The 288358-nt window shown below is 44.2% G+C and overlaps 1 protein-coding gene across 2 annotated transcripts; it reads right to left on the bottom strand.

Annotated features, from left to right (window-relative positions):
- Nucleotides 1–119603: 119603 nt before the first annotated feature.
- On the bottom strand, nucleotides 119604–264666 carry itprid1 (ITPR interacting domain containing 1). 2 transcript variants are annotated; one of them, XM_067981380.1, is made up of 18 exons: nucleotides 264336–264666; nucleotides 257932–258141; nucleotides 244896–244944; nucleotides 240743–240786; nucleotides 237925–237978; nucleotides 235594–235645; nucleotides 230719–230805; nucleotides 225296–225498; nucleotides 220168–220673; nucleotides 217483–217540; nucleotides 192409–192479; nucleotides 187857–188915; nucleotides 168217–168285; nucleotides 159133–159260; nucleotides 144818–144929; nucleotides 139002–139346; nucleotides 127855–127925; nucleotides 119604–123212 (listed from the first exon to the last, which is right to left on the bottom strand). In XM_067981380.1, the coding sequence occupies exons 2-17, from the start codon at nucleotides 258086–258088 to the stop codon at nucleotides 127869–127871; spliced, it is 3051 nt and encodes a 1016-aa protein (XP_067837481.1). In that variant the 5' UTR covers nucleotides 258089–258141; nucleotides 264336–264666; the 3' UTR covers nucleotides 119604–123212; nucleotides 127855–127868. The 2 variants fall into 2 exon arrangements, with proteins under 2 accessions (XP_067837481.1, XP_067837482.1); XM_067981381.1 differs by having other exon boundaries at nucleotides 139002–139343.
- Between the last annotated feature and the right edge of the window lie 23692 nt (nucleotides 264667–288358).

The raw sequence follows: 288358 nt of genomic DNA, 5'->3' as shown, positions 1-288358 counted from the left end.
CCCCCCCCTCACCCCCAACCCACCGGTTTTTCAATGTTAAAATTGAGCCCAATGAGAATGAAGCATTTTTCGATTACCTGGACAAGCTAACAAATTGCTTATTGTTTAATGTCTGGTGAAAACTTCCATTTAGCATATTAACCATCTTTCACCTAGGTGCCTTTTTAAAAAAAACTATGGGAATACACCTTTGCTGAAAACACATTGAAAGTAACTCTGATTTCTAAATCCTTTCTGTAGAACGGATCGATTCTAGGTAGCTTTTCTTCCCAGTAATCATCGCATTCTACTCTTCACCAAGACAGTTTTCAATTTGTATCATTAATTCCGATAGCCCCAAGCATAACGTGGAACTTTATTAACTGCCTTCTGAAAATCCAAGTCATTTTTACTCTCATATCTATTAAGTTGGTTACTTCCTCAAAGAATTCCGGTCAATTTGCAAGGCATGACCTATAGTTTCTGAACAACGTTGACTATTCTTGTGTTCTCTGTACTCTACATCTATCAATGTTACACTAACTGTTTATATTCTGTGATGCAAATATTCATCAGGAACAGTCCATTACATCTCAGTGATAGTGTCTCTATCCTTGATTGTCTTTCTTGCACGTTACCCAGATCCAGTCTTTTAGGCTACCCTGCCCCCTCACCTCCATACCCACTCACACATACGCAAAGCGAGCCTCGTGCCTGTCCACCAGTGGGCAGGCTTGGCCCATTTTAACGTCCAGGCCTCATTAACATGCTGCTTGCCAACATCCCGACCAAAAAGGCCAGGAAAGTGGTGGGAGGTGGCTGCTCTGCCATTAAAATCAAGTGGTAAGAGGCTGCCACAGGGGACCCTCAGGAATGGTCTCTGGCATATTGGCCTGGCCCAGGGTGGGGGGGTAGGGGGGATGTCCGGGGCAGAGGAGGTCCAAGGTTTCCTTGTAGGGACTGGAGGAGCACTCCTGCTTCTCATGGCCCACAAGAAACTTATTTTTAAAAAAAAACTAGGTTTGACCTGGCAGGGAAGCCATCACTGCTCCTCCATTCGGGCTTCAGGTTAAAATAGCAAATCAACAACAACAACTTGTATTTATATCGTGCCTTTAACGTAGTAAAATGTCCCAATGCCCTTCACCGGAGGGTTATCAAACAAAATTTGACACTGAGTCACATAAGGAGATATTAGGATAGATGACCAAATGCTTGGTCAAAGAGGTAGGTTTTAAGGAGCATCTCAAAGGAAGAGAGAGGTGGAGAGATGGAGGGGTTTAGGGAGGCAGTTCCAGAGCTTAGGGCCTAGGCAGCTGAAGGCACGGCCGCCAATGATGGAGCGATTAAAATCAGGGATGCACAAGAGGCTAGAATTGGGGGCTGCAGAGACCTCAGTGATGTCATTGGAGACCAATCTGCATATTTAAAGAGGATCCCCTCGGTTTGGGCCAGTTGTCCTCGACTCCTGCAACTTAAAACTGTAGTCGGCCAGATCGAGGTGGGAAAGGAATGGGCAAGCCCCCGCTCCGTTTTAACTGCCCCCCCCATTCACCTGGTTTCTGCCAGGCGGGGGAGTTAAAATAGACCCCATTATCTTTTCTGCTACCAAACCTTATTCTTCTAGCAGTTGGAGCAAGAAGTTATGTATAGTTGGAAAGTAAAAATTATGTAAATCACTCATTTTTCTCCCTATTTTTTCCTAGGAAATAACTCACCATGACACAGAGATCTAATGTGTTGCTCAAAACATATGTAGCAAATATCACTGAAACCTTGGTGCTTCCTTATCACTCCTTCCAGTTCATTTTCCTTTTGGTGTGTTGGGTCTCTGCTTGGCCACTGTCCAGTAGTTCTGCTTGTAACTCTAACCTTGTTATTTAGTGGCCTTGATTTTCACCAACATTGAGCAGTGTCTGTTCACTTATTGTTCTTTCAGTAAATGAGTAACTTGTTTCCTCCCATTTTCAGCATGATAGTCTATACCCAGTTTGTATTGTTCAGGACCACCAAAGTATATTGAACAGTAGACTCACATTTGAAGTCATGGGCCTAGAAATTTGACTGGCAGTGCCTATTTTTCAGGCGCTAAATGGCATCCTCAAATTTAAAAGTTCCGAATGGCCTCCTGTGCCGTAAATGTTCTATGATTCTAACCCTCCAATATGGCGGGCAGGAAGCGCACACTCATTACGAGCCGGAAGTGCGCTGCCCACCATATTTGTAAAAGCCAAAAAAAAAAGCGACCTGGGCCCACTCCTGAAATAGACGTTAGGCCGTTTGCATCTGTAAATGTTTGAGGCTCCCTTTGCAAGATTGAGTTGCCCTGATCTCGGTGGCGGCTGCATTCAGGAAAACTAGGTTTACATGTGGCCTAACCAGCAAGCCTTAAAGGTTCCTTAAACCTTAAAACCCTGGTTAGACCACACCTGGAGTACTGTGAGCAGTTCTGGGCACCGCACCTTCGGAAGGACATATTGGCCTTGGAGGGAGTGCAGCGTAGGTTTACTAGAATGATACCCGGACTTCAAGGGTTAAGTTACGAGGAGAGATTACACAAATTGTGGTTGTATTCTCTAGAGTTTCGAAGGTTAAGGGGTGATCTGATCGAAGTTTATAAGATATTAAGGGGAACAGATAGGGTGGATAGAGAGAAACTATTTCCGCTGGTTGGGGATTTTAGGAGTAGGGGGCACAGTCTAAAAATTAGAGCCAGACCTTTCAGGAGCGAGATTAGAAAACATTTCTAAACACAAAGGGTTGTAGAATTTTGGAACTCTCTTCCGCAAACGGCAATTGATACTAGCTCAATTGTTAAATTTAAATCTGAGATAGATAGCTTTTTGGCAACCAAAGGTATTAAGGGAAATGGGCCAAAGGCAGGTATATGGAGTTAGATCACAGATCAGCCATGATCTTATCAAATGGCGGAGCAGGCACGAGGGGCTGAATGGCCTACTCCTGTTCCTATGTTCCTATGACTGCTGCAGACCACCACCAAAAAGGTAAGTTTGTAAAAAATACTTACCTGAATGTGAAGCCGAGAGGTGCAGGGGTGCTACTCCCTGATCCACTGCCAAACTATGGGCGTCTACCTGATCGAAGCATCCAGTCCCCCCAGATTGCCTGATTTCCCCCCCCCCCACTGCTGTCGATTGCACCCCACCCCCTCCCGATGACTCCCCACTCCCGATCACCCCCTCTCCTGGTCACCCTCCCTTCCCCTTTAAAGACTTACCTGACATCCGCTGCCTGCAGAGCAGCGGCCTGATATTGGAAGTCTTCTCACTGGTGAGCTGCCTGGGGACACCCATTAGGTTATTAAAATGAGACCTGAGGCCCAATATTAGGTGAGCTCCGGGCCTACTTGTTCAGGCTCAGGGATCAATCCCTGCTATCCATTTGCAGGCCAGAGCAAAAGAATTACATGATTTCTCATGCCTGTTTGGACTGTGCTGGTAAATTCTAACATTTACCGATGATCCCTATAATTTGAATGGAAGACCTTAACTACCAATGTGGATGTTGGGATAGCCTCAGCTGGGATAGCCTCATCCGCATAGCTGCCTCTTGCTTTCTCTCACATTCCAGTGAAAGCACAGAGGAGAAACCATTCACAAGATGGGCAGTGGAGAAAAACAAATACTTGTGATATGCCACCATTTTTAGGAAATGGGTGGAAAATTTAACTCCGAAAAGGTTAAGACCTGGGCTTTGTCCACTGTTAATAAATCTCACACCTGGGCTTTGTCCACTGTTAATAAATCTCACACCTGGGCTTTGTCCACTGTTAATAAATCTCACACCTGGGCTTTATCCGCTGTTAATAGCTCTCACACCTAGGCTTTGTCCACTGTTAATTGCTCTCACTCTTGCTTGTCAAGCAAAACACAGTCGAAGCACTTAGATTGACACACTGTGCACTTTTACACTGGAGAGGCTTTGTACTTCTGCGTCCTCAATAGTTAATAAAATCTCATAAGCCTGGGGTTTTTATGCAAGCACCAAAAGATTAAATTTTGTTTCAAAGCTTAATTTATCATCACACTTAATTCAAAGCAATTTATTAGTTCACAGACTCATGGTAAAGCTTATTTCCCTCCGGTGAATTAATTGACTAATCAGATATACAGTATTTTGGAAGCTTTTGTTGCAATAAACTAGACCAGGCATGGATTTTGAAATCTTGTCATTTGTACCAGACCTTAAACTCAACTCTGAAGCTTTTAAAAAGCATCAGTTGCAGGAATGAAATAAAATAGAAGAAAAATACGTGACTTCAGAGACGGGAGACTTCTGCACTTGGAAATGAACCTAGTAATGAACAGATATCTTCAGAATATCTACTTAGAGCAGCTGCTTTAGTAGAATTGGCTTCTTGGGGAAATGAGAGAGCACTGCCATAGTATGCTGGATCACAAGTACCATAAAACCATGATTATTTTCTTTAAAAATCAGTGAAGTCAATAACAGCTTAGTCCTATTTTATGCTAGTGTGCTGTTACCATGTAATTCTTTGCTGTCTTCAGAGACTTACTTAGAGGACAGGGAATGGCAGGGGTAATTCCACAAACCTCGGCTCCTACTGGGAAGTTGTGCTTGAAGGGAGCACTGGCCGGAGATAGAACTACAATATCGCAGCCCCAATTCCCCAACCCAAATTCCCTGTGAATATGACTCCCTGCTGGGAGTGCGTGATCTTGGAGTAATTCCCGACATTACCAATGGTCGACAGAATGGTCAGTGAGTGCCACTGTTTTATCAAAACTTTAACTGTGCAAACCCAAATTCCTGTCTTTTCTAAATGTAACAAAAATAGACATCAGTTTAAAAAGTCTTGACATCAGTGGAGAAAGTGCTAACGAACTGTTGGCCCGTGTTTAGTACTTCTCTCAAAATTGTTACTACAAAAAAAACAAATGTACAAACATTAACAAAAAGTGTGTGAAAAATGTTTTATGTTTGTTAAAAGCCAATCAGGGGAAACTTGTGCACAATTACACAGCTTTGAAAACTCTTTGAAAAGTGAGTAGTAAGCAAAAATGTGAAAATATCAGCACCGCCATTAAAATGTACAGGATACCGGGCTACCTTTCCATCAACATGCAAATAGTAGGCACCCATTACCAAAGAAATAATGTATGTTATTCTCCTGAGAGGTGTACATGAATAAATTCTGAGCCAATCAAACATGATGCAGCTCTTTAAGGAAATGAAAGAACAGCCAGCTAAGTCTTTGGGAATATGCAATACACTTCACAACCATGGCTGCGGATACCTCTATGCAGTCCTTGTATCCCAACAGAGAACAGCTAGCATGATGCATATTTGCGAACCAGGGCCCTCATTGAGCAGACATTGGGGAATGGATGCTGACTTAGGGGCAGTCAAAGGAGTTACTGCACCCTTGATATCACAATCTGTGATGGTTGGTCTTTTAATCAAGATGTCAGCTGTGGCTCAGTGGTAGCACCCTCGCCTCTGAGGGCAGAGGTTGTGGGTTCAAGTTCCACTCCAGAGACTTGAGCATAAAATCTAGGCCGATACTCCAGTGCAGTACTGAGGGAATGCTGCACTGTTGGAGATGCGGTCTTTCAGATGAGATGTTAAGCTGAGGCCCCATCTGCCCTCTAGGTGAACGTAAAAGATCCCAGGGCACTATTTCAAAGTTGAGCAGGGGAGCTCTTCCCTGGTGTCCTGGCAAATATTTATCCCTCAACCAACATCACTAAAACAGATTATCTGGTCATTGTCTCATTCCTGTTTGTGGGATTTTGCTTTGTGCAAATTGACTGCCACATTTCCCTACATGACAACAGTGGCTACATTTCAAAAGTGATTCATTGGTGTGAAGGGCTTTAGGACGGCCTGAGGTCATGAACGGCGCTGTGTAAATGCAAGTTCTTTCTTTTTTCCTTGCTTGAGTATGAGACCAACTTGTTACAGAAGTTTGTGTTACAGTTAAGTCAGTAGAATCCTACACACCAGGGAACCACCAGTTTCGGCAGTTCTCCAGTGTGCAGAAAGTATGAATCTGTAGTTTCACCCTCACGAAGATCAACATTTCTGATCTCCAATTTCCCCCAGAACTATTCTGGTGACGTAGATAACCATTGCAGACAGTGCCATTGACCAAATGGGATCCAACGCTTTGGAGAGAACTGGGAGCCAATCAAGAATGTTCAACCTGCAAAGTCTCCTGCTGGCTAAGTACGCAGCAGTAGCTCATTGGTAATGTTCTCTCTGGGCAGCTCAAGATCAGCCCTCAAGCCAATCTGAAATGCCATATTCTGTCAATGTCAACGGAGCTGCTTGAGGACAACAAGTCCTGTAACTTACATCACTGTAGTGGCTCTAGGGGAAACTGAGAGATATATCCACATAATTTTTTTGGTTTAGGAGAGTATTTTGACAGAAATACTCCCTCAGAATTTCCTTCAGCAATGGAAATAACAGTGATAACAGATGCTGTAAAATAATTAGCACTCCATCCACCACCCTAAACATTCACTCCCTTCACCACCGGTGCACTGTGGCTGCAGTGTGTACCATCTACAGGATGCACTGTAGCAACTCACCAAGGCTTCTTTGACAGCACCTCTACCACCTAGAAGGACAAGGGCAGCAGGCACATGGGAACAACACCACCAAGTTCCCCTCCAAGCCACACACCATCCCGCCTTGGAAATATATCGCAGTTCCTTCATCGTCGCTGGGTCAAAATCCTGGAACTCCCTACCTAACAGCACTGTGGGAGAACCTTCACCACATGGACTGCAGCAGTTCAAGAAGACGGCTCACTACCACCTTCTCAAGGGCAATTAGGGATGGGCAATAAATGCTGGCCTTGCCAGCAATACCCACATCCCATGAACGAATAATAAAAAAAAGAGAAATTTCTTGAGTCTGTGTTGCTGGCAGATGTTTTGCCCCCTGACAGGGCACATTGGAAATTTGGGTACCCGTTGCCCACAATTATCCGGTGACGATTGCGAATTGTGGGCAGCAGTCACAGGAAGTTTCTGACAAGTGCAGCCTTCAACTTGTGCATCAATATAGCTTCAGGCAAAGCAGTTTTATTATAAAAATGGGATATGAATTAATAACATCAGCACAGCTAGTAGCAACACGCTCTGCTATCAGACTTGGAACTGTAAATTCAGCAATTCACAAAGCCTACAATCTGCTGCTAATGACAATGACCAGCATGTAGATTTCTGTGCATCTCCAGATGAACGTGGATGCAGCCCTTCCTGCAATCAGTCAGTTCATTGACCCCTTTATGGATCAGACGCATGTATAAAATACATACACTGACTGCCAGGGGATGCAGACACATACTAGTACATAAAAAATGTCAGTACACGTGTGTACTGATGCATCTAGTTTCTTCGTGCCAGTATTTGTAGAAATGACGGAATATTTTGAACTGGGCAGAATGTCAATACTCTCAAATTAATCTGAAGTAGTCACATTGGACTCTAAATACAGTTCTCAATGCTCATTCTAATGATGGAAATTGAACCTTTCTTTTTCTTCCAAAGCTTCTTTTTGGATCTTGCTGCCTCTACCACTAAGACATTCAATCACTTTGCAGCTAATGATATTTGGTCAATGACATTTTTAAATTATCAAAATAGTTTCATAAGCAAATACGTCATAGAAAATCACATGACTGAGCTAATGTAGGCTTTTTGCAGGATTCTCTACATTATTCATCATCTAGTTAATGTAATTATTAGGTTTAATTGGTTTGTATTGGCAGCTTTGTATTCCAAAACCCATCTTGAACAGAGGATTTTAAGAAAGAACAGACTTGTATTTATATAGTGGCTGTCACATCCTCAGGACGTCTCAAAGCGTTTCACAGCCAGTAAATCACTTTTGAAGTGCAGTTACTGTTGTTATGTAGGCAAATGTGGCAGCCAGATTGCCACAAACAGCAAATGAGGTTAATGCCGTGTTAATCTGTTTTGGAGGTGCACATACATCTTACTGTTTTATACCACTGGGATAGAAGCATGATTATTTTAAAGATTGTTGTAGAATTTCATTGTGGCTGTTTGAGCAGATCAGGATCAATGGAGATAAATCATGGTCATACAGTAAAATGTAAAAGGACTCCGGAATAAATTACATTCACTTTACGACCACGGTACCTGGGATGAGAGGAGGGACATATTGCACGGGAGTATCCTTCCTCCTTGGCTTTTTCTGCTCAAGCTCGGTGTCCTTCGACTGATCTGTAGCTTTTTCTTTCTCACTCTCTTCATTTATTTCACAGGTTTTTATTAGCTGCTCTGAGAGGTTTGAAAGATCATCTGTCAGAAAGAAATGGTGCAGAGATACATTTGAATGAACTGCCTGAGTCACAATCATCGATGGGCAATTATTACACTATCAAGAACAAGGCAGCGGAGAGTGAGCCTATTCAAGCAGCAACCACTTGAAACAGAAAAATCAGATAGAGAGAATTAACTTTTCTAACAGTTGCACAAAATGATTAATGTGCAATTCTGTAACTTTGTGTTTCAGACACACTGCACTGAGCGAGATAAGAGTAGGGGGTGGGGGAAGATACCTTCTCATAAATCAACTCAAAGAATATTGTGACATGAATGGGGCTGTGTGTACATGCAAACCCCAAGTTGAGTGCATGCTAAGTGTTAGGCCAGTTAGCAGCCAGCCCTGACTAAGGGTGAAAAAGCCTTCAAAGATGTACGGGTAGAAATTGCTGTAATTGCGTTTTCGTGCACAGAATGGGCATCGCGCTCGGAGCACATGTCCAATGATGTGGCCGTAAAGAAGGCTCCAAATACATGCCCCTCATTGACAGCTCGCATAATTGGGATGTCAATTTTGCACATTGCAGACGCCATTTAAAGGCAGCCTGCATCTCTTAAAGGGGAAGTGTACTTTGGCTGCAGGGAATTGTCAGTGAAGATTCAGCAGAAGCTGCAAGAGTCCCCTTGGTTCTCGGACACTATGTAGGAGGATGACAGAAGGAGGGACATCTTCTATCCACCAGTCAGCAGGAAGATTTCCAGGCAAGCTGCCTGGTATGAATGGGCAGAGATAGCCGAGTAGGTCAATGCCAGAAGCATCACTCCCAGGACATAGCTGCTGTAGCTTCAATGCCGAAAAAAGTTTAATGACCTCACAAGGATAGCTAAGGTAAGCTTCCTAACTCATATCTATCATTACTTTGTTTAACCTTGCACTCACTACTCCTCAATTACCAGCACTCCAATCACTGTAGTATACCTCACTCTACCTCCTTTAGCTCCTACTGCAGCACTCTGCACCTGCTAATTGCCTTATTGTGAGTGAACTGTAAGCTCGGCAAAGTTGGCCACTAAGCAGAATCCTTGGAGAAGCTGCTTTTTCAAAGGAGTTAAAGGCATGAAACTCCAGTGTCTAGGAGTTCTGCTACAGTGCTGACATTGTATCAGGTGAATTGGACTCCGCCCATCCCCCGACCATGCCTGCTCTTTGTTTTCATCAGTGAGCATTGGATCTTTGCTTAAATTTGGCTTCCAAATTCCTGGACTTCTCTGCCATCAAGACTGCGCTACTCCATTGGACTGTACTGGACTATACTGTAAGACTCAGCTGCTGTGACTCTGATCTGCTATTCAGTTGCTTAAGTTTTACAGTAACTTTGTCTAGTCTACTGCCTATCCCCCACCGCTACTGTTATCTGCTGAGCTTATGACTGTCCTACTGGTTCTATTGGGTTTTCAGCTTTATTTTGCTACAGTGTGGTTCCAGGCCAGAAATTCACTCAGCTGGGCTGTAGTCCATTTCTTCGCTGCTTCTGGATCTTATAGTGACCTCCAACTTCACCACCGTTTTTCTGTCCCTCGATCGATTCTGCACACCTCCTGGCTCTTCATTCCCACGGAAATACCTCCAGCAGTGCATCCTCCGATACTCTACCCTTCAAATAGCTTCTGGACTCACTCGTCCTCTACACCTGTCTCTGAACCTGGACATCAGTTCGTTGATGCTCCAAGCTGACTCCACCCTATCTACATCAACTTTATCCCACTACAGGACCTCTGACTTTAACTTTGGACTCCCTCCTACTGTCTCCTCTTTATTCCCTGTTTATTACCAGGACATATCTATCCTAATCTTGCTATGTAACCACACCTACGTAACTTGAGTTTCCCTGTGTCCATTCACATGCGTGTTTTGGCTGCCGCTCCCGACCCGAAACAATCGCTTCTATTTCCCCTTTTATCACCTTTTTTCTTCTTTTCACTTTACCCCTCCTAGGTCCCTCTCTCTTGTCATCATACCTCCCTTCATTTCCCCCCTCTTGAGTACTCTTCTCCCCCACCCCCCCCCAAATCCCTACCCCAACCCTTCAGCACTCTCAACCTTGCTAGTCTCTTGTCGCCATCCCAGGCTTGACTCCCACTTAGAGATGCCTACTGCTTTCCTCTGTGTCTCTCTTGGCATCTCCCTAAGGGCCCATCGAGGCACTCGTCGCTGACTCCTTACAAGCAGTAACCCCAACTGCCCCATCCTATTCTCTCACCGACCTTCCCACCCAATGCGCCTGATGGGCGCTAATCTTGCCAATCTCCTTCCCATCCCACTCACCCCTCCCAGCGCTGACCCTGTGGGCTCTGCCAGTGGATCAGCTGTCACCGCCCCTCTCCGCATCGCCCTCCAGAATGCCTGTTCACTTGTGAATCCATGAGCTTATTGTAGATGATTGCATTGACATCATGGCCTTGACGGAAACCTGGATGACGGGTGATGACACCTTCCCCCTTAATGAAGATTACCCGCCGGGCTATATCTTCCACCACTTGCCCCACCCAGATTGCCATGGTGGCGGTATGGCCCTTATCACCAAATCATACCTTGGTCTGTCCCCCTACTCCTTTGGCACCTTCTCCTTCTTTGAGCATCTCACCTTGTTCCACCCCTCTCACCTCTCCTTTAAAATCCTTGTTCTCTTCTGCCCACCAAGTTTCTCATCGAGATATCGTCACTGCTTTCCTCCCTCAACCTCTGCACTGAGCGACTTCTCATCCTCAGTGATTTCAATCTCCATCTTAACTCATCATACTCTATCTCCTCTGAGTTCATTGCCCTCCTATCCTCTTTAATCTGTACCTCCATATAAACTCCCCTACCCATATTCACGGCCAGCCCCTTGATCTTGCCCTCTCACGTGGCCTCTCTACTCCCACTGTGTCAGTCACAGATAAGGCCATCTCTGATCATTTCCTTGTATCCCTCTCCACCCATATCCCCCTTCCCCCTCCCAACCCCACTTCTTTCTGTGTCTGCCCCTAGAAAAAACTCTCCCCCAAGTCACTTACAACTGCACTTTCAAATTCCCAACTGTCAGCATTTGGCCCTCCATTCACCACGACATTTCTGCAGCTATCTCACACCCTCACCCTGGCCCTTGTCCCAGTTAAAACCATTACTCTCTCTCGCCCTGGTCATTCCCCCTGGTATAGCCCTCATCTCCGCTCCCTTAAGTCCGAGGGAAGCAGACTTGAACATTTATGGCAGACAACTGGTTTAGCCATTCATCGCCAGATCTGGCTGGACTATATAAAGCACTATCAGGTCCTCTTCTCTGCCAAAACTGCTCACTCTTCACAGGTCATCCTGGAATGAAAAGATAACCCCCGGCTTCTTGTCTCCATTTCAACCGCCTTCTTAAAGCCCTCTCTCCTGCCTCCTCCATCCACACCTCAATAAACAAGGGCGAAGAGCTCATGGACTACTTTGTCACTAAGATTGAGACCATCTGTTCAGCTGCCTCTGCCACTTCGCTCCCTTCCCCTAGCCCACCAAGCCAAACTTCTCCAAAGCTTCCCCCGGCCCTAGCCCTGAACTCACATCTTTCTCTAGTTTCTCTCCTATCTCCCCAATGGCCAAGATGAGCTCAGAGAGGACATGAAACCCACCTCCTGCTCCCTCGACCCTATTCCCACCAAACAGGGAACAGAGAGTAGGCATAAATGGGTCATTTTCAGGTTAGCAAGATGTAATGAGTGGAGTGCCAAAGGTATCAGTGCTTGGGCCTCAACTATTTACAATCTATATCAATGATTTGGATGAAGGGACTGAATGTATGGTTGCTAAATTTGCTGATGACTCAAAGGTAGGTAGGAAAGTAAGTTGTGAAGAGGACATAAGGGGGGTGATTTTAAACCCCAAGAACGGGTGGGTTGGGGGAGGGTGGGAGTTGAAAATAGTTGTTTGGGTCGCGACCGCAACCCGACTTTATTTCTGGGTTTAACGTCGGCACGTAAAAGTACAGGCTTCCCACTGGGAATGCAAAGTCCGAAAATTTTGCGGTTGCGACCCCAAAAAACAACTATTTTCAACTCCCACCCACCCCCAACCCACCCGTTCTTGGGCTTTAAAATTACCCCCAAGGAGTCTGCAAAGGGATATAGATAGGTTAAGTGAGTGGGCAAAAATTTGGCAGATGGAGTATAATGTGGGAAAATGTGAACTTGTCCACTTTGGCAGGAGGAATAGAAAAGCAGCATATTATTTAAATGGAGAGAGATTGCAGAACTCTGAGGTACAGAGGGATCTGAGTGTCCTAGTACATGAATCACCAAAAGTTAGTATGCAGGTACAGCAAGTGATTAGGAAGGCAAATGGAATGTTGTCATTTATTGCAAGGGGAATGGAGTATAAAAGTCGAGATGTTTTGCTACAATTGTACAGGGCATTGGTGAGACCACATCTAGAATACTGTGTGCAGTTTTGGTCTCTTATTTAAGAAAGGACATAATTGTTTTAGAGGCAGCTCAGAGAAGGTTCACTCGACTGATTCCTGGGATGAGGGGGTTATCTTATGAGGAAAGGTTGGACAAGTTGGGCCTGTATACACTGGAGTTTAGAAGAACGAGAGGTGATCTTATTGAAACATATAAGATCCTGAGGGGACCAGAAGGGGTAGATGCTGAGAGAATGTTTCCCCTTGTGGGAGAGACTAGAACTAGGGGCCATAATTTAAAAATAAGGGGTCTCCCATTTAAGAGGGTGGTGAGTCTGTGGCACTCCCTTCCCCAGAGAACGGTGGAGGCAGGGTCATTGAATATTTTTAAGGCTGAGTTAGATAGATTCCTGATTAACAAGGGAGTCAAAGGTTATAGTAGGTAGATGGGAAAGTAGGGTTGAGGTCACACTCAGATCAGCCATAATCTTATCCAATGGCAGAGCAGGCTCGAGGGGCCAAATGGCCTACTCTTGTTCTTAATTCGTATGTTCATATGTTCCCTTCCTGGCCCTTATGTTAGCTGTCATTGCTAATGGTTCCCTCTCCTCAGGTACTGTCACGCTCAAATCTGCTATCATCACCTCCCTCCTCAAAAAACCCACCTTTGATTGAAAGGACCCTTATCAAAGTCACAAATGATTGTGACTGTGACCATGGTAAACTATCCCTCCTCCATCCCTCTCCCTGGCCAATGTCTGAGGCTGAACCAGACGGGTCACATTCGTGGCGTCCTATTTGACCCTGAGGTGAGCTTCCGACCACAGATCCGCTCCATCATCAAGACCGCTTACTTCCACTTCCAGAACATCGCTCATATCTGCTCCTGCCTCAGCTCATCTGCTGCTGAAACCCTCATCCATGACTTTGTTGCCTCTAGACTCGACTATTCCAATGCTCTCCCGACCAGCCTCCCATCTTCCACCCTCCATAAACTTGAGCTCATCCAAAACTCTGTTGCCCATATCCTAACTCGAACCAAGTCCCGTTCACCCATCCCCCCTGTGCTCGCTGACCTACATTGGCTCACGGTCCGCCAACGCCTCGATTTTAAAATTCTCATCCTTGTTTTCAAATCCCTCCATAACCTCGTCCCTCCCTATCTCCATAACCTCCTCCAGCCCTGCAACCCTCCGAGATCTCTGCGCTCCTCCAATTCTTGCCTCTTGCGCAACCTCGATTTTAATCACTCCACCATTGGTGGCCGTGCCTTCAGCTACCTAGGCCCTAAGCTCTGGAATTCCCTCCCTGAACCTCTCCCTCTCTGTACTTCTATCTCCTCCGTTAAGACACTCCTTAAACATACCTCATTACCTTTTCTAATATTTCCTTATGTGGTTCGGTGCTAAATTTTGTTTGATCGCTCCTGTGAAGCGCCTTGGGACGTTTACTACGTTAAAGGCTTTATATAAATGCAAGTTTTTGTTCTTGTTGTTGCAACTCTCCTCACTATTACTTCCTTCACCTTCTCACACTTAAAAGAACATAAGATAAGAACATAAGAAATAGGAGCAGGAGTAGGCCAATCGGCCCCTCGAGCCTGGTCCGCCATTCAATAAGATCATGGCTGATCTGATCCTAACCTCAAATCTAAATTCATGTCCAATTTCCTGCCCGCTCCCCGTAACCCCTAATTCCCTTTACTTCTAGGAAACTGTCTATTTCTGTTTTAAATTTATTTAATGATGTAGCTGCAGCTACTTCTGCCATCTTTCACTCACTAGCAGCACCATTCTACTCTGACCTGCATGTTCTCAAAACTTCTCGCTACTCTAACACTGACACAATTCCTTCTTTCTTGCAGGACAAGCTTGCTCACAAGAACAAGGAGCAGGCTGTCACAGGAGGTGGGCCACAATTCATCCATGTGCTGTCCTCACTTGAAGAGCAGGTCATGGACATCATGGGCTGGGGACATGTCAGGAGTGTGGTGCCTGGTGAGGCTAGAGGCGAAGCCCTGCAGGGTTTCTTACCATCTTTCTCTCATTTCCTTTGCACCCAAGTCTCATCTTTACACATTGTGCATGATAAATTGCTGCTGCTTCAGAAGCCAACCATCTCTGTCTACTTACCCATGCCACTCTTGTCCCTTTTCTCCATTTAGTTCCAGAAGCTCCACTCAGCCCTCAGGAAGCAGAAGAAGAAGAAGATACAGAGGGCAGCACTATGGAACAGGAGCCGTCACTCAACCTTACACTTGCAGACACCAGCTCCGAGAGTGGCACCCCACATAGTTCAGAGAATAGGCTGGAGGGGTCGGCACGTGGAGACTCAAAGTGCCCAGGTGCAAGGGCAGAGGGATGGGATGGCTGAGGAAGCAGCTCGCCAGAAGGAGAACTTGCATCCTAGTCCTGCTGAACAAGGTTCATGTGAAGACATTAAGGGCCCACCATACATAGAAGACTAATGGTAATCCCCATGGACCTTCTAAGTGCACTGGGCTGCCTGCCAGCGAGCTTTTGCACAATGTTGGGGAGAACGGAAGAGTCCAGCTCCAACTTGTGCGCTGTCTTAGTGCACGACATCAAGTCCATGCAGTCAAACATGGAGTGAGTGATCAGCTCTCTGAGCACTGCAGGGGGACCCACAGTGATGGAGCCTCTGGTGACAGCTTTGATGGAAGCTCAGACTGCTGTCATCTTGGCTCTGGGGTCCAGCATCTCCTCTGGCTTCTAAAGCCTGAAGGAGAGTGAAGACAGGAGCTTTGAGCACCTCCTAGCACGTCTGCAGCCTTGTTCTCGTGCAGAGCAGCAGGAGTACTAAGGTTCAGCCCACTGAGAGTGGCATTGGCTTCATGGGAGAGGCACCTGTTCCCCCACCAGCCTCTCAGCCTGCACCCTTGTTGGTGCCAGACAGACAGCTGGGCTAGACTACCCGGGCCGAAGCCGAGTCCCAGCAGTTTGCAACTGGGCCCTCAACGGCCAGAGCTCCTTGAGGTCGCCCACCATGGCCATCCCAAGTGCTCGCAGCAGAAGTTCAGCAGCCTTCCACCTCCCAAGCTCCAGCCACAGCGGAACCATCTAGTAGGAGCACTAGTAGGTAAAAGATTGCACAAGACAGGCATGAGGGCTTTGCACAAGAGTGATTTGTCACTAGGCATCAGTCATGTAACCATTTGTCAAATCAAGAACAGAGTCTGTTGGAAGTAAAATGTTTTGTTTTGGTGAAGCTGTTGGTCACCGTGATCTTTGTGTTATAACCCATGAAGTTGTACAGTTTGAGGGCATTGATATGGTGAGTGTCAGGACTGGGTCAAATGGAAGGATAGAGTGTTGGTGTTAGGGCAACGGAGGGATTAATCGGGAAAATCTCTCCACAGTAATTTGCTGCCTTACAACTCTGGCAGCTTGCTGTACGGCTAGGCTGAGCTCTTCTCCTGCATCATCCAGCCCCTCATCATTTTCTTCATCTTCCTGCTCAACCTCTTCCTCCTGGGGCAGCTCCAAGGCACCGCCCCTTTGAATGTAAATATTGTGAAGCATGCAGCAACCAATTATGAATCTTGACACTTGCTCTAGGCTGCACTGAAGGACTCCTCCCAATTTATCCAGACAGTGGATCCATTGTTTCAGGTTGCTAAATTGTCCCCTTGCATTAGAAAACTGCCAATGTCACTCCATTATTCAAGAAGGGTAGGAGTGATATACTAGGAAATTATAGACCTATTAGTCTAATGTCAGTTGTGGGGAAGTTACTGGAATCTGTTATTAGGAACAAATATTTGGACAAATTAGGGTAAGTCATGTCTAACGAACCCAGTTGAATCTTTTGAGAAGGTAGCAAATGTGATAGATAAGGGAATGTCCATGGATGTTATTTATATGGATTTCGAGAAGGCATTCGATAAGGTTTCACATAAGAGATTATTAACAAAAATGAGAGTGCATGGAATTGGAGCAATCTATTGACATGGGTAGAGAATTGGTACGGAGGTAGGAGACAGAGAGTAGCGATAATGGGTATGTACTCCAACTGGCAGGATGTGGCTAGTGATGTTCCCCAGGGTTCTGTAATGGAGCTTTAACTTTTCATTATATTTCTAAATGACTTAAATGCAGGAATAGAGAGCCGTATATCTAAGTTTGCTGATGACACCAAATTAGGTGGCACAGTAAATAGTGTAGATGGGAGCAGAAAGTTGCAAAGGGACATTGATAGATTGTGAGTGGGAAAAACTGTGGCAGATGGAGTTCAATGTGGGGATGTGTGAGGTCATCCACTTTGGACCTAAGAAAGATAGATCAGAATATTTTCTAAATGGTGAGAAGCTAGGAACTGTGGAGGAGCAGAGAGATTTAGGGGTCCATGTACAGAAATCACTAAAAGCTAGTGGACCAGTACAAAAGATAATTAAAAAGGCTAATGGAATGTTGGACTTTATCTCAAGGAGCTGGAATACAAAGGGGTGGAAGTTATGCTATAGCTGTACAGACCTCTGGTTAGACCCCATCTGGAGTACTGCGTTCAGTTCTGGGCACCGCACCTCAGGAAGATATATTGGCCTTGGAGGGGGTGCAGCACAAATTAGCCAGAATGATACAGGGGCTAAAAGGGTTAAATTATGAGGACAGGTTGCATAGACTAGGTTTGTATTCCCTTGAGTACAGAATATTAAGGGGTCATTTAACTGAGGTGTTTAAGATGATTAAAGAATTTGAGAGGATAGATATTATCCCTTCTGATGGGGAAGTATGGAACTCTCACTCACAAAAGGCTGTTGAGGCGCGGTCAATTGAAAATTTCAAAACTGAGATTGATAGATTTTTGTTAGGCAAGGGTATGAGGGGTTATGAAACTAGGGCAGGTAGCTGGAGTTAAGACATAGATCAGCCATGATCTAATTGAATGGCGGAACAGGCTCGAGGGGCTGAATGGCCGACTCCTGTTACAATGTTTTTAGAACCCTTGTTGCTGCATGGCTCTCATTATATCAGTGCTCTGACTCTGTGCCCAGATTTCAGATAGAAGTAATGAGCCAGTTGGTGAGGGGATAGTCCTTGTCCCTCCATAGCCAGCTTGACACCTGATGTTCTGGGTGGAACAGAGGGGGTATTGAGGACTGGCACAGTATGAATGTGTCATGATGATTGCCAGGAAACCAGGCACAGACCTGTATCACTCACTGCCTGTGGTCACAAGCAAGTTGAACATTCAGCAAATGGATGCCCTTCCTGTTGAGAAACAGAGCTGGTTCCTGATGGGGAACTCACAGGGCTACGTGTGTGCAGTCTATGATGCCCTACACCTGTGGGATTCCAGCAATGTGGGCAAATCCCAGTGCTCCTTTTTCCTGCTTGTCAGCCTCCCTGGAGATGTTAATGAACTGTTGATGCCTCACAAACAGTGCATCAGGGACCCACTGGGTCACCGTGTGCACAACAAACTGACTGATGGTGCTGATGTCACCAGAAGCAGTTTGGAATGAGACAGAGGCATAAAGGCTTGGAGCCACAGTATCCTTCACTGTGCACTCAATAAGTGGGGAAAGAAAACATCAACACTTAAGTAGTAGTAAGGGAGTGGTGTATTGCTATTAAATCAAGGCCTTGATAGATGAAGTACCCTCTCCTGAATAAGAAGTACTCAAACATCATAATTTAGTGCATTTGACCATGAGAGGCTATCTCCTCTAGGGGCATGCCTGACTCATTCAAATAAAAATCGACATTACCCTATTGTGTGGTGAGGTACCATTGTTCAAACAGTAGTGCTCACCACAGCTGCTGCTGCTAGTTTATTATACATGTTAATTTTAATTTATCAACCATCAACATTCAAATAAAGCATGTTATAGCAACAGATTAAATCAATTCTTTTGGAGTATTGACGTATCCAATTAAAAGCATATTAAACACCACACACCAAGCATCATTGAAATCAGGTAAAATGTCATTTACATTTAAAACAAGACTAGGAGGAGTTTCTTTTTGTCTGTAAACTGTAGCCATTTGAGATTGCAATATTATTTTTAAAATAGTTTGAATCATGATATATTGAACATCTTGGAGAAATAAGTCAGTTTTAAAGTATCTAATAGGAACATTTCTTTCCTCTTTTGCTGTTCTTTTCGCATTTTTCACAATCATCTCCGACTTTGCAAGGCTTCTCTGTTTATGGTTTTTCTCTCTTTTCCATTTTTTATCCCCAAGTTAAAAAAGGCCCTTGGTGGCCATCCAGTAAGGTCATTAAATCATTCCTTTAAATGGGGCAGTGCCTGTAGAGTATGGATTTAACAGTAATATTTTACAAGAAACTACATAGGGATTCATTGGATGAAAAAGGAAAAAAAAAAGAGTCAGTGTGACAGGCTCTGGGATTAGGACTCAATCCGATTCATAAGGTGTCCTGAATCAGACTAATTCAGGTTTATTAGTCTACTCAAAATCGCCCCTTCCCCACTTGTGGGCAGATCAACAAATTGAACAGGAAGAAACTGTGCGGAGGGAAGGAAAAGGTAGAAGAAAAATGTATTCATCGCTGATGATTCCTCTATAGTAAACAGAAAGCAAAGCCTGGATTCAAACAGCAGGGGGTGCTTGGAACCTGTCAGGTAACTTCAGGCTGTGAAATAAGGTTAACACTGTGGAAAAAAAACCTTGGTCTCTGTTCCTCGTGATTCTTGGATCTAACAGTTTAGTTCAGACATACATCACCCACAAAGATATCTTATCGGCTTTAGCAGTAGCTAGGAATTTGAAATCTGTACATACCAGCTGACCTGTTGCCCCCATCCCCAAATCTTCGGACCTAAGGAAACTTATGAGGGTGAAGATGACACAAGATCAGTGGGCAATTTGGGGCCACGTAGGCCCCTCAAAACCTCCAGATGTAATCTGAGGCGTGTCTGGGACTCTGATACTGAGAAACATTAAGGAATAAACTCATTCCAAATTTTATATGAAGTGTACAAGCAAGAGTTGTCTTGGGACATTTTCTCATCTACCACCAAATATATTACAGAAAGTGCTGTTATGTAAAATTCTGTTAGGGCAGCACATAATCTTTTAATACTTCTTTCTTTTTCATTGATCTTAAATCTATGCTTGTTAACTCATTTTGTTGAAATCAATCCTGCTTTGTGCTCCTCCCCATCACTCATCCAATTCTTTCCATTCTCTCCTCTTGCCCATTGTAATTCCCACCTTTCCTGGACTTGCAACCGCCTCCCTATCGTAGCATTATGAAATCATAGAACTTTGCAACACAGGAAGAGGCCATTGTGCCTGTGCCAGCTCTCTGAATGAACTTTCCCTTTAGTCCCATACCCTTTTAAAAGTTCCTTTTACAAATATTTATCCACTTTCCTTTTTAAAAAATTATTATTCTGGTTCCACCATTGATTCAGCGAGGGCATTCCATGACCTAACAGCCATCTGTGTAAAAAAAAAGTATTCTCCTAACTTCTCCCTCATTTCTTCACTATTGATCTGCTGCAGTTTGATTAAGAAGCTCAATTCGTACTAAGTCTTTCTGAGGCTGTGTGCAGTGCAGTGAATTTACAGTTAATGTGCAGTCGACCACACCTTTCAGCAATCATCAACCAGTTTCCCAATAAAAAATGACAAACCTGACATCAAACAATTCACCCTTCAACCCACTATTGTATGTACTCGGTAATTATATCTTATAACAGGCTATAATTTCAATTCTGTTAAAATCAACCAAGCATTGAAACTGATTACACATTTCTGTAAAACCCGATTCTAGTAAAAGCTGTTACTAATCCAAGGTTTTCCATAAGAGAGAAAAGTGTGACTGAATAAAGAAAATAATTATTTCATATTTCTACAAATTATAGAATCATAGAATCTTATAGCACAGAAGGAGGCCATTTGGCCCATCGTGCCTGTGCCAGTTCTTTGAAAGAGCTATCCAATTAGTCCCACACCCCTGTTCTTTCCTCAAAGCCCCGCAACTTTTTACCCTTCAAGTATTAATCCAGTTCTCTTTTGAAAGTTATTATTGAATCTGTTTCCACCACCCTTTCAGGCAGTTCATTCCAGATCATAACAACTTTCTCGTCACCTCCCTCTTGGTTCATTTGCCAATTAAAATAAATCTGTGCCCTCTGGTTACTGACCCTCCTGCCAGTGGAAACAGTTTCTCCCTTTCTACTCTGTCAAAACCCTTCATGATTTTAAACACCTCTATTAAATCCTTATCTAAAGAGAACAATCCCAACTTTTCCAGTCTCTCCACATAACTGAAATCCCTCATCCCTGGTACCATCCTAGTAAATCTTATCTACAACTTCTTCAAGCCCTTGATATCCTTCCTATGCTTTTTAATAGCCTTATCAACTTGTCCTGCCACCTTCAAAGATTTGTGTATGTGAACACCCACATCTCCCTGTTCCGGCACTCACTTTAAAATAGTACCATTTCGTTTATATTGCCTCCCTTCATTCTTCCTTCCAAAATGCATCACTTCACACTTCTCTGCATTAAATTTCATCTGCCATATGTCTGCCCATTTCACCAGTCTGCCTAAGTCCTCCTGAAGTCTGTTACTATCCTCCTCACTGTTTACTACATTTCCAAGTTTTGTGTCATCTGCAAACTTTGATATTTTGCCTCCTATACCCAAGTCCAGGTCATTTAATATATATCGAATGGAGCAGTGGTCCTAATACCGGCCCCTAGGGGACACCACTGTAAACTTCCCTCCAGTGTGATAAACAACCGTTCATCACTGCCCTCTGGTTTCTGTCTCTCAGCCAATTTCTTATCCACACTGCCACTGCCCCTTTAATCCCATGGGCTTTGATTTTGCCATCAAGTTTATTATGCGGCACTTTATCCACACCATTTGAAAGTCTATATACACAACATTAGCTGCACTACCTTCATCAACCCTCTGTTATTTTATTGTGTTATAGTTAATTTATGTTCGGTGTTTGTTTATTCAGTTCTATTTTGCACTTTTGATCCTCCACCCTTGCTCACTAGTTGTCTTACTTCACTTCTTGGGCTTTCATTCTCCTTGGACACTTTCAACTCCACTCTACGATTCATGATAGGAGCTGCCTTTCTGGGGGTTTGGACGGCATCTGCCAAATTCTTAGCCCCTGAGATTGAACCCCCTACAATTGTGAACTACTCTAAGTTGCAGCCTTGTCAGCAAGATAATGTTAAATTCAGGCTCCTTGTTTGAGCATCTAATGCTCTGTTGATCAAGCTACTGGATTGCTGTTGTTTTCTGGAAACTTATTCCCCTTTCACGTTTAAAATTATTTTCTCTCTTTTTTCAATATCTGCCCAACTGTCCACCAATCATTGCCTGCTCCCTGGCCTCTACTAGTGCTGCTCTTGTTTCTGACACCAGGTAATCCTGTACTGACCTGGCCACTAATTCTTCCCTCTTTTTCTTGTATAGAAGTCCCTGATATCTATAGGAACTCAGCAGGAATCATTGACATAAACCCATGTCCTGTCACTCCCTGGTGCGGTGCACAATGTGTGGGTGCCTTTTTATACATACAACATGTGTATGCTTATTTGACTTGTAGGCTTGTAAATGAAACTATCATGTAGTTAAGTAGTAGTTCTGTCAGCAATCTTTGACTATCACAGGATGTAAGACTGCCTGCTACAGACTATGAATCTTCATTTGGCTGTATGGATACTTGAAAAGAACCATAGCCTTCATGTAAAAGCTGGAACAAAAACAGAAAATACTGGAAACACACAACAGGTCACTTAGTATCTGTAGTGAGAATAGACCAGTCAATGTTTTGGATGTGCAGCTCTTCATCAGTGTACTAAAAACCAAAACAAACCGAGCTGCTTCAAGCAGAATCAATTCTGCGAACTGTCAATGCTTCATCAAATCTCAGCTCCTCTACTAAAGTGCATCTGTTTTACAGTGTATATGCACAGTTAACTATTGGCAGTTTAAATGTTTAGGTTGGAGACTTGGGGCCTCATTTCACTGCCCTACTATTTACTTCCCTTCCCACTTCCAATCTAAATTAATTGCCTTTGGAGGCCAAACCTATGATTGATGATTAACAATAAGGGAATGTAGCTTTGTAGATTTAGTTTAGGTAGATGAAAACTCATGAGACCCACAAAAGGTCTGGCTTTCCCATGCAATCGGATCTATGGAGATGCTATATTTATATTGGAGAGAGCCATCAATGGTGAAAATACTGTTCACCTGCCATCAATTGCACTCCTTTAAAGTAAAAGTGCCCATTGGAATGTACATGTGCAATGAAGCAGCAACAGATTCAAATAAGTTGGCAACTTTTCGCTGGTTACCCCTATGTACTACCCATTTAACGCAATACCTGTTATCTAATGCAAACTAAATAATCTATATTTTTGTGCCAAACCAAATGACTCTTGCAGTACACGGCACCTTTAAGGATAATGTTTCCCTTTTGTATTTTGAGCAGTTTGAGGTGGTGCACCTTCCATCTGTGCCTCCATCTGGCTGGGTTGGCCAATCTCGTGCCCTGAAGCAAACTCCACTCATGTTTCAAAGGAACATCTTGCACTCTTTCAGCTTGGCTGATGAAATCTTTTTCCATTGGTGTAATGAACTGTCTCTATGGACATCACACCAGATTAATTACCTAAGTGCTTGCATAGCTGATCGTTGTTGTCCAGCCTGTCATCTTGTGCTTCAGGTGACCACACGCACTCTGTTGTCATGGCGATATAGATTTTTTTAAAAATCTGCAACAAAACGGAATAATAAACAGACAGTAAAAATTAAAATTTGACAGTCAACTCAGTTTTTAAAGGAGAATGTAAATTTATTTACTTTTCAAAATAATTTTCCAGTCCAGAAATGTCTTTTAATGTACGATGCGATGGGGTAGGAATAATCAAAATTACACAAGCTAGGACTTATCCACGCCGGCACTGTGAATATTACATATTTAAATACTACGTGGTCTCCTTATACGTGACTGGTACTGATTAGTTTCATCACTTGTTCTTACCTTCCTTGGATACAAAAGTGAACAATGTACTAAATGAACAAGACATTAGGCCCTATTAAAGATATTCAAAACCTCATAAGTGGAGAATAAAATAATGACAATCACCATAACAGATGCCAGTCTTCAGCCAATTTGATTCACTCTGCATAACACCAAGAAGCAGCTGAGTGCATTGGACCCAGCAAAGGCTACGAGCCCCAACAAGATCCCAACTGTGCTCCAGTACTACCCATGCCTCAGCCAAGCTATTCTAGTACAGCTACCACACTGGCATCTACCCGACAATGTGGAAAATTGCTCAGGTACGACCTGTCCACATAAAGCAGGACAAATCCAACCCGGCCAATTACCGTCCTATCAGCATACTCCTAATCATGAACAAAGTGATGGAAAGAGCCGTCAACAGTGCTATCAAGTGGCACTTACAATAACCTGCTCACCGATGCATAGATTGAGTTTCGCCAGGACCACTCGGCTCCAGCCTTTATCCAAACATGGACACAAGAGCTGAATTTCAGAGGTGATGTGAGAGTGACTGCCCTTGATGTCAAGGCAGAATGTGACCAAGAACAGTACCAAGGGACCCTAGTAAAACTAAAGTCAATGGTGATCAGGGGGAAAACTCTCCAGTGGCTGGAGTCATATTTGGCACAAAGAAAGATGGTTGTGGTTGTTGGAGGCTAATCATCTCAGCCCCAGGGCATTGCTGCAGGAGTTCTTCAGGGCAGCGTCCTAGGCCCAATTATCTTAGAAACATAGGAACATGAGTAGGCCATTCAACCCCTTAAGCCTGTTCCACCATTCAATGAGAATATGGCTGATCTGTATCCTAACTCCATTTACCAGCCTTGGCTTCATGTCCCTTAATACCACAGGCTAGCAAAAATCTTATCGATGTCAGATTTAAAATTATTAATTGAGCTAGCATCTACTGCTTTTTGTGAGAGAGAGCTCTACTCTTCTACCACTCTTTGCATGAAGAAGTGTTCCCTAACTTCTCTCCTGAATGGCCTGGCTCTGATTTTAAGGTTATGTTCCCTTGTCCTAGACTGCCCCACCAGAGGAAAAAGTTTCACTCTATCTACCCCATCAATTCTTCGCTACAGCTATACAAAGCCCAGGTCTAACCAGGGCTTTGTATAGCTGTAGCAAACCTTCCTCTCCTTTATATTCTAGCCCTCTAGACATAACATTCCATTAGTCTGTTTGATTAGTTTTTGTACTTTACCACAGCATATTACTGATCTGTGTACATGGACCCCAAAATCTCTTTGGATCTCCACTGTTCCTAACTTTTCACCATTTAAAAAAATACTTGGAGCTATCCTTTTTTGGTTCAAAATGGATGACCTCACACTTACTTATATTAAAATCCATCTGCCACAATTTTGCCCACTCACTTAATCTATCAAAGTCACTTTGTAATGTTATGCTTCTGTCTACACTACTTACTATGCCACCAATCTTTGTGTCATTGGCAAACTTGGATATATGGCTCTCTATTGTGTTATCTAAGTCATTAATAAATATCGTGAATAGTTGAGGCCCCAGCACAGACCCTTGTGGGACACCACTAGTCACTTCATTTCAGTTCAAGTACATACCCATTATCCCTAAACTTTATCTTCTACCGCCTAACCAATCTTCTAACCTGGTCAATAATTTGCCTTCAATTCCATGAGCTTTAATTTTAGCTAACAGTCTCTTATGTAGAACCTTATGGAATGCCTTCTGGAAGTCCATATAAACTACATCCATAGACATTTCCTTGTCGACTACCTTAGTTACTCCCTCAAAAAAATCAATTAGGTTTGTTAGACATGACCTACCCGCTACAAATCCATGTTGGCTCTCTCTAATCAGCCTAAATTTCTCTAAGTGCTCAGTCACTCTGTCCTTAATTATAGATTCTAACAACTTTCCCACAATAGATGTTAGATTAACAGGACTATAACTGCCTGGTTTCTCAAATAATGGGGTTACATTTGCAATTTTCCAATCTAAAGGGACAATTCCTGAATCGACATAGCTTTGGAAGATTATGGCTAAAGTATTTGCATTTTCTTACCTACTTCCACCAAAGCCCTAGTGTGGAAACCATCAGGTCCTGGGGATTTGTCAGTCTTTAATGCCATTATTTTTTCTAATGTTGTTTTCTTGTTTAAATTAACTTTAGTGAGTTCCAGTCCTTGATTCATTATTAGTTTCCCTGGAACGTCAGGTATATTATTCTCTTCCTCTAATGTGAAGACTGACATAAAGTAATTATTAAACAAGTCTGCCATTTCCTTATTTTCATTTGCAGTTTACCCACATCTATTTTTAAAGGGCCCACATTACCCTTGACTACTCTTTTTCTTCCAGTACAAATGTAAAAACTTTTTGTGTTAACCTTGATATCCCTCGCAAGTTTCTTTTTATATTCCCTTTTTGCAGCTCTTACTATCTTTTCTGTCTTCCTTTATTGTTCTTTATATCTCTCCCAGTCCTCTGAATCCACACTATTCTTTGCACTTTAGTATGCTTTTTCCTTTAGTTTTATGTTATCTCTCACCACTTTTGTCGACCATGGTTGTTTTATTTGGTAAGTAGAGCTCTTGCCCCTTATAGGTCCTCTATTAAGCTGAATTCTTTTTTGAACACCTCCCACTGTTCATCTGTAGTTTTACCCAATAAGTTTTGATCAGTTTGCTGTCGTCAGTCTCTGTCTCATCCTGTTAAAGTTAGCCTTACCAAAATATAGAATCTTAGTAACTGTGTTAAGTTTCTCCTTTACAAACCTAACATTGAATTCGATCAATTTATGATTACTGTTAGATACATGTTCCCTTAATGTTAGATTATTAACTAAATCTGGCTCATTACTCACTCCTAAATCTAATATGGCCTGTCCTCTTGTTGGTTCTGCAACATTTTGCTCCAGAAAATTATCTTGAATGCACTCAAGAAATTCACTACCTTTCTGACTTGAGCTACTCTGCTCTTCACAATCTATATGAAAATTAAAGTCACCTATTAAAGCAACTCTGCGTTTGCTACAAGCATCTCTAATCCCTGAATTAATACATTCTGCCACTTTATTGTTGGTATCGGGAGACATGTAGACAACTCCCATTATAGTTTTAAGTCGTCTCTTATTTCTCAATTATAACCATAGAGTCTCGGCTGATTGCTTTCCCTTACCTATATCCTCTCTTACTAATGTTGTAATAGTATCTTTAATCAATAAGGCTACCTCTCCTCCTCTTTCAGTTTCCCCATCCTTTCTAAAGACCTTATAACCTGAAATATTTAACTACCAATTATGACCAGCTTGCAACCATGAATCTATAATGTCCACCATATTATACCCTCTAAGCTGTATTTAAGCCTCTAATTCATTCAATTTATTTCTTATACTCTGTGCATTAGTATATAAAACTCTTATTTGGGCAAGAGACCTTAACCTGTCCTTCTGCCCTAATGCTCTTTCTCAGACTATTTAACTTAACACGATTCTTATTTGTCACTCCTGTTGTAGCTATTTTAGTCATTTACGTATTCCCGTCACCTGGAGTATCTATATCACTCTTTGTGACCTGAACTCTTTTATCCCTTTTTTATCTTTAGCTGCTTCATCAATGAACTTCCCACCATCATAGGGTCAGAAGTGGGGCTGTTCGCTGATTATTGTACTGCATTAATAACAAAAGAAACATAAGAAATAGGAGCAGGAGTAGGCCATACGGCCCCTCGAGCCCCACGATCTTCTACCTCAACTCCACTTTCCCACCCTATCCCCATATCCCTTAGTGCCCAAAAATCCATCGATCTCAGTTTTGAATATACTCAACAACTGAGCATCCATAGCCCTCTGGAGTAGAGAATTCCAAAGGTTCACAACCCACTGAGTGAAGAAATTTTTCTTCATCTCAGTCCTAAATGGCTGACTCCTTATCTTGAGACTATGATCCCTAGTTCTAGAGTCTCCAGCCAGGGGAAACGACCTCTCAGCATCTACCATGTCAAGCCCTCTAAGAATTTTATACTTTTCAATGAGATCACCTCTCATTCTTCTAAACTCCAGAGAATATAGGCCCATTCTATTCAATCTCTCCTCATAGGATAACCTTCTCATCCCAGGAATTAATCTAGTGAAGCTTTGTTGCACCCCCTCTAAAGCAAGCATATAAGTATATCCTTCCTTAGGTAAGGAGATCAAAACTGTACGCAGTACTCCAAGTGTGGTCTCACCAAAGACCTATATAATTGCAGCAAGACCTCCTTATTCTTATACTCCAACCCCCTTGCAATAAAGGCTAACAAACCATTTGCCATCCTAATTGCTTGCTGTACCTGCATGTGAACTTTCTGTGATTCATGTACAAGGACACACAAATCCCTGTGAATACCAACATTCCTTAATCTCTCACCTTTTAAAAAATATTCTGCTTTTCTATTTTTCTTATCAAAGTGGATAATTTTACATTTCTTCACATTATACTCCATCTGCCACCTTCTCGCCAACTCACTTAGCCTGTCTATATCTCTTTGCATCCTCCTCATAGCTTACTTTTCCACCTAGCTTTGTATCGTCAGGAAACTTGGATACATTACACTTGGTCCCCTCATCTAAGTCATTGATATATAATGTGAATAGCTGAGGTCCAAGCACTGACCCTTGCAGCACCCCACCAGTTACAAACTACCAACCCGAAAATGACCCGTTTATTCCTATTCTCTGTTTTCTGTCCGTTAACCAATCTTCTATCCATACTAATATATTACCCCCAATCCCATCTTCTGTAACAACCTCTTGTGTGGCACCTTATCGAATGCCTTTTGAAAATCCAAATATACTACATCCACTGGTTCCCCCTTATCTACCCTGCTAGTTACTCCCTCAAAAAACTCTAATAGATTTGTCAAACACGATTTCCCTTTCATAAAACCGTGTTGACTCTGCCTAATCATATTATCATTTTCTAAGTGACCTGTTACTACGTCCTTAATAATAGATTCTAGCATTTTCCCTACTATTGATATCAGGCTAACTGGCCTATAGTTCCCTGTTTTCTCTCTCCCTACTTTCTTGAATAGCGGGGTTACATTTGCTACCTTCCAATTCATGGGGACCGTTCTAGAATCTAGGGAATTCTGAAAGATCAAAACCAATGCATCCACTAGCTCTGCAGCCACCTCTTTTAAAACCCTAGGATGCAGGCCATCGGGTCCAAGGGAATTGTTGGCTTTTAGTCCCATTAATTTCTCCTGTACTTTTTCTTTACTAATCTTAATTACATTAAGTTCCTCACTCTCATTAGACCCTTAGTTCCCCATTATTTCAGGTATGTTTTTTGTGTCTTCTACTGTGAAGACAGATACAAAATATTTGTTTACTGTCTCTGCCATTTCCTTATTCCCCATTATAATTTCTCCTGTCTCTGCCTCTAAGGGATCCATGTTTACTTTTGTTAATCTCTTCCTTTTTGCATTCTTGTAGAAGCTCTTTCAATCTGTTTATTATATTCTTAGTTTACTCTCATGTTCAATTTTCACCCTCTTTATCAATTTCTTGGTTATCCTTTGTTGATTTCTAAAACCCTCCCAATCCTCAGGCTTAGTACTCTTTTTGGCAACATTGTAAGCCTCTTCTTTTAATCCAATACTATCCTTAACTTCTTTGGTTAGCCATGGTTGGATAATTTTTCCTGTAGACTTTTTATCCCTCAAGGGAATGTGTTAAGAATTATGAATACTTCCTTTAAATGTTTACCATTACTTATCTACCGTTATATCTTTTAATCTAATTTCCCAATCTACCTTAGCTAACTCGCCCCTCATACCTATGTAATTGGTTTTGTTTAAATTTAAGACCCTAGTTTTGGACTTAAGAACATCACTCTCGAACTCAATATGAAATTCTATCATATTATGATCACTCTACCCCAAAGGATCCTTAACTGTAAGATTATTTATTAACCCTGTCTCATTACACAATACTAGATCTAAAATAACCTGTTCCCTAGTTGGTTCCTTGAAATATTGTTCTAGAAAACAGTCTTGAATGCATTCCATGAACTCATCCTCCAAACTACTTTTGCCAATTTGGTTTGCCCTATCTATATGAAGATTAAAGTCGCCCACAATTATTGCATTACCCTTGTTATATGCTCCTCTAATTTCCTGAACTCTTCTCTGTCCAACACCATAACTATTGTTAGGGGGCCTGTAAACTACTCCCACCAGTGTTTTCTGCCCTTTGTTACTTCTTAGCTCCACCTATACTGATTCTACATCCTGATTTTCGGAGCTAAAATCTTTTTTCACTATTCAGCTCCATTCACAATTGTTCAGATAATGAAGCAGTCCATGCCCATATGCAGCAAGACTAGAACAATATCCAGGCTTGGGCTGATAAGTAGCATGTGACATTTACACACGCAAGTGCCAGGCAATGACCATCTCCAACAACAGAGAGCCTAACCAACTTCCCTTGACATTCATTGGTGTTACCATTGCCGAATACCCCACCATCAGCATCCTGAAGTCACCATTGACCAGAAACTTAACTGAACTAGTCACATAAATGCCATGGCTACTAGAGCAGGTCAGAGGTTGGGTATTCTGTGGCGAGAGGTTCACCACCTGACTCCCCACCACCTACAAGGCACAAGCCAGGAGTGCGATGGAATATTCTCCACTTGCCTGGGTGGGTACAGCTGCAACAACACTCAAAACACTCAACCATTCAGGACAAAGCAGTTTGCTTGATCGGCACCCCATCCACCAACTTAAACATCTACTTCTCCATCACCAGCACACTGTGGCCGCAGTGTGTATTATCCACAGGATGCACTGCAGCAACTCGCCAATGCTTCTTCGACAGCACCTCCCAAACCTGCGACCTCTACCACCTTGAAGGACAAGGGCAGCAGTTGCATGGGAACACCATCACCTCCAAGTTCCCCTCCAAATCCTGACTTGGACATTTATCACCTTTCCTTCATTGTCGCTGAGTCAAAATCATGGAATTCCCAACTAACTGCACTGTGGGAGCACCTTCATCACATGGACTACAGCGGCTTAAGAAGATGGCCCACCACCAACCAACTAAGGATGGGTAATAAATGCCAAGCTTGCCAGCTACAACCATAATCCAAAGAATGAATCAAACTGACAATTGTGCTTTTGTTATTTGTATCTAGCACATAACAATTTTAACTGTTTTTGACAATTTTGTTGCACCGCCCATTCCAATCAATGCACTTGATTCCCAGTCCCGGGCCAGAACCTTACTTGGATACAACAGTGAACAATGTACTAAATCAGCAAGAAATTAGGAACTGTAAAGGTAGATTCCAATTCTAACTCTGGCCCCAGTTCCTGTCCTGGTCCCAGCCCCAATCATAACCTGTTCCTTGTCCCAGCCCATGCCTTGAACCCAGTCTTAGGGGTCGATATTAACCCCCCCACAACGGGCGGGAGTGGCGTGTCTGTGTCCCGCTCTCGAGAGGTGGGACAGTTCATAATAATATTTAAATCAGACTCCCACAGTGCATTTGGAGCATCTGATTTAAATTTAACACTGGCCGGCCGGATTTCCCAGGGCTCGGGAAACTCGGCAGCTAAATGGAGACGGGAGCAGCCGGATCAAGCAGGTAAGTGCTTAATAGAGCACTGCCTGTGGGCCAAGAGGAACGGCCCCTCAAGCAAACCTTCTGCTGATCGCGGCCTCTCCTCACTGCCGCAATTGGCCGACACCCCCCCCCCCTCCAAACCCACCATCTTTGCCTCCCTCCCCCCCTCCCTGCCACATTGCTGCTGCCCTCTGACCCCACCCCTCCCCTACCAAGCCCTGATAAAAGTGTGTTTATCTTTGATTTTATTGGCAACCAGCTAATCCCCACTCCAAAATCAAGTCACAATACTTTAAATAATTTTGAGACCCAAATATTAGAAACATAAAATTAACAATAGAAAATTTATTATTGATAGTAGGAAGAGGGATTAAAAATACATTTTCAGCTATTTATAAGGTAGTCAAATGGAGGTAGTTGCCAGGGACAAATTGCTCAAGCATCGCTCAAGCCGGTGCATACAGATCCACGCGGGCGTGACTGGACAGCCTCCTGCTCCTGCTGGAGGGGTTGACAGCAGCAACGACTAGGACAGCAGTCATAAACCATTCAGCTCTCACTGCAGCAGCTGGTGGTGGGGCCCACTCACAACTGGGATGGTTTCAATGTGCACAGAGCAAGGTAATAATTAACATCCATCTGCATCTCAGGCAGAGTTAGATCTAGGTCCTAGATTCTAGGCCAAGCATCGGGAATTCTATTGCAGAAGGGTGTTATTTTTACTAATAAAGCCCATTTTATTGTGCCATAACCATCTTCCCATAGATTGAGACTTGTACCGCTGACTTTCCTGCCTGGCAGCCAGTCAGCCTGTCAATCTGGTTGGCTGCCAGGTGGGAAACAGAATTTTACAAAAACGATAATGAGGTCCTGTCATTAAATTTGGCAGGACCTCTGCGTTCCCGGGATTTACGGGTTTCCCCCCACAATCACGCTTCCCCGTTCCCTCCCTGGCTCCCCGTAAATATTGGGGCCGTAATCTCAGTTCTGGTCCTACTCCCAATCATGTTCCTAATTCCAATCCTAGTCTTTGTACTGGTCCCAGCCACCCTCCCAGTTCGAGATCCAGTCCCAGTCCTTGAACCAGTCCAGGTCCCAGTCCCATACCCAGTTCCAGTTCCCATTCCCATTCCCAGCTCCAGCTCCGATCCACGGTCTCCACGGTTAATGGTTTCATTTATCTTGCTCATGCCATTTTTCACATAAGGTACTGAAGTTCTTTAGACACTTTCAGAATGAAGATGAATTAAAAGTATAGAATGTTGTTGATATGTGAAGTTCACAGATGAAACATTATACTGTGCCTTCATATTCCCTCTTCGGTGGACATAAAACATCCAACGGCACTATTTGAAAAAACAGCAGCGAAGTTCTGACCAACATTTCTCCTTCAACCAACACCAGTTAAAACAGATCATCTGGTCATTTATTTCATTGCTGTTTTTGGGAGCTTGCTGTGTGCAAATTGACGATGTAACAACATGATGACACTTCCAAAGGTATTTCATTGGCTATGAAGCACTTTGGGACATCCTGAGGACATGAAAGGTACTATATAAGTGTAAGTTTTTTTTTTCTTAATGTGCTGATACTACATTCTGGTGTAAAAATAGCTTTTACAGGAAAGTAGTACCAGCATGGGAAGCACTTGTATGTGAACTTTGACGAACTTTAAGTTCCACACTCTTGGATCATAGATGTATCCCACTAACTGATTTATATAGGTTTAATTTGGGAAATTTTACATAAATTAGATTGAAAATACTGGCTAGGAAGTTGTACAATACAATTCAGTTACACAAGTAACAGTAACCTATTATACCATAACTGACAAAGTTGTCTTCATGGGCTGTAATGAATACTGTTTTCAGGTCAGCACCCTGTTTATACAAGTATCTCGATATTTTATGAACAATCACTTTTACACAGGGATTTTCTTTTATAATGAAAAGTGCAGAAGTACTCAGTGCCTTGCAGGCTTGAATGAGTACTTGATTCATCTGTGTCACAGAGATCGATGCTCTGGATAGATAGGATAGAATGAGGGAACTTCTGCTTTCTCCACAGGATGATTCTGACAGTTCAAGGTCTAGGCAATTTTTGAAATAATACAAGCACCATATTTTCAGTGTGGAGCAAATCTACAGAACTACAGAAAAAAAACACCACCCAAAATATGTGTAGAGCCGTTTAACACATGCTGAGGTGACTGGGTAATAGTAGTCTCTTCACCTTTTGGACTTGTGCACTGCACTGGATTCCCACAGGTGAAACTGCTGTGCAATACTAATGATAGGGGTAACAAAATCACAATTTCAGTGTGAGAATAAGTGTGAGCAAACAACCATGTGTGAGGCACCCAGGTCACGTGAGTTTTGGCATGTTTGTAAAATTGGGCTGGCTGCATGGCACCAGACTGTATGTGTGGCACCAAATAGGCAAATGTATATGTGGAAGTGAGGAGGAGTTCATGACGCAGGGAATCACACATTGAGCATGGTAGAGTGAGAGACTGGAAGGGAAGCTGCTGCTGAAAGAGATCTGGAGCAAATGTGCCAACTCTGCGCAAGAGCTGAAGGAAAAGCATTGATACCTCAACAGAACAAGAGTTTATGGACACTTAGGCTTCAATTTTAACCCCACTCTCCCACCTCCCCGATGGGTGGTAGAGTTAAAATATCAGGATCGGGTAACCCGACCCCATTCCCACCCCTTGAAATTTTGAAGTGCAGAAATCAGGCCATGGACGAGACTCCCGAGAAAGGCAGGTGGGAGCCTAATTAACATACCAAAGTCTCGGCCCAATGACATAATTCGTACCGCGACAGAAATTTAACAGTAAGTGAGGGAGAGGCCCGAGCTGTGAGTTTCCTGACAGCTGATCTGAGCTGCCGGATCTTATGGTAAGTGACTCTTTTAGCACACTTTGTGGGCCAGCTGGAGCAGGAGTGCTCCCCCTAGCTCCCTCAAGGAACCCTTTGCCCTCCTTCAGCCCCTATCTCCACCCTCGAACCCCTCCAGTCCTCCCGATTGCCAGCCTCCCTCCAGCCTCCCAATCCCCAGTCTCCCCCCAGCCCTCCTGAACGCTAGCCCTCCTGATCCCCAGCCTCCCCTAGGCACTCCCAATCGCCAGCAAGCCCCCAGTCTTCCCGATCGCCAATCTCTCCGTAGCCCTCCCAATTGCCAGCCTCCCCCCAGCCCTCCTGATCACCAACCTCCCCCCAGCCTTCCCGATCGTGAGTCTCCCCCCAGTCCTCCCAATCGCCCAGCCTCCCCCTGCCTTCCTGATCACCAGCCTCCCCCTAGTCCTCTCGCCCTCTGGCCAGGCTGTCAATTTGGCCAGCTGCCGGGTGAGAGGCGGCCCTACAATATGCTAATAATGCCTCCATGCCCCTGGCCTTGCCAGGCTTTTCCCCCGCTACCGTGCTCCCCTGCACCCTCCCTGCCTCCCCAAAAATATCGGGGCCGTGGAGTCACTGAGTGTTATTGTAGATGAGGGAGATCAAGCCTGAAAATACAAGGGGGTAGATTTTGTCTTTACTGCCTGGGAGGAAAGTCTAGCTCTAAGGTTCACACGCTGGTAACAGTCTACTCCTGAGTTTCCTTCCATTGAAATTAATGTTATTATTTGATCATTTGAGTGGATAATTTTGTATAATGAAACTGCTATTTTTAAATTAAGCAGGGTTAAGATGTGTATTAATTTTTGTTGCTAACTTTTTAATTTTAAAAATAATAAGTCTTTACATTATTTTTGTTTCTGGCATTTTACATTTTATAGTTGTAAAAATAGTCGGGCTTTATTACATTATCCCGAATAAATTGCCTGTGACATTACTCACGGTCAGTTGATGAGTACAAGTATTCTTTACACAGTTGGATGAGACACTTCAGAGCTTAGTCCTCAAAACTACCTAATGACCAGAGCCTGCAACTGCATTGTGACAGTGCACATCACAAAATTAAATAGGAAATAATGACAGAAAAGTGTGACCAAAAAATCATGACAACTGGAAGTAATGTTTGTAGGCAGGAAGTGCATAGTCTGTGCAAGATTGTTAATAATATATCTAGTTACTATGGGTGAAGGTACAGTGTGTGTTGACACAGATCAATCTAGCATTGCAGGCATGTACTGGTCCATTAGCTTGCACCTACTAAGGATGCACTGGCAACAATGGTTAACATAACAGTGTGCCTTTTTCTGATGTGGTGTGGCTGTCCTATTATGAATTCTCTGGTCCATGTTTTCAGATACTAAATAAAAACTTTTTCAGGGCAACTAGGGATGGGTAATAAATGCCAGCCTTGCTAATGATGCCCACATCCCAAGACAGAATAATTCAAAAAATTGATAAGTCTGTGCTTCTAAATTCAACTTATTGTTGTAAAGCTGTACAACATAATGAAATGACAAACATAAGAGTACATACATTTCATTAATCTCCCAAACTAAAAAGGAACAGTTATTTTAGCTCAACCGGACCTCTGCATCATATTGACCACTAACTTGTTCAATGTCCCCCCCAACCCCACAAGAAACCCCTCATGTTCCAATGAGTGACTTTTGTACTATTGTACTAGCCCTACCCAAAGCGATAATACTGAATCCATCAATTACATGTAACAGGAAATCTGTTTAACATGTAAGCAAACATTTTAATACTACATCTTTGCCCCTAGCACATGTTTCTCCTTCCATTGAGCTCTAAAGCCATGGAACTACTCAAATATTGCAGGAAAATAAACTTCAAATTGCTGGGTGTTATTAGAAGAATCGTAACTGGCAATCAACTGAAGCAACTTCTCCCATACATGAAGTCTGAGCTCCAAAGGAAAGAAACTAGTAGGCTGGCTTAAATCATCCTTCCTTAATTAGAGTCGGGCACAGATTTCCGTTACAGTACTGTACATGATAAAACAGTATCATTATCAAAGCAAGTCCTCATGGCCCTTCAGAAAGTTGTGTCTCTTCACAATACACGACTTGCTTACAGTCCATTCCTCTTATCCCAGGATCCTGGGTGAACCAAGCATTTTGTAAATCTTAAAGTATATATGCTATGGTTGTCCTCTAACATTGTGTAAAATAGAATTTTAAAAGTTAGATGCAAACTTCTGTAACCTTTGGACAGAGGTAGTACTATAACTGAAATCCTTATCCCGAGGATAATCATATTTACTTGTTTTATCAAGGGCTAGGTTTTATTTATCTGGCGTTATTCTGTGCTAACTGTAAGTATCTCTGCCATCATTTTAAAAGTTTCAGTTGGGAACATAAGTACAATCAACATCGCACATACTCGGCAATATAGAACTACTCACCAACAGAGAGCTGCCAGCTGTCTTCAGTGAAGGAGAATCTCTCTGCTCTACTGCTCTAAGCTTCACCTCAGGCTTATCTACCCAGCATCAGTTGTTGTCATGGTAATGCTGTGTTACCATGGCTTTTCCTCACTTTCAATTAATCTCTTTCAAAACACTAATTATGGCCTGAAGACTTTTTTTACATCCCTGAAAACTAAAGCACAGGTTCCACCAGAGTCTCTGGCAGCTACAAAAGTTGGACAATTTGTAACGCCTGGTAATTTCAAAGACTCATTTAGAAAGCCACCAGTCTTGTATTTTAAGAGAACTTTGGAACAATCCAAAGAAATGAATTACCAGCAGCAAGTCAATCAGTTGGAATTATTCCTTCACAGTAAACTGTAATCGTGGTCCATGCTTACTTTTGAAGAATATTCCAGCAATCTGAACAGATGAAACAAAAAAAATCAGAGCTCTACATTAAATTGCTGGAAGCGCACGACAGATTGACCAGCATCTGATAGAGAAAGAAAGACAAAATGTTTCAAGTGTCACGCTTCCTCACAACTAGACCCGATTGGGACTATAACATTACAATTAATAACCTTCTTTCAAATTCAGCTCAGTCCTTTATTCATTGTGTTTGGAATAAAAGAAGCACATTTATGTTTGTTCATTTTTAATGTGATGACACATTATTTGTTACCTCCCCCCCCCTCCCATTTCTTTACATAAAACATTTGCAGTAATTATTAAAATAATTAGCTGACTAACATTAAAAAATCTGGATCAGAACCTGGTTCTATCCTGGAAATAGCTGTTCCTTTTGATTTCTTGTGGCTAATAATTTCATATTTTTCATGAAATGTTCTAGCAATCTATTGTTTTTTCTGCCTTGACAAATATTTTCTGTGGATTTTCTTTATTGTGGCAAACAGTGAGAAAAATTTCTGGATGTGAACTTATTGGACTCAGGTTCCCTTAACTACACTTAAAACAAGACTATTTTAAAATTATCACCAATTGATAAATTCCTCGCGTAAGTCCAGAAATTATTAATTTTAACAAAACATGTTCACCTTAGCTACTTTCTGATGATATCAGGGAATACCTGATGGAGCTTTGTAATCTTTGTATCTATGCATGGCGATCAGAGGTTGTCATTTAACCCCCGATTTTAACTTGAGGTGTGTTCGGGGTTGGATGGGTGTGGGACCGAGGGGAAACCTCCATAGACTCCTCGATGTAAGGCCCAGGTCATTTTAACCTTCAGGCCTCATTAGAATAGTTCAGATCTGTCTCCCATTCGAAACCGGCGGAAGTAACATCAGAGCCAATGAGCGGGAACGGGAATTGTGCTGGGAGCCGGATAACATCGAGGACCAAAGGAAACGGTCCTGGGCAATGTAAGTCATGTAGGAGGGCGGTTGGGTTCGAGCTGATTGCAGCTCGAGGAGGTGGGGGAGAAAGCCTGGGGTAGAGGAGGCCCAAGGTTTCTTTGTTGTGCCATGAGGAGCAATGAATCTGCAGAAAAGATAAATTAAATACTTACCTTGGCCTCTTCTGGCCTCTCCATTAATTGACGCCAGGTCCTTCTGTCAGGTTTGGCCCCATCCGGGCCTCCCGAACTTTTTAGTTAGATGCGTCACGGGCCATGATTTTTAAATCTAAAGTAGGCCCCCACCTGTCTGGGACTGACAGCCCTCACATGCCTGTTCAGAGATGAGTTAAGATGATGGCGAGCGGGAATAAATCGGGAATATGGCATGGCCTCTTCGCCATCTTAATCACCCGCCTGCACCGTTCTCACTGGGTGGGCAGGGTTAAAATTGACCCTTTTATATTTAAACCAGTTGTTGCTGAGCTTTCGTGTGTTCCTGCTAACCAATGAAAAATCTTAGCACAGACACGCTTAAAAGCAAAATACTCCCAATCGGCATGTGTTAATAGGAATATTATCAAATTCAAATATTGGCTGGCAGACAAGCTCCATGGGAATGCCCCTGGCCAATGTAATCAGAGTGTCTCCACTAAATATCCTTGTTGAAAATAGGAGACTCCTGGGCTCAACAGACCAGCCCTAGACTCAAATCATTTTTAAATGCATTCTTGCTAAACAAGGCACTGCCCTTGTGCGAAAGTGTCTGAAAAAAATTGATGGGTAGCTGTTATCCCATTAGTGCTCCCAGCACAGGGCATTGTGTGACTGGAGGATCAATCTGTAAATGGACTGAAAATCGTGACGGGCGCACTGAACCTTGTGCCTGAATTCCTGATACACACTTCAGTTGCTCAAAGATCTACATCAGGAGCACTAATTCAGAAAATCTACTCTGTCGCAAACACACAAGGTAATGACGTCAATCATTTTGAAACACACAATTGCATCACTTTCCTTTGAACACCAAAAAAATAAAGTACGGCACTTTGTAACCCTTCACAAGCAAAATAGAAGTTTGCAGAGTACTTTTTCAGGGAAATTGTGTCCTTTAAAGCCTCATGTTCTGAGATGTGTAAGGGATCATTTTAAAAATTCATGCTCCAGGCTCGGACATTGCCTGCTTGGAATGCAAACCGGGAATTCTGGCACACATCAAATTCCAAATATACGCATCCGGCAGGCAAAGCTTTGCACTGGGAACACAAATTGGTAAAGTTATCCCAGTAATAATTTAACTACATGTGAAGTGTTTCCCCCTGCAATAATGTTCTTTTTTAGCTATGGGTCACTAGTTATGCAGCCATGTTAGTTCGATCAGTCCCAAAGTGAACAAAGCAGCTGTCTTCCACTGTACGTTATCATTCATACTGGCATCTACCTGCTGTCTCAGTTTAATTTTGTGATGCGCTGAACACCAGCTTAAATAATTTCCCTTCAGAACAAATTGATGCCTTCAATTGCAGGGCTCAGATATTGAGTGATCTTTCAAAGTCCAGCACCAAGTGATATTAATTGTCCTGATTCTTCTTTGGAGTGACAATTCAGCTTCACAGATAAGCTGCCCTGCTGCGCCGTAATGGGTGACAGATAAATTCTGTACAAGGCACAAGTACTGATTAGGGAAAATGGTGATTTATTTTTATTTATTGCTACACCTCTGCAGGGCTCACTCAGAGAATTGTGCCTTCATCATTGGTCTGGTGAATGTCTTTGAAAGTGCCCTTGTTCCTTTTCCTAATGGGTACTGCCCTCTTCAGATTGGTTACCTCAGTCTGAAAAAGCAGTCAAATTGCAGTAGGCCGATATGTACAGAACTGGAGTGTCCATAGGGAAATCGTGTGTTATCTGCAGAACTGAGATAACACTTTGGAGAAACACTGTCCAGGAAGTTGCTCTCCCCATACTCCCTTGTTTTTTGGTCAGGCGGGTGCCTGACTTGATCAGAAACTCAATTCTGTGTTTAAGACTCTAAAAACCAAATTTAAGAGAAATCCATCAGATAAGACTTTCTGTTTGCCTGATGTGGAGTACACACACTTCCCCAGTAGGGGCACATCCTGCTTACTCACGTCCAGACAGCTTGGGTGCTGATGATTACAACCAATGCTCAAGGACTCCCAAATATGCAGAGGTACTGTTGGAGTTCAACCAGCTGAAAACATGCAGCATACCAACACAGGATGTCAGCAAGCATCCCCGTGCTTAACCAACCAGGACCACCCTGCCTGTTAGGGTGTTGTCTTGCTGGATTAATCTGGAAGAGAGTGAGAAGAATCATAGCCTTCAATGGCAGTGATATCCCCGCAGGTTCCATTCACGAGCTGGTCAATCATCAACAATTCAATAGAGTTGGGTGAATCTGCTTGACTATGAAGCCTATCAAGAAAGTTGGCTTGGTTCCAAACTTTCATTGCCAGACATGTCATGTTGGAGCCATCTTAACTCCAAAGCGATCCCACTTACCTCCTCCCAAAGGTTAACAGTTACTAAGTGGTCATTCGATAATGATGTGCAGGTTTGAGCCCTAGCTAGTTGGACAGCAGTTATGAGGAGCTCCTCAAGTGCAACTCACCATAAAGTACACAAGTATATTGTCACTATCCTCCTGATCACAGCATGGACACATACCATACCCCATTGAATGGTGGTTCCAACAGTTGGAGGTGTGGAGCTTCAGCAGCAGCTGTGTACATCTTCCACCCAACCATGGTAGGCATTTAGATATGCAAGTGGGCATTTTTATACCCAGGCTTTAGCTAACGCCTTTCAGCAGCTGTCAAAAGTTTCACAGTTCCTTAGAACCATAGAACCCATAGAAAATATACAGCACAGAAGGGGGCCATTTAGCCCATCCTTGTCAGCTTTATGACAAACATTTGCCTTCAGCATGATGGGAAGACCTACACAGGTAGCTTACGACGTTGCAGCCACCTTGATATTCTTAGAGTTTAAGTCCAATGCTGCAGACCAAGTTTGCTCATCACCAACTGCTTTTTTTTTATTCGTTCATGGGATGTGGGCGTTGCTGGTGAGGCCAGCATTTATTGTCCATCCCTAATGATCATGATTAACGACAGATCTCAGCAAACAGAAAAATAATTTAGAATGATTTTTGTGTGAATGCTCATCGTGGAGATGAATGCAATGCACAAATCCCACTTTGTCGCCCTAATGACCCTCCTGGCTTCACGATGCACTGCATAATAATATACCTTGGCAGCAGCTTTTAATTAATCTGAAGAGGTTTAAGTACCACTTTAAAGGCACTCAGCTGTCACTTAACAGTTCTCCTTCTATTTGCAGTTACCTTAGCAAGACCCTCGCCTCAGCTCTTTGGTTTGGTAACCACACCTGAACCAAACTGGGGTAAAAAAGTGGCAAAGAAGACTGGGAGGGGGGTAATTTTCAGGTACTGGTGTAACTCAGCTCGAAGTGATGTAAGATCGATTTGAACTTGACACCAATTGGCTGCGAATAATCCTTTATTGAATTTAACCAAGTCTAAGCACACAGTGGGCTAGAAATTGGGCCATGTAGCGTCTGTTGTTTCGTTGCTACGTGGCCTTCAAACATCCAAGAGGGCGTCTTAACTGCGCACACACGTTTCCAGCGTGAAGTGCGCCAGATTCCATCTTGGTATAGGCATTAGCGTATGCGCAAATACCGAACGTCAGAGGCATGTAAAGTAAGGAGAAAATGGATACCATCAGTGTGCAATGCTGATTTAAAGTGATAGACACCATTTTGGCACTTAACGCTCAACTCAACACACAGCCTTAACCACGACCATCTGAACATGTCATCGAGTGCCTGGAGGACCTCCACCAGTGCTACTTCCAGGTTAGTGGCTGGATTATTGCTTCTGGCTGCCAATACATTTGTAACTGTTTTTGGAGGTCTACTATACTTGAATATTAGGACGAGGGGACGTAACATTTAGAGCCAGGATGTGCAGAAGTGAAGTTAGGAAATGCTTCTACACGCAAGGGGTGGTAGAAGTTTGGAACGCTCTTCTGCAAATGGCAGCTGATGCTAGCTCAATTGTGAATTCTAAATCTGAGATTGATAGATTTCTGTGAACCAAGGGTATTAAGGGATATGGGGCTAAGGCGGGTATATGGAGTTAGGTCACAGGTCCACCATGATCTCATTGAATGGTTGAACAGGCTCGTGGGGCTAAATGCCATTGTCACTTGCTGCCTTTTGATATGCGCCACCTTCTCCCGCAAGAAAGCGGGATGTGTGTCTGGGTGATGTGCCTGCCATGGTTGAATAGCTGCCAGTGTTTGTGGCCTTTGAGTTGCGGGTGGGCGGCTTGCAACAGTGGTAATGTGTGAGGCTGAGATGAAGCATCCGATTGGAAGAGTTGACTACTGATGGGAAGTATTTGTTTGTATGTGGGGGATGGGGGGTTTATTGCATGGTGCAGTTGGTAGGAGATGCCACTTGACAGTTGACCTCACTCACCTTGACCACTTATGTCAAAGCATTGAACTTCTTCCTGCACTGCATCTATGTTCATGATGCTGTTCTCCTAGCATTGACTTCGTTCCCCGCTGCCTCCCACTGCCTACTGGGCATATGTCTGGAGGGCCTCTTGCCCCCACCCCCGCCCTGCAGATATAGGATGTCCCTCCTTCTGTCCACCTCTTGCACCAAGGCCTCTAGTGCATCAGCAGAGAACCTTGGTGCACACACTCTCGCAGGCCTTGTACAAACTTAGATCGGCAGATTGGTGAGGTCTGGCATGCAGATTGGAGGATGTGGGATTTAGTAGTGCACAACCTTTATTCAATGTTTTAACATAACTCATCATTGTGTAAACATAGGGACGGAACCTGCATCTGTGTTTTACGTGTGCGATGTCTGATCTCCGTTCAGACTCCGTGCAGACAGCAGACTGTTATTTTTAGCAAATAACAGGTACCGGCTACCTTTAAGAGATTTTAACAGACAGCCTCCCTTTAAGAGATTGGGGCTCTCCCTGCTGGTGCAAAGTGCCAACGTTGATTTCCAATGCAGCTTGCAGATAAGTCCTCAGGCCTCACGAAAGTCTCGTCCTGCCTGCGCTGGGGCCATTCGGTATGGGTTAATAACGGATCACACTACCCATGCCCAACAATAGGCCTTATTATTTTTTTTCCCCCCATAATGTTTAAGGCAATAGTATTACAAAGAAGCAAACAATATTGCCCATTTTCCCCTTTGGAAAGAGATCGTAATCCATTGGCTGTCCTCCGGCCTCCATCCTGTTTTCTATAACTTCAAGCTGCTTAAACTCCCTGACTTATACTCAGGTCACATTGGCTCATCCCAGGCTTGAAACAGACTTGCGGTGTAAGAAATGTGGTACACCTATTGTTAGCCAGACCCTTCTGCATTATGGGTAGGTTCTAACTTGACCATTCTATGGATTTAGCTGTTTATACATTAATGTTTAATCTAATTTCTATAAATGTAAAATGGTTATATGTAGAATATCTAATCTGCTATAACTAACTAATCTTACAGTGAGTAAGAATTGGTGCAAATCTCACTAGAATGGTAAACTGATAATAGCAGTCAGTTCTCTGGGGTTAGATAATTTACATAATTTTTCACAGCACAAGATGTAGATTTGGACAGGTGAACGGAGCACATGAATGGTGGGAATGGCAAATTGTAGGACAATTAAAAGCGAGGGACACAATCAGATGACAAGAATTCCAGAAGCTCTTCAAAAAGGTTCAAAAGGCATCTCAACCCACAAGCAGCCTTTGCCAAGGCTGAAAGGTCAGCCCAGCACCTGACCCCTTGTTTGATGGCTGCTGAAATAAAGGTGGTGGCGCTGCATGAAGAGGGAAAGGTGGTGTTATGTGCTATTCCATGGTACCAGAGGCCCCCTATAGGCCGGCATTGCAGCATGCCTAAAAAGAGATGGAGCTACGTTTCAGGCCGCAGCTGACCATTACTCTCATTGGGTGTGCCAGCACTTTGCTGCACGGTAACTGCAGGTGTCCTTGCAGCACGTGGCACAGCTCTGCATTTGCTTCTCTGCCCCTGTGACACAGATAGCAAGAAAGGCCCACCACCACCTTATCAGGGTGACTAGGGATGGGCAATAAATGCCAGCATTGCCAACAATGCCCACATCTCAAAAATGAATTTTTAAAAAGACAGTTGCCCACAGTCATTGCCAGATTGGTGCTAAGGCCTGCAGATATGGTTGATGGAATCTTGGTAGGTGAGACAAATCAGGCTATGGTGGCTATGCCTTCTTTCATGCAGTGCCCTCGGAAGCATGGCATACTGTGATTGGGGTGTTTCTAAGGAAGTATCCAACATTAGGGTCTGTCAAGAATTCACACATCATCTTAGTGGCACCATCAGGTCTACTGTCCCAGCTTCCTTCAGGATTAGGAGCCTCCACATGCAATAATCATCTGCCAAAGTGGGTTATGTGCCCTTCTCCGCAGATGTGGGTATATGGGTGTTGGTTGGTGGACACAGAGTACCTCATCTGCACCTTAAGCTACCTGGCATCTCTTAGTTCATCCTCCTCTTCTCCTTCCAAACACCTCGGGTTATCACTGGTGCCTGTAATGGCACTGGGGCCAAAAAAAAAACAAATTAGAACAACTGGCACAAAGACTCCTGAGAACCCAAGTATCAGCATTAAAGAAACACAAAAAAATTAAGAACAGACCAGGAAAGACCTAAAAATACTTACCTTTGCAATAATGTGCCCTTTAAATGAATTTCCTTCTATTTCCCAGTCCCTACCAACCTTGCATGTCAGGCTGCCAAGAATATAATTGAAAATGAGCAGTGGCAGATGGTGTGCAGGATGTCCCCATTTACATTTTAATATTTAAAGGAAACTCCTGCCTGTTTAAGGTGTGAGCTTCCTGTGCCTGGCCCCAGGGCTACCAGAAATGTGCATCAAGCACAGACAGGGCAGAGAACAAAGTTACAGCTCTCCGGCCTTTTTTCCAGTCCCTTATGTCCCGTGAGGTTGCACGTGGAGTATAATAGACTCAGAAATCGGCTGCTGCAAATATTTGCGAATAACAATTTAGGGTTCTACCATATCGGGCCTGTGATGAATGTTGTGGCCTTGTTTGTCATGTAATGGGACGCAGTACAGTCATGCCTAAATTTGCACTAAATACCCATTGAGAGATGTGGCCCCTCTATCTGCCCTCTAAAGCAGCACAATAAAAGTTGGTCATGCTTGACCTACCATGTTTATGCCAAGAAGAGAGGATCTGCTACAGTAGCACCTCATCATTCTGAATCAATCCAAAAAATCTTCGCAGAACAGCAGAATTTTTCACACACTGTCTAAATGTGTTAGGCTGCTATAATCAAAGTTTTGTTTTTTTCTGTCTTTTGGGCTTTGCAAAGTCATTGTGATATAGATCTTTGGCCACCTCTGAGTTGATCCAACCATTATGTGGTTTCCATGCATCTCATTATTGGTCACCTTTCAATTCTGTAACTCACCAAAAACATTAAATTTTGTCTCATGACATTGCACGTTTTCTCTAAGTGCCAGGCTTGTTCTAGGTTGAACTGTTGTGATTATCTGGTTCTTTGGAAGGATTGAATGGAGGCTTTTCCCAATACTTCACAAAAAAGGCCGTGGTTTCAGAGTTATTCATCATGCTAGAGTGACTGCATACACTCAAAGTAAATGTTACTGCTGAGTAATTTTTCATGTTCAAGCTACACACATTTATTTGTTACCTGAGCATCGCAGAAAATTGCCCCAGTTTTACCACATTTTACACACATTCTACCTGTAAGTCTATGTTAATAGTCAACTAAGACTAGCCTGTACAATTTTACAGAATTATCTACTTCACCCAAACTATGTAGATTTTACATCTGATAAAACTTGGCATTGGAGCTGTGGAGAAGATTGGCATAACTGCAGAAGCATGACTGAGGAGGAGGGACAGTGCACAAGGAGGCCTCATTCTGTTTCACAGCATGGACACAACCTGCAGTTCTAGATTGATAGAAGGCGAGGAAGAAGAACAGCAGCAGGAGAGGGCAGTCACGGAACATCGAACCCGTCTATATCTCATTCTCACCTGCGACAGAGTGATCTGAACCTCACAGAAAAGCTCTGTGTGAGGGGGATACAACTCAGGAGACAAGCATTGGCTCAGACCTGGAGGCATAGTCGTCCAACAACATTGATGAATCAGTGTCAATGAAAGTCATCAAGGCTCTTCATTTTTCATCACAGGGTCATTCCAGGCAATTGCTGAAGACCTGTCTGGGGTCAGCCAGTTTATAGTGAGCCTCTCCATCAAATAATTGGCAGATACCCTGTTCCAGCACTTCAGCATGGAGCAGCAATAGCAAATGGGGCAGTAGATTCATTACCTCTGAAATTCCACCCTCCCTAGGGCACAGAGCTGAACTGCGTGTATCAAGTTGCACTTTGAGCACCAGTTCATAGTGCAGTGCCTGACCTGAAAGGAAGAGCTAAGGAGAGATTTCCTCTGGGTGTTGTGTGTAACAAAATGATAAACTCCTTCTTTATATATTGGCTTACAATTTCATTACACCCAGGGCATAGAGAAAATCTTCACCATAGTTTCATGAACATCCAAAGATTTGTGACCACAGAATGAAGATCATGTATATCAATACATGCTTGCTGTACCCACTGAATAATTTGCATGTTCTCCACAATTCACACGTGTTTGAACTCTTCCAAGGGAAGGAACATTGTAAGGTTGTCTCCATGAGTACGTACTGGAACAATGGCTCTTAAAACCTCTATAGCATCCTATGCACAGGATAGCAAAGTGGAGCAGGCTCCAGTTGCCCAGGAATCTGGCGGAGGAAAAAAAATCCCTTGGTGTTGATCTACTTGTTTCTTCCAGCAGACTCCTGGGCCATTGGAAGTTTTTCAAGCTTCCCATTTTACTTACCTAACCCCCCTAAGCTCATCTCACACTGTCAGAGTCCCGTTTCATTTCTTTCACTTCTCTGATTGGTCTCCTGCACATATCGGTTCTGCCCTTTAACTATTTCCTGATGCCCACCTTGGCACTTTACAAGTCTTTTCCTGTATGCGGTCACTGTGTCCCCCTACCCCACGTGGAGTGCATGTTTCTGGGTTGGTGCTTGGTTCAGGTGTAGATTTTGATGCAGAGTGCTCTGATGACACTTCTGCCTATGAGGGCCTGGCCTTTACTTGTAAGATGATGACCTGTGGCTGTGAGGGAGCAGCCTCTTCTAAGCATGTAGTCTCTTCTTTCATGGCTTGACGTTTTACTGTCAAGAGAACAGATGGTGCACGGCAGCAAGAATTCCCCTGGTTTCTATGTGTAGTAACTTAGTAAATGTGTTTATGGAAATTAACTCTGCTCAGTATTTCAAGCAAGATGCCAATCACATTCTAAACAAAACACATTGGTGGTAGTCTTCACTTTGGGCACGGGCAGAAAACTGGCAGTCATTTTGCACTCAATTAAAGGAAAATCGGACAGTGTATAATGGCTCTCGATCCATAATCGCCAATTTACCGCCCGCCCTCAAAGTGAAAATTACCCTTATTTTCTTATGATCCACTAGAAATAATGAACAATCACCTGGAATTTCTGAAGGGTTTCTCCTGATCTCCTGCCATAACTTTGGTGGAAATGCCAGAGAAACCGTATAAATGGCCAGGTGTCTGCCAAATTTACAGTGGGAGATCGAGAGACCTCCACAGAAATTCTACCCCAATATCTTCAGGAGCATTTACAATGTCATAACATGTAGCGGCTAGAGGAATTCTTAACCCCTTGTTAGTATTGCAATTATAAATTCTGTAAAATGTTGTAGCACTGCCAAAATGAGCTGAATTCTGCTTGGTTGCTCTTTTACTGGGCGTCTCCAGATGTACTAACCAGAAAATTGGCTCTCCGTCCAGCTTCAGCTTCCCACACCCTCAATAATCTCCAGCATTGGCTTTTCTACCCTCCTTATTCTAGATTCCTTTTTAGTCTCCGTACTTTAGATCACTCATGTAGGTGACTAATTCCCTGGGGTAGAAATTAGTGTTGCGGCGGAAGTGCAAAGCGGGCATTGTCGCATTGGCCGCCGGTTCCATGCTCTGCCTGATATTCAGATCTATTAACTTCACTGGAACTGAGCATGGTTCGGGGCATAGAACGTACGGCCGATACAACACCTCCTGCTTTGCACGACCGCCCAAGACGGATTTCTACCCACCCTCTGTCTCCAAGAGTATCTTCACCAGCCTTGATATCTAGGTAAGCTTTCAGTGACATGCTAACGAAAGAAACAACCTTTTGATTAATTATTCGCAGTTATTGTACTGGAATTATCTTATGGCTCTATAGGGTCTCTGCCATTCTCACTGAGACCTTGTTTAAGTTTAAATTATTAAGAGATTTTATTTTACAAGCATCTAATAGCAATATAATGCAGACACACATATATATATATTTATAGTCGAAATCCATCTATTTAGCTCCCCAAAAGGAAAATGAGATAAGGTCATAAACTAATGCTAAGCAATTCTCTTGTAGAATAATTTCATAAATGCAGTGGTTTTTTCTTGTCTATTCTATTTCTTGTCACTGCAGGATCTGGTGCTGGATTAAACTATTCTCCTGAGAATTCCAAACTTACTCCAAGAACACAACATCATTAAGAATTTCCAGAAACAGTCTAGATTGAATAACTATCAAACACATTCTAAAATAACTAGCTGTCTCACACATAATTGAACAAATCGCACAGTTAGTTTATTTGAAAGTAGTTTGGCTCCTCCCTAAAACTTTGCAGACAACCGACTAAACTTGGGACATTTGTATCGAGTTAATCTTGGTAAAAGATTCTTGCTGCAACTTGCTTTTGAATTCATTGGGCTTGAAATTCCTAAGGAGGCTGGGAGCAGCAGGAAAGGAGTGAACATTTTGCCAGGCTGAGGAAAATGCCAGGTGTGTATAGTAGACGGTTCATGTGAGATTTTGTGCCACTTTCAAACAATGTCTTCAAATGGAGGATCTGGCAGAGGCATCCAAAGAAGACAACAGGGCTTTGGAAGGATACAAAGAAGAATTTCAACGAGACCGACCTTCGGATGCTCCTGGCTGAAACGCAAAAAAGGAAAGAAACTGTTGGGTGCTCATGTGAAGAAACCTAAGTAAAGTGCCTCATATTCCATGTGGAGGGAGGTGGCACTGACACTGAGTACCACCTTCCTCACTCCCAGGATTGCAGAGTGCCAGAGGAAGTTCAATGACCTGAGGAGGGCAGGCACTGCAACATGCTCCTCAATGTCCCTTTTCTTCCTTGGGCATCGTGGGCACCAGCACACCCTCTAAGATTAATAAAAGCACAAGTAACCCTTCACCTTGCACTGTGGTTAAGGGAATCATTACCTCGAGAACTTCCGGTATATCTTACATCTTTCCCAACAGCAATCATTCACATTCAGAACTTTACAACCCCTTCCTTAACAGGGTGATACCAGCAGGTCTATGATATCAGCTGCTCTAATGCCACCTGGGAGATATTGCTTAATTGCTGGTTTGCACCTAATTCACTCAATCTTGTTTCGGGGACATTTGTGTGCAATGACTATGATTGACAGGGGACTGGATGGATCATTCCAGATATCAGAGAGCTAATCCCCTACAAGGAGCAGGCCATAGAGCTGCTATTCTAGCTGTGGCACATGGCAAAATGGGTGGAATAGTGCAGGTTGCAGGCTAGTGAGTGCACATCTGGACAGTCACAATGACATCCCGGTGAAGCAGCACACAGCCACAACCTTCACACCCTTCTCCGCCTCCTTTAGGGGGTTCTGCTCATCCATTCTTAACTATGAACTCCTTTCCTGCAGATCTATCACAGGTGGCAGAGGATGATGAAATGGAAGAGGAGAAAAGGGGAAGATAACTCTTTCTGGTGGAGTATAATGATAATTATGAGGGTGATGATGACAAAGAGGATGATGATGAAGATTCATAGAATCATAGAGCACAGAAGGAGGCCATTCAGCCCATCATGCCTGTGCTGGCTATTTGAAAGAGTCCCACTCCCCTGCTCTTTCCCCATAGCCCTGTAATTTATTTCCCATTCACGTGTTTATCCAATTCCCTTTTGAAAGTTGCTATTGAATCTGCTTCCACCATCCTTTCAGGTAGTGCATTCCAAATCATAACAACTTAACGGATAATAAGAAAATGGCAGACTTGCTACATGAGTATTTTGTATATTTTATATACGTATAAGAGCATGACAAGGACAAAGCCACCAAGGAGTCTCATGAGCAAGATCTTGCCATATGCTTTTCTGTCCCAACTGCAAACCCAGGGACCCGTAAGGACGGTCCTCAGCAGTCAGAAAGTGCGTCGAAGGGTGATTCCAATCTTAGTTTTAGTTTTATTTTGAAAGACAGAATTACAGCAGGTTCCACAATGCATAAACTGAAGTTTCAAGGATCAAAACCTTTGGGGTGTAGAGGAAAACACCCTCAAAGTCTCCCAGAAAATAAATCTCACATCTTCAGCACTCCCGTTCTCCTTCAATAATTGCTATATTCACCACTGAATTGCTTTATATACTGTAGGATTTTCTCCTTACAATAAAAATGATTGACTGTTGGGTATACCTGTGGCTTAAGTTGTGACCTGCCAATGTCCCACTGCTCTTTCAGTGCAACTCTTTGTCTTTATGTGTCATAAAACAAGTATACAGGGATGTTTTTTCAGCTGTGTCAGCTTTTGCTAGTTTTCAAAGTTGTTGTGTACATTTACCTGAATATGGGTATAGTCTAATCATTCACACACTTGGATCCTTGGAATGTCAAAAACCCTGGAATCATTTAAGAGACAACCGAATGCCACAATGGTAGGACTTTAGGGTAATTCAGGATGGATGAACTAAGATTGTCTGAATGGCCTTCCTCATCCATAATGATCTAGTGTGTGTGTAAGAGTTTAAACTGTACATGGACATGAGTGTATAAGAGATTAGACTATATGTGGAGTGTGTACAAAGACCACGTTTGGCTCTGTCTTTTCCAGTTTCACACTGCATACAGAAAGCCAACCAAGGCTGATTCAGATAAATCAGAAAATCTCACTATTACCATTCAATGTTCTTAATTCCCCCTCCCGCCTCCAAACTACCAAGAAGAGCCTTCTCAATGTTTACTGCTGTTGCTCAGTCTGAGTAATTTACTGTTCACAGAAGATTTAGTACAACCAGCTCTGGACTTGCAGCTCTTCTCATGGTAGCCAGCTTGGGAATAACTGGTGCGGAAAATCAATTTGGATGCTTCATGCCCAGATGCTAATGTAAAATGACACCAGTGGAAACCCGAGTTTTTAGATTTGTTCCAGCTCCGGGCGCTGAACCTCTGACCCTGGTATATCCGGACACTTTATTCTGTAGGCCGGTAGTAGGGTCAGCTACTGTGTCTCTCTTCATTTCCTTTAGATCAAGAAAGTGTATCAATTGGCTAAGTTAATTATGAAATTCCCCTTTTTTCTGCTGACCGTGGCTGTATTGTACATTATCAAATAAATAATCAAGCAAACGCACTTCTTCACATTTCATGCTCTGATGAAAACATTTTCATGTCTGCCTTTAAATGGTGATAACTGTTAGACCCCTGTAATTATTTGTGCAATACTCATCTGTGTTGCTGCCATCTTCAGCTTTATGTCTATTGTCAGTATGTCAGCGAAGAATTGTTGGCTTGATTGCTTTGTGTGTTTGAAGTCACGTTGTTCTCTTTTTGAACTCCTTTAATGTTCCTAGTGTTTTTCTTCAGTTCTGAATGACAAGGACACTTGACATGCACGTTAGAATAAATTTTGCCAGTTAGTGATCCCAGCACAGAATGCAGATTGATTCACAGCTCTCACGATTTTCTGGCAATTCATTTTAAAGATCAAAAAATCGAGAGGGTTGCGAATTGGGCACATTAACCTCCAAGTCCAATTGTCTGATCTGCCCTCTTGTCATAGAATTGTAGAGTTTTAAAGCAGAAAAAGAAGCCATTTGGCCTACAGTGCTCACGCCAGCTCTCTGAGTTATGCACTAAGCCCCATTTCCCTGTCCTTTCCCCATATCCTTTGAATTTATTATTTTTCAAGTATTTATTCACTTCCCTCTTAAAAGCTATTATGGATTCTGCTCCTATCACTGATTCCCCGGATATGGACACTCCATGTCCTAACAACGCTCCACATAAAGAGATTTCTCCTAACATCTCCCTTCATTCTTAAATTAGCTGAATGAGGCTCCACACCAGGAGTACTGACTTGTGAAATTTACCCAGTTTACCTGTTTGGAGAAAGTGGAGGAAAATGTTCTCTGCGTGCTGTGTTTTTTTTATTCATTCATGGGATGTGGGTGTCGCTGGCAAGGCCAGGATTTATTGCCCATCCCTAATTGCCCTTGAGAAGATAGTGGTGAGCTGCCTTCTTGAACCGCTGTAGTCCATGTTGTGAAGGTTCTCCCAAAGTGCTGTTAGGAAGGGAGTTCCAGGATTTTGACCCAGCGACGATGAAGGAACGGCGATATATTTCCAAGTCGGGATGGTGTGTAACTTGGAAGGGAATGTGCAGGTGGTGTTGTTCCCATGTGCCTGCTGCTTTTGTCCTTCCAGGTAGTAGAGGTTGCGGGTTTGGGAGGTGCTGTCGAAGAAGCCTTGGCGAGTAGCTGCAGTGCATCCTGTGGATGGTACACACTCCAGCCACTGTGCGCCGGTGGTGGAGGAAGTGAATGTTTAGGGTGGTGGATGGGGTGCCAATCAAGCGGGCTGCTTTGTCCTGGATGGTGTCGAGCTTCTTGAGTGTTGTTGGAGCTGCACTCATCCAGGCAAGTGAAGAGTATTCCATCACACTCCGGACTTGTGCCTTGTAGATGGTGGAAAGGCTTTGGCGAGTCAGGAGGTGAGTCACTCGCCGCAGAATACCCAGCCTCTGACCTGCTCTTGTAGCCACAGTATTTATGTGGCTGGTCCAGTTAAGTTTCTGGTCAATGGTGACCCCCAGGATGTTGATGGTGGGGGATTCGGCGATGGTAATGCCATTGAATGTCAAGGGGAGGTGGTTAGATTCTCTCTTGTTGGAGATGGTCATTGCCTGGCACTTATCTGGCGCGAATGTTACTTGCCACTTATTAGCCCAAACCTGGCTGTTGTCCAGGTCTTGCTGCATGCGGGCTCGGACTGCTCATTATCTAGTAATGAAATGAAAAATGTGGTGTCTTTATCAACAGATTTACAATTTCATTAACACAGCACAGGAAGGAAATCTAAACCCCCCCCCCCCACCCTGAACCACCCCAACTACCCACCCTTTGTCTAAAAATAACATTGTTGATTAAAAGAAATCCAGTGAAACCAAACACAAAAGTGCTGAAAGACAATGAATTTGTAGTGATTAAACTGGAGCTCCTGATCCTGACATAGCAACAGTACCTTATAGCAAGCTGGCACTAAATCAGCCATTGTGTATGTACACTGGAAATTGCATTGAGTGGCGAATGAACCTCGCCCACCGTTTGTTAGTTATAAATTCACCCACAAATTATTCGCGGGCTTCTGGGCACCAACTTGCTTCAATGAGCTGCAAAAAGTCCAACGGTCTTTCCCGGGCTTCTGTCAGCTGTGAGAGCAGGGAAAAGATCTCTCTCTCCCCTCAACCTATCAGCTTGAAGCACCTTTGACAAGCTGCATATTCAGAACCAGGAAGTGAAGCAACCTTCACAAGCTACGCAAAGTAAGAACCAGTAAGAGTCAGATAGATTAGAAAATTCACTATAAAATCAGTTAGAGAAAGCAAAATAAAGAGATGGTAATATTAAAAGACAGTGATAAAAGAGACAGAGAGAATAAGTAAGAAAATAAAAATTTTAAATATTTTTTTTGAAATGTCCAACTGCAATTAATATCGGGAAGAATGAGACTCCACATTTTTAAAAGCTAATTTTCAGTGCCAGAGAGGTTGTTTGGCAGCAGTCATTAATACTTACCAGGCTGTTACAAGTTAGTTTAGACCTGATATAATTCAGTGTACCTTTTTATTATGGAGAGATTAGTTAGTTTCCAGCTGGGCAGTGCAGCAAGTTCACACTGGTCTATTGATTCCAGCCGATGAGCTGCCCTTCCCCTATAGCTTTCAAACGAGCAGGGCAAATGGTCGAGCAATTTCTGGATTTCCGCTTTTGACTGCGCATGTGTGCTCGCTGGAACTTGCTCTTCCATTTGCCCTGAAATAACGGTGAGCCCTGTTAGCCTCACCATAAGTGTGCCCCTACAATCCAGAAACTCTAGCCTCTGCACCAAGTCTGTGTATCATTCCAGCACAAGCTTTCAATCCTGTTCTTGAGGACACTCCAGATCTTTTTCCTTTTCCTGATTGTTCTCTCTTTTTCTCTCCCATTCCCTCCCTCCCCCAAACCCAGGGTTGAAATATCATTTTTTCTCCATTGATTTAACTGAAAATCAGAAGGATTCAATGTGATCATAAAAACGCAGATCTGTCTTGTAATCCTTTGTTTGTTTGTCTCTCTGCCAATGTGTGTTTCAAAGTGAATTGTACACAGAATGGGTCTCATTCACACCTCCAAATCATGGTGTTCCTGGCTTGTTGAGTATGCTAAACAACTGTGCACGTCAAGAGCAAAGAGCATTATCGCACTGTTGTCTATTGGCCGTAAGACAGAACCTACCTTAGCTTTTAGTATATACAGGAAGCATAAATTATATACAAGGCTGGATTTACTGCCATTGATTCATGTATTTATGCAGAACATTCCCTCAGGAATTTAAGTAGGTGTGATAGTGTCATTTATACAGTGGCATGAACACTGAACCTGTCACAGGAAATGTCAGCCATCTCATCTTAAACTAAATAAGCAAACCAAAAAAAGACCATTTGTATCACAAAGCCCATTCCTTCCACAGACTATGTGCAATCTACCCTATCATAAGCTGTATCCCACCAATTGAATGTACTGAGGAGAAGACCCATATAAATACTCTCTGATCTCCAAACAATATTCATCCATCCTCACATCACCACTGACCCCCAGAAACTATCCTCCCTGCCCAGAGACACAGCAATCATTGTGTTCCATGGAGTATTCGATCACTTACTCTCTCCCTGTCTTTATAACCACCAATCTGGTTCAGCAGGTACAAATATTAGAAATGAGATATATTTTTGTGAGCTAGCCACAAAAATTCTTTTGATGAAAAATAGTCAATTGAATAACAAAACCAACTGTTTATTTTATCTTTTTGATTATTTGCAGACTGTCATGATGAGAACCATTGCATGGTGCTGTACCTTCCTTATTTACAATATAGGGCTGATTCAGTGATCCAACGCTCCCAATCCACAGGGACTGTGGGTTCCAGAATCGGGGCTATAATGTTGTGGGCCTCCATCTACCCTGTGCTCCCTGCTGGGAACATGAGATCCCGGAATCGTCCCTAATAGTCAGAGTGGAAGGATACAGAAAAATCACTTCAAAGTTATTTGAATGCAGCCGTACATGATTTGTAGACCATACATTTTACTCACTAGAGTTATATTGCTATTCATTTAGTGAGGCTCTCTATGTGTGGCTCCACCCACAGGTTTATTAGTTAATAGGGAGTTCAGTAATTACTCTGTATATCTAGCCTATAGCGCTCAATAATGACACAGACTACTTGCCTTTAAGCAGTGATCAAACTTCTAATGGAATATAATTAAAACAAAAGTAATTAGACCCCATTAAAATCAAAATGTTACTCAGAGTTAATGAGATTGTTGCACTAACACAGCTAAGATTGCTTCTCATTTGTAAAGGGATACGGGAACCTAAAAATACCTGACCAGATATTTTTTTCCACAATGAAGGCATCTTTTAAAATATTGCTAATTCACACCTAGCGGTATGGTGGGAACAGAGTGATTTCATTGGGGTGAAAACATGACCAACGGCACCTACAGTGCTGCTGCACATTGGGCCTCTGATCCTCGCACTACGGGTCACTACAGTTGCCTGCCCTCCTGGAATGGGCATAAATCTCCTGGGCCTGTTAAAAGTGGCATCGACTGGGGAGCCTGACCGCACCTCGTGCAGTGCAGGGGGATTCTGGCTGTAGTTACAGGGTGAATGTCACACATTATAGGTTACTACTAGTGACGGGTAAGATATTAAGGAGTTACCCCTATTACTAACAGTTATATATAGACTGTCAGTGAGTTACCATGATAATGTTGGCTATGAGGGGAATCTGAGTGTTACCAGTATTACTATTAGTTATCGTTGCCATTTCAGTGAGTTACTATTAGTTACTGGTGGAATCAAAGCTCCTCCCACCTCTGATTTCCCCTCTCTATATCTCCCCTGCACCTTTGTTTTCCCCCCTTCTCTACTTTCGGTTTCCACTCTTCTCCACCGTCACTTTCCCCTATTCTCCGCCCTCGGTCTCCCCTCTTCCGCACACTCAGTCTCCTCTCTTCCCCGCCCTCGGTCTCCCCTCTTCCCCGCCCTCGGTCTCCCCTCTTCCCCACCCTCGGTTTCCCCTCTTCCCCGCCTCGGTCTCCCCTCTTCCCCACCCTCGGTTTCCCTTCTTCCCCACCCTCGGTTTCCCTTCTTCGCCTGCTCACAGGTGGCCTCCTGGTTCTTGGGACTTCTCGTACAACAGCTGCTGAAGTGGTGCCACAAGCAAAGATACTCAACTACAGGGAATCCAACCTTTATATGGTAAATGGAGTAACATTTGCAGAAGTCACATGGTGAGAACCTCACATGATCAAACCTTCAGGAATACCTCCAGCCAGAGTTGGCAACTTTATGGGCCACTGAAGCTTGAGGTCTGCTCAGCGCTCCATGTGTATAGCATGCAGTAATACAACAACAACGTTTGGCGATTGTGTTACTCCAGCCCGGTTGGTCTGGACAGTGAGCAACTGTGTTACTCTGGCCCGGTTGATTCAGACAGTGACTGTGTTACTCTGGCCCGGTTGATTCAGACAGTGACCGTGTTACTCTGGCCCGGTTGATTTGGACAATAATTGTGTTATTCTGGTCCAGTTGATTTGGACAGTGATTGTGTTACTCTGGTCTGGTTGATTTGGACAGTGATTGTGTTACTCTGGCCCAGTTGATTTGGACAGTGACTTGTTACTCTGGCCCAGTTGATTTGGACAATCATTGTGTTACTCTGGCCCAGTTGATTTGGACAGTGATTTTGTTACTCTGACCCTGTTGATTTGGACAGTGACTTGTTACTCTGGTCCAGTTGATTTGGACAATCATTGTGTTACTCTGGCCCAGTTGATTTGGACAATCATTGTGTTACTCTGGCCCAGTTGATTTGGACAATGACTGTGTAACTCCAGCCCGATTAGTCCAGATGATGAATGACTCTTTTACTCCAGCTCAGTTAGTCTGGATATTTAGTAACTGTTTTATTTGCCAGTGAGCTGTCCATAAGCTTGAAGAACAGCAATGAATATGTTGGCGTCATTGTCAATGAGCTGCGAGGGTGTTTTGATGCCCTTATCACGTCATGCTGAACGGTTCTTTACTAACTGCTTTTAGGTTGTGTGAAACTTCAGTCAGTGCTATCAGTTCCTGAAACATGGCTCTTGCATATGATGAATGTAAAACTGGTGAGATTTACTAAGACCAACACATCCTCCCATAAACCAGTTTGAACAAGTCCTGGCAGTTTTATATTCAGTGTGCAGCCAGCTGCGCAAGAACCAGTGGCACAAACATGAGTCTCATTTTAAAGCAGAGCTCTCCACAATGTTATCACATGTTCATCGTGCCTTTCATGTGGAATAGAAGCTGTTAACTCAGCACTGTTACACCAATCATAGTGACAGGAGTGTCAAATATTTAATCATTGTTCCACAAACATTTTGAAGTTAAATATTAAAAATTACAGGAGATGAGTAAAGTGCCTCAAACAGACCAGAAGCAGAGGTGGGCACATTTAATATTGTCAGAAAGATCAGTTCAACCCATTCTGGTCATATTCATTGCTGAGGAGACATTGCATGATTGAGCTGCAAATTGAAATTAAATATAAAATTAAATGTGTTGTATTACAATTTCAACATTTCTCATCTTAGTTGTGTCCTGATACTCAGTCAGGGTGAGGGGCCAATCAATAATTTTTTTAAAATTCGTTTATGGGATGTGGGTGCCGCTGGCAAGGCCGGCATTTATTTCCCATCCCTAATAACCCTTGAGAAGGTGGTGGTGAGCCGTATTCTTGAACCGCTGCAGTCCATGTGGTGAAGGTTCTCCCACAGTGCTGTTAGGTAGGGAGTTCCAGGATTTTAACCCAGCGATGATGAAGGAACGGCGATATATTTCCAAGTCGGGATGGTGTGTGACTTGGAGGGGAACGTGCAGGTGGTGTTGTTCCCATGTGCCTGCTGCTCTTGTCCTTCTAGGTGGTAGAGGTCGCGGGTTTGGGAGATGCTGTCGAAGAAGCCTTGACGAGTTGCTGCAGTGCATCCTGTAGAAGGTACACACTTCAGCTAAGGTACGTCGATGGTGAAGGGAGTGAATGTTTAGGGTGGTGGATGGAGAACCAATCAAGCGGGCTGATTTGTCCTAGATGGTGTCGAGCTTCTTGAGTGTTGTTGGAGCTACACTCATCCAGGCAAGTGGAGAGTATTCCATCACACTCCTGACTTGTGCCTTGTAGATGGTGGAAAGGCTTTGGGGAGTCAGGAGGTGAGACACTTGTTGGAGAATACCCAGCCTCTGACCTGCTTTTGTAGCCACAGTATTTATGTGACTGGTCCAGTTAAGTTTCTGGTCAATGGTGACCCCCAGGATGTTGATGGTGGGGGATTCGGCGATGGTAATGCCGTTAAATGTCAAGAGGAGGTGGTTAGACTCTCTCTTGTTGGAGATGGTCATTGCCTGGCACTTGTCTGGCGTGAATGCTACTTGCCACTTATGAGCCCAAGCCTGGATATTGTCCAGGTCTTGCTGCATGCGGGCATGGACTGTTTCATTATCTGAGGGGTTGCGAATGGAACTGTGCAATCATCAGCGAACATCCCCATTTCTGACCTTATGATGGAGAGAAGGTCATTGATGAAGCAGCTGAAGATGGTTGGGCCAAGGACACTGCTCTGAGGAACTCCTGCAGCAATGTCCTGGGGCTGAGATGATTGGCCCCCAACAACCACTACCATCTTCCTTTGTGCTAGGTATGACTCCAGCCACTGGAGAGTTTTCCCCCTGATTCCCATTGACTTCAATTTTACTAGGGCTCCTTGGTGTCACACTCGGTCAAATGCTGCCTTGATGTCAAGGGCAGCCACTTTCATGTCACCTCTGGAATTCAGCTCTTTTGTCCATGTTTGGACTGAGGCTGTAATGAGGTCTGGAGCACCAAAGTATAATTGTCAGCTTGGCTCAGTGGTAGCATAGTCACCTCTTAATCAGAAGATTGTGGACTCAAAGCCCCACTCCAGAGACTTGAGCATATAATCTAGGCTGCCACTTCAATGCAGTACTGAGAGAATGCTGCACTGCCAGGGGAACTACCTTTTAGATGTGACATTAAACCAAGGCCTCATCTGCCTGCTCAGTTGGATGTAAATGATCCTCTGGCACGATTGGAGAAATATCAAGGGCATTCTCCTGGCCATCGTTTATCCCACCTGCTAACATCACCACGACAGATTATCTGGTCATTATCTGGGACTTTGCCGCGTGCACATTGGCTACTGCATTTGCTGACAGAACTACTGTGACTACACTTCAAAAGTATTTAAATGACTGTGAAGCGCTTTTTGGGGCACAACGAGGATGTGAAAGGTGCTATATAAATGCAAGTTCTTTCCTTTCCAAGAGTGACACTGACATTGTTCCTTCACCTCAAAGTGGCATTATCAGCACCACAGCTTTGTGGCCAGCTTCTTAAAGAATGCTACTGCCATGATGATAGTGCTCCTGGCATTTAGCACTGACACTATTGCAGTAAACCCCACTTTCTCAGTGTCAGCAACATTCGGTATAGATTTGCCACTAATCCATGATAATTATCTTCTGAATTGCAAATAAAATCCTATTGACAAACCTGAGCATTTTCAGAGAAGGGTTGCGAAGTTACAAGTTCTGATGAAAGGTCATCGACCTGAAACGTTAACTCTAGTTCTCTCTCCGCAGATACTGCCTGACCTGCTGAGTGTTTCCAGCATTTTCTGTTTTATTGGAAAGTTACAAGTGTCCTATCAAGGAAATCGACTGTTTTTTAAGGGTGGTCAAAGTATAAAGCACTGTAGGTTTCCATAGCAATATTTGTTCCTTTTTTCTTTTAGCCTCTCATTGTCCATGTATCTTTTGTTCTGGCTCCAGTTGAAAATGAATATTGGTTGCTTTCTATTCATTGATAATTAGCAGCTGAATGCTCATCCCACACTCTGCCATGTGCAGAGGTGTGTATGAATTCATCAGAGCTGTGAATTAATTTGAGTGCTCCTGAATATGGAATAAATTAACACAAAAGGCTGCTGTCTCTATCTCAGCACTTCTATCCTAAAGTAGCTATTCAACCTGAAATACAAATAGAATGCTGATCTTATGCTCTGGGAAGTATGTGCCAATGGGCTGCACATACAATTCATTAAGCATAGCATACAGTGTGCTAATTCATTATGCGATCTGTTCAATTGAAAGCTTTTCTTTGTGTGTGAAGTTGATTGGATGGCACAATGGGTTCCTATTCTACTCTTTCAACTTGAGCTGGATTTGAAACCTGCCCAGATTCGTGAAATGTAAATTTACTCTCTCTGACGGCTCAAAGGGATCTAAATGAAATGGGTTCGGGCAGCCTCAGTCCAATTCCTAATGAGGCTGAATCAACACCACAGAACTGCCAATTAACTCAGCAATAATTGGCAGTCCCACTCAAGGCACTTTTATATTGCAGGAATTCAGCCCATGGAGGGAGATTCCACAATATGGGAACATAGGAATTGCTAGAAGTGAAAAGACCAAGGTCCATCTCGGTCGTCTTCCACCATCCTGGTAGTCACACGATACAACGATAATGGAATTGTTGACTAATTATAGCAATTAATCTCTATCAATTAGTTTATAACTGGCACTGTCCCCAGTTCAGACACTCTCCTCTGACACTCGACCCAATTCAATAGTTGGAGTTAAGATACAGATCAGCCATGATCAAATTGAATGTCAGAACAGGCTCGAGGGGCTGAATGGCCTACTCCTGTTCCTATGTTCCTAGTTGAGGGTGGTGGCCATTTTCATTGCCATGGCACGGCATGGCCAACCGGTCCAGCAGGCAGGAGATCTTCCTGGAGGAGGCTGCAGACCTCGGCGGTCACCTGCCTTGACAATCGGATCCTCCTAAAGCACTGCTCTTCAGATGGGTCAAGGAAGTTGAGCCTCTATCTGTACACCCTGTGAGGTGGGTAAAGCCTTCTGCCCGCATCCCCCTCTCTTGCTGCCTTCTCTGTGGCCCACCATCAGCTCCTTCTTCAGCATGTCCTTGCTGCTGCTGCTCCTCCTCATCCTTCTACTCTTCACTCCAATAGAGTGTAAAAGAGCAGTAGCCTTAATCAGCTTCTCTTATTTTATTTCCAAAGACTCAAAAATACAACCAAAATCAAACAGTATCGCAGCCCACAATGAAGTGAAAGAGCACTTGTGAGTGTTGCAGTTTTATTCAGATTGTGGCCCCTTTACTTTCAGCGCACTGATCAGTTAGCACTAATGATCTTGTCAACCCACGTTAAATCCATGCTGATACTCACCGCCGTTAATACTGGGAAAGAGGCGGATTGGCGGCGGGTTGGCCATTTACGGGATTTTAACCCCTCGCCCAACCAATTCCTGGGAGGTTAAAATTGAGGCCACCTGCAACCCTGCAAGCCGTTCCCGTTCAGACACTCTCCTCTGACACTCCCCCAGTTCAGACACTCTCCCCTGACACTCCCCCAGTTTAGAGACACTCTCCCCTGACACTCCCCCCAGTTCAGAGACACTTTCCCCTGACACTCCCCCCAGTTCAGAGACACTCTCCCCTGACACTCCTCCAGTTCAGAGACACTTTCCCCTGACACTCCCCCAGTTCAGAGACACTTTCCCCTGACACTCCCCCAGTTCAGAGACACTCTCCCCTGACACTCCCCCAGTTCAGAGACACTCTCCCCTGACACTCCCCCAGTTCAGAGACACTTTCCCCTGACACTCCCCCAGTTCAGAGATACTCTCCCCTGACACTCCCCCCAGTTCAGAGACACTCTCCCCTGACACTCCCCCCAGTTCAGAGACACTCTCCCCTGACACTCCTCCAGTTCAGACATTCTCCCCTGTCACTCCCCCAGTTCAGAGATACTCTCCCCTGACACTCCCCCCAGTTCAGAGACACTCTCCCCTGACACTCCCCCAGTTTAGAGACACTTTCCCCTGACACTCCCCCCAGTTCAGAGACACTCTCCCCTGACACTCCTCCAGTTCAGACATTCTCCCCTGTCACTCCCCCAGTTCAGAGGCACTCTCCCCTGAAAATCCCCCAGTTCAGACATTCTCCCCTGACAATCCCCCCATTCAGAGGCACTCTCCCCCGACACTTCTCCAGTTCAGACACTCCCCCAGTTCAGACACTCCCCCAGTTCAGACACTCCCCCAGCTCAGACACTCTACCCTGGAACTCTCTCCTGTCACTCCCCCATTTCAGAGACACTCTCCTCTGACACTCCCCCAGTTCAGAGACACTCTCCTCTGACACTCCCCCAGTTCAGAGACACTCTCCTCTGACACTCCCCCAGTTCAGAGACACTCTCCTCTGACACTCCCCCAGTTCAGAGATACTCTCCTCTGACACTCCCCCAGTTCAGAGATACTCTCCCCTGACACTCCCCCAGTTCAGAGACACTCTCCCCTGACACTCCCCCCAGTTCAGAGACACTCTCCCCTGACACTCCCCCAGTTCAGAGACACTCTCCCCTGACACTCCCCCAGTTCAGAGATACTCTCCTCTGACACTCCCCCAGTTCAGAGATATTCTCCTCTGACACTCCCCCAGTTCAGAGATACTCTCCCCTGACACTCGCCCAGTTCAGAGACACTCTCCTCTGACACTCCCCCAGTTCAGAGATACTCTCCCCTGACACTCCCCCAGTTCAGAGACACTCCCCCCTGACACTCCCCCCAGTTCAGAGACACTCTCCTCTGACACTCCCCCAGTTCAGAGACGCTCTCCTCTGACACTCCCCCAGTTCAGAGACACTCTACTCTGACACTCCCCCAGTTCAGAGACACTCTCCTCTGACACTCCCCCAGTTCAGAGACACTCTCCCCTGACACTCCCCCAGTTCAGAGACACTCTCCTCTGACACTCCCCCAGTTCAGAGATACTCTACTCTGACACTCCCCCAGTTCAGAGATACTCTCCCCTGACACTCCCCCAGTTCAGAGACACTCTCCTCTGACACTCCCTCAGTTCAGTGACACTCTCCCCTGACACTCCCCCAGTTCAGAGACACTCTACTCTGACACTCCCCCAGTTCAGAGACACTCTCCCCTGACACTCCCCCAGTTCAGAGACACTCTACTCTGACACTCCCTCAGTTCAGAGATACTCTCCTCTGACACTCCCTCAGTTCAGAGACACTCTCCTCTGACACTCCCTCAGTTCAGAGACACTCTCCCCTCCAACCGTCCAGTTCACAGCCCCCTCCAGCACCAACATAATCCCATGTCGCCCATGGCATTGTCGTGTCTCATTAAGATATACGAGTTATTCATATTCTTGGACCTAACGAACAATCAATTCATCAAATCATGTTGGCAATTATCTCACCATAGCCCAGTTTACACTGGCACGCTCCTCATCTCCCACCTTCTTTGTGCTGCTTTTGAGATTCCCCCCCTCTCCATCATCACTGCTCTACCACTTTCTCTGACGATTATCACTCCAAGTACAGCACTCAGGCTTCCCTCTCCTTCCCCCCCTCTCCAAGTGCTGATCTTAGTTTTCCTACTTTCTACCCTCCCACCCAAGTATTTGCTCATAGGCAAATTTGAAGTCCTTGTCCTGGACTCCAACTCCCACTCTGGCTATTGTCTGAGGTTGAACCAGACTGTTCGCACCCTTGACCCTGAGCTGAGCTTCCGACCCCATATCCTCTCCACCAAGACCGCCTACTTCCACCTCCGTAGCATCGCCTGTCTCTGCCCCTGTCTCAGCTCATCTGCTGCTGAAATCCTCATCCCTGGTTTTGTTACCTCCAGATTCGACTATTCCAATGCCCTCCTGGCCGGCCTCCCACCTTCTGTTCATTGTAAACTTGAGCTCATCCAAAATTCTGCTGCCCATATCCTAACTCGGACCAAGTCCCATTCATCCATCATCTCTTTGCTCACTGACCTATATTGGCTTCCGGTCCAGCTGGCAAAGCTACGATTTTAAAATTCTCATCTTTGTGTTCAAATCCTTCCATGACCTCACCCCTTTCTTTCTCTGTAACTTCTTCCAGCCCTACAATCTCCTCCCATTCTTGCCTCTTGCGTATCCCCAATTTTCATTGCTCCATTATTGTTGGCTGTGCCTTCAGCAGCCTAGACCCTAAGCTCTGGAATTCCTTCCCTAAACCTCTCCACCTCTTTACCTCGCTCTCCTCCTTTAAGAAGCTCCTTAAAACCTACCTCTTTGACCAAGCTTTTGGTCACCTGTTCTAATACCTCTTTAACAAAAGCAAAATACTGCGGATGCTGGAAATCTGAAATAAAACCAGAAAATGCTGGAAATACTCAGCAAGTCAGGCAGCATCTGTGGAGAGAGAAACAGAGTTAACGTTTGAAACATTTTCTGTTTTTATTTCTAATATGTCTTTCTGTGGTTTGGTGTCAAATTTTGTCTGAGAATGCCCCTATGAAGCGCCTTGAGACGTTTTTATTACATTAGAGGTGCTATATAAATGCAAGTTGTTGTTGTTGTCTTCAAATCCCTTCATGGCTACCTCTGCAACCTCCTCCAGACTTCTACTCCCACCCATTGTGTTTCTCTCTCCCTTCACTCCCCCATTAATTGTAAACAATTTTACAACACCAAGTTATAGTCCAGCAATTTTATTTTAAATTCACAAGCTTTCGGAGGCTACCTCCTTCCTCAGGTGAACGACGTTCACCTGAGGAAGGAGGTAGCCTCCGAAAGCTTGTGAATTTAAAATAAAATTGCTGGACTATAACTTGGTGTTGTAAAATTGTTTACAATTGTCAACCCCAGTCCATCACCGGCATCTCCACATCATGTCCCCCATTAATGGCAGAGCTTTCAACTGTCTAGGCATTGCCCGCTGGAATTCCCTTCCAAACCTTTCTGACTCTTTACTTCTCTGTACTCATTTAAACACCTTAATAGCACCAATCGTTTCCCCAAGTCTTTAATCACCCTCCTGAAACTCTCCCTCTTGACTCAGTGTCTCCATTCCTCTTTCTATTACTCTATGAAATTACTTGGGATGTTTTGCATGCTAAGGGGACTGCATAAATGTAAGTTGTTGTACTCCCCTCATTCCCCCAAACACTGTCCTCGGATACCCTCCTCACTGGTGCTATAGGAGTCACAATCCTCCCACCACCTGTGCCACTCTGAGTGTTCCCTGTGTATTCTAAAGTGACACGGAGAGCATTATCCCAGAGCAACACTGAGGACGAAATCCCAGGGTAGCAATGTGTGGAGGGGAGGGGTGTCCCAAAGCAGTGTTGATTTCTGTTTGCAAATGCAGACACTTGTAAAATGCTGACTGCCTGCATCAGATGGGTTTTTTTGGTCTGAATGGTGCACAGAAGTAACACCCCCTAAACAGGAGCAGTGGGAAACAAACAGCCTCAAAGTTAGGCCACATCATGGAAATGTCATACTGGCGCAGTAAGCGTCTTCTTCTGAGGCTGAGATCAAGGCACATCATTGTACCAATATAAAGAGAACGTTCCCTTCATTTCACTCTATCTTATTCTTCACCAGGATGTTCTTGATGCTGACACTGGGTAAAAAATATGTAAAATGGCTCCATTCCCACAGCATTGGCTCTGTCACTGACATTAACACTGGTACAGATGCTATCATTGGCACTGACTGGCAGTGACACTGGCACTAGCACTGGTTGCCACTGGCATTGATATTAATACTAGCACTTTCAATGACATTGACATATACTGGCACACGCACTAACACCGGCAGTGGCACTGATTATGGCACTTATACTAACACTGGCACTGATTCTGCACACTAGTACTGTTTACTGAATTAGAATTGGCACTGGCACACTAGTGCTCACAGTAGCACTGGCACTGATACTGACATTGATACTGGCACTAGCACTGGCATGGACATGGGCACAAGCACTGACACTGGCAATACCACTAGTATTGACACTAGGATTGACATTGGCACTGACATTAGCACAACATGAGCACTGGCTGTATCATAGCAGTACCATTGGCAGGGACAGCCTTGGGACTGTCACTGCTAAACGCACTCATCAATTTACTCACCATAAAAGCATTTGAAAGAATCTTTTATGCGTCATAGGTGAAATTATCTCTGATGTTGATGACATACTTTATATAAGGCAATGGTAAATGAGAAATCGGGAATCAGGAATGGGCAGTGCCAGTCTAGGCTTGTGCGGCATGAGAGCAAGAGCAAGGATGAGACAGACAAAATGTCCAGGGAAAGCAGGTGAGCTCCGTTACTGAGCAGATAACGCAGTTCTAGGTCATATCCTGTTGCTAAGGTAATGATGTGATAAAAGCTATTAATGAGCAAGCTTTGAAATACACAATAATCACAAAGCGTCTTGGGCCTGCTCTTTATCTGTCTGCTCATTTCACAGACCACCTGCGGTGACACGAATGCTATTAAAAAGCGCCAGTTTTTCTGCAGAATTGTAGTTGAAGCAATAGAAAACCAAACAGTTTAAAATAAATGGGTGCACATCTCGGTTAAACTAAGGGGACAGAGGAATGTCATATAAATGTGCTGAGCATTGATCCGATATTAACAGTCATTTCTGACCTCTTATTGTTCAGAGTGATGCACATCAAGGGAGGCCAGAATGACTGATTGTCACCCAAATGAGTGACACTTGGCAAATCTGAATGTTGTTGCTCTGCTGTGTATTTACTGAGATAAGTATACATTTAGAATTCATAAAAGTAGATGACACAGTAATGGACCATTCCTCCCTGTTGCTAAGGCAATGATGTGATGAAAGCTTTTAATGAGCAAGCTTTGAATTACATAATACTCATAAAATGCCCCGGACTTGTGTCCTGGTAGGAGTATGACAGTGCAATCCAAGTATGAGCCCCAAGACAGAATGCAGGACCAACACGGAAAGCTGTTTTTTAATTATCATATTATCAATAAATTCTTATAAACAAAAACATCTTTAAAAAAAAGAAGTGGATTCTTAAGCATATCAAGTTCTGGGTTCCACAATACACATTACCTGATAATAAACAGAATGCCTGACGTGAGTCCTGAACAACTGATTGTTAGTGATTTCACATTATTCATCTACAATTAATAGCTTAACATGGAAATGTACTTTGCTGTAACGCTGAGTATAGTATAGCTTTTGGGTGCGGTGCCAAGGATCTTATTCAAACTTCCCACACATCCAACTTGTTGGTATAATCATTTATTAGCCGTTTCATACCACAGCTTGACACTTGTACCTGCTTTAGAACAGTGCAAGCCAGCAGCACTGGGTTATACTGCCAGCTTTTTTTTTTATTCGTTCACGGGATGTGGGCGTCGCTGGCGAGGCCAGCATTTATTGCCCATCCCTCCGCCTCACTCTGTAGTTACTTCAGGATATATCTGTGAGATCCGCTGGCAGTGCACTGTTTCACTCTAAGGGAGTATGGATTGCAGAATCTGGTGTGGAACTCAGTGAGTCCGATTTTCAGCTGCTCTGATTTTAATGATGTGGAGATTTTAATGGGCAGAAAATGCACTGGCCTTCATGCTCAATTCTCTGATCTAGCCTCTCATCAAGTAATACTCAGCACCAGGAGTGGAGTCCTGCCATTTCATGGCTTCTAGGTATTTAAATTAACATACAGAGGTCATGACAGTTAATCTATTTTTGGAGGTGTTGAACAACTCCTCTGCCCTTCTTCACATAGTGTCATGGTATCTTTTACACCCACCTGAAAGAACACCAGGCCTCGGTTCAATGTTTTATCCAAACAATGGTACCTCCAATAATGCAGAACTCTCCCTGCACTAAACCACAACCTAGGTTATATGTTCAAGTCCTTGGAGTGGGGCTTGAACCCACAACCATTTGACTTGGAGGCGAGAATGCTACCAACTGATCCAAGCTGACTCTCGGCTCCACTGCTCTTGGTTTAGAAAGAAAGAAAGACTTGCATTTGTATAGCGCCTTCCGTGACCTCGGGATGTCCCAAAGTGCTTTACAACCAATGAGGTATTTTTAAAGTGTAGTCACTGTTCTACCGTGGAAAACGCGGCAGCCAATTTGCGCACAGCAAGGTCCCACAAACAGCAATGAGATAATGACCAAATAATCTGTTTTAGTGATGTTGGTTAAGGGATAAATATTGACCAGGACACCGGGGATAACTCCCCTGCTCTTCTTCAAAATAGTGCCTTGGGATCTTTTATGTCCACCTGAGATGGCAGATGGGGCCTTGGTTTAACATCTCATCCGAAAGACGGCACCTCCCAACAATGCAGCACTCCCTCAGTACTGCACTGAAGTGTTAGCCTGGATTAGAGGAGGGAAAATTGGCCAGGGTGCCAACTCCTGATCACTGCAATGATCCCTGCTTGACTTAATCATATGTAGCCGTTGATTGAGGACAGGATCGGGCTCAGCTGTGATGCCTCGTTAATCAAATAGCTCAATGATACTGTCAAAGCTTATGAACATTGGAATTTCGGAACATAGGAATAGGAGTAGGCCATTCAGCCCCTCAAGCCTGTTCCACCATTCAATTAGATCATGGCTGACCTGTACCTCAACTCTATTTACCCGCCTTAGCTTCATATCCCTTGATACCCAAACGTCTATCGATCTCAGCCTTGATAGCTTCAATTGTACCAGCATCCACAGCCTTGTGGATAAGAGCATTCCAGATTTCTACTGCCCTTTGTGTGAAAAAGTGCTTCCAGATTTCCCCCCTAAATGGCCTAGAGCTAAGATTATGTCCCCTTGTTCTTGATTCCCTCACCAAAGGAAATAATTTTTCTGTATCTACCCTATCAAATGCTTTTAACATTTTAAACACCTCGATCAGATCACCCCTCAATCTTCTACACTCAAGGGGAATACAAGCCAAGTTTATGTAATATTGGCCATCTGAGGATGCTCGAGGAACCAAATCCCAGCAAGCAGCTGATACCTTTAGTAGGGGTGATGCTAACAAAGAGGCTTTGTACCACAGCAGTTGTACTATGCAGCCAAAGAGGCATGAAACCATCTTCTTAAGTCATCTCATACCATATCTGATAAACAGGATTACACAGGTTTGTTGCCATAAACTAAAGTTATATTTCTGATTCTATTTGGATGCAATGCAAAAATCATGTTGGATCAAGGCAGTAAAACTGGCCAATGGTCTATTTCACTATTGCGTTGTTTTGTTATAAATGATGGGACTGTTAGTGATGGTTAGTAATTATTTAGCGACAGGTTTCCAGTTAATTTATGTTATTGTCTCAAGTGCAAAATGTCCATCACTCTTCAGTGAACTTGAAGTAATCTGTACAGAGAGTAAGCTCTCTCTCTGGACAGTATGGTGATTTGCAAGTGCCCAAATTTACTGTGCTGAGGGGTGTACCAGTGAAAAAGAAAGAACTTGCATTCTTTCAGCCTCTTATCACATCCTCAAGATGTTCCAAAGCACTTCACAACCATTGGGTTACTTTGGAAAATTTTTTTTCGAAAAATATACTTTATTCATAAAATGTGCAGCAGTACATACAATACAGTTCTCATATCACATTCCAAACATACACAATATAGATTATGCAATTTTGCAGGTTACATCAAGTACAGTTCAATGAAACACATTGGACATAATTACAGTTCATGACACTCTAGGGTGCCTCATTGCATCACAATCAATACAGGTGATTCATTACAGATACATTACAGATTTATTACGGGTTACTTTGGAAATGCAGTGACTGATTTGTGAACAAATGTGCCAACCAACAAGCAAGTTCCCATGAATTGTGAATGAGATAAATGACCAGCCAATCTATTTTTGGTGGTGATAGTTGAGGGAGGAATGTTGGCCTGGACACTGAGAATTTGGGATGGAGATATATTTTGTCCTATTTTTGGGCCTGAAATAGTCGGCGTGCCAGAAGCCTGAGGCCCGAGGCTCACCAGAAATTGGGCCTCGGACCTCATCAGCATAGGTCCGGCGAGCTGTGGACACTAATTGGGTGTCCAGAGGCAGCTTGCTGATTCCATGACGACAACGTTGGGCTGGCTACCTACCTGGCAACGGTCCTCAGGTAAGTCCTGGGAGGGGGGGGAGGGTGGGGAGGGAGCTGATTGTGTCGGAGTGAGGGGAGTGATCGGTAGGGATGGGGGCGATTGTGAGGCAGCCGAGCAGAGGCCAGCAATGGTCTTTGGGATTGCTGTGGAGTTGGAAGGACTTGCTCCTCCTGGCTCCATGGTTAGGTTAGTATTTTTTTAAAACGTACCTTTTTGATGGCGACCTCCAGTGGTCCCGTTAAGGACCGCCAGTTAGGCCGCATGTAGACTTGGTTATCCTGAATACAGCAGGCCTGGCGCCGGCTGCATTCAGGGCAGCCTAATTGTGGGAAGGAGATTCCAAACAGGCATTTGGTCCGCTATTTGCATCTTCAAAGTTCCTAACACCTGTTTCAGGCATGGGCCCTGGACACTTATATTGGAGCATTACTAATAATGGCGGGCACCGGGAGTCAGGAGCAGCAGCAGCAGCTGCAGCAACGTGGTGAGTGGGAGCGGTGCCAAGAGAAGAGCAGCCGATAAAGGGGTGAGTGAAACCTGGTACCTTACTGTGGGTAAATGGTGAAAGATTGTTTCCACCGGTGGGCAAATGGGGAACAAGGGGACGGAGACTGAGGATTCTCACTGGAAGCACCAAGGGGGAAGGGAGAAGGAAGTTTTTTGAACTGCGGGCTATTGGACCATGCGATGCTTCACCACAAGTGGTAATTGAGGCTGAGACTAGAACAGCATTAAGAAGGGAATTGGAATAAGTATTTGAAAAGGAGGAATATAAATGGACCTGGCTACAGGAGAGAGTGCCAGCAGCAGCACAGGCACCGGAGGCTGAATGGCCTCCTCCTGTGCAGTAATTTCTATCATTCTATGAAAACTCTCCTTTATTGCGTTCAAGCCCAAGGAGTGGTTTAGAAATGTTGGTGCTGAACAAGGTTTAGGATGATATGCCCTGTGAGAAGTGCCTTAAACACCAAGCCCACTAACCTTTGTGTGATCTCTCGGTTTGGTTCAGGTCAATCTGTGCCGGCTGGCTTTGACGTGTCAAGTATAAATCGGTTCTGACTGAGTTTTCCAGTTCAGAGTTGTCACCTTTACACAGAACCTGAGTCCAAACCAAAGTCCAAGGAGACAGGGATAACGATGGGGCTTGTTAAAAGTGGCATCGACTGGGGAGCCTGACCGCACCTCGTGCAGTGCAGGGGGATTCTGGCTATGGTTTCAGGGTGACTATCAGCAGGTTCTGGATTACTGCTGGTTACAGGTAGGATATCAGACATTACTCCTGTTACTACCAGTTACATATAGTCTATCAGTGAGCTGTTGTATTACTTTTGGTTATGAGGGGGATCTGAGGGTTACCAGTATTAATATTAGTTATTGGTGCAATTTCAGTGAGTTACTATTATTTACTGGTGGAATCAAAGTTCCTCCCACTTCTGGTTTCCCCTCTTCCCCGCCCTCGGTTTCCCTTCCTTGTCTATTTGTGTGAGATAGTTCTAGGAACTTCTCACACAACAGCTGCTAGAACGAAACCACAAGCAAAGATGCTCAACTGCATGGGACTCAACATTTATATGGTTAATGCAATAACATTGGCAGATGTCACGTGATCAGATGTCATCTTATCAGGTGTCATGTGGTCAGACGCCACATGGTGAGGCACCACATGATCAGATGTCATGTGATATGACATCATGTGGTCAGATGTCATATGGTTGGAATGTTATATGATCCAACCTCCAGGAATGTCTCCAACAGGAGTTGGCAATGTTGGGCTTCACCCCTCCCCCGACCGTGATTGTGTCCGTAGCCCCCGTCCCCAATCCGCTGATCTCACGTCTTTTGCGTCAAGTTCGGTTAGAAGTCAGGCCTGGAGCATGGAAATGAAGCCTGACAGGTAAAATGGCCCGGGTCTCATGCCCCAAGTTAAAATTGAGGCAAAAATGTAGGAATGAAACCAATCAGCCTGCACCTGTCTCAACATTCAGAACCTGATCAGCTTGTTTTTCATCTTTTTCCTACTCAATTATGTTTGTCTGTATTCTTTGCCAAACCAGGAAGAGACCTCCACTGACCCAGTCTTTGTAGTTCTAGGTGACTATTTCATGGGGAACAAATCATTTCTTAAATTATAGGGTTTCTCTTTTTCTGACTCACCATATTTAATTGTTTACCCTCCTCCTCCCGTTGTATCCTTCCCTCCTTTCTCCCCCTTCATTCCTCTTCTCTACCCAACTCCCTTCCCTCTCCCTACTCCTTCCCACCTCCACCTCACTTTCCCACTTACTCAACCACCTCACCCACCTACTCCTTCACCCTCCTTCTCCCCTTCTGCTTCCCCCTTTCCCACCTACTCCCCTTCCCCTTCTGTTCCCTCTCCCCGCCTCATCACTCTACCCCCATCCCCACCACTCCTCTCCCCCTCCCCTCCCCTTCTGCTTTGCCCTTTCCTTCCTTCATCCTCCTCCCCTTCTCGTTCCACTTCCCTTTCCCTCATCGCCTCTCCCTCCATTTCCCCACCACCCACTTCCCTCCAACTCCCCTTTTCCACACTGCCCTTCCCATCTCCCCTTCCCCCCACACCACCTTGGCTTCAGTTGAAATAAAAATCGGGAGAGATGTAAAGCAGGCTGCCAATTTGCTGCTGTTTTACACTATCTCACAAAGTCAAAATTACCCCCCTCCTCCGTATGCACAGCCATGGGAGATCCACGTGTATTTTAAAAGGTGAATTTTTGTTTTTTATGAAGGAGAGGGATGTTGCGCAGGAATGGACTTCCTGTTGTTTTTGCACACTGTGTCGGCATCCAACATTCTCCACTGAGGTTAGATGCAGCTGTCTTTACACTGGCCCAACTTTAGAAGAACAGCCTCATCTATACCAATGTGATATTCCCATCTCCCATACCAAGCATCCCTGCAATATGAGTTTGCCAATTTAGTGTCAATTAGTGGAAAACTAGGGGCTGTTTTGTGACTACGGGGAACTGGGTTGAGATTGTCCAAACCTATTTATCACAGCCAGTAGAGAGCAAGCAATTCCTTCAGTTTGGGTTGGATTGAAGCCCTGATCCCAGAAGTGAAAGGACAATTGCCTAACTCTGTTCCCTTAGCAACCAACTCTATTAACTCTGTTCTTGAGGGTCTCATTAGTACGCATAAAACCAATGGTACATTTGACTCAGCAAATTAATATACTACAACTGCCCACTCACGGTTAAACTGCATACAATGGCCAGATAATTACACTTTAAACCCACACAAGATAATAAGTGTCATTTTGAAGTATTTATCCTGTGTCAGGTATTTTATACATGCAATTAGTAGGGCCTGTTTGAGCCCAAATGCGGTACTCACAGTTAGTCTAGAAATCCTCTTTGTATGTGTTTACAGTCATTGTTCTTCTCACTTTCCAAATGAGAATATATATGGGATTTTAATTTATAATAATTTGATTTTATTAAATGTCCATCTTAAAATTATAAACTGTGTAGTAATCATTCGCTATCAGGGAAGGTCATCGATAATACATACTGTCAACTTGAATAGAGTATCTGGACTTCTGCTCAATCAGGCAGATTTTCCAAACCCTTTCCTTGGGACACTAAATGGAGATCCGTGGAGTCCCTGATAAACTGGGTTTGATGGTTTGGTGGGCCTTTTGTTGTTTCCTGGATTTCTTTTGTCCTTTTGAGAAGCTGAACTTCAGCCATTTCATGGCTTTTATAATGGCTTCATAATCAAGAAGAAATATACACAAATATTGAAGCATTTGATGTGCTTGTGTTTCACAAGTGATTAAGACCCAAGTAGTATTACACCTCGACCATAAGTGTATCTTATAACTATTATTATTTCCAAATAAATGTAAAATTGACTTCTATCAACCTGTGTGGAATCTCCACAGTCTCTTTTTACCGCTCTCTGCAATCTTTCTTGATCTTTTTGCTGCTCCAGTGATGTGTTCAGCATTACCTCTAATTTGAACCTTACTGCACCCAGAGACTTTGGATTATTTCCCTGTCTACCATTAAGAGAATTTTTTTAAAAAAACATTGTAATTAACTGTAATAAGTGAAATATTTTGATTTATTTTAAATTGTTTTATACTTTTAAAAAAGAATATCAAAACTTTTTTAACTCTTTCCCCATGTTTCTACCATAACAAAACATCAGACCCCTGGGTGAGAGGAGGAATAAAATTTAAAAACAACTCAATAACATTTCTTTTAAGTTAAATGCATTTCAAAAAATACTTTGCATTTTGTTTTGTAATTTACAAATTCAGGTTAAATGGAGTGATCTCAGGAGCACTAGCTTTGTATTGTCAAGGCCTAGGAGAAGCTTAGGCTCCTTACATAGAGGCCAGACCAGTACACAAAACCATCAGGCAGACTTCTGCTGTGTCCCCATGGGATAGAAAATATAAAGAGCAATTGTCCCTGGACTACTGCTGAGGCCAAGGATATAGAATGCATTGAGCAGAGGCTTGCAAGTAGCTTGCTGTTCTAATTTTCATTGGGTAGGTGTGCAACACAAGGAGGAAATAAACCTATTAACGTATAAATTAACAATCATCTCTCGTTCTTTCCTGTTTTAGTGTATTTCTGCTCCCTTTCCCTCTCCTGATTCATTCTTCTGCACAATTGCACTTGGTTGAAGAATTGCAAGTTTGAAAAAAATAAATTTCCATTGTACTTTTTATTCTTTTTATATTTTTTGTGCCTGAGACTTCTGTGAATATAATTACATATAGATTAATATTTCCCTAATTTAAATTGATTATTCTTCCTTGAATTTTATTCATTCATTTAAATTAGAGAACAGTTACCTTTTAAGGAGGCTATGGGCTTCCATTTTAACAGCATTTTTAATTTTAACTCCTGGGGGCTGGGATTCCCGGATCTTCTGCTTTACGCCACGTAAGAGGAAGCGAGAAGGCCCGGATGAACACCGCTTATGGGCCAGGAGGAGCAGGAGTGCTTCCTTCAGGTCCAACATGCTTATCTGCCGTGATTCCATACAAGTGATCGGCTGCCCCACCCCCCCACCGATGTCTGATTCCCTTCCCTGTATGATCTCCGATGATCTCCACCTCCCCCACAAAATCTCTGACGCCTCCCTACGATCTCTGACCTCCCCCATGATCTCCAAGCTCCCCCATGAGCTCTGACCCACTCATGAGCTCCGACCACCCCGATGTCCGACGCCCCCCATGACTGAGCCCCAGATATCCGCAACCCCCCCCCCCCCCGATGACTGCTGACCCCAGTAACGACCCGGATGACTGACCACCCCACCCCACCCAGACGTAGTGTATTTAGACTTCCAGAAGGCATTCGACAAGGTGCCACATAAAAGAATATTGCTCAAGATAAAGAATCACTGGATTGGGGGTAATATTCTGGCATGGGTGGAGGATTGGTTATCTAACAGGAAGCAGAGAGTTGGGATAAATGGTTCATTCTCGGACTGGCAACCAGTAGCCAGTGGTGTTCTGCAGGGGTCGGTGCTGGGTCCCCAACTCTTTACAATCTATATTAACGATTTGGAGGAGGGGACCGAGTGTAACATATCAAAGTTTGCAGATGATACAAAGATGGGAGGGAAAGTAGAGAGTGAGGAGGACATAAAAAACCTACAAGGGGATATCGACAGGCTGGGTGAGTGAGCGGAGATTTGGCAGATGCAATATAATATTGGAAAATGTGAGGTTATGCATTTTGGCAGGAAAAATAAGAGAGCAAGTTATTATCTTAATGGCGAGAAACTGGAAAGTACTGCAGTGCAAAGGGATCTGGGGGTCCTAGTGCAAGAAAATCAAAAAGTTAGTATGCAGGTGCAGCAGGTGATCAAGAAGGCCAACGGAATGTTGGCTTTTATTGCTAGGGGGATAGAATATAAAAACAGGGAGGTATTGCTGCAGTTATATAAGGTATTGGTGAGACCGCACCTGGAATACTGCATACAGTTTTGGTGTCCATACTTAAGAAAAGATATACTTGCTCTCGAGGCAGTACAAAGAAGGTTCACTCGGTTAATCCCGGGGATGAGGGGGTGGACATATGAGGAGAGGTTGAGTAGATTGGGACTCTACTCATTGGAGTTCAGAAGAATGAGAGGCGATCTTATTGAAACATATAAGATTGTGAAGGGGCTTGATCGGGTGGATGCGGTAAGGATGTTCCCAAGGATGGGTGAAACTAGAACTAGGGGGCATAATCTTAGAATAAGGGGCTGCTCTTTCAAAACTGAGATGAGGGGAAACTTCTTCACTCAGAGGGTAGTAGGTCTGTGGAATTTGCTGCCCCAGGAAGCTGTGGAAGCTACATCATTAAATAAATTTAAAACAGAAATCGACAGTTTCCTAGAAGTAAAGGGAATTAGGGGTTACGGGGAGCGGGCAGGAAATTGGACATGAATTTAGATTTGAGGTTCGGATCAGATCATCCATGATCTTATTGAATGGCGGAGCAGGCTCGAGGGGCCGATTGGCCTACTCCTGCTCCTATTTCTTATGTTCTTATGATCGTGGCCGGGAGGGGAAAAGGTCGGCAATCGTGGCTGGATGGGGAAAAGGTCGGCAATCATGGCCGGGAGGGGGAAAGGTCAGCGATCGTGGCTGTTAGTGAGAGAGGTCAGTGATCGGAAGAGGGGAAGCTGAAGGCTTCCTTGTGAGGCCTGGGGGAATCAATCCTGCTCCTCCGGGCCCACAGGAGTGCTGAGAAAGGCACTTATCTTGGGGATCCGGCAGCTCCCGCCTCCCTTTCGCTGCCAGGTTTCCTGACTTCTGGGAAACCCGTGCAGCAACAGTGATTTTTAAATCGGGCTCCCAATTGAACTGCGGGAACCTGATTTAAATATGAAGTGTCTCACCTCTCCATGAAGGGATACTCGGACGCCTCAATATCTGCAACTGCAAAAAAGGCAGCAGGTGCCTGTGCAGTGTGTTGGGGATGCGTTCCCCGTTTTTAAGTTATTAACCTCCCCCGCCCCCACCTGCCTATCATGGGGGAGGGGGTTTAATATCGAGGTCTAGGTCATTTATGTAAATGAGACACAGTAGAAGTCCCAGCACCAAGCCTGCTGGAATCCCCCTCAGTACCTTTTCCCCCCACTCCAACTTAGTTCCTCTAATGGGCACTCGTTGCTTTCTACCCTTCATCCAGTTTCTTAACTATTTCCAGAGTTTACCCTGATTCTCCACTGCCTTGAGTTTAGCTTCTGTTGCTATGCTTTTATTCTTGTTATTATTCTTATTTTCTTTTTCCCTGCGATCACCCTTTTAACTCAATTCTGCATTTTCTTATATTTTTCCCAGTGAGCCCCTTCTTTTTTCTCGATGCAGGATTTGTAAAGATTGCCAGCTTTAATTTGTTCACGTCTGTCTAGTCTGAGTCTATTGGTATGTATTTAGCATTACATTTTCAGCATTATACCTTTTAAAAGGTGTGATGCAGGACATGGGTTGAACAGCCCTTCACTTTAACAGCAGATTTCTTCTACTGAGAGCTGAGTGAAGTAGTGATGTCACAGCACAGGACCTGTGAAATAGAAGTGTTCTCATAGACTCATATGCATAAAATAGAAGTAAATATGTTTACTGTATGTATATAGTTAACATATGAAATGAATAAAAAGAACTTGCATTTACATCGCAGCTTTCATGTCCTCAGGACATCGCAAAGCACTTCACAGTCAATTAATTACTTTTGAAATTCAGTCACTGTTGTGTAGGCAAAAGTGGCAGCCAATCTGTGCACAGCAAGTTCCCACAAACAGCAGAGATAAATGTCCAGCTAGTCTGACTTGGTGCTGTTGGTTGGGGGAGGAATATTGGCCAAGACACCAAGAGAACATTCTTCAAATAGTGCAATCCATCCATCTGAACACGCAGGCAGGCTTTGGCATATTGCCTCATTTGAAAGGGGACACTTCCGACTGTGCAGCATCCCCTCTGTACTGCAAGGACATGTCAGCTTAGATCAGGCCCTGGAGTGAAGCTTGAACTCACACATTTCTGAATCAGCCAACTGATCCAGGTTGACACAACCAACGTGAGAAAAAAAGATGAGGTGGTATTGAATAAGAGAATCACATGTAAATTCACCAATCTCATACTCCCAGTGGGGAGCCACCGTCAAAGGGAGCATGCTCAAAGGGTTGGAAAATCACCATGGCAGTGTTGTAACCCTAACTCTTGCTGCCTACCTTGAGAGCAGCTCTCTGCTGTGACATAGCGATGTTGAATTTATTGTATAATCCCATGAGAAGATTACAAAGGTTATCTTTACAAGTTGAACCTACAACTTGACTTTTAGCAGATTTTGGCAACCCAGCTGTATGAAAAACTATTGAACTTTAATTTCATTTCATAAATTATTTTCCCTACTCAACACTTCAGTGGTTTCTTCACATGGATTGAAAATGTTCTCTCCGATTTTGTTTTATTCGTTCATGGGATGTGGGCGTTGCTGGCAAGGCCAGCATTTATTGCCCATTCCTGATTGCCCTTGAGAAGGTGGTGGTGAGCCGCTTTCTTGAACCACTGCAGTCCGTGTGGTGAAGGTTCTCCCACAGTGCTGTTAGGAAGGGAGTTCCTGGATTTTGACCCAGTGACGATGAAGGAATGGCGATTTTTTTTTTCCAAAAATATACTTTATTCATAAAATTTTCAACAATACATACAATATAGTTCTCATACCACATTTCAAACGTATACAATACAGATTGTACAATTTGCAAGATACATAAAGTTCAAATATGATTTCAACAATACAGTTACACATCGTACATAATTACAGTTCATGACACTCCAGGGTACCTCATTGCATCACAATCAATACAGATGATTGATTACAGAATCATTACAGGTACATTACATTTCATTACTTCAATTTGAATTTTACATTCTGCCCGAGGGGGTTTTTCCCTGATTTCAGCCCCTCGGTATACAATGGCGGGAAGGCCCTAAACAGTTGCCTTTCCCCACAGAGCCTTTGCGGCAGCTGCACCCAGCTTCAGTGTGTCCCTAAGCACGTAGTCCTGGACATTGGAATGTGCCAGTCTGCAACACTCAGTCGAGGACAGCTCCTTGCACTGGAACACCAGCAAGTTTCGGGCAGACCAAAGGGTGTCTTTCACCGAATTGATGGTCTTCCAGTAGCAGTTGATGTGCGTCTCGGGGTGCGTCCCTGGGAACAGCCCGTAGAGCACAGATTCCTGTGTTACGGAACTGCTCGGGACGAACCTGGACAGATACCACTGCATCTCTCTCCAGACCTTCTTTGCAAAGACACATTCCAGAAGGAGATGGGTGACGGTCTCGTCTCCATCGCAGCCTCCTCGGGGACAGCGCGCGGTGGCACTGAGACTCCGGGAGTGCATGAAGGATCTGACGGGAAGGGCCCTTCTCACCACCAGCCAAGCTAGGTCTTGGTGCTTGTTTGATAACTCTGGCGATGAGGCGTTCTGCCAAATGACTTTGACAGTCTGCTCGGGGTACCAACCAACAGGATCCTCCATCTCCTTTTCCTGCAGGGTCTCAAGGACGTTACGTGCGGACCACTTGCTGATCGCCTTTATCTGCACAAACTTTTCCACGAAGGACAGGTGGGGTGGAACGTCCAATTGGATGCAGTGTTCCGTGGCAGCGTGGACAGGCCCATCCTTCGCAACACCGGGGACAGGTAGAACCTCAGCACATAGTGACACGTTCTTTGCGTACCGAGGGTCTACGCACAGCCTGATGCAGCCGCACACAAAGGTGCCATCAGGATGAGGGCCACGTTGGGCACGCCTTTCCCCCCTTTCTCTGGAGATTTGTACATTGTGTGCCTGCGGACATGGTCCATTTTTGATCTCCAGATAAAGTGGAAGATGGCTCGGGTGACTGTCGCGGTGCAGGAGCGAGGTATGGGCCAAACCTGCAACACATACAGCAACACCGAGAGCACCTCGAACCTGATGACCAGTTTCTTGCCCATGATCGAGATGGATTGTCGATCCCACAGTCCCAGTTTCTGCTTCACCTTAGAAATACGCTCCTCCCAGTTCTTGGTGCACGCCCCAGCCCCCCCGAACCAGATCCCCAGGTAATCCGACCTGATGGTGAAGGGGACAAAGGATCGGTCTGTCCAGTTCCCAAAGAACATGGCCTTGTTCTAGGTACGATTTACCCTGGCCCCCGAGGCCAGTTCGAACTGGTCGCAGATGCTCATCAATCTGCGGACCGACAGCTGATCCGAGCAAAAGACGGCGACGTCGTCCATGTACAGGGAGGCCTTGACCTGAGTGCTTCCGCTGCCTGGGATCGTCACCCCTCTTATGCCCACATCCCTCCTGATGGACTTGGCAAAGGGTTCGATGCAACACACGAACAAGACAGAGGAGAGAGGACAGCCCTGCCTGACTCCAGATTTGATTGGAAAGCTTTCCGATCCCCACCCGTTGATTAAAACTGCGCTACTGAAGTCTGTGTAGAGCAGTTGGATCCATATATTTCCATGTCGGGATGGTGTGTGACTTGGAGGGGAACGTGCAGGTGGTGTTGTTCCCATGTGTCTGATGCCCTTGTCCTTCTAGGTGGTAGAGGTCGTAGGTTTAGGAGGTGCTGTCTAAGATTGTTGACATACTGTCCATTTTGGAGACTGCTGCTTGTTTGTGAGTTGATTCCCTTTGAGGTTCAACACACATGATGAACCTTTATATCAGGGTTCTTCATATACTTGCTGCATGTATGCAAATATGGTGGATTGGTTGAAGCTGATTCATCAGGAGATTGTGCTTTGGAGGAACCAGCAGTATTAATGTTGCTGAGTCCCTGTCACTTTACGGGTACAGAATAATAAAGTAGAAATGCCGGTTAAATGTTCTTACACTTTTGATCAAATAGGTTATTCATGAGTTGTATACTGAGCCTCAAAAACCTCAGACGTGACTTGCCAGTTAAAATAAGTCCTAGAGGCTCTGAATGTTGGTCCATCCCATGCCTCACTTGTGCAGTTATTGTTATAACTGTCAGCTGTCTATGATAGCACTCTTGCCTCTGATTCAGAAGGTTGTGGATTCAAGTTCCAATCCAAAGATTTGAGCACATAATCTATGCTGATACTCCAGTGCAGTATTGAGGGAGTGCTGCAGGCATTTCTGAAACAGCAGTCTTGATTTTAACCCTACCCGACTGGCACAATAGGGGCAAGTGGGTAGTTAAAATGGCGGATGGGGATTTACGGCACTTGCTTGATGCGTCTCCGTGCTGCTGCCATTTTAAACTCCTGGGATTTGGGGAGCATGGTGGCCTTCCACCACAGGCAGCCAGGAGCTCATAAATGTTGAATTGTGGGGTTCCGATTGAACATTGAAAGGCACGATTTGAGTAAAAGCTGGCATCAAGCAACATTGGGCCAGAAGAGGCCTAGGTAAGTATAATTTTTTCAATTTATGAACGATCCCTTGTGGCCCTAGAGGAGCAGGAATGCTCCTCCTGATCCAACAAGAAAACCCTGGGCCTCCTTTGCCTTGGGCTTTCCCCCCAATCTCCTCCAGCCGCAATTGGCCCAATCCCGCTGCTGCTTGATGTAACTTGCCGGGTACCAATTCCTTCGGACCTCGGCAGCGGCCGGCTCCAGCCCCAATTCCCAATCCTGCCCACCGGCCATGAGGTCACTCCCACCGGTTTCAAGCGGGAGACAGAGCAGAATTATATAAATGAGACTCAGGAGTTAAAATGGCCTGGGCCTCACGCTGAGGAGTCCGTGGAGGTTCCCTCCACCCCCCCAACATCCTGAGGATTGCAACTGAGAGGTTATAACTATCAGGAAAGACTGAACAGGCTGGGACTCTTTTCTCTACAAAAGAGAAGGCTGAGGGGTAACCTGATAGAGCTCTTTAAAATGATGAAGGCTTTTGATAGGGTAGACATAGAGAAGACGTTTCCACTTGTGGGGGAGTCCAAAACATAAATATAAGATAGTCACTAATAAATCCAACAAGGAATTCAGGAGAAACTCCTTTACTCAAAGCGTGGTTAGAAAGTGGAACTTGCTACCATATAGAGCAGTTGAGGTGAATAGCATAGATGCATTTAAGGGGAAGTTAGATAAGAACATGAGAGCGAAAGGAATAGAAGGATATGCTGCTAGGGTGAGATGAAATAAGGTGGAGGAGGCTTGTGTGGAGCATAAACACCGGCACAGACCAGTTGGTCTGTTTCTGTGCTGCAAATTCTATGTAATTCTTTCTTTCTTTCTTTCTTTCTTTCTTTGATAAACATAAAATGTATAAACAGTCTTGCATATAATTATTCAGATAAAGGTTCATGTTTCACATTGTTTTGCGGTTTTAATACAATAAAGATTCAGATACCATGCAGACCTCCACTTTTTCTGCTGGACTGGAGGGAGTGGAACTTACAAACAAGAAGTTCTAGTGCACTTTCTGAATGTTTATTAACCTCAGAGCTAAAATGAAAGGGTGAGGGACTTGCTTTGATTGACATGGGCAGCTGCCAATCAATAGGAACCAAGGCATTTACAGAAAAAACAGTCATCAAAGCTTTTTTATTGCCTCTTCCAGGAGATTGCGTGGCTGCTGATTGGTGGAGGGGGGAGATGAGTTCACAGTATAAAGTTGCACCATGACTGCAGGGGACAGGCTTGATGGACCAGCTGGTCTTCTCCTGTCTGTCATCATCGTAAGTACTTTAGCCCAACCCAACAATTCAAGCTCCTGCTAAGAATCCTAAATTGAGCCTCAGGGCTGCGACATAGAATTAGGCCTCTCTTAGAAAACATTTTCCAGGGATTTACACCACCACACGGACAACTCTAACTAACACTAAACATTGTATGTAGAATTTGTTAAGTCTTATGGTATTGTTATTATGAAATTTTCAGCTAAGGGGAAATTAAAAATGCAACACAAACCAACTTCACAAATGTTTCGGAACAGGTTGATTGGTTTAACTTGTCTTTCCTTTTATTGGTAGCGGTTGCTAACTGGCGACTTTTGTTTTATATTTTTTTTTAAATTTAAGGATTGGTCATTTTCAATCCTGCTTGTTACTTTCCAGTTGGTAACTGAGCACTTGCCGAATTTGCAATCAGATGGAAACCTACTATTGGACTGTTGTTGTGTCACTGACTCTAACATGTTACTTCATTAGGCATTGCCCACAGGGTTAGATTAAGATATAGATAGAGATAGATAAATAGAGATAGATAGAGAGATGCTGCCTTTTGGATGAGTCATTAAACTGAGGCGCTGTCTGCCTGTTCAAATGGATATAAAAGATCCCATGGCAGTATTCGAAGAAGAGCGAGAGAATTGTCTCCTGGTCAATTATCCTCAAGCAACATCTCCAAGGCATATTATACAGTCATTTATCTCATTGCTGTTTGTGTGTAAATTGGCTGCCCACATTACATCAGTGACTACACTTCAAATGTAATACATCAGCTATGAAGTACTTTAGGACATCCTAAGGATGGGAAAGGCACTGTACAAAGCAATTTTTTTGTTGAAATTTTAAATGCCCCAAAGGGTGATTGTTTCAACTCCCCACTCTGTGAAATATTAATGTTATTTAAGACATCTCCTGTGCTGCCCCAGATGTACCAGCCCTGTTACCCTGCAACAGGTCCCTGTGGCCTGACAGTGACTTCTCTCCATCCCTCATGACTTTGATCCCAGCAAAGGTGGCAGTCCCATCCAGAGCCCATCAAAAAGAATTAGACTGGAATTAACCTGACCCTGAGAAATTGGCTGTGGTCAGAGGCACAGGCATGAGCTGAGTATTTTGCCTAGAGGAAAATTGTCTCTCTTAATTTCAACATGAGATATTTCAATTCCTGAGAAAACAGGTCGAAGAATGAATTTTAAAGAAATTTGCAGAGTGATTTGATTAGGTCCCTTTTGCTTTTCCATTATTGATACATATTTGATTTATTATTTTCATGTCTTTAGTAGATCTTTATTAGTAGTTTTCAACTCACTTTTCTTGCATTTGATTTATAGATTCCCAACATTTTCAGTTGTGATTTATTGCATTTATGAGTATGAAATTTGGGTCAATTAAGTGCAAAACATTCGCACATACAAAGGTGTGACAGCTTTACACAGAAATTATGTCAAACAGGAAATGTTCGCATATGTGTCATTTTCATATTATATTGCCCTAGTTCTTCAGGTTTGATTGCTGATCACTGTTTTCTCCATAAATTCAGGTACACAGCCTACCACTTTGCTAATTCATTAGGGGATACAATCAACATCATTTACAGTGAATATTATTGTGATTTTTTTTTAAGGAAAATGTCCCACCATATTATTAAGATTGCTGAAGGACCACACGAACTGGATGAGGGCGATTCCTCAGAGGAGCTCAATTCTTCTGAGGGCAAACCGTCACGTCATATCAAGCCAAGCACCAGAGCAGATACTTACACCTCGGTGGGTCCTATTAGACAGATAGTTGGGTTGTCACCTGGTGATTCAGCACTCACAAGTGAGCACGAGCAGACACTGGTGGCAGGGGCAGCTGTGGAGAGTCCATGTCAGTGGACGCACTCCTCTCCAAGCTCGGCTCAGCTGGACACAGATGCTGAACCCCAGGGGCCATCTTTGATAAGGAGAATGATTGAGGGACAGGCACACCTTTGCGACGTACTGGAAGACTTGCCATGCACACTCTCCACAATAGCGGAGAGGATGGTGGAGTCCACATTAGTGGAATGGTGGTGCAGGTAAGTGCAAGAATGTCTCTGATGGAGTGAATGGCTGCCTCCATTGACCTTCAAGCACGGCTCACAAATGAGTCCATTCAGGCCATGACAATGGCTGTGCGGACTCAGTGTGCCCAATATTCTGCTGCCTTAAGCAGGCAGGCAGATATTTTAGCAATGGCCTTACAGGGCATCACAGATGTCCTCCAAGCTGATGTCCAGCAATGTGGTAGGAGTGATGTGGCCATGGCCTTGGAGAGGGATGATGGTGAAAGGGGACATAGAAGTGGGGACTCCATTCAAAGCGCTCCCACGTCTCAACCGTTGCCCCCCCCCCCCAACCTCAACCAGTACCTGCAATGCTGACTCCTCTCCCGATGGCCGAATCTGCTCCTGCACAGATGCCAATGGAACAGTCTTTAGCAGGGCCCTCACGGGCTCCAAAACCCAGAGGTCGTAGGCCAAGAGCATCTTAGCAGTCAGAGCAGGGATCTGAGCAGCCTGCCACTACCTCTGCTGAAGTCACAGGGGATGCACCCCAGTAGTAGGAAGAGGAAGGCTAAGGTTTTGTAATCACTAAGGGTGTGCACAAGGGTGTCTGACAAATATCATGTTTTTTAATTTCTCTTTGATTTGTGTTACATTCACATTAAATGTCACACGTCACCACCACTGCCACATCTTGTCCATTCTTCAGTCCCTTTTGTGAAAGCTCCCTTGCATGTTCTTCATCGTGAAGGCCAAGACTTGATGCCACCCATTGGGCGTGTTTACAATGGGTGTATGTGTGGTTGAAGGACTGTTTTGTGCAAACGAAGGGGGGATGCTGGTGAGGGTTGTTCCAGGCACTCTGAAAAGTTCACCATCTTCAGTTTGCAGATCTCCTTATGAGAATCTATCAGATATGAGTGACTCCCTGGCATCATGAGCAGCCAGGTGTGCCACTGCTCTGCTGATGGGTTCGTCGTCATCATCGTCGTCATCATTGTCGTCCCTCCTCTTCCTCCTCGTCTTTATCAATGTTGTCGGCAGATGAGGAGGCTTCTTGAGCGCATGGGAGCTCCTCCACCTGTAACCTGCTCTGCTGAGGGATGTTGTGCAGGACGCAACACACCACTGTTATTCTGCACACCCTCGCTGGTGAGTACTGATCAATCCAGGCACCTGAAGTGCATCTTGAGTATTCCAATGGCTTGTTCAATACAGACCTGGTGGTGATGTGACTGTCGTTGTACTGCTGCTGTGCCTCATTGGTGGAGTTTCTCACAGGTGTCATGAGCCACATTTGCAGGGGGTATCCCTTGTCTCCAAACAGCCAGCCCTTAAGTCTGTCTTGTGTGTGGATTCGCGCAACATGAAGGAATCATGACATCTGCCAGGTAATTTGGCACACACCTACAGAAACCTCTTCCAGTGGTGGCAAACCAACTGCGCATTGATGGAGTGATATCCCTTTTGGCTGATGAACATTTCTGGTTCATGTGCAGGTCCTCGGATTGCTACGTGTGTGCAATCAATTGCACCCTGTACCCCGTGGGAAGCCAGCCAGAGAGTGGAAACCCACTGCCCTCTCAGTCTGGCTGATGTTGTTGCAGGGGAAATTGACGCAAACAAGCCATCCAATCATCTGTCGTATACACTTAGGTGCAGACGACTGAGAGATCCTCGCGATGTCACCATTGGCGCCCTGGAAGGATCCAGAGGCGAAGAAATTGAGGGTAGTGGTGACTTTAACTGCGACAGGCAATGCATGCCCACCAAGCCCAGTTGAGAGCAGCTTTGCATGAAGGAACCCGCAGATGTCTGCGACCAGCTGGCGACTTAATCTGAGCCTGCATGGGCACTGTTCCTCAGAGAGGTCCAGGAAGCTCAGCCTCCGTCTGTAGACCCTCTCATGTGGGTAATGTCTCCTACGACATCGGCCCCTCCGTTGGTCCCCTCTCTGCTCTTCTACAGGTCCTTGTGGCACACCTCTATATTGTGGACCTGCATCTCCCAGAACTGCCCGCTGTGCCTGTCGCACGGTGATGTGCCACCTCCTCAGATGTACTGTAGAGTAAATCCATTGCACCCCCAATCCTGATGGCGTCAGTTTGAGGGGGTCCAAAATGTAGGCAAATATGTCTGAACACAAGAATACTGAGTGTGAACAAAGAAATCTCAGTCTAAACACAAGGAACTCCCGGCCAAAAGTTTGTCTGCGAGAACTGATTGCTCTGCTGCAAAGATTCACCTTTTCTTCACGTGTCAATCACTGGATTAAAGGTGCAAATGAGGATCGGCTGCAACTCACTGCTTTCAGAGGCCATGGGAGACACGTTCAGAAGCAGTTAAAATGGCTTGTGTAGGTCAAACCGCAAAAATTTAAACTCTTTAAGGACTTTAAGTACCTCAATTGGCCCTTTAAATATCGTCCCACTGACTTTAAGTGCCGACGGGACTTCCGGGTTTCAGAAGCGCATCTGGATCAAACCTAGAAGTCGGCGCGTTGGAGCTGGGATGCGGTCCCGCTCCGAAATCAGAGAATTTTCACTGCCCATCCGCCCCCAACCCCACCCGTTCTTCGGGGTTAAAATTTACCCCATGTGTCTAACTAGGGTATAGGCAGAGATGACAGTTGTCATTGGTATGGTTGTGTTTCAGAGCCACTCTGAACCCCATTACCACCATCATGGATTTTTGGGAAACTTCGTTCTGAGAGGAAGAGGGGTTGCTCGGATGAGATTTGATTGACAGCTCCCAGAACAACCCTCTGGATTTTGAAATCACTTTCTTTATCTTTCCAACCACAACACATTTTCTTTTCTCCTTGGTTTTTCTCTTTCTCTCTCTCGAATTCTCTCTCAATCTCAATCATTTCCGCAGCACTGCTCTGGAATGTCAGCCTAGATTTTGTGCTCTGGAGCGATACTTAACCCACAGTCTTCTAACTCAGAGGTGACAGTGCTGCTACTGGACCATGGCTGACACCTGTAGAGAACATCCCAAAGCGCTTCACAGATGAGTGTGAATAAAACAGGCATTGATCCAGGATGGTAGAAAAGGTGACTAAAAGCTGGATCAAAGAAATGGGTTTTGTGAACGATTTTAAGGGAGGAGTGACAGGTTAAGAGATGAAGGGGTTTAGGGAGGGAATTCCAAAGGTTGTGACCCAAGTGGCTAAAAACTCTGCCACCAATGGTGGGACAAGAGGGAGGGGGAATGCCTATAAGGTTCCTATAATTGCTGATGTTGAATAAATGTCCCATTATTGCTTCATACAAACATACGTACATATGGATTAAGAGCAGGAATAAGCCATTCGGTCCCTCGAGCCTGCTCTGCCATTTGATAAGATCATGGCTGATCTGATTGTGACCTCAACCCTACTTTCCCATCTACGTACTATAACCTTTGACTCCCTTCTTAATCAGTAATCTATCTAACTCAGCCTTTAAAATATTCAATGACCCTGCCTCCACCGCTCTCTGGGGGAGTTCCACAGATTCACGACCCTCAGAGAAAAAATTTCTCCTCTTCTCCATCTTGAATGGGAGACCCCTTATTTTTAAACTGTGGCCCCTTGTTCTTGTCTCTCCCACAAGGGGAAACATCCTCTCAGCATCTACCCCTTCAAGTCCCATCAGGATCTTATATGTTTCAATAAGATCACCTCTCGTTCTTCTAAACTCCAGTGTATACAGGCCCAACTTATCCAACCTTTCCTCATAAGATAACCCCTTCATCCCAGGAATCAGTCATGTGAACCTTCTCTGAACTGCCTCTAAAGCAATTATGTCCTTTCTTAAAGAAGGAGACCAAAACTGCACACAGTATTCTAGATGTGGTCTCACCAATGCCCTGTACAACTGTAGCAAAACATCTCTACTTTTATATTCCATTCCCCTTGCAATAAATGACAACATTCCATTTGCCTTCCTAAGGTGTTCACTTGACGAAGGAGGAAGCCTCCGAAAGCTTGTGGAATTTAAAATAAATTTGTTGGACTATAACTTGGTGTTGTAAAATTGTTTACATCTAGGTGTAGGTGAAGGACGGGGCAGCATAAGCAGAGGGAAAAGCCAAAAGCAAAAGCACTGCAAGCAGAGTTCCAGTGAAATGGATAACATGAAGACCTACAGCTGAATATGTACATGTATAACACAAGACATTTACATAAACACTCAGCACTTCATTACAACAAATAAACGTAAAACATTAGCATCAGACTACTTGTAGCCTTCAGCACAGGTGTATGGCTGATTGATGTTCAGAACAGAGTGCTATCTCCTCTCCTTTTTTCCATTTACAAGTGCTCTCTATCCTCCCCTATTGTTTCCTTTGTTCAGTACCTATAACAATGTGCTAAGATGAATTTACAAAGACATCAAAGCTTTTTAGGTCCTTAAATTTCAGATTTTTTTTCAAAAGAAGTAAATTGCTCTCCATTTCATAGTCCACAGTAAATTCAGTATCATTGTTTGAAATATCTGGAATATCAGGATGTAGAGACAGATGGAGAGTTTTTTCATTTTCACCCACTTCACCTATTTCCTCAGTCGTGAGACTTTGGCTGGTTGAACTGAACTGTGTCTGCATTAGTGGTGTCTTTGCATGACATCACTATCTGTCTTTCATAGACCCACTAGTATAAAAGTATTTTAATTGTAAGAACACAGAGCTACAATAGTGCAATTTTCTTCCCATTCCATGGGTGAGTATTAATCCCTATCATACTTAACGGTAAGTGGCTATCATGTACTGAAAAACAGGAGATATCCACAGGAAGGATGTGAAGGCCTTAGAGAGAATGCAAAAGAGATTTCCTAGAATAGTATCAGGGATGAGGGACTTCAATTACTTGGAGAGACTGGAGAAGTTGGGATTTCTCTCCTTAGGGCAGAGAAGATTAAGAGGAGATTTGATAGAGGTGTTCAAAATTATGAAAGATTTTGACAGAGTAAATAGGGAGAAACTGTTTCCAGTGGCAGAAAGGTCAGTAACCAGAGGACACAGATTTAAGGTAATTGGCAAAAGAACCAAAGGCGACATGAGGGAAGAAAACTTTATGCAGCGAGTTCTGTGATCTATAACACACTACCTGAAAGAGTGGTGGAAGCAGATTCAATAGTAATTTTCAAAAAGGAATTGGATAAATATTTGAAGGGGAAAAATTAGCAGGGCTACGGGGAAAGAGCAGGGGAGTGGGACTAATTGGATAGCACGATGGGCCGAATGGCCTCCTTCTGTGCTGTATCATTCAATGGTTCTATATAACGTGCACTCAGCGAAGGAGACAGGTTCTTTCAATGTAGGACTGCACGAAGCAGGAAGGGGGAATGCAGCAGTAAAATCCTGTACAAGTCACACTCACATTCTCAGTTAAACTGTTGCACTATCAACCTTTCACATTGTTCAAGTTCTGTTTCTATGTACCAACATTGACTTAAATATTAGATATATTCACATACTGACCTCAGACCATGATTCAGCCATCAGATCTGATATACTGCTGACCGTGCCTCTTACGGAGCTCAGTGACAAAGGACGTGGGGATGGACATTTGGGTTTGTATTTTATATTTTGAGAGAAAGCAGGCTAGAGCAACACTTGAAACTGCTTTGCATCAATCCTTAGGGTAACGCTTAATGTTCCTTTATTATCATAACAGAAATAATCCTACCAGGCTGCTATCGAACATTGTTATTGTACTTATTACTTTACACTGCTGAAAAAGTCATTTAAGTTGTAAAGTATGAAAATAATTCAGTTATCTTTTCATTTGAAGGTCTGTTCCACAGCAGGGGTTGTGGGGAGAGGAGTTGAGTCTGAACATCCATTTACTCCCAATCTATTTTTATTGCAGTGTTGTTTGTAGCAGCCCAAGTAGAATTATATTCTTGCTCATGGTGCGGTATTTTCATCAATCCTGCAGTGCAACCATTGAATCTCTAAGTGAATATATTCTTTAATTTCTCGATATCTGCTGGGTTTTCTGGTAGAAACATTTAGTGGAGCTGAAAGACCCACATGAATGAGTAAAATTGCTTTCTGCTGCCTACATCCTCATTTAATGTAGCTTATTGGGGTGGAGGGTGGAGACGAGCCTATCTGTTCCAGTCAACCAAACTCATTGGCAAAGTCCTTACTCGCGATCCCCTCTGTTTAATTGTTCTGTCAGTTATTTCTTATTCCTCTCCTCACAGAAGTCTGTTTTCACTCATTTAGGCTTCCTGAGATTCACATCTTTTTCATATTGAGAATTATAATGTAATTGAGAACCAATATATTAAAATCCCTGCCCATTAATTTCATTACTTCCTTGCTAATTATGTCAAAGGATGCGGGCTAGGCTGTGGTTAAATTATTTAGCCATAATGAACAGATGTCATGATAATGCACAGGAGCACCAGTGGCTCCATAGTGTCTCGAGTATACTGGAGAACTTGTTTCCTTTGGGTGCAAGGACCTGACTGAGTGCTCAACATTAGCAAGAAAGAGATTAAGGAAATAGGGAAGCAGGTTATGCTAACAGTTAGACCAATTCAGATGACTTCATGCTACCGGCTGCTCAGATACACTATCTCACCAATCTGTGTCAGAAGTATTCACTTTGTAGAAAGTTAAGCAAAGCATTTTGAATTAAATACTTCCAACTCCTGTACAATAGCAAATAACATGTTACTTTGTTAGGCATTACCCACAAGGCTAGAATAAGATAGAAATAGATAGAGTGAGATAGAGATAAAGATATAGATAGACAGAGAGGTGATGTCTATCAGATGAGATGTTAACCTGAGGTCCCGTCTGCCCTTTCAAGTGGATGTGAAAGATCTTATGGCAATATTTCGAAGAAGAGCAGGGCAGTTGTCCCCAGTACCCTGGCCAATGTTTATCCCTCTATCAGCATCACTAAAACAGATTATCTAGTCATTATCACATTGCTGTTTGTGGGACCTTGCTGTGCACAAATCGGCTGCTGTGTTTTCTATATTACAACAGTAATTACATGTCAAAAAACGTACTTCTTTGGCTATAAAGTGCTTTGGGATGTCCTAAGGTCATTGAAAACATCTATGTTATGTTTGGTAGTAATTAGGCAATAAAATTATGGACAATCCCGAATTAGCAGGTGAGTTTGGAAGCCAGAGGAAACAAAGGTTAGAAAATAAACAGGAAGGGAGTTTGGCATTGCTTAAAGGTATACCTCAATGCAAGGAGTATAATGAAAAAAGCAGATGAGCTGAGGGCACAGATAGACATGTGGCAGTACAATAACTTAGCTATTACAGAAACATGGCTTAAAGAGGGGCAGGAATGGCAGCTCAACGTTCCTGGTTAGAGGGTTTTCAGACAAGTTAGAGAGGGGGATAAAAAAAGGAGGGGGGTTGGGTGGCAATTTTGGACAGAGAAACAATTACAGCTGTGAGGAGGGATCATATGTTAGAAGGATCATCAAATGAGGCCATATGGGTTGAGCTAAGGAACAAAAAAGGGGTAGTCTCACTACTGGGAGTGTACAATAGACCCCCAAAGAGTCAGAAGGAGATTGAAGAGCAAATATGTAGGCAAATTTCTGAGAAGTGCAAAAACAATAGGGCAGTTATAGTGGGGGATTTCAACTACCCTGATATTAATTGGGATACAAACAGTGTGAAGGGTATAGAGGGCGCAAAAGGACATATTGGCCTTGGAGGGAGTACAGCGTAGGTTTACTAGAATGATACCCGGACTTCAAGGGTTAAGTTACGAGGAGAGATTACACAAATTGGGGTTGGATTCTCTAGAGTTTAGAAGGTTAAGGGGTGATCTGGTCGAAGTTTATAAGATATTAAGGGGAATAGATAGGGTGGATAGAGAGAAACTATTTCCACTGGTTGGGGATTCTAGGAGTAGGGGGCACAGTCTAAAAATTAGAGCCAGACCTTTCAGGAGTGAGATTAGAAAACATTTCTACACACAAAGGGTGGTAGAAGTTTGGAACTCTCTTCCGCAAACGGCAATTGATACGAGCTCAATTGCTAAATTTAAATGTGAGATAGTTAGCTTTTTGGCAACCAAAGGTTTTAAGGGATATGGGCCAAAGGCAGGTATATGGAGTTAGATCACAGATCAGCCATGATCTTATCAAATGGCGGAGCAGGCACGAGGGGCTGAACGGCCTACTCCTGTTCCTATGTTCCTAAAATTCTTAAATTGCATTCAGGAGAACGTTTTTAGCCTGTATGTAGCAAGCCCAACAAGAGAGGGGGCAATTCTGGATTTAGTTTTAGGAAATGAAGCTGGGCAGGTGGAAGGAGTAGCAGTGGGAGAGCATTTTGGTGGTAGTGATCATAATTCAGTTAGACTTAGCATAGTTAGGGAAAAGGACAAAGATAGAACAGGAGTTAAAGTTTTCAATTGGGGAAAGGCCAATTTTGCCAAGCTGAGAAGTGATTTAGCAAAAGTGGACTGGAAACAGCTACTTGAAGGTAAATCAATGTCAGAGTAGTGGGAGGCATTCAAGGGGGAGATTCAAGGGGTTCAGAGTAAACATGTTCCCACAAAGAAAAAGGGTGGGGCTGCCAAATTTAGAGCCCCCGGATGTCAAGGAGCATACAGGGTAAGATAAGGCAAAAGCTTATGTCAGACACTGAGAAGTACAGAAAGCCTAGAGTAGGGCCTATTAGAGACCAAAAAGGTAACCTATATGTGGCGGCAGAAGATGTTGGGGGTATGGTACTTAATGAATACTTTGCATCTGTCTTCACAAAAGAGAGGGACGATGCAAACATTGTAGTTAAGGAGGAGGTGTGTGAAATATTGGATGGGATAAACAGAGTGAGAGAGGAAGTATTCGGAGGATTAGTACCTTTGAAAGTAGATAAATCACAAGGGCCGGATGAAATGTATCCCAAGCTGTTAAAAGAAGCATGGGAGGAAATAGCGGAGGCTCTGACCATCATTTTCTAATCCTCCCTGGATTCAGACTTGTGCCAAAGGATTGGAGGACTGCTAATATTGTACCGTTGTTTAAAAAGGGAGAGAGGGATAGACCGAGTAATTACAGGCCAGTTAGTCTAACCTCGGTGGTGGGCAAATTATTGGAATCAATTCTGAGGGACAGGGTAAACAGTCACTTAGAAAGGCATGGAGTAATCAAGGACAGTCAGCATGGATTTGTTAAGGGAAGGTCGTGTCTGACTAACATGATTGAATTTTTTGAGGAGGTAACAAGGAGGGTTGATGAGAGTAGTGCGTTTGATGTAGTTTACATGGATTTTAGCAAGGCTTTTGACAAGGTCCCACATGGCAGACTGGTCAAAAAAGTACAAGCTCATGTGATCCAAGGGAATGTGACAAGTTGGATCCAAAATTGGCTCAGTGGCAGGAAGCAGAGGATAATGGTCGACGTGTGTTTTTGTGACTGGAAGGATATTTCCAGTGGGGTTCCGCAGGGCTCAGTACTATATCCTTTGCTTTTTGTGATATATATTAATGATTTGGACTTAAACGTAGGGGTCATGATTAAGAAGTTTGCAGAAGATACAAAAATTGGCCGTGTGGTTGATAGTGAGGAGGAAAGCTGTAGACTGCAGGAAGATATCAATGGACCAGTCAGGTGGGCAGAAAAGTGGCAAATGGAATTCAATCCAGAGAAGTGTGAGGTGATGCATTTGGGGAGGGCAAACAAGACAAGGGAATATACAATAAATGGGAGAGGATACTGAGAGTTGTAGAGGAAGTGAGGGACCTTGGAGTGCATGTCCACAGATCCCTGAAGGAAGCGGGACAGGTAGATAAGGTGCTTAAAAAGACATACGGAATACTTTCCTTTATTAGCTGAGGCATAGAATATAAGAGCAGGGCGGTTATGCTGGAACTGTATAAAAGACTAGTTAGGCCACAGCTTGAGTACTGCGTACAGTTCCGGTCACCACATTACAGGAAAGATGTAATTGCACTAGAGAGGGTGCAGAGGAGGTTTACGAGGATGTTGCCAGGACTGGAGAATTTTAGTTACGAGGAAAGATTGGATAGGCTGGGTTGCTTTCTTTGGAACAGAGGTGTCTGAGGGGTGATTTAATTGAGGTGTACAAAATTATGTAGGGCCTAGATAGAGTGGATAGGAAGGACCTATTTCCCTTAACAGAGAGGTCAACAACCAGGGGGCAAAGATTTAAAGTGATTGGTAGAAAGATTAGAGAGCGCCGACGAAAAATGTTTTCACCCAGAGGGTGGTGGGGGTCTGGAACTCACGGCCTGAAAGGGTGGTAGAGGCAGAAACCCTCATTACATTTACAAAGTACCTGGAAATGCACCTGAAGTGCCATAACCTGCAAGGCTACGGACTGAGTGCTGGAAAGTGGGATTAGGCTGGGTGGCTCATTTTTGGCCGGCGCAGACATGATGAGCCGAATGGCCTCCTTCTGTGCCATAAATTTTCTATGATTCTATGAGAACATAAAGCATAAATTGACTTAATATACTAATGCTTCAATGAAGCCCATTCCACAGGGCCCTATAACTTCTCCTGAGTGAGGATATGAGGTAACGGAACAACAACAACTTGCCTTTAATGTGATAAAAATGTTCCAAGGCACTTCACAGAGATGCAATCAGAAAAAAAAAATGTCAAGCCAAAGAAGGTGCTATTAGGAGGGGTGGCCACAGGCTTGAGCAAAAAAGTGAGTTTTAAGGAGAATCTTAAAGGAGATGGAGGTGGAGGGATGGAGCGGTTTAACAAGGGAATTCTAGGCAGCTGAAAGCATGGCCACCAGTGATGAGGCAAAGGGAGGGGCCAGGATTGGAGGGATGGAAAACATAAGAATATAAGAAATAGGAGCCAGGAGTAGGCCAAACGGCCCCTTGAGCCTGTTCTGTCATTCAATAAGATCATGGCTGATCTTCAACCTCATCTCCACTTTCCTGCCCAATCCCTATTTCCCTTGATTCCCTTAGAGTCCAAAAATCTATCAATCCCAGCCTTGAATATACTTAACGACTGAGCATCCACAACCCTCTGAGGTTGAGAATTCCAAAGTTTCACAACCCTCTGAGTGAAGAAATTTTTCCTCATCTCAGTCCTAAATGGTAGACCCCATGTCCTGAGACTAAGCTCTCTAGTTCTAATCTCTCTAGCCAGAGGAAACAGCCTCTCAGCATTTACACTGTCAAGCCCTCTCAGAGTGAGATCACCTTTCATTCTTCTAAATTCCAGAGAGTATACAACAACAATAATTTGCATTCATATAGCACCTTTAACGTAATAAAACTTCCCAAGACACTTCATAAGAGCATTATCAAACAAAATTTCCCATCGAACCACCTAAGGTGGAATTAGGAAGGTGACCAAAAGCTTAGTCAAAAAGGTAGGTTTTAAGGAGCGTCTTAAAGGAGAAGAGGTAGAGAGGCGGAGAGGTTTGGGAGTGAATTCCAGAGCTTAGGGCCTAGGCAGCTGAAGGCACGACCACCTTGCCTCTGGCGAATCGAGGATGCACCAGAGGCAAGAATTGGAGGAGCGCGGAGATCTTGGAGGGTTAGAGGGCTGGAGGAGGTTACAGAGATAGGGAGGGGCGAGGCCATGGAGGGATTTTAAAACAAAGATAAGAATTTTAAAATCGAGGCGTTCCCGGACCGGGAGCCGATGTCGGTCAGCGAGCCCAGGGGTGATGGCTAAATGGTACTTGATGTGAGTTAGGAAACAGGCAGCAGAGTTGTTGATGAGCTCAAGTTTATGGAGGATGGAAGATGGGAGGACAGCCAGGAGAGTATTAGAATAGTCCAGCCTGAAAGTAACAAAGGCATGGATGAGGGTTTCAGCAGCAGATGAGCTGAGTCAGGGGCGGAGACGGGTGATGTTACGGAGGTGGAAATAGGCAGTCTTGGTGATGGAGGGGATATATGGCTGGAAGCTCATCTCAGGGCCAAGGTTGCGAACAGTTTGTTTCAGACTCAGACAGTGGCCAGGGAGAGGGATGGAATCGATGGCTAGGGAACGGAGTTTGCGGCGGGGACCAAAGACAACGGCTTCGGTCTTCCCAATATTTAGTTGGAGGAAATTTTTGCTCATCCAGTACTGGATGTCGGACAAGCAATTTGACAAATGAGAGACAGTGGAGGGGTCGAAGGAGGTGGTTGTGAGGTAGAGCTGGGTGTTGTCAGCATACATGTGGAATCTGACATTGTGTTTTCGGATGATGTTGTGGAAGGGCAGCACATAGATGAGAAGTAGGAGGGGGCCAAGGATAGGTCCTTGGGGGACTCCAGAGGTAACGGTGCGGGAGGTGAAGATAAGCCATTGCAGGTGATTCGCTGGCTACAACTGGATAGACAAGAATGGAACCATGCGAGCGCAGTCCCATTCAGCTGGACAACGGAGGAGAGGCGTTGGAGGAGGATGTCGTGGCCAACCATGACAAAGGCTGCAGACAGGTGAAGTCGGATGAGGAGGGATAGTTTACTATCATCAAAGTCACAGAGGATGTCATTTGTGACTTTGATAAGGGCCCATTCTACTCAACTTCTCCTCATAGGACAACTCTCTCACCCCAGGAATCAATCAAGTGAATCTTCGTTGCACTGCCTCTGAGGCAAGTATAGTCTTCCTTAGCTAAGGAGAGCAAAACTGAAACCTAAATCCCTCTTAACACCAACATTCAATTGTTTCTCACCATTTAAAAAATATTCTGTTTTTCTATTCTTCCTACCAAAGCTCACATTTCCCCACATTATACACCACCTGTCGACTTTTTGCCCACTCACTTAACCGGTCTATATCCCTTTGCAGACTCTTTGGCCCCGATATTACCAGGGAGGTGGTTTGGCAGTGGGGGGTCGACTGGGCGCGTGGGTAACCCGCCCATTAAAATCGGTGGGTTCCCTACGCGATCACGAGTAAATTGAAGCCACTTACTTTGGCTTCCGAGTTTCCCTTTGGAAACCTGTGCAGTGGACGGACTGCGCACCGCATTACAGGCTGTCAGCTGGAGGAGCCCTATTTAAAGGGCAGTCCTCCAATGCTGCTCCTGCAGCAAACAGACAAAATTACAGCATGGAGCAGCCCAGGGGAAAGACTGCTCCCAGGTTTAATGATGCCTCACTCCAGGTCTTACTGGGTGGGGTGAGGAGGAGGAGGGAGATCTTCTACCCGGCGGAAGGGAGGAAGTGGCCTGCCTCTGCCACCAAGAAGGCCTGACTCGAGGTGGCAGAGGAGGTCACCAGCACCAGCAGCATATCCCACACCTGGATACAGTGCAGGAAGCGCTTCAATACCTAACGAGGTCAGCCAAAGTGAGTACACTTACTCATTCTCCTACACTTTGTCTTCCACATCACCGCCCCCACCCCATAACTCCTTCTGCACTGCCAACACTACTCTATCACATCACTCTTCACACCCACTCAAACCTTATCCTCATCTTACCTGCACTTACTCACCTCCCCATTACTCAGCCCACTACTACCACTCAACCCAATCCTCATACAATCTCATGGCTCTGTCTCATACTCACCCTCTGATGCATCTCTTTCACGGTCAGCCTCACCCAACCTGCCACTATCTCTGCTGCAGCCACATCACGTATGAGTAGTAGGAAGCGTAAGGCAAAGGTTTCGTGAGCACAAAGGGGATGCACAAGGTGTGTTTGACGGTTTGTCATGTTTTTTATTTATATTTGATTTTGGTTCAACTCACATTAAATATTATATTGTCACCACTACTGCCACGTCTTGGCCATTCTTCACTGGCTTGTGCAATACGTCCCTTTCATGAGGTTCTCCATGAACACCCACACTTGATGCCACCCATTGGGTCACCCTACATTGGGTGTATGTGTAGTTGCACGATTACTTTGTGCAGGTGCCTGTGGCGCAGCACTGTTTTGTGGAGCTCCACGTGGCGGAGGCAGACGGTGTGCCTGGCGAGGCTGGTGATGTTGCTCAGCCTCGGATGAAGTGATGAATGCAGCCATGGCGTCCCCTATCCTGACGGTATGAGTTTGAGGGGGTCCACAAAGTAGGTAAATGTGTTTGCACAGCAGAGTTTAGGGTATAAATTAATAATTTTGAGTGGAAAGACAAAGGTGTTGCAGCCAAAACTTTGTCTGAAGTGACAGAGTGCCCTGCTGCAATAAATGAGGTATTTCCCCCCAACTGTCAAAAAATCCTTAGCATCTCCCACTGGCTGCTGACTGAAACATGTCTGCTCCAACAGGGAGTGTTTCCCACAGCACGGGAAACACACTGAGGATCCATGAAAATTGCACCCCTGCCAAAATCTCCTGTCAATGAGGTCTGTCAAGTACCTCAACTAGGTAAGTAAGTATTTAAATTGTCATCCCACCGGCTTTAATTGCTGGTGGGAGTCCAGCATGCGGGAGCTGCGAGCGCACCCGAACTGGGAACCCAGAAGTGGGTTGGTTGGAGCTGGCTCCGGACCCACTCCGGGATTCTCCGATTTTACGAGCCCCCCCCGCCCCCAACGTACCCGCTCGGCCATCCTAAAATCAGCCTCTTTGTGTCCTCCTCACAGCTTACTTTCCCATCTAGCTTTGTATCGTAAGCAAACTTGGATACATTACACTTGGTCAGTTCATCTAAGTCACATAGGTTGTAAACAGCTGAGGCCCCAGCACTGATCCTTGCGGCACTAGTAACAGCCTGCAAACTGAAAATAACCCAATTATTCCTACTCTCTGGTTTCTGCCCGTTAACCAATCCTCTATCCATGCTAATATATTACCCCCAACCCCATGAGCCCTTATCTTGTGTAACAACCTTTCGTGTGGCACCTTATCAAATGCCTTTTGGAAATTCAAAAAAATACATCCACTGGTTCCTCTTTATCTAATTACATCCTCAAAAAACTCCAATAGATTTGTCAAACACGATTTCCCTTTAATAAAACCATGTTAACTCTGCCGAATCATATTATGATTTTCTAAGTGTCCTGTTACCACATCCTTAATAGTGGATTCCAGCATTTTCCCGAAGACTGATGTCAGGCTAACTGGCCTGTAGTTCCCTGTTTTCCCTTTCCCTCCTTTCTTGAATAGCAGGGTTACATTTGCTACCTTCCAATCCATGGGGACCGTTCTAGAATCTAGGGAATTTTGGAAGATCACAATCAATGCATCCACTATCTCTGCAGCAGCCTCTTTTAGAACCCTAGGATGAAGGTCATCAGGTCCAAGGGATTTGTCAGCTTTTGGTCCCATTAATTTCTCCAGTACTTTTTCTTTACTAATACTAATTACTTTAAGTTCCTCACTCTCATTAGACCCTTGATCCCCACTATTTCTGATATGTTTTTTGTGTCTTCTAATGTGAAGACAGATACAAAATGTTTGTTTAATGTCTCTGCCATTTCCTGATTACCCATTATAATTTCCCCTGCCTCAGCCTCTAAGGGACCCACGTTTACTTTCGCTACTCTCTTCCTTTTTACATCTTGTCGAAGCTCTTCCAATCTGTTTTTATATTTCTTGCCAGCTTACTCTCATATTCTATTTTCTCCCTCTTTACCAATTTTTTGGTCATCCTTTGCTGATTTCTATAACTCCCAATCCTCAGGCTTACTGCTCTCCTTGGCAACATTATAAGCCTCTTCTTTTAATCTAATACTATCCTTAACTTATTTAATTAGCCACAGATGGATCACTTTTCCTGTGGAGTTTTTATTTCTCAATGGAATGTATATTCGTTGAGAATTATGAAATATTTCTTTAAATGTTTGCCATTGCTTATCTACCATCATATCCTTTAATCTAATTTCCCAACCTACCTTAGCCAACTTGTCTCTCATACCTATGTAATTGGCTTTGTTTAAGTTTAAGACTTTAGTCTTGGACTTAAGTACATCACTCTCAAACTCAACGTGAAATTCTATGATGTTATGATTACACTTCCCCAGAGGATCCCTTACTATGAGATTACCAATGAACCCTGTCTCATTACACAAGACAAGATCTAAAATAGCCTGTTCCCTGGTTAGTTCCATGACATATTGTTCAAGGAAACCGTCTCAAATGCATTCCATGAACTCGTCCTCCAAACTATCTTCGTCAATTTGATTTGCCCAGTCTACATGAAGATTAAAGTCCCGCATGATTATTGCATTACTTTTGTTACAAGCTCCTCTTATTTCTTGATTAATACTCTGTCCAACAGTATAACTTCTGTTAGGTGGTTTCTAAACTACTCCCACCTGTGTTTTCTGCCCCTTGTTATTTCTTATTTCCACCCAGACTGATTCTACTTCCTGATCTTCCGAGCCAAGATCCTTTCTTACTACTTATGTCATCCTTTATTATCAGGGCTACTGCACCTCCTTTTACATTTTGTCTGTCTTTTCAAAAAGTCAAGTACCCAGGAATATTTAGTTCCAACCTTCATCACCTTGCAATCACATCTCAGTAATGGCTACTAGATCAAACCTATTTATCTCTATTTGCGCCATTAATTCATCTATCTTGTTACAAATGCTTTGTGCATTCAGATAAAGTGCCTTTAATTTGAACTTTACTATTTTTCCTGATTTGACCTTATTTGCCGATGCACTATTACCATTAAACTCTCTGTCACTTCCTGTTCCTGTCACACTCTGTTTATCTTTACCCAAATCGCTACACTGCTCTATTGCCTTGACTTTTCTTTTTAGAATTATAAATTTCCCCTCACCTAGACCCTCCCCCACCGCCCCCCTTTACAGCCCTAGTTATTCGATTCGCCAGGACACTGGTCCCAGCCCTGTTTAAGTAGAGCTCGTCCCAACGGAACAGCTCCCTCTTTCCCCAGTCCTGGTGCCAGTGCCCCATGAATCAAAACCCCTGTTTCCCACACCACTCTTTGAGCCATGTATTTGACTCTGATCTGTTTAACCCTATGCCAATTTGCGCATGGTTCAGGTAGTAATCCAGAGTTTGGAGGGTGGGGGGGAAGGGGGTTGTAGGGCTGGAGGAAGTTACAGGGATAGGGAGGGGTGAGGCTACTCATTAGCTATATCTGTACTCAGATTGGGTTTTCCTAAACATGGTAAGAGTAACTATTGAATATGTATACAGAGGATGAGCTTTTCATTTAGTCTTCTTTATCTCTGGCTGACATTTTTTTCAGAACGATAAATTGGATATCATGGAATGAAAAGTCAGATCGAAAGTTTACAAGAAAATACAAAATTGTTATCAATCAAGTAATAGGTGCAACATTATATGTAAAGACATTTTAAAATTAATTTTATATTGATAGGGGGCTTCAGATCAAAGTTCCAACAGTTCATGGTAGAATCCTGAATGTAGCGATTCAACCACTGGTAATCTATAAGCACAAACTGTTCAAAATGTATTACATAAGGGGGTACTCTGTTTAATTCATTTATTTGTTATTTAGCAGGACACTGACTTTGCCTAGGCCTTGCCCAACAATTTTAGAAGTATAGCGAGTTGCCTTTGTACATCATGCTTAATCTGCAGCTACTGAAGATCTCAAATCTTAGGCAGAGTTTATAGAACCATAGAAAGTTATGGCACAGAAGGAGGCCATTCGGCCCATTGTGACCATGCTGACCGAAAAGAGCTATCCAGCTTAATCCCCCTTTCTAGCACTTGGTCCGTAGCCCTGTAGATTACGGCACTTCAAGTGCACATCCAAGTACTTTTTAAATGAGTTGAGGGTTTCTGCCTCTACCACCCTTTCAGGCAGTGAGTTCCAGACCCCCCACCACACTCTGGGTGAAAAAATTTCTCCTCAGATCCCCTCTAATCCTTCTACCAATTACATTAAATCTATGCCCCCTGGTCACTGACCCCTCTGCTAAGGGAAATAGGTCCTCCCTATCCACTCTATCTAGTCCTGTCATAATTTTCTACATCTCAATTAAATCTCCCCTCAGCCTCCTTTGTTGCAAAGAAAACAACCCCAGCCTATCCAATCTTTTCTCATTGCTAAAATTCTCCAGCTCTGGCAACATTCTTGTAAATCCTCCCTGTAAGCTCTCTGGTGCCCCTCATCCAGTAAAAAACCCATTTCGCCACAAACTCATGTGGGTCGGCTCCCTTGAGACATGATGGTCATAAGTGTCTATCACCGCAATTGGCAAAGCAATAACAATCATTTGTGCTGTGGATATTCAGCTATACTTCAGGGTTTAAAACAAACACCAAACACCATTCTGTTCACTTCTCCCTGCACCTGAAGCAATTTTAATATTGTCTGAGCTGAACTGTTCTTAATACGTCAGCTTTCAATATTCCATAATTCTTGGCTGAATTGTGAAACTCGGAGCCCATACACAGTGACAGATGATGGGAGTGAATAATGACTGCTATTCAATCCAAAGAATCAAGTGACATCTTGAACTATGAAAGTGAAGCTCATTGATTCATCTACCATCTAAATTTGAAGATTAAATTACAGCCTAATGCTCTTTACTGTCTATTTTATTATACATGAATAGTCTAAAAAAAAACTGCTAATGCCAAATAAAATTAGAGCTGGAATGGTACTGACTGACGTCTGGGACAAGACATATACTGTTACTGGTACAAAATAATACTGCCACATGATTGACAGCATGATACGTGAATTGTTTAGCAATTTAAAAGCTGAGTTTTAGGGGAATTGATAGCCCGTCTATTTGTTATCATGCCGCACAATAAGTGTAACAAGCAAACTCAATAGCTCCATCCAGTGGCAAACAATCAGCTTAAATTAAAAGGTCCATCTCACGTTTGTTCTAGTTTTCTCCACTCCTCCCTACAATGGTGTGATTTATGTTGGGTTACAGCAGCACAGGTGCCAGCCCAGCTCTCGAGTACCATATCTAAGTGGCTATTCTTCATAAGGGTGATTCTGTGATCAGGCGTGCTCACTGGGAAGTGAAACTTGTAGAGTGCACGGGCATGATTTTAGCCTGGCGGCGGGGACTCAGCGGGTGGGTAATTAGTCGCGTGGGAAACCAGGAAATAATTTTAGCATGTCGGTTTGAGCGATCACAACTAAGTTGAAGGCATTTAATTTTACTTCCGGGTTACGTCGCTTCCCTTGAGGTGCTAATGGTCAGTGTGAGAAGCAGGAGGGACATTCTGTACCCAGCTGACAGGAGGAAGAGACCTGCTTCCACCACTGAGAAGGCCTGAGTGGAGGTGAGAGAGGAGATCAGCAGCAGGAGCAAGGTGCCCAGGTCATGGGTTCAATGCAGGAAGCAGTTTCATGACCTAAGCAGGTCAGGAAAAGTGAGTACATTTGCTGATTCACCGACATCCCGTGAAAAGACCCCCCCCCCGCCCGACCTCACTGTGTGTGGGCAACACTTTTCCATCACTTCACTCCTCACACCCGCTTAAGTTTCATCATCAACTTACCTTCACTTTCTATGCACTTCCTCATCTCCCCATTTATACACCCACCACTGCCACTCACCCCAATCCTGATGCAGTGTGATGATTCTGTCTGATAGCCACCCTCTGTTTCACTGACAGCCTCACCCAAAGCAATGCATCCATCGGGTGAAGTCACCTTCAGTCACTCACAGGTCTGTTCTTTCTCCATTGTAGGAGAAGAAAGTGCAAAATGCACAGGAAAGGAGTAGAACTGGAGGCAGACCACCACAAATAGTCCAGGTGATTGGCATGGAGGAAGAGGCGATGGACATCAGTCGGACGGTTGCATACCTGGCCATTGGAGATGGAGACACTGGCAACCCGCAAATGGCTGGTGTCAGAACTTCAATATCCTTCACACACACGATGAAATGATGTTATCAATGATTGACCTGTTTCACACCTCAGTATGTTTAATGGCAGGATTGTCACTTCTCCTGTGAATAATTAATATTGGTTTATTTTGTCTTCCAGGACCTTCATGGATTCAATAAGAATCAGCCGCTATGGAAGAAGGCAATTCCTCAGAGGAGCTCAATTCCTCAGAGGAGCTCAATTCCTCAGAGGAGCTCAATTCCTCAGAGGAGCTCAATTCCTCAGAGGAGCTCAATTCCTCAGAGGAGCTCAATTCCTCAGAGGAGCTCAATTCCTCAGAGGAGCTCAATTCCTCAGAGGAGCTCAATTCCTCAGAGGAGCTCAATTCCTCTGAGGGTGCACCGTCACTTCATATCCAGCCAAGCACCAGCGCAGCTACTGGCACTTCGGTGGGTCCTGTTGGGCAGATAGTTGGGTTGTCACCTGGGTGATTCACCACTCACAAGTGAGCACGAGCAGACACTGGTGGCAGGGGCAGCTGTGGCGAGTCCGCATCGGGAGGCATACTCCTCTCCAAGCTCTGCTCAGCTGGACATAGATGCTGAAACCTGGGGGCCATCATTTTGATTGACAATGATAGAGGTACAGCTGCACCTCTGCGAAGTACTGGATGACGTGCCACGCACACTCTCCACAATAGCAGAGAGGATAGAGGAGTGGTGGCACAGGTAAGTGTGGCAATGTCTGTAATGGAGAGAATGGCAGCCTCCATTGAGCTTCAAGCACGGCTCTTTAATGACTCCATTCGGGCCATGACAACGGCTGTGCAGACTCTGGATGCCAATATGTCTGCCACCTTAAACAGACAGACAGATACTTTAGCCGTGGCCTTAGAACATGGCACTCCTGCTTACCGGCCTGCTGGCCAGCAGAGTGGTGGGAGTGATGTGGCCCTGGCCTGGGAGAGGAATGATGGTGAAAGGGGACATGGAAGTGGGGACTCCATTCAAAGCGCTCCCACCCCTCACCCATTGCCCGCCCCCTCAACCAGTACCCACAGTGCTGCCTTCTCTTCCGATGGCTGAATCTGCCTCTGTACAGGTGCAGCTGGAGCAGCTTTTGGCGGGGCCCTCACAGGCTCCAAAACTCTGAGGTCGTAGGCTGAGGGCTTCTCAGCAGTCAGGGCAGGGACCTGAGCAACCTGCCACTACCTCTGCTGAAGGTACAGGGGATGCAACACGTAGAAGTGGCAGGAAGAAAAAGGCAAAGGTATTGTAATTCACCAAGGGTATGCACAAGGGTGACTGACGGAATGTCATGTTGTTAATTTATATATTTTTTTCTTTATGTCACATTAAATGTTACAATTCTCACCACTACTGCCATGTCTTGCCCATTATTGAGTCCCTTTTGTGAATTTGCCCTTTCATGTGCCTCATCATGAATGCCAAGACATGATGCCACTCATTGGGTGCGTGTGCATTGGGTGTGTGCGTGGTTGAAGGACTGTTTAGTGAAAACAGATTTGGGGGGGTGGGGGGTGCTCGTGGTGGTGGTGGTTGTTCCAGGCCGCCTGAGTGGTTCAAAGTCTTCAATTTGCAGATCTCAGTATGAGAACCTGTTAGAGATGAGGGAATTCCTGGCATCATGGGCATTTACTTACCCTGCTGCCCTGGCGATGGTTTCCCCATCCTCATTTTCCTCCTTCTCCTCATCATCCTCTTCTATAATATTGGTGGCAGATGCGGATGCTTCATGACCGCAATCCTCCTCCTTCGCCAATCCAACCTTTTCTATGTTGTGCAGGACACAGCACACTCCGATTATTCTGCACACCCTCACAGGCAAGTACTGAAGGGATCCCCCAGATTGATCCAGGCATCTGAAGTGCATCTTCAGCATTCCTATGGCTTATTCAATGACAGACCTGGTGGTGATGTGGCTCTGGTTGTACCACTGCTGTGCCTCATTGGTGGGGTTTCCCTTGTCTCTAAACAGCCAGACCTTAAGTCTGTCTTGTGTGTGGAAGAGGTCCAGGAAGTTGGACTCAAGCAAAATGAAGGAATCATGGCAGCTGCAAGGGAATCTGGCACACACCTGCAGAAATCCTTTCTGGTGGTCACACACCAGCTGTGAATTGATGGAGTGAAACCCCTTTCGGTATATGAACAGTCCTGGCTCATGTGGAGGTCCTCGTATTGCTACGTGTGTGCAATCAATTGCGCCCTGCACCCGTGGGAAGCCAGCCTGAGAGTGGAAACCTATTGCCCTCTCAGTCTGGCTGATATCGTCACAGGGGAAGTTGGCGTAGTCAGATGTCCTAGCAAACAAGCCAGCCTTCACCTGTCATATACACTTATGTGCAGATGACTGAGACACCCTGGAAATGTCACCGGTGGCACATTGGATGGATCCGGAGGTGAAAAAATTGAGGCAGTGGTGACTTTAACTGCGACGGGCAATGCATGGCCACCAGGCCCAGTCGAGAGCAGCTCTTCATGAAGGAGGCTGCAGATGTCTGCAACCACCTGGGACTCAATTTGAGCCTTCATAGGCACAGCTCCTCAGAGAGGTCCAGGAAGCTGAGCCTCTGCATGTAGACCCTCTCACGTGGGTTGTGTCTCCTGTGACCTCGGCCACTCTGTTGGTGCTCACCCTTCTCTTCTCCAGGTTCTTGTTGCACACCGGTCTTGTGCACCTGCATATCCCAGAACTGCACACCGTACCTGCCAGGGATGGTGAAGTGCCTCCTCCTCAGGTGTACTGTGGAATAGATCCACCGCACCCCCCCTCCTGATCTTGTAAGTTTGAGGGGCTCCAAAATGGTAAATTTGTGTGAACACAAGAACTCTCAGTCGAAACACAAAAGAACTCCAAGCCAAAGGTTTGTCTGAGAGAACTGAGTGCCCAGCTGCAATACCTGACCTTTTATTGAGATGTGTCAATCACTGATTTAAAGGGCCAAATGAGCTTCGGCTGCAATTCACCTCCGTTTCTATGGCATGTTTCAGAAGCCATGGGAGACACATTGAGTAGAAGTTAAATCCTGTTGCAGAATCCACAAAAAGTTAATTACCGTAAGTTTTTCAAGTACCTAAACTGGCCCTTTAAAAATCGGTCCGCCGGCATGTTGCGCGCGCGCATCTTAACGCGCCTGGGTCAAACCCGGAAGTGGATGCGTTGGAGCGAGAATGCAGTCCCGCTCCAAAAAGCTGGTACTTTAACCTCCAAAGCATTCTTGAGGGGTTAAAATTTCCCCATATATCTCAGGAAATCAGGGACCTTTATATTTCTACAGATGTGGTTCCTGCAAGCAATCATCCCTAATATGTGAGCTAGACAACGAGACCCAATCCTGGCTGAGAGCGCTGGATCAAGGACTCACCCCTTATATGTGAGTTGGATAGCGAGTGCCAGCAGGTTATTAAACCAGTGGACCAGCCGAGCCTGATGCTGCCCTCACCTGACCCCAATATGTGAATTTTCCAGCAGGGCTCTCTCGATAACGGTCAGGAGTGGTCCAGCTCTCTTTATCCCAGGAATAGTGTGTCAAATTGTCGTGCCTTCGTGGCTGAAATCTGCTAACTCAGCGCAGACTATGGGTTAAATCTGTGCCCTTCTTGGTCTATATGGCTCAGTATTACACCGTGTGGTGCATTTACTCAGTGGAAGATGTAGGCAAGATAAAATTTATTATTAATGTCACAACAGACTGAATCTGCCACTGTGGTGTTTAAAATTGTTAAACATGCTGCTCTGTTAACAGTAAGAACTTCACACCTTCCCAAGGAAACAGATGGCATAATGGTGTTAAAGGAGTAGTGCGCACATATTTGAATAAACTACAGCCTGATATTAATTGCAGAAGAGAAAATCCCTGTACCCTTTTCCATACTAATCTATATAGTTAAGAGTTTTATGTCCTGTGTCACACTTCAAGGCCTCAACCTTCCAGGACATCTCACCTCAGGATGTCACACCTCAGTCAAGAATAAATTAGTGATTGGTCAAAATGAGGACTTATCTGTTAAGACGCCAATGAAATATCCAGTAGACTAAACATGAACAAATGAAAAATAGCTCATTTAAAAAAAAATCAAACCTGAATTTGCTCAGAAAAGGAACCAATCAAACCACTAAACTAATTTAATGAAGTAGGTTTGGGTTACCATCTTAAACTTTTCATATATCTGAAAATTCACTGTTAAAAGTATAATGTATAACCTAAGAAACCCATAAAAATCAGAATGAATGAAGTGCTTATTTTTAATTATAGATTAGCCTGTACAGTGTTGTACCATAATTATGGATTAGCCTGTACAGTGTTGTACCATAATTATAGATTAGCCTGTACAGTGTTGTCCCATAATTATGGATGAGGAAGGCCATTCAGACCATCCAGAGAGACCCTAAAGTTCCCCTTTTGCAGCATCTAATTGACTCTTAGATGATTCCAGGGTTTTTGCCTCAATGACTAATCCTAAAGTGCATTCTATGTCTCTAGAAAACATTTTCTTGAAGTGACCTATTTCTGTTTCAGGAGGCAGGGACTTAATTTCGAGCATGTGGCTTGAATTTGAAATTATTGAGTTCGGCTCTGTTGCCTTTTTTTATTCTGAAAATGCCTTGATTCCATGTACAATAACAACTTGCATTTATATAGTGCCTTTAACATAGTAAAATGTCCCAAAGCGCTTCACAGAAGCATAATCGGACAACAAATTGACACCTAGCCAAAGAAGCAGACATTAGGACAAAAGATGTAGATTTTAAGGAGAGTCATGAAGCAGGATGGAGAGATGGAGAAGCAGAGAGGTTCAGAGTAGGAATTCGAGAGGGCAGCTGAAGGCACAGTAGCCAATGGTGGAGCGAAAGAAGTGGGGGATTCACAAGGAGCCAGAGTTGGAGGAATGCAGGGTTGGAGGAGGTTACAGAGATAGGAGGGTCGAGGCCTGGAGGGATTGAACACGAGGATGGTTGCTGGTGGACCAGAAGCAAGCAAGCACAGGGGTGATGGGTGAACGTGACTTGGCGTAAGTTAGGGTACAGGCAGCAGAGTTTTGGATGAGCTCAAGTTCATGGATGGTGCAAGGTGGGAGGAAGGCATTGGAAAAATTGAATCTGGAGGTACCAAGGGCATGAATGAGGGTTTCAGCAGCAGATGGGCTGAGGCAGGGATAGAGACGGGTAGTAACATGGAGGTGGAAGTAGGCAGTCTTTGAGATGGAGAGGATATGGGGTCAGAAGCTCAGCTCAGGATCAAATAGAATGTTGATGTTGTGAACTGTCTGGTTTAGCCTGAGACAGTAGTTAGGGAGGAGGATGGAATTGGTGGCGGGTCTGAAGAAAATGGTTTCGGTCTTCTCAGTGTTAATTGGAAGAAATTTTGGCTCATCCAGGACTGGATGTCGGACAAGCAGCCTGACAACACAGAGACAGTGGAAGGGTGGAGAGAGGTGGTGGTGAGGTAGAGCTGGGTGTCATCAGTGTACATGTGGAACCCAACATAATGTTTTGGGATGATGTCGCCGAGGGTCAGCATGGAGGTGAGAAATAGGAATTGTTATTGTTGTTGCTGATTCCTCCTGATTAGCCTCAATGCATTTTAATCATGGTAAGGCCCTACTTTATTTTGCCTCCCAGTCAGCACCTCTGCTGAATTTCCGGTGTCCTGCTCCATGTGTTCCCTTCAGACGCCCAACGTAACTGCCTCCCATACTCACTTCAGCAACCCAACCCAAACCATCTAGAGTCTTTCGCAGTCCAACATGCTCTGAGTTATTTCCAGCTGCAGTTTCCATATCAGGTTTGCTATATTCAGCTTTTCTACTGCGCTTGTTAACTGTACTTGCAATGGATTCTGGGTGGGTCGGAAAGCTGGTAACGACTACCGTTGTGGGTGTGGCGAACCAGGCTGCTTCTACACCATCCCGACCTCCACCCTCACTATTTCTCGGGCCGCCTGCTTGCAAGCCTGACCAGAGTTCTTGCCGTCCTGCCTTTTCATTTGCCCGGCCCAAGATCCTCCTGACTTACTTGCCCACTCAGCCCACCTGCTCGCCTCTCTGCCACAACTGCTTCCCTGCAACCCAGTTCACTCACCCGATCTGCCCTCAGTCCCTCTTGTCCCACCTATTTGTTCATCCAATGGGACCGATTGTTTCCTGCCCTCCCCCCTGTGCTAGTGCTTTCCAACCTATTGATGCGTGAAAGAGAAGAGTGAGAGGTAAAAAGTGAAAGAAAACAAGAAGTGAAAGAGGAGAGCAAAAGAGAGCAGGAAGTGAAGAGCGAGTGAGAAGTGAAGAAGTGGAGCAAAAAAGAGCGGAAAGTGAAGGAGGAAAGAAAAAAGCGAGAAAGAGCGAGCGAGAATCAGAGGAAGGCAAGAGAGAGCGGGAAGTGAAAAGTGGGTACGAAGTGAAGAAGGAAAAGAGAGCGGAAAGTGAAGAGCAAGAAGTGGAGGAGAGCAAAAGAGGGGAAAGTGAAGAAAGAGAGTGAACAAATGAGAAGTGAAGGAGGAAAATGAGTGAGACGTGAAGGAACAGAGCGTAACAGAGTAGGAACTAAAGTACAGAGTGAAGGACAAGAGCAAAAGGTGGTGTGAATATAGTTGCTGACTCCCGGAGGTATCCTGGAGGTTTGATCATGTGATATTCTGACCAAATGACATCTGACTACGTGACGTCTGACTGTATTTACTGTTTAAAGGTTGGGTCCCCTTTAGTTAAGTATCTTTACTCATGGTTTTGCGCCAACAGCCAATGTGTGAGAAGTTCTGAGAAACAGGAAATCTCCCACGAACAGGTAAAGAAGGGAAACTGAAAATGGGGGAGCAATTCGTAGGAGGAACCAGAGGTGGGAGGAACTTTGGTTCAAACTAATAGTAACTCACTGAAATCGCACCGATAACTAATAGTAATGCTGGTAACACTCAGATTTCCTTCATAACCAACAAAATTACAATAATTCACTGATAGTCTATATATAACTGGTAGTAATAGGTGTAACACCCCGATATCCTATCTGTGACTAGCATTAATCCGACAACCTGCTGATATTCACCCTGAAACTACAGCCAGAATCGTCCTGCACTGCACAAGGTGCGGTCAGGCTTCCAGGTCATTGACACCTTGAAGAGGCCCCATCTCTCTCCCTTGGACTCTGGTTTGGACTCAGGTTCTGTGTGAAGGTGGCAACTCTGTACTGGAAGCCTGAGTCGGAGCTAATCTGTGCTTGGACTTCACACGCCAGAACTGGCTGGCACAGACCGACCTGAACCAAACCGAGAGATCGCACAAAGGGCAGTGGGCTCAGTGTTTGGGGCACTTCTCACAGAGTACATTGTCCTAAACTCAGCTCAGCACCAACATTTCTAAAACTCTCCCTCAGTTTGGACACAATAAAGGAGAGTTTTCATAGAATGATAGAAATTACAGCACAGGTGGAGGCCATTCAGCCCTCAGTGCCTGTGCTGGAGCTGGCACTCTCTCCTTCAGCCCCACCCCCACCACGATCCTTTTATATCCTTCCTTTTTAAACATTTATCCCATTCCCTTTTGAATGATGTCTAGTCTCTGCCTCTCAATAGCCACTTGTGATGAAGCATCCTATGATCTAACGGCGCTGGGTTCAAAAACCTTCCTTCCCCCTTGGGTTTTCCAATGGGAATCCTTGGTCTTTGTCACTATTTACCCACAGTAATGTCCCAGGTTTCACTCACCCCTTTACTGGCCACTCCTCTCTCGGATCTGCTCCCACTCACCATGTTGCTGCTGCTCCCAGCTCTGGAGAAAATATTGGTCCCAACAGTCAACCCGTGCCCCAGTCTCCCTCTCTCCCTTCCACTTGACCCCAGATCCCTCCAACACTCAGTCTCCCTCTCCCCTGACCCCCAGTTCCCTTCTCTTCCCTATAGCGCCCATTTCACAGTCTCCCTCTCCCTGGACCCCCATTTCAGTCTCCGTCTCTCCCTGAGCCTCCATTTCAGTCTCCATCTCTCCATGAGCTCCCATTTCACAGTCTCCCTCTCTCCCTGAGCCCCCATTTCACAGTCTCCCTCTCTCCATGACCACCATTTACTGAGTCTCTCCCGATTTCCGACACTTGAGCTCCCTACCGACTCCTGACCCACAATTGTTCCCGGCTCTCTGCGGCGGTGGGGATGACATTTTGGAGCTGGGGTGGGGGGGGTGGGTGGCTCTGCTGCGGTGGGAAATTTAAATTGCGAAGATCTTCTAGGAGATCCATGTCCGATTCCAGGAGATTCCCGGGCTATCCAGGAGAGGAGACAACCCTAAGAATGAAGAAAGAGTTAAAAAGCAAAAGTTAAAAGAGTGTGAAGTAAAGAAAGAGAGAGGGAAAAAAGTAGGTGCTAATGCAGAAGAGTGAAAGAGGGTGAGAATAAAGAAAGGAAGAAAAAAAGTCTTCCATTTATATAGCGCCTTTCACGACTGCTGAACGACCTAAAGTGCTTTACAGCCAATGAAATCCTTTGGAAGTGTAGTCACTGTTGTAATGTAGGAAAGTTAAAGAGACAAAGTGAGAACTGGAGGGGAGTCAGGAAGCAAGAAGTGAAGGAGACAGAAGTGGAGGGGGATGAGAAACAACAGCGAAAGAGGGGGAGGGAAAAACAAAACAAGTTACGAATCACAAGAGGCTGAAAGATTTTCATAAGGCTATGAATTAGCTCATTTTTGGTGATATTTATTGTCGAGGCAGAACATGTTAGGGAAGTATAGTGAGGATTTGCAAAATCAGGTGTTGCCCTTGTGCCCAAATCATATTTGTATCATAGTAACATAGTATTATAGTATGATACAGCACAGGAGACCATTCGGCCCATCGTGCCCAGGCCGGCTCTTTGATAGAGCTATCCAATTAGTCCCACTCCCCTGCTCTTTCCTCATAGACCTGTAAATTTTTTCTTTGTTTTTATTCGTTCATGGGATGTGGGCGTCGCTGGCGAGGCCAGCATTTATTGCCCATCCCTAATTGCTCTTGAGATAAGTATTTATCCAATTCCCTTTTGAAAATTAATATTGAATCTGCTTCTACCATCCTTTCAGGCAGTGCATTCCAGATCATAACAACTCGCTGTGTGAAAAATTGTTTCCGCATGTCGCCTCTGATTCTTTTGCCAATCACCTTAAATCTGTGCCCTCTGGTTATCGACCCTTCTGCCAGTGGAAACAGTTCCTCCTTATTTACTCTATCAAAACGGTTCATGATTTTGAACACTCTATCAAATCTCCTCTTAACCTTCTCTGCTCAAAGGGAAACAACCCCAGCTTCTCTAGTCTATCCACATAACTAAAGTCCCTCATCCCTGGTACCATTCTGGTAAATCTTTTCTGCACCCTCTCTAAGGCCTTGGCATCCTTCCTAAAGTGTGGTTCCCAGAAGTGAACACAATACTCCAGCTGAGGCCAGTGTTTTATAAAGGGTATTGCCTAATTTCCTTGCTTTTGTACTCTGTGCCTCTATTAATAAAACCACAGATCCCATTTGCTTTTTTAACAGCCTTCTCAACTTGTCCTGCCACCTTCAAAGATTTGTGTACATACACCACAAGGTCTCTCTGTTCCTGCACCCACTTTTAAAATTGTACCATTTACTTTACATTGCCTCTCCTCGTTCTTCCTACCAAAATGTATCACTTCGCACTTCTCTGTCCATTTCACCAGTCTGTCTATGTCCTCCTGAAGTCTGTTACTATCTTTCACATCGTTTGCTACATTTCCGAGTTTCATGTCATCTGCAAACTTTGGAATTATACCCTTTATACCCATGTCCAGGTCATTAATATATATCAAAAAGAGCAGTGGTCCTAATATTGACACCTGGGGAACACCACTGTATAATTTCCTCCAGTCTAAAAAATTACCGTTCACCACTACTGTCTGCTGTCTGTCCCTCAGCCAATTTCGTATCCACACTGCCACTGCCCCTTTAATCCCTTGGGCTTTAATTTTGCTAACAAGTCTATTATGTCGTACTTTATCAAATGCCTTTTGAAAGTCAATATATACAACATCAACCGCACCACCCTCATCAATCTTCTCTGTTATTTCATCAAAGAACTCAAGCAAGTTAGTAAAATGCGATTTTCCTTTAACAAAATCCATGCTAACTTTCATTTATTAGCCCGTACTTTTCTAAGTGCCAATTAATTTTGTCCCGAATTATTGTCTCTGTAAGTTTCCCCACCACCAACGTTAGGCTGACTGGCCTGTAATTGTTGGGTTTATCACTCTCCCCTTTTTTGAACAGGGGTGTAACATTTGCCCATCCTCTGGCACCATCCACATATCGAAGGAGCATTGGGAGATTGTGGCCAGAACCTCCACAATTGTGCCTAATTTTTGCAAGGTGAAATTAGCGATCCTTTTTAAAGGCTGTGCTTCATACTTAAATTAGCTCCTGAAGCACTCTTGCCAACTTGTTCAAAATTTTGCCCAAAGCTCACTCACAAAAATGGGCGTACCAAACTGCTAGGCTTTCCTGGAATTGTGTATATAACATTCAGGAAGCATTAAAGCAAAGTTGTTCTTCGGTAGCAAGCATGCATTCAGGTTTGCATTGAAATCTTTGCATAGATTTCTGGGATCCACAGTGGCGTTGACTGAGGAGCTTGTGCAGTGCAGAGGGATTCTGGCTGTAGTTTTATGGTGAGTATCAGCGGGTTACAGGATCACTACTAGTTAGAGGTACGATATTGGGACATTACACCTATTACTACCAGTTATACATAGACTATCAGTGAATTATTGTATTATTGTCAGAATCTGGCTGCACCTCACCTTAAAGGGATAATACCTGCTGCAATCATAGTGCCACCTCGGGAAGTGGAGACAATGGAATTGGTACAGTCAACTCTTCTTCTATTGCATGAGGAAGGCCATTTCATCGTGGACAACATCTGTAGTCCTAGAAACACCTGAGGTGGTATGTGCACACTCACCCTAGCACCCTTAACTGGTTCTACCGACCACTCCACAGCTAACTCGGCATGTCTGAAGAGACCTGTCTTCAGTGCCTCCGATTTATTGCAATTACTCTGATCAATCTTTGCTATCTGCAGCCGTCTGACTGATGGAGCGCTTCTAAAGCTGGCATAGCTCTTCCTGTGGCTGCGAAAGTGGTAACTGCCTTGTCCATCTATTTTTCTGAAGCTTTCCAGGTAACTGCAGGGGACATCAGCCATTTGGCAGTCCACATATGCATCAAGCAAGTAACAGATGTTGAGTGGAACTTTCAATTTTGGTGGGGACGTAAAACTGGCGATAGCAGATCGGCCGGTCATCATACACCCCGCCCGGTTTTCCTTTGTCTTCCATCCGATATCGCCTGTTTAACGTTCCCACCAAAGTTGAAAGATCCGGCCACTATGTTTACCTTCAGGAATCATTTCATCTCTTTCCCAGTGAGAAGAGAGCACAAGGGAAGGCCCCAGTGGCAACAAGGGAAGGCCCAGAGCATTTCATTAATTTACCACCGTCCCAGAACTATCGGGTCACATATGGCACTTGTGGCTATTGGGGCTCTGCATCACAACCAAAACGCCTTCTTTCCCAGCACCAACCCCTGTCCCACTGTTCCCGAATGGAAAAGGGACTCTGGTCTTTGCTGCCTGGCCCTGAGCAATCAGAGAAGGGCTGGGTGTAGGGCCTAAGGCCCATTTCCCTGGGGAATGCCCATTTCCTGTGTGCAAAGGTTAGGAAAAAAGGAGAGAGACCAATGTTCAAGTCAGTCTTCACCTGTTTGATGTTTCCCCATGAATTCTGGGGCTTCTGTAGGGTAGGGTTGCAAATTCTGGTTGGATATGTTGTTGGAGGTTTCATCATGTGACATTTGTTCACGTGATACTTGCCCTCAATTCGCAAATGTTATTGTATTTACCTTATAACGGTTGGGTCCGCTGTAATTAAATATCTTTGATCGCGGTTTCGCTGTTTTGCGCGAACTTCTGAGAACGAGGAGGCCACCCATGTGCAGGTGAAGAAAGTACACAGGTGAAAACTACATGAGCAAACTGTGAATGCAAAATGCGAGCTGAACCTTTCTCCCCAGTTGTTAGCAGCAATGTCTGGGTGATTCATCTTCCAATGTTTTAACATAACTCATCAGTTTCTAAACATGGGGATGGGATCTGCACCTATGTTTTACGCATGCGATGTCTGATCTCTGTTCAGACTCCATGCAAACTCATATCTTAATTTTTGCAAAGAAGAGGTACAGGCTACCTTTAAGAGATGTAGCCTGCCTTTAAGAGATTCAAGCAATTCACCCGAGATTCGGGCCCCATTCGCTGGTGAGAAGTGCGAATGTGGTTGAATCCTTGGGCTCGATGTTACCAGGCCTGCGGGTTTCCGGCGGGTTGGGTTTCGGGAGCGTGGTCAACGCGCTCGGTGAAATTAGTGGGTTGCCCGCGCGATCGTAGCAGGCAACACACTAATAGGAATCAATTACCTGCTCCTCCGGGGTCCGCGGCGCTGGCCTGCGCGTCGGGCGGGCTGCGCATGCGCAGTACGATCTGTCAGCTGGAGGCTCTCTAGTTAAAGGGGCAGTCCTCCACTGACAGATGCTGCAACCAATGGAACAAATTGCAGCATGGAGCAGCCCAGGGGGAAGGCTGCTCCCAGTTTAATGATGCCTCACCCCAGGTATCATCAGATGGGGTGAGGAGGAGGGGGAGGACACAGATCTTCCCCCCTGCGGGCGGGAGGAAGCGGCCTGCCTCTGCCACCAAGAAGGCCTGGCTCGAGGTGGCAGAGGGGGTCACCTGCGCCACCAACATATCGCCCACCTGCATACAGTGCAGGAGGCGCTGCAATGACCGCAGTCGGTCAGCCACAGTGAGAACACGAAGTCTTTCCCCTACACTCCGTCTGCCACAACACTGCCCCCACCCCACATCTCCTTCGGCACCGCCAACACTACTCTGTCACATCACCCTTCATACCCACTCAAACCCCATCCTCATCTTACCTCCACCTACTCATCTCGCCAGTACTCATCCTGCCACTAACACGCAACCCAATCCTCATACAATCTCATTGCTCCATCCCATACTCACCCTCTCGTGCATCTCCCTCACGGCCAGCCTCACTCAACCTGCCACCACCTGTGCTGCAGCCACAGGGCATGCATATGTGCAGTAGGCAGCGTAAGGCAAACGTGTCGTCAGCATGAAGGGGGTGCACAAGGGTGTCTGAGGGTTTGTCCTGGGTGTTACCTATATTGAATTTCAGAGCAACAAACAGCACACGTTATATTGACACCACCACTGCCATGTCTCCGCGAATCCTGTCCGTTGTGTCCAATAATGCCCGCTCCTGGGTATCACTATGAGGACCCACCACTGATGCCACCCATCGTGCTACTGCAGAGTAGGTGCAGGTGTATTTGCAGGGCTCTTCCGCGCAGACGACTGAGAGACATCGGCGGTGTAGCCGGCTGCACCCTGGAAGGATGCGGAGGAGAAGTTGTGGAGGGCAGTGGTGACTTTGACAGCGACAGGTAAGCAGTTGGTGCTGGGGCCAGCCAGGAGCCGCTCGGCATGAAAGAGCCTGCAGATCTCCACGACTACATGTCGAGCGAATCTGCGCCTCCCTGTGCACTGCTGCTCGGAGAGGTCCGGGGAGCTGCGCCTCGGTCTGTGGACCCTGTGGCGAGGGTAGTGCCCTCTGCGATGCGTCTCTCCCTGTGGTAGCCCTCCCTCCTGCTGTGCAGGTGGGCGTGCAACAACACCGTGTTGGGGGGCTCCACGTCTCTGCGGCGGACGGCGTGGACTGCGAGGCTGCTGGGGCTGGTCATGCTCTTCGTCCTCCGAGGGTGTCCATGCACCACCCATCTGGCAGGTGTTGGTCTGAGGGGTTGTGCAGGGTAGGTGGGTGGTTCCTCGGACTGGGGCTGCGGTTTCGTGTCGGTCTGTCCTCTGGCTTGGCAGGGGGTGGTGGAGGGCAGGGGTTGCCCTATGTGACGCGGTGGCCTCCTGCGTGGGTGAGGGCTCTCCCCTGTGGAGTGCACCTTGGCACCTGCCACAGGCTGCTGGCTGCAACACGCCTGGTTGGAGAGAGACTGTTTCCCCCAGTGTGTGAAACTCACTGCCTTGAACCTAAAATCCCACACTTCCTCTTTTGACAGCTGCTTCAGCTCATTAAATGACCTCAACAAGCAAGATAAGTACACTCAAGTGGAACCCCGCTGGCTTTAATTGCCTGCGGGATTCCCACCAGCGGGGCTCGCACGCGCAGCCCCGCACGTCAGCGCGGTACCCGGAAGTGGCCGGGATTTCGGCGCGATCCGGTCACATGACCGGATATCGGGATTTTCGGGGCCCCCCCGCTGGAAACCCGCAGGAAACCCGACGCGAAAATCGAGCCCCTTGTGTCAAGGCCTCCTTGCTGCACTTCGATAAGTGATCAGGCAGCACGAATATTTGCAATGGAACCGCCAGGCCCGGGTTAATCGCGTACCATGATGCCCATGCTCGGATTTGGGGATTAACCAATTTAACCCCCATGGTGTCTAATGTCAATCACAGAGAGATGCAGATGTCTGTTGAATTCTCAAAATACTGTTGTCTCCTGAAGTTACAAATTGTTATTTGAAGAATTGGCAAGTCTTTTCAAAATTCTCTCATTTATTTAAGCTCAATATATTCCAAGACATGACAATCTTCTATTATTACAACATTAATATTTCCATTTGCAAGTTATGCAATATTTTCCTTTGATATTCAAAAGGAATATAATAATCACACATTGTCATTGTTGATTATTTACAGATTGTTAATATAAGTGTTTAATTTATTGAACCTATATATATATATATATCTTTACTTACAATTTTATCTATGGACAATGTAAAAATACTTTGCTATTATTTTATCGGAGTCCTTGATCTGGTTCCCCACCAGCTGTCCTTCATTTGTGGGAACAAGTTAATGACACGGTCATAAGATCAGTGTTATTCTATCTATATCTAAAGGACACAAGGTCTGGTTCCCCGATCGGAGTGGTGCTCACAAGGAAGCTACCTGGGAAATCATGCGCCCACAATATGTGGACTGAAAATCAGCCACTGTTGGCCCACGATTCCCGGCCAGCTGGGAGCGCCCGATCAATGAATCAGCCCTGTAACCCCATCAGACAAAAATATATTTATGCATTTTTTTTTTGCTAATCTTCTCCCTTGACTGGCCCAGCTGCTGTTCCAAAGGCACAAGTCGCCTTCTGGTACCTCTCCCAAGAAGCTATTCTTTGTGTGAGCAGTGAGTGTTGGCAGGCTGGTTCATTATGGGAGGAGAATGGGAACATTACAACTGAGTCCGGTCCTGTCCTCATCTGACATGCTCACTGCAGCAAGGGTCTTTAGGTCGTAATATCCAATGGGGTTTTCGCCTCACTAACCCAGGAATACACATACCAATTGGAGCACCCCATCATCAATTGGCTGCAATCAGCTAATTCAATACAAACTGAGGCTGGGGGTTGAACTATGGTATTTATGACTTAGCTCCTTATTGCCTTAATCAGGTGAGATAGCAGGAAAATACTCAATATATTCATTTTACAGTACTGGATTATACTTCCACTGAAAAATCCCCCCCTTGTAAGTAATTATCCCAAACATGGGATTCTACTAACATTGATGCATATAAAAGCAAGGCATTAACATTGGTTTGGAGCCTAGGATTATGGCCCGAGTCTGTGAGTAGAATCATACCAATACAAGAGCCGTAGGTAGGAGTATTTCGCTGACTGGGTCAGTTTGAAGAGTTACTTTTGGGAAACGGTCTTCAGTCCTTCTACAGAGAACAGTTACAGAGTTAACAAACCATTCGGCCCAACTGATCCATGCTGTTGTTTATGCTCCACACGAGCCACCTCCTCCCATCCTTTCAGCATATCCTTCTATTCCTTTCTCCCTCGTGTACTTATCTAGCTTCCCTTAAATGCATTGATGTATGTAACAGTAGCAATAATAAACTTATGATCCTGCATTAGATAGTCACTGGGACTACCCTGCCACCACCTGTCCAATGCTGGTTCATTCTACTCTGTATTTGGGAATACCTGAAGCTTACCATTGGTGCTTGATATTTAACCAATGAATCACCATAGCCACATAACCAATAAATGATAGTCATGAGATGTTTATGGAAGTTTGGTTGACAACAGCATAAACACAAGTGGGAGGTGCACCTTCTTTCATGACATTCGTCCTTCACTAAAGAGTGGCAAATAATCAGATCTGAACAAATAAGTTCAAGTGTTGCACAGATCCAGTTCATCTAAGTGAAGTCACTAAACATTGATGCTTTCACTGCTGAGGAATTAGTCATCACAGGTTTTAAATCTAAAGTCATGTTGTACATCATTTCAAAAAATCTCTGTTAATACTTTGGTAAAAACATCGATGAAGAAAACCCCCTTGTTACTGAGGTAACGTCACTGATTGAACAGCTGTTCCTAAAGTTATTTATGGGTGGGGGAGGGAGGAGTTTTCAGTGACAGGATAATCCAGTCCCATAAAATGAACATCTTTTCCTGATATCTCATCTCATTAAGGCAATGAGGAGCTGAGTCATACAGACCATAATAGCTCCTGGTTCAACTCAGTTACTGTGAAGTTGTGCGACTTTAAAGCACTGATCTTGTCAGGTAGCTTTACCAAACTGCATCAATACCACAGGTCCATCTCAGCAGAAACACCAGCATATTTTGCCACCCTCAATGTCAATACTCCAAGTCTGAGAATAAATCCACATTATTAAAACAAATACCTCAACACAGGTGAAGAAAGAACTTGCATTTAGGAGATCCCAAAGCATTTCACCTCCAATGAATTACTTTTGAAGTGTACTCACTGTTGTAACGTAGTCAAATGTGGCAGCTAATAGATGCACAGCAAGGTCCCAAAAACAGAAAATGAATGAAGGACCAGATACTCTGTTTTTTGGTCAAATGTTGGCCGGGACACCAAGAGAACTCACTGCTCTTCTTCAAATGGTACCACAGGGTGTTTTATATCTACCTAAGCTGGCAGATAGGGTCTTGGTTTAAAACTCATCTGGAAGATGGTACCTCTGACAATGCAGTATTCCCTCAGCATTGCACTGGAGGGTCAGGTTAAAGCATGTGTTAAAGTCTGTAGTGAGGCTTTAACCGACAACCTTCTGATTTCAGAGGTGAGGGTCCTACCAACTGAGACAAAGCTGACACGAAGTGGAGAAATTTTGGATTACCATGAGATGCCAATTGAAGTTTGGATAGGAAAGATGGGCGGCTAGGCGGACTGAGGTAGTTCTGAGGCACTCTGCATCTCACCAGCCTCACATGCCAAACTGTAAACAATGGAAAAACTTCTTAGCTGATGCTGTCACTCAAAATATTTTTATAAAGGACCATCTTCACCACAGCTACTTAGCCATATCCACAGATTCCATGAAAGAAGCCATTATTCCATTATTATTCCATTAACTTTGATCCATGTACTCTAAGCATTATCCTGATGATTGACATGCTGGACTGTGCGTAACACAGCAATAAAATGTCCCATACACCCTCCCCAAAGTGAAGGCACTGTATCATTACCACAGGGAGGAGGGCGTAATAACAGCATGACAAGTCTACACAGGCAGTTTCCATTATAAATGCGGACATAGGAATTGGTAAGGGAACTATGAAACTGAAGACTTTAAAATGAGGACCGAATTATCTGTGTGCGTCCTGGTCCAATTATCCCCACCCCTTTAACTCTGCTTCAGCCTGCACTTAGGCTTAACTAGCCATGTCAAATGCACAGGAGATCAAATGTGCTTACTAAGATTTACGTCCAATGTAAATGATTACAGCATTTAGCTCCATCTGAGTAGTCACTCATTTTTGCAGTAGTATATAAAGCTAACAAACAAAAACAGGCAGTGTTGGGTTCCGCCTGGAGCTTGCCATTATAAATTATTAAAATTTGCATTTATTTTTGGTTTTGTCACTTTACATGATTTTGCTGAACAGTGGTGTGCAATGATTAGTACAATCACTTGAGTCACAACTTGGGACGTTTAAAATGAAGTGGTAGCGAGTTCACTGGAGTTCACAAAATATGAGGAAAAGTGGAGTCAATCCGGAAAGTGTGGCCCCAGCAATCAGCCTCCTTTGCCCCTTGGGAGGTGCCCTGCAGATTCCTGTCGTGTTGTAATAATGACTTTGATCACTTAACAGAAGCTATCAACATTTGTGCATGAATCTGTAATGAAGGAAGACATTAGTGATTTAGATTTATTTTAGCATTTTAAAGAAAGCACTATATACACCCATGGAATTCCACTGTCAGCCTAGAAAATAAATGCAATTATTATTTCTGGCTTAATCAAGTGAGAGGTCTAGAGTACCAGGGGGCAGAAGTTATGCTGCAGCTATACAAAACCCTGGTTAGACCGCACCTGGAGTACTGTGAGCAGTGCTGGGCACCGCACCTTCGGAAGGACATATTGGCCTTGGAGGACGTGCAGCGTAGGTTTACTAGAATGATACCCGGACTTCAAGGGTTAAGTTACGAGGAGAGATTACACAAATTGGGGTTGTATTCTCTGGAGTTTAGAAGGTTAAGGGATGATCTGATCGAAGTTTATAAGATATTCAGGGGAACAGATAGGGTGGATAGAGAGAAACTATTTCCGCTGGTTGGGGATTCGAGGAGTAGGGGGCACAGTCCAAAAATTAGAGTCAGACCTTTCAGGAGTGAGATTAGAAAAGATTTCTACACACAAAGGGTGGTAGAAGTTCAGAACTCTCTTCTGCAAACGGCAATTGATACTAGCTCAATTGCTAAATTTAAATGTGAGATAGATAGATTTTTGGCAACCAAAGGTATTAAGGGATATGGGCCAAAGGCAGGTATATGGAGTTAGATCACAGATCAGCCATGATCTTATCAAATGGCGGAGCGGGCACGAGTGGCTGATGGTTTGTTGCCTCCCTGGTGCCAGGGTCATGGATGTCACTGAGCGGCTACAGGGCATTCTCAAGGGGGAGGGTGAGCAGGCAGAGGTCGTGGTCCACATTGGGACCAACGACATAGGTAGGAAGGGAGATGAGGTCCTGCATCAAGAATTTAGGGAGCGAGGTAGCAGATTAAAGAGCAGGACCTCAAAGGTTGTAATCTCTGGATTACTCCCAGTGCCACGGGCTAGTGAGTATAGAAATAGGAGGATAGAACAGATGAATGCATGGCGAAAGAGTTGGTGCAGGAGGGAGGGTTTCAGTTTCCTGGATCACTGGGCCTGCTTCTGGGGAAGGTGGGACTTGTACAAGTCGGACGGGTTGCACCTGAACCAGAGCGGGACAAATATCCTTGCGGGGAGGTTTGCCAGCACTGTTGGGGGGGGTTTAAACTAACTTGGCAGGGGGATAGGATACAGAGTGGAGCTACAATAGGGGGTGATGTGCAGCCAAATATTGAGAAAAAAACAAGTCAGCTTGGAAGACAGGGCAAATATGTGAGGGCAAGGCTGGATGGCATCTATTTTAATGCAAGGAGTCTTGCGAATAAGGTGGATGAACTGAAGGTGTTGATAAACACATGGGAGTATGACATTGTTGCTGTCACAGAGACATGGTTGAGGGAGGGGCAAGACTGGCAGCTCAATATTCCGGGGTACAGAATCTTCAGGCGAGACAGAGGGGGAGGTATAAGAGGAGGGGGGGTCGCAATATTAATTAAAGAATCAATTACTGCCATAAGGAGGGATGATATATTAGCAGGTTCCTCTAATGAGGCCATATGGGTGGAGCTTAAAAACAAAAAGGGGGCAAGCACTTTGATGGGAGTGTACTATAGGCCCCCAAACAGTCAGGGGGAGATAGAGGAACAGATATTTCGGCAAATCTCAGAAAATTGTGCAAATAATAGGGTAATAATAGTGGGGGATTTCAACTTCCCCAATATTAACTGGGATACTCAGAGTGTAAAAGGCTTAGAGGGTACAAAATTCTTAACGTGCATCCAGGAGAGCTTTTTGAGCCAGCATGTAGAAAGTCCTACAAGAGAGGGGCGGTACTGGACCTAATTCTAGGAAATGTGGCCGGCCAAGTGGAAGAAGTGCTAGTAGGTGAGCACTTTGGTGACAGTGACCATAATTCGGTGAGATTTAAGGTGGTCATGGAAAAGGACAGGGAGGGGCCGGAAATAAAGGTTCTAAATTGGGGGAAGGCCGATTTTAATAGGATAAGGCAGGATCTGGCCAAAATGGACTGGGATCAGCTGCTTGTCGGAAAATCGGAGCAATGGGAGTCTTTCAGAAGGGAGATTGAGACCATACAATGGCAACATGTTCCCGTAAAGGTCAAGGGTGGTTCCAAGAACTCCAGGGAACCTTGGATGTCAGGGGATATACGAGAATGGATTAGGAAAAAAAGGAGGGCTTTTGGCAGGTACAAAAGGCGAAAGACGGAGGAAGCCCAAGAGGAGTACAAAAAGTGCAGGGGGATACTTAAAAAAGAAATTAGGAGATCAAGGAGGGGCCATGAAATAACACTGGCGAGCAAAATAAAGGAAAATCCTAAGATGTTTTATAAGTATATTAAAGGTAAGAGGATGACTAGAGAAAAAATAGGGCCCATTAGGGACAAAAATGGCAATCTGTGTGTGGAGCCGGCAGATGTAGGAGGGGTTCTAAATGAATTTTTTGCATCTGTTTTCACTATGGAGAAGGACGATGTAGACATAGAAATACGGCAGGGGGACTGTGATATACTCGAAGATATTAACATCGAGCGGGAGGAGGTATTGGCGGTTTTAGCAGGCCTAAAAATGGATAAATCCCCAGGCCCGGACGAAATGTATCCCAGGCTACTGTGTGAGGCAAAGGAGGAGATTGCGGGGGCTCTAACACATATATTCAGAACCTCTCTGGCCACAGGCGATGTGCCAGAGGACTGGAGAACCGCTAATGTAGTACCATTATTCAAGAAGGGGAGTAGGGAAAAACCGGGGAACTACAGGCCAGTGAGCCTAACATCAGTGGTAGGAAAATTATTGGAAAAAATTCTGAAGGACAAAATTGGTCTCCAATTGGAGAAGCAAGGATTAATCAGGGATAGTCAACATGGCTTTGTCAAGGGAAGATCATGTCTGACTAATTTGATTGAATTTTTTGAGGGGGTGACTAGGCGTGTGGATGAGGGTAACGCAGTGGATGTGGTATACATGGATTTCAGTAAGGCCTTCGATAAAGTCCCCCACAGGAGACTGGTGAAGAAGGTACGAGCCCATGGAATCCAGGGTGCCTTGGCACTTTGGATACAAAACTGGCTTAGTGGCAGAAGGCAGAGGGTGATGGTCGAAGGTTGTTTTTGTGACTGGAAGCCTGTGGCCAGTGGGGTACCACAGGGATCGGTGCTGGGTCCCTTGCTGTTTGTGGTCTACATTAATGACACGGATATGAATGTAAAAGGTATGATCAGTAAGTTCGCTGACGATACAAAAATTGGTAGGGTGGTAAATAGCGAGGAGGATAGCCTCAGTCTGCAGGACGATATAGATGGGTTGGTCAGATGGGCGGAACAGTGGCAAATGGAATTTAACCCGGAAAAGTGCGAGGTGATGCACTTTGGAGGGACTAACAAGGCAAGGGAATACGCAATGAATGGGAGGACCCTAGGCAAGACAGAGGGTCAGAGGGATCTTGGTGTGCAAGTTCACAGATCCCTGAAGGCGGCGGAACAGGTAGATAAGGTGGTAAAGAAGGCATATGGGATACTTGCCTTTATTAGCCGAGGCATAGAATATAAGAGCAAGGAGGTTATGATGGAGCTGTATAAAACACTGGTTAGGCCACAGCTGGAGTACCTTGTGCAGTTCTGGTCGCCACACTACAGGAAGGATGTGATCGCTTTGGAGAGGGTGCAGAGGAGATTCACCAGGATGTTACCAGGGCTGGAGCGCTTCAGCTATGAAGAGAGACTGGGAAGATTGGGTTTGTTTTCCTTGGAGCAGAGGAGGCTAAGGGGGGACATGATTGAGGTGTACAAAATTATGAGGGGCACAGACAGGATGGATACTAAGGAGATTTTTCCCTTCGTTGAGGGTTCTATAACAAGGGGACATAGATTCAAGGTAAAAGGCGGGAGGTTTAGAGGGGATTTGAGAAATAACTTTTTCACCCAGAGGGTGGTTGGAGTCTGGAACTCACTGCCTGAAAGGTTTGTGGAGGCAGGAACCCTCACAACATTCAAGAAGCATTTGGATGAGCACTTGAAATGCCATAGCATACAAGGCTACGGACCAAATGCTGGAATATGGGATTAGAGTAGACAGGGCTTGATGGCGGGCGCGGACACGATGGGCCGAAGGGCCTCTATCCATGCCGAATAACTCTATGACTCTATGACTCTATACTCCTGTTCCTATGTTCCAATGTTCCTATGAGAGCCAATGTTTGTTACTATCCACCATGGAAGACTGACTGGTAAAACAAAAATATAGAAAATGGAGCACTGATTGGAGCAAAAGATCTTAAATTGGTACCTCGAGGTATTGAAGGGGTTAGATGAGGAAGCTGGTAGGCTAGTCTCCTACAGTCCAGCAGCTCCACATCAACTCCCAGGCTGGACTTAACTTGTAGCCCCCTTTGTAATCAATGGAGCTGATCCAACATTCTCCTCATCAGTGAGGCCTAGGAGTCAGCAGCAGCCCAGACCTGATTAGTTTCCATGGAGGTAAACTTGTGAGGTTTTATTTGACAAATATTTTTCCGACAGCAATTTTTAGAATGTAGAATGAGGAAGTACCTAAAGTACAAAAGTGCTTTCTTTTTAATCTTTCCTTCCATTTTAAGAAACTGCCATAACAACACTTGTTTTATGTAGAAGAATAAGTGACAACCTACCATGTGAAGGTCCTTCAGTGGCGAATCGGTTCAGGACTTGGTGATCGGAGTTGTTGAAATGAATGTTTAATCTGGAACAGAGATTTTGCTATCAATAAATAGTTAGAAATGTTCAAAATGCCTAAGAAAATTCAAACACAGAGTAAATTTTAGAGTGTGTCTGTGATACTGTTCTTTTGCATCATGCAACTGTGTCATGTTGCTCTGTCCTCTTACTGTTCATTGAATTGCTCTGCACTGTCACTGTTCATGGTATCGCCCTTCATTGTTACAGTTCATTGTATTGCTCTTCACTGTTACTGTTCATTGTATCGCCCTTCATTATTACTGTTCATTGCGTGGCTCTGCATTGTTACTGTTCATTGTATCGCTCTTCATTGTCACTATTCATTGTATCACTCTGCACCATTACTGTTCATTGTATCGCCCTTCACTGCTACTGTTCATTGTATCGCTCTTCACAGTCACTATTCATTGTATCGCTCATCACTGTCACTATTCATTGTATCGCCCTTCCCTGTTACTGTTCATTGTATTGCTCTGCACTGTTACTGTTCATTGTATCGCCCTTCATTATTACTGTTCATTGTATCGCTCTTCACTGTCACTATTCATGGTATTGTTCTGCACTGTTACCATTCATTGCATTGCTCTTCATTGCTGCTGCTCATTGTATTGTTCTGCACTATTACTGTTCATTGTATTGTTCTGCACTGTTACTGTTCATTGTATTGCTCTGTACTGTTACTGTTCATTGTATTGCTCTGTACTGTTACTGTTCATTGTATTGTTCTGCACTGTCACTGTTCATTGCATTGCTCTGTACTGTTACTGTTCATTGTATTGTTCTGTACTGTTACTGTTCATTGTATTGCTCTGTACTGTAATTGTTCATTGTATTGTTCTGCACTGTCACTGTTCATTGCATTGCTCTGTACTGTTACTGTTCATTGTATTGCTCTGTGCTGTTACTGTTCATTGCATTGCTCTGCACTGTTACTGTTCATTGTATTGCTCTGCACTGTCACTGTTCATTGTATTGTTCTGCACTGTCACTGTTCATTGTATTGCTCTGTACTGTTACTGTTCATTGTATTGTTCTGCACTGTTACTGTTCATTGCATTGCTCTGCACTGTTACTGTTCAATGTATTGTTCTGCACTGTTACTGTTCATTGTATTGTTCTGCACTGTCACTGTTCATTGTATTGTTCTGCACTGTTACTGTTCATTGCATTGCTCTGTACTGTTACTGTTCATTGTATTGTTCTGCACTGTTACTGTTCATTGCATTGCTCTGCACTGTTACTGTTCATTGTATTGTTCTGCACTGTTACTGTTCATTGTATTGTTCTGCACTGTTACTGTTCATTGAATTGCTCTGCACTGTTACTGTTCATTGAATTGTTCTGCACTGTTACTGTTCATTGTATTGTTCTGCACTGTTACCGTTCATTGTATTGTTCTGTACTGTTACTGTTCATTGAATTGCTCTGCACTGTTACTGTTCATTGTATTGTTCTGCACTGTTACTGTTCATTGTATTGTTCTGCACTGTTACTGTTCATTGTATTGCTCTGCACTGTTACTGTTCATTGCATTGTTCTGCACTGTTACTGTTCATTGTATTGCTCTGCACTGTCACTGTTCATTGTATTGCTCTGCACTGTTACTGTTCATTGTATTGTTCTGCACTGTTACTGTTCATTGTATTGTTCTGCACTGTTACTGTTCATTGTATTGCTCTGCACTGTTACTGTTCATTGTATTGTTCTGCACTGTCACTGTTCATTGAATTGTTCTGCACTGTTACTGTTCATTGTATTGCTCTGCACTGTTACTGTTCATTGAATTGCTCTGTACTGTTGCTGTTCATTGTATTGTTCTGCACTGTTACTGTTCATTGAATTGCTCTGTACTGTTACTGTTCATTGTATTGTTCTGCACTGTTACTGTTCATTGTATTGTTCTGCACTGTCACTGTTCATTGTATTGTTCTGCACTGTTACTGTTTATTGAATTGCTCTGCACTGTTACTGTTCATTGAATTGCTCTGTACTTTTACTGTTCATTGAATTGCTCTGCACTGTTACTGTTCATTGAATTGCTCTGTACTTTTACTGTTCATTGAATTGCTCTGCACTGTTACTGTTCATTGAATTGCTCTGCACTGTTACTGTTCATTGAATTGCTCTGCACTGTTACTGTTCATTGTATTGCTCTGTACTGTTACTGTTCATTGTATTGTTCTGCACTGTTACTGTTCATTGTATTGTTCTGCACTGTTACTGTTCATTGAATTTCTCTGTACTGTTACTGTTCATTGTATTGTTCTGCACTGTTACTGTTCATTGCATTGCTCTGCACTGTTACTGTTCATTGTATTGTTCTGCACTGTTACTGTTCATTGTATTGATCTGCACTGTCACTGTTCATTGTATTGTTCTGCACTGTTACTGTTCATTGTATTGTTCTGCACTGTTACTGTTCATTGCATTGCTCTGCATTGTTACTGTTCATTGAATTGTTCTGCACTGTTACTGTTCATTGTATTGCTCTGCACTGTTACTGTTCATTGTATTGTTCTGCACTGTTACTTTTCATTGCATTGCTCTGCACTGTTACTGTTCATTGTATTGCTCTGCACTGTTACTGTTCATTGAATTGTTCTGCACTGTTACTGTTCATTGTATTGCTCTGTACTTTTCCTGTTCATTGTATTGTTCTGCACTGTTACTGTTCATTGCATTGCTCTGTACTGTTCCTGTTCATTGTATTGTTCTGCACTGTTACTGTTCATTGCATTGCTCTGCACTGTTACTGTTCATTGCATTGCTCTGCACTGTTACTGTTCATTGAATTGTTCTGCACTGTTACTGTTCATTGTATTGCTCTGTACTGTTACTGTTCATTGTATTGTTCTGCACTGTTACTGTTCATTGTATTGTTCTGTACTTTTACTGTTCATTGTATTGTTCTGTACTGTTACTGTTCATTGTATTGCTCTGTACTTTTACTGTTCATTGTATTGTTCTGTACTGTTACTGTTCATTGTATTGCTCTGCACTGTCACTGTTCATTGTATTGTTCTGTACTGTTACTGTTCATTGTATTGCTCTGTACTGTTACTGTTCATTGTATTACTCTGTACTTTTACTGTTCATTGTATTGTTCTGCACTGTTACTGTTCATTGTATTGTTCTGCACTGTTACTGTTCATTGTATTGCTCTGTACTGTTACTGTTCATTGAATTGCTCTGTCCTTTTACTGTTCATTGTATTGTTCTGCACTGTTACTGTTCATTGTATTGCTCTATACTGTTACTGTTCATTGTATTGCTCTGTACTTTTACTGTTCATTGTATTGTTCTGCACTGCTACTGTTCATTGTATTGCTCTGCACTGTCACTGTTCATTGTATTGTTCTGCACTGTTACCATTCATTGTATTGTTCTGTACTTTTACTGTTCATTGTATTGTTCTGTACTGTTACTGTTCATTGCATTGCTCTGCACTGTTACTGTTCATTGTATTGCTCTGCACTGTTACTGTTCATTGTATTGTTCTGCACTGTTACTTTTCATTGCATTGCTCTGCACTGTTACTGTTCATTGTATTGCTCTGCACTGTTACTGTTCATTGAATTGTTCTGCACTGTTACTGTTCATTGTATTGCTCTGTACTGTTACTGTTCATTGTATTGTTCTGCACTGTTACTGTTCATTGTATTGTTCTGTACTTTTACTGTTCATTGTATTGTTCTGTACTGTTACTGTTCATTGTATTGCTCTGTACTTTTACTGTTCATTGTATTGCTCTGTACTGTTACTGTTCATTGTATTGCTCTGCACTGTCACTGTTCTTTGTATTGTTCTGTACTGTTACTGTTCATTGTATTGCTCTGTACTGTTACTGTTCATTGTATTGCTCTGTACTTTTACTGTTCATTGTATTGTTCTGCACTTTTACTGTTCATTGTATTGTTCTGCACTGTTACTGTTCATTGCATTGCTCTGCACTGTTACTGTTCATTGAATTGTTCTGCACTGTTACTGTTCATTGTATTGCTCTGCACTGTTACTGTTCATTGTATTGTTCTGCACTGTTACTTTTCATTGCATTGCTCTGCACCGTTACTGTTCATTGTATTGCTCTGCACTGTTACTGTTCATTGAATTGTTCTGCACTGTTACTGTTCATTGTATTGCTCTGTACTTTTCCTGTTCATTGTATTGTTCTGCACTGTTACTGTTCATTGCATTGCTCTGTACTGTTCCTGTTCATTGTATTGTTCTGCACTGTTACTGTTCATTGCATTGCTCTGCACTGTTACTGTTCATTGTATTGCTCTGCACTGTTACTGTTCATTGTATTGTTCTGTACTGTTACTGTTCATTGTATTGCTCTGCACTGTCACTGTTCATTGTATTGTTCTGCACTGTTACCATTCATTGTATTGTTCTGTACTTTTACTGTTCATTGTATTGTTCTGTACTGTTACTGTTCATTGTATTGCTCTGTACTTTTACTGTTCATTGTATTGTTCTGCACTGTTACCATTCATTGTATTGTTCTGTACTTTTACTGTTCATTGTATTGCTCTGCACTGTTACTGTTCATTGTATTGTTCTGCACTGTTACTGTTCATTGTATTGCTCTGCACTGTTACTGTTCATTGTATTGCTCTGCACTGTTACTGTTCATTGTATTGTTCTGCACTGTTACCATTCATTGTATTGTTCTGTACTTTTACTGTTCATTGTATTGTTCTGTACTGTTACTGTTCATTGTATTGCTCTGTACTTTTACTGTTCATTGTATTGTTCTGCACTGTTACCATTCATTGTATTGTTCTGTACTTTTACTGTTCATTGTATTGCTCTGCACTGTTACTGTTCATTGTATTGTTCTGCACTGTTACTGTTCATTGTATTGCTCTGCACTGTTACTGTTCATTGTATTGCTCTGCACTGTTAATGTGCATTGTATTGTTCTGCACTGTTACTGTTCATTGTATTGCTCTGCACTGTTACCGTTCATTGTATTGCTCTGCACTGTTAATGTTCATTGTATTGTTCTGCACTGTTACTGTTCATTGTATTGCTCTGCACTGTTACCGTTCATTGTATTGCTCTGCACTGTTACTGTTCATTGTATTGCTCTGTACTGTTACTGTTCATTGTATTGCTCTGTGCTGTTACTTTTCATTGTATTGTTCTGCACTGTTACTGTTCATTGTATTGCTCTGCGCTGTTACTGTTCATTGTATTGCTCTGTGCTGTTACTGTTCATTGTATTGCTCTGCGCTGTTACTGTTCATTCTATTGCTCTGCGCTGTTACTGTTCATTGTATTGTTCTGTGCTGTTACTGTTCATTGTATTGCTCTGTGCTGTTACTGTTCATTGTATTGCTCTGTGCTGTTACTGTTCATTGTATTGCTCTGTGCTGTTACTGTTCATTGTATTGTTCTGTACTGTTACTGTTCATTGTATTGTTCTGTACTGTTACTGTTCATTGTATTGCTCTGCACTGTTAATGTTCATTGTATTGTTCTGCACTGTTACTGTTCATTGTATTGCTCTGCACTGTTAATGTTCATTGTATTGTTCTGCACTGTTACTGTTCATTGTATTGTTCTGCACTGTTACTGTTCATTGTATTGTTCTGTACTGTTACTGTTCATTGAATTGCTCTGCACTGTTACTCTTCATTGTATTGTTCTGTACTGTTACTGTTCATTGTATTGCTCTGCAATGTTACTGTTCATTGTATTGTTCTGTACTGTTACTGTTCATTGAATTGCTCTGCACTGTTACTGTTCATTGTATTGCTCTGCACTGTTACTGTTCATTGAATTGCTCTGCACTGTTCCTGTTCATTGTATTGCTCTGCACTGTTACTGTTCATTGTATTGCTCTGCACTGTTACCGTTCGTGGTATTGCTCTTCACTGTTGCTGTTCGTGTTATTGTTCTTCACTGTTACTGTTCATTGTATTGCTCTGCACTGTTACTGTTCATTGTATTGCTCTGCACTGTTACTGTTCATGGCATTGTTCTTCACTGTCACTGTTCATTGTATTGCTCTGTACTGTCACCGTTCATTGTATTGCTCTGCACTGTTACTTTTCATTGTATCGCTCTGCTCTGCAAGGCAAATATATACCCTTCTTAAAGTGCAGTGCCCAGAATTGAGCGCAGTCCTCCACATGGGTATGAGCAAGTCTTTATATGACTGAAGCATAACCCTTTGTATTACAGCCCGCTCGAGATAAAGGCCAATATTCCATGAGGCTTTTTGATTGATTTTTGTACCTGTCCACTTGTTTTTTGTGATTTGTATGCATGGACACTCAAATCTCCTTGCTCCTCCACAGTTCCTTATCTCTCACTATTTGGAAGATAGCCTGATTTGTCTTTCTTGGTCCTAAAGTGGATGACCTCCCACTTCTCCACATTGCCACAGTTTTGCCCACCCGCCTAAACTGTTTTGTAACTTCCCGCTCCCATAGACTGGGGATAAAACAGTGTAAAAGGCAAGTCGGGGGAGGAATTCCTGAAATATGCACAGGAAAACTTTATTGATCAGTATGTTTCCAGTGAGGAAGGAAGCAGTGCTGGATCTAGTTCTGGGGAATGAAATAGGACAAGTGGAGCATGTTTCAGTGGGAGAGTATTTGGGAAACAGTGAATTTGATATCATTAGGTTTAGAGTAGATATGGAAAAGACAGGGAGCAATCAAAAGTGAAGATACTCAACTCTAAGGAGGCTAATTTCAGGGAGGTGAAAAGGGATCTGGCCCAGGTGGAATGGAAACAAAGATTATCAGGTAAAAGGGTAAATGAGCAATGGGAGGCCTTCAAGGAGGAGTTGGACTGGGCACATTCCTATGAGGGGAAAGGAAGGGCATCCAAAGCTAGAGCTCCTTGGATGACTAAAGAAATTCGGATTAAAATTAAATAGAAAAAGGCAGCTTGTGATAAGTGTCAGGATCATAATACAGTAGAGAATCAAGCAGAATTCAGAAAGTACAGAGAACTGTAAACGGAAATAAGAGGGGCAAAGAGAAAGTACGAGAAAAGATTAATGGGTAATATAAAAGAGAACACTAAAGTGTTTTATAAACATATAAAGTGCAAAAGGATAGTCAAAAAAAGGGTGGGGCTGATTAGGGACTAAAAAGGAAATCTTCTTGTGGAGGCAGAGGGCATTACTTTGCATCTGTCTTTACTAAAGAGGATGCTGCCAATGTTACAGTAAAGAAGGAGGTGGTAGAGAAATTGGAAAGGATAAAAATAAATCAAGAGGAGGTCCTTAAATGGTCAAAGTGGAAAAGTCACCCGGTCCAGGTGGGATGCATCTTAGGTTACTGAGGGAAGTAAGGGTGGACATAACGGAGGCTTTAGCCATAATCTTTCAATCCTCCTTGGATACGGGAGTGGTGCCGGAGGACTGGAGGCTTGCAAATGTTACAGCCACGTTCACGAAAGGGGAGAGAGATAAACCAGGTAACTACGGGCCAGTCAGCCTAACGTTGGTGGTGGGAAAACTTCTAAAGACCATAATCTGGGATAAAATCAATTGTCACTTGGAAGAACATGGGTTAATAAATAGCAGCCAACATGGATTTGTCAAAGGCAAATTGTGTCTGACAAACTTTGAGTTCTTCAATGAAATAATGGAGAGAGTTGATGAAGGTAATGCAGTTGATGTTGTGTATATGGACTTTCAGAAGGAGGATACAGTGCTACATAATGGACTTGTTAGCAAGATTGAAGCCCGTGGGATCAAAGGGGCAGTGGCAGCATGGATATAAAATTGGATAAGAGACAGAAAGCAGAGAGTAATGGTCAATGGTTGTTTATCAGACTGGAGGGAAGTATACAGTGGTGTCCCCGGGAAGTCGGTACTGGGACCACGGCTCTTTTTGATATATATTAATGACTTGGACTTGGGTATATGGGGCATAATTTCAAAGTTTGCAGATGACACAAAGCTTGGAAATGTAATAAATAATGAAGGGGATTGTAGCAGACTTCAGGAGGACATTGACAGATTGGTGAAATGGGCAAATCCATGACAGATGAAATTTAATGCAGAGATGTGTGAAGTGGTGCATTTTGGAAGGAAGAATGAGGAGAGGCAATATAAATTAAATGGTACAATTTTAAAGCAGGAACAGAGAGACCTGGGGGTTCAAATACACAAATCTGTGAAGGTGGAAAGTTGAGAAAGCTGTTAAAAAAGCATATGGGATCCTTGGCTTTACAAATAGAATTGTAAACAATTTTACAACACCAAGTTATAGTCCAGCAATTTTATTTTAAATTCACAAGCTTTCGGAGACTTCCTCCTTCCTCAGGTAAATTTACCTGAGGAAGGAGGAAGTCTCCGAAAGCTTGTGAATTTAAAATAAAATTGCTGGACTATAACTTGGTGTTGTAAAATTGTTTACAATTGTCAACCCCAGTCCATCACCGGCATCTCCACATCTTTACAAATAGAGGCATAGAGTACAAAAACAAGGAAGTTATAGTGAACCTTTATAAATCACTGGTTAAGCCTCATCTAAAATATTGTGTCCAATTCGGGGCACCACACTCCAGAAAGGATGCCAAGGCCTTGGAAAGAATGCAGAGGAGATTTACCAGAATTGTACCAGTTATGTGGAGAGACTAGAGAAGCTGGGATTCTCCTCCTTAGAGCAGAGAAGGTTAAGGGGAGATTTAATAGAGGTGTTCAAAATTGTGAGTGGTTTTGATAGAGTAGATAGGGAGAAACTATTTCCACTGGCAAGAAGGTTGGTAACCAAAGGACACAGATTTACAAATCCAGGGGGTGATGAGAAGACATTTTTTAACACTGCAAGTTGTTATGATCTGGAATGCACTACCTGAAAAGTTTGTGGAAGTAGATTCAATCGTAACTTTCAAAAGGGAATTGGGTATATACTTGAAAAGGAGAAATTTGCAGGGCTATGGCTAAAGAGCAGGGGAGTAGGACTAATTGGTTCGGTGTTTTAAAGAGCCGGCACAGACACGATGGGCCAAATGACCTCCTTCTGTGCAGCATGATTCCATGATTGTATGAATCTACAAATTGCACCACTGACTGTGTCTTCCAACTTAGTGTCATCTTCAATCTTGGATATACAACTCTCTTTTCCTTCATTTATGTCATTGATAAATGTGGTGAAAAGCTGGGGCCCCAGTACAGATCGCTGGGAATACCAATTGTCACGTCCCGCCAATCAGAGTATGTACCCTTCATCGCTACTCTCTGTCTCCTACCTCTTAATGAATTTCCAACTCTTGATGCAAGGTTGCCTTTATTTCCATGCTTAATCATTTTGCTAATAATCTTTTCTGCAGAACCTTATCAAATGACTTCTGGAAGTCCATATAGATAACATCCATAGACTCTCCCTTATCCATCACATTGGAGACCTCCTCAAAAAATTCAACTAGATTATTCAGACATGACTTGATTTTCACATATCCACACTGACTCTCTCCGATGAGCTTAAATTTGTCAAATTTCTCAGTCACTTTGTCCCTAATGACAGATTCTAATGACTTCCTCACAACTGACATTAGATGTTGTCCTATGTTATTGTATGTTACTTTGTATCATATTGTCCCACATCATTGTATGTTGTGTTGCCTTGTAGCATGTCGTCCTACATCACTATATGTTGTGTTGCCCTGTATTTTGTTGTCCTACATTACAGTATGTTGTATTGCCTTGTATCATGTTGTCCAGTGTTACTGTATGTTGTATTATCTTGTATCATGTTGTCCTATGTCGCTATATGTTGTGTTGCCTTGTATCATGTTGTCCAGCGTTACTGTATGTTGTGTTGCCCTGTATTATATTGTCCTATATTACAGTGTGTTGTATTATCTTGTATCATGTTGTCCTATATCACTGCATGTCATGTTGCTCTGCATTATATTGTGCTATGTTACTGTACATTGTGTCCAATTCTCTTGGTGACTTCCTTGCTGGCCTTGTATTGGATTTTTAGGATCTCAGGCCTTTATCTGCAGTACATTTAAAGCTTATATTCACATCTCTTTCATATATTCCCTCAGCAATACCTTGTCCAAGTGAAAGAGCTAATAATTAGAAAAAAAAACTTTCCTACTGAGCATGATTGGATGAATAATTCCTCTCATGTGATTCTGTCATAAGGGCTTGGAATTCCCTCCTCCCCTGGATTTCCACTCACCAATCTGACCCTGACACAGTATCCTGGATCGGGGGTCATTATCCCTACAGGATCCTCACCACCAAAACGGAGCTTGTTGCAGCCCCTTAAAGGGGGCAGAAGAGCCCCCAGGAGGCTAAATTTGAATTTTGTTGGCCTCTTTTGAGGTCTAGGCCTAAAAAAGGAAAGGTTGTTGGGCCAGAGGAGAAGGAGAGATGCCCACTTCTAGGTCCCTTTCCTCCAAATGGATGGGCGTTCAGCCACTGCCCCAGGGACAGCTGCACCCCTCTCCTGACGATCCCTGGAGTTGGTGGCAGGAAGGGCGAAAGGCAGGGAAATTGGGCAGATGCTGGGCCCCACCTGCCCAATGCCTTTTCCATGTGGTGGGGTAGTGAAGGAGGGGCTGGTGGTCTGTCCTGCTTGGGCGGGGGGAGAAAATGTAGTTCAGGATGGGGATGTGGCTTTAGGCCTTCCTGTCTGATTTTCCAATTTCAGGTGGTACAGCAGAGGAAGATCCAGCCCCAGCACTCCAAGTGCAAGTAAGTATCCACCGTGAACATAATTGTCAAATGGCCATTCATCATTGCATTTAAGAGAAAACAAGTTTCTTTGTTCTATATTCATAGTAAATTACTTACAATTGCTTGAAATACGTGCAGAATGACTATCCCCACAAAGGAAACTGAGATGGGTGGAACTGAAATGAATTGGTTTAAAATACAGTATGAATCTTAACCCAGAACATATAGTCCAGTACTCAGATATCAAGCAGTTCTGAGATATGGAATAATGTGCAACTTTTACAAGGATCTGTTGGGAGCACAGATGTTGCACATGCGACAGAAGCAGCATTAATTCAATTACAATTTATAGTGATTTTTCCATAGATACTTTTTGCAACAAGGCGTAAATTAATGAAAAACTGTGAGATTTCTTACATTTTGCAGAATGGTTCTAAAATCCAGCATTTCTGACTGAGGGCTTTGCTTTTTTGCTGTTAACTCTGCACCCTGGTCAGCTTCTGGGTTGGATTCAGTGTCAGTTTTATTCGAGGCTGAAGGAGCTGGTGAGGTCACTGGGCTTTGTCCTGAAACAGAAGGCACTGGCAGAATTGTTCCTGCATTGGAGTTGGGCGCCTGTGAGGTGGTGGCCAGTCCTGATACAGGTGTCATACAGCTGATTGAAGGGCAAGGCCAGTTCCCTGATGTTGCATCCCCTGTTTGCTTCAGCACTTCTAGATACGAGCAGAAAGACGACTGCTCCTCCATCAAAATCTGCAACTGCTGAAAGACAAACCAGAAGTTTAGCACAATTTTATTTTAAAACTTGCTCATATTTTCTACAGTTGCTACAAATCATCAAATTCAGAAGAATGGGTTGGATGTAAAGCAACACCACCCAACATATATATTTGAAAGGGAAACAAAGGCAGTTTGGAAAAGCAAAGGAACATGCCAACAAGTTAAATCTTACAAACTAAGATCAGGTGGAGTTACTGAATAATAACTAGGAACAAAAGACCAAACTTGTCACTGGCTGCTCATCCAACAAGCTAGCAAGTCTTCAGACAAACATGTTAGACCTCAAATATCCCAGTCCCACTCCGGTCATCAAATCTTGACCAAGTTCCAATTTGTTCCTGGATTTTGAAGGCAAATTCAGATGTAGCTGGTGTGGAATTTCACTTCATGGAAACATGGATCAAAAATAGGGCTCTGATTCTCCAACCCAAGCTCCCGTCTGATGAGGCTTCGTTACGAGAGCACAACCTTGCTGACTTTGCCCTTCTGTCTCATATTGGCAGAATCTTTCCTGTTCCATGCAAATGTGATTATTAGCAATGTTTTGGTTTCTGTTGACTTTGTGCATGAGATTGAATTCTACATTAATTACTGCAACATGAGAAAGCATGAAATGAGAGAAGAAAATTTCGCCCATCAAGCTTGCCCCTCCAACAGAACTTGTACAATTTGTACAGTTGTCAACTACCATCTTCTGAAGGAGGCATACAACCACGGCTAACACTTTTAAGAGGGAAAATCATGGAATTTCTACCCTCTCATGAGCAACAAAAATCTCCTGGAAGTTAATTTTAAGTCTATAATGTTCAACACCAACCAACTGTATTCCTAAAGTTCCGACAAACATGGAATCTACATGTTCTATAGATTATTTGACCACCTGTGTCTATATTTATACAATTGTAAACAATTTTACAACACCAAGTTATAGTCCAACAATTTTATTTGAAATTCACAAGCTTTCGGAGGCTTCCTCCTTCCTCAGGTGAATGTGGAAATGAAATCCTCGAACCCTTCGCATTTATAAATCACAGAACAATACCTGGTGATTACAGAAAGTCTTTCCAACTGCCCGTTGCCAAGGCAATCACAGTGTGCAGACAGAGAGGTGTTACCTACAAGGCCACCGAATATACAAACAACCAAAAAAAAAAGAGAGAGGCAGAAACATAGAAACATCCGGAAGGAAGTAAAAGTCAGCAAATGACCCGTTATATTAAAAACAGATAACATTTGTTCACTGGTGGGGTTACGTGTAGCGTGACATGAACCCAAGATCCCGGTTGAGGCCGTCCTCATGGGTGCGGAACTTGGCTATCAATTTCTGCTCGGCGATTTTGCGTTGTCGTGTGTCTCGAAGGCCGCCTTGGAGTATGCTTACCCGAAGGTCGGTGGCTGAATGTCCTTGACTGCTGAAGTGTTCCCCGACTGGGAGGGAACCCTCCTGTCTGGTGATTGTTGCGCGGTGTCTGTTCATCCGTTGTCGCAGCGTCTGCATGGTCTCACCAATGTACCATGCTCCGGGGCATCCTTTCCTGCAATGTATGAGGTAGACAACGTTGGCCGAGTCACAGGAGTATGAACCATGCACCTGGTGGGTGGTGTCCTCTCGTGTGATGGTGGTATCTGTGTCGATGATCTGGCATGTCTTGCAGAGGTTACCGTGGTAGGGTTGTGTGGTGTCGTGGACACTGTTCTCCTGAAAGCTGGGTAATTTGCTGCGAACGCAACACCAACAACAGCCAATCTCCAGACGCCATCCTACAACTCATCCACTTCATCCTGGATCACAATGTCTTCACCTTCGATAACCAGTTCTTTACCCAAACACACGGAACAGCCATGGGGACCAAATTCGCACCCCAATACGCCAACATTTTCATGCACAAGTTCGAGCAGGACTTCTTCACTGCACAGGACCTCCAACCAACACTATACACCAGATACATCGACGACATTTTCTTTCTATGGACCCACGGCGAGGAATCACTAAAGAGACTACACGATAACATCAACAAGTTCCATCCCACCATCAAGCTCACCATGGACTACTCCTCAGAATCAGTTTCTTTCTTGGACACACGAATCTCCATCAAAGACGGGCACCTCAGCACCTCACTCCACCACAAGCCCACGGACAACTTCACGGACAACTTCACGATGCTCCACTTTTCCAGCTTCCACCCTAACCACGTCAAAGAGGCCATCCCCTATGGACAGGCCCTGCGAATACACAGGGTCTGCTCAGATGAGGAGGAACGCGATGGACACCTACAGACGCTGAAAGACGCCCTAGTAAGAATGGGATATGACGCTCGACTCATCGATCGACAGTTCCGATGGGCCAAAGCGAAAAATCGCATAGACCTCCTCAGAAGACTAACACGGGATGCAACCAACAGAGTACCCTTCATCGTCCAGTACTTCCCCGGAGCGGAGAAACTACGCCATGTTCTTCGCAGCCTTCAACATGTCATCAATGACGATGAACACCTCGCTATGGCCATCCCCACACCTCCACTACTCGCCTTTAAACAGCCACCCAACCTCAAACAGACCATCATTCGCAGCAAATTACCCAGCTTTCAGGAGAACAGTGTCCACGACACCACACAACCCTGCCACGGTAACCTCTGCAAGACATGCCAGATCATCGACACAGATACCACCATCACACGAGAGGACACCACCCACCAGGTGCATGGTTCATACTCCTGTGACTCGGCCAACGTTGTCTACCTCATACGTTGCAGGAAAGGATGCCCCAGAGCATGGTACATTGGCGAGACCATGCAGACGCTGCGACAACGGTTGAACGGACACCGCGCAACAATCGCCAGACAGGAGGGTTCCCTCCCAGTCGGGGAACACTTCAGCAGTCAAGGACATTCAGCCACCGACCTTCGGGTAAGCATACTCCAAGGTGGCCTTCGAGACACACGACAACGCAAAATCGTCGAGCAGAAATTGATAGCCAAGTTCCACACCCATGAGGACGGCCTCAACCGGGATCTTGGGTTCATGTCACGCTACACGTAACCCCACCAGTGAACAAATGTTATCTGTTTTTAATATAACGGGTCATTTGCTGTCTTTCTCTTCCTTCCGGATGTTTCTATGTTTCTGCCTCTCTCTCTCTCTCTCTCTCTGTTTTTTTTTGATGTGGAGATGCCGGTGATGGACTGGGGTGGACAAATGTAAGGAATCTTACAACACCAGGTTATAGTCCAACAAATTTATTTTAAAATCACAAGCTTTCGGAGATTATCCCCTTCATCAGATGATGGGTTTTTTTGGTTGTTTGTATATTCGGTGGCCTTGTAGGTAACACCTCTCTGTCTGCACACTGTGATTGCCTTGGCAATGGGCAGTTGGAAAGACTTTCTGTAATCACCAGGTATTGTTCTGTGATTTATAAATGCGAAGGGTTCGAGGATTTCATTTCCACATTCACCTGAGGAAGGAGGAAGCCTCCGAAAGCTTGTGAATTTCAAATAAAATTGTTGGACTATAACTTGGTGTTGTAAAATTGTTTACAATTGTCAACCCCAGACCATCACCGGCATCTCCACATTGTATTTATACAGGCTGTAATCCTGGCACCAACACTGGCATTATGCCCACTGGTGCCCTGCAGCGTGACCCTGATGGAGTAGGCAGGGTCCGGGAGGGGGGGGGGGTGCTAATTTCTATGGGCCCTGCACTATTATTGGTGCATCTTTGGGTGTTCCGTTTGCCTCACAGGCTGAAAACTGCAGTGGGACTTTTCTTCTCTGGGGAGAGTGCCAGGTTTCCTCTTCTCCCCCGACCACCACCCCCCCGCCCCCACCCACCCCCTCCTCCGTACCCAGGAAAATGATGCATTGTGGCCTCGGAAGCCTCTGTGTCAGGGGCCACTTAAAAACTCCACACTCCCAAATCTTCGAGGCTCCTGGCCCTGACACTGGCCTGGACTCCCCTCCCCGTCCCACCCCCATTGAAGCCCAATTGCATTCTTCAAGAGGCTAGTACACCTGACCACACTAACCGTATCCTAACTCGCACCAAGTCCCGTTCACCCATCACCCCTGTGCTCACTGTCCTACATTAGCTTCTGATCCACCAATGCCTCAAATTTACAATTCTCATCCACAGAGTTTGATTTTGTTTTCCTGTCCTCTTGTTCTAAGGTTCGAATATCTAAGCTTGGTCAAAATCCTGGAACTCCCTACCTAGCAGCACAATGGGAAAACCTTCACCACACGGACTACAGCGGTTCAAGAAGGTGGCTCACCACCACCTTCTCAAGGGCAATTAGGGATGGGCAATAAATGAAGGAAAGAGAAAGGCTGAGCATCTTGAGCAGCAGTTCGATTGTTCTGAACCCACTTACGCACTCTGACTGGGCAAAGAGGAATAATTGACATTGGCCTGGATTTTCCATGAATATTTTCGCCATAGTAATCCAAATGGTGGGGGTGGGGGGGCAGGTGGAGCAGCAGCTGCTCAGCCTGGGTTTCTGGGGCCAAGAGAAGCACTCCTGCTGCTTCCAGCTCCACAGAAATGAAGAGGGACTTGCTTTTCATGCATGGCGCATGCTCCACCCAGTTCAGCCTAAAAATTGCCGTCATAGGACCCGATTTAATGATGTAATCAGCTGGGCTTCCTCTTCAGGTGGTTGCTCAGCTCTCCTACTCGGGGGACCCCAGCAAAATGGTGACAACCACCAAAATGGCGGTAACAGGATGGTAAGTTCAGGTCGCTACCACTCCATTTCCACTGGGCAAGAGGCCTTAAAATTCAGCCTATAATGTGGAAACTGCACTGTGCAATATTGTTTGAATGTTTAACATATTTACATCAAATTTCTTTTGCTCACTATTTTAGGTTGTAATGCTTCAGTTTAAATAGTAGATGGAGGGTTTACTAATGTCAGACAACTTAATTTCCAAGTTTATATTACTGGGTAGAGAAAGGAAGGTTGATTCCCAATTTGGGTGGTCCCAGGGAGGATTGGCACTCACAGGGAACGCTTGACAGGAAATCTCAGGTCCAATTTCCCAACAAGAGCTTCCCTGCGAGCTCCACTCCTCACTGGGACCTCTTCCCCCATTCAAAGAATCAGCCCTCAGATCCCAATTAATGCTGAAATGTACTGTAATTCTTTTAGATAGAAAAATGCTGAAAGAACAATTAATCCAATCATCGAAATTTCCCTTGATAATAATCATTCAAATTTCTCAGAAAATTATGAGAAAAATGATCACGAAATTTGACCTGAATGTTCTGATTTAATTCACTCCCATTTTGCATTATATACTCCCAGGAATCTGGACTGCTTTCAGCACTCCATCTCCTATAAACTAAGTATGCAACAGCTCAAAGGCGTGGCCAAATGTGAATTGTTTGGAGCTGGTAAGTTTTGTCATTGAGTGAAACGTGTTGATGCTGGCTTCCTTTTATATTAATCTCACCATTCTCATTCCTTCTCCGACTTGCCGAGTCCAATCCTCTAGCTGAACCTCCATCTCTGCGACTTCTTGACGCACTGCTCGTCGGAGTGTCTGCAGTCGTTTCACATCCTCTCTGTCACAACACAAATACTGATTAAATAAACACAAGTTACTATGGCCAATATTACATTAAGCACAATTTTTAAAAATTCGTACTTGAGAGGTGGCTGACACTGGCAAGGCTGCATTTATTTCCTCTAACTAGTTACCTTGGCAACTGAATGGTTTGCTAGACCACCTCAGAAGGCATTAAGAGTCAACCACAAAGTGTGGGACTAGTTAGGTATAGGCCAAACAGGGTAGGGGTGGCAGATTCCTTTCCCTGAAGGACATTAGTGAACCAGTTGGCTTTCTAACGACAACGGCAGCTTTTGTGGTAATTTTTTCTGGTGCTAGCCACAAATTACCAGATTTATTGAATTCGACTTTACAATTGCCATGGTTGGATTTGATCTCACAACCTCTGGATTGCTAATCCAGTAAAATAGCCACCTCACTAGTAAGAATATTTACATGATGCCCCACCAAATATGCACATCTCCAATACTGGTACTTGTAAAGCGGGGAACTCTTCATCTCTAAGCCATCGTGAATCCAGCCCGGAATAATGAGATGAAAGCCTCCTCTCCATGTTTGCTAGAAGAATAATTAATTCAGTTGCGTTTAAAAACGAATCCAGAGTACGAAACTGCTCATAATCAGACATTAATTGCGGGTTGCGTGGGAAAATGGTACATTGGGGCAGTGGGTCCAAGATGCAGGCTGTGGGCCTCTATCCGTGCTGTATAACTCTATGACTCTATGACTAAGACTCTATAAACCTGGAGTTTAGAGATCAGTTAGCCTAACATCTGTTAAGAAGGAAACACTTGAGACTACATAGGACATTACCAATGCTCATCTAGAGACATAAAGGCCAAAAGGAGCAGTCACCAAGGATTTGGATCCATCAGGACATGCTTCACTAGGCTGCTGGAATTCTTTGAGGAGTAACTAAAGGTTCATGCAATTAATGACATAATTAATACTGGGATTAAAAACTGGATTGGTGATAGGAAGCAAGAGTGATTATAAATGAAAAAGGCAGTCTTTGGAGGTCAATTATGAGTAGAAATTTGTGGTATCTGTTCTGAGTTTACTATGCACAAATAAATTGGAAGAGAGAACTCCTTGTAGTATTAGAATATTTCCTGATACTAAGTTATGTGTCCAGGTGCCAATCATAAGAAAGATAAACAGCATTTGAAGAGATCTGAGCAGAGATGGGCCAGGGGGGGAAAGCAGAGAGTGGTTGAGCCATACAGACCAGAAGGGCCCCAGCATCAGTCCCCGTTCTGTGCTGAGTTGGCTGCTCTCAGACAGGGTTGGTGGTAAGGGTTTTACAATGGGCTTCAGAAACCCAGGTTTAGTAGAGGAAAATCAGCCAGGATTTACCCCTCTGATCATTGTCCAGTGATGGCTGCTGGCAGTGCATGTGCGATGACATCGCACAGTGAGAACAGGGTTAGGCTCAGCAGTTGCTTAGCCTGCTTATACTCCTTGGGCTGCCTCACATTTGAAGAATGGCAACTTTGGCAAGAAACCTTTGGGCAGCTGTACCCCAGCAAAGAGTTAATGCCTTCAGAAAAGATGAAGTATGAAAATTAAGGAAGATTAGCAAAAGAAGAGATTCAGATCAATTAAGCAGATGGTCTAACGAATGATAGATAGATTTCAGCCTTAGCTCAGTGGTAACACTCTCAGCTCTGGGTCAGAATCTAGGTTTACACTTCAGTGCAGTATTGAGGGAGTGCTGCACTGTCAAAGGTACCGTCTTTCAGATGAGAAGTTAAACTGAGGCCCTATCTGCCATCTCAGGTGGATGTAAAAGATCCCATGGCACTTTTTCGAAGAAGAGTCCTGGCCAATATTTATCCCTCAACCAGCATTACATTGAATTTACAGCACAGAAACAAGCCATTCGGCCCAACAGCTACATGCCTCCTCCCACTTTATTTAATTCATCTCCCCTATCAACATATCCTTCTATTCCTTTCTCCCTCCTTACTTATCTAGCTTCTGCTTAAACATCACTAAAAAAAAGAGATTATCTTGTCATTATCTCACTGCTGTTTGTAGGATCTTGCTGTGCGCAAATTGGCTGCCTCATTTCCTACATTACAACAGTACTGTAAATTGGCTGTAAAGCGCTTTGGGATGTCCCAAGGCCATAAAAGGCACTATATAAATGCAAGTTCTTTCATTCTTTCAGAGAAATATAAGGTAATGCATATGCATGACTGAGATTGATAGATTTTTGCACTCTAAGGAAATCAAGGGATATGCGATTGGGTGGGAAAGTGGAGTTGAGGTCGAAGATCAGCCATGATCCTATTGAATGGTGGAGCAGGCTCGAGGGGCCGTGTGGCCTATTCCTGCTCCTATTTCTTATGTTCTTATGGAATGGGAAACAACTTCCATCTGATGAAGGGGTCTCCATTTAGCAAAAAAAGAACAAATTTGGATGTGATTATTGATCATTCATTGAAACGTTCCAGTATGTGAAGGTGTTATCAGTCAAAACTAATCAAGTACTAGCATACATCGCAAGGGCATTTAACTATAAGGTGAAACAACTTATTCTAACCATATTTAAAGATACACCAAGTGGATTTTTGCCACCCAAACCACAAAAATATATTGATGCACAACTAGAAGCGACTTAAATTTGGCCAGTTTGGGTTAATTTGCCAGATTCCCTTGGCTGAAATCAGATATCAAGTGCTCATATTCAAAGAAACAAAATATTCTCGTTAGGATGTATTTTCTTTATCCCTAAAGTTTGCCCATTACCACGGTGAGTATTTGCCATTTGTCGCACGAGATTCACACCAAAGGCAATATTGTGTTGAGTTTTGGCTACTGGCCTCACTTTCCTCTACCGAAACTGAGCATTGCTCTAGGATCATACTGGAGAGCAAAATTAATTCCTGGCTTCTTTTCCCCACTACTAACCACCTCCTTAATTTCTTTCCCCTGCCCCTTTACTTCTAAAATCTAGTGCGAGGAACTCGTGACCTTCTTTTATCACCAAAATATAGGCCATCCGTTCAGATGCATCTGCTTCTCCCACCCAGGCCCATCACTTATCTTAACCTTAAAGCTCTCTATCTAGTTTTTCTGCCATCTCCCCATGCCCTCTCCAAGCTTATTACCCACCGACTGTTCCCTTGAATCCATTCCTACTGATGGCTCCCATGCTAGACGATATTGTAAATTATTCCTTCTCCTCACGTACTACCCCCGCCTTTCAAAACTGCCATTATCACCCCCTCCTCAAAACCCTTCACCCCTCTGTCCTTGCAACTGCCACCCATCTCCAACTTCTATTTCTGCTCCAAAGTCCTTGACTGTGTTGCTGCCTCCCAGATGCTCGCCCATCTCTCCACAACGTCCTGTTAGAATCTCTTAAATCTGATTTCTGCCCCTCCCACAGCACCAAAGTCGCATCCTCCATGACATTGGCCATGGTGCACTATCCCTTCTCATCAACCTTAACCTCTCTGCAGCCTTTTACATGCTTGACCACACCATTCTCCTCCAAATCCTCTCCTCTGTTGCATACCTCAGTGGTACTGCCTTCACGTGCTTCCACTCTTACCTATCCGTTCATGGTCAGAGCATCTATAGGAATGGCTTCTGTTCCCATCCCCGCACTATCATCTTGGGAGTCTCCCAAGGATCTATCCTTGGCTCCCACCTCTTCCTCATCTACGTGCTGCCCCTTGGCAACATCATCCGCAGGCACGGGGCTAACTTTCACATCTACACTGATGATATACAATTCTACCTTAAAACTACCTCTTCCGGTCCCTCCTGTGTCTCTGTGTTGTCAGACATCTTGTCCATTATCCAGTCTTTGAACCACAATTTCATACAATTAAACATTGGGAACACTGAAGCCATCTCTTTCAGCCCCCACTACAAACTCCATACCCTCGCCACCGACTTCATCGACCTCTCTGGCCATTGTCTCAGTCTAATCCAGACTGCTTGCAACATCACCATCCTATTCGAACCCGAGCTGAGCTTCCGACTCCACCTCTCTATCATAAAGACAGGCTACGTCCACCTCCGTAACATCACCCACTGCCACTCTTCTCTCAGCTAATGAAGCCCTCATCTATGACTGTCACCTCCAGGCTTGACTATTTCAATACACTTTCCCAGCTGGCCTCCCATCCTCAACCATCCATAAACTTCATCTCATCCAATCCCTGCTGTTCATTTCCTATCCTGCACCAATTCCTGCTCACCGATCATTCCTATCCCCATTGGTCTACATTGTCCCTACAAATTAAAATTCTTATCCTTGTGTTTGTCTCTCCATGGTCTAGCCCCACCCAACCTCTGGAGCCTCCTGTGCTCCACCAGTGCTACAACCTCCACCCCCAACCCAAACTCTCCATTCCTATAACTCTGGCATCGTTTGCATCCTCCTATCCTTTGACCCACCATTAGTGGTTGTGCCTTTAGTTGCCATGGCCCTATGCTCTGGAATTCCCTCTAACCCCTTCATCTCTCTCTCCTCCTGTCAGACCGTCCTTAAAACCCACCTCTTTGAACAAGTTTTTGTCACCCTCCAAATATCTTATTTGGTTTGTTGTCCATTTTTTACCTTATGAATCTGTGAAGCTCCTTGGGACATTTCTCTACATTAAAGGTGCTATATAAATGCAAGTTGTTTTATTTTGTTTGTTTGTTTTCATGGGAGGCATGCAATTTCTGGTTCTACAGTAACTGTCAATGAGGGGCCAGTCAATTCTTGGCACTGTAGAAGGGACAGGAGAGTTCAATCCACTGAATTTGATATGGTTAGATAATTATATGCGCTCCCTGTGCAATGTTCTTGTGTACAGGGAGTGTTGTAGTCTCAGGTACGTCGGGAATAAGGATAGCGGCAGCTTTTAAAGGTCTGCTGCTCTTTACTCACTATCCTGCCTGTCAGATGCCAGAACTTTCCCTTTTAATGAGGAGACATTGCATGTTTTACTTGAAGAGGTGGGAAAGAGGAGAGTCTCCATTTTTGTGGTAGAGGGTAACCCTCCTCTCAGAGCAAATGTACAACTCAGCTAGCTGGAGGTTGCCCAGTGAACTGAATCTCCCACACCCATAGCTTGTGGGAGCAGATGAGGAAGTAATTGTCTGGGCTGAGGAAGATGCCAAGGATGTTTCACAAACTGAAATGAAATGAAAGCAGGCATGAAATGTCACCAATGGAGCATGAAAATCACTGGTATAACTCTCACGTCTTGTGTCTCCAAACTATTATGTCTGGAATGCTTTAGCTGGAACTTGTTTGCCTTCCAAGCTCATTCACTCAGTAACATGTCGTCACCTCTGTCTACAACAACAATTTACATTTATATAGTGCTTTTAATGTAGGAAAACGTCCCAAGGCACTTCACAGGAGTGTAATAAGAAAAAAAAAATTGACACCGAACCAAAGAGGGAGACATTAGGACAGGTGACAAAGCTTGGCCGAAGAGGTAGGTTTTAAGGAGCGTCTTAAAGGAGGAGAGAGAGGTAGAGAGGAGGAAAGATTTAGGGAGGGAATTCCAGAACTTGCAGTATGGCACTGTATTGGCCTTGCTATTTAATGCAGAATCATATCCTGCATGACCCATGCTAACCCAAGTTTCTCTGTGTGCAGCAGCCTCCCAAAATGATATCCCTGACATCAGAGACAGAGAGGAAACTCGGCCATCTCATGAGCGCTCATTGCCCGAGCACCAGCTCACCTTGAGTGAGTCAGAAAGAGAGGGTCAGGAGGTAGCAACTGGTGAAGCACACAGCAAGTGGAGCGCAGCAGAGGAGAAGCATTGAGGAGATGAGCAGGCTAAGGCCAGATGTCCCCATGCTGCGGGGTCCAGGGATTTATACCAAATGGGGTCTGCATACAGCAGGACACTGGGGAATGAGTAGATCGTTTCATATCTCTTGAGAATTTTCAGAGCTCTTCCTATGGAATGGCATACAGAAATGTAGCTCTGTCAACTGCGCAGGCTTGTGAGAGGCTTATGGAAACCTGCAGTCCCCCATGGAGCCAGTGGCAACTCCACATCTATCTGAAGAGGAGCCCCCCTTGAGGACAGTGGGGAAAAACAAAGATGCAGTTGTGCTGGCCATCATTGAGACTAATCGTGTTGGGACCTGAGGATCCAGGTTACAGGTGGTTCTCACTTCTTCTGGCTTTAAGAAATCGTGGGATAAACTTGAGAGAACATTTATAGTGGACTTCACTCTCTACCTGGTCATTTGCAAGGGGCATGGCAGGAGGAGGCACAGTTCAGACAGATTGCTCGACAAATAATACTCAATCCACCCAACCTCCTCAGAGGCTTGAAGCAATGGCAGGTGCTGGGCCATCTCATGACCCAGCACAAAAAGTTACAGCATCCCAGACATATGAAGAGTCGCCCATTGAGGGACAGCAGGCTGTAATAAAGCTTAATCCTCCCTCTGAGGTCAGATGGAGCACAAGATTGGGTGCTGGATGACACACACCGTATGCTGTCAACAGCAATCACGGGGGAAGTAATTATTGACACAGACACAGAAATTAAATAGCTGGTTGCACCCTCTTAGGGAAATGTACTGTGTAGAGTTATTGTCAGAAGGGACATATTAATGTTGGCCCCAGGCAGGAATGGTAGATCAGGCAGCAGTGATTAAGCAGAGCATGTTGTTCACAGGGCCAGTGTGGTATGGAGGGCAGTTCATGCAGAGGCACATTTACAGATTTTAAGTGAAAGTCCTATCCATCAATTCAAATCTTCCTGGCTGCACATCAGCTTCACCAATTTCCGGCTCTTCATCTCCTCCTTATCCTCTTCATCCTCTTCCATCACCTCCTCTTCTTCTTCCTTTGTCTGGGCTAAACTTCCTTGTCTTCTGACTGAAGAGTTTCCCCTGTTTGGATTGCAAAATTATGCAGGATACAGCAGATAATTTTAGACACCTTCTGAACACTGTAGAACATTACCTTCCATCTCTCGATTTGTTTTCTGCTTCAACCGGCCAATTGTATGTTCTACCAGAATTCGGTCGGAGGCCTTAGTTTTATTGTATTCTGTTCTGACCCTGTTCGGGAGGAGGCTCTAAACATAGTTATAAACCATGGCTTGAGTGAGTATCCCTGCTGTCCAACAACCAGCTGTCCAGCCTAACAGCTCCTTCAAATAGTGATGGCATGGTGGGTTGCCACAAGCTGAAGGCTGCATGGTTGCAGCTGGAGTATCGCAAATTCATCAGGGTTATACTATTCCTGGATACACGAGTCCCATCAATGAGGCCCTATACTTTAGGGAAGCCTGCTACCTAGAAAAAGTGCTTTGCCCTCTCGAGCTGTTGCCTCCTTTCCAATGGACAAAAGTGTTTCCTCCATCACCTGCTGGATGCATTGTTGCAATGAAGACTGACGAATGTGGCAAATGTAATCAGTGGCAACTTGAAAGAAGCCAGTTGTGCAAAAATTCAATGTCATGGTGATTTTCACTATCCCTGTGGTGGATCTTGTCTGGACGTAGCGTTCCATTAGACAGTGTAATTGTGATAGCTGCCCTCGTGAAGCATAGACAACAAATGCAAGTCTTCTCAGACATCCTCCAGTCGGGATTCCTGGGTCTGATTACCTGGCACCTGGGCGGAGTCTGAGTAGGTGCCAAACCCAACTGCCTCTCTTCCCTCTGCCTGAATTCCTCTTCCTCCTCCACATCCAGGATGGCCATTGGAAGGTCCAATGCTGAGCAGTGTCGTTACAGCTAAGGTTTGAAACGCTCCAATTTCTCATCCCGGTGACATCATTCGAAAACACAATGTCAGGTTCCACATGTACGCTGATGACACCCAGCTCTACCTCACCACCGCCTCTCTTGACCCCCTCCACTGCCTTTGATTTGTCATGTTGCTTGTCCGACATCCAGGATTGGATGAGCAGAAATTTAGTCCAATTAAATATTGGGAAGAACGAAGCCATTATCTTCAGTCCCCGCCACAGACTCCGTTCCCTAGCCATCGACTCCATCCGCTTCACTGGCCACTGTCTGAGGCTGAACCAGGCCATTCACAACCTCAGCATTCTATCTGACCCTGGGCTGAGCTTAGAATCATAGAATCATAGAAGTTTACAACATGGAAACAGGCCCTTCGGCCCAACATGTCCATGTCGCCCAGTTTATACCACTAAGCTAGTCCCAATTGCCTGCACTTGGCTCATATCCCTCTATACCCATCTTACCCATGTAACTGTCCAAATGCTTTTTAAAAGACAAAATTGTACCCGCCTCTACTACTGCCTCTGGCAGCTCGTTCCAGACACTCACCACCCTTTGAGTGAAAAAATTGCCCCTCTGGACCCTTTTGTATCTCTCCCCTCTCACCTTAAACCTATGCCCCCTCGTTATAGACTCCCCGACCTTTGGGAAAAGATTTTGACTATCAACCTTATCTATGCCCCTCATTATTTTATAGACTTCTATAAGATCACCCCGAAACCTCCTACTCTCCAGGGAAAAAAGTCTCTGACTCCATCACCAAGAACTCCTACTTCCACCTCCGTAATATCTCCCGTCTCCACCCCTGCCTTAGCTCATTGGTTACTGAAACCCTCATACATGCCTTTGTTACCTCCAGATTCGACTATTCCAATGCTCTCCTGGCCAGCCTCCCATCTCCCACCCTCTGCAAACTTCAACTCATCCAAAACTCTGCTATCTGTATCCCATCACCCCTGTGCTCACTGACCTACATTGGCTCCCGGTCTGGGAACGCCTTGATTTTAAAATTCTCATTCTTGTTTTCAAATCCCTCCTTGGCCTGGCCCCTCCCTATCTCTGTAACCTCCTTCAGCCCTACAACCCTCCTAGATCTCTGCACTCCTCCAATTCTGGCCATTTGCACATTCCTGATTTCCTTCACTCCACCGGAGCGGAGCTACAGGCGGGAGCGGACCTAGGAGAGAGCGCGGGACTCGGAGACTACTAAAGGCTCGAGGGCCTACCTGCAGAGAGGCAATCGGTGAAAAAAACAAGGATTGACGTCACAGGACAGCGGGTAGGTGATTGGCGAGTCGATAAAGGGAGCAGCGGAGGCCTGAGGTGAGTAATTAAACTCACCTACGTGAGTCTTTTTCCCCAGCGGGGAAGGAGCTTCGCGGCTTTTTCAAAGGCAGGGGGCGGGGCCAATTCATTGGTACCCGTATATAGGTGGAGCGGTTGCTAAACCCGAGACACTACACTAGTAGTGACTCCCACCCTCCCACCTCCTCTAACCTTTTGGGGGGTAGAGGGAATATAAAGGGTCGGTTCGTTTTTATATTTTGTTTTCAGCGACTTAACTCCTGGACCTAAGATAAATAAGAAGCAAAAAGTAATCCAAAGTGGGACGTCACCAAGGAAGAGGTAAGTGATTGGTTGGTGAGTATTTTCCTGCTGAATTTGTCTAAGGTTAGAGTTTGTGGATTCTTGGGTCCCTGTTGTGTAGTGGGGGACTGCAGTTCAGCAAGGGCCCTTGAGTATACCTTTTAATTGAAGTGAAATTGGTGGGATTCATTTAATTTGAATTAATTAGTTAAAGGGTAAGTCATGTCAGGACAGCCCAGCCTCGTGTTATGCTCTTCCTGCTCTATGTGGGAAATCAGGGATCCTTCCGGTGTCCCTGACGACCATGTGTGCGGGAAATGTATCCAGCTGCAGCTACTGACAAACCGCATTGCGGCACTGGAGCTGCGGATGGATTCATTATGGAGCATTCGCGATGCTGAAAACGTCGTGGATAGCACGTTTAGTGAGATGGTCACACCGCAGGTAAAGGTTGTACAGGCAGGAAGTAAGTGGGTGACCTCCAGGCAGAGTAAGAGGAGCAGGCAGGCAGTGCAGGGGTCCTCTGTGGCCGTCCCCCTCTCAAACAAATATACCGTTTTGGATATTGTTGAGGGGGATGACTTATCAGGGGAAGGCAGCAGCAGCCAACTTCCTGGCACCAGGGGTAGCTCTTCTGCACAGGCTGGGAGGAAAAAGAGTGGAAGAGCTATAGAGGTAGGGGATTCTATCGTAAGGGGAACAGACAGGCGTTTCAGTGGCCGTAAACGTGACTCCAGGATGGTTTGTTGCCTCCCTGGTGCCAGGGTCATGGATGTCACTGAGCGGCTTCAGGGCATTCTCAAGGGGGAGGGTGAGCAGGCAGAGGTCGTGGTCCACATTGGGACCAACGACATAGGTAGGAAGGGAGATGAGGTCCTGCATCAAGAATTTAGGGAGCTAGGTAGCAGATTAAAGAGCAGGACCTCAACGGTTGTAATCTCTGGATTACTCCCAGTGCCACGGGCTAGTGAGTATAGAAATAGGAGGATAGAACAGATGAATGCGTGGCTAAAGAGTTGGTGCAGGAGGGAGGGTTTCAGTTTCCTGGATCACTGGGCCTGCTTCTGGGGAAGGTGGGACTTGTACAAGTCGGACGGGTTGCATCTGAACCAGAGCGGGACAAATATCCTTGCGGGGAGGTTTGCTAGCACTGTTGGGGGGGGTTTAAACTAACTTGGCAGGGGGATGGGATACAGAGTGGAGCTACAATAGGGGGTGATGTGCAGCCAAATATTGAGAAAAAAAACAAGTCAGCTTGGAAGACAGGGCAAATATGTAAGAGCAAGGCTGGATGGAATCTATTTTAATGCAAGGAGTCTTGCAAATAAGGTGGATGAACTGAAGGTGTTGATAAACACATGGGAGTATGACATTGTTGCTGTCACAGAGACATGGTTGAGGGAGGGGCAAGACTGGCAGCTCAATATTCCGGGGTACAGAATCTTCAGGCGAGACAGAGGGGGAGGTATAAGAGGGGGGGTCGCAATATTAATTAAAGAATCAATTACTGCCATAAGGAGAGATGATATATTAGCAGTTTCCTCAAATGAGGCCATATGGGTGGAGCTTAAAAACAAAAAGGGGGCAAGCACTTTGATGGGAGTGTACTATAGACCCCCAAACAGTCAGGGGGAGATAGAGGAACAGATATGTAGGCAAATCTCAGAAAATTGTGCAAATAATAGGGTAATAATAGTGGGGGATTTCAACTTCCCCAATATTAACTGGGATACTCAGAGTGTAAAATGCTTAGAGGGTACAAAATTCTTAACGTGCATCCAGGAGAGCTTTTTGAGCCAGCATGTAGAAAGTCCTACAAGAGAGGGGCGGTACTGGACCTAATTCTAGGGAATGTGGCCGGCCAAGTGGAAGAAGTGCTAGTAGGTGAGCACTTTGGTGACAGTGACCATAATTCAGTGAGATTTAAGGTGGTCATGGAAAAGGACAGGGAGGGGCCGGAAATAAAGGTTCTAAATTGGGGGAAGGCCGATTTTAATAGGATAAGGCAGGATCTGGCCAAAATGGACTGGGATCAGCTGCTTGTAGGAAAATCCGCATCGGAGCAATGGGAGTCTTTCAGAAGGGAGATTGAGACCATACAATGGCAACATGTTCCCGTAAAGGTCAAGGGTGGTTCCAAGAACTCCAGGGAACCTTGGATGTCAGGGGATATACGAGAATGGATTAGGAAAAAAAGGAGGGCTTTTGGCAGATACAAAAGGCTAAGGACGGAGGAAGCCCAAGAGGAGTACAAAAAGTGCAGGGGGGTACTTAAAAAGGAAATTAGGAGATCAAGGAGGGGCCATGAAAAAACTCTGGCGAGCAAAATAAAGGAAAATCCTAAGATGTTTTATAAGTATATTAAGGGTAAGAGGATAACTAGGGAAAAAATAGGGCCCATTAGGGACAAAAATGGCAATCTGTGTGTGGAGCCGGAAGATGTAGGAGGGGTTCTAAATGAATTTTTTGCATCTGTTTTCACTATGGAGAAGGACGACGTAGACATAGAAATATGACAGGGGGACTGTGATATACTCGAACATATTAACATCGAGCAGGAGGAGGTATTGGCGGTTTTAGCAGGCCTAAAAATGGATAAATCCCCAGGCCCGGACGAAATGTATCCCAGGCTACTGTGTGAGGCAAAGGAGGAGATTGCGGGGGCTCTAACACATATATTCAGAACCTCTCTGGCCACAGGGAATGTGCCAGAGGACTGGAGAACCGCTAATGTAGTACCATTATTCAAGAAGGGGAGTAGGGAAAAATCGGGGAACTACAGGCCAGTGAGCCTAACATCAGTGGTAGGAAAATTATTGGAAAAAATTCTGAAGGACAAAATTAGTCTCCAATTGGAGAAGCAAGGATTAATCAGGGATAGTCAACATGGCTTTGTCAAGGGAAGATCATGTCTGACTAATTTGATTGAATTTTTTGAGGGGGTGACTAGGCGTGTGGATGAGGGTAACGCAGTGGATGTGGTATACATGGATTTCAGTAAGGCCTTCGATAAAGTCCCGCACAGGAGACTGGTCAAGAAGGTACGGGCCCATGGAGTCCAGGGTGCCTTGGCACTTTGGATACAAAACTGGCTTAGTGGCAGAAGGCAGAGGGTGATGGTCGAAGGTTGTTTTTGTGACTGGAAGCCTGTGGCCAGTGGGGTACCACAGGGATCTGTGCTGGGGCCCTTGCTGTTTGTGGTCTACGTTAACGACTTGGATATGAATGTAAAAGGTATGATCAGTAAGTTCGCTGATGATACAAAAATTGGTAGGGTGGTAAATAGCGAGGAGGATAGCCTCAGTCTGCAGGACGATATAGATGGGTTGGTCAGATGGGCGGAACAGTGGCAAATGGAATTTAACCCGGAAAAGTGCGAGGTGATGCACTTTGGAGGGACTAACAAGGCAAGGGAATACGCAATGAATGGGAAGACCCTAGGCAAGACAGAGGGTCAGAGGTATCTTGGTGTGCAAGTTCACAGATCCCTGAAGGCGGCAGAACAGGTAGATAAGGTGGTAAAGAAGGCATATGGGATACTTGCCTTTATTAGCCAAGGCATAGAATATAAGAGCAAGGAGGTTATGATGGAGCTGTATAAAACACTGGTTAGGCCACAGCTGGAGTACTGTGTGCAGTTCTGGTCGCCGCACTACAGGAAGGATGTGATCGCTTTGGAGAGGGTGCAGAGGAGATTCACCAGGATGTTACCAGGGCTGGAGCGCTTCAGCTATGAAGAGAGACTGGGAAGATTGGGTTTGTTTTCCTTGGAGCAGAGGAGGCTGAGGGGGGACATGATTGAGGTGTACAAAATTATGAGGGGCACAGATAGGATGGATACTAAGGAGCTTTTTCCCTCCGTTGAGGGTTCTATAACAAGGGGGCATAGATTCAAGGTAAAAGGCGGGAGGTTTAGAGGGGATTTGAGAAAGAACTTTTTCACCCAGAGGGTGGTTGGAGTCTGGAACTCACTGCCTGGGAGGGTTGTAGAGGCAGGAACCCTCACAACATTCAAGAAGCATTTGGATGAGCACATGAAATGCCATAGCATACAAGGCTACGGACCAAATGCTGGAATATGGGATTAGATTAGACTGGGCTTGATGGCCGGCGCGGACACGATGGGCCGAAGGGCCTCTATCCGTGCTGTATAACTCTATGACTCTATGACTCTATGACCGTTGCAGCTGTGCCTTCAGCTCCCTCGGCCCAAAGTTCTGGAATTCCCTCCCTAAACTTCTCCGCCTCTCTACTTCTCTCTCCTCCTTTAAGATGCTCCTTAAAACCTACCTCTTTGACCAAGCTTTTGATCACCTGTCATAATATCTCTTTATGTGGCTCAATTTTGTTTGATTTTGTTTGATAAGTGCCTGTGAAGTGCCCTGGGACGTTTTAGTACATTAAAGGCACTATATAAATGCAAGTTGTTGTTGTTGTTGATGGCAGTAATATAAAATTTATGCAGAGCTTGGTGTAATGAAAGCACATATTGGGAATAATAGTGAGTATCTCCAATTTGTCCGTTCATTGCTTCTGGGAGCACTAATATAACCTTGGGGTACAGAGGACAGTTAGAAGTCAGTTGAACTCGGTTTTCAGTTTATCATATAATCTGAACAAAGAACTAGTTAAAGTGTCACCACCCTTTAATGACAAAACTGTTCGACAAACCATGTGTTTCATTTGTTTATAAGCACACAATGAAATTATATTAATTATATTTATGTGTATCATTGTTATAATTGTACATAACATTATGGCGATGAAAAAGGCCCAAGCCTCTTCCCTCTCCCCAAACAAAAGTTTTGCCAAACAGTTCTTCTTGGCAGGACAGTGCCCTTAATATTCCAATTCTTCATGTCGACTTACACCTACCTCTCGTCTTCAGTTAGAACATTGTAGACTGAAGCCTGCTGTTCAATGATGTCCTGTTCTATCTCCACCAATCTGTTCCGAAAACCCTGCAGAGATTTTTTCATGGTCTCAATTTCTCGTATGGCATGCTGGGAATTTAAAAGGGGAAACAGTCTGATGAACATTATTGTAACTATAACTTACAGAAATGGAATGGTGAATGAACTGTACTTAACTGGATCAACCAGTAGAATGGCAAATAAACCCAAAGCTCAGCTGTATCACCTACCCCTGTTGGATCTCATGACAGTCATGCTTTTGTTCAAGTTTTTTTTTACCTTTTGCCTGTTAATGCATTCCGTGGTCTCAGCAAACTTGTGACCCATCGGCACCAAGTTCAAATTCCTGAAGGCCGATTGCACTCTGCAATTCCATGCAACTATCTATTTCCAATGTAAGCAGCGGCCTTTAATACACGGTTAATTTAATGTTTCAGCAATGCCAGTACAAAGCTTCGTATGTTGGGAACTCTCCACTTGCCTGGATGAGTGCAGCTCCAACAGCACTCAAGAAGCTCAATACCATCCAGGACAAAGCAGCCCGCTTGATTGGCACCCCATCTACCACCCTAAACATTCACTCCCTTCACCACTGGCGCACCATGGCTGCAGTGTGTACCATCCACAGGATGCACTGCAGCAACTTGCCATGGCTTCTTCAACAGCACCTCCCAAACCCGCGACCTTTACCACCTAGAAGGACAAGAACAGCAGGCACATGGGAACAGCACCACCTGCACGTTCCCCTCCAAGTCACACACCATCCCGACTTGGAAATATATCGCCGTTCCTTCATCGTCGCTGGGTCAAAATCCTGGAATCGGGCCCTCTGTCTTCCGTGGCCAAACTCTCATCGCATAATGCTTTGTGCCAACAGCATTAAGTCATAAAATGTACTACTACAAATTTGAATCATAAATGTGACTAAAATGCAAACTAATTCTGTGGTGTTTTAGTTCATTGCATTGCAATTTTAAGACAGGAATTCATTTCAAAATTGTATTTCCTGGTCTCTGAATTACCTTCAAAAAACATGTGATCTACTGATGAGAGTTGCCACTTTCATGGGGTTTGTGCAGGCTGGGAACAGACACATGCAGTGTTTCCTCACTCAATCCCAGCTCCCAGCAGCACACAGGTTCAGTGGAACAGCAGTGAGTTGTAGGAACTGCGACTGAGTGACAAAATATTGTGTCTCAGTGCCGAGCCTCAGAAATGGTACAAAGATGGTTCTCTGACAGGGAAGGGAACTACCAGGAAAAGATTTATAAATTATTTTATTTTTTAAATTAGTTCGAGATATTTTTGGTATTTCAGGACTGCGTCACGATTTAAAATCGTATGTGCCAATCTACCAAACCAGGAAAAGCTAGCAAACAACTTCATAACAAAACTGACACCCAGGAAAAACTGACCAAAAAACAATATGCAACTGAAAAGCAGCCCTGTATAAAGGCCCCTGATCAAGGCCACTGCTTCAAGACGACTGAATATGTATATTGTTCATTATATTGGAATTCAGGATTTTTATGAGTGCCTGCTTTTCTGTGAAGACTAAAACCCAATAGACTCACAATGGAAGCAAAAAGCTGCAGATGTTGGAAATCTGAAAGAAAAACAGAAAGTGTTGGAAATACCCAGCAGATTAGACAGCATCTTTGGAGGGAATGGTCGAGTTAATGTTTCAGGTGAAAAATGAAGGCTCTGTAAACTTGTCTGTTCTCTGCACAGGGGCTGACTGATCTGCTGTGTGTTTCCATCATTTTCTGCTTTTGTCCCAGTAGCCTCCTGTATGGCATATGAAAAGAGATGGTCACAATCGGAGCGCTGTGGCACATGAACTCACCATGACTTAAGCTGCAGTTATACCCAATATTGCATTAGTCATATTAAAAAGAAAGTACACCAGTGCAATTTCATTCTGCTGAGAATTTTGCAACTAAATTTACATATTCTATTCAATCTGCCAGTATTTCCAGTTCAATGCTGATAATGCAAATAAAATGGGTATCAATTCAGCAACCAACACAGCAAAATAGCAAGGTTATACTTAAATACCAAATGAATCAATGCTCTTGCCAGTCTCAGCGTGTTGGTTCTTCTTCGGAGCAATGTTGGGCTGAATGGCCTGTTTCTTTGCTGTAAATTCTATGCAATTCTATGTAATATCTGCAGGGCAATGAGCAGCAGATGGCAGTCAGGCTCAGTGATCCGGCTGTCATTATTGCTGTCATATCCTGTGATAGCACGGGCCGTGGATTTTTTTTTAATAGGTAGGAACTCCAGGGCAAGGTGAAGAGAGGAAATGGAGCTCAATGCCCATGGTCAGCCACTTGAAAACAATGACACAACGGGGTAGATCTTGACATTATCGCACAATGTTAAACGGGTGGTAGCGAGTCAGCAGACCGTTTTACACCTCTCCCGATTTTTGAAACTAATGGAAATAAAAATCGGGAGAGATGTAAAACAGGCTGGCGATTCATTATCACACGTTCTACGCTATCGAACAAAGTCAAGATCTACCCCAACTCCTTATATTGTGGTGCACAATTAAGTTCTAGGGATAAAAGAGTTACTGGAGTTACTTATATAGACAACTATGTTTCTACTTCATTTAAAATGTTCTCATGCACAAGAACATGCCAGATCTTGGAGAGATCATTTCATGGATTCGGAGTTGGAATTCATTGTAATGCAAGTTTTAAAGATTAACAGATTTTATCTGGAATTATAGTATATCCAACAAGATTAATCCATGAGCTCAAATCAATTGAATTGAAGTTGCCTTTCCACCTGCCTCTGGTCAGCAGTTTGTAGAACAGTTTCACAAGACCTTGTGCGAAAGGTCCCTTTGGCGCATGTACGATTTTAGCATGTGCACTCGAGGTTTTAAAGTCTCAAGGATCTGTGAGTAGCCACTAATATAATTATTAACAAAATTATGAAGCGATGGTTATCCCCATATTATTATACGGACCTGAGTGTTGGAACATGAGAAAAGTTGACGAGCAAAAGATGCTAACAGCAGAAATTAGTTGTTTGAGAGGAGAACTAGGAATGTCCAGGATACAAAGAATCAAGAATGATATAATAAGAACATGGCTTGGACAAGAAACCTTATACAGAAGATCCTGAAAGACAAATGTGACGGTTTGGACATGCTTCAAGAATGGAAACAGCCAGAAAACCTTTCATGGCCCTGCATACAGAGGTACATGGAACAAGAAGCCAAGAAACACCAAGGAAGCACTGGATAAACAATGTCAATAGTGACTTGTCACAGAAAGGGGTACAAATGGCTGAAGCGGCCAGGCTAGTTCAGAACTGATAACAGTGGAGTAAATTCATTCGGCCTCCTCATCGCTGCTGAGCTGATGGATGAGAATTTAATATTAATAGTAGTGCGTAGCCATTGTAAAAGCTGACTGTTCATGCAACTTTTAAAATGATATATTAATTTGCTTAAACATCAAAAGCTTTAGACCAGAAGCTTTTAATGTTTTGCTAACCTTTTAAATTTTGGTAAAGTAAGGTTAATGATTTACACTTGATCAGGGTGATTTCACATGAAGGATAGAACTACAATATAATTACCTGGCATAATTCTTGGAACCTGGTTTGCTAAAGGACATGTACAAAGGGACCAGATATTTTGTAAGTGTGGGTAGTTCTAGATAGTGAACATCAGTAATAATTAGAGGGTAGCACAGAAGGGAATAATGCCTACCATCATCCCTACCTAATGCCTTCATCAATCCCAGGATCTGTTGTCTCCAACAGCTCACAACACTGGCCTCCTGAACTCTACCCTGTACAAACTCCAACTCATCGAGAACTCTGATCCCAATCTATTGCAAGTACCGCTCACCCAACTCTCTGCCCTCCCTGACCATCCCCTAAAACATTAATTTCAAAATCTTATCCTCATCTATAAATCCCTCTACGGACACGGACTGGGGCGGTTCAAGAAGGCGGCTCACCACCACCTTCTCAAGGGCAATTAGGGATGGGCAATAAATGCCGGCCTCGCCAGCGACGTCCACATCCCATGAACGAATAAAAAAAAAAATCCGGCCTCTAACCTCCTCCAGCCCTATATCTCAGTTTACTCCCTCTGGACTAAGATGCAATCCCTCTCCCTGCTGCACTGTTGGTGATAGAATTTTCAGCCAGCATAGCCTTGTTCTCTGGAAATCTCCTCCTAAACCCTCTTACATACTACATCTCTTCCCATCCTCAAAAGCCTCCTGAATTTTTCCTCTGTGACTTTGCCTTCAGCTCTTTTCCCAATTTTTCCTTTGTATCTGATTTTCCCATTCTCTTCTGAAGCACCTTTGGATGTTTTGCTACCTTAAAAGTGCTATATGAATGTTAGTTGCGTTGAGTAGAATCTTTCAGAAAAAGTAGTGGGGGTAATTTATTTTTAGCTAGTTACAAATTATAATCCTTTTCAATGAGGAGGGTTCAAAGTCATGTTTTGTGGCTATTTTGGACACCGTATGGCACAATTTATAGAGCTATATTTCATGTACTAGCAAATTCATGGAATTAATTGCTCCAGTTTTGCCTTAAAATAGCCTTCTATTTCCATAAATTTAGGTATTGATTTTGAAACCTTATTAATTCTTCAATAGAGGCGACATTAAAAAATAATATCCTATGAACTGAGTCCTTTACAGAGAGCAGAGAAAAGTTCTACTCTTGATTTGCAAGTTTTCCAGAATTTGCAATGTCTTTCCAGCCACTACTTACAGGCTTGAGCACATGACATCTTCGACCACTATGTAGTGATGCTGTTCAGCCTCTTCCAGCAGACACACATTTGGAAAATAAAGGGATAGTTATCTAACCAGATAGTAATTGCAGCTATTTCAACAATTGGAGAATTTCACAGGTACTCTCAGGTGAAGCGCAGTTACTCAGAGTCAGTTTGATTAAAACACATCTACAGCTTTTCTTTATAAAAAAGGGGCCAGACTGAGGTTTCTTAAAGAAAATTCTAGTTCTGGTCATAAAAGCAAATGAGATTTTGGGTTTTATATATGGAAGAATATATATATATATATATGAATATAAAAAGGAAGGAAGTGATATTGGATTTGTACAAGATATTGGTTAGGGCACAGTTGGAATAGTTCTGTGTGTAGTTCTGGGCACTTCACGCAAGGAAATTAGAGCCATGAGAAAATGGACAGAAAAAGTTTATTAAATGATGCCAGGAATACGAAGATAGAATTATAAAGAAAAATTGGGGCTTTTTTCACCAGAACAGAGCATTTTAAAGGGAAGTATCATCTAATTTCAAAATTGTAAAAGTTTTGAGGGAAAGAAGAATCAAAGATTTTTATACTGTGGGTGAATCAGTATCGTTGGGCCATAAATTCAAGGACAACACCAAATTGGGGGGTATAGTTAATACTGAGGAGGACTGCGACAAAACACAGGAAGCCATCAATAAACTTACAGAATGGGCGTGCAATTGGCAAATGAATTTCAATATAGTTAAGTGTGAGGTGATACATTTTGGTAGGAAGAATGAGGCCACATAATCCTTGGACAGTAAGAGTCTAAATGGGGTAGAGGAGCAGAGGGATCTGGGAGTACAGATACACAAATCACTAAAAGTAGCAACGCAGGTTAATGAGGCCATAAAAAAAAGCAAACAAAGCACTTGGGGATCATTTTTAGAGGGGTAGAATTGAAAAGCAGGGAAGTTATGTTAAACTTGTACAGAACCTTGGTTAGACCACACTTGAAGTACTGTGAACAGCTCTGGTCTCCATATTATAAAAAGGATAGAGAGGCACTGGAGAAGGTGCAAATCGCACAAAGTCAAAATCTACCCCATTGTGATTTGCTGCCGGAGGGGTTCAATTTTCTTTCAGAAGTCCCAGAGATCGTGGAAATCCCGGTATCTGAGTAATATAAGTCATGCTGCAATTCACTTGCCCTAATCAGATGGTGGACCCATATTGTACAACTTTGTCCTGCAGGTTAACAGAATGGCAACCCACGCCAGTGGAAAATCAATATATTGAAAGCTTGAAAAAAGAAGCCCCTTAAAACAAAAGTTTTGTCAGTGACTTTATTCTCAATGGGTCACAATTGGCTGTTTGTGGCACAGTTGTGTCTGGCAATAGAAAGTTCTTTTCTCTGGTGATTAGTCAAATAGAATATTAAGGATGGATGGGTCACATCATTAATAGAGTCTCAGGGGTGGGAGAATGGGGCTAAGTTGACTAATTAACAAGTTTCACAAATAGCAGCTTGTTGACCAACTTGTCAAAAAGGATTGTTAAATTAGAAACTGACTGAACAGATGAGACTGGGACAATGATGAGCTCTGAAAGGTGATGACAAGCAGCTTTAGCCAGCTAGAAACAAGTAGGAGGTGTGTGACATCTCTTTTGATGCCTATTCCACCATTCAATTAGTTCATGGCTGATCTGTATCTTAACTCCATTTACCCACCTTGGTTCCCTTTCCCTTAATACCCTTACCAAACAAAAATCAGTTTTGAAATTTTCAATTGATCTAGCCTCAAAAGCTTTTAGGGGAAGAGTGCTCCAGATTTCCGCTATCCTTTGTGTGAAGAACTGCTTCCTGACATCACCCCTGAAATGGCCTAGCTCTAATTTTAAGGTTATGCCCCCTTGGTCTGGAGTCCCCCACCTGATGAAATAGTTTCTCTCTATCTACCCGATCAAATCCTTTAATCATCTTAAACACCTCAATTAGATCACCCCTTAATCTTCTATACTCATGGGAATACAAGCCTGGTCTATGAAACCGTCTTCATAATTTAACCCTTTTAGCCCCGGTATCATTCCAGTGAATCTGCACTGCACCCCCTCCAAAGCCAATATATCCTTCCTGAGGTGCGGTGCCCAGAACTAAACGCAATACTCCAGATGTGGTCTAACAGAGCTTTATGTAACTGTATCATAATTTCTACTCCTCTGTATTCCAGCCCCCTTGAGATAAAGGCCAACATTCCATTAGCATTTTTAATTATTTTTTGTACTTGTCAACTAGCTTTTAATGATTTCTGTACTTCGACCCCTAAATCTCTTTGCTCCTCCACAGTTCCGAGCTTCTCACCATTTAGAAAACACTCTGATCTGTTTTTCTTAAGTTCAAAGTGGATGACCTTGCACTTTCCCACATTGAACTCCATCTGCCACAATTTTGCAGACTCACTTAATCTTTCCCTTTGCAACTTTCTGCTCCCATCTACATTACTTACTGTGCCACCTAACTTAAGTGTCATCAGCAAACTGACATACGGCTGTCTATTCCTTCATCCAACGGGGTTTGTCACACAATATCATTCTGCGAGGTGGCAAGTGGATTTGTTCCTTCCATGTCCGGGCCACAAACCTTCCCTGGTGATTCTGCAAGGAGTCAGCTTCCCAACCAATTCAGAAAGTGCAGTAGTGCTACAAAACCAATACTAACAAAAAATGTAGCGTGACTTTCATTAAAAAGTATTTCAAAAACTGCCATCTTGGTTTCATCCATCAGCGCCTGACTCATGAATCCCAGTATTAATCCCAGACATGTGTGTGTTTTGGCCAGGACAGTCACAATCAATCGATTATAATTTACCGTCGGCTAGAAATGAATATTAGTAGGGGAATGATCAATGCCTTTCCAAGACATTCTTCTATCTGCAAGTGCAGCGGAATCCATAACTGGTTGACTTCTCCATTAAAATAAAGAAACATGATAGGATCTTGTTGAGCATTCACCCGCTACTATCACTAAGTAACATTTCTATCCAGTCTCATAGCTTCAAAACAAAATCACATTATTTTGTGACTTTTTTTCACCCTCAGGAGCCCGTGTACTCCTGAAGGTCTATCTTCCGATTGTCTGCTCCCAGCATGGAGCCTCAACCTCTAGGGAGTATATATTGTGAAATTATGTGTTCTTGCAGCCCATGATGTTCCATCAATTTATTTTTAATAGAGAACAAATCATGGGCTGCATGCAAGTGACGTTCTGATACACACTCCCAGCAGGCGAGGTTCCATAGTGGGAGCATGCAGTCAGAAAATTTATGTTCTGTAGTGAAAAAAGAGCGTTTGTTTAACTCTGCAGCTTTTAATCCCTCACCCACAAAATCATCAGCAATTCTATTCACGAAATAACGCATCTAATCATTCCAACCACAAATATTCTCAAACACATAGTTAAGATTTTAAAAAGCTACAGCCCAAGAATTAAAATATAACATTTACAATACAGGTTACCATAGAAACAAAGTACATAATTCAAGAAGCCTGCATGGGTTGATCTAAAGATTTATTCCATATGTACATTTGTTTTAAATACATAGATGTGGGGGCAATTCATTACACTAGAAGTACGTTAGCTTGTGAGCTCAGTCAGACTAAATTACTACAAAATATAAACCCCATTTTCGAAAATAAACTACAGATTATGCAGCATAGAATTTTAAATAACTGCTTCACACCCCTGTGGTTACAGAATTGATTCCCAGCACTGACTGAAGCTTGAATCTACCCACCACCTGCTTCATGAATTTCATATCAGTCATCCAGGTTGAGAGATGGGTTGCCTCTCGACGTGTCTCCTCTTGGTGGTGAGAAAGTGGTAGCACATTTTGGCTGAGAACCAAATGGCCATAATGCCGAGATTTAAGCACAGGGACGAGGTAGGATAAATGGACACATTACATATAAAACCCTATCGTTCATGCTGCCTGCACTGGTCATTACAGTCTGCACATTCAAATATTGCAGGATATGCCCATATGTTTAAACAACAACGTCACAGTATAGATGTGTTGAAATATTCTGGAGGATTGAAACTTAAATTAGCTCTAGCTTGACTAATTCAGGCTTGGGCTAACTAAACTTTACATTCCTAACCAGAAAAGGAAACTAATTTGTTAGTCTTTAATCTAAGAAACATTTATTGAGGCCGTATAGATGCACCTTTGATTGGTTCAGTAGGTCAGGAGTGCTCATTACTCACACAGTTAGATCTGAAACGGTTTCCTTACTGCAATTCTTACCTTGTGCCAGCTAAAGTTAGGAGATAAATGTTCTTGAAATTCTGACGCTCCATCTGTGTTAAATAAGACCTGTAAAAGCAATAGGGTTAATGCTTGAATGTGCTGATTAGAACTGGACAAAACACCTCTACTGATACAATCTCACTACCATAAATCTTTAAAGTATAATCTGTATTATTTGATACACTTTCAAAATCCTTCCAAAATTAATGATATTTCTTACAATTATATCCTTATATGGAACAATATAGTATCATACAGTATCATATAGTTACATTCTACCCTAGTTTCTACTGACAGGATTAACAGTAGGATCAAAATTATGAGGGTAAATTTTACAGTTTAGCATTCCTGGCTCAGAGCTTCCTATAATGGGAGCATGTATTGGGATTTTGGGCACTAAGGTCACCATGTCCGATTTGCGCCTGCCTGATCATCCGCCATTAATTGGCTGAAAATGATACAATTATTATAAAACACTATTCCATGTTATTGTTTTATAAGTGAGGTAAAGTCATAGAATCATAGAAGGTTACAGCACGGAAGGAGGCCATTCGGCCCATCAAGTCCGCGCCGACTCTATATATGAGCAATCCAGCTAGTCCCACTGCCCTGTCCTATCCCCGTAGCCCTGCACATTTTTCTGTTTCAAGTACTCACCCAGTTCCCTTTTGAAGGCCATGATTGAACTGCCTCCACCACTCCCTTGGGCAGTGCATTCCAGATCATAACCACTCGCTGTGTAAAAAAGTTTTTCCTCATATCACCTTTGGTTCTTTTGCCAATCACCTTAAAATTTATGTCCTCTGGTTCTTGACCCTTCTGCCAATGGGAACAGTTTCTCTCGATCTACTCTGTCTAGACCCTTCATGGTTTTGAACACCTAGTCTATGGTGTTGAACTTCCTCTATGTGCTGTCTTAGTGCACTGGTTAACATGTTAGCCTTGTGCATTGTGTCTTTGTGCAACATCATAAAGCTTTTTTAGTGCAATATGTTAACCAGTGCACTAAAAATAGTGCACAGAGCAAATTTCAGCCTCTAAAGGTCTGTAAGCATTCAGCCAATGGTGAGCTGCTTATGGCCTCTCTGGACGGCTGGTTGTCAATCATGGATAATAACCGGGATATTATGATGGTGCTACCCAGTCTTACCTGACATATGATGGTGCCTGGGATTGCCACCAGTCCGGTTTTGGCCTGCTTCTGAGCTGGGTGTCGGAAATTTTTTAAAGCCATATATTCTGCTTTTATCAATGTGTTACAAATGCATTTTTGTGTGCTATTTATAATGCACTACTAAATGGGTGGGAGTGCATAGATTTGAAGCAGCTAGTTTCACCGAATGTGATTTCAGTAGAATTAAAAAAACACACAGCTCTAAAGAAGTAGGCAAAAGAACTTCATTGCAATGCGTTGCACATCAGTGTACTATCATGCAGTGTGATTGTATCCCATACATGACTGCTGAAGGCCTGAGACAGTGTTTAGGGTGGGATACGATTCACTGATTTCTATGAAGCGTAGGGGTAGTCTTGTCAGGTTCGTGCTCGCTGGTTCTCCAGGATATGCTCCCATCCAGTGAGGCTTGAAGCAGGAAGCAGAGCTTCACAAAATTACCCTTTGTGTGCCTAGTACTTGATTCAAACTTGATGATGAGGGGGATTCAGGCCTTCGTCTGAAGACAGTTAAATTAGAGGCATGAAGCTTCCGGTTACACTATGTCAGGTAAGACTGGGTGTGCATCATTACTACAACGAGCTTCCGGTATGTTTTCTATTTGGTTTTAGGAGCATTAAGAGAATTTTTCAGATTTATTAATGCTAGCCACCACCTTCCATGTAAAAATCGGCCACATTTGGTAAAATTAAGCAGAAAATGCAGAGGAGAATTGAAAAAGGAAATAAGAGGGGCAAAGAGAATGTGTGAGAAAAGATTAGTGGGTAACATAAAAGGGAACACAAGTCTTTTAATAACATATAAAGAGTTAATGGAGAATCAAAGCAAGGGTGGGGCTGATTAGGGACCAAAAAGGAAATCTTCTTGTGGAGGCAGAGGGCATGGCTGAGGTACTAAATGAATACTTTGCATCTGTCTTCACAAAAGAGGATGCTGCCAATTTTACAGTAAAAGAGAAGGAGTTAGAGAAATTGGATAGGATGAAAATAGACAAAGAGGAGGTACTTAAAATGTTGGCAGCGCTCAAGGTAGAAAAGTCACCCGGACCAGATGGGATGCATCCTAAGTTACAGAGGGAAGTAAGGGTGGAAATAGCAGAGGCTCTGGCCACAATCTTTCAATCCTCCTTGGAAATGGGAGTGGTGCCAGAGGACTGGAGGGTTGCAAATGTTACATCCCTGTTCAAAAATTGGGAGAGGGATAAACCCGGTAATTACAGGTCAGTCAGGCTAACGTCAATGGCGGGAAACTTTTAGAGACCATAATCCGGGACAAAATTAATTAATTGTCACTTGGAAAAACATGGGTTAATAAATGACAGCCAACACAGATTTGTTAAAGGCAAACCAAGTCTGACAAACTTGATTGAGTACTTTGATGAAGTAATGGAGAGGGTTGATGAGGGTAGTGCGGTTGATGTTGTGTACATGGACTTTCAAATAGCATTTGATAAACTACCACATAATAGACTTGTTAGCAAAATTGAAGCCTATAGGATTAAAGGGGCAGTGGCAGCATGGATATGAAATTTCCTGGGAGACAGAAAGCAGAGAGTAGTGGTGAACAGTTTTTGACTGGAGGGAAGTATACAGTGGTGTCTCCCAGGTGTTGGTATTAGGTCCACTGCTCTTTTTGATATATATCAACGACCTGGACTTGGGTATAAAGGGCATAATTTTAGAGTTTGCAGATGACACAAAACTTGGAAATGTAATAAACAGTGAGGACGATAGTAACAGGCTTCAGGACGACATAGACAGACTGGTGAAATGGGCAGACGCATGGCAGATGAAATTTAACGCAGAGAAGTGTGAAGTGATATATTTTGGAAGGAAGAATGAGGTGAGGCAATATAAACTAAATGGTACAATTTTAAAGAGGGTGCAGGAACATACACAAATCTTTAACAGTTGCTAAGGCTGTTAAAAAAAATAAAGTATCCTTGGCTTCATAAGTAGAGGCATTGAGTACAAAAGCAAGGACATTATTCTAAACCTTTATAAATCACTGGTTAGGCCTCAACTGGTGCATTGTGTCCAATTCTGGGCATTGCACTTTAGGAAGGATGTCAAGGCCTTGGAGAGGTTGCAGAGGAGATTTACCAGAATGATACTAGGGATGAGGGACTTCAGTTATGTGGAGAGACTAGAGAAGCTCAGATTGTTCTCCTCAGAGCAAAGAAGGTTAAGGGGAGATTTGATAGAGGTGTTCAAAATTATGAGGGGTTTTGATAGAGTAAATAAGGAGAAACTGTTTCCATTGGCAGAGGACACAGATTTAAGATAATTGGCAAAAGAACCAGAGGGGAGATAAGGAGAATTTTGTTTACACAGTGAGTTGTTATGATCTGGAATGCACTGCTTGAAAGGGTGGAGGAAGCAGATTCAATGCTAACTTTCAAAAGGGAATTGGTATGTACTTGAAAAGGAATTTTTTTAGGGCTACAGGGAATGAGCAGATGAGTGGGACTAATTGGATAGCTCTTTCAAAGAGCTGGCACAGGCGTGATGGGCCGAATGACCTCCTTCTGTGCTGTAAGATTCTATGATTAGCTGCTAGGAAAAAATCTGAATAGAAATCTGGCCAATCCCAACCGCTCTGATAATGCCGGTTTCACACTTCCCGAGTGCCTTAACAGCCACTTAACTAGTATATGCAGCACCTACTGATATGAGACCAGCTGCAGAGGGCACAATTCCAGGGCTACTATGTCTTGGCTGCTGGAAAGCTTGATTCACAGACGGGTCTCTGCGTGAATTTGTAGATGTGGTCCTGGAAAGGAGGGAGGCTACTTTGGGGGCTATGGGAGCTAATACGACCAAGCCCAAGCTCCTGCCATGCCAGAATCAACACTGTGTCTAAAAGCCCTTCCCCCTCTCCCACCCCAGACCATGGATGAGGTCAAGAAGATGTTTAATCACCTCTGCAAAAGTTAAGTCAATAGTTTTCAACAACAATAAGAACTTGCATTTATGTTGCGCCTTTAATGTAGAAAAACATCCCAAAGTGCTTTATAGAAGTGTAACATAAAGCAAACCTAAAAGGGCAGCTGTGGATTGTGAGGACATCTCCGGCATCTGCTTGTAATGTAAGTACCTTGTTGCTAATATGACATCAGCATAATTTGATATGACACAAAATTAATTTTGAAACGATTGACGAATAGAGGCAGACCCCATGTACAAAGGAAATGTGACTTCCAATACAGATAGGAGGCTCTTGGCTATGGAGCAGCAGGTGCTTTATGGGAAAAGTGCATCTAGCTCTACTGCCATTCGTTTCAAGCAGGGCCAGATGTACGAGTTGGCACAGGAAGGCGTGATTGGTACATATTGTTGTGAGATTTGCAAATATCACCTCTAATAGGTAAGAGTGACCTCTGTGTGCCTTTCTTTGTCAGTACGGTTTGTTAAAATTGAACATGTTTTATGCCTGACACTAGGGGATGTGTGTACCGACAGAGGTGCCATGTGTTGGCATAATACATCTGGCACATCGTGGCAGTAAAGACATTTGTGCAGCATGTAATCTCCATTCTACTGTGTAGTCTCTTCACAGGTAAAAGAACCAGAACTACAGTAATTGGCACAAAACAGGAGCAAGAGAAGCAACAGAAGGAGCAGTGTCCTCCTCATAAAATTTTGATCACTGTATCACCTACTCCATAGGATAGGGTTCTACAGCAGGGTTTACTCACTGAACAACACTATTGGGAAGTATTCAGAGAGCCCTGCCCATTCCAGTCGCAGTGTGCCCCTATGAGTAGAGGATACTGGACCACGTACTTGCTGTGTCCACTCTATTTGGTTCTATGTAGCAAGCTCCGGGAGCGCTGGAGGAATTTGTGACCAACATCTTAAGCATTCTGAACAGCATGGCAAAAGCAGTTGAGAAAGGCTTCTCCAGCCTAAGGTTGGAAGTGCAGGACATGCCAGCCACTGCAGCATCTTCAGGAAGTGACACCGTAAGCACAGTGTGTGCCTCTCACATGGATACTCATCACTGAAGCTACAGTGACCTTCGCTGATAAAATGCAGGAAGCTTCGAGGGCCGGCTTCAACACATCGGTTGCAAGAAGGAGGGATTGCAACAGCTCAAAACAGGTGCACCATTCCTGCTCCAGCAGACTAGCATCCCTCGTGAAGGTGAGCACTCCTGCAGTTTGGGGCAAGACAGCGAGCAGGTCCTTCCAGCTGGCTCCCATGTTGCTGATTGTCTTGTGGCAACTCCAACAGAAGTAAGGGGAACACTTGAATATAGAGGGGACAGCATCTCCAGAAGTTCTGGCACTGAATCTGGTGCATCACGGTTTCTTTTGGCTTGAGATGGATAGACTTCTGTTTCCCCTGAAGTAGATAGGACATTTCACAAACACCAGCCCCTGGTACATCCTCAGGGATCACAGTAAGTAGCGGGAGATAAGGACCCATACAGTTCAGAGCATAACTGTATATGTGATGAGCACAGCCACGTACACTCACAGAGTAAATTTACCTTCTTGGTCTGTTTGGTGCCACCCATTTCTATTATGTTATACCCTATCCTTTGCACATAAACATACTTTTTCACGCATCTACATATATAGACCATTAAAGGCGTAGGACATAGATCTGCACAGTAATGGATGTTACAGTTAACTAGATATTGCCACTAATTAAAACATCTTCATGCCTACGGATACCAAAGAATATCAGCACATGCACAATCCCTGTCTCCCAGCAGCTACCTGTCAAGCCTGCCCTCTCCATGGAAAGCTCAGTAGCATTAGATTGGCGCAGGATGTATGAATCATGGATACTGAAGAGTTGGGCATCAGTACAGAAACTTAAATTGGGAAGCTCCAGTCCACATGAGAGATGCCATTTGAAGCATTATACACAGCCATTGCCCTTTTACACACATTCTTTCATTGTGCCTAAGCTGCATGCAACAACTTTTTTGTAGGTAGAGGTGGCAGCCGAAGAACGGTTAAGCTGTCCAGGTCGAGGTGCTCCTCTATAGTTAGGGGGTTTCTTAGTGGGGTCAGCAGTCATGGATGCAGAGAATAGCCTAGTCCTCTAACAGCCATCCACCCAGTGCTTCTTCAAATATGCAGGTACTCTGGAATGTCACATAATAAAGACTTCCTGGGCAATAGCCACTGAGATGCATCAGGGATGTTTCTGTGGTCAGATATCACCCGAAAGTTCACTGAGTGCAAATCCTTTCCCTTCATGAAGGGCCATGGGGATGATATGAAGAACCTTGATTCCCACAAGTACCATGAGTGACTCTTTTCACTCGAGGGAACTCTGCCATTGGTGAAAGCTGTGTGCCCCATCCAGCTTATGCCATCGTCCACAGGAAAAATGACGACTGTGTTGCCCCTTACAAACATAAAGGACGACACTTTCCTGATGCGTGTGTGTGTGTGTGTGAGACTGACTGTGTTCACATGCAGGTGTGTGTGTGCACATGCATTTGTGTGTTTGTGCACGTGCGGGTGTGTGTGCATGTGCACGTGTGTGTGTACATGTGTTGGAGGTCGTGATGCAATATTAAAAAGATGGATAGGAGCTAAATGAAACTGCTGTAGACACAAAATCCTATAGAAATTTAAATAAAGCACAAGAACACTTAGCTTACCTATTCAAAAATCTGAGTGTAGAAATCATTGTCAGCAATGTCACCATACGAATGTTTAACGCCCTTGTTCCAAATTCCTGTCTCTTATTTTAACAGAGGCATTAACTCATTTATTTATAGTGCCTCTGTTAACATAGCAGAGAGAGGAATTTGACACATTTGTGCAAGGACAAAGCCGGCAGTAATTTGTAGCCTGAGATTTATACAGCTTTACACGTCTTAGCATCAGAGCACAAAGGAGCAGCTGCCAGCAAAATAGAACCTCTCTTTTTGACTGTTTTCCAAATTTCCAAACAGTATCAGGTCAAATTATTCAATTCCATTAGGATGTCCTGTCAGGCACGGTGAGCCTTTTACTGGGAACAACTGTATTTGAGCAGATCAGCCATGATGTACATTGTGTGCACAGCCACTGCAATAAGAACTAATGAGCCAAACTGTGTTCAAGTCAGCAGGGACACTGAAATATATTACTTTTGTTGAAGCTTTTATTCAAAACATTTAGATTACTGAAATAAAACAGCTTCTAAAACACAAGTTGGCAACCATGTATTAAAGAGAAGCCAGGAATTCACTGCCCAAGGGTTTTGCTGATTTGCTTGAGAGCTCACACACAAATGAGGGGATCTGAGACATAAAGTGCCCGAAAATCCGGGAGCCGTGATCCCAGCGATTACTCCATGATCGTGCCCATCAATACCCTCCAACACTGACCAAGCCGGAGTGAGGGCACCTTATTTGAACTGGGCTAGTGGCCACGTGCACCACTGAGGGTGCACCTGCTCCACGCAGCTTGAAAACCCAATGTCTGCCTCCCATATAGAGGGAATTGCTCAGGCCCCTCCGCCTCCTGAGACCCCAGCCTGTGTAAGGGAGTAATTAAGACATTTTTAACAAACAGAATTGGCCATTCCTGGCCTGCCTAACCTGGACACTGCCGCCCTCCCAGTACATGTGGAGATTGATACACCTCATATTACTGGGCATTGCTGGTATCCGGTACAATGCCGGGTCCCGCCAGCCATGGAAATAGGTACTTTTGGCATAGGGATTTCATGCCCTGGCTCCAGCCCTTACAGAGCCGACCAGAAACTCCCAAAATCAGTGGGGACATAAGAACATAAGAAATAGGAGCAGGAGTAGGCCTCTCGAGCCTGTTCCGCCATTCAATCAGATCATGGCTGATCTTTGACCTCAACTCCACTTTCCTGCCTGATCTCCATATCTCTTGATTCCCCTAGAGTCCAAAAATCTATCCATCTCAGCCTTCAATATATTCAATGACTCAACATTCACAGCCCTCTGGGGTAGAGATTTCCAAAGATTCACAACCCTCTGCGTGAAGAAATTCCTCCTCATCTCAGTCTTGAATGGCCGACCCCTAATCCTGCGACAAAGGGCGGTAGAAGTTTGGAAATCTCTTCCGCAAACGGCAATTGATTCTAGCTCAATTGCTAAATTTAAATGTGAGATGGATCGCTTTTTGGCAACCAAAGGTATTAAGGGATATGGGCCAAAGGCAGGTATATGGAGCTAAATCACAGGTCAGCCATGATCTTGTCAAATGGCGGAGCAGGCACGAGGGGCTGAATGACCTACTCCTGTTCCTATGTTCCTATGTTCCTATGACTATGCTCCCTAGTTCTAGATTCTCTAGCCGGGGGAAACAATCTCTCAGCATCTACCCTGTCAAGCCCCCTCAGATTCTTATTTATTTCAATGAGATCACCTCTCATTCTTCTAAACTCCAGAGAGTATAGGCCCATTCTACTCAACCTCTCTTCATAGGACATCCCTCTCATCCCCACAATTAATCTAGTGAACCTTCATTGCACCGCCTCTAAGGTAAATATATCCTTTCTTAGATAGAATCATAGAATCATCGAAGTTTACAACATGGAAACAGGCCCTTCGGCCCAACATGTCCATGTCGCCCAGTTTATACCACTAAGCTAGTCCCAGTTGCCTGCACTTGGCCCATATCCCTCTATACCCATCTTACCCATGTAACTGTCCAAATGCTTTTTAAAAGACAAAATTGTACCCGACTCTACTACTGCCTCTGGCAGCTCGTTCCAGACACTCACCACCCTTTGAGTGAAAAAATTGCCCCTCCGGACCCTTTTGTATCTCTCCCCTCTCACCTTAAATCTATGTCCCCTCGTTATAGACTCCCCTACCTTTGGGAAAAGATTTTGACTATCTACCTTATCTATGCCCCTCATTATTTTATAGACTTCTATAAGATCACCCCTAAACCTCCTACTCTCCAGGGAAAAAAGTCTCAGTCTATCCAACCTCTCCCTATAAGTCAAACCATCAAATCCCGGTAGCATCCTAGTAAATCTTTTCTGCACTCTTTCTAGTTTAATAATATCCTTTCTATAATAGGGTGACCAGAACTGTACACAGTATTCCAAGTGTGGCCTTACTAATGTCTTGTACAACTTCAACAAGACATCCCAACTCCTGTATTCAATGTTCTGACCAATGAAACCAAGCATGCTGAATGCCTTCTTCACCACCCTATCCACCTGTGACTCCACTTTCAAGGAGCTATGAACCTGTACTCCTAGATCTCTTTGTTCTATAACTCTCCCCAACGCCCTACCATTGACGGAGTAGGTCCTGGCCCGATTCGATCTACCAAAATGCATCACCTCACATTTATCTAAATTAAACTCCATCTGCCATTCATCGGCCCACTGGCCCAATTTATCAAGATCCCGTTGCAATCCTAGGTAACCTTCTTCACTGTCCACAATGCCACCAATCTTGGTGTCATCTGCAAACTTACTAACCATGCCTCCTAAATTCTCATCCAAATCATTAATATAAATAACAAATAACAGCGGACCCAGCACCGATCCCTGAGGCACACCGCTGGTCACAGGCCTCCAGTTTGAAAAACAACCCTCGACAACCACCCTCTGTCTTCTGTCGTCAATCCAATTTTGTATCCAATTGGCTACCTCACCTTGGATCCGGTGAGATCTAACCTTATGTAACAACCTACCATGCGGTACCCTGTCAAAGGCTTTGCTAAAGTCCATGTAGACCACGTCTACTGCACAGCCCTCATCTATCTTCTTGGTTACCCCTTCAAAAAACTCAATCAAATTCGTGAGACATGATTTTCCTCTCACAAAACCATGCTGACTGTTCCTAATCAGTCCCTGCCTCTCCAAATGCCTGTAGATCCTGTCTCTCAGAATACCCTCTAACAACTTACCCACTACAGATGTCAGGCTCTGTAGTTCCCAGGCTTTTCCCTGCCGCCCTTCTTAAACAAAGGCACAACATTTGCTACCCTCCAATCTTCAGGCACCTCACCTGTAGCGGTGGATGATTCAAATATCTCTGCTAGGGGACCCGCAATTTCCTCCCTAACCTCCCATAACGTCCTGGGATACATTTCATCAGGTCCCAGAGATTTATCTACCTTGATGCGCGTTAAGACTTCCAGCACCTCCCTCTCTGTAATATGTACACTCCTCAAGACATCACTATTTATTTCCCCAAGTTCCCTAACATCCATGCCTTTCTCAACCGTAAATACCGATGCGAAATATTCATTTAGGATCTCACCCATCTCTTGTGGTTCCGCACATAAGGAGGCCAAAACTGAAGTCTCACCAAAGCCCTGTACAACTCCAGTAAGACTTCCTTATTCTTGTACTCCAACCCCCTTGCAATAAAGGCCAACATACCATTTGCTTTCTTAATTGCCTGCTGTACCTGCATACTAACTTTGTGTGTTTCTTGTACAAGGACACCAAAGACTCTCTGAACACCAACATTTAATAGTTTCTCACCATTTGAAAAATATTCCGTTTTTCTATTCTTCCTACCAAAGTGAATAACCTCACATTTCCCCACATTATACTCCATCTGCCACCTTCTTGCCCACTCACTTAATCTGTCTATATCCCTTTGCAGACTCTGTGTCCTTCTCACAGCTTGCTTTCCCACCTACCTTTGTATCATCAGCAAACTTGGATACATTACACTGGGTCCCTTCATCCAAGTCATTAATATAGATTGTAAATAGCTGAGGCCCCAGCACTGATCCTTGCGGCACCCCACTAGTTACAGCCTGCCAACCTGAAAATGACCCGTTTATCCCACAAATGGGTCCCTGCTGTTTTCCGGTGGGTTCCACTAGAGTAATGGGAAACCATGAGGAATCTTAGGGCTAATAACCTCAACTTAGCTGATTTAAGCCCAGTTTGCATTTTGGAAAGGATCACTTAAACATGGAGTGATAGACGTTTATAGCACAGAAGGAGGCCATTCGGCCCATCGTAACTGTGCTGGCTCTTTGTTACACCAATTCAAAACTAATCTCACAGCCTTGCTCTCTCCCCTTGGTCCTGTATTTTTCTTCGCTTTTAACATTTAACCAATTTTCCCTTAAAAGATGCAATGGTCCGTGTCTCAACCACTCCCCGAGGGCAAAACATTCCATACCCCAATACCCCTTGTTGGAGCATCAGAAAGAAAATAACTCAATTGTTCTCTTCTGGGTATGTTAATCATTCACATTTTCTGGATTTTAGTATTGGAGAGAGAAAAAAAAAACACAAGAACATTAAAAAAAGGGTAAATCCAAATGTTGAAGGCACAAAATTGGCGGTGCATTTCTAGGAGGGAGTTCAGAGGACACGGTCCCCTGGAAAACTTAGAATTTTTACACTGAAAATGATGCATTTGGGTTAATTTGAAGCATTTTTATATTTCACAATGAATAGATTTTTAATCTGAAAAAAGAAAAAACAAAGTGGCATTTGGATTTTCAACAGACCAACCAGACTAGAGTTCATCAGGGCGAGCCGGCAATGGGGCGAGCCGGTAATGGGGCGAGCCGGCAATGGGGCGGGGCGAGGCGGCAATGGGGCGAGCCGGTAATGGAGCGGGCCGGTAATGGGGCGGGCCGGTAATGGGGCGGGCCGGTAATGGGGCGGGCCGGCAATGGAGCGAGAGTACAGACTTCTAAAATGCGAATTTGATGAAAGTGGGAATTAGGTGCAGAGGGCAGGAGGTGCTGAGTAGACTAAAGAAATAATGAAAGAACTTGCATTTATATGACGCCTTTCATGACCTCAGAACATCCCATCGCTTTACAGCCAACTTGAAGTGTCGTCACTGTTGTAATGCAGGAAAAGCAGCAGCCAAATTGCACACAGCAGGTCCCACTAATTTATACGAGCTAATATTACATGCAAGTAATGTAAACTTTAAAGTAAAACAAGCTAAATAAATCTAATAATAGCAGCTCGGGATGGAGCAATGATGCGTCATTCCTGCAAGATGTGAGAGTTTCAAGCACCAGGTGTTGATTCGGGCAATCACATCTGTGGCAAGTATTAACCAACTCACACTGTTCGAGCTCAAAATCTCAGAATTTGAGATGGCAATGCAGACATATAAGGGAGGGAGAGATTGATGGGTCATGGGGAGAAAGTCAGCAACACAGCTAGAAATGAAGTAATGAGAGGGGATTCAATAGTTAGAGGGACCATCATGACCTTTTGCAGTCCAGACCGATAGTCCCAGATATTTTGTTGCCTCCCAGGTGCTAGTGTAAGGGACATATTGAATAGATTAAATAAAATTGTGCAAGGGGAAGGAGAGCAACCAGTTATCTTGGCCCATGTAGGAGCCAAGAATATAGGTAAAGAAAGTCCTGATCTCCTACAGGATGAATTTAGGAGATTAAGAAAGAAGTTTAGGAGCAGGACTTCACGGGTAGTAATCTCAGAATAACTTCCCCAGCCATGCGCTAGAAGAGGGAAGGACAAGAAGATTAAGGAAATGAATGCACGGCTAAAGGAGTGGTGTCAGGAAGAGGGATTTCACTTTGTTGGGCATTGGCACCAGATCTAGATGGGAACTATTCCGTCAGGATATGCTACATCTAAGCAGGCAGGGTGTTAATGTATTGGCAAAACGGTTAATTAGGGAAGTGACGAGGTTTTTAAACTACGAAGAAGGGGGTCTGGGAAAATAAAAACAATGAGAAGGGAGAAATCGATGAGGATAATATTCATTCAGAAAACAATTTAGCAAGAGGGATATGGAGTAGAGGAATGAAATCAAACCAACGAGATATAAACAGGGAAAAGACTGAAGTAAAGGTAAGGGGTAATTTAGACAAAAAACCCACGGGAAAAGAAGTAGTGCAAAAAAAAGGTTAAAAAGCATGTATCACAATTCACAACGTGTGGGAAATAAACTGATGGAACTGGAAGCAATTATTTTCCAGGAAGATCTAGATGTAGTGGCATTAACAGAAACCTGGCTGCAAACTGCACAAGAATGGAATATATCATACCAGGATATAATGGCCCAGAAATTCAGGTGCGTCCATGTTTGGATGCATGGACGGTGCAGCAGATGATTTCTGTGTCTGAATGTTGAGGTCTGAGGAGCTCCTGATATTGGGCCTCGGGCCTCATTAACGTCAAGCCGGTTTGGCGGGAGGAGCACTCTGGCAAAGAGTGAACCAAGATTGGGCCGCTGCTAGCGTCACAGTAGCCCATGGGGGAGAAATGGAGGAATGGGAGTGAGATCAGAAGCCGGGGGAGAATTGGTGGCCAGTTCAGAGGGATTGGTCACCGGGTCGGGGCGGGTTGGGTGGGGAACCGGTATACGGGTCGGGGGAATTGGTGGCCAGGCAGGATTGGTAGCTGTGGGATGGAGCTGGTGCTCCTCCCGGCTACACATTCTGGTAAGTATGGGGTCTTCCTGCCGCTTAGCGCCACACTGTGCTTTGTGCATTCAGCACATGGCGAGTGAAGCAAATAGCGCAGGACCCTAATTTGAATAAATTCCCCCTTTTAATGTTCCTGACTTGCGCTTCTAACGCCAGTGCAACCACCTTATCCAATATGGCTGGCTGCGCACTTCTGGCCGGAAGTTTGCCTGCCATTTTGGAGGCTTAGGAGGCCATATTGCGCCCTATTAATGAGCGCTGCTCGGCCGAATTTCTTGGCCAATATATTTTGGAGGGATAGAAAAGATAAGAAAAGAGGCAAGGTGGCAAATTGGTTAAGGAGGGAATAGAAGCTGTAGCGAGGGTTGATGTAGACAAAGAAGGAGTCAATACGCTTGCAACGCAAACTAATGTTACATTAGTAGAGGTGTATTACAGACCACCAAATTGTGGAAAGAAATTGAAGAGGAAATCTGCAGTCAGATTAGAGAGATGAATAGGGAATAACAAAATGATTGTACTGTGAGATTTTATTTCTCCACTCATCGATTGGGACAGAGACGGAGTAAATGGAGAAAAGACTTCTTAAAATGTGCATAGAACTCCTCCCTCAAACTGTATATTAGTCGGCCTAGGTGGAGGTGTTGGTCGATCTGGTTCCGAGTAATGAAATAAATCAGGTGTAGGGACATCCTGGGAGTAGTGATGACAATCTAATAAGGTCCAATCAGAAAGAAAAAAAAATCAGTACCAGAACCAGAACACCAGATTGTCAGAAAAAGGAGGATGTTAGAAAGAGGAGGAGCGAGCTAGCTGACCTAAGGAGAAATTAGCACAAAGGTCTGTAGAACAAAAAAAGAGATTACAAAGGTACAAAATAAGTATATTCCATTAAAAAAGAAGGAAACTACACATAGGCAGGAAAAATCGGAGAGCAAGTTATTATCTTAATGGCGAGCAACTGGAAAGTACTGCAGTACAAAGGGATCTGGGGGTCCTAGTGCAAGAAAATCAAAAAGTTAGTATGCAGGTGCAGCAGGTGATCAAGAAAGCCAACGGAATGTTGGCTTTTATTGCTAAGGGGATAGAATATAAAAACAGGGAGGTATTGCTGCAGTTATATAAGGTATTGGTGAGACCGCACCTGGAATACTGCATACAGTTTTGGTCTCCATACTTAAGAAAAGACGTACTTGCTCTCGAGGCAGTACAAAGAAGGTTCACTCGGTTAATCCCGGGGATGAGGGGGTGGACATATGAGGAGAGGTTGAGTAGATTGGGACTCTACTCATTGGAATTCAGAAGAATGAGAGGCGATCTTATTGAAACATATAAGATTGTGAAGGGGCTTGATCGGGTGGATGCGGTAAGGATGTTCCCAAGGATGGGTGAAACAAGAACTAGGGGGCATAATCTTAGAATAAGGGGCTGCTCTTTCAAAACTGAGATGAGGAGAAACTTTTTCACTCAGAGGGTAGTAGGTCTGTGGAATTTGCTGCCCCAGGAAGCTGTGGAAGCTACATCATTAAATAAATTTAAAACAGAAATAGACAGTTTCCTAGAAGTAAAGGGAATTAGGGGTTACGGGGAGCGGGCAGGAAATTGGACATGAATTTAGATTTGAGGTTAGGATCAGATCAGCCATGATCTTATTGAATGGCGGAGCAGGCTCGAGGGGCCGATTGGCCTACTCCTGCTCCTATTTCTTATGTTCTTATGTTCTTATACCATGGACAAGTAAAGAGGTTAGAAACCAATTACAATTGAAGAAGAGGGCTTTTGAGGATTGTAAGAATAATAATGATGAAAAAACTAAAGGAGAATATGAGAAAATGAGGAAAGAGGTTAAGAGTGGGATATGGAAAGCTAAGAGGGAGTAGAATCATGAATCATGGAGTCATAGAATCATAGAATGGTTACAGCACAGAAGGAGGCCATTTGGCCCATCGAGCCCATGCTGGCTCTTTGTAAGAGCAATCCAGTTAGTCCCATTTCCCCACTTTTTCCTCGTAGCCCTGCAAATTTCTTCCCTTCAAGCATTCCAGATCATAACTACTTGCTACATAAGGAAGCTTTTCCTCATGTCGCCTTTGGTTCTTTTGCCAATCACTTTAAATCTGTATCCCCTGGTTCTCGACCCTTCTGCCAATGGGAACACATTTTCTTTATTTACTTTATCTAGACACTTCATGTTTTTGAACACTTCTGTCAAATTGCCTCTTAACCTTCTCTGCTTTAAGGAGAACAACCCCAGCTTCTCCAGTCTATCCACGTGACTGAAGTGCCTCATCCTTCGAACCATTCTAGCAGATCATTTCTGCACCCTCTCTAAGGCCTTCACATCCTTCCTAAAGTGCGGTGCCCAGAATTGAACATAATACTCCAACTGTGGCCGAACTAATGTTTTATAAAGGTTCAACATGACTTCCTTGCTTTTGTACTCTATGCCCCAATTTATAAAGCCCAGGATCCCGAATGCTTTTTTAATCACTTTCTCAACCTGTCCTGCCACCTTTAAAGATTTGTGCACACATACCCCCAGGTCTCTCTGCTCCTGCACCTCCTTTAGGATTGTACCATTTAGTTTATATGGCCTCTCCTCATCCTGCCAAAATGTATCACTTTGCACTTCTCTGTATTAAATTTCATCTTCCATGTGTCCACCCACTCCACCAGCCTGTCTATGTCCTCATGAAGTCTATTACCATCCTCCTCACTGTTTACGATACTTCCAAGTTTTGTGAGATCTGCAAATTTTGAAACTGTACTCTGTATACCCAAGTCCAAGTATTTAATATGTATCAAAAAAGCAGCGGTCCTAGTACCGACTCCTGGGGAACACCACTATATGCTTTCCTCCAGTCCAAAAAACAACCGTACTCCACTACTCTCTGTTTCCTGTCATTTAGCCAATTTTGTATCCACGCTGCTACTGCCCCTTTTATATCATGGGCTTCAATTTTACTGACAAGTCTATTATGTGGTACTTTATCAAACGCCTTTTGAAAGTCCATATACACATCAACTGCATTGCCCTCATCAACCCTCTCTGTTACGTTATTAAAAGACTCAATCAAGTTAGTTAAACATGATTTTCTTTTAACAAATCAGTGCTGGCTTTCCTTTATTAATCCACACTTGTCCAAGTGACTATTAATTTTGTCCCGGATTATCATTTCTAAAAGTTTCCCCATCACAGAGGTTAAACTGACTGGCCTGTAGTTGCCAGGTTTACCCTTACACCCTTTTTTGAACAAGAGTGTAACATATGCAATTCTTCAGTCCTCTGGTACCATCCCCATATCTAAGGAGGATTGGAAGATTATGCCCAGCACCTCTACAATTTCCACACTTACTTCCCTCAGCATCCTAGGATGCATCCCATCTGGATTGTGTGATTTATCTACTTTAAATACAGCCAGCTTTTCTCGTACCTCTTCTTTTACTGTGACTTCGTCAGTATCTCAACTACCTCCTCTTTTACTGTGACTTTGGCAGCATCTTCTTCCTTAGTAAAGACAGATGCAAAGTACTCATTTAATACTTCAGCCATGCCCTCTGCCTCCATGCATAGATCTCCTTTTTGGTGCCTAATCAGCCTCATTCCTCCTCTTACTACCTGTTTACTATTTATGTGCCTATAGAAGACTTTTGGATTCCCTTTTATGTTAGCCGCCAGTCTATTCTTATACTCTCTTTTTGCCCCTCTTACTTCCTTTTTCATTTCTCCTTTGTACTCTCTATGTTTAGCCTGGTTCTCACTTGTATTTTCAATCTGACATCTATTATACACCCCTTTTTCCTGCTTCAACTTACTCTCTATCTCTTTCTTCATCCAGGGAGCTCTGGCTTTAGTTGCCCTACCTTTCCCCCTCGTGGAACTGTACCTAGACTGTACCCGAACCATCTCCTCCTTAAAGGCTGCCCATTGTTCAATTACTGTTTTGCCTGCCAATCTTTAATTCCAATTTACTCGGGCCAGATCCGTTCTCAACCCACTGAAATTGGCCCTTCTCCAATTAAATATTTTTACTCTAGATTGCTCCTTGTCCTTTTCCATAGCTAATCTAAACTTTATGATACTATGATCACTGTTGCCTAAATGTTCCCCCATTGACACTTGCTCCACTTGACCCACCTCATTCCCCAGAACCAAATCCAGCAATGGCTCCTTCCTCATTGGGCCGGAAACATACTGATCAAAAAAGTTCTCCTGAAGACACTTCAGAAATTCCTCCCCCTCTTTGACCTTACAATTACTATCCCAGTCTATATTAGAATAGTTGAAGTCCCCTGTTATCACAACACGATAGTTCTTGCACCTCTCTTAATTTCCCTGCAAATTTGCTTTTCTATATCCTTCCCACTAGTTGGTGGTCTATAGAATACACCTAGTAGTGTAATTCTGCCTCTATTGTTTCTTAACTCTAACCAAATAGATTTTGTCTTTGACCCCTCAAGGACATCCTCTCTCTCCAGCACTGCAATATTCTCCTTAATCAATACTGCTACCTCCCTCCTTTTTTTCCTTCCGTATCTTTCCTTAACACCTTGTATCCAAGAATATTTAGTATCCAATCCTGCTTTTGAGCCAGGTCTCAGTTATCGCCATTACATCATATTCCCATGTGGCTATTTGTGTCTGCAGCTCACCATGCCTCTTGCATTTACACACATGCACTCTAAACCTACCTTAGACCTTCTCGTATTCTCTCTTAGTCTGATCCCACCTAATACTGTACTATTTCTTAACCTAGTGCTATCTGTCTCTCCCAATCCTTGTGCACTTTGTTTCTTCTTTCTAATGCTACACTCTGATGACCATCCCCCTGCCAAATTAGTTAAACCCTCCCCCACTGCACTAGTTTACCTCCCTGCAAGGACATTGGTCCCAGCTCTGTTGAGATGCAACCCATTTGTCTTAAACAGATCCCTCCTGCCCCAGAACTGGTCCCAATGCCCCAAGAATCTGAAGCCCTCTTGCACCATGTCTCTAGCCACAACGCATTAACCTGCCTCATCTTCCTATTTCTGTACTCACTAGCGTGTGGCACTGGGAGAAATCCAGAGATTACCTTTGAGGTCCTGCTTTTTAACTTCTTCCCTAGCTCCTGAAACTCTGACCGCAGGATCTTATCCTTTTCCTTTCCTATGTTGTTGGTACCCAGATGGACCATGACTTCTGGCTGTTCCCCTTCCCCCCGCAGAATGTTCTGCACCCTCTCCGTGATGTCCTTTATCCTGGTATAAGGATTTCTTTTTAAACATTGAACGGAACAGTAAGCTATTTACAAATATATTAGTAAAAAGAGAATTTTTAAAAGCGAGGTGGGATCCAGTGAAGAGAGGATTGTCAATTTGTAGAGGATGATCAAAAAATAGCAGAGGTATTTAATAAGTATTTCAAATTTGTCTCTCCCGAAGAGAAGGATATCAGAGAGGAGGTGAATCTTGAAGTGGTTGAGAGCGAGATGAGCAATATTGTGATGGATAAAAGGAAGATTTCAGATAGTTAGTTAAGCTAAGGGAAGAGAGTGTGACAGGGCCTGATGGGATTCATCCTTGGATCTTGAAGGAGGAAATTGCAGAATCTTGCAATGCAAAAATTTAGCAGCAAATAATGGCAAAAAGTCACGCTCCAAGAATATTGCAGGAACAGCTGCATGACAGTTGAAAAAAAAAGGACACATAATGCAATCGCAAATGGTCATTCACACTTGTAAGAACCCAAGTTCTGAAAGCTGGAGCACAAAGTAAAGCAGCACTAAAAGAGTGAAAAGCTGAAAATAATGGTGGATTCCAATGTGAGAACAATTTAAATAAAAATGACTACAATTATGCACAATAATGAGGCTCACGCATGCCTTCAAGATGTACAAAAAGAAAATCAACTTTCACTAAGCCTAATACCTCATGAATCAGGCAGCAGCTCACGAGTCAATTTGCCTGATTAAACGAGGCATGCTCAGAGAATGCATAGTTGGATTGGCCCTGATCTGGTCTGAGGTAGGTGTCTTTCCCTTGCTGCGATGACTGCATTTCTCCTACAATCTAAGTATAATACTATCATTTGTAAAACTTTTCGGTTTCTTTTCCTTCAATTGCTCTGTAGGATGTACTTACTGGGGATGCAGAGATGATTCTTGCTGTTTGTTGTAATTGCTGCAAGGTCTTGATAAGCTGTGTCTCTGAGGGCGATACAGCAGTCTTTGATGGGTATTTTGTATCCTTACCATTGAACCATGTTGATGAACAGTGATGGTGGAGACAGTAACAATGGTGGCAGTGGTGACAGTGGGCTGGAGTGATAGAGGTTGACTCCTGAGCATTCTCCTCGACATCATCCAGTCCAGTATCCAATGAAACTGATTTTAAGCCTAGCCTCCCAGACTGAAATTCAGGTACAAGTAAAGAGAAGTTCTTTACTTGAGGATCTTGACTTATTTCAGTCAGGCACGCCTCAGTGTTCTCATCAGTTTGCACTGAAGCATCTCTCATCTTGTCCCCACTTCCTCTGAGCACACTCTCGTGGTTGGAAGTGTCTTTGTTTGCCTGCAATAAAAGCAGTAATGATTCTAAAGAATGAACCTCTGTGACGTTTCTTTGTTGCAGTTTGTCTTGAGTAATTTGGATGGTCACTAATTTGTTTGTACCAGTAACATGTTCTGGAAGAAGGCTGGACTTCTCCTGGGTCATACTCATATTGTTCACATTTGTTGCTTTACTCCTTACAGAGTTATCATTCTGACTGTCTGCAGCACTGTTTTGAACCTGGACCTGGTTACTCAGCCAGGAACTGGTGCCAGGAACTGAACCTTGCTTCGTAGCCCCGAGATCTGTTGTGTACAAACAGCTACTGCTGCCACTTAAACCATTTCTTTCCCCGGTGATTTTCTCAGCACATGGAGCTGCGATTGTCTGCTGATTACAGACAGCACGAGAATGGCTGTCGAGATTTTCCACGTTAAATGTCTTCTCTTCTTTTAAAACACGTGACACTGTGTGTGCTGCTGAACACTGTGCCTGATCACTGTCGACAGATCTAGGGATAGAGGTTTTATCAGTAACGCTGCCTGTTGCTTGTCCAGGATCCTTACGCTGGGATGACCACTGCCTGTTTTCTTGTATGGTGGCTTGGCTGTCGATGCTGTCATCACTAACACTTTCTAGTGCACGTGGAATCTGAAAATGTTCAGCAAACATTAGGTAGCGCACAGAAGAGAAATCAAGTAGCTATTTTGGAGGTTTTTTGCATTAAAGATAAAGTTTTAAAATTAGTGCCAGTGATCTTATCGTATGGTCACTAATAAGCTCATATCAAAGCCCACTCTCCATTATTTTAACATTTATTTAGTTAAAGAAGAAACCTTTATAAAGCACATTTCACTGGCTCAAGGTGTCTAAAAGCACTTCACAGCCAATTAATTGCTTTTCAATGTAGGGAAACGCAGCAGCCAATTTGCACACTACAAGGTGCCACAAATAGCAATGAGATAAATAACGAAATAATCTACTTTTGGTGGTGTTGGTTGAGTGAGAAGTATTGGCCAGGACACAAAAAGAACTCCCTGCCATAGTGCCATGGGATCTTTTACATCCATTCCAAAAGGCAGACAGGGCCTCAGTTCATTATTTGATCTGAAAGATGGCACCTCCAAAAATGCAGCACTAAATTGCCAGCCACCACTAAAGTGCCAGCCACATTTGGTACTCAAGCCCAGGAGTAGACCTTAAACCCATGACCTTTTAAGTCAAAGAAGAGAGAGCTATTGAGACAAGCTGACACAAGTTAAAGTAACGGAGAGGAGAGCTTGGTATGAATGTACAACAGCTTGGTTGACAGTTATTTCTAGACTATAATAAAGCCCAGAACATTTAATAGGCAATATCATTGAATACTACTGCAGATAGAGACTGCCAGAAAGTACAAGATCATTCCAGGCTCCCTGGGCCAGGCAGTTTTATATGTATTTCAGTGGCACTTTGTATAAGCTGGAAAAACATTATTATTATTATATTAAGAAAAGTACTCAAATGAAAGTTGCAACTTTATTAAATTGACAGTAACTGCCTGTCCATCACTTTCAACCTCCCCATGGCATTCTACAGGGGAGTCAAGATCAAGTGTAGTCTTCAGGTGAAGTGGGCTTAAAGAGTGGGGGATAATTGGACCAGAGCATGAAGACGTAATTCAGTCTCAGTTTTAAAGTCATACATTCTGCTGCTATTTTTATATAATACTTGATTTGATATCATTTATAGTTAAACAGCAAAACTGACAGCAACTTAGGGGCAGAGAAATAGAGTTGGTTGGAACTTAGGAGTTTCTGTTTAGCAGAGACTGAGGTATTACAGTGCCCCCACTGGCAGGATGTAATTACAGAGTGACAAGTTTACATAGGCAGCTTCCATTATCAATGCAGACATAGGAGTTTATAATGGGGAAAAAAGTTGACACAAAAATATGACAACAGGAAGTAAGGTTTTGTAGGTGCCGATGTAAAATTTTTTAAAAGTTACAGATTTTAACTTCAATTTTTCTTTCTTTCTTACAATTTGCCTTTTCTACACCTGCTGAGGAAGTAGGTGAGAACATTGCAGCTGCCCTAACTATAATCTTCCAAAGTCTTCTCAATTCAGGAATTGTTCTTTTAGGTTGGAAAACTGCACATGTCACTCAGCTATTTAAGAAAAGTGAGAGAGGGAAATCAGGGAATTATAGACCAGTTAGCCTAACATCTGTTGTCGGGAAATTACTAGAGTCTATAATTAAGGATGGAGTGACTGAACACCTTGAAAATTTTCAACTGATCAGAGAAAGCCAGCATGGATTTGTAAAGAACAGGTCATGCCTGACTATTTTAGTATTGAAGAGGTGACTAAAATAGTGGACAGCGGAATGTCTGTGGATGTTTTTATATAGACTTGCAGAAGGCATTCGATAAAGTCCCTCATAAGAGACTGTTAGCTAAAGTTGAAGCTCATGGAATTGGGGGCAAATTATTGACCTGGTTAGGAAATTGGCTGAGCGGCAGGAGACGAAGAGTAGGGATAATGGGCAGGTACTCAAACTGGCAGGATGTGACGAGTGGTGTCCCACAGAGATCTATGTTGGGGCTCAAATATTTACTATATTTATTAATGACTTAGATGATGGGATAGAGAGCCACATATCCAAGTTTGCCGATGACACAAAGATAGGCAGCATTGTAAGCAGTGTAGATGGAAGCATAACACTACACAGAGATATTAATAGATTAAGTGAATGGGTAAAACTGTGGCAAATGAATTTCAGTGTAGGATTTCAGTGCGAGGTCATCCACTTTGGACCTAAAACGGATAGATCAGAGTACTTTCTAAATGGTGAAAAGCTTGAAACAGTGGAAGTCCTAAGATACTTAGGGGTCCATGTTCATAGGTCATTAAAATGTCACGGACAGGTACAGAAAATAATCAAAAAGGCTAATGGAATGCTGGCCTTTATATCTAGAGGACTAGAGTACAACAGGGTAAAAGTTATGCTACAGCTATACAAAGCCCTAGTTAGACCACATCTGGAGTACTGTGTTCAGTTCTGGGCACCGCACCTTAGGAAGGATATATTGGCCTTGGAAGGAGTGCAGCGTAGATTTACTAGAATGATAACTGGACTCCAAGGGTTAAATTACAAGGAGAGATTACACAAACTAGGGTTGTATTCCCTGGAATTTAGAAGTTTGAGTGGTGATTTGATTGAAGTTTTCAAGTTATTAAGGGGAACTGATAGTTTCTCTCTATCTACCCTATTTCAGCTGGTTGGGGCATCTAGGACTAGGGAACATAGCCTAAAAATGAAAGCCAGGACTTTCAGGAGTGAAATTAGGAAACACTTCTACATGCAAAGGGTGGTAGAAGTTTGGAACTCTCTTCCGCAAATAGCAATTGATGCTAGCTCAATTGTTAATTTTAAATCTGAGATTGATAGATTTTTGTTAACCAAAGGTATTAAGGGATACGGGGCTAAGGCAGGTATATGGAGTTAGGTCACAGATCAGCCATGATCTCATTGAATGACGGAACAGGCTTGAGGGGCTAACTGACCTACTCCTGTTCCCATGTTCCTATGGCCTAGATTTTTGTCTTATGCAATCTGGTATAGAGTTTTGATTACTGGGAGGGTTAGATTTTGACTTTGTGCGATATTGTAAATTGGGAAGTAGCGAATAGGCAGAACCGTTTTATTTCCATTGACTTCAAATTAAATTGGGGCTGATAATAGGACCCATTGGTGACACCGCCTGTGCATGAATGAGCTGACCACATGCTGTAATAGCTGCTTAGAACACTTTTCTGGTGCTCTCGACAATAATTAAAAAGGAAGAACCTCTAATTATCTAGTGGCATCATGTGAAGTAATTGGGACCAAAGAACAAAACCAAGGTTAGGGACAAATATTATGTTTTGGTGCTGTAGGTCAAGACTTTGTATTTATTGTATCCACGTGATTTATATCAATTAGTGTTAATTGTATTCAGGTGGTGTGTATCAATTGGGGCTCTCTTGTATCCGTATATAAGACAGCTTATCTAGGGTGTAGTGTGTGTAATGTGGAGCTCTATGAATAAAGGCTTGACAGCAACTGAAGACCAGGCTTTGTATTCAATCTTGTAACACTTTGTGCAGTATGGTTATCTACCTGTGATGGGATGAATGGGTCCTCCAGAAATCCACTACTGTCTGACTGACAACTATTTTCTCTTCTCATATCTGTTAGGAAAAGACACGTTTAGTATAGCATGATAATCATCCAGAATCACTGTAAGAAGGAAAGAGCTTCCATTTGTATAGCGACTTTCATGGCCATAGGATGTGCCAAAGTGCTTTGTAGCCAATGCATTCTTCTTTGAATTGTAGTTATTGTTGTTATGCAGGCAAACATGGCAACCAATTTCTACACAGTAAGGTCCTATAAACAGTCAAGAGATGAATGCCAGTTAATCTGTTTTTTGGTGGTGTTGATTGAAGCCAAATGTTGGCCAGGGCACCAGGAGAACTTGTGCCTTGGGACCCTTTACGTCCAGCTGAGAAGTTAGATGGGGCCTCACTTTAACAATTCATCTGAAAGATGGCACCTCCAACAATGCTAAATTCCCTCAGTGCTGCACTAAAATGTCAGCCTAGATTATGTGCTCAAGTCCTGGAATGAACTCATAGGGCTCGAATTTAGCAGGCCTGCGGGTTCCCAGCGGGTGGTCCTCCGGGAGCGTCGAAAACGCGGACGGCTAATTGTGTGCGTCCCCCACGCGATCGCGGGATAATTGGACCCATTAAGCCCTGCTTCCGGGTTCTGCGCTCCCCAGCTGCGTGCCGGCCGGCTGCGCATGCGCAGTACCGTCGACGCGATGTAGGAGCTCCAGTTAAAGGGGCAGTCTCCCAAAGCCCCTCCTGCTGCAAGCAAGAGGTCTGGGAGAATGGCTCAACAAAGGGGAAAGGCTGCGCCCCGTTTTTCAGATCTGGCACTGCAGCTGATGCTGGAGGGCGTGAGGAGGAGGAGGGAAACACTCTTCCCAGAAGATGGGCGCAAGTTCCCTGCCGCCGCAACCAGGAAGGCATGGGCAGAGGTGGCGGCGGAGGTGAGCAGCAGGGGCAACACCCCAAGGACTTGGGAGCAGTGCCGCAAGCGCTTCAATGACCTGACTAGGTCTGGCAAGGTGAGTACACCAACGCACCCTCCCACATCCCGTCCCCACCATCACGCCAAGCAGATCACAACCCCCTCCTGCACAGCCACCACTGCGCTCCATCAACAATCCTCACAGCCACTCATTCACCATCCTCGCCATGCACGCAAGTACCCACCGTCCCTGACCCCACCCGAACACTACCACACACCCCAATCCCCATGCAATGGGATGGGCACGTGGCCCACGCTTCCTCCCATCCGTTCCGCGCCACGCTCAACCCAACCACACCGATGCTCGATGTGTCTCATGATGCAAGACGCACCCACTCACACATCTGTGTTTTGCCTTCACAGGAGAAGAGAAGCAAGAACAATAGGGAAAGGGCACGCACCGGAGGTGGGCCGCCGCAAGTGGTGGAGCTCACCGACGCAGAGGTGGAGGCGCTCGACCTCGCCCGCACGCGACATTGCCTGTCGGTGGCCGATGGCGAGTGTGTCGCTGCCGAAACGGCCGGTAAGGGAAAGCTGACACTCAACACCCATGATCGCGAGTTACCGTCTCATCACCTGCCATCAGGCGCACTGTCAAGTTGGTCCACATGCCTCAAAGTGCCCTCTGTTCTCTTGCAGGTCCGTCTTTGGGTCAAGCGAGCGTGGAGGGCGATTCCTCAGAGGACATGGCGGTCTCTGAGGGTGCATCGTCACATCAGAGCCAACCATCCACCAGCGCAGAGACACGCACCTCGGTGGGTCCCCCTCGCCAACTAGTTGGGGTAGCACTTGGTGAGTCACTGCGCACGAGTGAGAATGAGCAGACCCTGGTGGCAGGGGCAGCCGCGGAGGGTCCGCGACGGAGGGAGCACTCATCTCCAGGCTCTGCTCAGCCGGACCCAGATGCTGAACCCAGGGGGCCACCAGTGAAAAGGAGAGTCGTCGAGGGCCACCAGCTAATTGCTGAGGTACTGGCAGAGGTGCCGCGCGCATTGTCCACAATAGCGCAGGCGATGGAGGAGTCCACCTCCTGCATGTGGGCATTGGTGGCGCAGGCACAGGAGGGTACCGGCGACACAGTGTCGCGGGTAGGTGCGGGACTGTCTGCGGTGGAGGACAGGCTGGTCTCCCTCGAGCGTCACGCACAGCTCCACTTCGAGTCCTTGCAGGCCCTGACAACGTCTGTACGGATTCAGGGTGAGCAACATTCCGACGCCACCAACAGGCTGAGGGATACACTAGGGGTGGCCTTGCAAGGCCTCACACATGCCATCCAAACTGCCGTCCAGCAGGGTGGAAGGGGTGATGTGGGCCGAGGCCAAGAGAGGGATGATGGTGACCGGGGACATGGAAGCGGGGACGCCTCTCAAGGCGTCCCCACGTCCCACCCGTTGCCCACCTCTCAACCAGTACCCGCAATGGTGCCTCCTCTCCAGGTGGCCGAGTCTGCCCCTGCCCCGGTGCAGGAGGAGCAGTCTGTGGAGGTGCCCTCACGGGCACCGAAACCCAGGGGCCGTCCGCCAAAAGCATCTACCCGGTCAAGGCAAGAAGACGAGCAACCTGCCACTACCTCTGCTGGAGCCACAGGGGTAGCACCACGTAGGGGTTCCCGGAGAAGAATTGCAAAGGCCTTATAATCACAAAGGGAATACACCAGGGTGTTTATTATTTTGTACTTTGTCTCTTATATAATGTCACATTCGAGATATTAAATAGTCTATTCTCACCACTCCTGCCACCTCTCGTCCATTCTTCCGCGGCTTGTGCAATAGTTGCGTTCCGTGGAGGCCATCATGCCGGCGAACACCTGCTGCCACCCATTGGGCACACTGCTGTGGGTGCAGGATTACTGGCAGCACTCTTCAGTGGAGGGGGCTGGTATGGCCGCTCGCATGTGCAGATGAGGAGATGCGAGCGCCTCGCAGTGTCTGACTCTAGGAGAACCGTTGACGTATGAGTGCGTCCCTGGCCCGGCGACCATCCCGGTGAGTCGCGGCTCGGCGCATGGGTCGACCAACATCCTCTGGCGCGTCCTCCTCCTCCGCCTCCTCCTCCTCCTCCTCCTCGCCCTCGCCTTCCTCAATGTGGGTGGCGGGTGTGGATGGGGCCTCCTCCAGCGGCACCCCTCTCTGTTGGGCCATGTTGTGCAGGGCACAGCAGACAACTATGAATCGTCCCACTCTGAATGGTGTGTATTGGAGCGCTCCCCCAGAACGATCAAGGCACCTGAAGCGCATCTTGAGAAGCCCTATGGTCTGCTCAATTGTAGACCTGGTAGCAGTGTGGCTGTCATTGTACCGACGCTCCTGCTCGGTGATGGGGTTCCTCAGAGGTGTCATGAACCACGTGTGGAGGGGATACCCCTTGTCGCCGAGGAGCCAGCCGTTGCCGGCGTTGGGTGCCTGCAGGATGGGCGGGACGGCGGACTCCCTGAGGACGAAGGCATCGTGGCAGCTGCCGGGGTATCTGGCGCACACGTGTAGGAATCTCTGGCGGTGGTCACAGATGAGCTGGGCGTTCATGGAGTGATACCCCTTCCTGTTGATGAACAGCCCTGGCTCATGCGGAGGTGCCCGTATTGCGATGTGGGTGCAGTCGATTACACCCTGCACACGTGGGAAGCCGGCCATGGCATGGAATCCAACCGCCCTCTCCATCTGGCTGCGCTCGTCCATGGCGAAGTTGATGTAGTGGGAGGCCCTGCGGAACAACCCATCGGTGACCTGCCTTATGCACTTGTGTGCAGAGGACTGACAGACCCCGGTGATGTCCCCGGTGGCACCTTGGAAGGAACCGGATGCGAAGAAGTTGAGGGCAGTGGTGACTTTGACGGCGACAGGTAAGAAGATGCTGCTTGGTCCATCAGGGAGCAGCTCGTGGTTAAGGAGGCTGCAGATGTCGGCGACTACCTGGCGATTGACTCTGAGCCGACGTATGCACTGCTCCTCGGAGAGGTCCATGAAGCTGAGCCTCGCTCTGTACACCCTGTGCGGAGGGTAGTGCCTCCTGCGACACATCTCTCTCTGCGGTTGCCCTCCCTCCTGCTGTGCAGGTGGGTGTGCCGCAGCATCGTGTTGGGGGGCCCCACCTCTCCGAGGCGGACGGCGTGGACTGCGAGGCTGCTGGGGCTGGTCATCCTGTTCGTCCTCCGACGATGTCAACGCACCACCCATCTGGCAGGTGTTGGTGTGAGGGGTTGTGCAGGGTAGGTGGGTGGGTCCTCGGACTGGGGCTGCGGTTTCGTGTCGGTCTGTCCTCTGGCTTGGCGGGGGTTGGTGGAGGGCAGGGGGTGCCCTATGTGACGCGGTGGCCTCCTGCGTGGGTGAGGGCGCTCCCCCGTGGAGCGCACCTTGGCACCTGCCACAGGCTGCTGGCTGCAACACGCCTGGTTTGAAGGGTACTGTTTCCCCCAGTGTATGAAACTGACTGCCTTGAACCTAAAATCCCACACTTCCTCTTTTGACAGCTGCTTCAGCTCATTAACTGACCACAACGAGCAAGTTAAGTACTCTCAAGTGGAACCCCGCTGGCTTTAATTGCCTGCGGGATTCCCACCAGCGGGGCTTTCGCGCGCAGCCCCGCACGTCAGCGCGGTACCCGGAAGCGGCCGGGATTTCGTCCGAATCCGGTCACGTGATCGGAGATCGGGATTTTCGGGGCCCCCCCGCTGGAAACCCGCAGGTAACCCGACCCTAAAATCGAGCCCATAACCTTGTAATTTAGAGGTGACAATGCTACCAGTGAGCCAGGGCTGACACTACGTAATGTGATGCTGACACCAATTTAGATTTTCTTAAGTCAAATATTTGCACCTCTTCTGTAATTGAATAAGTATTTAATTAATAAATGTCCCAGACACATAGGCCTGGATATTAACTCAGAGTTGGAGTATTTTCGGACTAGAAACCTGGAAGTAAGGGTTTCCCACACGTCGTGACGATTTTGACAGTAGGACACAATTTAAAAGGTTTCAACAGGTTTCGTGCCCAACAGCTAGACAAATTGATAGGCTGGCTGCCTGTCGGGTGGAAAAGCAGCCGGGGAGAGATCAATGTCGTTGGGAGTTGGATGGGTGGGAGGTCGGGGAGAGATCAGTGTCCTCGGGGGTTGGAATGGGATGGGGGGGGTCAGGGAGAGATCAGTGACCTCGGGGTTAAATGGGGGGGGTCGGGGAGAGATCAGTGACCTCGGGGTTAAATGGGGGGGGTCGGGGAGAGATCAGTGTTTCGGAGGTTGGATTGGGGGGTGTTGGGGAGAGATTGGGGTCTTCGGCATTTGGATGGAAGAGGTCATGGAGAGATCAGTGTCCTCAGGTGCTGGATGGGGGGGCGGGGTCAGGGAGAGATCAGTGACCTCGGGGGTTGGATGGGGAGGGGGTCGGGGAGAGAGATCAGTGACCTCGGGGGTTGGATGGGGAGGGGGTCGGGGAGAGAGATCAGTGACCTCGGGGGTTGGATGGGGAGGGGGTCGGGAAGAGATCAGTGACCTCGGGGTTAAATGGGGGGGGTCGGGGAGAGATCAGTGTTTCGGAGGTTGGATTGGGGGGTGTTGGGGAGAGATTGGGGTCTTCGGCATTTGGATGGAAGAGGTCATGGAGAGATCAGTGTCCTCGGGTGTTAGATGGGGGGGTTGCTGGGGAGAGATTAGAGTCTTCAGGGTATGATTGGGGGGCCGATCGTGAAGCTTGGGGGAATTCGGACATCGTTGGGGTGGGGGGGTGCGGTTGGGGCACATCGGACATTGTGGGGTGGGTGGGAGGGTTGGCTGATGGCGGGGTGTTTAAAAGGTAAGCTTGGTGAGCTGCGGGGAAGAACTCTTACTCCTCCTGGCCCACTAGCAGTGCCCGGGAAACCCGTGCTGGAGGCATTAAATTCTAATACCTGTTAAATTAAATTTAAAATCGCCTCATTAACATGTGGTAATGCGGTAAATTGCACTGATAAGTACCCACCCGCCAGTATTAATTATCGACCCACCTCCAGTGAGTGGGTTACTCGCACACTGCCAAACGCGCATTTGTTAAATGTGGAAGTGGGAGTGTTGGAGCCAGGTTGCGGTGGTGCTGCAAAATTCTATTATTTGAACTTCCCACCTGCCTCCAACCCACCCGTTCATGGGGGTTGAAATATCCTCCATAAGTAGCGACTCCCACCTCAAAGGCTTTGTTTTGCATTTATAGCCATGTTTGAGGTGTACATTTGGACATCATCTGAGTAATTTTACGAGTTTGCACACCTAGCATGGAGTCGTACCCTCCAGGAGTACCTATCAAGAATTCGGGTTCACACCATCCATGATATTCTGTCTGCAAAACCTTGAAGAGGAGACATCTGAATTCCCGATATGTTCTCCTGGTGGATGAGACTCCACACTGGGAGCACGACCTTATAGGATTTACTCCTTAAAGGTTTGCTAAAAAACTTGACAAAGCAAGTTATCTTTCTGCAGTAAATCAGCAGACTGCCCTTAGGTTAAGAAACCAAACTCTTATTTTGCTGCCAACTGAAACTCCAGAATAAACAGCTGCCTACCTGCTTCAGGTACAGTTAAGTACTTGGCGAGAGACACGAATTAATAGCATGACAGGAGTTACTGATAATGGAGACAACACGGCACGTATGATGAAACTTAACTAGCAAATTCGATGTCCTCCACGACAAGGAGAAAAAGGTACTAATCGACGAATGAGTGAAAAGAGACTACAGGAAGCTTTAGCTGGAGCCAAGTTCTTCAGCACTCTATACCTCTCGGACTTGTACTAGGTTTGCCACCTAGCCTTTTCTGCTCTGGAGAGTCCGGGGGTTTTGAGTGGGCAGTTTAGAATTTCTAAAATCTAAACTGAACACTAAAAATATGATATTTAAAGTAAGAGTCCATCAATCTCTAACATCTTCCAGTTCTGATGAAAGGTCATCGACCTGAAACGTTAATCCTGTTTCTCTCACCACAGATGCTGCCTGACCTGCTGAGTGCTTTCCAGCATTTTAGTTAAAAACATGAAATTGGTTCACACTCATTTGTTTATTTTCTGCTATTGCCCATTTGCTTTCATGTAGATCTGACTTAAGACCCTCATGAAATGTATGGCTGGAGGCCCTGATGCCTGTAATTGCTGCAGCCCCTTCTGGGTTGGAGAACGAGGCTAAAGGTCCAACAGAACTGGAACTTGAGCAAAGGAAGGGAGGAGGAAAATAACAAGTGGGAGAGAATATAAATAAAGAAGCCATCACTAAAAGGACAAAGGAAAGTAACCATAGAGTCAGTGAGAAGTCAAGATCGGAAAGGATATTAAAACATTAAAACAGAATGTCAATTGAATAACAGCTAATTGCAAAATCAATCGAGCCAATTCAAATTCTCAAAGCAGGAAGAATTAGGAAAGGAGGTTTAGTTCATTGGAGTAGTAGTGACGTATAACAATCGAGGCAAGATGTGAACCAGTCATATTAAATACGCATTTAAACTGTCCCCCTCTCCATCACAAAGACCGCCTACTTCTACCGTTGTAATATCACCTGTCTCCCCTTTGCCCCTACCCCTGCCCTTACCCCAGCCCATCTCTGCTGAAATCCTCATCCATGCTTTTGTCACCTCCAGACTCAACTATTCCAAAGCTGTCCTGACCAGCCACCCATCTTCCACCCTCCGTAAACTTGAGCTCATCCAAAACTTTGCTGCTTGTATCCTAACCCGCACAAACTACTGTTCACCCATCACCCCTGTGCTTGCTGAACTAAGTTGGCTCTCAGTCCACCAATGGCTCAAATTTAAAATTCTCATCCTCATGTTCAAATCCTTTCATGGCCTCACCTCTCCCTATCTCTGTAACATGCTCCAGCCCTACAACCCTCCAAGAACTCTGCGTTCCTCCAACTCTGGCCTTTTACGCAACCACACTTCCTTCGCTCCACCACTGGCAGCTGTGCCTTAGCCGTCTAGGCCGTAAGCTCTGGAATTCCCTCCCTAAAACTTTCCGCCTCGCCACACCTCTCTCCTTCTTTAAGACCTTTCTTAAAACCTACTTGTTTGACTAAGGTTTTGACCATTTCTCCTAATATTTCCTTTTTGGGCGCAGTGTAACCTTTTGTTTGATTCATAGAATCGTAGAAAGGTTACAGCACGGAAGGAGGCCATTCGGCCCATCGAGTCCACGCCGGATCTATGCAAGAGCAATCCTGCTAGTCCCATTCCCCCGCCCTATCCCCGTAGCTCTGAAACTTTTTTCCTTTCAAGTAATTATCCAGTTCCCTTTTGAAGGCCATGATTGAATCGGCCTCCACCACCCCCTCAGGCAGTGCATTCCAGATCCTAACCACTCGCTGTGTAAAAAAGTTTTTCCTCATGTCACCTTTGGTTCTTTTGCCAATCACCTTAAATCTGTGCCCTCTGGTTCTTGATTCTTCTGCCAATGGGAACAGTTTCTCTCTATCTACTCTGTCTAGACCCCTCATGATTTTAAATACCTCTATCAAATCTCCTCGCAACCTTCTCTGTTTCACGGAGAACAACCCCAGCTTCTCCAGTCTATCCTCGTAACTAAAGTCCCTCATCCCTGGAATCATTCTAGTAAATCTCTTCTGCACCCTTTCTAAGGCCTTCACATCTTTCCTAAAGTGTGGTGTCCAGAATTGGACTCAATACTCCAGTTGTGGCCGAAACAATGTTTTAAAAAGATTCATCGTGACTTCCATACTTTTGTACTCTATGCCTCTATTTATAAAGCCCAGGATCCCGTATGCTTTATTAACCGCTTTCTCAACCTGCATTGCCAACTTCAACGATTTGTGCACATATACCCCCAGATCTCTCTGTTCCTGTACCCCTTTTAGAGTTGTGCCCTCTAGTTTATATTGCCTCTCTTCGTTCTTCCTACCGAAATGTATCACTTCACATTTTTCTGCGTTAAATTTTATCTGCCACGTATCCACCTATGCCATCAGCCTGTCTGTATCCTCTTGAAGTCTATCACTATCCACCTCACTATTCACTACCCTTCCAAGTTTTGTGTCATCTGCAAATTTTGAAATTGTGCCCTGTACACCCAAGTCCAAGTCATTAATATATATCAAGAAAAGCAGTGGTCCCAGCACCGACCCCTGGGGAACACGAATATACACCTCCCTCCAGTCTAAGAAACAACCATTCACCACTACTCTCTGGTTCTTGTCACTTAGCCAATTCTGTATCCATGTTGCTACTGCCCCCTTTATTCCATGGGCCGCAATCTTGATGACAAGTCTACCATGCGGCACTTTATCAAATGCCTTTTGAAAGTCCATATACACTATATCAACTGCATTGCTCTCATCTACCTTCTCTGTTATCTCATCAAAAAACTCTATCAAGTTAAACTCTATCAAGTTAGTTAAACACGATTTGCCTTTAACAAATCCGTGCTGGCTTTCTCTAATCAATCCACACTCATCCAAGTGACTGTTAATTCTGTCCCGGATTATAGTTTCTAAAAGTTTCTCCACCACCGAGGTTAAACTGCCTGGCCTATCGTTGCTGGGTTTATCCTTACAAGGGTGTAACATTTGCAATTCTAGCGATGTGATGGCATTTAATTCAAAAAATTATATATTTTACCCACAACCAGTAGCTGTGACATACAGACCAGGTCTGTGCTGAGTTAACTGATCTCAACCTAGTTAGCGATAGAGGAAATACAATTGGCCTCAGCACCTCTGTGTTATGGAAAGTGACGAGCATTCCTGCTGCTAATCATTATCCAGTGCCCTGTACTGGGAGTGGGTTCGTATACACATTGGGTAAGGACCGATCGGGCTCGGCAATGGTGTGCCCTGCGACCAAAGTTACCTGTCGGCACTAACTGTCCAGTGTCACGTGTGAAGAATAGCCCTCTGAATGAGGTAGTGGAGGGTGCTTGAGGCCCATGTAACCACACTTTAGCAAGGGGGGGGGGTGGTGAAGGGAGGGGGAAGAGAGTGGAGGAGAGGAGACAAGCTGGGCAGAGAAAGGAAAGCAGGCTGTTGGGGCTGATCTTTGTGTTCCGGTGCCTGGGGCTATTGGATCATCCGGACACAGCGAATACAGGAAAATCAGACAGGGAGGAGTCCAAGTATTTAAATGAATGGTAGATCGGACGAGCTCCGTTCAGAGCATGCTCCTCCATGCCTGGTTTTCCAGTATTCGCTGTGCTCAGGCAATCAAATTACCCCAAATAACCCCAAACACAGGAATCGGAAAACCTGCCCCGACACTTTAAATGCACTAAAAATGTTTGTGCTGCAGCATCAACTTGTCGTGATATTTGTCACGATGGTGCTGTAGTCAAGTTTTTGGAGCAGGATGTCCTTGGATGCACCAGGAGTCAAAACTACCTCCTGAGATTATCATGTCATGGAAAAGTCCCTTTACAACTCAAAAATCAATTGCGAAGAATGGTGGATTTCATTTCCTAGGCCTGTTTTACATATTAGAGTATTTCAACAAAGGTTTTGACCACAATCTAGCCCCAATTTCATCCCAGCCTGCCTGGCACGAACGGGGCGGTCAGGTAGTTAAAATGGCGGTCGGGGGTTCAAGCCTCTTTTTTTATATTCGTTCATGGGATGTGGGCGTCACTGGCGAGGCCGGCATTTATTGCCCATCACTAATTGCCCTTGAGAAGGTGGTGGTGAGCCGCCTTCTTAAACCGCTGCAGTCCGTGTAGTGACGGTTCTCCCACAGTGCTGTTAGGAAGGGAGTTCCAGGATTTTGACCCAGCGACGATAAAGGAACGGCGATATATTTCCAAGTCGGGATGGTGTGTGACTCGGAGGGGAACGTGCAGGTGGTGTTGTTCCCATGTATCTGCTGCACTTGTCCTTCTAGGTGGTAGAGGTCGCAGGTTTGGGAGGTGCTGTCGAAGAAGCCTTGGCGAGTTGCTGCAGTGCATCCTGTGGATGGTACACACTGCAGCCACAGTGCGCCGGTGGTGAAGGGAGTGAATGTTTAGAGTGGTGGATTGGGTGCCAATCAAGCGGGCTGCTTTGTCCTGGATGGTGTCGAGCTTCTTGAGTGTTGTTGGAGCTGCACTCATCCAGGCAAGTGGGATGTTCCCGGCATGTTCTCATTTTAACCAGGGATATTTCAAGCATGGGAGTGTCACCCGCCCCAGGCGGGCAGGGGCCTACGTAATATGATGAAGTCACGGCCTGATGATTTCATCAGTGCCACAATGCGATTTTTACCTGAGATCACGGGAGGCCCGTCCAGTGCCAAAACTGCTGGTGAAACCTGGCGGAAGGCAGCAGAGTGGCCAGAAGAGGTCAAGACAAATATATTTTCGTAATTTTTGTGGCGATTCCTTGAGGGCCAGGAAAAGCAGCCGGGCCCCGCAAGGAATCATTGGGCCTCCCAGTCCCGGCATTCCCTGTCCCTCCCACCACCAGCAGTTCTTTGGAGACCTTCCCTCCCAGCGCTAAACTTATGCTGGGGCTGTTCTCTTAGGTCCCTGTCGGTGCCGGCCTCCCGCCCGATTTCCCGCTCCCACCCACCACTTCTGACGTAAATTCTCCTAGATTCGGACAGGTAACAGTACAGGCACAGTGAAATGAGGCCCAGGAGTTAAAACGGCCTGGGCCTCATATCAAGGAATGGGGACTCCCGTCCGCCCTGAATGTGCTCAGAGTTAAAATTGGTGCTTCCGTGTTTTACAAATTGACTTCCATTCCTGACCCACTAAATTTCCTTTACTAGAAACTAAGGGCTGCTTCCTATGAAACAAGGCAGTTAGTATCTGACAAAACATATTTCGATGGGATGAGATTCCCCACTCTATTCACAGTTGCTTACTTCAGAGAATGACTGACAAACAGAATAAACAATGACCCCACCACCATATGGATAGGAATACAATACAGACTATGTTTAGGCTTTTGTCAAAATTTTGGGCTGACTGCTTTATTGAATTAAAAATCCATTAATGAGGTCAAATTGGATTTTATTGTTATCTTCAACCATGTAAGTAAGGGCAGAGAAAAAACACAGCACAGTAAATGGAAAAGTCTCTTCGTAATCCAGACTCATGATTGGCAGAACTTTGTGAAAGACCCTCCCCGCCCCTCCACTACCATCGCCACCAGATAGCTTAAAGAATGAGGGTCTGCAGTGCACTGTAAATATGAGCTGAATAGGAGGGTATGATAGCCTCAAGGTCAAGAGTTCAAATCCCAGAATTGCAAATTGTGAAATTTAAATTGGGTTAGCACAAGAACAATGACCATGAAAGCTGCTGGATTTTTGTAAAACCCTACTAATATCCATCAGGGAAGAGAGCCTGCTCCCCTACCTACTCTGGCTTACATGGTAATGCCATTGAATATCAAGGGGAGGTGGTTAGACTCTCTCTTGTTGGAGATGGTCATTGCCTGGCACTTGTCTGGCACGAATGTTACTTGCCACTTATCAGCCCAAGCCTGGATGTTGTCCAGGTCTTGCTGTATGTGGGCACGGACTGCTTCATTATCTGAGGGGTTGCGAATGGGACTGAACACTGTGCAATCATCAGCGAACATCCCCATTTCTGTCCTTATGATGGAGGGAAGGTCATTGATGAAGCAGCTGAAGATGGTTGGGCTAGGACACTGCCCTGAGGAACTCGTGCAGCAATGTCCTGGGGCTGAGATGATTGGCCTCCAACAATCACTACCATCTTCCTTTGTGCTAGGTATGACTCCAGCCACTGGAGAGTTTTCTCCCTGATTCCCATTGATGTCAATTTTACGAGGGCTCCTTGGTGCCACACTCGGTCAGATGCTGCCTTGATGTCAAGTGCAGTCACTCTCACCTCACCTCACCTAAGGAATTCAGCTCTTTTGTCTATGTTTGGAACAAGGCTGTAACGAGGTCTGGAGCCGAGTGGTCCTGGCGGAACCCAAACTGAGCATCGGTGAGCAAGTTATTGGTGAGCAAGTGCTGCTTGATAGCACTGTCAACGACACCTTCCATCACTTTGCTGATGATTGAGCGTAGACTGATGGGGCGGTAATTGGCCGGATTGGATTTGTCCTGCTTTTTGTGGACAGGACATACCTGGGCAATTTTCCACATTGTCGGGTAGATGCCAGTGTTGTACTGGAACAGCTTGGCTAGAGGCGCAGCTAGATCTGGAGCACAAGTCTTCAGCAGTACAGTTGGGATATTGTCGGGGCCCATAGCCTTTGTTGGATCCAGAAAATTTACATCAAGCAAGGGATTATTCAAAGAAGTATCCAGTGTTAGAAAGTTTACATTGATGGTGTAATCCTTTCTGACAATATCTATACAAGAGAAACACTGTGGGGTAGAAATTGGTGTGGGTTGCTCCCTTTTTTTGGGTGTAAAATGGGTGCAAAGCCTATCAATTTAGCAATAGGATGGCCTGTGCCCAATCTGCGCAGGCATCGGGCCCTTTTGGTGTCCACCTTTTCCTTTTTGCAGTCCCTGGGACCCAGGCAAAGTGAAAAATCGACCCTTAATTCTTACTGGTAAATAATTATATATCATCGTGTCCCCTGTGATGTTGTTCATGGTGTGTTAGAGGGTTTGTTGGTTTGTGTCAAGTAACATGTAATATATTATCAGGGCCACTGAATAATGGCGACTAAATAAGCTAAATTGCATTTTTATTGTCAAGTATTGTGGGAGTACTCGCGGTATTTTTACAATGTGACCCACATATTCATGAAAACTGTAAATTGGTTACCTTGCTAATTATCAAAGATTTATTTACCTATATACTCAGCTTCATGTCTTTCCATTTTTCAACTGGCACTTAGTTTCTCATGAGCTTTCTTTTCCCACCAGTAACATTACTGTCCTAGTGGGTTTCCCAATGGGAATTATGTACCTTAACATTCTGGAGGAATAAGAGTAGAATGAGCAAGCAGGTCAGGCCGTGAGGGAGGTTTTCAGTGCCCAATCATTAAAAAATACTTCAGTGACTGGAAAGTGCTTTGGGATGGCCTAAGTTTGTGAAAGGCACTATATAAATGCAAGTGCTTTCTTTCTATTAATACCTCACATGCTCATAATTAAAAACAGAGGTGTACATTCACTTTGGCAGACCATCAGTGCCCAAAGGCTCCTATTCCTAGTGAACATAGGAACATAGGAACAGGAGTAGGCCATTCAGCCCCTCGTGCCTGCTCCGCCATTTGATAAGATCATGGCTGATCTGTGATCTAACTCCATATACCTGCCTTTGGCCCATATCCCTTAATACCTTTGGTTGCCAAAAAGCTATCTATCTCAGATTTAAATTTAGCAATTGAGCTAGTATCAATTGCCATTTGCGGAAGAGAGTTCCAAACTTCTACAACCCTTTGTGTGTAGAAATGTTTTCTAATCTCGCTCCTGAAAGGTCTGGCTCTAATTTTTAGACTGTGCCCCCTACTCCTAAAATCCCCAACCAGCGGAAATAGTTTCTCTCTATCCACCCTATCTGTTCCCCTTAATATCTCCGGAGGCACGACAGACACAGACAGCTCAACTCTCTCATAAAAATGAGGCCTGAGGTCCAATTTCAGATGAGCCTTGGGCCACGGCTTCTGCGCATGTTTGAATTTCCACCCCACTATTTCTGCAGGTTTCAGCTTGCAGATATTCAGAAATTCTCCCTCAGAAAGTGGTTTCGATGACACAGCTGTTTCACGATCAATCACTTAGCGTGCTTTAACAGCAGCATCACTTACATGGCGAGCATCAGCAAACATCAATTGCTGCTTTTAAACAAGTGCTAATTCTGAAAATCCATCTTTACATAACTTTCCTGGTGTACTTACAATATTTCTCACCATGATTTGCTTCATCTTGTCTTTGAATGTTGTATTCTTTCACCACAGCTACCTGTTGCATACAAATCGAACACGTGGGCTTTCCATTCATGTCCACAAAGAAATTAATTTCATAATTCATGTGAATGTTCTGGTAATTTACCCAATTAGTGCCGCATGTGTCCTGGGTTAGAAACTGCCCAGTTTAAGAGGGAGGTACAAAAGGTACAGTGACAACGATTGACAAAGCTCAAAAAACAATCATTTTGGCTTTTGAAAAAAAGCTAGATTTACTTTTGTAACAAAGGCACTGAAGCTGTTGTAATTGTTTTTCTCAAGTGAATCGGTAGCATGGGTTCAGCAGAGGCAAAATAACTAATTAATTTTTAAATTAAAGCATTGAATTGTTAGATTTAGCATCACCATCAGTAAAGTAAATGGGGGAAACTACGGCAAATCAATGGATTTAGGCATGGACACATCTGTCGCTCCAACATTCATGGGGGGTTAAATTGATTAACCCCCGAATTCAGGCGCGGGCATTGCCCGGTGTTACCGATGCAGCCAGCACATTAGATTGGTGCTGCGACTTCATTTATCTGATTGATGCGCAGCGTGGAGCCCCCGCTGCGTACGTCATTCCATTTTCTCCATTCTCTCCACTTCTCACCAGCACGGGGTGGGGCCCTTATCTCAGGTGAGTTGTTCGCACCTCATAAAGGAAGGCTGCACCTCTTATTTGCAAAAAATGAGATACGGGTCCGCACGGAGTCTGAACGGAGAGCAGACGTCGCACATGTAAAGCACAGATGCAGCTCCCATCCCTATGTTTACAAACTGTTGAGTTATGTTAAAACATTGAATAAAAGGTTGCGCACTACTAAATCCCACATCCTCCAATCTGCACGCCAAATCTCACTAATCTGCCGATCTGAGATTGTACCGGGCCTGCGAGAGTGCGGGCACCAAGGTTCTCTGCTGATGCACTAGAGACCTTGATGCAAGAGGTGGACAGAAGGAGGGGCATCCCATATCCACAGGAGGGCAAGAGGTCCCCCCAGACATATGCACCCGAAAGAGGGGGAGGCAGTAGGGGACGAAGTCAATGCCAGGCGCACAGCACCACGAACATGGATGCAGTGCAGGAAGAAGTTCAATGCTTTGACACAAGTGGCCAAGGTGAGTGAAGTCTACTGCCAAGTGGCATCTCCTACCAACTGCACCACTAGCCGCATCCACTGCTCCACCCATTACACCCCCCATCACCCACATACCAACAAACTCTTTTAATCAGTACTCAACTCTGCCAATCAGATGCTTCCCCTCACCCTCACACATTGCCACTGTTGCAAGCCGCATACCCACAAGTCACACGACACATAGAATGGCAGCTATTCAACCATGACAGGCACATCTCCCAAACATCCTGCAGGACACTCACCAACACATTTCCCGCTTTCTTGCAGAAGTAGGTTGAGCCTAACAGGAAGCAGTAAGTGACAGTGGCATTTAGCCCCTCGAGCCTCTTTGACCATTCCATAAGATCATGGCTGATCTGTGACCTAACTCCATGTACCTGCCTTAGCCCCATATCTCTTAATATCATTGGTTAACAAACATCTGTCAATCTCAGACTTAAAATTAACAATTGAGCGAGCATCAACTGTCATTTGCAGAAGAGCATCCCAAACTTCTACCACCCTTTACATGTAGAAGCGTTTCCTAACTTCACTTCTGCAAGACCTGACTCTAAATGTTAGGCTATGACCCCTCATCCTAGTATTCAAGTATAGGAGACCTCCAAAAACAGGTACAAATGCATCAGCAGCCAGAAGCAATAATCCAGCAACTAACCTGTTAACCCTGCATGGTCCCTTTAAATAGCGCTTGTGGGGGGTCCTCCAGGCCATCTACGACATGTTTAGCTGGTCGTGGTTAAGTCAGGACGTTGGCTGCAGCATTAAGTTCATGGTGCTATGCGCCTGGCATTGACTTTGACCCTTACTTTCTAAATGGTAAAAAGTTAAAAACAGTGGATGTCCAAAGGGACTTAAGGGTTCAGGTACATAGATCATTGAAGTGTCATGAACAGGTGCAGAAAATAATCAAGAAGGCTAATGGAATGCTGGCCTTTATATCTAGAGGACTGGAGTACAAGGGGGCAGAAGTTATGCTGCAGCTATACAAAACCCTGGTTAGACCGCACCTGGAGTACTGTGAGCAGTTCTGGGCACCGCACCTTCGGAAGGACATATTGGCCTTGGAGGGAGTGCAGCGTAGGTTTACTAGAATAATACCCAGACTTCAAGGGTTAAGTTACGAGGAGAGATTACACAAATTGGGGTTGTATTCTCTAGAATTTCGAAGGTTAAGGGGTGATCTGATCGAAGTTTATAAGATATTAAGGGGAACAGATAGGGTGGATAGAGAGAAACTATTTCCGCTGGTTGGGGATTCTAGGAGTAGGGGGCACAGTCTAAAAATTAGAGCCAGACCTTTCAGGAGCGAAATTAGAAAACATTTCTACACACAAAGGGTGGTAGAAGTTTGGAACTCTCTTCCGCAAATGGCAATTGATACTAGCTCAATTGCTAAATTTAAATGTGAGACAGATAGCTTTTTGGCAACCAAAGGTATTAAGGGATATGGGCCAAAGGCAGGTATATGGAGTTAGATCACAGATCAGCCATGATCTTATCAAATGGCGGAGCAGGCACGAGGGGCTGAATGGCCTACTCCTGTTCCTTTGTTCCTATGTTCCTATGTGCCAAAATGGTGTCTATCCCTTTAAATCAGCATTGCACACCGATCTAACGCATATTCTTCTTACTTTACATGCTGTCAGCATTCGTTATCTGCGCCTGCGCAAGCCCCTTTACTAAGATGGCGTCCGACGCATGTCAAGCTATAAGCATGTGCACACATCCCAGACATCATTTTGGGACTTCAGGAGGCCGCTTAGTGCCAAAACAACTGTTGCCTCCTCCAGCCCTGCAACCGTTTGAGAACTCTGTGTTCCTCCAACTCTGGCCTCTTGTGCATCCTCCACTTCCTTCATAAGACCATAAGAAATAGGAGCAGGAGTAGGCCATTCGGCCCCTCAAGCCTGCTCTGCCATTCAATAAGATCATGGCTGATCTTCCCTCCATGCCATTTTCCTGCATTATCCTCATATCCCATGATGCCTTTAATATCTAGAATCTATTGATCTCTGTTTTGAATGTACTCAATGACTGAGCCTCCACAGCCCTCTGGGGTAGAGAATTCCAAAGATTCACCACCCTCTGAGTGAAGAAATTTCTCCTCATCTCAGTCCTAAATGGCCTACCCCTTATTCTGAGGCTGTGACCCCTGGTTCTAGACTCCCCAGCCAGGGGAAACATCCTCCCTGCATCTACCCTGTCGAGCCCTGTAAGAATTTTGTATGTTTCAATGAGATCACCTCTCATTCTTCTAAACTCTAGAGAATACAGGCCCAGTCGACTCAATCTCTCCTCATACGACAATCCCGCCATCTTGCCCCACCATTAGCGGCTGTGCCTTCAGCTGCCTAGGCCATAAACTCTGGAATTCCCTTCCTAAATCTTTCCACCTCTTTCTTCTCCTAGAAGACGATCCTTAAAACCTAACTTTTTGACCAAGCCTTTGGTCGCCTGTCCTAATGTCTCCTTCTTTGGCTCAATGTCAATTTTTGTCTGCTTACACTCCAGTGAAGCACCTTTGGATGTTTTACTACCTTAAGTTGTTATTGTTATCACTGCGCTCTGTCACCTGCTGCAGCGACAACATGAGCCTCAGACCAAGGCATGGACAGCGCTGCCTGTGGCTGTCAAGGTTACCGCGGCTCTTAACTTTTATGCCACAGGCTTCTTCCAGGCTGCAGCAGGTAACATCAGCAACATCTCCCAGTTTGCAGTGCACCGTTGTATCAGAGAAGTCATGGAGGCTCTCTACACCACGAAGAACACCTACATCTTTGTCTGAACGGACAGAGTGAAGCAGGATGAGAGAGCACTAAGCTACACCAGGGTGCAAGGTGCCATAGACTACACCTACATTGCCTTACATCCTCCCCATCACCAGCTTGGCATCTTTCTGAACAGAAAGGGATTTCAATGTCCAGCTTGTTTGTGACTACAGGCACCTCATCATGCAGGATTGTGCCCAATTTCCTGGCAGCAATCATGACTCTTTCATCCTGCGCCAGTCCTCTGTGCTGCCTTTATTCCAATCAGGCCGCCAAGTTACAGGCTGGCTACTTGGCGACAAGGGCTTCAGACTTGGCTCATAACTCCTGTCAGAAACCCGAACACAGCTGCGGAGGTGGCCTACAATGAGAGCCATGCTGCCGCCAGAAATGTCACCATCCTTACTACCACCATCCGATTGACTTCCTTCGGTCCAGACTTATGGACCTTGCCCTCATTTCACTACAAAGATGAACACCAACACCAAATCTTGAACAAAAAACAAATTTAACAACTCAATTCCATCTGAGTCTTAATAGTTATCAAAAATAATTACGAGTCTGCTTTGTGCAATCACTTAGTACCTGACTTCTGTGCTTGTTTTTCTATCCTAGTGCCACTACAAAGTGTTTCCCCAATGTTTACAGCTTGGGAGGTGGAAGGCATGGGCCAGGACATCCAGGCCTGAGTATCAGGAGAAGGCACTGGAGTGAAGTGTGGTGCAGTGATTGTAGGAAAGCGGGGAAGGGGGGTATTGAGAGTACTGAGGCTGTAGGTGGTGGAGGTGTGAACAGAGAGTAAGAGAGCAGTATTCTTACCTTAACAACTCTGGTGCAGTCATTGAACTTCTTCCGGCATTGTGGCCATGTCCTGAGACCTAAGGTCCTCACATTCACCTCCTCAGCGATCTCTTCCCACTGGCGGTGGAGGTGTTGCCCGGAGGGTTTACGCCATCACCCCGCCCCCCCCCCCCCCCGCCCCCCTGAGGTATACAGCCAATGAATAGCACTGGTAATGCTGGCTGCACACCTGAATCATTTTAATGAGGTCCCAGCACCAATTTTACGTGGTCCCTGACTGTGCAGCATCCACCCAGCCGCTTGTGCACCCGTTTTTAGGTACAATCAAATTTCTAGGCCAGTATTCGAAATGAGGCCTAACCAAGGTCTTGTACAAGGACAAAATGGTCATAGAATCATAGAATGGTTACAGCACAGAAGGAGGCCGTTTGGCCCATTGAGCCCATGTCGGCTCTTTGTAAAAGCAATCCAGTTTAGTGGGTGAACAATCCAACACTTGGTGAATTCTGCTTCACAATGATACGAAGAGCCGACATAGAAGGATCAAAAAGCGACATCGCTATGAACGCTTGGCCGCCACAAGCTAGTTATCCCTGTGGTAACTTTCCTGACACCTCCTGCTTAAAACCCAAAAGGTCAGAAGGATCTTGAGGCCCCACTTTCACTTTCTGTATTCATACTGAAAATCAAGATCAAGCGAGCTTTTGCCCTTCTGCTCCACAGGAGGTTTCTGTCCTCCCTGAGCTCGCCTTAGGACCTTAGGTATGTTTCGTTTTATATTAAATAGTCCTGTGAATGCAGCCCAGTACCCTCGGGTTTAATGCACCAAATTACCTGCATTGTCAACGGTAATGGTACTTCATTTGCCCGTGACAAGAAAGGAGTGTTTAGCTGAGCATATCTAGAATGATTCTGTGCTACCTTATCACATCTGCCGAGTTTTTGTAGTACAGAAGGACAGGCAGGCAGTTGGGTAACGATTGCACTGCATTCACAGTCCTCTGTTGCAGCTCCTGTTGGGGTGAGTGAGCGAGCACGCGTCGACCAGCTGCTGACACCAGGAGACTTCAATATCTGAACATCTGCTGAAATGTGCAGCGGAAAAGTCACATACAATTTCTAAATGTCAAATGTAATTGTGGAATGAAATTTTAATTTTACCCACAGATTGCAAGCATTAGTCTCACATATGCTTCAATTATCTCTGTTTTAGATAAGCTCATTATGAATCTAGATACGGGTAACTTCCTTTCTTAATTGAATCTGCCTTATGTCAGAATTCTACCTTGCAATTTCTTTTTCCATAGATGCATTTGAAAAATATTGGCCTTTTTAAGGCTATTCTGATCTACAGCATCATTTCTTTGACTTGCTCATAAAAACTTATTGGTTAAGATAACGTAACTGGCAAAATTGCATGGGTATATGACAACACATGTGTATTGCTTGTGTGCCCAGGACTAGAACCCCTAATGCTTGTGTTTCAAAGTCTGCTGGGTTTACAGCCATACACAAGCAGCCAGTCACAAGGTGTTGGGTTACAAGGCATACAGTGAATCAACACTCACCTACAAGCTGATCTACTATTTTCTAGCAAAATAAGAACCATCCAACATCTAACCTATTTCTGCCTTTGCGTAATTTATAAGCATGACTCCTGGTCCTTCCCTATCTAATTGAAATAATTTGTCAACGTGAACACAATCCAGACCCTTCGTTATTTTATTGACCTCAATCAATTTGCCCTTGAGTCTATGCTTCTCTGTATAGACCCAGGATTTTAATCCTATCTGGATAGCTAATGTGTTTTAAACTGGAATCAATCTTACCGGTTTGCTGACTTGAGTTTAATAAATTTTACCTTTAATGCTTACAGGTGACATCCCTTTGCATTTTACCTCTGCTTAGTGCATCATCATGCACAAAGTGGGCATGCAAATAAATGCAGCACTTTCCAGGAGGTAGTACATCACTCTAACTTTGCAATGGAAATGAGCTACTGAGAAATGCGATAGAGAAGAGGAGATATAAACAGGGACAGGGATAGAAGCTCATTAAGGCAGGGCACAGCAATCGTATGTTCGCCTAATGTAACAATAAACACAATACCAATGTAATGACTTGACACTGGATTTCATGGACACTATCTACAGCCAGAGTTCAATAGCTCCAACAGATTTGAGTAAGGGTCATTATCATCTACTTTTGATTTGCACCATCATTATTGCCGCCTTTTGCCTTGCAGTATCATCACTTTCGTCATTTAATCACTCCTGCCCTCTCCCCACCACAGACCTCTCCTTTTTCTTCTTTTCCTGCCCTCTTTACCCTTGCTCTGTACTTATTTAAAAGCTGGTCATCGCTAACATCTGCCAAGTTTGATAAAAGGTCAACGACCTGAAATGTTGACCTAGATATTAACGGGGAGCCGGGGAGGGTGCAGGTGAGGCCGACAATGGCTGAAGAACCCGGCAGGGCCGAGACTGCGGAGGTCCTGCTGATCTTAATGGCAGGAGCTCATTAACACCTTGCAGCTCCACCTCCCGCCCAGCAGCCGGTCAAATGGACAGCCTGGCCAGCAGGCAGGAGGGAACATTAGCGGCAAGAGGCCGCTGAACGGCGTTCCGCGCGTGTTGCTTTTTTAACCACCCGACCCTCTCCTGGCCATTGCGGGGGTGTTAATATTGAGGCCATTAATTCTGTTTCTCTCTCCGTAGGCACTGCCTGACCTGCTGAATGTTTCCAGCATTTAGTGTTTTTACTTATAAATCGGTCCATGTCTGGTCTCTAGTACAGTACTTTGTTTTTGAATCTCCAAAGGTTTGAGTACTGCTTCACACAGATAGCTTTGGATAGATCTAATTTCTATCTAATTACAGTAAACTAGTGTATAACCTTCATCTTGGGTTGCCCTTCCCTTCACTTTTGCCTGCCACTTATTTGTCCTCTCTCCCATCAGCCTTGGAAAAGACTGCTAAATGATTGAGCTGCCCTTTGAGGCTATCCAAAAGCTTTCAGAATTTTTGTTGCCCTAGTGTGACACTTCCCTTTTAATTTCCCCCATCCCTTTAAATTTCACTTCTAAACAATTTTCCACCCCTATCACGAATGTGCTTCTTGCATACATTTCAATCTGCACCTAGAGCTCTGCATAGTTAGGATAATGAGCTGAGCTCAGAAAGCTGGGGAAAAAGAACACATTTCCATTCATAAAACCCGGGCCACATCCCAAGGCTCCACGCCACAGGCTGGGACTTGACCACAGCAGGTGGCTCATTGGGAAACACTGCGTACATTTGCTCATGAATTTCCTTCCATTTATATCAAGGGTCCTAAGATTAGGCGGGCTGTGTTCCCAACAGTAAGGCCAGGATTATGTCCGCCAGTGCCGACTCTGCCAGAATTTGCAGGATCAGTGGGTGGGTGCCTCATTTGCACCAGGCCGGCAAACACCTATATGACTACGGGCACATTCTGGGTGCCTGCTTGTCCCATGTTGCCAGAATCACTGGCACCAGGCTAAGATCTGTATTGGAGTATACCGAAGTTCCCCTGCCTTCCACCACCACCCCCCCCACACCCCACCCAAGTCCCCACACAGTTCCATCAGCCCCCTGTGTAAGGCAAACATAATATTTTTAAAAATTATTTGAAAAATTCCCTACACCTCTACCTGATTTGGGCCCACAAGCACCCTTTTGGAAGCTAGTAGGTCTCATCTCACTTGGCAAGCCAACCTCCGATCTCACACTGGGTTCCTTATCACAGAATTATACCGCAGTGAAGGAGGCCATTTGGCCCATCATGCCTGTGCCGGCTCGTTGAAGGAGCTACCCAGTTCGTCCCATTCCCCTGCTCTTTCCCAATACCCCTGCAAATTTTCCTTTTCAACTATTTCAACAATAACTTTCAAAATGGAATTGAATAATGTGCTTCCACCACCCTTTCAGGCAGTGCATTCCAGATCATAACAACTTGCTGCATAAAAAAATGTCTCCTCATCTCCCCTTTTGTTCTTTTGCTAATTATCTTAAATCTGTGCCCTCTAATTACCAACCCTGCCAGTGGAAACAATTTCTCCTTGTTTACTGTATTAAAACCCCTCATAATTTTGAACATTATTAAATCTCCCCTAATCTTCTCTGCTCCATAGGAGAACAATGCCAGATTATCTAGTCTTTCCACAAACTGAAATCCCTCATCCCTGATATAATTCTAGCAAATCTTCTCTGCACCTTCTCCAAGGCTTTGACATCCTTCCTAAAGTGTTGTGCCCAGAATTGAACACAATACTGTAGCTGAGGCCTAATCAGTTTACACTAACTTCCATGCTTATGTACTCTATGGTTCTATTTATAAAGCCAAGTATCCCATATGCTTTCTTAAAAGACTTATCAACTTGCCACCTTCAAAGATTTGTATGCGTGAACCCTCAGGTCTCTCTGTTCCTGCACCTCCTTTAAAATTGTACCATTTCGTTTATATTGCCTCTCCTCATTCTTCCTTCCAAAATGCATCTCTTCACACTTCTCTACAATAAATTTAATCCACCATGTGTCTGCTCATTTCACCAGTTTATTTATGTCCTCCTGAAGTCTGCTACTATTCCTCCTCCCTGTTTACTTACGAGCTGAGGATGCAGAAACTCCCAGAGACTGGCCTTGTAAGGCCTGGGCAGGATTTCCCAACTAAGGCATATCCAAGTTCCCCCCTTTTTCCTGGCATTTTTGCCAGAGTTTCACAGTACTGCTAACAAAACTCAGCCCCAATAATTGGAAAATCATTTTCCAGTAAAACGCCAGCTCTGAGTCTGGTGGTGCGGGGCCTCAGAAATTCCCCTCACAATTTCTAACCATTCGGGTGCAAACTGCACCTATAAAAGATTATCAAGGCTATTGTCTCGATGGTTATTGTACATAACCAATTGGATGTGCTTTCAACATTGTTTATATTTATTTCAAATAGAAATTCTTAGCAGTAGTCAGTTTTTAATGCAGGCTTATTTTTGTGTCCTTATGTAATGACCTCTCCTCACTCCTCTTTCCTGAGTTGAGTGTTTTGCATACTTAGCAAACCACACTCACCTTGCAGGCAGCACTACACCATTCAGAAACACCCAGCTGAAGGGCAATTCATCCCACAACCACTCCCCCACATATCCTAGACACCAGTGGAAGAGCTGTTTAGGCAGAGGAGTGGAAGGAGGCCATTTGCTCCCTTCTCATTCTCTTGCCCTCCTGACCCTGGTGAACCAGGACGTCAGTGGGCAAGGAATCCTAAGGAGAGAGGAGAAACACATAGGCACATCATTTTCACAGTTATGAAAGAATTATGAAAGAATAGTTGTAGGCGCCAAGAAGTAGGCACGAAGAAGTAATGACAAGTCCCCAAAATTGAAATGGTTAAATGAGAGGAATCCTAAAGTAGAAATGTGTTAAAAAATCTGTGATTAAGTGATAAAGGTAACTGTATTTTCAGAAAATTAAAAATAATTTGATTCTCCATTATGACGAGATTTTTTTTCCAAATTTCAATGTTGTAGATCTTGCGACTAAAACATACACTTACCTAAACAGTTATTGTTGGCAGCCACACTTGGAGAACTATCTTCATCAAAGCTCTGGATCTGAGACATAAAGGAAACATGACTCCATTTAATTTGTGTCTTTTTTTCTCTTCAATTGCTATATGTTTAGTGTGTTTAAAAACTTGCTAAGACAATTGACATATAATTGAACATAGTAAGAAACAGTACTGAAACAGTGTAGAACGATTCTTCACTGTAGTACCGAGGGAGTCCTGCATTGCTGGTAATGTATCATTCAGGTGAGACATTAGACTGAAGCCCTGTCTGCCTGCTCAGGTGGACATAAAAGATCCTGTGGCACTATTCAAAGAGCAGGGAATTCTCCTCCTGTCCTGGCCAACTTCATCCCTAAAGCAACATGTCCAAAAACAGATTATCTGATTATTTATTCATTTATGGTTTGTGAGCTGCCAGTGCCTGTCATGCCTGCACCGGCAGCTTGCCCATTTAAAGATGACTGTCAGGCTGCTTGCCTTGCCGGCAGCTGCCTAAAGGTACATCCCGGGGTGGGGGTGGGAGGGAAGGATTGTGAGTACTGTGGAGTTGGGGGGGTGGGAGAAGACTCCTGCTCTTCCTGGCTCCACAGGCACGAGTTTTGAAAGTTTCCTTTTTTTGAAAGATGATCGTTTGTTGGCGGCCGCTGCTTAAGCCACAGCGCCTGCTGAAGAATCCCGAGGGGAGCAGGCCCAGCTCCAGCTCCGCTCATCCCGCTTATTTGCAAGGGGTCCCAAAACAGGTGTTAGATCCCTCATTTACATATGTAAGGGGCGTAATGCTTGTTTAAGTTAGCTGCCAGGACCGCCTGAAAAGTGGCCCAACCTAATATCGGGTTGGACATCTTTCAGGCATACTTTGGACGGTAGATGTTGGTCCCTGAAATTGGCCCATTTTATGCCCATAAAATGGGCACAACAAGGTCCAATTTCTAACTCTTAGGCTCTTACTGAATGCAGATTGATCAAAGTATCTAAGAAGACAAGAAAGAAAGAAAGAAAGAAAGAAAGAGATCGAAATTTTATTGACATTATCCCACCACTGAGAAATGTCCCAACATGCATCATATACATGGAATTATTTAAAATGCAGCTACTGTTATTATTTAGGCAGACAGCCAATTGGAGCACAGCACGATCCCACAAGCAGCAATAGAATGAACGATCAATTAATCTGCTTTTGTTGGTGCTGGTTGAGGGAGGACTATTTGACGAGGACACCGGGAGAATTTCATGCTCCTCTTTGAATAATGCTATGGGATCTCTAATGTCCACCTGAATCACCAGGCAGATAGGCCTCATTTTACATCTCACCCCAAGAATGACACCTCCAACAATTCAGCACTCCCTCAGTACTGCAGCGAAATGTCAACCTGGAAAAGTAGGCAACAGATAATTGACTTAAAGCCCGTGTCCAAAAGTAAAAGTAGAACACAGCTAAAAATGTTCACGAGGAGACAAGCAAAGTTACATGATGCCCAAGAAATGAAATTTAGGGTTGATATTGGGAAGTTCTTCTTCAAATAAAGAGGGATCACCAGATTGGAAGGACTTTCAGATTGGATAGTGTCGGCAGAAACCCGAGAATTGTTTAAGAAACTGGAGCAATATAGAGACTTTCTAAACCAAGATGGATTAAATGGTTTCCTCATTTGTTCTATAGCTGAAGAAAATAATAAATACTTAATTCTCCTGGAGCAGGGAGCCAGCACTTCTGTGTCTTTCTTTCAAATGGACTCAAAGAAGTGATGTCATGGAAATTATTTCTTAACTCTTTTAAAATGAGCTTACCAATAATATGTAGTAAAGTGGATTAAATCACAGGTAAGATTATCCCATGCCTTGTTTGTTCCCTGCACTTGAACCATTTGTGTGCGTGTCTGTCCCTCAATCTGCAGTTCATGTGTAGATCACAGTTAATTAATGAAAGAATTTCTGTTAAGAGCAAAGTGTTCAAATCCCTGCACATAGAATCACAGGATTTTACAGCATTGAAGGAGGTCATTCAACACATCACAGCTGTGCCTGAAAGAGCTATCGAATTAGTCCCATTCCCCTGCCCTTTCCCCATAGTCTTTTAATTTTTTTCAGATATTTACTCACTTTCTTTTAAAATCTATTATGGATACTGCTTCAGCCATTGTTTATGCTAAGCATTCCCTGTCCTATCAACCCTCTGAAAAAAAAATTCCTAACCGCTCTCTCTGTTCTTATGGTACTAATCTTAAATTTATGCCGTCCAGGTATCGACTCACCAGCCAGTGGAAAGTTTTCACGATTTACTTGATCAAAACCCTTCATAATTTTGAGCATCTCTATCAGATCCCCTCCTAAACTTCTTTATTCGAATGAAAAGAGCTCGGTTTCTCTAGTCTTCATTGATAACCACAGTCTCTCATCCCTGGGATTATCTTAGTGAATCTCTTCTGTACTATCTCCATGGCCTTTACATCCTTCCTAAGGTAGGGTGCCCAAAACTGGACACAATATTCTAACTGTGGCTTAAACAATGCTTTATATAAGTTTAGCATTACCTCTTTGGTTTTGTACTCTATCCCTATTTATAAAACCTAAGACCCCAAATAATTTTTTTAAGCTGTATCAACTGGTCCTTCTACTTATGTGTGTTATACTTTTGGGTGACATGATTTCCCTTTTCCTGATTTTGTTTACCTCTTCCATTTCGAAGGAATCTGGTGGCTGATTGCTTGTGCAAAGCTTCGGTTTCTTTGCCTGGAGCGTAATGAGTTGAGACTCCCTGTCTCTGCCTTTGGCAGACGGTTCCAGCAAAAGACAACCTTGGGCCTCCTTCACATTAGGAGGCAAATCAGGAGCCTTGTTCTCAGCCTCACTCTGCTCTACTGTCAATGGTGCCAAAATGCTCTCTTCAGGAATAGACTGGTGAGGACATTGGAAAGCAGCTCGTCTGTCCCTTCCTGAAGGGTTTGAAGGTTTCTCTTTACTTTCTCTGCTTTCTTTGATATTTTGAGAGTTCTTGATGTTCTGAAGGTGGTTATTTTGGGACACTGTTCTCAGCAACATGCCCATTTTTCTGCTTTTCTCTTTTGTTTCAGGGGGCTGTTTCTCCTCAGTGGTGAGCTTTTGGGTGGCTAGCTCCGTGAACAAGGAGGAGAATACATCAGACACTTGTTGTAAGACTTCAAGTTGCCGGAAGCGACCTAAATGGACAAGATAGCAAACAAAAAGAGAAACAGAACTTGAATTTACTGTGAGACAATCAATAATACCACGTATTACCTTGGAAGGACATTGTCATAAATACCATTTCCTTTAGAATTATCAGACTAATCACAGCCCTAAATATTTCCAGAAAGATTTTTCTCTGGGCCCGAATTAACTTGTATCAACTGATGCAACAATTGGTCTCAGTATCTCCAATGGAGGGGAAAAATCAGTTTCTTTCTAATCCCCATCCAGCAATCATGTTGGAAAATGCATTTGGATGGACATTAGGTGAGGACAGGTTTGGATTTGACTGTGATACCTCCAAGTCAAATTGCCTGCCAACACAGACACACATACACAATGCAGCAAAGTAGCTTATACCTGGTGGAACCATATCCCAGCACAAGTCCCTACCTTCAAAGAAAGAAAGAAAGAGCATGCATTTTTATGGTGCTTTTCATGACCTCAGGACGTCCCAAAGTGCTTTACAGCCAATGAAGTACTTTTGAAGTGTAATCACTACTGTGATGTAGGGAGTTGGAAGGAGGTGGATAAACAACAGAAGTTAGCAGTTAAACCATCTTTTCCCCTTGTATCAGCAAAATGGAGGGAATGTGTTGAAACTACACTAACACAACTCCCATCCTCATGTATCAAATGACAGTGATTCATGTTACAAGAGCCACTGTGCATGCATTATCAGGACACCCAGTGTTGCAAAACCTGACATCAGTTTTTATTGTTTTCACAGCACAGTCGAATCCTGTGATATGGACAGTGACAGGTATTAGGAAAAAGGCATCAGTTACACTTCCATGGCCAGAATAAAACAATGCAGGAGTGCAGTTCAGGAATCATTTGATGTGTATTTTCAAGACTAAGGAGATTGAGGATAAGACTCTAGTCCCAGAGTAGAACCTCGTTAGACAGTATCGTAGATCAGACTTAGGGTGAAAACACTAGAGCCTGATTCTGTGATCTGCACTCCTGCGTAGCGAGATTACACACCGGGAGTGGAGCCTCACTGTATTTACCCTCCGCTGCAGAGAGATAATGGATTGCCAGTGCACTCAAATCATGCTGAGCAGGAATTTATGTGTCAAATTGGATGCTTCAGGGAGATTTGCCCCCTATTGCTGCAGTAACTCAGCGTTGCTGTGCAGTGTTAATCTCACTGGCCGATAAATGTGATTAGAATTATTGGCTCGCGTGGAGGGTAAATGCCAACAAGGACTGGTTGGACCAAATGGCCTGTTTCCATGTTGTGATTTTTATCTATTTCTATATTCATACCATTTTTCCGCAGTTTCCACGGTCTTTCGCTGAAGTTACAGCGGACAAGCAGGTGAACCCCTACGGAAATTCACCCCATAGCATTCCTTTCAGGCTAGCAACGAGGACATGCTCAGTGCCAGTGAATTTGCAGCCCACAGATATATCAAGGAGGTCACATGCATTACTCATCAGGGCAAGAGACTTCATCACTTTTGCCACTGACCAACAGCAGCAACATGAGAGGGCAACACAATTCTACTGAATGTCATCAATTGCACCCACACTGCATTTGGACGCTAAGCGCTGTGCTGTACTTTATATCACCCGAAAGGAATTTTTTAATTAAGTTTTTAATCGGAGTGTAGACATGTCATACAATCACTAACACGGGATAATTTTAGACCAATTTCTACTTCCCTGAGAGACCACATGATGCCTTCATTTTAAGGCAATCACCAGTGTGCCAGTTAAAATCGACCGGGTGACTTATCTGATGTCCTGCCTCGTTCCCATTGTCTTCAATTTTAACCTGCTGTTCTGAGCAGGCGGCAAATGCACCCACCTGAAACTGGCGAGGTTCTTCTTTAGATATGCAGATCGAGGTCCGATGAAAATCCGGACCCTGACCGTGATTTTAACTCCGACCTGACTCTTCCGCCTTCTGTGCGGCGAGATCCACCCGGAATTCCAATCCCCACACTTCCCTGAGGGCCAGCATGGCCGTCCAAATTTTTACAGACCGGCAGCCGATTCCTCTCAACATCCCGGCCACTCAGGACAGGAAGTCGGCCGGCAACGTGTTAATGAGGCCCGGTGATTACAATTGCCGTGGCCTCATTCTGCCGCAAGCAGGTGGAAATCTAAATCTAAAATCCGCCCCCTTTGTTTTAAATATACTACATCTAAACTTGTATAAAACCTTGGTTAGATCACACTTGGAGTACTGTGCACAGTTCTGGTCTCCATATTATAGAAAGGATATAGAGGCATTGGAGGGAGTGCAAAAAAGATTCACAGGGATGATACCAGAACTGAGAAGATTTTCTTATCAGGAAAGGCTGAACAGGCTGGGGCTCTTTTCTCTAGAAAAGAAAAGGCTGCAGGATCACCTGATAGAGGTCTTTAAGGTAATGAAATGTTTTCACTTGTGGGGGAGACCAAAACTAAAGGTCATAAATATAAAATAGTCGCTAATAAATCCAATAGGGAATTCAGCAAAATATTCTTTACCCAAAGAGTGGTTAGAATGTGGAACTTGCTACCACAAGGAGTAGTTGAGGCAAATACCATAGATGCATTTAAGGGGAAGCTGGATAAACACATGAGTGAGAAAGGAACAGAAGGGTATCCGGATAGGGTTGGATGAAGTAGGGAGGGAGGAGGCTCGTGTGGCACATAAACGCTGGCATGGACAAGTTGGGCTGAATGACGTGTTTCTGTGCTGTAGTTTCGATGTAATTCCTTCTAAGTAATTCACTTGTGGATGGAGTAGATATACTGACTGCAGAAATTTGCTGGCAGCCTGTTGGACTCTGACTCTACACCTCTTGGGCGACACATTGCAAGGAAGATGCCTATGACTGTGGTGGTTGACTGGTGTTGCCTGCTTTCAGCTCCCTCCTCCCATGCCTGGTGTACTAGCAGGGGACAGAAAAGGGGGTGGTAACAATCTAATAAATTGATGCTTCTCTAAGTTCATTCAGTAGGGTCTGCAGGTACCTGTCCTGTCGAACTGGCCCTCGATACTTTCCAACTCCCAATTCTACAGCAAATTTGGTGAATAAATAGCTATCTTTGCCGTCCCGGTGCTATTTCAGGTGCTTAACTAATTGCAATTCATAGTTGACTGACGGGAGTTAGTGCTTCTCCCTTTTAATTGGCTGGCCCACTAGAGCGATTTGGCCAATATTTCAGCATACAGCCTGAAAACAGCAAAATCAGGAATAAACCAGCAGGACTACGTTCTTCCAGAGCTTTTACTAATCCACAGTTTACCCTTGTGGAGGTCACCTACTTAGGTCCTGAGAGAGATAGATCAGAGCATTTTCTAAATGGTAAGAAACTAAGAACTGTGGTGGAGCAGAGAAATGTAGGGGTTCATGTACAGAAATCACTAAAAGCAAGGTACAAAAAATAATTTAAAAGGCTAATGAAATGTTGGCCTTTATCTCAAGGGCTGGAATACAAAGGGGTAGAAGTTATGTTACAGTTATATAAAGCTCTGGTTAGACCTCATCTGGAGTACTGTGTTCAGTTCTGGGCACCGCCTCTCAGGAAAGATATATTGGCCTTGGAGGGGGTTCCGCGCAGATTCACCAGAATGACACCAGGGCTAAAAAGATTGAATTATGAGGACAGATCTCATAGAATCGGCTTGTATTCCCTTGAATATAGAAGATTAAGAGGTGATCTAATTGAAGTGTTTATGATGATTAAAGGATTTGATAGGGTGATTAGAGAGAAACTATTTCCTCTAGTGGGTTAATCCAGAACAAGGGGGCATAACCTTAAAATGAGGGTGTGTGTAAGAACTTGAAAAGTAGATAAATTTAATTGACTAGTCCTTTCATATAATATATTAAAAATAGAATAAAGGAAAAGGGCATTCAGACTATTCAGTGCCAACCTGAGCATTTTTGATCAGTTTCCTATACCAATCGCAAATCCATCCTTTCTTAATTTTATTTACCACTTCAGCCATTTTGTGGGGTATGCTGTGAATCCCATCGTAAAATTATTTTTATTGTGGTTCTTCATATTTTACTGGACTGAATTGTTTTACTCTTTTTTGTTGTGTTTTGTGTTGTATTGTATTGAGTCTTGGGGATTTTGATCCTTTTTGTGATTTGCACTTTCAGGCCCAAGAAGTAGAGCCATGAGAGTAGGTCACCTGCCTGCCCTCCTGGCCAGTTAATAACACAAAAAGGGGAGATCAAAGGCCGAGGTGCGGAGGAGAAGATCGAAACCCAAAAACTGTGACGCTCCGCTCATGCTGTGGGATCTCAATTATCTAGAACATGGATTGAACAATCAGTGGGAGGCATCTTTGCTTATTCTCCAATCCATGCTCTGGTAAGAAAGACCTCATGCCGAGAGTGGCGTGTTTGCATCTTCGGGGCAATAATTTAAGGGAAGTTTTAAATTACATTTAAACAGTGTTCCAGTGACATAAGAATAAGTGACTTCTGAGACTGGGTTGGGCCTATAAGGCAAGTAAGCTGGTCACTGTTTTGAATTATCAGGATGTCTTAGGAGCTGCAGTCGCTATGTGCACATGATGTGCAAGGGACATCCAGCTCTTTAAACCATGCCCTGTCCACCTCTGCAAAGCCTTTCTTACTGTATAGGTCAGGATTTTCCATTTCCATCCGTAGCTTCTGTGCATCCAGAAACACTCCTATATTTATTCCAATCGCAGCAGAAGAGCTATTGATGAAACGAGCTGGAATTTTAGCTGAGATGTCAGGCTCCTCTTTGCCAAAACCAAGGTCAAGCAGAATCTCCTCAGGGTCATCATGCCAAAAATCCAGCAATTCAATAACACTGCAAAAAAGGCAAAGTAGGCAGTTACAGGTATCTTGCTTATAGTCAAAGATCAAAGATCATGAACTCATCATGAGTTTTTGGTCATTATACAAAAGGGTAGTGTAGTGGTTATGTTATTGGACTAGTAATCTAGAGATCTGGACTAATAATCCAGGGAACGTGAGTTCAAGTATCAGCATGGCAGTTGGAGAATTTTAATTCACTTAAAAAAAATCTGGAATCAGTATAAAGTGACCATGAAGCTGTCGGATTGTTGTAAAAACCCAACTGGTTCACTAATGTCTTTAGGGAAGGAAACCTGCCATCCTTACACGGTCTGGCCGATATGTGGCTCTAGACCCACACTGTCTTCTGAAGTGGCTTAGATAATATCAAATATTTCCAGATCAACTAGGGATGGGCAATAAATGCAGGCCTTGCCAGTGATGCATATATCCGGAGACCTTATATACTTCCCATCACAAAGGCTGCTTACTTTCACCTCTGGATCATTGGCCAACTCAGCCCTTTGCTTATCCATTCATTAGTCACTTCCAGACTCGACTACTCTAACGCTCTTCCCGTTGGCCTCCTTTTCTCTACTAACTCCTACTTGTTCAAAACTTTGCTGCATATATCCTGACCTGCATTAAGTCACCTATCACCGCTTCCTCATTGACTTACATTGGCTCCCCATACCCCAATGAAATAAATTTAAAAATCCTTGCCTTCATCTTCAAACCCTCCACAGCCTCACCCCACCATATCGCTGCACTCTCCTCCAGCACTGTATCCCCAATGGAAACTCCATTCCTCTGACTCTCTTTGTATATAGCCACCTGCCTTTGCCCTACCATTGCTGGCAGAGCCTTCAGTCAATTGGGTCTTACTTTCTGGAAATCCCTCCTAAACCTCACTGCGTCTCCAACTCCCTCTACTCCTTAATAAAACATTCTTAAAACCTATCTGTACCATCAAGCTTTTGGTCAGCACACCTAACCTCTCCCTTCCTTGCTTCATATCCATTTTCCTAATGTCTAACTGTGAACCACTTTAGGACATTTTTTACATAAAAGCTGCTATATAACTACAAGTTGTTCTAACATGCCCGAGGTAACAGGCCATCTCTATGAAACAGATCAGTCAGAGTTCCAGAGAAGAAGGTGCTGATTTCATGTTATGCTGTGTCTGCCCTCACGTACAAGGCGGAGGATCACAATAGGTGAGCTCTGCTTTCCATAGAAGAGCTTATGTCAACTGCTTCATGCCACATTCATCAACCCCCTTCTCCATCTGAGCCCAGTGTCTGACAACACTCAGGAGGTAACATTGAGATTCAGCATGGGCTTCAATGGAGTGGAAAATCATGTGGGGTGTATAACAGGCGGCTGATCCAATACCAGTTGAATTCTACCCCCATTATAACAACCAAATTATTAAAAGATGTCGCCCAGAGTGAGGAAACACAAATATAAAGAAAGGCTTGAAAAATTGGAGCTTTTTTTGTTGGAACAATGCCGATTACAGGACAATATGATAGACACGTTTCAAATCATGAAAAGATGAGGCAAGGTAGATAGATGCAAACTGTTCCTAGTAGTTGAGGGGTCTAGAATGAAAGGGCATAGATACAATATTTAATGTAAGAGATTTAAAACAGAGAGCAGGAGAAACGTCTTTACACAGAGTTGTGAGGCTGTGGAATCACTTCCAGGGTTAGTGGTTGAGGCAGAAACTATCACTAGGAATTTCCCCAGGGGTTCTCCCGATTGGTCATCGTAACTTCTGCGGAAGATCAGTAAAAATCCCGGATAGATGTGTAAACGGGGTTTTGGCAATGAATCAGAGAAATTTTGTGGCTTGTCTCACCATTTGATATCAGGTTGGATAGGTGAATGAAGGCAAAGAAAAAGGGATGTGGAAACAGGGTGGGTAAATGTGATTAGGATCAGTTACTTACATGGAGGGTAAACACCTACACGGTTGGGCTGAATGGCCTGTTTCCATGTTGTAACTTTGATGTATTTCAATTAATACAAAGTACAAACATAAAATAAAATATTCCCTTACCTGCAATCAAACATGAAAAACAATGGCTCACTAAGCTTGAAGAAAAATTCTGCCAACCTCACCTATGGAGTCATAAACTAAATCCTCTCACCTGATGAAAATAGACAATGGAAAGGAACTAGGAAGAAATTTATCGCCACATAGAGATCTTCACTCACAGCTGTTATACCACGTTAAAGAAGATTTCTGGTTCCACCACATATATGATAACAGCCTGTCATCTTCCACTCCCTGTGTAATAATATTATTTAAAGGGCAGTGTCTTCATTTAAAATATTTGGGAGACACTTTTGTTATGTTTGTTTGCCAATCCCACGGTAAAATCAGGTGGGTAGGGTTGACACAAATCAATTTGTCAAGAAAACATCATTGTGACACCTTCACATGATGTCATCAGGACTAATATATAATATCTTCTCCCTCAGTGACAAAGAACTGGAGAACCAAAAGGGGAGAAAATCAATTCATAGCTGCCCCATTTTCCGGCGTAAAATCGGTGTAAAATCTCTGAATGTTATGTTGGGGTTGCTGCGACTGAACTACCCCAGAATTGCTCCGTGTGCCGGATTGGTTCGGGTGACTTTTAGTCATCCAGGGCGTCCACCTGAAACAGCTGGAGGCTGCTCAAAAAACGGCCCAGGAAATTTTCACTTTTTATTTTACTGGGTCAGAAGAAGCAGAAGTGTTCTTCCTGTGTCCAGAAAAAAACTCCGGCCAGCTGCCTGCACATTCAAGGCCCCCACCAGAGGATTGCCTCCAACCTCCCACAGACTCAACCTGCCGGCCATCTCATCATAGGAGCTGGCTGATTTCCTGCCCCACCCGACTAGCGAGCTGCATTTAAATGAGGCCTGAAGCTGAATTTGGCTCAGGCCTCAGTTCAGCACAAACATTCCTCTGATTTTACTCCCATTTTCATTGCATCGAATTTCTCGGTCAAAGAAGGATAGAACAATAGAAGTGTAGAACCTCAAATAATGAAGCAGTCCGTGCCCGCATGCAGCAAGACCTGGACAAAATCCAGGCTTGGGCTCATAAGTGGCAAGTAACATTCATGCCAGACAAGTGCCAAGCAATGGCCATCTCCAACAAGAGAGAGTCTAACCACCTCCCCTTGACATTCAACGCATTACCATCGCCGAATCCCCCACCATCAACATCCTGGGGGTCACCACTGACCAGAAACTTAACTGGACCAGCCATATAAATACTGTGGCTACAAGAGCAGGTCAAAGGCTGGGTATTCTGCGGCGAGTGACTCACCTCCTGACTCCCCAAAGCCTTTCCACCATCTACAAGGCACAAGTCAGGAGTGTGATGGAATACTCTCCACTTGCTTGGATGAGTGCAGCTCCAACAACACTCAAGAAGCTCGACACCATCCAGGACAAAGCAGCCCGCTTGATTGGCACCCCATCCACCACCGACGCACAGTGGCTGCAGTGTATACCATCCATAGGATGCACTGCAGCAACTCGCAAAGGCTTCTTCGACAACACCACCCAAACCCGCGAGCTCTACCACCTAGAAGGACAAGAGCAGCAGGCACATGGGAACAACACCACCTGCACGTTCCCCTCCAAGTCACACACCATCCCGACTTGGAAATATATTGCCGTTCCTTCATCGTCGCTGGGTCAAAATCGTGGAACTCCCTTCCTAACAGCACTGTGGGAGAACCGTCACCACACGGACTGCAGCGGCTCAAGAAGGCGGCTCACCACCACCTTCTCAAGGGCAATTAGGGATGGGCAATAAATGCCGGCCTTGCCAGCGACGACGCCCACATGCCATGATCGAATTTTAAAAAAACGTAGAACCATAAAACTGTAGAACCACAGAACTGTAGAACCAGAGCACTGTAGAACAACAGAACTACAGAACTGTACTAAAGTACTATAGAACCATACAATTTATAACTATAGAAACATACAATTGTAGAAGCATTGAGCTCTAGGAACATAGGGATTGATTTTGACTGATATTGCCTGGAGTTAATCATAGAATCATATAGCACAGAAGGAGGCCATTCGGCCCATCATGCCTGTGCTGGCTCTTTGAAAGAGCTATCCAATTAGTCGCACTCCCATGCTCTTTCCCTGTGGTCCTGCAAATTAATTCCTTTTCAAGTATATATCCAATTCCCTTTTGAAAGTTACTATTGAATCTGCTTCCACCACTCTTACAGGCAACGAATTCCAGATCATAACAACTCGCTGCGTAAAAAAAATTCTCCTCACCATCCCTCTGGATTTTTTTGCCAATTATCTTAAATCTATGTCCTCTGGTTACTGACCCTCCTGCCAGTGGAAACATTTCTCCCTGTCTACTCTATCAAAACCCCTCATGATTTTGAACACCTCTATTAAATCTCTCCTTAACCTTCTCTGCTCTGAGGAGAACAATCTGAGCTTCTCTAGTTTCTCCACGTAACTGAAGTCCCTCATCCCTGGTATTCTAGTAAATCACCTCTGTACCCTCTCCAAGGCCTTGACATCCTGCCTAAGGTCTGGTGCCCAGAATTGGACACAATACACCAGCTGAGGTCTAACCAGTGATTTATAAAGGTTCAGCATAGCTTCCTTGCTTTTGTACTTTATACCTCTATTTATGAACCATGGATCCCATAAGCTTTTTTAATGGGGCGGTGACGACCTCAAAATGGGGTTAACTACTCCGTTAACACCGGTGATGCAGTTGGGTCCCTTTAGAATGAGGCCTACTGCTGGGTGTCCAAAGCATCCTCCTGATCCAGGTGACAGGCCCCTTTTAATATGGAAATTGGGGTCCAATGACGTAAATAGGACCCCAATTGCTATTTCACATCGGAACTGGTCGAAGCCTGTGCAGGCGATGGAGCCGAAGAGGCCCAGCAAAAGTAAGTGTCAAACTATTTTTGTGGGCTTCGGAGGAGTAGGTGTGTTCCTCCAGATCCCACAAAAATAGCCTGGGCCTCTGCCACCCTGGGACTCCCCCCTTCCCCAATTCCCAACTTTCCTCGCTGGCAGCCGCTCTGGCCCAATCAGTTATATTAATGTGTACCAGAAAGCTAGTGCATGAGCATCAATCTCCCTGCCATCTAAAGTACATAAGTGCCAAATGTTTATGAATAGTAACATTTACCATGTTATTACTGCATGAGTCCCATGTCACCCCAGAGTGACTCACCTCTTGGGCCCACTATTCACTGTGGATGTGGAAGCTATGCTGTTCCATCTCGTCATAACATGCTTCTCAGAGTAAGTGTGCAAGGTCCTGTTGATCAACACAAAGTGGTCAATTTTTTACATTCCATTTAAAATTCATAACATCTAAAGCCAAACTTTCCTGAATTCCAGCTAAATATGCACCAGATTCACACATGATCTTGATGTACTACAGCTGCCATCTCATTCGTGGCTATTCCAGTGTCAATTTGGCTCAGTTGGTAACACTCTCACCTCGGAGTCAGAAAGTGGTTTCTCCAAGCCCCACTCCAGGACCTGAGCACGTAATCTTGGCTGAAACTCCAGTGTAAGACTAAGGGAGTTTTATTGAACATCTCGAGATTAGCTGCCACATCTGCCTACATAACATTACTTCAGAAGTGCAGTCAATTAACGCAGATGTGGCAGCCAATTTATACACCATAAGGTCCCACAAATTAAATGAATGAATCTTACGCCGTTTATCTATCAGAACATTCCTGTTCGAGTGAGCATCAGCACGGGCATCTTCCTTTACAACAGGCATTCTGGTCAGCAAACAACTTTTTATGCATACTTCTATGTCACACAGCAGGAAGATTATGCTGGTCTGATGACAGGCAAGATGGAGTTATAACCAAGAAATAACAGGGTAGAAATTGGTTTAAGCCAGTTCTCGGGCTCAGAATGGCCACTGTGCTCGGAGCACGTGCCCGATCACGTGGACGTAACGAAGGCCCCAAATTGGTCCCCTTGATTAATTAAATAAAATAGGTGGGCCGCTAGTGCTACTCGCGCTGTTCATTGGCAGCTCGCCTAATGGGGGGGGGGCGTCAATATCGCAAGTTGATGATGCCATTTAAAGATACCTGGACCTCTTAAAGGGGAGGTGCACCTTGGCTGCAGGTAACTATAACTAAGGATCATGGACAATGAGAATCACAGTAGCAGCTGCAAGAGCCCCCCGTTTTTATGACACTGGTTTGGAGGTTTTGGTGGAGGAGATCGACAGGAAGAGAGATATCTTCTTTCTGGCAGGTGGCAGAAAGATATCAAGGCAAGCTGCCCAACCCGAGTGGGCAGAGGTGGCAGAGTGAGTCAGTGCCAGATGTATCACCTCCAGGACATAGCAGCAATGCAGGAATAAGTTCATTGACCTCATGAGGATAGCTAAGGTAAGCCTCCTAACTCATATCTATCATTACTCTCTGGTTCGCCTTGCACTACCTGTTGCACCAGCACTCATGACCCTTCCCTACCTTGATTATCAGCACACTAATCACTGCAGCTCACTTCACTCTACCTCCATCTGCTCCTACTGCGGCACTCTGCACCTGCTTTTCTCCTCACCATTACTTCCTTCACCTTCTCATACCTCTGCCATCTATCACGCACCGGCAACACTATTCCATTCTCACATGCATATCCTTAAAACGTCACGCTACTCTTACATTGACACACTTCCTTCTTTCTTGCAAGGCAAAGTGGCACACAAGGAAAGGGAGCAGGCAGCCACTGGAGGAGGGCCACAATTCATCCATGTGCTGTCCCCACTTGTGCAGGTCATGGACATCGTAGGCAGAGGGTATGTCAGGAGCATGGCATCTGGTGAGGCTGGAGGACAAGTTCTGCAGGGTTTTAAACCATCTTCCCTTTGTTTCCTTCTCACTTAAATGTCACCCTTACACATTGTGAATGACAAATTGCTGCTTCTCTCAGAAGCGATTCATTTATCTCTGCTTACCGCCCTCAGGGAGCAGAGGAAAAAAAGCGGTCAGCACTGCAAAACACATAGCGTCACTCGACCTCACACTTGCCGATACTAGCTCAGAGACTGACACCACGTGCAACTCAGAAGGTAGGCTAGAGGGGTTAGCACGTGAAGATTCAGCCAGCATTAGTGCTCAGGAGAAATAGGAAGCAGTTCGCTAGAGGGAGAGCTTGCATCCTAGCCCTGCGGTAAAGGCTACAGATGAAGACATCGAGGGCCCACCATACAGAAGCAGACTGATGGCAATCCCCATTGGCTTTCTGCGTGCACTGGGCTAGCTGCCAGCGAGCTTGTCTATAATGTTGGAGATCATGCTGAAATCCAGTTCCGACTTGTGTGCTGTCTTAGTGCACGGCATCGAGATCATTCAGAGAAACATGGAGTGAGTGGTCAGTTCTCCGAGCACTGCAGGGGGACCCACAGCGATGGAGCCTCTGGTGACAGCTTTGATGGCAGCGCGGACTGCTGTCATCTTGGCTCTGGGGTCCAGCATCTCCTATGGCTTGCAAAGCCTGGATACAGAGTATGCAGATGGGCACCAATTGCCTCCCAGCAGACATGCACGCTGTTCTCGTGCAGAGCAGCATGGTTACTAAAGTTCAACCCCCTGAGAGAGGCACTTGCTGAACTCTCTCAGGATGACAGCACACCTGCTGCTCAGTCAGCATCTCAACCAGTGCCATCTTGGGTGCCAGGCAGACAGCTGGGCTAGACTGCCCCGGCCAAAGCCTAGTCCCAGCAGTCTGCAGCCGGCTCCTCAACAGCCAGAGCTCCTCAAGGTCGCCCACCATTGCCATCTCATGCTCTCAGCAGAAGTTCAGCAGCCTGCCATCTCCCAGTCTGTAGCTATTGAGGAACTACCTCATAGGAGCACTAGAGTAAGTAACCGAGCACACAAGGCAAGCAGTGGGACATCAGTCATGTAACCATTTGTCAAATCAAGAATGGAGTCTGTTGGAGTAGTGGTAAAATGTTGCGTTATGGTAGAGCTGCTGGTTTTCATAATCCTAGTGATGTAAGAGGTACACAAAAGTTGTACAGTTTCAGGGCATTGATATAGTGGGTGTCAGGACTGGGTCAGATGGTAGGAGGAAGTGTTGGTGTTCTGGGGAGGGGAGGGGGAGGGGGAGGGATGGTTCAGGAGAATCTTTCCTCAATAATTAGCTGCCTTATAGTGCTGGCAGCTCGCAGTACTGCTTGACCGTGCTCATCTTCTGTATTCTTTGGTTCCTCATCCCCTTTTTCATCTTCCTGCTCCACTTCCTCCTCAGACAGCTCCCCTTTGAATGGCAATATCATGGACCTTGCAGCAACCAATTATGAATTTTGACACTTGCTCTGGGTTTTTCTGAAGGATTCCTCCTGATCTATCCAGACAGCGGAACCATTGTTTCAGGACACCAATGGTTTGCTCAATCAGTATTCTTGTTGCTGTATGGCTCTCATTATATTGGCAATCTGCAACTGTGCCTGGGTTCCTGAGAGGAGTCATGAGCCAGTTGGTGAGAGGATAGTCTTTGTCCCTCAGCAGCCAGCCTGACACCCAGTGGTCTGGGTGGAACAGAGTGGGTATTGAGAACTGGCACAGGACGAAAGCGTCATGAAACCGGGCACAGACCTGCATCACTCACTGCCTGTGGTCACAAACAAATTGAACATTGAGCGAATGGAAGCCCTTCCTGTTGAGAAACAGAACTGGTTCCTGATGGGGAGCTCTCAGGTAGTCTATGATGTCCTGTACTTGCGGGATTCCAGCAATGTGGGCAAATTCCTGTCCTCTCTCTTTCTTTCGCTTGTCAGCCTCCCTGGGAAGTTAATGAACTGTTGATGTCTCGCAAACAGTGCATCAGTGATCTGCCGGATATTGTGTGCACAACAAACTGACTGATGTTGCTGATGTCACCAGAAGCATGACTCAGCGGCATAAAAGGTTTGAGCCACATTGACCTTTGCTGCCACGGACAGTGCAGTGCATGCCCTGGTGTTGGGCTCCAATTCTCAATCCAACAGGTGGCACTGGTAAGTGACTGTCTCCCTATTGAAATGCTGCCGCCTTACACACTGTTCCTCTGTGAGGCTCAGGTATGATGTTCTGTTCCTGAATACCCGCATGCTGTAATGCCTCCGTCGCCCTCTTCTTGCAGCCTGTACTGTTTTTTTCTGCCTTCCTTGCTGCTGTTGCTGCTGCTTCTCCCAATTTGGAAGCCCCAAGGGTAGGACCAGCAGCATTCCCATGTTCAGCAATTCTGAACAAGAAAATTCAGGGAAACAGTTGTAGCCCTCCACAAATGGACTCTGCAAAACTATTTAACAGCAAAACATTATCCAAAACAGCTAAAAACTTAGTCCATAAGCACCCTGGCAGCCTGAAACGACTAACCTTAATGGAGGTGAGGATTCCTTCAAATACCACTTGTGAAAGCTGCTTGGCGACTGATTTGCTAGGCTGGTTTAGGAAGTGACGTTTCACACGGTCACCAACTTAACCAAAGAGTTCTGATTCAAGCGCAGAGCCCTTAGTAATGTGTTTAAATTATGCCTGAGTTTGTTGCAGGCGGCCGCCCAGGATGCCTATTGAGTGCCTAAACCAACATGGTGACATTTCAGCACACACCATATTCAACTTCGTAGCGCCTGTTTTGGACCCAGAAAACATGCGAAATGCACAGCAATTTCTACCCCAACATGCTTGTCATAATCTGTAATACCCTCTGTAAATCTGTACTTTCTTCTGGGTCATAAATCTATTTTTCGTCAGTTAATTTGCTTCCCCCATTCCCTCCTTTACGTCTTTCACTACCAACCATCTCCCAGCCTCCACCAAGGGAGCGGTGTGACTGGGCAGTAGGGGATGCACAAGAGGAGGCCAATGTGACACTCTCTGCAATTACTGCTTTTATCCTGCGGCGAAGAGTTTGGATTCCACCCAACACCATCTCCTGGCAGTACAGCTGAGATCGAGAAAGCAATGGATGGAAATTGTGATTGACTGCTCACTAAGCACCACTCTATATTGGATCTCCTGTACATTGTGCCGCATTAAGTATTTTGCTTTAACGTTAATTTCAGAGACAAAAATAAACTAACCTCATATATTCTTGTACAGACATGTTTTGAATTCCACTTGGATATAACATAGCTGTAGGGGGTGGAAAAAAACATTTTGCAAAGCATTTAATTGAGAAATAGATTCCAGCAAATTTTCTGACATAAATTTACTTAAATACATTGCAATCATTGTGTAACGTATCCATTGTACATGGGGACATTTGTGGAACAATGCACAGTCTGACTGTGTCTGCCCAAGGCTTCCCTATTGGTAATCCACTCTTGCAATTTGGATTGGCAGTGCAGCCAGGTAATAGGGAATCAACTTGCAAAAGCTTATCCACGCACCTCATCTTCAGCTGATGAATCCAGGCCATGATTTGGACCTTGGAGAACCCAAGTCTAACTTGTGCCTTGCCAGGGACGGAGCTCAGCATTTACATACGTTAAATAAGTCACTTCTGCCGATATTGCAGTAATGATCTGTCCCAACATAAGTGAAGCTCGAAACAAAACTTTTCATGTTCTGTTGCAGGGTGGACCCTTTTCCTGTTGGGAGTGTCCTCCATCCCATGTATGTCTTATTTGAATAGCCACGACAATGACTATGAGTGTAGACATCACAATTGCTTCCTTAACAGTGCACTGTGCATACATCGATTCAAAGCTCTGAAAATGCATGTTACCAATATGGAAAGAAAATCATACCCCTTGTCATTCAGGACAAATGCTGGCTTACTTCCCAGTGCCCTGTCACTATGTAATCAAGTAACAGTTTTATTTTTGCTTAGAACGACATTGCAAATCTGGCATAAAGATGAACCCTAAAAGGCTCCCCAATGCATGATGTGGTATCTAACTAAGTCACACACAGACCAGGAGAGGCTCCCGGAGCAGCACTGTTGTTGGGGGGGGGGGGGTTGCCAGGGGCAGCACTGCGGGGGTTCCAGAGCAGCACTGTGCGTGTTTCAGTTGGCCACACTGCCTCTGGCCGAGGAAGTGGAAAAATCAGCCACGGTTCCCACTCCTGGTTGCTATCCAGTGATCATAAGGGTCCCGTTGATCCTGTTCTCTGCTGTTGGCCAGCTGGAGTGCTGGTTATTAGCAGAGAACAGGACCAACAGTACCGTTCATGGTCAAACAGCCTGCCAACACCCATTGTCTGGACTCACAAGTGAAGAATGACAACTTGGCCAAGGTACCAGAGGGCTCATGGCTCCTGTGGAATCATACCCCAGCTTGAGTGACTGGCCTGAGCTTTCAAGCCCACTCACTGCACTCCTCCCGAATGCAATGCATCATGGGCCAGACAGGACTTCCGTCCACCCCCAAGGTGTCTCTCTAACCCCAGCTCTATTTGTGGCCCTGGGAGTTATATACACGTGGGAGATGGCCTCCGCTGGGGAGTTGTGCCAGTATGGGGGCAGAGAGTTGCTGCACCCGGTCTTGAACCTGTTGCAGTGGTCGAAACAGGTAGTCAGTGAGATGTCTTGCCAAAAATAAACATTATTTTAATGTTCTCATGAACATTTCTGGTCTCCATATTATAAAAGGGGATATAGAGGCACAGGAGAAGGTGCAAAAAAGAATTACTAGGATGATACCAGAACTGAGAGGTTATACCTATCAGGAAAGATTGAATAGACTGGGGCTCTTTTCTCTGGAAAAGAGAAGACTGAGGGATGATCTGATAGAGGTCTTTAAGATTATGAAAGGGTTTGGTAGGGTAGACGTAGAGAAGATGTTTCCACTTGCGGGGAGACCAGAAGTAGAGGCCGTAAATATAAGATAATCACTAATAAATCAAACAGGGAATTTAGGAGAAACTTCTTTACGCAGAGAGTGGTTAGAATGTGGAACTTGCTACCACAAGGAATAGTTGAAGCAAATAACATAGATGCATTTAAGGGGAAGCTAGATAAACACATGAGGGAAAAAGGAATAGAAGGGTATTCTAATAGGGTTAAATGAAATGAGGAGGGAGGAGGCTCGTGAGGAGCATAAACACCGGCATAGACCAGTTGGGCTGAACGGCCGGTTTCTGTGGTTACATTCTATGTAATTCTATGTAAAACATATGTGGCCTATGTATGGCATTGCTCGGAGAGACTCAGGCCCACCCCCTTCAATTTATGTTCTGGGGGCCCCCCTTTGCCAATCTTTACCATGTGCCTGCCCACATATGGGTGGGTGCAGTTTCCTCCAACAGGACCAGCCAGCAGAAAATGGTGGGGAGCTAGGGATGCATTGGAGCATTTCTCCAAGTTGCTTTCCACTTATACTGTCCCCAAACCACCAAGAAATGGGCAGGGGCGGGGGAGGAGATGGAAGAAGAGGAAGGGAGAGAAAGATAAACCCTGTACCACTCACCTTCTACACCCAGCATTAAGTCATCTTCTGTGCTGCTCATCTTCCTCATGATACCTGATGGACCAGACATATCAGTTCATCACTGTGATATTGCAAGCCTAATTTTGTTCTCAGAGGTAGTAGTACTTCAGATTAAGTGAGGTAAACTAAGAGAGTCTGAACTAAACGTCTTTCAATAGCTTCGCAGCAAGTAGTGTTTATTTTGAAGTGCAGATGCAGCTCTTGGCAATACAAAAATAAATATGACTTTTCCACCAACCCACTCTTACTGCATTTGTGGGTTTGGTCACAGGGTCATTGAGCTGCGTCAATGACAGAAACTCTAGCTTTAGTTCAGCTTCATCTCAAGGTGGGACATGTGGTTGTGACCAACACAGGGGAAGTAAGGGTGACACGTGAGGGGTCATTTTGCTCTCCTGGCAGGAAGCCTCAGCTGAGCCTCTGACTTGTTCCCGGTGGGTGAGTCTCCCTGCAGGAGCTCAAAGTCAGAATATTGTCCCTGCAGTTTAAGAAGTATTTCTGGGAATGGTAGTGCTCTAAATTAAGTTAATTATTCGCCCAGTCAGGGAATGATGGGGAATGAAAAGGAAAGCAGATTGCTTTTATTTTTAACGTTTACTTTTAACTTTTGCCCTTCATTCTCTTTGCTTCATTGCCTGAACCTCATCCCTTTGCTTGACGAAGATGATCAGTTACAGATGTGCTCCCAGATGTGTTACTGCCAGTCTGAGCCAAGCTTTAGGTGGTACACAGCAGTGATCCAGAATGACTGCCCATTTGAACTTTCCTGCACCGCTTGTAGGAGCATCTACCCCTTCACTCTGCACCTCTACCTCTAGTGAGCTCTGTCACCCTTGGGGAAAAGCAGCATTAAAATGGGTAAAGAAAATGACCCAAGAGCACATGCTGGTGAGCTGACTTCATGTCGTAGTGAATTGGTATTGAATTTAAAGATTAAAAATGATGACAAAGGTTGAGATTGAAGAGACAGTGACAGGAGCTCTCAACCGTAAGGTTAACTGAATGAATATATACGCGGCTAAATTATCACCCAATGTGGTACTTGAATCAAATACTTCACGTGTGCTTTAAAGGCCAAGTACTGGGATTGCCAGACATTCAGTTTTGGATTATACAGTCTGGTTGTTGAGTGGAATGTTTGGAAAATTCTAAAACGCATACTAAGCACTCAAATTCTGGTTTGTAAAATAGATGACAGGGTTTTTTCTCTGTGTCTAATGCCTTCTCTGTGTCTGAGGGCATTAGGCATTAAGAATACCAGTGAATTTTCATCTGCGGCAGAGAACCTGAGAACACTGGAATGCCAGGGCACAGCGAGTACCAGAAAATTGGGCAGGTCGGAACGCAGGCCTGTAAAGGAAACCACCAAATCATTCTCCATTAATATAAATGGAGTACAATTGGGCGCATTCCTTTACAAGCGTGCACTCCAACCTGTCTTATTTTCTGATATTCACTCTGCCCACACGCTCCAGCGCCTCCTAGGTGTAGACACAGGAAAATCATCTCTCCGAACTCCAACCATCGGGTTTCAAGCACCTTTCTGAGACCCTCTTCTGGACCTGTTAAATGGTGACACCTTTAAGCAGTACTTCCGTTTTGTTGAAGGGATTCAAGGCTTTTGTTTTTTTGAGTGGGCAGTGGATAGGCTACTTTCAGATCTAGCTTTGGTCAACCAGTGCAAAAGGGTGAGACAGCAACCAAGAAACAAATCTGCAGCTTCAATGGGGCACTCTTCAGAGCGGGAGCTGAAGGTAGTGCAAGCCTCGTCCACCGCACCATCCCCCCTCCAAGTCTCATGCTGAAGCAGTGCTTGGTGGATATGTTGGCGTTGATAAGGAAAATTTCATGTTACTAGCAGAGCCAGGGTGACCAGTCAAGCTTCTGCATTGGTTTCTAAAACCCAATTAGCAATAAAAAATTTTAATAAAATATCACCCTGAGGCATTGTAATTTCGGGGATAGTAAAACACATTGCATCTGTTATACTTTTCTTCTGCCAGCTCTAATGATGCTGGCAAATTCTTGAGCACATATCCTAAAGAGCTTTTATAGCCAACACACGAGGAGAAGCAATTAACATTATATTCTGTTACAGTGTTATGAATCAATGGAAATGAAGTATTGCTATAGTAACACTTCCAATAAGGTTGCTATTCTTACTGTTGAGAACGAAAGCTCTGACTATATTTGTGTAGAATTTGTTTTGTGCATTGTGTTAGTCAGTCTCAGCCCAGCTGGCAGTGAAGGTGCTGCAACTGGTTTTACTGGTTCCAAATTAGGGACGACTTAAAAAAAAAAATCCATGAGCGCGCCTCCCGATTGTTACGCAGTGTGCGCATGTTGAATGAGGACAAGATTGGGTTTGGTTGTGACCTCTTCCAGGGTCAGGTAGCCTGCCAATGCTCAATGCCTGGGCTCATATATGAAGAATGGCCACTTGGACAAGATACTGGCACACAGAACTACAGGGTAAATTCTCTGCTTTTAAAGGATAGAAAATTATGGACCGCACGAATGCAACTTCCTACAAAGCGCTCCTGACGAGTGAAATTCCAAGCTGGATGCATGCAAGTGGGAAACTTACATTTATAGCTCAGTGGGAGAGAATGGTCGCTATGTGTTGGTAGTGGGATGAAGAACAAATTAACTTGTGATGAAGTATTTCAGCATTAAAAATTGTGATTAATAGGTGAACATTGTGTGCTTAGTTAACAAAGCACCAACAATTCGCCATACAAACTATACACAACCAATGAAGTTCCCTCAATAATAATTCCTAGTTGGCTGTCATTACCTGTTCTCTGTGGGCTCGGAGGCCTGTGTTCATTTACATGTAACCTGTAAAGTGAGGCACAAGCACATTAGAATAATGCAAACAGCTGCCACACCCGGTCTCTGAACTTGTACCAGGAACTAAACTCAGACCTTTAATGCAACAGTTTCAGGTTGGAGCTCTCAAACATGAAGCAATCAAATCACAAGATTAATGCTTACAATGCTGGCAGCTCTGGGGAACTCTTGCATCCTCTTGGCTAGCCACTTTCCTGCTAAAATTTCAAGATCTGAATTTCCTTGGAGCTGCTCCCACTCCACTGCCGTAACTTCGCCAGAAGTGCGACAGAAACCTTGGTCCAGAAACTGCTGGGGCGACATGTCTTGCAGAGAGCGAAGTGAATTTGATTTTTTTTAATCTCAGCCTTTAGGTGGTATTATTTTTGTACTGGAAATGCGAATTGATCACGGTGCAACAATATCAACAGTGCATCTGGGACCTCTTGAACATTGGGTCAAATGGTCTATCTCCTTAACCAATTAAACTTAAGGATAAAGTAAGAAACAGAGGGAGTGACAGAAAAGTAAATAGGGTGGATTATAGTCAAATTAGATCCAGAAAGAAAAATAAAGAGAGGGAAAGAAAGATTGGATTGAGAGAGAAAAGAGAGACAGAAAGGGAAAGGAAAAAAATAAAATTTAATAAACCTCTAGGATCAATTTAGTACCTGCAGGAGTGAGACTCCACTGTTTCAATTGTTCCCTTTCTGCGCTTCCAAGGTTGAATTTCACGTCAGGACCATAAGTTACATCATTAACAGGGTCCTTACAACATGAATTACCAACCCTGAATGTCTGGGGTGAGATTTATTCGTATTTATACCACAAATCCAGCAATTTCTTGACACTCACAGGGAGGTTGACGGCGAGATCCCGTTTGTGAGGCTAACAGTAGAGCAGCACAACTCACGCCGTATCTCTTCCTCACCACAAATTGCTGGGCTTCTTTTTTATGCACTAATAATGGTGGGCACCGTGAACTCACCATTACGTTTCCAGCAATTTCTGGGAGCTTGTCTAAGTGGGTTAGATGAAATTACGGCAGCAGAGTGGGAGCAGCTCTCAGGAAATTCACCCCCATTATTCCTTCCTTTTGCGCCTGTTTAAACATTTATTTTATCTTGTTTCTTATTTTTTTATTATTATTTACAAATTAAATCTTGTTCATTTTCTGAGCTGGCATCCTGCTAGTGACCATTCTGGAGCTCAGGGCCCAGGTCAGAGGAGTTCGGCCCATGATTGCTTACAAACTGACTCCAAAGGGCAGTTTTTCAGCCAACCAAGAAACTGAACGTTGAAGTTGGGCCTGCTCACTTCAGTGTTTTACAGGCCAACATCCAGAAGCCTGAAGCATCCAATGAGGATGAGATGACCGAGTGGCAGGCCAAGGATGCAAGAAGTCCAAACAGGTTATGTTTTTGATGCAAACTAGTTGTTGAGGAATACTTGTTGGATAACACATAGACTGGAGGATATTATGAGGCAATAGTGCACCGTGACGCTAAGGTAGTACCATAATCTACAAAATTAAGCTTGAAAGTGTCCTGTCAAACCTGAAGTGAACTGCACCCTTTTTCTGTGCAATGGAGTTCTCACCAAGTGGAGTTTTATTCAGGTTTGGTAAGTTGCATTATTTCCTGGTGCCAGCTGTCACAGTTGGCAGAGGTAGACAACAGACTCCTGCTACTGAATTATATGACTTGATCATAAAGACATACTAGAATTTATTTAATTGCATGTTACAGGAGAATAATATGCTCTTGTATTAATATATTAAAAAATTCATTTTGACGTCCTGCTGACTTACAGAAGAACATGTCTTGACAGTTCCTTCTATTGTTTACAAACAAATTGATTATATCCTTAACTAAAAGTAGAAGGGAGATTTTCCACTTTGGGAAGTTACATACCTCTAGGCATGTAATTTCTCAATCTAGGCTAAGACCACAAATGGAAAATCCTTTAGTCTCCCTTTTGTCTACTCGTTATTATAATGGGGAAATAGTAGTCAGTAGTGGGGAAAATGCGAGAGTCTATTATAAAAGATGTGATAACAGAACATTTGGAAGGCATTAACGGGATTGGACAAAGTCAGCATGGGTTTATGAAAGGGAAATCATGCTTAACAAATCTACTGGAGTTTTTTGAGGATGTAACTAGTAGAATAGATAGGAGAGAACCAGTGGATGTGGTGTATTTGGATTTTCAGAAGGCTTTTGATTAAGGTTCCACACAAGAGGTTAGTGTGCAAAATTAAAGCACATGAGATTGGGGGAAATATACTGGCATGGATTGAGAATTGGTTGACAGACAGGAAACAGAGAGTAGGAATAAACGGGTCTTTTTCCGGGTGGCAGGCAGTGACTAGTAGGGTACCGCAGTGATCAGTGCTTGGGCCCGAGCTATTCACAATATATATCAATGATTTGGATGAGGGAACTAAATGTAACATTTCCAAGTTCGCAGACGACACAAAGCTGGGGTGGAATGTGGATAAATGTGAGGTTATCCATTTTGGTTGTTTAAACAGAAAGGCAGATTATTATCTGAATGGTGATAGATTGGGAGAAGAGGAGGTGCAACGAGACCTGGGTGTCCTTGTACACCACTCGCTGAAAGCGAGCATTCAGGTGCAACAAGTAGTTAGGAAGGCGAATGGTATGTTGGCCTTCATTGCAAGAGGATTTGAGTACAGGAACAGGGATGTCTTACTGCAGTTATACAGGGCCTTGGTGAGACCACATTTGAAGTATTGTGTGCAGTTTTGGTCTCCTTATCTGAGGAAGAATGCCCTTGCCATGGAGGGAGTGCAACGAAGGTTTACCAGACTGATTCCTGGGATGGCAGGACTGACATATGAGGAGAGATTGGGTTGACTAGGCCTATATTCACTAGAGTTTAGAAGAATGAGAGGTGATCTCATCGAAACATATAAAATTCTAACAGGACTAGACAGACTAGATGCAGAGAGGATGTTCCCGATGGCTGGGGAGTCCAGAACCAGGGGTCACAGTCTCATAGAACCGAGATGAGGAGAAATTTCTTCACTCAGAGGGTGGTGAACCTGTGCAATTCTTTACCACAGAAGGCAGTGGAGGCCAGGTCATAAGATGTATTCAAGAAGGAGATAGATATATTTCTTAATGCTAAATGGATCAAGGGATATGGGGAAAAACAGGATCAAGGTGCTGAGTTAGACGATCAGCCATGATCATTTTGAATGGTTGTGCAGGCCCGAAGGGCCGAATGGCCTACTCTTGCTCCTATTTTCTATATTTCTATGTTTCTATTGTGTGGCTGTGGAGAATCAGTATCACAAATCACAGGTTACATGTGAAAAGAATTCTTTTTAAAAATAAATACCTGAGATCAGCTGCAGTGTGCCATTATTATAACACAATCGTTCCCAGGCCAATAATTTACTGCTTCATACAGTAAATTGAGTGAATTGAAAAACACCAACAACAAGCAGACGAGGCAATGACATTTCATTTTAAAAATTAAATGGTGGGGGAAGATTGCAGCAGATTAATCGTTGGCCTTTCATCTCTGGGATCTGGATCAAATTCAGCCCAGGCTGATGGAATGAAAGTCTCCTCTGCCTGCTGGCTGTAAGAATCCTTCCTGAATTGAGGTTGGGTAGTTTCAATACAGTTCCTATTGGGTAAGGAACTGCAGCACGAACCTTGATCTTAATGTCTCACTCAGAGGTCACAGGACAGCTGGTGTGGGTAACGAATGAATGATTCACTGGTGCATTGTGTTGCTGTAAGAACAGCAGTTTGTGTGGTCAGGAGGTGTAGTGCACAGTATAGGGAGGAGCAGTGTGAGTTTACAAGTGTTCAAACACACAATCCCACAAGCCAGTAGGATACAGGTTGATAACCGTGATTACATACATGATGGACTCCTGATCCTAACTGTGCCATCTTGGGAATTGAGTAGCAGCTAGTTCATGATCATTATTACCAGGGACCTTTGAACAGAAAAGAATGGTGTATGGGCCAGGGGAGAACCTAAAGAGGGTAGGAAAGAGCAAGTAGAAGATGGTTCTCCTTGGGCAATATTGAAAAAAATCTCTTACAGGTTCTAACGGGTAAGAAATGATTACTCACATGCAGCCAGTGTTGAGCCATTCATGAATACTCTGTTGCTTGTAGTCTCCTTTGGGAGCACAAGATCAAAAGACAGATACAAATGAAGAAAACCATCCAATGCCTCTTAGCTCTATAACAGCATCCAAATGCTCCTGAGATGATTCCAACGTTTTCTCCACTACCACCCTATCCAGAGTCTTTTAAAATGCGTTGATCACCCTTTGTATGAAAAACTGCCTGATAGCAGTCTTAATTTTGTCTTTTATTAGTTTCATTGGGTAATTTTGACTTTGAGCGATCGTATAAAATGGACGATATTGGATCAGCCGCCTGTTATACATCTCTCCCCATTTTCATTTAGTGTAATATTAATGTGCTGTTGTTTAATTGTAACCGTGTGAAATGCTGTAATGGAGTTACCATTACATGCTGTAATGTATCGAAGCCTTGGTTAATCATGACAAATGCAGTAAAAGAATTAGGGAGTTAAAGAAGAAACTAAAACCCTACAAGGGTGTGATTATGGCCTTTACTACGCCAGCGTTGGTGAAGACCTGCACCAATGGACCAATGACTCTGATAACATCGCGGGGATCATGTGCCCACCACTCCAACAATAGTGCCCAGAGTTCACTGGATGATTAGGGTAATGTGATACTAACTGCCCAGATACATGAACCTACATCACCAGAGCTAGTAAATAAGGTGGGCCAAAACAAGCCTGGGAAGGAGCCTCTCCAATATCTGAATGAGGTTTTACAGAAGGGACGCATGTACATAAAACAGGAGAAGGAGAAAGAAAATATTCCGTACAAAACTGAGTTATATAACAAACATCAGAGGTTGAAGGATGAGATTCAGATGAGAGAAAAAGGAAAGAATGTCTAAGTCAGGAAGAGAAAAAGAGGGAAGAGGTCCGTTTTCTATCACTGATTCAGGCGATCAGGGTTTTAGTGTACGGTCTCTTTATATTTCTGTGTGAAATTGCTTGCTTTATACAACTGCCTCCAAGCTCCAACCCCCAACCAACGATCTCCCTCCCCCAGACTCGGGCTGTTGACCTCCCTCAACCCCGCCCCCCCCTTCACCCCCCCGGATCCCCGACCTCCAGGCCCCGATCCTGCGGCCGCTGTCATTTGACGCTATCCCTTCTCCCCCCCTCCCTCCCACCACCACCAATTGCTTCCCATGAGGCCCGCGCTCACCTACCCAAACCCCGCGATGCCCACCCACCCCTCAGCCCCCGATCGCCCATCCAAGGCCTGCGATCGCCCCTTGGCTACCAATCATTTACTGTGGGCTGCTGCAGCTCTAGCAGTGGCCCTTGACAACTGACACGGGATTGTCAGGTAACAATTGGCATTCTGATTTCATCACACATAACAAGGAGTCAATAACTTAAGCTGTATCAAAGCAAATAAGTAGTGAATGTTGAGAATCGAGGAACGTAAATATAGTTAATATCCAAGAGAACTTAGTTAAGGCACAAGGCATTAGTTAAAATTTAATGTTGCCGCCAAAATCTTGGGAGATTTGAGGTAGTCCTGCTTTGTCTTATTCATTTGTAATATCAATTTTGGTTTATTTTATGAGGCTGAAAAGATATCGGAACATTCCAGAAGCCCTGGATCAGGCAATCACCATATTGATTAGCTTGCACGTTCCAATGACCAGAGGGGAGCTTTGGGAACTGCCTCAGTTATCTCCTCAGTCCCAGTGATCACTATAACAACATACAAAGAAACTGATAAATTGAGAGAGATCCTGAAAGGATATCAAACACCTCTCAATTGCAAAATGAGGATAAATGATTTAACAAAAATTGGGGTCAACCTGAAATACTCCGAAACATTTGTAGATATATGCTTATGCGTGAATGAGACAGGCTAAGAAATACTACTTTTTATTTTAACCGAGATGGACTGGTTTATAGAAATATGAAGGTTGACGATAGTGATAATGTAGTTAATCAACGAATGGTTTCTGTTTGTTTTTATCAGATTTGCATTTCCTAAGTATGTAAAAGCATTCAATTTTGGAACCCTTCGATTTGTATAGCGATACATTGTTCCTGTGGTGCTGTCGCTTACAGTAGCAATGTTAGTAACTGGGAAAAATGTTGTGCCTTAACTAACACATTGTTTAAAAATTTGGCCCTATGTTCAAAATTAAAGATGAGTAGCTTGGGTCCATTTAAGCTAAATTTATTTGGCAGAATTCATATACATTTGATTCGGCAAATCATACCTGTGACTTCAAAGAGTAAATTTATTTTACATTGAATTGATTGTAACAGTTTTTATAAATCCGGAGGATATGTTATACCACCATTAAATTACAAAGTTACAGTTACAGGACTATGTCCTATTTCATATGGATGAGATTTAAGATTTAAATCAATTCTTTTCAATTTGGTACTGTTTCTTTAAATTTACTCACTAATTGCTGGTGCTGTGTTGGCTCCGCCTTCTTTTGCACAGCCAGCCACTAGCAATTTACTTCTCTAGCTAGCATGGTTCTAATTATGTTTTCCCCCAGTCATTAAGGATTTAAGATGGGATCTTTAGCTCTGTTTGAATATTTACCAAGTAAAGATTTTGCTAAGTTGCAATGCTGTGTGTAAAGAAATCATGTGTTTTTAGATTTTCAAATTGAGTGGATATTTAGCAACTAATTGTTTCACTTATTTATAAAATCCACTTTTACAACCTTTATAGTTGGAGCCTCAAGTTTTGTTTTATGCTGACGATTTGCTCCTTACCACAGAGACACCAGAGGAACATTTCCAACTGTTATGCCTTTTATTCACTCCATGGAAGTGGAGTGAAGCTCAGCCTCTCATATGCCCGGTTTTAACCTATTCAGTGCCCTTTCTCAGCCACAATATTTCTGCAAGGGTCGGCCCCCCTTCACTCTTGAGAACTGTGAGGCGGATGTCCTAGAGTGGCAGGGTGCCCAAAGTGGGTAAGCCATGGTGCTGCTTCTCTGACATTCCCAAGCAGCCTACGAGTGCAGTTGCCTGAGATCCCACAGTATAAATTGTACCACCTGCATGTTCAAGACCCTTTGTTGAGTCATCAGCCAAATTCACCGTAACATCAGGAAATGAGACATCATAATATCGGGCAAATCAGGGAAAAGGCAGATGAGATTGATAAACTCGTGGCAGACAGAATTAAGGAACTGGTAGTGCAGGAAATATTGGCTTAGCACTTACTATGCCAGTGCCTTTTCCAGCTTGTTGAGGTTCTCCACTTAAATTTTGCAGCTCTCTTCCTTCAATATCAATCACACCGCTGCCTGATCACCAGGGCCGTCCTGGTTCAGTCTAAGTGGCAGCGGTGATCAAAGCCGCATTAATGCAGCAAATTGGACATAGCCATGGATTTTATAAGAGGGCGGAGCTATAACGTTTTGGAGAGGGTCACGGCGTAGCAGCACAGAGGATCCTAGGAAATTCTAGCGTGGCGCGAGTAATGACTTAAGTTACCTCTGCTACAATTTCCTGGAAAATCTGTGCCACAGTAATGGTGTATGCCGTAGAGGCACAAGTTTCCAGAAATTCCGGCCCTTCAACTGTAGACAATACACGATATTGCTGATAATTTTAAGGAGGTCTGAGAAGGATTAAATAAACTAAGCAAAAATATTAATTATGAACTGGACCAAACTATGAAAGAATTGGTCTGTGGCTTCGCAGGTAAATGCTGTATATAGATTATTGGACAGTGAGAGCCCTCCAAGGCTGATACACTGAAATGAGATTACTAGGTTATATGGGACCAAGTAACCTGACCCGTCATGAGAGGAATACAAAGTGTGTCCTATGGCAGACAGGGGAGTTAGAGCAGAATAAGGTATTGATTAGCTTACCTAGCCTGCAGGTTAAGGAAAATCCTCTTGAGAAGCCTCTTAGTGTGGCCAACTTGGGGTTCAGCACAGATTTAATACAGAAAACCCAGGTGACGTACCTCGCCCGAGAATCACGTAAGGAGCCAGGACAAAGGAACTGTACGTGTTTTAAATATAAATCACCTCACCCATAGCAGACACTTTCATTTGGCCATAACTGTGCCATTGCCAGGGTTTAATGATGGAGATGTGTTCCGCAGCCTGGCCACTGCCTGTATCAATGGGACCGTGCAGGGAGATTCTAATCTAACACCTTCAGATATACAGCCCAGAATGGCAGGAATTGCTTGTACCTGATATCTTGTGCTGTGTGCTGATGTGTTGCAGGTGTGTGGTTTGATGAAAATGCACTGAAGAATGGGTCCTAGACATTCTCAATCATGCTCATAACTACGCAACATGAAATGGTTAATGTGGCACGGAAAGCTAGAAAACTTTAACTCAAGGCTGTGACACGAGGATGGAATTTCCTGTGCATCTGCGCCCAGAGACACGTGTAATTGTGGCGTAAAGTAAATACCCATCGTAAAAGATCAAATAAACTCGGGGGCTAGTGAGTTATGCATGTAATTATGCTATGCCCGAATTTCCTCGCTCTTTTACACCCGTCTATCCATCCCTGCGCCTCAACACATCCCGACTCATTATAATGGCTCCGTCCCCAGGCTAAAAAGCCATACACATGAATTTCCTGCAACTACACTGTTTGACAATGGGTGTGAAATTAAGTTCAGAATTTTAGGCGCAGCAGCAAACAGTCATTTTTCTGGTGTTGTATTGCGATCTTTTGAACAATTTTTGTTTTATCCTCACTGAGATCTGCTTTGTATTTTTAGTTTCTTTGGATGAATTTTCATGGCATCAGTATAAGTCACGTTAAAAATTGAAAAGCTTCCATATTTGCACGTTCTTAAACATGCTGGGGTTCGATTTTGGTGCAAGAGCTATAGAGTAGTAATAATGTGGGACTTCAACGATCCAATATGGACTGGGATAGTAATAGAGCAAGGGGCAAAGAGGGGGAGGAATTTCTGAAGTGTGTTCAGGAGAACTTTCTTGATCAATATGTTTCCAGCCCAACGAGGAAGGAGGCATTGCTGGACTTGGTTCTGGGGAATGAGGTGGGTCAAGTGGAGGCAAGTGTCAGTGGGGGAACATTTAGGGAACAGTGATCATAGTATCATAAGGTTTAGATTAGTTATGGAAAAGAACAAAGAGCAATCTAGAGTAAAAGAGCTTAATTGGAGGAGGGCCAATTTCAGTGGGTTGAGAACGGAACTGGCCCGGATGAATTGGAATCAAAGATTGGCAGGCAAAACTGTAATTGAGCAATGGGTGACCTTTAAAGAGGAGATGGTTCGGGTACAGTCTAGGTATATTCCCACAAGGGGGAAAAGTAGGGCAACTAAAGCCAGAGCTCCCTGGATGACAAAAGACAGAGAGTAAGATGAAGCAGAAAAAGGGGGCGTATGACAGATGTCAGGTTGATAATATAAATGAGAACCAGGCTGAATACAAAAAGTACAGAGGAGAAGTGAAAAAGGAAATAAGAGGAGCAAAGAGAGAGTGAGAGAATAGATTGGCGGCTAACATAAAAGGAAATCCAAAAGTCTTCTATAGGGCACATAAATAGTAAACGGGTAGCAAAAGGAGGGGTGGGACCGATTAGGAATCAGAAAGGACATCTACGCATGGAGCCAGAGGGCATGGCTGAGGTACTAAATGAGTACTTTGCATCTGTCTTTGCCAAGGAAGAAGATGCTGCCAAAGTCACAGTAAAAGAGGATACAGTTGAGATACTGGATGAGCTAAAAATTGATAAAGAGGAGGTACTAGAAAGGCTGGCTGTACTTAAAGTAGATAAGTCACCAGGACCGGATGGGATGTATCCTAGGTTGCTGAAGGATGCAAGTGTGGAAATTGCAGAGGTGCCGGCCATAATTTTCCAATCCTCCTTAGATATGGGGGGGGTGCCAGAGGACTGGAGAATTGCAAATGTTATACCCTTGTTCAAAAAAGGGTGTAAAGTAAACCCAGCAACTATAGGCCAGTCAGAAACGATTATCCGGGACAAAATTAATAGTCACTTGGACAACTTGTGGTTTAATCCAAGAAAGCCAGCACGGATGTGTTAAAGGCAAATTGTGTTTAACTAACTTGATTGAGTTTTTTGATAAGGTAACAGAGAGGGTTGATGAGGGCAATGTGGTTGATGTTGTGTATATGGACTTTCAAAAGGCATTTGTTAAAGTGCCACATAATAGGTTTATCAGCAAAATTGAAGCCCATGGAATAAAAGGGGCAGTGGCAGCATGGATTTGAAATTGGCTAAGTGACAGGAAACAGAGTAGCGGTGAACAGTTATTTTTCGGACTGGAGGAAGGTGTACAGTGGTGTTCCCCAGGGGTCGATACTAGATATATATTAATGACTTGGACTTGGGTGTACATGGCACAATTTCAAAATTTGCAGATGACACAAATGGAACAGATAGAAGTGTAGTAAACAGTGAGGAGGATAGTAATAGACTTCGGAGGAGATAGACAGGCTGGTGGAATGGGCAGAAACATGGCAGATGAAATTTAACGCAGAGAAGTGCAAAGTGATACATTTTGGCAGAAAGAACGAGGAAAGGCAATATTAACTAAATGGTACAATTCTAAAGGGGGTGCAGGAACAGAGAGACCTGGGGGTATATGTGCATAAATCTTGGAAGGTGGCAGGACAGGTTGAGAAAGCCGTTAAAAAAGCATACAGGATCCTGGGCTTTATAAATAGAGGAATAGAGTACAAAAGCAAAGAAGTTTTGTTGAACCTTTATAAAACACTAGTTCGGCCACAACTGGAGTAGAATCATAGAAAGGTTACAGCACAGAAGGAGGCCATTTGAGTCCGTGCCAGCTCTATGTAAGAGCAATCCAGCTAGTCGCACTCCCCTGCCCTATCTCCGTAGCCCTAAAAAAATTTTCCTTTCAAGTACTTATCCAGTTCCTTTTTGAAAGCCATGAATGAATCTGCCCCCATCGCCCCATCGGGCAGTGCATTACAGATCCTGACCACTCGCTGTGAAAAAAGCTTTTCCTCATGTCACCTTTGGTTCTTTTGCCAATTACCTTAAATTTAAGTCCTCTGGTTCTTGACCTTTCTGCCAATGGGAACAGTTTCTCTCTATCTATTCTGTCTAGACACTTCGTTTTAAATACCTCTATCAAATCTCCTCTCGACCTTCTCTGTTCAAAGGAGAACAATCCCATCTTCTCCAGCCTATCCACATAATTAAAGTCCCTCATCTTTGGAATCATTCTAGTAAATCTTTTCTGTACCCTCTCTAAGGCCTTCACATCTTTCATAAAGTGTGGTGCCCAGAACTGGACACAATACTCCAATTGTGGTGAAACCAGTTTTTTTAAAGATTATTCATAACTTCTTTGCTTTTGTACTCTATTCCTCTATTTATAAAGCCCAGGAACCCATAGGCTTTTTTAACCGCTTTCTCAACCTGCCCTGCCACTTTCAACGATTTGTGTACCTGTACCCCCAGATCTCTGTTCCTGAACTCCTTTTAGAATTGTGCCCTTTAGTTTATATTGCCTCTCCTCATTTTTCCTACCAAAATGTATCACTTCACATTTTTCTGCGTTAAATTTCATCTGCCACGTGTCCACCCATTCCACCATCCTGTCTATATCCTGTTGAAGTCTATTACTATCCTCCTCAGTGTTTCCAAGTTTTGTATCACCTGCTAATTTTGAAACAGTGCCATGTACACCCAAGTCCAAGTCATTAATATATATCTCAAGAAAAGCAGTGGTCCTAGTACCGACCCCTGGGGGTACATATACCCCCAGATCTCTTTGCTTCCTGTTACTTAGCCAATTTTGTATCCATGCTGCTACTGCCCCCTTTATTCCATGGGCTGCAATCTTGATGACAAGCCTATTATGTGGCACTTTATCAAACGCCTTTTGAAAGTCCATATACACTAAATCAACCGCATTGCCCTCATCTACCCTCTTTGTTACCTCATCAAAAAACTCTATCAGGTTAGTTAAACACGATTTAGCTTTAACAAATCTGTGCTGGCTTTCTCTAATCAATCAATCCACACTTGTCCAAGTGACTGCTAATTCTGTCCTGGATTATCGTTTCTAAAAGTTTCCTCACCACTGAGGTTAAACTGACTGGTCTATAGTTGCTGGGTTCATCCTTACACCCTATTTTGAACAAGGGTTTAACATTTGCAATTCTCCAGTCCTCTGGCACCACTCCCATATCTACGGATGTTTGGAAGATTATGGCCAGTACCTCCGCAATTTCCAATCTTACTTCCCTCAGCAACCTAGGGTGCATCCCATCCGGACCAGGTGACTTATCTACTTTAAGTACTGCTAGTCTTTCTAATACCTCCTCTATCAATTTTTTGCCCATCCAGTATCTCAACTACATCTTCCTTTACTGAGACTCTGGCAGCATCTTCTCCCTTGATAAAGACAGCTGCAAAGAATTCATTTAATTCCTCGGCCATGACCTCTGCCTCCATGAGTAGATCTCCTTTTTGGTCCCTAATTGGCTCCACCCCTCCTCTTACTACCCGTTTACTATTTATAAACCTATGGAAGACTTTTGGATTCCTTTTTATGTTAGCCGCCATTTATTCTCATACTCTCTCTTTGCCCCTCTTATTTCATTTTCACTTCCCTTCTGAACTTTCTATATTCAACCTGGTTCTCACTTGTGTTATCAACCTGATATCTGTCATACACCCCTTTTTTCTGCTTCATCTTACTCTATCTCTTTTGTCATCCAGGGAGCTTTGGTTGCCCTATCTTTCTCCCTCATGGGAATGTACCTAGGCTATACCTGAACCATCTCCTCTTTTAAGGCCACCCACTGTCCAATTACAGATTTGCCTGCCAATCACCTGGGCCAGATCTGTTCACATCCCACTGAAATTGGCCCTCCTCCAATTGAGTATTTTTACTTTAGAGTGATCCATGTCCTTTTCCATAGCTATCCTAAACATTATGACACAATGATCGCTGTTCCCTAAATGTTGCCCCACTGACACTTGCTCCACCTGGCCCGCCTCATTCCCCAGAACCAAGTCCAGCAATGCCTCCTTCCTCGTTGGGCCGGAAATGTACTGGTCAAGAAAGATCTCCTGAACACACTTCAAAAATTCCTCCCCCTCTTTGCCCCTTATATTATTATTATCCCAGTCTATATTAGGATAGTTGAAGTCCCCCATTATCACAACTCTATAGCTTTTGCACCTCTCTAATTTCACTGCAAATTTGCTTCTCTATCTCCTTCCCACTAGTTGGTGGCCTATAGAATACACCCAGTAGTGTAATGGCACCTCTATTGTTTAACTCTAACCAAGTAGATTCTGTCTTTGACCCCTCCAGGACATCCTCTCTCTCCAGCACTGCAATATTCTCCTTAATCAATACTGCCACTCCCCTTCCTTTCTTCCCTTCCCTATCTTTCCTGAACACCTTGTATCCAGGAATATTTAGGACCCAATCCTGCCCATTTTTGTGCCAGGTCTCCATTATCGCCAAAACATCATAATTCCCAGGTGGCTAATTGTGCCTGCAACTCTCCAACCTTTATTAACACACTTTGTGCGTTTACACACATGCACTGTAAACTTATCTTAGACTTTCTTGTACTCTCTCTTAGTTCTTGCTCTAGTGCTACCTCTCTCTCCCAATCCTTTGTGCACCTTGTTTCTCCTTTCCATTGCTACATCCTGGTGCCCATCCCCCTGTCAGATAAGTTTAAACCCCCCCCCCCACCACAGTACTAGCAAACCACCCCGCGAGGACATTGGTCCCAGCTCTGTTGAGGTGCAACCCATCCGGCCTATACAGGTCCCTCCTCCCCCAGAACTGGTCCCAATGCCCCAGGAATCTAAAGGCCTCCCTCCTGCACCATCTCTCCAGCCACGCATTCATCTGCTCTATCCTCCTATTTCTATACTCACTAACATGTGGCACTGGATGTAATCCAGAGATTACTACCTTTGAGGTCCTGCTTCTTAATCTCTTTCCTAACTCCTTAAAATCATCCTGCAGGACCTCATCCCTCTTTCTACCCGTGTCGTTGGTACCGATATGGACCACACCCTCTGGCTGTTCACCCTCCCCCTGCAGAATGTTCTGCAGCAGCTCAGAGACATCCTTGATCCTGGCACCTGGGAGGCAACATATCATCCTGGAATCATGTCAAGGGCCACAGAAACGCCTGTTTGTTCCTTTAACTATGGAATCCCCTACCACTATTGCTCTCCTGACCTCTCTCCTCCCCCCACTATACAGCTGAGTTATTCAGAAATGAATACTGGTTGGAGTGTGAGATGCCCTCAGGGGACTCCTGCACTACCTGCCTGGTTCTCCATGTCTGTCTGGCGGTCACCCAGTCCCTCTCTGCCTGCACTCTCTTAAGCTGTGGGTTGACCACCTCCTGACACATGCTATCCACGAAGCGTCCTGGAGTTTCCACATGGTACAGGATGTGCATTCGATGGGTCTGAGGTTCCCTGCCATGCCTCGATTTATTATATTATTAACTAAACTTAATAAAAATAAATTTTAAGACTTAAAAAACACTCACCAGAAAAAAAAAACTCACCAGCTACTCACCAATTAGCTCCTTCCCTTGTCACTTTAGGTGTTTTTTCACCACTCTCCCACGGTCCGCGCTCTCCTCTGTCACTCCTTTTATCGCTGATCCCGCGCTCCTCTCTCTCTCTCCTCCTTTTATCGCCGATCCCATGCTCTGCTCTTCCTCTCGCTCTTTCTTTTAATCGCTGATCCTGTGTTCCGCAGAGTATTGTGTCCAATTCTGGACACCGCACTTTAGGAAGGATGTGAAGGCCTTCGAGAGGGTGCAGAAAAGATTTACTGGAATGGTTCCAGGGATGAGGGACTTCTGTTACGTGGATAGACTGGAGAAGCTGGGGTTGTTCTCCTTAGAGCAGAGAAGGTTGCAAGGAGAATTCTTAGAAGTGTTCAAAATCATAAAAGGTTTAGATAAAGTAAATAAAGAGAAACTGTTCCCATTGGCAGAAGGCTCAAGAACCAGAGGACACAGATTTAAGGTGATCGGCAAAAGAACCAAAAGCAACATGAGAAAAAAAACTTCTTTCCTCTGCAAGTAGTTATGATCTGGAATGCGCTGCCTGAAAGGGTGGTGGAAGCAAGTTCAATCATGTCTTTCAAAAAGGAATTGGATCAATACTTGAAGGGAAGAAATTTGCAGGGCTATGGGGACTAACTGCCTTGCTCTTCCAAAGAGCCGGCACAGGCTCGTTGGGTTGAATGACCTCCTTCTGTGCTATAACCATTCTATGATTCCGTGATTCTATGTGCATACAATGAGCTGCTCCTCGAGGGAGATCATTGTCTACTGGTAGAGGGGATATAACTAAACTTTGACTTTAAAGACTTTCCTGGTCTTCAGGAGCTTCTCATTATAGTTTGGCTGTTTACGTTGTACACTTAAATGAAGAGAGTTATGACAAATGGATCATAAGTTATGAGGTTAAGATAAGGGGAGAGTGTTGGATAATATTCTTAAGTGAATGTCAGAGACCAAGTTGGAAAGGATTAATCAGGGATACTGCAACAGGCCTGATTGATTCTCCGAAATGACTTGTGGTGTAATATTGCTGTGTTCATGTTTTAATTGTGACCATTAACTTCTCATCTAGGTTGAAACCATAATATTTTGAAATAGCTAATGAATTTCTGAGATGTTTGGAATGGGGACTGTGGAAACAAATCAGATGGTTTCAGTGCCAACTTCCTCCAGGTAGTATGAGTAATATTTCTGAGTGAATTGGCAACTATACCCAACAGTCTGTTTGTCCTGCCTTCAGTGGCCCTCGCGAGAGCTTGGAACTCTGAATGAGTGAAGTTGTGCATTCTTTACCTCCGGCTTGGTATCGTGCCCTGCTGCCCTCTGGGCAAAGACTGCACTTGAATATTCATATTTCTGTCTAAATATAATGAAAATATTGGTGAGAAATGCAATGAAGTAATTTGAAAGAGAAATGAAAGTCAAGCAGTGTTCCTGCCTTACCTCTTGTTCTGCTGAATAGTGGGGTTTGAACAGTGCAATTAAAAGGCTGCAGAGAAGTTTCCTGCCCGTTGCACTGGTTTTACGCCTGTTTTACACCAATACTCGTACTAATGGACAGGAAACTTCCATGTATTTCCCTCTAAAGGCCAGTGGCGGACGTAACACTTTTTTGAAAGATGCACCAGCAGTTTAAAATCACACTGAGGAAATACTGGGCCATTGTTTCTTTAACTTTTTAAATCCTGGATTAAGCATTTTAAAATTCTGCTCCCAATTAAAGCCATCAATCTTGATATTGATCTTTTTGTTCCGAGTCACCTTGTGATTCAAAATAGGATGAAAATGGAAATTTTTTCAACTGCCCCCTCTCTTCTGAAGTCATTAACTGATGATGCCATACCGTTCCATAGGCACTAGCAGCCCTCAAGTCCCCCAGTGGCCCAATTCTGCCTTCAACCCACACACGCTCATACAGACTTCTCAGTGAGGGGTCATTTGCAGCAATCATGAGCAGAACATTGAGCTGATTTTTTTTTTCTCTTTTCCATCGCTGGAACATCAACAGCTGCCTTCTGACACTCACAGTTGAGACTCACACCTGAAGACTGGCCATTTGGGCAAGTTGAGTAGTGTCCATTGAACTGTACCCTGGAATACGTCATCTCCTTCAGGAGAAGAGGGGAGGGGAGAAAACAGCATGGAGGGGAGGGACAAAAAACAACTTCGATCTGCGAGATACCCTTTGGGAATCAGGGAGTATATATACAAGCCTTTCCCTCAGAAGGTTGAATGGTTGGAGAAGAGTTTATGATGGACTGATGGAAGTTTATTTTCTCATTTTATGTTTTTGTACATTCTTAGAACTAAGCAAGCTGTGGCAAACTGACCTGCCAAATGAGAATTTTTAATTAAATTGCAAAAATACTCATCTAAGCACCGCATTTCTTCGCAAGCTCATTTTTGCATGTCCGAGAATTCAGCTGCATATTAATTACAGGAGCATTATATTTAGAATTCACTGTCATTATTAACTCGTAAACCATAGACTCCTTACCATTCTTTGTCTGAAGGGTGGGAGAGGGATGATCCCCTGCTCCTCCTGATGAGTTTCCTTCCACGGCCGTCCATGCCTCCTTCACTGATGCTAGATTCACTCTCTTTGCCTTGTCTGGGTTGCTGAGTGCAGGTGGGTGAACTGAGATTGAAGCCATTTTCCTGATAGCTTGGAATCTTCCAGCAACATGTAGATCATTGATGAGAACAACTGCAAAATAATTTACGAAGGATTTATTTCCTCTTTAGCAACTACCATCAGAAAGCAGCCCAAAATCCAGTCTCAGGGTAATTGTGTGATGATCTCAACCCAGATGCTGGATTACATCTTCAATCTGCTCAGATATTTACACTAACACCTTGGAAAAATGTTTGCCATACTTGTAAGGGCCAGTTTTTAAAAAAATCCCACTCCTGGAAGCCTTGCCCCCTTCCACCTCCACCCAGGAGCAGATTTTAGGAGATCACAGGTGTGGTTCTCATGGACAGAAAATCATGGGGCGTTGTCTGTGATTTCCTACCCCTCCCTAAGTGCAAATCAGTCCTTTGGTCTTCAGACAAGATAAGAGCCAAAAATCCTAAAGGTCATTTGAAACATAGCGATATGGCCTGTCAGTGACACATTGATACATTTCAACATAGATTATACCATCGCAATGTGTGTCTATAAACAAATGAGAAAAGGTTTTCTGAACACATGAAGTTGATGTATTTTTTTTCTTAATCTTAAGTACTAAGTGCAGTTAGTGAGTTCAATGGCAGGTACCATTGCTGTGTTTTATACATATATTCTGTATTAGGCTGCATTCATTCTCCATCTCTAGTTGACGTGAGAAGGTGGTGGACCTTCTTCTTGAACCATTACATTCAAGTATTATTTGTGCAATGAGTCTTGCTAGACTACTGTTAAGGGTTGGATTTCCCTCTGGATTGGACTGATGGTGGAGCAGGGCTTCTGCCTGCTCCTCTAACCCGACCCATTTTTTTGGATTGGAGTTACTTCGGCATGTAGGGTGGAGTCAAAACCGTCAAGAGGGAGTCCACTGCTACAACAGTGGGAGATTGGGCTTTATTACAGTGGGAATGCCACTGCAGTGAGTGCTGAGGCAGCAGGTGAGTAGGGAGTGTTGGAGTGCAGCTCTTTTGCTGCTGACTATTGCAGCTGACTGCTGGGAAGAGGATGAGTATTCTCTCAGAGCAAGGAAGTAGGACTAATTGGATAGCTCTTTTAAAGATCTGGCCTGATGGACCGAATGGTCTCCTTCTGTGCTGTATGGTTCTATGATTAAGGGTGGTTTATGTTAATTAATTTAACAGCTCTGGTAAATAAAGATATTTCATACAAACGTATTAAGGTTTCGATCCGTTAATATTCATACTGCGTAATCTCAAAACCTGTATCCTCACTCCCATAAAGGTCAACTCTGTGATCCAATCACCACTTCTGGCATAGCCTTTATGAGGAAAATCTTCCAAATGGACCATCTTTTGGTACAAGCACTTAAGGAAGTCGTATTAAACTACTGCCAGCGTTATTTTAAGGGAGCTAGGCACTTAGAGGTTTTCCTCAACATCCTACAGAGTCTTGTAGTTCACCCTGCAGGGTTGAAATTCCTGGGGTCAGGGTGGGGGCAGGTAGAGAGAGGGCACTTCTCCCACCGATGGGCCAGAATTTAGGGCTGGTACCCAGATATGCAGGTATCTGCCTCGTGCAAAATGTGTTGTAAATTTCGGCCAGGTGAGGGGAGTGGGTGAATCCTCTGTGGGCCACATCTGGGGGAAGTGTCCAGACTTCTCTGGGAATTCTTATACTTATACTTCCATTAGGCTCTTGCCAGCTGAGAGCCCCAAAAGGCCCCAAAACCTACCAAGTGAAAGGTAAAAGATCCTGGACAGGATCGAGTACTTTCTCACTCACAGCCCTTAACTACCATAAGATCTGAAGAAGATATCCAAGTTGATCTTCAGCTCAGGATGTGCCTCTGGGGTCCCCGGACAGAGCAGCTTTGGGCCCCTCTCATTTCTGCTGGCAGATCGGGATGGCCCGCTCCAAATGTACCTTTACAGGTATAAATGCAATCAGTCTCTGTCACCATTGGGTAATATATGTGATTATGCTACTGACCCCTTCCCTGCAACTTGGACAGGGTCTGCATCCATCTCCATGGGCAGCCATGACTTCTGCTCTGCGACCTGATTCTGACAGAGACCGACTCCCAAATTTCTGGGCTTTTATATCCACATTTTCCTAAACCTTGACAACAGCATCAGCCACAAACTCAAACTTTACAGCATACTTATTTTACTGCTAGTTTACTCCTGGTGGCTAAAACTAATTAACCACACCTCATCCAACTACACACAGTCACACACACACATGCACTCACACTCAGGGCTCGAATTTAGCAGGCCTGCGGGTTCCCAGCGGGTGGTCCTCCGGGAGCGTCGAAAACGCGAACGGCGAAATTAGTGGGTTGCCCACGCGATCGTAGCAGGCAACACACTAATAGGATCCAATTACCTGCTCCTCCGGGGTCCACGGCGCTGGCCTGCGCGTCGGGCGGGCTGCGCATGCGCAGTACGATCTGTCAGCTGGAGGCTCTCTAGTTAAAGGGGCAGTCCTCCACTGACAGATGCTGCAACCAATGGGACAAATTGCAGCATGGAGCAGCCCAGGGGGAAGGCTGCTCCCAGTTTAATGATGCCTCACCCCAGGTATCATCAGATGGGGTGAGGAGGAGGGGGAGGACACAGATCTTCCCCCCGGCGGGCGGGAGGAAGCGGCCTGCCTCTGCCACCAAGAAGGCCTGGCTCGAGGTGGCAGAGGGGGTCACCTGCGCCACCAACATATCGCCCACCTGCATACAGTGCAGGAGGCGCTGCAATGACCGCAGTAGGTCAGCCACAGTGAGAACACGAAGTCTTTCCCCTACACTCCGTCTGCCACAACACTGCCCCCACCCCAAATCTCCTTCGGCACCGCCAACACTATTCTGTCACATCACCCTTCATGCCCACTCACACCCCATCCTCATCTTACCTCCACCTACTCACCTCGCCAGTACTCATCCTGCCACTAACACGCGACCCAATCCTCATACAATCTCATGGCTCCATCCCATACTCACCCTCTCGTGCATCTCCCTCACGGCCAGCCTCACTCAACCTGCCACCACCTGTGCTGCAGCCACAGGGCATGCATCACATATGTGCAGTAGGCAGGGTAAGGCAAACGTCTCGTCAGCATGAAGGGGGTGCACAAGGGTGTCTGAGGGTTTGTCATGGGTGTTACCCATATTGAATTTCAGAGCCACAAACAGCACACATTATATTGACACCACCACTGCCATGTCTCCGCGAATCCTGTCCATTGTGTCCAATAATGCCCGCTCCTGGGTATCACTATGAGGACCCACCACTGATGCCACCCATCGTGTTACTGCAGAGTAGGTGCAGGTGTATTTGCAGGGCTCGTCCGCGCAGACAACTGAGAGACATCGGCGGTGTTGCCGGCTGCACCCTGGAAGGATGCGGAGGAGAAGGTGTGGAGGACAGTGGTGACTTTGCCAGCGACAGGTAAGCAGTTGGTGCTGGGGCCAGCCAGGAGCAGCTCGGCATGAAAGAGGCTGCAGATCTCCACGACTACATGTCGAGCGAATCTGCGCCTCCCTGTGCACTGCTGCTGGGAGAGGTCCGGGGAGCTGCGCCTCGGTCTGTGGACCCTGTGGCGAGGGTAGTGCCCTCTGCGACGCATCTCTCTCTGCGGTAGCCCTCCCTCCTGCTGTGCAGGTGGGCGTGCAACCACACCGTGTTGGGGGGATCCACGTCTCTGCGGCGGACGGCGTGGACTGCGAGGCTGCTGGTGGTGGTCATGCTCTTCGTCCTCCGAGGGTGTCCACACACCACCCAACTGGCAGGTGTTGGTCTGAGGGGTTGTGCAGGGTAGGTGTGTGGGTCCTCGGACTGGGGCTGCGGTTTCGTGTCGGTCTGTCCTCTGGCTTGGCCGGGGGGTGGTGGGGGGCAGGGGTTGCCCTATGTGACGCGGTGGCCTCCTGCGTGGGTGAGGGCTGTCCCCCGTGGAGCGCACCTTGGCACCTGCCACAGGCTGCTGGCTGCAACACGCCTGGTTTGAAGGGTCCTGTTTCCCCCAGTGTGGGAAACTGACTGCTTTAAACGTAAAATCCCACACTTCCTCTTTTGACAGCTGCTTCAGCTCATTAACTGACCACAACGAGCAAGTTAAGTACTCTCAAGTGGAACCCCGCTGGCTTTAATTGCCTGCGGGATTCCCACCAGCGGGGCTTGCGCGCGCAGCCCCGCACGTCAGCGCGGTACCCGGAAGTGGCCGGGATTTCGTCCGAATCCGGTCACGTGATCGGAGATCGGGATTTTCGGGGCCCCCCCGCTGGAAACCCGCAGGTAACCCGACCCTAAAATCGAGCCCTCAGTCTCTTTTACACACACAGACCTCTCTCCCCAAGACAGGAATAATAACAGAGAGAATTGAGACATTTGATTTTAGGAATGTGAGACTATAACACATTATCTGAAGGTACAATGTACCTTAAAGGAATAAGTGTTTAGTTACTTAATGGATGTGGAGATTAGAGCCACTGATAAATAATGGTGGCCAGTTAATAACAAATATTTACTCAATGGGTGTTGATTTGTTCTGTGTTGTTGACATTAACAGGTGATAGAAAATGATGGGTGGTGCTCATTTCCTATGTATTGATTGCCATACAGTTTCTAAATTTGTCCCCTTGATAGCAGAGGGCAAAATATCATCTGACAACCAAGCATGAAAATACCAGAATAACCTGGGGAACTGTGAATTCTCTCTCCATTTTCTTTGGTTCCTTCTAATGGAACTCAGTGTAGAAATGACTTGAGCCTACTGTTGAGTAGATATCGCCTACACCTCAATAAATTGGTCGGCCATATGTTGGATTGTGAATTGCCCACACTATCAGTAAACTGTATTGTTTGTTCTCACACTGCAGTCCATTTGAACCAGAGGATAGGGTTATGCTGAACATATATTACCCAATGGTGACAGAGACTGATTGCATTTATACCAGAGAACTGCTTCCCTTTGGGGTAGATTTGTGGAATCACTCTGCAATGTAAATGCTATGGAAACTGTCCCATTTACATTGCAAGGAGATTTCACAGCACTGGCAGCAATAGATAACATTCAAACTGCACAGGTGAGGTTAAGAAATATGGCTTCAGGTCAAACATGGGCAAGGAAACCACCTGCTGATTGCCACTTACCGCCCTCCCTCAGCTGATGAATCAATACTCTTCCACGTTGAACACCACTTGAAGGAAGCACTAAGGGTAGCAAGGGCACAGAATGTGCGACTTCAATGTCCATCACCAAGAGTGGCTCAGCACTGACTGAACTGGCTGAGACCTGAAGGACATAGTTGCCAGACTTGGCTTGCAACAGGTGATGAGAACCAACACAAGGGAATAACCTACTTGATCTCGTCCTCACCAATCTATCTGCTGCAGATATGTCTGTCCATAACAGCACTGGTAGGAGGGGCCACCCGTCTTCACACTGAGGACACCCTCCATCGTGTCGTGTGGCACTACTACCGTGCTAAGTGGGATGGATTAAAAACAGATCTAGCAGATTAAAACCATAGACTCACACTGTGGGACACTGCAGCAGCAAAACTGTATACCACTACAATCTGTAACCTCATGGCTCAGCATATCCCTCGCTCCTCCATCACCATCAAGCCAGATATCCAACCCTGATTCAATGAAGACTATAGAAGAGCATGCCAGAAGCAGCACCAGGCAAACCTGAAAATGAGGTACCTGGCGAAGCTACAACACAGGACAATACAATGCATGATAAACAGTGGAAGCAGCATGCTATAGACAGAGCTAAGTATTCCCACAACCAATGGATCAGGTCAAAGCCCTCCTCTATGGTGGCGGAGCCCAGCACGTGAGTGCAAAAGACAAGGCTGAAGTGTTTGCAACCATCTTCAGCCAGAAGTGTCGAGTGGATGATTCATCTCAGCCTCCTCCCAAGTTCCCCAACATCACAGAAGCCAGTCATCAGGCTATTCGATTCACTCCTTGTGATATCAAGAAATGGCTGAGTGCACTGGACATGGCAAAGGTTATGGGCCCCATCAACATCCCGGCTGTAGTACTGAAGACTTGTGCTCCAGAATTAGCCATGCCCCTAGCCAAGCAATTCCAGTGCAGCTACAACACTGGCATCTACTCGACAATGTGGAAAATTACCCAGGTATGTGTGGTCCACAAAAAGCAGGACAAATCCAACCCAGCCAATTGCCGCCCTATCAGAATACTGCTAATCATCAGCAAAATGGTAGGAGGAGTCATCAACAGAGCTACCAAGCGACAATTACTCACCAATAACCTGCTCACCGATGCTCAGTTTGGGTTCAGCTAGGATCACACGGCTGCAGACCTTATTATAGCCTTGGTTCAAACATGGACAAAAGAGCTGAATTCCACAGGTGAGGTGAGAGTGACTGCCCTTGACATCAAAGCAGCATTTGACCGAGTGTGGCACCAAGTAAAACTGAAGTCAATGGAGGTCAGGGGGAAAACTTCGATAAAGAGATGTCTTTGCCTCCCAGTGGGTCCCTGTAAAGTCCAAAATAATGGAACATTGTAATCCATGAGTGTTTTCTAGTGGTGTAGCCATTGCGGAGACATTAAAAGCACTTTATCCTTCCTCAGTTCTACTCTGGTAAGTCATTTGTGAAGAAATATAATATTTAGCAGTATTAGCTAAATAGTAACTATGTGCTAAATATAGACTGATTCATTTCAGTATGCGAGATGCCAGCACACAGTGCTTATTTGATACTTCCTCAAAAACCACAGAAATACAACTTTCCATTAGCAGCTTTGACTATAAAAAGGAACGCGATTAGGACTTCTCATATGACAGGTAAATTATTCCATGACAGATATTTAGTGAGCGTGCGGCTCTACTGAGAACGTGCTAAGTAGTTGGTGGATTTGATGAGCTCACTTCCTGCTCACAGTTGTTTTTCTTTGTAATTTGCATGTAGTTGCAGCTATTTTCTCCTGTATGAGCACTGAGCTATTCTTAGTGTCCCTGAATACACAAGGAATAAAAATTCTGGCCCAAGCTTTTAAACACTGAAGGACATTTCAGTTCTCAGAAACGGAAAAGCATACAAAGGAAATATCATTCCCATGAAAGCATGTTTTGAACAAGATAACAAATGTTCTTTTTATAACAGTTTGCACTTAGGTAGCGCCATTAATGTAGTGAAAAGTCCTCAGACGCTTCACAGATGGTATGGGAGCACCAAGCAGCAGCTGGGGAAAAGTTAGAGGAGGGGACTGAAAGCAGGGCTGACGAGTTAGGTTTTGAGGAGGCTTTTGAAAATGGGAAGCGAGGTAAAGAGGGGAAGGGGTTTAGGAAGAGAAGGACCATGGCTGAAGGTTCTGCAACCAATGGTGGAATGGGGGCAGACCACATCCTGAAGAGTGGAGGATACATGTTGGGACAAAGGGCTGGAGAAGATTCCAAAGGCAGGGATTTCTATACAAGGGGATGAGGATTTTAAAGTCAATGCGTTGAGGATGGAGAGCCAATGGAGGCATGCATCTTGGATGAAGTAGAGTTTAAGTAGGGAAGCCAGTGAGAAGAGCGTTGACCAAGTGAAGCCTGGCAAAGGGACTGGGGCAGCGGTAAGGGCAAACGCAGGCAACGTTACAGAGGTGAAAGTAAGGGTGATGCATATGGTATAAGATTTGAAGCACAGCTCAGGGTAAAGCAAGGTACCAAGTCTTATGGATATTATCAATATTACTGAAATTCTCAAAGGTTAAGAAACACAGCAAGCATTGTAAACTTACCTCAGCTGCGCATCTATTTGTAGGGATTGAGAGTTGGTTAATCCACTCCTGCTGACAACAGAGGTGTAACTATCTCTAATTTTTCTCTGCAGCTTCTTTTTTTGTTATCATGATACCAATAGAATAATCTTGTCAATCTGCTTCATGTCATAGGCTCCTTGTAATCTATTACAAAGTGGTTGATGGGCCTTACACTACTCCTAGTAGCGTCAGTTAAAGTATAAAATATATCCAGTTTAAAAAAAACTAATACAAAACACTTTAGGGTACATTTTGCAAGGCTGTATTCCACACATGGAACCTCACATTTATTTTTAATTCTTGGGTCATGGCGACACAAGACAGTGTTTATTGTGCATCCTATGTTGGCCTGAAGACATTAAGAGTAAGCCATAGTGTGGGACAGAGTCATATGTAGACCAAGCCAGGAAGGGGTGGCAGGTTCCCTTCCCTGAAAGATATTAGTGAACCAGTTGGGTTTTCACAACAATCCAGCACCTTTGATCATCATTTTTTTTTCTGGAGCCAGTATACAAATGACCAGATTTATTGAATTCAACTTCACAACTTGCCATAGTAGGATTTGAACTCATGACCTCCAAGTTGCTAGTCCAAGTACCATAACCAATAAGCAGGAGGTTAGCACACCACATTAGCATCAATGTTGATTCTCTAGTCATTACAATGAATCTGGCGTGCTGAGAATTGGATACTCTGACTTCCGTGCCTGATTCTCTGACCTGTGCTCCTATCAAGCTCCACACCTTGCCCTGCAAAGTTGAAGCCTTTGTTGAATTTCTTAGTTTTAGCTCCCTCCAGCTTTCTTCCTTTCTCTCCAAAAGGCACTTACATGCTGGAGTGTCACAGGTGCCAACCACTACCTTGTCCAAGTGGGTATTCTTCACCAACAACCCACACACACACAGGCAGTCTATTCAACTATGGACGAGGTACAACATCTGCACTCAATTCTAGCCTCAAACAACATTTATACATCTGCACATTCCAGAAGAAGCCAATGGATAATGTTCAGGAGTGGAAATCGTGGCTGATATTTCTCCTCCCTAATGCAGAGGTCAACTATAGAGTCCTTAATGCTGTCCCAGAAAGCCTAACATCTTTGTGTTTAATAAATCACACTGTGTCAAACTCTACCTGTGTGAGTTCAGTATCTGTTGTCATTCTGACCCCCAGGAAATGTTTTCTACCTCACTCTTGCCCTTCCATTAAATCTGACACTGTGCCTTGGTTCAATTGTCTTATAAGACCAGTGAGTTTGACATCTATTGTAGTTAAAGTTATGTAAACTCTTATTAATGATAAGACCATGGAGCATCTGGGTAGAAATAAAATCATAAAAATGATAGCTGATATGAGTTCATGAAGGAGGACTTACCAATCTAATTTACTGGTTTTCTTTGAGGGTGTGATAAAGCAGCTTAGAATCATCGAATCATAGAATCATACTGCACATAAGGAGGCCATTCGGCCCATCATGCCTGTGCCGGCTCTCTGGAAGAGCTACCAATTAGTCCCATTCCCCTGCTCTTTCCCCATAGCCCTGCAAATTCTACCTTTTTAAATATATATCCAATTCCCTTCTGAAAATTACTTTTGAATTTGCTTCCACCACCCTTTCAGGTAGTGCAATCCACATCACATCAACTCGCTGAGTGAAAACATTTCTCCTCATCTCCCACCTTTTTTTCCCCCAATTATCTTAAATCGGTGTCCTCTGGTTATCAACCCACCTGCCAGTGGGAACAGTTTCTCCCTATCTACGCTATAAAAATCCCTCATAATTTTGAGCACCTGTATTAAATTTCCTCTTAACCTTCCTTGCTCCAAGGAGAACAATCCGAGCTTCTCTAGTCTTTCCACATAACTGAATTCCTTCATCCCTGGTACCATTTTGGTAAATCTCCTCTGCACCCTCGACAAGGCCTTGACATCTTTTCTAAAATGTGGTGCCCAGAATTGGACACAATTCTCGAGCTGAAGTCTAACCAGAGATTTATAAAGGTTTACCATAACTTCCTTATTTTTGTACTCTGTTTATGAAGCCAATGATCCTATATGCCTTTTTAATAGCCTTCTCAAATTGTCCTGCCACCCTCAAAGATTTGTGTATGTTCCTCCACCCCCTTTAAAATGTTACCGTTTAATTTATATTGCCTCAACTCATTCTTCCTGCCAAAATGCATCACTTCGCACCTCTAATATCTTCATAAATGATCTGGAGTTGGGAGTCGCAAGCACAGTGGCTAAATTTGCAGATGATACAAAGCTGATGAAGGTGGTAGACAAAGCTGAACAGGGTATGTTACAGGACGATTTGAATACACTTGGAAATTGGGCAGACAGGTGGCAGATGAAATTAAATGTAGAGAAATGCAAAATGTTTCACGTGGGGACAAAAAAATCCAGGCAGGGCCTATTACATAAATGGAAAGAAAATAATGTGTATGGAAAACGAAAGCGATCTGGGGGTCCTGATTGGCAATAAATTGAAGCCATCACATTAATGCCCAGTGGCAATGAGTAAAACAAATCATGTGTTGGGATGTATTAAAAGGTCATTATTGAGCCAAAATAGTGAGGTAATCCTTCCAATTTATAAATCATTGGTGCGACCGCACTTGGAATACTGTGCACAATTTCGGTCACCGCAGTACAGAAAGAATATTGCAGCTATTGAAAGGATACAGAAGAGAGCAACCAAAATGATTGAGGGGATGGAGAGATTGGACCATAATGAACGATTACATAAGTTGGGGATTTTCTCACTTGAAAAGAGAATTGTAAACAATTTTACAACACCAAGTTATAGTCCAGCAATTTTATTTTAAATTCACAAGCTTTCGGAGGCTACCTCCTTCCTTAGGTGAACGATGTGTTCACCTGAGGAAGGAGGTAGCCTCCGAAAGCTTGTGAATTTAAAATAAAATTGCTGGACTATAACTTGGTGTTGTAAATCAACCCCAGTCCATCACCGGCATCTCCACATCTTGAAAAGAGAAGGTTGAGAGATGATATGATTGCTGTTTTTAGGATTCTAAAAAAGGACTAGATAATGTAGACCATGACAAGCTGTTTCACCATGTCCACAATAGTAGAACCAGAGGACACGGCCTGCCCTTGAAGGATGTTAAATTCAAAACTAATCGGCAGTAACATTATTTCAGTGAGCAAGTGGTAAATCTATGGAACAGGCTCTTTAGGGAGATGGTGGAAGCAGATAGTGTTGATTCATTCAAATGCAAATTAAATAATATTTTTGGATGCAGTATATGAGTAATTTGAGCCATGACATATGGTAAGTGTAGGATGCTTGGGAAGAACAGGTGACTTTGGATCTCTGGTTCCAAAAGCTCTCCACCACTGGAGGTTTTCCTTGCCTCATATCTGGGTTCGTCGCAGACTAATTGATAGAGATTGATTGCCATAATGAGTCAACAACTCCATTATCGTTGTATCATGCGACTACCAGGATGATAGAAGATGGACTACATGGACCATGGCCTTTTATCGTCTAGCAATTCCCGTTTCTACGGTTCTATCCTGATCTCATAAAAATTCGGCCAATTGTACCTTGATTAGAGCCAAATTTATCTCTGCTCATAACCTCCGTAAATCTGTTATCAAAACTTTATTAAAAAGACCTGTAATTGATACCTTCCTGCCTCTCCTCAGCAGCCACTTCTGCACCCCTAATACAACTGTCTTATCCCTGCCAGCTCTGACAGATTCACGGTTCTCTGAACTCCAATTAAACCTCTAGCCCCATTCCATTGTCCTTAAGAACTGTGCCCCCCTATCTTAAGCTGCTGCTTTAATCTATTTTACGCCATGTCTACCTTTTCTCCTCCTTCCAAATGTGTTCAGTTTCATCCTATCCCTTAGAAAAGTAATCCTTTTCTTTTCAACAACTAGCCATTGTGACAGTCAGCTGCTGTTTAAGTTGAGTTCAAATTAGCCTTAACACCACCTATGCTTAGTGTTGACATCTTTGAGGGAAGTAGCAACTGTGAGAGTTGGAGGACTCTCCACTCAGTTATTATTTTATCAATTGCTTCTGAAGTACTTGGGCAATAATCATAACTCGCAATGACCAACACCTGACCAATCACACTATCAAGGAGCATTGTAAACACAACTAGAAACTAAAACCAAAGTTGATTTTCTGTCTGAATCTGTAATTCCATTTAGTGGTAATTGTAATTATGGTTCCAGATTTTATTTTACGGCAATATTTTTGATCGTATTCTCCAAGGAAAGATTCTCTACAACAACAATAACAACTTACATTTATATAGCGCCTTTAACATAGTGAAACGTCCCACGCACGTGATAGAGGCATAAAGAAAAATTTGGACACTGAGCCAAACAAGGACACTTGGTCAAGAGGTCGGTTTTAATGAGGGTCTTAAAGGAAGAGGGGGGTGGGGGGTGGAGAAATGGAGAAATTTAGGGAGGGAATACCAGAGTGTGGGGATTAGACAGCTGAAGGCGGGCCGATGTAAAGGGGGATAAACAAGAGGCTGGAGCCAGAGGAATGGAGAGATCAGGGAGCAAAATGGGTAGCAGAGTTTTGGAGGAGCTGGAGCTTACGGAGAATAGAGATCGTCCAGAAGACCTTAGAAATAGTTGAATTTGTAAGTTACAAAGGCATGGATGAGGGTTTCAATGGTTGATGGACTGAGGGCAGGGGAGAGGTGGACTGTGTTATGATTCTCTAAACCAAGTATTGTGCTAGTTTTTTTTTGATCAGAGGTAGTTCAAATCTGAACTTTATAAATAAAAATTTGGAAAGTTTTTTTTACTTTAACTAATACTTATCTCACCTGTACATGTAAGCATTAAGCCTTGCTCAAGCACCTTTACATATCTTAGCTGGGTATTGCACAACAATGATTTGTGATGTAAATCATTTGAGCTGAACCTACTTTTATACAAAATCCAAAATAAAATCAAAGTGGTAACTAGTTTTGCTAGTATATGATTGGAAAGAAAAATTAAACCCGTCACACTGTGAAATGGAACATTTTCAAAATGTAGGCTACGAGTTACAACGAGTGATATTATCAAAGGAACTCTTGAGGGCTGATTCACTGATCGGATACTCCCGGTGAGGGCTGCTCACAGGCAGCCCATGTTGGGAAAATCGGCCCTGCAGCCCTTGATTTCTCGTGCATTTAATTCACTATCAATAGCAGGTTCTCTTCAGTTTAAAACATTCAGCTACTAGGCTTATTGATTGCCTGAGTGTTGCCCAGATACAAACAGATGGTAAAGGTGCCTGGGAAAGTTTGCAGAAGATTGGGAAGAAAACTTGGTCTCTCTTGCAACATTTGGGAAATTTAGAAATCTAATCAGGAAATTCAAGGCAACAGAGCAGTGTAGTGATTTGGGTAAAGATAAGCAGAGTGTGGCAAGAAGGGACAGAGAATTTACCAATAATAGAGCACCAACAAGGTCAAAGCAGGAAAAGATGGTAAAAAGTCGAAATTAAAGGCTCTTTATCTGAATGCATGGAGCATTCACAACAAGGTAGATGAATTATTTGCACAAGTAGAGATAAATGGGTTTGATCTAATAGCCATTACAGAGACTTGGTTGCAAAGTGACCAAGGTTGGGAACTAAATATTCCAAGGTACATGACGTTTAGAAAAGACAGGCAGAATGGAAAAGGAGGGGGTATAGCCCTAATAATAAAGGATCACATAAGGACAGTGGTGAGAAAGGATCTTGGCTCGGAAGATCAGGAAGTAGAATTAGTATAGGTGGAAATAAGAAATAACAAGGGGCAGAAAACACTGGTGGGAGTAGTTTATAGGCCCCCTAATAGTAGCTATACCATTGGACAGAGTATTAATCATGAAAGAATAGGAACTTGTAACAAAGGTAATGCAGTAATCATGGGGGACTTTAATCTTCATATAGACTGGGCAAATCAAATTGGCAAAGGTAGTTTGGAGGACGAGTTCATGGAATGCATTCCAAACAGTTTGCTAGAGCAATATGACATGGAACCAACCAGGGAACAGGCTATTTTAGATCTTGTATTATGTAATGAGACAGGTTTAATTAGTAATCCCACAGTAGGAGATCCTCTGGGGAAGAGTGATCATAAAATGAGAGAATTTCACATTAAGTTTGAGAGTGATGTACTTAAGTCTGAAACTAGAGTCTTAAACTTAAATAATGGCAATTGCATAGGTATGAGGGGTGAGTTGGCTAAGGTAGATTGGGAAACCAAATTAAAGGGTATGATGGTTGAAAAAGCAGAGGCAAACATTTAAAGAAATATTTCAATATTCTCAACAAATATACACTCCATTGAGAAATAAAAACTCCATGGGAAAAGTGATCCACCCGTGGCTAACTTAAGCAGTTAATAGTATTAGATTAAAAGAAGAGGCCTATAATGTTGCCAAGAAGAGTAGTAAGCCTAAGGATTGGTAGTTTTAGAAACCAGCAAAGGATCACCAAAAAATTGATAAAGAGAGAAAATGGAATATGAAAGTAAACTAGCAAGAAATATAAAAATGAATTGTAAGAGCTTCTACAAGTATGTAAAAAGGAAGAGAGTAGCAAAAGTAAACATTGGTCTCTTAAAGGCTGAGACAGGAGAAATTATAATGGGGAATCAGGAAATGGCAGATGCGTTAAACAAATATTTTGTATCTGTCTTCACAGTAGAAGCCAAAAAAAATTCCAGAAATAGAGGGGAACCAAGGATCTAATGAGAGTGAGGAATTTAAGTAATTAATATCAGTAGAGAAAAAGTACTTGAGAAACTAATGGGACTAAAAGCTGATAAATCCCCTGGACCTGATGGCCTATATCCTAGGGTTCTAACAGAGGTGGCTGCAGAGAGTGGATGCATTGGTTGTGATCTTCCAAAATTCCCTAGATTCTAGAACGGTCCCAACGGATTGGAAGGTAGCAAATGTAACACCGCTGTTCAAGAAAGGAGGTTGAGAGAAAACAGGGAACTACAAGCCAGTTTGACTGATGTTAGTCATTGGGAAAATGCTGGAATCCATCATTAAGGAATTGGTAACAGGGCACTTAGAAAATCATTAAATGATTAGGCAGAATCAACATTGTTTTATGAAAGGGAAATCATATTTGATAAACCTATTAGAGTTTTTTTGAGGATGTAACTAGCAGGGTAGATAAAGGGGAACCAATGGATGTTGTATATTTGGATTTTCTAAAGGCGTTCGATAAGGTGCCACATAAAAGGTTGTACACATAAGGGCTCATGGGGTTGGAGGTAATATATTAGCATGGATAGAGGATTGGTTAATGGACAGAAAGCAGAGAGTAGGAATAAACGGGTCATTTTCAGATTGGCTGTCTGTAACAAGTGGGGTGCCACAAGGATCGGTGCTCGGGCCTCAGCTATTTACTATCTACAGTAATGACTTAGATGAAGGGAGTGTAATGTATCCAAGTTTGCTGACGATACAAAGCTAGGCGAGAAAGTAAGCTGTGAGGAGGACGCAAAGAGACTGCAAAGGGTTATCGACAGGTTAAGTGAGTGGGCAAGAAGGTGGCAGATGGAGTATAATGTGGGGAAATGTGAGGTTATTCACTTTGGTAGGAAGAATAGAAAAACAGAATTTTTTTTAAATGGTGAGAAACTATTAAATGTTGGTGTTCAGAGAGATTTGGGTGTCCTCATACAAGAAACACAATAAGTTAGCATGCAGGTACAGCAAGCAATTAGGAAAGCAAATGGAATTTTGGCCTTTATTACAAGGGGGTTGGAGTACAAAAGTAACGACATCTTACTACAATTGTACAGGGCTTTGGTGAGATCTCACTTGGAGTACTGTGCACAGTTTTGGTCTCCTTATCTAAGGAAGGATATACTTGCCTTAGAGGCGGTGCAGCGAAGGTTCACTAGATTAATTCCTGGGATGAGAGTATTGTCCTATGAGGCAAGATTGAGTAGAATGGGCCTATACTCTCTGGAGTTTAGAAACTCATTGAGTGGCGATCTCATTGAAACATATAAGATTATGACCAGGCTTGACAGGGTAAATGCTGAAAGGTTGTTTGCCATGGCTGGAGAGTCTAGATCTAGGGGGCATAGTCGCAGGATAAGGGGTCGGCCATTTAAGACTGAGATGAGGTGGAGTTTCTTCACTCAGAGGGTTGTGAATCTTTGGAATTCTCTACCCCAGAGGGCTGTGGATGCTGATTCGGTGAATATATTCAAGGCTGGGATGGATAGATTTCTGGACTCTAGGGGAATCAAGGGATATGTGGATCGGGCAGGAAAGTGGAGTTGAGGTCAAAGATCAGCCATGATCTTATTGAATGGTGGAGCAGGCTCGAGGGGCCATGTAGCCTACTATTTCTTACGTTCTTAACATTAGTTTACTGCAAAGCTTGTATTATCCCAGTGGTGTTATATTGTTGGCTGTGTTTGGTAGAGAAAATCCATCTTTTGTTGCTGGACTCACTCAAAAATCATACATACCACTGGATTGCATGAAGATGGACAACTCCATGCCAGAGTCTATTCTGTATAACACTGTAGAGACATGACTGAAAAACTACAGCTGGAGTAGCACCACAAGAGCTGTCAGCACTGTAAGTGGGCCTCCATGTTATGTGTTCACAAATGTTGGTGAAACCATACCTAAAGATTCTATAGGAATTTTCTGTCTGCAGTGGCGGTGGGGAGGAATCCTCGCTGGGTAGCAGTGCAAACCAGAAAATCATACGTGTTTATGATTTTATATTGTGCTATGCAGTTGGGCAATGCACAATCGTTCTTGATAGGTATAACCTCTCGTTTCTGGTATCATCCTAGTAAATGTTTTTGCACCTTCTCCAGTACCTCTATATCCTTTTTATAGTGTGGAGACCAGAATTGTTTGCAATGCTCCAAATGTGGTCCAACCAAGTTTCTGTACAAGTTTAGCATAACTTCTCTGCTTTTCAATTCTATCCCTCTTGAAATGAACCCCAGAGCTTGATTTGCTTTTTTAAAAATGGTCTTATTAACTTGCATCACTACTTTTGGTGATTTGTTTATCTGTACCCCTAAATCCTTCTGCTTTTCTACCCCATTTAGACTCTTATTTTCCGAGGAGTATGTAGCCTCATTGTTATTCCTACCAAAATGTACCACTACACACTTATCTATATTGAAATTCATTTGTCAATTACACACCCATTCTGCAAGTTTATTAATGTCTTTCTGTATTTTGTCGCAACCTTCCTCAGTATTAACTATATCCCCCAATTTGGTGGCATCCGCAAATTTTGAAATTGTGCTTCCAATTCCCAAGTGCAAATTGTTTATGTAAATGGAGAACAACAGTGGTCCCAGCACAGATCCTTGCGGAACACCACCTCCCGCCTTTTGCCAGTTTGGGTAACTACCTTTAACCCCTAGTCTCTGTTTTCTGTTTTGTAGTCAGCTTGCTATCCATTCTGCTACTTGTCCCCTGACTCCATATGCTCTGACCTTAGTCATGAGTCCACAATTCGATAGCTTATTGAAGGCCTTTTGAAAATCCAAATATATTACATCTCCTACATTGCCCTTGTCTACACTTTGTTACTTCTTCAAAGATTTCAATAAGGTTAGTCAAGCATGACCTTCCCTTTTGAAATTCATGCTGACTATTCTTTGTTATATTTTCAGTTTCTAGATGTCTTTCTATTACATTTTTGTGTATGGATTCCATTATCTTTCCTGCCACCGATGTTATGCTAACTGGTCTTTAGTTCCCTGGACTTGTTCGCTCTCTCTTTTTAAGTATAGGAATCACATTAGCTCTGGCACTATTCCCTTTTCTAATGAAATATATTATATATATATATATATATATATACACACACACTAGTGCCTCTGCTATCTCTTCCCTAACTTCTTTTAATATGCGCGGTTGCAATCCATCTGGACCAGGGGTCTTATCCTCTCTATGTTTGATTAATTTACGAATTATCTCCCCTCTTTCTATCTTAAATGTCTTTACATCTTTTTTGATCTCTTCTTCTAATGTCATGCCCATATTATTTTTCCTGCTAAATACTGAGGCAAAGAAATTATTTAATATTTCTGCCATTTCACTGTCATTGCCTATGAGTTTATCTTGTGTATCCCTTAGTGTCCCTATCCCTATCCTGATTTTTCTTTTGTTATTTATGTGTCTGTAGAATACTTTACTATTTGTTTTGATATTCCTTGATAATTTAATTATGTGGTTTCTTTTTGCCTCCCTAATTGTTTTTTTTACTTCTTTCCTAACCTTTTTGTATTCCCTTTTGTCATCCTCTCCTTTGTTGACTATGTACTTAGTGTATGCCTTTTTCAGTTTCAATTTTGCCCTTATTTCTTTATTCATCCATAATGTGTCATTACTGGTTAGATTGTTCCCGCTCTATAGTGGGATATATTTCCCCTGGACTCTATTGATCAATGTTTTAAATGTTTCCCACTGCTGTTCTATTTCTCTGTCAGTAAATTTTTCCAGTTTATTTTCCCTAGTTCCATTCTCATTCCCCCAAAATCAGCTTTTTTCCAATTTATTACTTTGGTCTTTGTCTTACTTATGTTCGTCTCAATCTTTATGTTAAACTTTATTATGTTTTGATCGCTATTACCTCGATGTTCCCCTATGCTTACTTCTCTTAGCTGTTCTGGTTCATTTCCCATTACTAGATCCAGCAGTGCTTCCTCTCGATGGGGTTTTTAAATACTGGGTGAAAAGAGTCATGCACACATTGTAAAAGCTTCATTCCGTGTACCCCTTTACTTACCTCTTCTAGCCAGTTTATTTGGGGGTGGTTAAAATCTTCCATGATTATTATTCTATGCCCTTTATTAATTTCACATGTTTGCTTACATATTTCTTCTTCTCCCTCCTTTCCACTATTAAGTGTTCTGTAGTCTACCCCTATTAGCATGATCGATCCCTTCTTATCATTTATTTCAATCCATATGGATTCTGTTTCTACCCTTCTGTTAGTTAGGTCCCTTTTTTCTACTGCCATCATGTTATCCCTGATTAGTACAGGTATGCCATCCATTTTTCCTTCCCTTTCATTTCTGATTAAGTTATAACCTGCGGTATTTAGTTGCCAGTCCTGTTCTTTATGTAGCCATCTTTCACTTATTCGTACTACATCTGGTTCCATGCTTTGAATTATTGCCTTCAGTTCTCCTGCTTTATTTCAGAAGCGGTGTACGTTGCTGTACAGGCAGTTTAAATCATTTTTAGTAGTTGTTCCTTTTACTTTTACCTTATTATTTTTCTTATTTATCACTCCTGCTGTGTTTATTTCAGTTATTTTATTGCTTCACAGACCTGGAGTATTTATGGTTTCTACAACACTGGTCTGGACTTTACTCTGGTCCCTTTTTCTTACTCTTGTTTTATCTTTTTTATTAATATTTTTGGCTGAACCCCCCCCCCACACACCTTTTATCGGTTTAAAGTCTTATTACCACCCTATTTATCCTTTCCACTAGACGTTGGTTCCAGCTGGGTTCAGGTGCAGCCTACCCCAATGGTACAGCGGTACAGCTCCTTCCTTTCCCAGTACTGGTACAGTGTAACATGAAACGGGACCCCTTTTTCCCACACCAATCCTTCAGCCATGAGTTTACCTTCCTGATCTGTTTGTCCCTATGCCAATTCACACGTGGCTCAGATAATAATCCTGAGATTACTACCCTGGATTCCTGCTTTCCAATTTAGTTTCTAACTTCTGATACTCCCTTAGCAGGACCACCTCCCTGTTCTTTCCTATGTCGTTGGTTCCGACCTGGATCACAACAACTGGACCCTCCCTTTGTAGATTCTTTTCCAGCCATTGGCTGTCTCACTGTCTCTGCAGCAATTGAAGTACAAATTCAAAAATCACTTGCTGAGCTGGGCCATTGGACCTGCTTTAGGCAATGCAAAGGCTCAGTGCTTCATCCTCGAACAACAGGGTTAATTGTATTATATGGTAAATTTTCGGATTGCATGGAGCCTCATCTGTCAGGGGCACATATCAGATAAATTGTGCACAGGGTGCCCTATCATTTTTCATCCATTAATTTTAAACAGATGGGCTGTGGCGTTAGACTTCCTGATGAGTGGTCTTGGTGGACAAAGCTCTGCAATAGAAGTGAGCAATCAGAAGCTTTACCTTAAGAGTCAACTGTCCACATTAGAGTTTTATCTAGTTTCACTCCACCTCTATAGCAACTCATTTAAAAAACAAGACCAATTAACAAAGCTGCCACAGACTGTCTGATTCTTTAATGAAATATATGCTGTATAAGTATCCATTACTAATATGCTTCAGAGACCACTACTGCTAACCTTTAACCACCACCCACCCCCCACACACGCAAATATTTATATACTTAACTTGGTCATTTAAACTTTCTCTCATTGCACAGTGGAGTCTTGTTGCTGATGATTAGAACAATATATTTTGAGGGTGTCTATGTACTCTGTGAGGGTGGTGACAGAGAGATGACTAAGCCTTGTTTACACTAGAGTTGCACAGATTGCAAGTTTGCACAGCAACTGGATCAGTTGTCACAGGTAAAGGTTTTATTTAGAGCACTATCTCCCAGTTTTTGACTTCAGAGTCAGGCTATGCTGCAAAACAGTAGGCTTATACCAGGTTGGCAGAGTAGCAATTCCTGATTTTTTCTGTGGAGAAGACTGTAACTTTGCATGCAGCATGCACTTCCTCACCATAAACCTTGTTTCCTGTGTCACAATTTTGTGTTATATATTTTATTTTCAGATTTAATATTGAAACTTTATATGTATACATTTAGAATGGAAACCCCTACATCAACATGTCAACATTAAAAATGGAAAAACCTTGTATCAATATGTCAACATCTTTCGATAATGGTTTATTGATGAGCCAATTGAGTCACTCAAAACAGTTTTTGGGAAGAAAAAAATGTCTGCCTTTTTTTTCTCAGTAACTAAAATTTCTAATGTTCAAAATAGGGTTTTAAACATAATAAAAAATCTAAAATTTACACATTTGACAATAACATGATTAAATTAACCCATTGACTTGTCTTTTGTATCTTTTAATTCCTTCATTAAATGTTTTACTTCAAGGCCTCAGCCTATCTCAAAAGCCTGGGAGTCAACTGGATACTTTTACCTCAAGAGAGCTTTCAACCATATCTGCGCAATCTGTACAGTCAGCTCTTCAACAAGAGGGTGTGTTCCCTCATCCTGTGAGGATTTGAGAGTTTCTTTGCTATTTCCAAAAGACTAAAAGAAATTGGAGATTGAATTCTCGAAGCTCTGTTTCAAGTAAATGACGACATTTATCATCCTGTTATGAGCTGCATGGACAACACCTGTAAACAGCAACATCTGTTGATTGTTTGTTGATGGACTGAAAATAGAGTTTGATAATTAAGAAATTTATTTTTAGTCGCTTTATTTAGGTTGTATATTCAGTTAAAAGATGTTCCTTCTAAACCATTTTTGAGACATAAGATTTTTTTTCTATCTAAAAACAATGAATTTTTGAGCGCTTTATGAGGCAATTTCTGTTTGTTTATAGAAACTTATATATACGTTGGTAAATTCACTAATACTAAAGAGTAAATTTACCATGTCTGATCTGCTGGTGCATGCCGGGAGAGCAAATTGGGAAATGGCACACTCCTAGCCTTTGATTTACGTCCATTAGTTTCAAGAAACAGAAATTTATCCTTAAATGCTTGAGGGCGGGAATATAAATACAGCACACAGCTGATGATGGGGAAGTAGTTGGAGGGAGTACCTAAGGGTACAAAGGGGGCTATAGATGGGTCGGGGATGATACTGATTGGCAGGAACATGGTGGGATACTGGTGCCTGATATTTTTAAAAAGGCCAAAAGCAGTTTGGATTCCATTCTTCTAACTTCCCTCCACCATAAGTCAGCTAGATCCTACTCCCCACCCAATACTGGCACATCCCAGAAATTGCCTACACTATCAGACTTTGCCCCATCATTCTCTGAAAACTCTACCCTAGTCCTGCTGGGCATGAGGATCCATCGGCCCAGACAACCTCCTCCCAGATCTCTCCATGCTCACAAGCACCCAGATTGTATTCGCAGTCCTCTCTAATCTTCATATCTGCCCGAATATTCCTACACCTCCCTCCTCAGTGTTTCCAGATTCCAGGAGCTCTTTCCTCATTATCATAAATCCCAAGGACAGCACCAATGTTCCTAGAAACTCTCTTTCCAGTGTTCCCAGAACCCTGGAACCCTGTAAGTGCTCTCAGAACTTGGGACCCATCAAAATACTATTAGACCCTGAATCCCTATCCCAGATTTGCCAAACCTCAGGCCCGTTTCCCAGTGGTCACAGATTCCAGGGCCTCCCAGATGCTGATAAGTTAGTGTTCCTAATACTGCTATTTGGTGTAACACCTCTGTTCTTATCACAATTCTGACTCACAATAACAATAACTTGAGGCATGAGGAAAACTAAAACAGAAGGAAAGATTAAGACTGGTGGTGAAAGGCATGCCCAAAGAGTTAGGTTTCAAGCAGGTTTTAAAGGAGGTAAGGGAGTTGGAAAGGTGGATGGATTTAGGGAGAAGCCAGCGCCAGAGAAATTGAAAGGTTGGGGTGGAGTAGAAGGCTGTAGGGCTGAAGGAGCTTACAGAGGCAAGAGGGGGCAAGGTCATGCAATGCTTTAAAGGTAAGGGCAAGAATTTTAAATTTGAGGCCTTGGAGGACCAGAAGGATGGATGCATTGGACACGTGGGACTTGGTGAGGGATAGAAACAGGTACTGGAGTTTGGATAAGCGTAAGTTTGTGGAGGATGAGAGGCCAATCAGGAGAACAGAGGCAATGGAGGGATTAAGAGAGGTAGAGCTAGGTGTCATCAGTATAGATGTGGAAGCTGACCTCCTGTCTATGGATGATGTCGCCAATGGGCAGTATATAGATGAAGAAGAGGAGGAGCTATACTCAAGATGTCTGATATCTTACTAGCAGATCTTCCGTGACGTTCCTTGAGCAAGACCATGGGAGATTGGCTAGTAATATATCAAGTCTTGCACATAGTGTGCACTTACTGCCTGAACAATTCAGTCCCACGGGCCTGTTCCGCAATTTAATTAGATTATGTCTGATCTGTACTTCACCTCCAGTTACCCACCTTTGATCCATATCTCTTGATACCCTTACCTAATAAAAATCTGTTGATTTCAGTCATGAAAATTTCAGTTGACCCAGCATCCACAGCATTTTGGAGGAGAGAATTCCACATTTTTTTACAACAGTAATCAGTAGGAGGTTTCCTTGCCCATGTTTGATCTGAAGTTATGAGAGGTCATGGGATTCAGAGTCAATGTTGAGGACTCCCATGGTCACTCCCACCGACTGTATACCACTGTGTTCCCAGCACTGATGGGCCTGTCCTGCATGCAAACGGGGTTCTGCTGCACTTCCATTGAAGTTACAGAGGCAGAAAGTCTTAGCAAATTCAGTGCTAAAATGTTCTTGTTACTGTTAGTAGCATTAAAGAGGGGTTTCTAGAGCACTTAAAATCTAATATAAGGTGCACAGTCCTTTCCTAAAAGAAATGGTCCATTGAATACAGATGTCTGGTCCTCATTTATTGATCAAGAGCCTCGATTATTACTACTGATTAGATAATAGGGAAAAGTAACTCTGACTTTGTGCTCTCAATAGAACATATGAAGTGGATCCAGCTCCTCCTTCCTAAGCATACTGTCTGAAATCGTTTAATAATAAATCCTTCAGTATAAGATACTAAGAATCTATCCTAGTAGAAACTGTATAATAAAAACATTTTAGATGATTAGGTTTATTTTAAACAAAGTTGATTATATTTTGGTGCTTAAATTTAGCAACAGATCGCCCTGTCCCTCCTCATCATCCTGCTAACCCTATGTTTACGCTTCCTTCTGGCACAAGGCCCTGTTATGTCAAATGGGGCAGCACAGTGGGCCGAAGGTCTGAACTAAACAACCTCCGTCCCTTTTTCCTCTTCACTGCATCTGGGAATACCAATTGCCCAAATGCAACAAAGAGAAAAGTTCACACTCATATTTCTCAGACTATTTCACCCTCTTGGTTGAAGGACAATGAATGACAAAAATAATAGAAGTAGACATGAAGGAGGCAGGACCAATCTTGAGAACCCCTGATTTGAAGACATGGGGCCCGATATTAGGAGGGCGGCTGGTTGGCAGCGGAGGGTCGACTGGGCGCGTGGGTAACGCGGCCAGTGAAATCGGGGTGCTCCGCACGTAATCGCAGCTTGGTTGAAGGTACTTACCGTTGCTTCCAGGTTTCACGCTGGAAAGCTGCGCAGCGGGCGGACTGCGCAGGCGCATCATAGGCTGTCAGCTGGAGGAGCCCTATTTAAAGGGACAGTCCTCCACTAATAGATGCTGCAGAAAATAGGCAAAATTACAGCATGAAGCAGCCCAGGGGGAAGGCTGCTCCCAGGTTTAATGATGCCTCACTCCAGGTCTTATTGGATGGGGTGAGGAGGAGGGGAGGACAGAGATCTTCTCCCCAGCAGGCGGGAGGAAGTGGCCTGCCTCTGCCACCAAGAAGGCCTGGCTTGAGGTGGCAGAGGAGGTCACCTGCACCACCAACATATCGCGCACCTGCACACAGTGCAGGAGGCACTTCAATTACCTAAGTAGGTCAGCCGAAGTGAGTACACTTACTCATTCCCCTACACTCCATCTGCCACATCACCTCCCCCACCCCACATCTCCTTTTGCACTGCCAACACTACTCTATCACATCACTCCTCACACCCACTCAAAGCTCATCCTCATCTTACCTGCACTTACTCACCTCACCAGTACTCATCCCACCACTACCACTCAACCCATGCCTCATACAATCTCATGGCTCTATCTCATACTCACCCTCTCATGCATCTCTTTCACGGTCAGCCTCACTCAACCTGCCACTACCTGTGCTGCAGCCACGGGGCATGCATCACATATGTGCAGTAGGAAGCGTGAGGCAAACATGTCGTGAGCATGAAGGGGATGCACAAAGTTGTTTGAGGGTTTGCCGTGGTTTTTACTTATATTTGATTTCTGATCAACTCACATTACATATTATATTGGCACCACTACTGCCACCTCTTTGCAAATCTTGTCTGGTTAGTGCAATAATGCCCTTTCCTGAGGATCCCTATGAAGACCCACAACTGATGCCACCCATTGTGTCACTGCAGAGTGGGTGTAGGTGTATTTGCAGGGCTCTTTTGTGCCGACGACTGAGAGACATCAGCGATGTCCTCGGTGGCACCCTGGAAGATGCGGAGGAGAAGTTGTTGAGGGCAGTGGTGACTTTGACAGCGACAGGTAAGAAGATGGTACTCGGGCCAGCCAGGAGCAGCTCAGCATGAAGGTGGCTGCAGATGTCCACGACTACATGTCGAGTGACTCTGAGCCTCCATGTGCACTGCTGCTCAGAGAGGTCCAGGAAGCTGAGCCTCGGTCTGTAGACCCTGTGGCAAGGGTAGTGCCTTCTGTGACGCATCTCTCTCTGCGGTTGGCCTCCCTCCTGCTGTGCAGGTGGATGTGTCACAGCACTGTGTTTTGGAGCTCCATGTGTCAGAGTTGGATGGCATGGCCAATGAGGGTGGTGATGCTGTTCGCCCTCCGAGGAGGTCATGACTGCAGCTTCGGCGGCCCCCATCCGGAAGATGTACGTTTGAGGGGGTCCGCAAGGTAGGTAAATGTGCCTGCACACCGAGGTAAGTGTGCAAGTTTGTGAATTTTCTTGTTGTTAGGAGGAGGGTGGTGGAGGCCAAACTTTGTCCAAAGTGACAGAGTGGCCTCCTGCAATGAGTGAGGGTCTCCCCCCTCACCTGTCAAATGGACCGTCGCAGCTTCCACAGGCTGATGGCTGCAACACGTCCGTTTCAACAGGGAGTGTTTCTCCCAGTACGGGAAACAGTCTCAGTTGAGATGAAAATCCCACCCCTCATAAAATATCATGTTAATCAGGTCTGCTAATGACCTGAAGTATCAAAATAATTACTTTAAGTGGCATCCCGCCGGCTTTAATTGCCGGCGGAAGTCCCGCATGCAGGGGCTGCGCGCGCATGTAAGCGCGTCACTGGGGAACCTGGAAGTAGGTGGGTTGGAGCCCGGCTCTGGAGCCGCCCCGGGAATCCCCGATTTTTGGACCCCCCCCACCACGAACGGACCCGCTCAGGGGTGCGATAATCAAGCCAATGGTCTGCTTGACAATGCTATTTGGGTTTCTGTCATAATTAATGATTTACTGCAAGTGTTATAATAGACAGGCACATTCTTACTGCATATAGTTAAATTCACTATATATTCACTATTTGCTAATCAACTGGCTAGTCCATGTAGAGGCAACAAAATGCAAAACATAGATTTTGTACAAGATAGAAGAGATCCTCTTGAAAATGGTCACAGTTTCCACTGATCAGTAACCACACTAAAGTGGCTTGTACTATAGAAATAAGTAAAACTAACTGGATATTCCACCCTCTTCATGAAGACATGCAGAGAAGAAAATACACATCATAGATTATTAAGACATGAAATTTATCCAACTCATGACTATGATTTTTTAAAAAACAAGATCTAGCATTCAACAAGATTTCAAATGTAAATCCTTTTTATGAAGGATGTCCCAAGTAATTGCATGTTGTTTTATGTATATATGTGTGTATGGATTTCCTGTCGCACTGCTCATATAGTGAATCAGACATTATGCTGCTGTAAAGGAAGGTTTGAGGAATTGGGGGAGGCATTGTAAGGGTGCAACAAAATTTACTAGAATTAAACGAGAAATGAGAGGTTATCGTTATGAAGATAGGCTCAAAAAAATTGGGGCTCTTTTGACTGGAGCAGAGAAGTTTAAGGGATGATCTGATAGAGGTTTTCAAAAGGTGATAAAAGATTTTGAGAGGATAAATGGTGAAAAATTATTTCCACTGATTGGTGAATCAGGAACATGGAGGCATAAACTGAGGGTTATCACCAGAAGAATGTGTGGGGCAGGCAGAAGAAATAATTCACACAGAGGGTATGGTAGTGTGGTGATCATGTTATTGAACTAGTAATCCAGAGGCCTGGATTAAATAATCCAGAGGACAAGTTCACATTCTCAAACTGCTATGGTGGGATTCAAACTCGTTCTCTGGGTTATTTATGGCTCAAATCTCACCATGGCGGTTTGAGAATTTGAACTCAGTTTAAAAAGAATCTGGAAATAAAAAAAGCTGGTATCAGTAGAAAAGTCGGTTTGTTGTAAAATCCCAACTGGGTCACTAATGTCTTTACCCTGTCTGGCCTACATGTGATTCCAGTCCCACACCAATGTGGAAGACTCTTAACTGCACTCAGAAATGGCTTAGCAAGCCACTCTGTTATATCAAACCACTACAAAAAAAGAAAACTGGACAGACCACTCGGATGCGACCTAGGCATCGACTTTGGACCCACCGAGGAGACACCCAGCCAAGCCAACCCTGCAAAGTCTACCTCACTAACATCTGAGTGAGCTGTCCCACAGACTAGTCAAGCAACAGCCAGATATAATGATACTCACAGAATCATATCTATAAGTCAACATCCCAGATTCCTCCATCACCATCCCTAGGTATGTCTTGTCCTACAGGCAGGACAGACCCACCAGAAGTGGGATTACAGTGGCATATAGTCAGGTAGGAGTGGCCCTGGGAGTCCTCAACATTGACTCCGGTCGCCATGAAGTCTCATGGCTTCAAGTCAAACATGGCTCACCACCACCTTCTCAAGGGCAATTAGGGATGGGCAATAAATGCTGGCCTCGCCAGCGATGCCCACGTCCCATGAACGAATAAAAAAAAGGAAACCTCCTGCTGATTACCACCTACCGCCCTCCCTCAGCTGATGAATCAGTCCTCCTCCATGTTGAACGCCACTTGGAGGAAGCACTAAAGATAGAAAGAACACAGAATGTACTCTGGGTGGAGGACTTTGATGTCCATCACCATGAGTGATTTGGTAGTACTACCACTGACCGAGCCGTCTGAGTTCTGAAGGACATAGCTGCCAGATTGTGCTTGCGGCAGGTGGTGAGCGAACCAACACACGGGAATAACTTAGTTCACCTCATCCTCACCAATCTACTTGTTGCAGATGTTTCTGTTCATGACAGCATTAGTAGGAGTGATCACCACACAGTCCTCATGGAGACCAAGGCCCATCTTCACAATGAGGACACTATCCATCGTGTCATGTGGCATTATCACTGCGCTAAGTGGGATTGGTTCATAACAGATCTAGCAACTCAAAACTGGGCATCCATGAGGCGCAGTGGGCCATCAGCAGCAGCAGAATTGTATTCCACTGCAATGTGTAACCTCATGGTCCGGCATTTCCCTTCCTACTCCATCACCGTCAAGCCAGCTGACTACCTTAGTTCAACGAGGAATGTAGAAGAGCATGCCAGAAGCAGCACCAAGCGTTCCTGAAAATGAGGTAACTTCAGCAGGTTGGTACAACACCGGACTACATGCTTGCTAAACAACAGAAGCAGCAGAAGGCAGAGCTAAGCAATCCTGCAACCAATAGATCAGGTCAAAGCTCTGCAGTCTTGCCAAATCCAGTTGTGAATGGTGGCGGACAATTAAGCAATTAACGGGGGGTGGGGAGGTGGCATGAGAAGGAAGCATCATGAACCACCCCATCCTTAATGATGGACGAGCTCAGCATGTGAGTGCAAAGGCGAGGCTCAAGCATTCGCAAGCATCTGAATGATCCTTCTTGGCCTCCTTCTGAAGTCCCCACCATCACAGATGCCAGTCTTCAGCCACATCAGGTCAGGTTAATGGATGGGCACATGGTTCTGTGGAGCGAGCGACTCAGGAAGGATTTATCAATGCAGGTTTAGAAAATTTCAATAAGTGACAGTGATTTAAATAAACCTTTTCTTTAATATATTAAAATATATCCTTAGTTCTGACATTGATGTCCTATGATAAAGGCCAACACTTTCCAATATTCAGTGTTTTGTATGGGAAGTGCATGCTGATTCTTAGGGACAAAGTACAGTAACACTAAAGGGTTTTGTGAGGTAACGTTACACGATAGAACTTATAACGCTCTAAAGGTCTATTACAGCACCACCTACAAACATTACAGGTACTGCATTCAAATGTTGCCACTTTTAAAATGTATTTTCCCATAGACAAAACTTGACATAGGAATTTTCAATGCATTTTGGCATGAGATGTTGTTGCCTAGCCATCAATTTCAATAGAAAATAGATTGTGTATGTTTGTGTGTATTTAGTTTACTGTATTCAAGAGGTTGTTTACAGCATGTTACATGTATAACAAGTGAAACTTTAAACAATGCTAAACTTCAAAATTGAATCAGTATATTTTGTAATGTATTCTAAGTGCTTATAGCAGATGCTGTATTTTATTTATGTTTATATGGAGACCTCAAAAACAATTGTTCATATAAACAGGCAGTAAATTCTGCAAGAACTGTACCAGTACTATGTTTAGAGAGAATCTGAATAAAAGTCCTTCATTTACGATGTTTTACCAAAAAGGTTTTGCTTGAATATACTAAGTACTGTTGCAGAGATATCTGGGAATGAAGCAAATGTGCAAATAAGAAATTATTAAATATAAATTTTATATATTTCTTGTCCCATGCTATATAAAAAAAATCACATCCTATACAAATCATAGAATCGTAAAAAGTTACAGCACAGAAGGAGGCCATTCAGCCCATAATGTCTACGGTTGTTCTTTCTCAAGCATTCCAAAACTAATCCCACAGTCCTTTATCTTACATTGCTTCAAATGTTTTTCCTACCAATGCATTGGTGCTAGTTATTCAGCTGAAGCTATAGACTCTAATTCCATTTCCCTGCCTCTTCCCCAAATCTTTTATATTCTTCCTTTTCAAATATTTATCCAATTCCCTTTTAAATGAACCCTGCCTCAATAGCCACCTGTGGAAAAGTATCCGATGTTCTTTCTCTTCATTCATTCTTGGGACGTGAGCATAGCTGGCGAAGCCAGCATTTATTGCCCTTCTGTATTGCCCCTCCCCCCACCAAAGCTTTATATCCAGAAAGCATCTTGAGCGATTTGTGGGAACCCAGTGATCAGATTGCACAATCACAAGGTGATAACTCTCACTGTAATATGGCAGTTATTATATGTCATGCAAAATGACATGTTTAACAATAAAAATTCCTATCACAACAACACCTACAGGAGTAATAAGTACCACAGAGATTTATAATGGTTTTTCAATGAAATATGCACGCCACAAACCAAATTTAATATGTAATATACAACATAGATAGATGGATAGATTTTTTTTATTCATTCATGGGATGTGGGAGTCGCTGGCGATGCCAGCATTTATTGCCCATCCCTAATTGCCCTCGAGAAGGTGGTGGTGAGCCGCCTTCTTGAACCGCTGTAATACGTGTGGTGAAGGTTCTCCCACAGTGCTGTTAGGAAGGGAGTTCCACGAT

The sequence above is a fragment of the Heptranchias perlo genome, chromosome 3, assembly GCF_035084215.1.
Source record: "Heptranchias perlo isolate sHepPer1 chromosome 3, sHepPer1.hap1, whole genome shotgun sequence".
Lineage (NCBI taxonomy): Eukaryota > Metazoa > Chordata > Chondrichthyes > Hexanchiformes > Hexanchidae > Heptranchias > Heptranchias perlo.
The sequence above is the reverse complement of the archived record's forward strand: the minus strand, read 5'-3'. Positions and strand labels throughout refer to the sequence as shown.

Excerpts from the sequence above, each read along its gene's own strand:
- itprid1 (XM_067981380.1), bottom strand. The coding sequence starts at position 258,088 with ATGGCTTCAATCTCAGTTCACCCACCTGCACTCAGCAACCCAGACAAG. Across the intron at positions 240,787-244,895 it reads TGGCTCAACACTGGCTGCAT|GTTACATGTAAATGAACACA; the intron begins GTGAGTAATCAT and ends CTCACTTTACAG. Across the intron at positions 237,979-240,742 it reads TCCGAGCCCACAGAGAACAG|GTATCATGAGGAAGATGAGC; the intron begins GTAATGACAGCC and ends CTGGTCCATCAG.